General features: G+C 44.7%; 7 protein-coding genes and 1 non-coding gene across 15 annotated transcripts; 2 read left to right on the forward strand and 6 right to left on the reverse strand.

The window, feature by feature from the left end:
* Positions 1-18,765: 18,765 nt before the first annotated feature.
* On the reverse strand, positions 18,766-27,452 carry ANKRD53 (ankyrin repeat domain 53; the record flags this gene model as incomplete). The annotated part of the gene is made up of 5 exons (XM_031949730.1): positions 18,766-20,958; positions 24,353-24,473; positions 26,104-26,268; positions 26,963-27,162; positions 27,297-27,452. Coding segments are annotated over 5 exons (1,941 nt in total), but the record flags the coding sequence as incomplete, so codon positions are not given.
* A 6,825-nt stretch (positions 27,453-34,277) lies between these two features.
* Positions 34,278-48,390, reverse strand: LOC105749125 (collagen alpha-1(XVII) chain). Its single transcript, XM_031949206.1, has 14 exons — positions 47,964-48,390; positions 44,529-44,626; positions 44,063-44,111; positions 43,323-43,417; positions 42,822-42,960; positions 42,378-42,484; positions 41,656-41,996; positions 41,405-41,499; positions 41,020-41,166; positions 39,593-39,677; positions 38,408-38,724; positions 38,052-38,164; positions 36,905-36,955; positions 34,278-35,963 (listed from the first exon to the last, which is right to left on the reverse strand). The coding sequence occupies exons 1-14, from the start codon at positions 48,010-48,012 to the stop codon at positions 35,490-35,492; spliced, it is 2,160 nt and encodes a 719-aa protein (XP_031805066.1). The 5' UTR covers positions 48,013-48,390; the 3' UTR covers positions 34,278-35,489.
* A 20,988-nt stretch (positions 48,391-69,378) lies between these two features.
* On the forward strand, positions 69,379-69,488 carry LOC111718679. Its single transcript, XR_002769198.1, has one exon. It is a non-coding gene; the product is annotated as a U6 spliceosomal RNA (small nuclear RNA).
* An 18,540-nt stretch (positions 69,489-88,028) lies between these two features.
* Positions 88,029-117,390, reverse strand: ATP6V1B1 (ATPase H+ transporting V1 subunit B1). The gene is made up of 14 exons (XM_031949731.1): positions 117,087-117,390; positions 101,798-101,853; positions 97,447-97,545; positions 97,206-97,299; positions 96,286-96,363; positions 94,627-94,766; positions 92,776-92,877; positions 92,071-92,168; positions 91,103-91,226; positions 90,658-90,808; positions 90,253-90,335; positions 89,370-89,474; positions 88,894-89,023; positions 88,029-88,802 (listed from the first exon to the last, which is right to left on the reverse strand). Exons 1-14 carry the CDS (start codon positions 117,202-117,204, stop codon positions 88,606-88,608), a joined length of 1,575 nt encoding a protein of 524 aa, XP_031805591.1. The 5' UTR covers positions 117,205-117,390; the 3' UTR covers positions 88,029-88,605.
* A 1,140-nt stretch (positions 117,391-118,530) lies between these two features.
* On the reverse strand, positions 118,531-151,081 carry VAX2 (ventral anterior homeobox 2). Its single transcript, XM_031949732.1, has 3 exons — positions 150,775-151,081; positions 128,898-129,085; positions 118,531-120,153 (listed from the first exon to the last, which is right to left on the reverse strand). Exons 1-3 carry the CDS (start codon positions 151,079-151,081, stop codon positions 119,656-119,658), a joined length of 993 nt encoding a protein of 330 aa, XP_031805592.1. The 3' UTR covers positions 118,531-119,655.
* A 2,015-nt stretch (positions 151,082-153,096) lies between these two features.
* On the forward strand, positions 153,097-219,937 carry LOC105749124 (zinc-alpha-2-glycoprotein). 3 transcript variants are annotated; one of them, XM_031949733.1, is made up of 12 exons: positions 153,097-153,213; positions 187,505-187,625; positions 188,128-188,385; positions 194,802-194,960; positions 196,130-196,278; positions 199,910-199,977; positions 203,165-203,360; positions 214,772-215,032; positions 215,825-216,079; positions 217,000-217,278; positions 217,994-218,110; positions 218,557-219,937. In XM_031949733.1, exons 7-12 carry the CDS (start codon positions 203,279-203,281, stop codon positions 218,616-218,618), a joined length of 1,056 nt encoding a protein of 351 aa, XP_031805593.1. In that variant the 5' UTR covers positions 153,097-153,213; positions 187,505-187,625; positions 188,128-188,385; positions 194,802-194,960; positions 196,130-196,278; positions 199,910-199,977; positions 203,165-203,278; the 3' UTR covers positions 218,619-219,937. The 3 variants fall into 3 exon arrangements, with proteins under 3 accessions (XP_031805593.1, XP_031805594.1, XP_012395890.1); XM_031949734.1 differs by lacking the exons at positions 153,097-153,213; positions 187,505-187,625; positions 188,128-188,385; positions 194,802-194,960; positions 196,130-196,278 and having other exon boundaries at positions 199,375-199,977; XM_012540436.3 differs by lacking the exons at positions 153,097-153,213; positions 187,505-187,625; positions 188,128-188,385; ... (1 more) ...; positions 196,130-196,278; positions 199,910-199,977 and adding an exon at positions 202,470-203,164 and having other exon boundaries at positions 203,254-203,360.
* A 13,268-nt stretch (positions 219,938-233,205) lies between these two features.
* On the reverse strand, positions 233,206-251,646 carry LOC105749123 (class I histocompatibility antigen, F10 alpha chain). 6 transcript variants are annotated; one of them, XM_031949735.1, is made up of 8 exons: positions 250,220-251,646; positions 244,947-245,207; positions 241,073-241,336; positions 240,586-240,843; positions 239,219-239,497; positions 238,034-238,153; positions 237,500-237,532; positions 233,206-233,667 (listed from the first exon to the last, which is right to left on the reverse strand). In XM_031949735.1, exons 2-8 carry the CDS (start codon positions 245,047-245,049, stop codon positions 233,660-233,662), a joined length of 1,065 nt encoding a protein of 354 aa, XP_031805595.1. In that variant the 5' UTR covers positions 245,050-245,207; positions 250,220-251,646; the 3' UTR covers positions 233,206-233,659. The 6 variants fall into 6 exon arrangements, with proteins under 6 accessions (XP_031805595.1, XP_031805597.1, XP_031805598.1 ...); XM_023495186.2 differs by lacking the exon at positions 233,206-233,667 and adding an exon at positions 236,956-237,287; XM_023495185.2 differs by lacking the exons at positions 233,206-233,667; positions 250,220-251,646 and adding exons at positions 236,956-237,287; positions 245,392-245,561.
* Positions 251,647-254,085: 2,439 nt separating this feature from the next.
* LOC105749122 (major histocompatibility complex class I-related gene protein-like) lies at positions 254,086-266,942 on the reverse strand. The gene is made up of 5 exons (XM_031949483.1): positions 266,879-266,942; positions 264,347-264,607; positions 263,656-263,922; positions 262,362-262,640; positions 254,086-254,228 (listed from the first exon to the last, which is right to left on the reverse strand). Exons 1-5 carry the CDS (start codon positions 266,940-266,942, stop codon positions 254,086-254,088), a joined length of 1,014 nt encoding a protein of 337 aa, XP_031805343.1.
* Positions 266,943-286,460: the final 19,518 nt, after the last annotated feature.

Below are 286,460 nucleotides of genomic sequence, written 5' to 3' on the forward strand. Positions count from 1 at the left end.
GGGGGGGGGACGAGGGGGGGCTCTCCCAGCCGCACCCTTGAGGCTTTTTTCCATCCCCGCCTCAGGTTGTAGTTCCAGGAATGAAGCTCCCGGGGCAAAGGGCAGGCCGCCTTGCTGGCTCCGGGCCAGCCCCGATGGCTTGCAGAACGGCAGCTGCAACTTGTGCTCCTGGGAAGGGCCCTGAGGTTGGGTGAGCGGGTCTGAGGGAGGATCCCGAGGGTTCCTCTGGGGTTATGGGCCCTCAGAACCAGTCAATCTATATGTGTGTGTCACATACATGCAAATGTGAATATGTAATTTATGATTATTATTGAGAGAGTGAGCACCACAAAGTGGACGGAGGGTAGTCTTGAAGTTAGGAAAACCTGGGTCCGAGGACTTCCCGTGGTGTATTCTTGGAAAAGTCCCTTAACCCTCTTATCTCCCAGGGAATTGTTCCAGCCTTTCGATGCTCCACAAGGGCAGTGTCCCAAGGAGACAGTTAACCCTCTTATCTCCCAGGGGGGGGGGGAAGAAGGGAAAAGTAGGAACAGAAGGTTTTGCAATGCTCAGTGTTGAAAACTGGCCTTCCAAGGAGAGCGACCACACTGTAAATTGTACCCCTGAAGAGCCAGGTCACCTACAAAGTGTATCACCTCCAGATTTCAATAAATATCAAATTAAAATGTGGCACGAAATGGGCGACAGCGCGCTGGGCTTAGGGTCGGGAAGGCCTGGGTCCAAGTGTCACTTTGGTCACTTATTGGCCGGGGAATGAAAGCAACTTGCCCAGACTTTTGTCCTGAGCTGCAGATGAGCTGTGAGCAGTCCCTGAAAAGTGCATTTTCACATGGAGGAAACCACAGGCTGTTGATCTATCACCATCAATTTAATTTATTTGCAATTTAACAAATAAATGGCATGTTCGAGCAGCAGCGGCGCTGGAAAACCACAGCCTTGAGGACGCCTCTTAAGGATCGCGCCCTTGTCCCCTCCATGGGCACAGTCCCTGCCCCTCTGCCCCACACTCCTGGCTTCCGCTAAACTCTGGGTTTGCTCGTTCATGTCCACAGAGCTTCTAGGGCGCCGAGGTCCCGAAGTCTGTTGCTTTCCCGATTCTTGCTATTTTATACCTTTGAACAGAGGGAGTCGCCTTTGCTTCTTCATTCATTCCTCTGTTTATGGTTCCGGGAATGAGATTATCGGTGCAAAGGGCAGGCCCACTTTCTGGCTTTCGGACTGGGCTCGGTGTTGTTCCCAGAAGGGCTGCGCCAGCCCGTGCTTTCCAGCACTAACATGAGACCCCGTTCTGGGCACAAGCTCATGAAATGCTCCCCCAAAACTGGATAACGGGGAAGAACGAGGGACGTCTGCAAACTCTCTTACATACCTACACACATCACACACACACACTCACACACACACTTACACACACACTTACACACATGATAACCTTCTGAAAACGGTTTTTAACAATTACACTTTTAAAAGCTAACCGTAATAGCCACAAAACCCATAATGATGAGGATGGAGATATTGTTCTTGTCTGTGTAACTCTACAGTTTACAGAGACGGCTATTATCTTGTCTGAGCTTCACAGGCCCACGAGGCAGCGCATTTTTATATCCATTTTACAGAAGGAGAACCTGGGCTCAGAACACGTGGCTACCTGGCTAATAAACGTCAGAAGCAAAGCCTCCAGAGCGTGAGCCCCGCCAGAGATGGAAGAGGGGATTAGCTACAAGACGCCTTGTGGTTTTTGACTTAGGAGTTACCAGAAGCATCTTCTGGGTAGACGTTCGATCATTCAAGTGGCTAAAGATGAAGTTTAGAAACGTCATTGATTTTTAAATTTGTTATCACTTAAATCCCCCCCCCCCCCCCATCACTTCCCACTTGTCATTGCCAGAAAGCCGCTTCACATCCTGAAGCTTGTTTTAAAGATGGGAAAAAATGAAAATGGAAAAAAAAAAAAAAAACTACTCTGATGAGTACCTGGAATAATTCTGATGCTGTATGCACTGTCCCACACCTGTGCGCCCCACCTCTGCATAGGTATGGGTGAAGGTGCGCCATGTGCACTTTGGGGACAAGGCCAGAGGAGGGAGGAGGAAATGTGAGGCCCCGTCCTCTCCCTCTGCTAACCCGCCCTGACACCAGCCCCAGAGGAGTCTGGGAAATCTGGCCCCAAACAGACCCTTCGCCCCCGGCAGTGGAAGCCTGGCAGGATTGGGCGTTTACTGGGCAGCCCTCGGTGATCCGTGGGCCGGTGGGTCCCCCGGCCTTGGCATCTCATCGGCATCAGGGGCTGGCGAAGTGAGCTGGGTTTTGAGCCGGGGAGGCCGGGCTCAGACCCACCACTGGCACTATGTGATGGGGCAAAAAGGCGTTGCGGCTGCTTCCCATTGTCCTCAATGACTTAAATAAAGGTGCAGGCAGATTTGTGAGTACACAGAGCTGGGAAAGAGTCGGCGATGATGGAATCCGAATGCAAAAAAGAGCTGGATAGTTAAGGAAGTTGGAGCGAGCCCAATGAGGTGCAATTCAGGAGCGGTAAAGGCCAAGCCTTTTATTTGGGCCAAAAGCCGGTCCCGGCAAATTGGGAGGATTTGAAAAAGACTGGGGGTTTGTGGACCTAAGAGCTGATAATAAAAAAAGAGTTAGGTAATGGACCTTCGGAGGCCCGTAGAGCCACCCTTTTTTGGGAATGATCCCGAGAGGGGCGGTGCGAAAATTTCTGGGGGTGGCCCAACCCTCCCTGGATCAATCCCTGGCTCCCTTCCCGGCTCTGGGGGCGCCCAGGCCCTGGGGCCAAGGGCCGCCCCGCCTCGGGGAATGGGCCCCGGGGGGGGGGCTTTCCAGGACCTTAAGGGAGGGGAAGGGGGGGAGGCTCGCACTTTGGGAGGCGGCGGGATCTCCTTGGGGCCAAGGGCGGGGCCCCCGGGGGGGCAGGGGCCAGGGAGGGCGGGCCCCGGTTTAAAGGTGGGCGCCCAGGGGGGGCCCCGGGAGGGGGAAGGGGGGGGGAGGGCTGCAAGCTGGGGCCCCGCCCTCTCCCCTTCCGGGGGGAGGGGGGGGCCCCTGGGGCCTCCGTGGCCCATCCCACGTGGCCGGCATTCCCGGTTCAGGGCCCGCGAGGCGGGAAGGGGGGACCAGGGGGCGGGCGGGAAATCGCCACGGCTGCCGGCCGACCCGCGCCCCATCAAACCAATTGCGGCGGGGCCCAACGGCTTCTGGGGAGGCGGCGTGCAAAGGGCCGTTCAGGCGGTGCGCCAAGGGCGGGGCGGGGGTGGGGGTGGGGCGGGGGGGGCTGGGGTGTGCCGGGCATGGGGGAGGGGCGGGGTCCACACCTGTCTGTGAATGCGTTGCGGGGACCGTGGGGGGCGGGGCCTGCACACACCTGTCTGTGTGCAATAAGCGTGTGCGGGGAGCGTGTGGGGGAGGGGCCCTGCACACCTGTCTGTGGCAATGGTGTCTTGGGGGCGTGTGGGGGAGGGGAGGGGCCTGCACACACCTGTCCTGTCAAAAGCGTTTTGGGGGCACTGGGGGGGGGGCCTGCACACACCCCTGCTTCAATATGGCGGGAGCCGTGGGGGCAGGGCCTGCACCCCTGTCTGTCAATGGTGTGCGGGACGGGGGGGGGCCTGCACACCTGTCTGTGTCAATAAGGTGTTTGGGGGGGCGTGTGGGGGAGGGAGGGGCCTGCACACCCCTGTTGGCAATAAGCGTGTGGGGAGCGTGGGGCGGGGCCTGCACCCCTGTCTTGCAATAAGGTGCGGGGGCCGTGGGAAAGGGGGCCTGCACACACACCTGTCCATGGCAATCGTGTGCGGGCCGTGGGCCTTCCCGCAGGCTGTTGGGAAGCCGGGCGATCGCCCATGTCGTAGCCCGGGGCCCGCCTGGCCGGGGTCCCGGGCAGTCTCCGTTGGCGTGGGTGGCGCCGGGACTCCCCGCTGGGGGCTGCACTGTGGGCCGAGGCCCCGGGGGCTCTGGTCGGGCCCGCCCGGCTGGGTGGACCCCCGCGTGACTGCGCCGTCGGCCGCGCGGGAGAATCCCGGTCGCCCAGCTCCGAGCTCCGGGGCGGCTGTGGTTTGCCCCGGCTTCTGGAGGGGGGGGTGTGACCCGGCCGGCGCGCCAGTGCTCGGCGTGAGCCTGGGAAAAAGCGGCTCAGGCGTCCCCGCCGAGGGGCAAGGGAAGCGGCATTGCCTCGGGCGGGGGTTTCGGGGCCGCCCTGGGCGGTCCCTGGTCAGAAAGCTTCTGTCCTTGGGAAAGTCCTGTGGGCGGCCTGGTGCTTTGGAGCCCGAGCCAGTTACACATGGCGGACAATTTTAGTCCGTAGTCTAGCGTTTATTGCGTGCTTACTGGCTCCTGGGGCAGGGACGAGCTTTGGGCCTGGAGCCAGACCCAGCCTCACGCCGCCGTGTGATCCTGGCCGCGCCGCTTGCCTCAGTTTCCCCTTCTGTAAAAACGGGCCGGAAAGGGAAGTGACAAAACCCTCCAGCACCTCTGCCAAGGGGACCAAATAGGGCCAGGACAGAACCGCCACATCAGTGATGTTCCTGGCGCTGTGCTGAGCTCTGAGAGGCAAAAGTCCCGGCCCTCAAAAAGCTTCCCTTCCAGTGGGGGAGAGAGGCCGAAAGGGGGTGGGAGGGACAAAGCGCGGAATGTGGGTTTTCCCCCAGATTTTTATTCCCAACAGCCCCGTGAAACATAGAAGGAAAGGGTCCGCATCAGAGCCATTTTGCCTTCATGGGGGAGGGGAGGGGAAGAGAAGGAGGACAGCAGAGAGGGAAGTAGAAGGCCTGAGCCATGGCCTCCGACAGGCCAGCCCTGTCTGCAGCAGGGCATGGAATTATCTGGGGATGATGTCGCTTTGGGGCTCCTGTCGCGTCTGGATACAGATGTGGGGAAGGAAACACGGGTGGGGAAAATGGGGTCCCTTGGGGTAATGTGGGGTAAACCTTTTGGGGGCTCCCTAAATCCCCTCTGGGTATCAAGACAAAACACCTTCTAAAAACTCTGGCTATTCGGAACCCGGGAACACAATTCCCCCAATACTCGTTATAATTTTTCCCAAAAACCCATGTCTGGTAAAACTGTTTGCTAATTCTCGGGCGGGTACAACTTCCAGCTCCTGGGGGTCGGCCTTTTGCTACTGGGACTCTTAATTCAGGGGTTGGGACCACTACCCACCATAATGGAAAACAAAAAGGGAAACCATCCTATTTTAAACCACCCCGCTTCCCAAAGGAAAAATCACAAAAGGGGGGTTATTGGCTCTAAACTTGCTAGGTCAAACCCAATTTTCCCCCTCAACTTTCGGTCCCCGGGTAAATTTTTATTTTGTATTAAATTTTTTTTTTCTTTTTTTTTGGGTTGCTTCCCTCGCAGGTAAACAGGATTCCCCATCTGGGTTCTCTAACTGAGGACCACTTTTCTTCCAAAACCCTCCCCCCTCTTGGGGCCAAAACTCTAACCAAAATTCTTCAAGGCAAAATTTGGGGAACAATTTGTCTCTTCACCGGCATTCTCTATTCATGTATTATTTAATCCTACAACAAAAATGCTTCTCCCTAGGGAACTTTTTTACAATGGGACCTCACCAGCAAAAAACAAACGACGGGGAAACTCAACTCACCAAAGGGAAATCATCCCATCTTCCCCACCTTGGGGGCCCCCCTCCTCCCTTCCCTGAAAAAACTCCTGAAAACCTCTCCAAACCCCGGGGCCCCACCAAACAAACAAGAAAAAAAGGATTTGGACTTTCCCCGGCTCTTTGGTCACAACAAGGGAAGGCACTCCCAAAAAGGAAAAGCGGAACAAACTTTACAGACCCATTTCCCTCCCTCCCAGAATCGGGTTTATTCTGGCACCATGAAGGTGGGGCCCCATCTGGAGGCCTCTAGGTGGTCCGTATTCACAACTGGGTCAATCAGGGGATTCAAATTTAACCTCCCCGGCCCCCCCAATCCTTAACTCCTCCCATTTCCTTGTTGAAATTAAACATTTGGGCTTCCCCTTTCTAACCTAAATCCAGGACTTCTGCCTAGGGCTCACCTCATCCTAAATCTGGTTTAGCGTCCTTCAGGTGATTCTGCAGAGGAAGCTGGCCCCGTCCCTGGCAGTGGAAGTGATTACAAACTAGTTAAGTAGGTTTTCTTATGGAGGCCCGACCCATTTTCAATTGGGGCTGGCTTCAAAACCCCCCTGATGGGGCCCTCCAGGCTCTCCTTTAGTTATCTAAAGGTACTGGGGTTCTCCTGGGGCATCTCTACCGGGTCCTTATCTCCCACTCCCTCCCCTTCCGCTTCTCTCACAATCCCCACCACTCTTTCTTGGCTCCCCCCTGAAAACTGGGACATGCTCCACACATCTTAAAAATGGGGGCTTTGGGGTAAACCTCCTCATCCTTTGGGTTTAGGAAAACATTTCACAAAAAAAAAAAAAACAACTCCCAAAAACCCCTCCTTCCACCTTTCTGGGAATGGGACCCCATCCCCCTCCCACAAACTAGGAAGAAATGGGAACATAAATTTTCATTAATTTCACTTTGGGGCTGGGGAAAGGGGAAATTTCACATTTCTTCAGGGGGTCCCACTTTCCAAACACCATCTAACTTTAAATTCAAATGGACTCCCTGCCCTCACCAAGGACCATGGATCAGGGAGGGCTGAGGGCCGAGGCTGCCTGGGGCTGAGGGCAGGGGCTGGCGGGGGCTGGGGGCCGGGCTGGGCTGGTGGGGGCCGGGGCTGGCCTGGGGCTGAGGCCGGGGGGCTGGCCTGGGGGCTGGGGCCGGGGCTGGCGGTGGGGGCTGGGGCCGGGGCTGGCTGGGGTCTAGGGCCGGGCGGGCCTGGGGGCGAGGGCAGAGGGCTGGCACTGGTGGGGCACGGGCTAATCACATGGGGAACAAATGGGGGTCCCGGTGTGGGGGTTTGGCTCAGGTGGAAACATTCCGGATGGAAACTCCAGGATTGCTCCTCCCTGAGCCCCAAACACTGACCCGCTGCCTCAGTGGGGTCCCCAGAACAGAGCTCTAACCAGTCCCTCCCAGCATCCTCTGCTTTCCTTCAGCCCGTGGCTCCTCCCTGGACAACGAGAAATGGATGGAGCCTGGCTGTGGGGAGAATTAAACTGAGTGACGGACACTGGAAGCGGACGTTCCCTTTTGACGCCCCTCCCCATAACATGGCGTAGTGTGTGTGCAGTTGGCCCAGGGAGGCACAAGGTGGGGCCCCAGCTGTCAGGGGTGGGTGCCCCAACCCCTCCCTTGGGGGGCTGTAGTTGCGAGGTCCTGGGAGTCCCCCCTGCCCTCAGGGGCTTCTGGGCTACCTTGAGGCTGTGAGGATCCCCAGGGTTGCTGAGGATGCAGGTCCTGCCCTCGGTGGTTCCGGGGCTAAAGGGAGGCACAGGTCACACACACCCAGCTCGGCCCGAGGCTCTGGCTGTCATGGGCTTTGATCTTTCACAGCGGCGGCCCCAGGTAGAAACTCAGATGCTGGGCAGAGATGCAAATAATGGCGCACATGTGTGTGCGTATGTGCATCTGTATATATACGTATGTGTGTGTGTGCGCACGTGTGAGCAGAAAGGCCTCTCTGGCCCGGTTTAATCGGCACAATGGCAGGGGGAGGGGGTGTCCAGCCGGGGCAGCGGCAGGGAGGCCCCGGCAGACCTGAGGGAGACACCTGTTGACCCCAGGAATCCGTCACTTAATAAGGAAGCACTTATTAAGCGCCTACTATGTGCAGGGCTCCGGAACGGCGATGGGAGAATTCTACTGGCCAAACCTGAGGGGGGGGAGGGTTGAATGAAAAATGAGACCCCAGAGCCCGGGGTGACGGTGGGGGAGGGGGCTCCCGGGGCGGAAGGGTCTCATTCACGTCCGGGAAAGGTCGGGACTGGCCCGCTCGGGGGCGGGGCTGTGCATGTGCGCGCCCGCGGATCTGGAGGCGTCCGAGTGGTGACGGTCACTTCCCTCCCCCTGTTCCCCCTCCCCCTCCGCCCCCCTCCCCCCTCCCCGCCCCGTGACCCTCCGCGCCCGTCAGCCAGGCGGACCTCCCGCTGTGTGGATTGCCAAGCCCTCGGTGTTCCCCTCAGCGCCCAGCCCCCGCCTCTGAGTCGGCCATCTGCTCGCTGCCCCGGCCCGGGGCGGCAGATCCCCTCCATTCCTTTCCCCGGCTCCGGACCGCCGAGGTAGGGCGGGCCCTTAGCCCTGGGAGCGCTGGGAGGCTTCACCGCAATGACTTCCCTGGTGGTCCGTGTGCATTTCCTTTTGTGCATTTCACCCGTTCTTCGGGGAGGGCCGAGGCCCCTCCGTGCAAAAGGGCCGGGGCGGGGATCGGGCGTCGGAGGGGAGCGTTTCCGGGTCAGGCTGGGCCGGAGTCGGAGAACCTAGCTCATGCGGCCTCCGGCGCTTCCCAGCCGGGGCCGGGCAGGGCGCTTAGCGCCACCTGTGGAACGGGCTGGAGAAGGGAATGGCAAAGGCATCCGTGGGAAGCCTGGCAGATTATAGCCCGGACGAAAGAGCTGCCACAAGAAACGACCCCCTCTAACCTTAGGGGTCTCCCCTCCTAGCTGCTGCTGCTAGAGGACAGTTAAACTAGCAGTGTCCTTGTGAGAGCTGCCGAGAAACCCGTGAGCTAGTCTGCAGAAGGTCGGACTTGGCTGAATAAAGGGACTGACTTCCAGAAATGACTCCCCTCTGATGCTAAGCCCCGGTGGATCGCTCGGCGCCCTGCCGGAGGGCAGCACTGTTCTGGGAGGAGGGAGCGCTCCAGAGCTGAGCTTTGGGAGAGCTTGCCAAGGGAGCACGGCCGGGGCTTCCGGCCCTTTTCTTTTCTCTTTTTTTTTTCCCAGGAATTCTTTTTTTCTCTCTCTTTTTAGTTATTTTATTTTATTTGGTTATATTCGGGAACCAAGCATTGACAATTTGAAACCTCTTTTAATTTTCCCTCTTACCCCCCCCTCCCCAGATGGCGGATGAAATAGATTTAAATAATTAAAATATAACAGATAAACAATAAATTCATAAAACCGTTATTTTGCTGTACAAAAAGAATCAGACTCTGAATTATTGTACAGTTAGCCTATGAAGGAGATCAGAAATGGCCGAGGGGCATCCTCCAGGTTCTCGAGCCCCAGGTGGGAGCAAAGGTGGCTGAGCCGCCCCAAGGGACCGGGCCCTCCGGCTGAAGGTGTCAGTCTCCCGGCCCGTTTCCGGGCGGGTGACAAGGTCATACGAGCCCCAGCTCTTCTCCAGCCGCCGGCTCCGGCCCCAGGCCAGGGCGTCCCGGCCCGCTTGTCTCGCTCGCCCTCCGCCAAGTCCCGGGTCCTTGCTCAGGCCCCGGAGCCGACACGAATCAGCGGGACCGGGCCTGGCCACCGAAGTCCAGGGGCTCCAGGGTCCGGGCCCGGGACCTGGTCCCTCCGGGAGAAAGTCCCCGGGCGGTCCCGTGGCCGGAGGGCCCGAGGCCGGGTTCTGGAACTGGGGAGGGGGCGCTCGCTGAGGCTCTCGGGCTCCCCCAGGCCGGGGGCTGCTCGGGAGGGACTCGGGGGCCAGGTTCCATCAGCCCCGTCCTTTCGCTGGGTCACCCGAGGAGGAAGGGGGCAGAAAAGCCAGGGCTGCCCCCGGGGGTCGTTCTCCGAGCCCCCCCGCCTCAGCTTCTCCTTTTGTAACACGAGAGCGTAGGAGCCCACGGCCCCGAAGTCCCTCCCTCCCCGTCGGGGCTGCCTGTGCGGGAGGCGGCTCCGGGCGGACGCCGAGGCTGCGGTTCGGCCTCCCGCCTGCGGGCGCCGCTGTGGGGCCCGCGCCGCCCTGCGCTCCGGCGCCCGCGGCTCCTCTCGGCGACGTCGCCGGCAGCGGGGGCGGGGCCAGAGGCGGCGGCGGCGGCGGCGGCGGCGGCTCCGTGTCCGCGGCCCGAGCTTGGGAGGCCGGGCGGAGGCCGGCGGAGCGGCGGGCCAGCCATGTGGTTCATGTACGTGCTGAGCTGGCTGTCGCTGCTCATCCAGGTGGCCTTCGTCACCCTGGCCATCGGTGAGCGCCCCGCCCCCGCCCGGACCGCGGGGGATCCGCCCCGGCGGGGGGGGGGGGCGCGGGGGGAGGGGCCCTGACGGGGAGGGGAGGGGCCCTGACGGGGAGGGGGGGGCGCGGGGGGAGGGGCCCTGACGGGGAGGGGGGGGCGCGGGGCCCCACGGACTGCCGGGACCCCCACAACGAGGGCTGCTGGCTAGCGCGGCGGGGTCCCTGGGGGAGGCGCCTCCAGTTTACTTCAGGGACTTCTGCGGGGGCTCGGGAGCCAGAGACCCGCACAGAGCCTCGTTGCGACGCCCCCCACCGGGAGACCCCCCCAGCGTGTGGGGACCCCCGGCTCTCAGGGCCCTTCGGGCCGTCCAAACAGGGAACCCCTGCTGGGGGGTTCCCCCCAACAGGGGCCCTCGGGCCACTTCCCCCGGACCCCCCCCGGGCCCCTCTCCCCACCCCCCCCTGGTGGTCCCCCCCCTCCCCTTTGGGTCCCATCTTTGTGTTCTGCCCCTTCTCTTCTTCTTCCCCTCCTCCTTTTCCCTCCCCTTTCCTTTCCCTCTCCTTCCTCCCCCTCCCTCCCTCTCCCTTTCCCTCCCTCCCCTTCCTCTTTTCCCCCCTCCTTTCTTCCCTCCTCCTCCCGGGGGTTAGGTGGGGTTTTTCTCGGGGATCCCCGGTTATTCGGAATGTTTATTCAAGTTCTTCGCCTTGGCCGCCCCTCCCCGTGGCATCGGGGATCCCCTTGGGGGATCGGGTTTTGTTTGTCCCCGTTGTGGTCGTTGCCCGATTGTTGCGGGGGTGGGGTTGGGGGGTGGGGTTTCCCCTTGGGGTGGGTTAGGTTTGGGGGGGTCCCCGGGGGTGGGCCCCTGCCCAGTTTGGGGGTTGGGGGTGGGTTGGGAATCCCCGGGGTGTTGGTTTGGGGGACAAGGTTCGGTGGTTGGGGGCCTGCCTGGGGGGGATGGGGGGTTTGGGGCCGGGTTGGGGGTTTAGTTTCCTTTCCTCCCCCATTTTTGTTAAAGGGGGGAAGTGGGTGATGGGGGGAGGAAGACAGGTTGGGGGGGTTTGTGGGGCGGGTTGGGGGTGGGTTGGGTCGGTGGGGGTGTGGGTGTGGGCAGGACCCTCCTGGGGAGGGGGGTGGGTACGATCAAATCCCGGTTTTTGAAAGGTCGGGGGGCTTGGGAGTTTTAAATTTGGGACCGGGGGTGCAGGGAACCAAGGGGAGGGGTGGGAGGGAGGGCTGGTAGGGAGGATGTTTCTGTGGGGTCTTGGGGGGACGGGGGGGGCCCGGTGGGGGGTTGTGGGGGGTGGGTTGGGGGGGGGCGGAAAAGGTTCCCGGAACGGGTAGTTGGGTGTTTTTGGGTGATTTGGGGTTGGGAGGGTGTGGGAGGGTCTGTATGGAGGGGGCCCTGCTGTAGGGGGCCGTGTTTAGGGGGCCCCATGTCGGGGGGTGTCGGGGGGCCCCTGGGGCCGCCTGTTTTGTGTCAAGTGTGCCAAGTGGGGGTGGGGGTGGGGGGGGGCGGGTGGGGGCGGGGGCCTCAGGTTGCAGCGCCCGGGGGGGGGGGGCCCAGGGGGGGGCCTGTCTCCCTCCCTTCCCAGGGCGGACCCAAGGGGCGCGGGGGGTCCCGGGGCCCCGGATCCTCTCTGGGATTCTGGGGGGGATTCCCCCCCTTCCCTTCCCAGGGGAGGGCCCCGCCCCGCCCAGGGGCTGGAGAAGGGGTTTGGCCCGGGGGCGGAGGGCTCCCGGCCCCCGGGCCGCCTCTGCCCCTCGGCCCCCAAAGGCCTCCCTGGGCCCTTGCCTCCTTGCAAGCCTCCCCTGGCTCCTGTGGGGGAGGGCTGGCCCCCGGGGGAGGGAGAAGGGACCCGGGGTCCCCTCCAGGAATTGGCCTAGAGGGCAGGGACCTTGGGGTGGTTTCAGGTGGAAGGAACGGTGTCCGGGGCGGGAGGGGCCGGGGGGGTTTCCAGTCACCTGGGCCCCCAGGTCCCTCCGGGCCTTGGGGGGAAGGGGCTGGCTCCTTGGTCCCCAAGGGGCCGCCTGGGGGGGGGGGGCCCCCGGGGGGTTGGGTCCCACCTGGGGTTGGGGTGGGGGCCCCGGGGGGGTTGGGGTGGGGCCTGGGGAGTCCGGAGCCCCGAGGGGTCCCAGCTTTCCCTTCTCCGGCCGTGGGCCTTTCCCCCCAGCCCTGTAAGGGTTTAAAGGTTTTTGGTCCCCCGGGCCCCCACAGCCTTTGGGTTTCCTTTCTTGGGGGGGGGGGGGGGCGGGCGGGGGGGGGAGCACCACCCTTCTTGGGCACATTGGGGCGGGGCGGTGGGGCGAGCCCCATGTCCAGTTAGGGGGGACCCCGACCCCGGAAGAGAAGAAGCCCCTTCCTCCCCGGTCCTTTTGCCTTTCCCCTAATTGGGTCCTTGGGGGCCTGGCCTCTTCCCCCCTGGCCCTTTGGCCCCTACCTCCCTTGGCACTTGGGGACTTTTCTCGCCCTGGCTCAGTCCAGGGTTTCTCCGTCTCTAAAAGGGTTAAGGATGGCGCCTTGGGCCCCTCCGTAGTTCTGGCTGTTGCCTGCGCCCCCAAGACCGGGGGGGGGGCGGGGGCCCCCCCAGGGTCGTTCCCCCTTTTTTCCAATCAGGGGGCCCTTTCCCTCCTCCCTGGGCCTCCAGGGGGGGCAAGGAACCGGGGGGCCCCCGAATCCCGCCCTGGGGGACTTAACCCCTCTGACCTCGGGGAATTCTAAGCTCCCCTCATTTTCTTCCTGGGAGGGCAGGGGTCCCGTTCTCCCAGGAAATTTGGGAACCGGGTTCGCCAGCTCCCCGTTCCCCCAGGGCAGGGGCCCCCGGGGACTGGGGGCCGAGCCCTTTGGGCGGGCCGCGGGGGACCCCAGGCCCAACCTCCCGGGCCCAAAACTCCCCTTGTGCAGGGAGGGGCTTCCCCCACCGGAGCTGTGGGACTGAGCAGGAAGCCCCATCTTTGTGGCCCCCCTCGAGTCATCACGGACCCCCTCGAACCCCTGACCTTGCCGGGGAAGGACACCCTGTGGGGACTCCCGCTTTCTCCCTGCCCCAGAGTCACTTGGTTAGAATTCCCCACCCTGTTCCAGCCCTCACAGCTCCTGTCATGTCCCCCTGTCCGGGTGAGGGGGGCCTCTAAGCCTGCTTCCTCACCTCCCGGCCTCCCTCCCCCCAGGACCCCTAACCTCTTCCTCTCGCACCCCTCCCATCCTGGGTCCTCATCCCCCTCCCTGCTCCTTTTGCCCTTCAGCATCTGGGGCCATGATCTCCCATGTCTTCCTGGGGTTCAGGTCCGGGCTGTCCTTTGCTCCCGACTCCCCAGTCCCAGTCCTGGTGCTCCTTGTCTCCTGCCAGATTCGGAGCCTGAGATCTCCCCGCCATCTGCTGCCGAATGGGAAGGAGAGGCTGCCGTTACAGAGCCCCCACCCCCGCCCCACGGTCCCCACTCTGCCTCCTCCCCATATTTTCTCATCCTGGGCCTTCCCTCCTCCCCTCTTGCCATTGCTCCATTGAGGGAGGTCATGGAGGCTGGACCCCCCGATCCATCCGTCCTTGGGATGGGAGCACACCAGCCTCCTCCCCCCAAAACAACAAAATCCCCCCCTTTTCCAAAGGGGCAAAGGTGCCAGTCTTTGCCCTGACCTACCAGGTTCTTATTCTTGTCTCTGCACTTGAGAACAGGAATGGTTCTGTTCTTATTTATACCCATGAAGCGCGGCACACCGTAGGTGCCTAATAAGTGTACATTGCCTTCAGCTCGGTTTTCCTCTCTGGGAAGCGGAGTTGCCCCATCATCAGGATTTTGAGCTGGGAGGGACGGCTTCACCTCTGATTTGCACTTGTATTTTACTTGATGTTTGTCCCTTAGCCGGGATGGGGTCACCTCTTCCCGAGCGCCCCCCCGCCTCCCAGCCTCAGTTTCTCCCCTGAGGTGAAGGGGGCGTTGCGGACGGCCTCTGGGTGCCTTCCCAGCCCCGGGGAGCGCGGCCTGCACAGGCCGGCCCGCTCTGGGTCAGGGTTGTGGCCGGCCCTCGCCGTGAGGGAGGTGCGGGAGGAGGGAGGTGGGGGAGTGGGGTGGCCTGTCTCCCGCGGGACTGACGCTCTCCTCCTCTCCCGCTTCTCTCGGCAGTGCTGGTGGTGGTCAATCACTACTTAGCGTTCCAGTATTTTGCAGAGGAATATTACCCCTTCTCAGAGGTAAGCAGCCCTGGAGGACGTCTGGAGGCGGGGCAGGGGGGACACAAGCATTTATTAGGCACCTTGGGTGCTCTGGCCCGGCCCCAAGTGCTTTACCACTTTATTTGACCCTCATGACCGCCCTTGAGTTAAGAGACGTTATCCCCCGTTTGCAGACAAGGGCAGTGAAGCAGGGAGACATAAGTCTGACCTGCCCAGGGTCACAAAGGTTCTAAGAACCGAGGTGGGGCTGGAACTCGGGGCCCAGGGCAGCGGAGAGAGTCCAGCCTTGGTCTTCTCCTGGGGAGCTCCAGCCCCTTGGTGGTGATGGTGAGCAGCTCGGGGGTCACTTCCCCTCTGGCTGTCCCCGGCCCAAGCCCTTCCTGAACATTCTCCAGTGTCGATGGGTTCGAAATCCCTCCATTTAATGATCCTGCTCCCATGGCATGTTGGGAATCATGACCTTTTTTCCGAATCCTTCCTCTACCTCTGTCTGTTCTTTGGGAGAAAAGTCACCCATGGCTACTTTTTTTAGTTTAAAAAAGTTATTTTCATTTCCAAATATCGGTTTTCCCTCCCCATCCATTGAGAAGACAAGACATCTGATCCATGGCTCCTTTTGTTGAGGGAAGGAGGGCCGGGCGGGGCAAAGGACCCCCCTTTGGGAGGTTTCCACATTCCCGGAGCACCCCCTTCAGACCCTGTGGCTCTGTCGGCTGCATGCAGAAGGTAGAAGGGTGGGGTAGGCTTTGGGGGTTTTTTCCCGGAACCACAGCCTCCTGGACCCAGTCCCAAATGTATTTCATGGGAGGTTTTTTTATCCTGCGATGTTAAACTTTTATCATTGCCTGATCGTTGTTCATTGGAAACCCAACGATGGGGGAGTTTTGGTGCCAAGGAGCCCCCACTGAGTGACTCTGGGCAAGTCCCTTAACCCCAATTGCCTCAGCCAAAAAAAAAAAAAAAAAGAGTGCCTTCTGTGAAATTTTTTTGTGGTAGAATAGAAGAGCCCCCCTTCAATTCCCCCGCCACTCCCCACTGAGTTTTGTTGAAGCTTCAGTTATTTTAAAGAGGAAAAAAAGGGAAATTTAAAACTAAATAATGTTGGGGTAAATCACTACTTTAGTGTAAGCATAAAATTCCATTATAAGTGATTTACAGAAATATATTTTTAAAACTATTAAACGCTATTCTCTAGTGTGTCCCATTGCTCCCCCTTCCATCATGTCATCCCTTATTTTAAACATTTTAATTATTTTAAATATATTTTAAGAATATTTAAAATATTATATTCACATATTTATATTTATGTATTTTAAAAAGGAAAAAAACCTGGTAGTAAAGCCAGCGTCCAGTACAGTACAAGGGCCGTGCTCCGTGCCCTTGGTTCCCCACTGGGGCGGAGGAAGTAGAGGCGCATTTTCAGTTCTCTCAGGCCACGCTGGATCATTAGAAGTCTCCAGCCGGCGCAGAGGGGCGAGTGCAGGACTTCAGCCTCCGACGCTTCCTGGCTGTGTGGCCCTGGGCAGGCCATCTGCTTTTGCCCACCTTAATTTCCTCATCTGAGAAATGGGCACAATAAGAGCACCTCACTCCCTCAGAGGCGTGTATGACGCTCCTTCTGTGCCAGGCTCGGGGCTCCCCCTTAAAGTTTTATTGTTCTCACTTCCAGGATTGTCACCCTGGTTGGGCTGTTCTCCTGGGTCTGCTGGCTCGACCTTGTCTCCCCATAAGCCCCCACAGAACTGTCTCATTGCATCCGCCTTCCCCAGGCGACGGGCACCTTCGCCAGCCCCCAAGGCACCCATGACGCTTAGTGGGAGCCTTTCCCCTTCCTAGTGACCCCTTGGGGCAGTGCCAGCCTCAGACATTGAGTTAATCCCTCCTTAATGAGAGTTCCCAGCAGCTCTCCAGAATGGTTGGGCTGGGGAACGGGACTAATATTAAACCAGAAGTGCCCCCTCAGGGATGTGAGCACATGGGCCCTCCTGGGCCTCTCGTGCCAGGGCTCCTTGGGTTCCCGGGCTCCAGAGGGAGGGGAGGGGGAGAAGGCACAGGAGGAGGGAGTGGGCGAGGGCCTTCACGGCCCCCTCGGGTAGCTCACTTCCCCCTTTGGCCGCCCAGATGTCCTGGGGCTCTCCTCCAGCTTCCTGGAGACTCCCCGGTGACTTGGTGGGAGGCCCGGCTCAGGGTCCTGAAGCTCCCTCCGTTGTCGGCAGGTCCTGGCCTACTTCACATTCTGCCTCTGGCTGATTCCCTTTGCGTTCTTCGTGTCGCTGGCTGCCGGGGAGAATATCCTGCCCTCCACCGTTCAACCTGGAGGTGAGAAGGGGGACAAGGGGGCACGTGGTGGGGGGAGGCTAGGCTGCTTCTGGGCGACTGCGGTTGCCAGCCTTGGGGAGCCCCAGGCCCGCTGCAGAGGCCCGGCCTCTCCCCTCTGGGGTGCTCCGGCTCAGCCCCCGCCTGCTGATGGTAGTCTCCTTACTATAGTCCTCTTGGTCTCATGGGGAAGGAGGCCCCAGGCTGAGGCTGGCAGACCCAGGCCCGGGAATAGCCCCCTAATCCTGGCCTGTACCCCGCAGATGACGTGGTCTCCAACTACTTCACCAAAGGCAAACGAGGCAAACGTTCCGGAATCCTGGTCATCTTCTCCTTCATCAAAGAGGCCATCTTGCCCAGCCGTCAGAAGATATACTGACCACTTGGGGAAGGGGCGCGGGGCTGAGGAGGAGGAGGAGGGAGCCGGGGCAGTGAACCTAGAGCTGGACCTTCCGTCGTCGCCATCCTTTGGGTGGACGTCTTGGGGGAGGGGAACCACCCTCCACCCTGGCTCTCTGCCCCGTCTCCCCACGTCCGAGGGGTCTTGGTTAGGAGCCGAGATAGCTGAAGGCCATGGGAGGTGACCTAGCTCTTGCTTCCGGAGGAGTCCAGAGTGAGGTATCTGGGGGGGGGGCTGCCTGTCTTTGGACTCTGGGTGACTTTGAGGCCGGGAGGCCAAAAAGTGCCCCTGGCTCCTTCCTCCAGAGACCGGTCATGGGGATGCTGGTCCCTCAGTCCCCGGGCTCTGCCACGGGGAGGCAGAGAGAGATGGGCTCCTCCCCATGAGGACCCCGAGGATGGAGCCATGACTAGGTGCATTTCCAAAGGAAATAGCTTTTTGGTGTTAAATCGAACTGTGATTTCTGTTCAAGTACAAATACCCATTTGAATAAAGATTCTAGGTGGCATTTTTTCCTAATGCCCTGAAAACTCGGCTGCCTCTCTCCTCCCAGCCCTCCCCCAACTTGTGCTGACAGGCTTCTGGGCCAGGCCTTTCCCCTCCCTGTTGTGTTAGAAGCCGCCAGCTGGCACAGCGGGCAGAGTCCAGGTTTGGGGACACTGGCCTCGGATACTTCCTGGTGGCGTGGCCCTGGCAAGCCACCTGACTTGTGCCTTATCTCGGTTTCTTCATCTGTGAGATGGGCATAAGAGCTCCTCCCTCTTGAGGTGGGGGTAAATATCTCACTCTGAGGCAGTGCTCCCTCTGCCAGGCAGAGCAGAATGAGCCCTCACCTGCTTCTGGGCCTCTTAAGAGTTGGGATGGGAGCAGATGGAGGTTTGGCCTAAAATCCGGTTTAAACACATTCCCTTTAGGAAGAGTCTCCTCCTAGGGGAGGGCTGGGTAAAATCAATGGCTTGGAGCAGAAACTGCCCAGTGGGTAAGGAGCAGCACTCTGAGCTGGGACAACCCTGCTGCTTTGGGGAGATGGTCTGCCCGCTGGCCTAATGCTTGATTTCTGGGTGATTTCTATGTTTGGTGGGAGGAAGAAGCCTTGGGGCTGGCTCGGCTCTGCCCGGGATTAGGTCAGATCTCAAATTGAGCCAGGCAGGGACGAGGGAAAAGACCTGGGAACATTTGCCAATGATACGGCCCCTTGAAACGGGCTTGAGACAGAACTGTGGATCCCTTGGAGTTCTTTGCCCATCAAGTTGCCTGCTGTTCCATAATGTGGTTTAAGTACTAATCTCTGGGCCTTTTCTGAAAAGTCAGTCTCCAGGGAGACTCCACCTAGTGTGTGGGTGTGAACCAGTTTGCAGATGCAGGGACCTTAGAAGGGCTATGGAAAGGGAAGGCAGATGTACCCAGGGCCAGTCCCGACAGATGAATGCCCTGGGACTTCAGGCACCGGCCGAGTCAGGGCCCGAGCCGGAGCTCCAGCTGGTCAGAGCATAGCGGTTACCTCCGGTTGGCAAGTTTACATCCCACTTGTAGAAGCCTTGCAAGGCTCAGTTATCAATCAAGGTGGACTCCAGTCAGATACTGTGCAGAACAGAGACAGCTTAGGCTGGAGTGGAGATCCCAGAGGTTGCCGTCCTCCGCCCCCTTGGAGAAGAGGAGGAAACAGTACCTGGGAAATAGATCTTGCCAGGATCACCCATGCCCCTGTACCGGAACCAGTTCCGGACTCAAGTCACAGACTTGGTGGATTACAAATCTGAGATACAAAGGGAGGGCATCGTGGAGGGCACTGGGAAGAGAGCTTTGCGTCCAGGAGAGAAGTCCTTTGTCCCCATGGCCACACTCTTGAGGGCTGGGGATGCCATTGTAGGTTCTGGGAAGCCCTTGTCTCAGGTACCTGCCGGAGTTGGCTGGGAAGCAAATCCACTCCCAGCAGTTGCTGCTGCTTGCTGAGGCGATGGGGAAAGATGCTGGACAGAACCATTGCAGTGATGGGGAAAGACGCTGGACAGGGCCATGCTGGACAGGGCCATTCCGGTGATGGGTAAAGAGATGCTGGACAGGGCCATTCTGGTGATGGGTAAAGAGATGCTGGACAGGGCCATTCTGGTGATGGGGAAAGACACTGGACAGGGCCGTTCTGGTGATGGGGAAAAGACCAGCTGGACAGGGCCATTCTGGTGATGGGGAAAGATGTTGGACAGGGCCATTCCAGTGATGGAGAGAGATGCTGGACAGGGGTATTCCACCAGGGATTGGTCCAGTGCCACCTGGGTGGGCGTTGGAACCCAAGATGGTGCCAGTTAGCTCATCTCCATCAAGACTGGAGGAAAGGGGTTTAAACAGGGAAGCAGGAGGGATCGAGTGGAGGACCCCAGGGCTCCACGGCGGGGAATGGGATGTCCTGATGGGCTTTCTGGTTTTCACAGTGGTCGGCAATCTGGCAAGCCCTTTGCTGTGAGAACTCAAGCCTGTCACGGGCAAGCCTTGGGAACAGAAGCAATTTGCCCAGCTGGGCGCGGCCTAGTCCCCAAGCGATTCCCCTGGGTGCCTGGAGGGTGGGCAGTGTTTAGTGGGGGTTGGGAGAGTAGGATCCAGGGCCTTGATGGTCTAGGTGAAGGACCCGGTCTCCCATTCCTGGCTGGCCTCGACCCAAGTCTGGGCTTAGGGAGAGGCTGCCGTTTTGCCCAAGTCCATCGCTCCGCCGCCGCCCATCCCCCTTGACTCAAGAGAGGCTCAGTTATTGGCAGAAGGGAAGAGCAATAAAATGATTTTATCGGAGGGGGGGAGCTGAGAACAGGAGAGCCAAGCATTGCGGGAGAGCGATCGAGGTGGAGGAGGAGGAAGCCAGGGAGCTGGGGGAGGCGGGAGGGAGGGAAGGGAAGCCCCGGTGTCTCTGCACCAAGGCGATGAAGGCCGCGTCAAAGGTTTCCCGGAGGCTCATGGCCAGGAAGTCCGAGCAGAGGTAGTTTTCACGGACGTAGTGCCTGACGGGCAGGTCATGGCCGGAGAAGTTCTTGGGCCCCTCGGGCCCCGCCAGGCGGTCAGGCTGCGGCCGCCGGCACAGCTCCCGCCACAGGACCTGGAAGGGCAGCCGGGGCACTGGGAAGATCCAGTCGCCTGTGGCCGTCTGGATGAGCACCCTGCCCTCGTCGTTGGGGAAGAACTTGAGGAAACCGCGGAAGTTGTAGTGGGGCTGGGGGTCGGGCTGCACCCCCAGGCGCACGCCCTGTGGGAAGGCGATCTGGGTGACGGGCCTCGACGCGAGCTTGGTGCTTGAGTTCCACTTGGCCCTCCAGGAGAAGGGCGAGGGCACGGGTTTCTGGGGGATTTCCGCCAGGTACAGGTTGAGCAGGGACAGTGAGTCCCGCGGCAGGCGGACGCCCGAGTCCGTGGGCCCAGGCTTCTCGACCTCCGGGGAAGCCTCGCAGAGGCTCCGCAAGAACGAGTAAGACGGCGCCCGAGTGGACGAGAATTGCTGCTGGGAGCCGGTGGGGGTGACCCGGGAGCGGCCGGACAACTCGCTGATAGACTGGAGCCGGCTGGACTCTCGGGAGCGGCCCACTGAGGAGCTGGGAGCGGAGCCGGACGAGAAGGGGACCGTGGAGGGCCGGGGACTGCCCAGGGTCGGGAGGCTGGACGAGGATCGGGAGCCGGAGGGGGCCTGCTGGCTCGAGATGGCCATTGAGGAGAAGCCGGCGGGCAAGGTAGGCTTGACTCTCTTCAGGGGGCGGAATCTTCTGCGGACACGGGGAGTCACAGCGGAGCCCCTCTTGCGGGGTGGCTGAGGCCTCCGCGGGGGCTGAGGCTTCAGGGCCTGGGCAGCCTTCTTAATGTGTGGGGCCTCCTTGGGAACCACGGGAGGCTCCTCCCTAATCCGCCTGAGTTCCTTCCTAAGCCGGGGAGGCTCCTTCGTGATCGGAGGGATCGCCTTCCTACCCCTGGGAGGTGCCTCCTTAATCTTGACCCAGTCCTCCCTGACCTGGGCAGGCTCCGGGATTTTAATCTTTGGCAGAGGCTTCGTTTGGAGCCATTGGACGAAGGCGACTTGGTTCTGGGCTTCCTTCTCTTTCTGGAAAGACAAGAGGGATTGCCTGATTGGTCGGGCAAGAGGTTACCCTTCTCCCCCTCCCCCCATCGTCGAGTCATATTCAGCAGCCCCCCACTGCCGGGCCTTTGAGTTTCCTCCCCTCAGCCAGACAGTCGCAATGACGAAAGGACTGCTCCGGACCACGGGTCCCTCCAAAGGAACTCCCTCTACAACCCACGGGCAAGGGGGTGACCATTGTTTCCCTGAAGATCTGCAAGGAGGCCCCGCCAGCTCTAGAGCAGCCCATTCCTTCTTGGCACTGACACTGTCCTGATGTCCAACCTAAGTCTGCTCCTCTGTGTCTTCAAGCTCTGTGTTCCGGGCTCTGCCATGTAGGGCCAAGCCAATCTAACCCTTCCTCTGTGACACTCTTGGCGACCCCTTGAAGGTGGCTATGAGGTCCAGCCCCAACCCCGTCCCCGGGCCAGACACCTCCATTTCTTCCAGCTGCTCCTTATATCACACGTTCTCCAATGTCTTCACCATTCTAGCCAGTTCATCCACATCCTTAACCTAAAGGGTAAGCTAAATGACCAGAATATTCCGGGTGAGGCTTGAGAATGCAGCCCACAACTCGTCATCCTTTCTATGGGAATGAGACACATCAAGTACGAGATACTTGACCAAAAGCTTGTCTACAATCGAGGTCAACTTTATCTACAACATTTCCCTGATAAACCACTTTAGGAGACCTGTCAAAAAAGGAAATGAGGTTAGTATAACAGTCTGTTCACGATGAAGCCCCGCTAGCTCTCGGTATCACCACTGCCCTTTCTAGAGGGTGGCCAACCGTTTCTCTGAGGATCTGTTGTAGAATTTTCTCAGAAATCCAAAAGCGAGCTCACTGGTCTGTCTAGAGAGCGCACACACTGTTCCTTCCCTTCCCTTTTGGGAAAACCGAGCTATCTGCCTTCTCCAACTTTGTGGCACCTTTCCCATTTCCCACGATCTGTCATCAGATGTTCCTGATGGGAGATGGGAGATGGGGCTCAGTGATCACATCTGTCAGGATGTGGTTCAACTGGATCACGTGACCTGAATTCATCAAAGGAAAACTAGGAGCTCTCCTATTCTTTCCCTTTTTGTCTCTGACATCAAGTTAACACTGAACTTTCCAGTGCAAAGGGTTTTCTTTTGGGAAGAGGAAACAGAAGCTAAATAAGAATCGAGGAGCTCTGCCTTCTTTGTCAGTTATTTATTGACCATTCACCCCAAGCAAAACTACACGCTTTTTTGACCTCATTTTGCTTTAAAACCCCCGACCCATTTATCATCCTAAGCTTCCCTGACACCTTTCAGCCGGAGCTTTAGCACTCCTGACTATTTTGACAGGATTATGCAGTTGGGGGACAGCGAAGACCCCTTCCATCACAATGCAACTTCTCTCTTTCTCCATTTCTGCACTCTACCCCTCCACACACACACATTTTGACCTACCCTTCCAATGAACTTATCATGGAATAATATTGTCCATTACATTAAAATCTTCATCTTTCTCCCTCACTGCCCTGTAAACACCAAGAGGGAAGGGGAAAAAACCAAAAAATTGAACACATGCTCAATGAGAAATCGAATACACGTCCAATTGCTTGTTGCAATGGACACAGGGTCAAGTGGACGGGCTTCTTAGGAGCATAGGCCATTCTCTGAGACTCAAAACTATAGAGGAATTGCTGCTTTATAAAGAAGGGAGTTCTCCTTCTAGCAATGAAGTCACAGCTCTGGACACCAGACCACTACCACTAAAAACGAACAACGAGCCAGGCATAGTATGATAGCCACAAATTGCTGCCCTGATCTTCTACAGAATGGCCACTTCTGGACCGGGATCAATAAACAAGAATCCCATGGTTCCACTCTTCTGGGCTGGGATCAATAAACAAGAATCCCACAGTTCCATCCTGAGCCCGGCGTCTCAGGCAAACAGGGTGAAATGTGGGGCACTCGACTCGTTCCTCCCTTTATGGGGACAGAAACCATTGAGTAGCTTGTCTCAAAAACACAGGAAGTACAGCTTGAGCTGGTCTCAAACCCAAGCTGGCACAGGGGCAAGGCAGCCTTGCCCTGAGGGGACAAAGCTTCCTCTGGGGAGATCAGAGGGGGAAAGGCTGTGCAAACTATGTCTGAAGAAGAAATAAAGAATGGTAGTGGTAGTGGTAGTGAAAGGAGTCTGAGGTTTAGAGGCAGAGGATTAAAGTCCTTATTCTGGCTTTTTTTTTTTTTTTTTTTTTGTTACCTATGTGACTTCAGGCAAGTCATTGGTTTCTCTAGGGGCACCATGGTGCTTAGAGTATTCTATCTGGAGTCAGGAAGACCTGAGTTCAAATCTGGCCTCAGATACTGAAGAGCTCTGTGACCTTGGACAAGTCACTTAACCCTGTTTGCCTCAGTTCCCTCATCTGTAAAATGGGCTGCAGAAGGAGATTGCAAACTACTCCCCCATCTTTGCCAAGAAAATTCCAAATGGGATGAGGTGAATATAATTGAACAAGCAGCAAATCTCACCTCTACTCCCAGAGCCATCCAATCCATTTTAAACCCATCTTTCTTACAGGCACATCAAGGGCTTCAAAATTATCACTTATTGTGTATATAGAATCAGCTCTAGAGCTTCCCCCTTTAACAGGTGTGGAAACTGTCATCTAGGGAGGGTAAGTGATGTATCCAAGGCAATACAGGTAAGCATCGGAGGCGGGCCACTTAGGACTGTTCCTTCAGGACAGGGACTATTTTATACTTGCCTCTGTCCAAGGTACCTAGCGCAGTGCCTGGTACAGTCAATCAATACCTGTTAAACGCGGGAAGGAACGAACTGAGGGATGGATCGCCCTGAGAAGAGATGCTCGTTCTTGTCATGGGGTCCCCTTTACCACATGACCGTGGGCATCCAGCTTCTCGAAGACTTCCAGAATGGGGAGCTTACCTGGCTCGGCTTCAGGTCATCAAGCTTAGCTGCTCTGGCGCTAGGGAATAGGTCCTATTCACACAACTATTACTCTGAATTGGTTTGAAATAAAGTGTAGAAAGCGCAACTAAGTCAATACATAGCACGAGAGACAAGAGAAGGAAGGAATGGCGGGAATCAAGGAACGGGAGTGGGTAACAGGCACCGAGGAGGACAGTCTTCCCAAGGCAGCAACTCAGTCAAGGGCCCCCAAATGCCAAGGGCTGAAAGTTGGGTTTCCATGACCAAGGGAACATAGAAAGTCAAAGCCCCAGACCTGAAGACAAAGGAATTCAGGAAGGCTTAAGACCAGCGGGGGTTCTTCTGAGAGCTCCCTCCCAAACCCCTCCACAATCGCCCTTTCCTACTCCCTCCCAGGAGGAGCTGACCACCCATGTGGTCCTTTCCTGTCATCTTCCTGCCTCTTGCTACCTTCTTTTTAAAGAGGTATTTTTTCTGCATCGTCAGCAATTTCTTTTTAAGCTGGTTCAGGCAATACGTCTCTTCAGCCAGTTCTTTCTTGTCCTGTTTCCACATGGCGTCCTTCAGGAACCTGGGTTCAGGGTGGGCAGAGGCAGGAAGGCAGGGTTCAGTGCTGTATGTAACTCTCTTGGGTCTCAGCCTTAAAATCAATTCCCTCCTGCTCTCCAAGCTCTCCCATCCCAAACCACAGCTACCCCATCCATTCATGTTTTATTTCATTTTTTTAGTCTTTCCCAGGTCATCTTATAGTAGGAGGCTCTTACTAGGGTGGATGTGAGTGGGAGAGATGAGTTTTTCTACACACTTTGCTCTGGGAAAGGACAGAAGGACACGGAAGTGTGAGGGGGGAAGAGCTGAGTGAGCTAGGGAATGGAATGGAGCAGCACAGCCCAGTCCAGAGGCAGATCTGGTGACCTCCGAAGGCCCCTCCCAAAGCGAGATGTCACCTAGATTACCCAGAGGCCCCGGGGTGACGTCGGTGGTCTCCAGGGGATGGGCCTCTCTTCTCCTTCCTGGACCCTTTTCAACCCTGTCCCCAGCTGTGACACAGGGATATTACTGAAAGGAACTCCCGAGGCTGTGGAGTTGGGGTTAGATTTGTCCCTCTGAGGTGATATTCAGTTATTTTCATCAGGTCTGACTCTTTGTGACCCATTTGGGGTTTTCTCAGCAAAGCCACTGGAGTGGCTGGCCACCTTCTCTAGCTCATTTTATAGATGAGGAAACTGAGGCAAACAGGGTGAAGTGTGGGACACTCGATTCGTTCCTCCCTTTATGGGGACAGAAACCATTGAGTAGCTTGTCCCCAAAACACAGAAGTATAGCTTGAGCTGGGCTCAAACCCAAGCTGCTTTCCATTTCTACCACGTTGCCAGGGATTGGGAGGCTAAGACTTGACATCCAAGGCCTGCCCATACCCAGGCTTCCCGTTTTCCCAGCCTCATCTCAGGCTAAGCCTCCCTAACTGGCACTCTGGAAGCCGTCTTGGACTTTGAGCTGGTTTCCTGCCTCTGGGTTTTAGTCAGCGTCCTCCCCCTTGGAATCCCTCCCCACCTTTCCAGCAGAGTTCAGAGGACTCCTCCTGCCTGAAACCATCCTTGCTCCCTCCTCCTCTAAGCCATGTTTCTGTGGTTCTCATCTCCCCCCTTTTTGTTGCTGCCACCCAGATCAAGAGCCTCAATGTATACGATCTTGCATTTTCCCAAAGCCCAGAGCTGGAGGCAGCCTAGAGCAGGCACCTGATGTTTTCATTAACTGAATGTCAGGGAAGGTGGGGTAGCAGTGGGGAGGACCCTGGCCTGGGCTCTGCCCAGGTCCATCTGGGCAGGTCATCTAACAGCTCCGGGATCCATTTCCTCATCTATAGAACGAAGGGGTTGGGCTCATTGACCTCCAAGGGCCCTTTGGGGCTTCCATTCTAGAATCCCATCCATATTTTCTCCTCGGTTCTGTCCCTTAGAACCTGTTCATCAGCCATGGCAAGTTTGGGTTTTGGGCAACGCTAAATCTGCCCCAGGGGCCTGGAGCTTCAGAAACTGAGGTTGGGGAGCTGAGGTGTCCTTCCCCATCCAGGGGGCTCCTGGAAGCCTACTCGGGGTGGGGGTGGGAGGGGGATCATGGGAAGGAGGCCAACGCCTCCCCCATCCCTCCTGCTCTCTTCTCTAGCCCTTCCCGCCCCTGGGTGGCGCTGGGGCTCTCACCGGGCACAATCTCGGTGGTTCCAGATCTTGCATAGGTCGAGGCCTTTCCGCTGACGGTTGTCGGTGATGTGCACGTTGCCCCCAGCTTCCACCAGGACTTTTATGCAGTCCAGCATGCCCTCCCCGCTCGCCAGGTGCAGCGGGGCTGTGCCATTTTGATTTTGGCTAGAAGCAGCGTGCGGGGGGGAGGGGGGAGGGAGGGGTGAAGGCAGGGGGAACAAGAAGGGCAAGAACATGAGAGGGGGTGTGCGAACCCGGCGAGTCACCTCACCAGTCCTGGCCTCGCCTCCCTCTCCCCAGGCTATCTGAGGCGAACACGGGGCCAGGCAGCGGCTGCCGGGAAGAGAAGCGACCTCAGTTCTTACTCTGGGCTTCCCTCCTCCACTCCAGCCTCTAACCGCAATGTCCTTCATTCGGGGAAGGGCTCCTCCACCGCGGGTCCAGGACACCCCAAAGCCCTCCTCACTTAGTCCAAACAGGCCGTTACAGACGGAGGAACCACGGCCGCTGGGGGAAGGGCCAAGGTCCCCCGGAAAACCGGTGGCAGGAGCACCCGGTCTCTCCCGCCTGCAGCCCTGGGGGGCAGCAGCACTCACGAGTGTGACTCAGTTTCCTCATCTGCAAGATGGGGACAAGAGTACGCCCAGGACTCCCTCCATCGGGCGCATGTGAGGAGAGTCCTTGGCAAAGCTACAGAAATGGGCCCTGGAGGGAGCATCACTGGGGAGTTCATCAGCATGAGGGAGCCCCCGTGTGGAAGCCCCTTTCCCGGGGCAGGCCCCGGAGGGCGGCTCTGACCCCGAGCCCGGCGGCCCGAGGGGCCCGAGGGGCGGGCCGTGCCCGGGGAGGGGGCACTCACGCATTGACCGAGGCTCCCGCCTTCAAAAGGTACTGGACACACTTGAGGGACTCTCCTGGGTCGCCCTTATTGATGGCCAGGTGAAGGGGGGTCCAGCCCTTGCACGTGGTGATGTTCACGGGGAACCTGTACTGCTCCACCAGCGCCGTCAAGCAATTCAGGTTACAGTGCTGGGCCGCCAGGTGAAGGGCCGTGAAGCCCTGGGGGGGAGGGGCGCGGTGAGCCGCCCCGCCCCGCCCCTCCCCCCCTCGGGCCGGGCCCTTCCCGAGCTGCTCCCGGAGGCAGGAGCCCCAGGCCCGTCCAAGGGGGGGGGGGGGGCGGCCGCGGGGCGCACCTTGCGGTCCGTGCGGATGTCCCTCTGGTACTTCAGGCACTGATGCAGCCACTCCAAGTTGCCCACGGAGGCTGCCAGCAGCTCCGGCTTCTGCGCCAACGACTTCTTGGCGATGAAGCTCTTGCCGAGACGGGAGCTGGGGATGGATGGGAAAGGGAGAGCGCATCAAGGCTAGGCGCCCCGGACCGGGGCGAGATGGGGGGGGGGGAAGTGGGAGGGGCCTGGGGTACTGGGGGAGGGGTCAGGGAGGGAGGGATGTAGGCGGGGCCAGAGAGGAGGAGAAGCCCGGGGAGGGGGCGGAGCCAGGATGATTAGACCAGGTGAGAGGGTAAGGCCCGGAGGGGCGGGGCTGGATGTGGGCGGAGCCATTCAGGAGGAAAAGGCGTAGAGATGGAAGGAGAAGCCTTAGGGAGGCGGCGGAGGTAGGACGAGAAGGCAAGGTGAGAGGTTGGGGCCTGAGGGGGGCAGGCCGTATGTGGGCGTGGCCATCTAAGAGAAAAAGCTGATGGGGGCGAGGATACAAAGTAAAGGCGAAGGTGGAACCATGGGAAGGCGGGGGCGGAACCTGGGGGGAGAGGCCTATGGGGGAGGGGGCGCGGCTCAGAGCCTAAAGAACTGGTGGTGGGGAAGAGTCTCAGCCTGAAAGGGCGGCTGTCTCCAGGACATCCCTTCCACCCCATCCCCGCCCAGCCCTGGTTCCTGGCCTGCAGAGTTAAGCCCCCGGGGGTGGGGTTATGTGTTATCTTACGGGAGGCAGGCGCCAGTAGTATCCCCATTTTACAGGTGGGAAATAGACTGAGACATCTCCCTCTTCCTCATTGGAGTACTTCCCCGCCTCCTCGACACGCCCCGCCCCTTTTCCTCCTAGCCTCGCCTCTACCTTCATAGTTTTGTTCCCGCCCTCTTTTTTTATCCCTGGCCACGCCTCTCCCCATCAACTCATGCTCCGCCTCCTTTCCTCCTCAGGTGCTCCCTATTCTCTTGGTCCCGCCTCCTCCTCTCTCCGGGCCCCGCCTCTCTCGCGTTTCCGCCTCGGTTTCCTCTGCCTCCTTTCGCAGTCACGAACCTCCCCGGCCTCACCCCCGGGGGTCGAGCTCTTGCCTGAGGCCCCAGGGGTCGTCCCACTCCAGGGAGCGCCACGTCGGCGAGGAAGTTTGGAAGACTTTCCTTCCCAGAGCGTCGGCTGACTGGATCTGGATGGACAGCGGGGGCTCCTGGACCACCCGCGCCCACTCTGCCCCTTGGCCCCTGCAGAGCGGGCACGCCGCGGTCCAGACGGAGCAGGGGTGGTACGCCAAGTGGGCGGGCGTTTTCTCCGTCCACTGGGAGGCCCAGAGGGAGGGCGCCAGCCAGCGCCGGCTGGCGTTGTACATGGTCTCCGAGCTCATCTCTTCGAGGGGCTGAGCCAGGAAAGAGTCGGACCCGTTTCTTCCGTTGTCCGTGGCCGTCGAGGGGTCCGCACGGCACCGGGAGGTTCGGACTCGGCCGTCCGGCTCCTTACACCCATCGAGGCCCGCGCGGCCGGGTCGGGTGCGGGCCGGCTCAGAGCGCCGAGGCAGCGTCAGGGTTAACAACGGCCTCCCTCCCTCCTCCCTGCTTCTCAGGGCGCGCGCTGGAGAGCTGGAACCCTCCGCGCTTGGGCAGCGCCTCGCTCCGCCCCCTCGAACGGGACCAGGAGCCGCGTCCCAGCGCCAGAAGCATCTCTTCAGGTGCCTTATGGGAAATGGCCGGGAGGAGAGGGTGTGGCGCCCCTGAGCATCTCCAGCCCCGGATGGAGCAAGGCTCCGCGCCCTGCCTTCGCCGCGCTCCCGGTCTGAGGCCCCAGCACGGAAGCGCCCGGGAAGCGGGAGTCATCTCCCGGCCAGCCCGGGGGGGGGGGGGGGGGCCTAGGTCTCACGGGGCGTGCGGCGCGGCGCGGACACCGCAGGAACCAAACGCCCTGGGCTTGCGTTGCGGGGAGTCCTCTTCCCCCTCGGGCTTCCTTTGCACTTAAAAAAGGGTTTTATTCTATTTATTTAATTTTAATTTTTCATAATTTCTTCATTTAATTTTCATGAAGCATGATTCATGCTTTATGAATTATGTAAAAGGAGTAAAAGGAAAAAAAAAAGCAGGAACAAGAAGTGACGGTGGCTTGTGTTGATTTACATTCAGTTCTTTTTCTGGATGCAGATGGTTTTTCTGGCCCAAATCTGTGCGGATTGCTTGGGATCCCTGAGCCGCTGAGAACCAAACTTTCAGAGTCGATCGTCTGACATTTTGGCTGTTAGTGTGTACAGTGTATTCCTGGTTCTGCTTGTTTCCCTTGGATTCCTTTGCGCTTCTGTGTAAAGAGAGGCGGTTGGACCTTTCCCCCAAGGCCCTTCAAGTCCGTTCTTTGGCTGGCACATCCCCTCCCCCTCCTGTCTTCTTGTGGCCCATTTTGAGCCTTGGGCTGGGTAGGTAAGAGATCTGGGATTTGGACCCATCCCTTCCCCCTACTAGAGCTCAATAGGTTGAGAGTTTTCCCACAATGTTTTCGTAGATTAGGAGTAATTTGTTTAGTGACACATTTAAAAAAGATAGTTCTTAACTCAGTGTTACATCTGGACAATTGTGGTCAATAGTTTGAGTCTATTAATAATGGTTCAGTTCAAGTGTAGTTTCTTTTTTGACTTCTCGAGAAAATCTTGGGATTGATATTTGTAGTACAGGGATTTGCCATCCATTACTTTATTTTTTATTATTTATTTATAAAGAAGCTAATGATCATTGTAGTAGAATAATAATTGAATTTACTCATTAAGATTTTGTCTGGAAAAACTCGACGTTGAACGTATTCTGAGGAATATGCCCAGTTTCTATTTGAACTGAAAAAATAAAATTGTGTCTAGTCTAATGACAAGTCACGTGTCTCCTTCCTTTTCTCACCGCTTCAATATTGAACTCTTTCTAGGGTAGCTTCCCCTCCCCTCAAGTCCAAATTCCCTCTTACTTTCACTGTATTGGGCAAGTGGCAAATTTCCTGAAGGAAAATTGGCTCTACTTTGCCTGCCTAAGTTCCTCCTACTCCCCTGTATCAGAAGGGTGTAAAGATGTTTCCCCCCAAACCTTTTCTGGCCCAGTTTGGGAAGTTTTGATGTGGATTTTCATCAGCCCTGTCTATCCAGCAGAGGGCAGTCACTCCACATGTCCTTTCCAGCAAGCTGACATCGTGGAAAAGGTCCATAATGTCCGGAGTGCGAGGTGACTTAAAACATGGAGGGCTGGGAAGGGCTGGGAGAGCTCTCTGGACATATCTTTTTTTTTTTTCTTTCTTTCTTTCTTTTTTTATTATAGCTGTTTATTTATGAGATATATGCATGGGTAATTTTTCAGTATTGACAATTGCAAAACCTTTTGTTCCAATTTCCCCCCCACCCCTTCCCCTAGATGGCAGGTTGACCAATACATGTTATATATGTTAAAGCATATGTTAAATCCAATATATGTATACATGTTCTCTGGACATATCTAAGCACATTATGAAGCTGATGAGTGGTCACCCAGCTCTTGCTCAGACTCCCATTGAGAATGAACCTGATGAGGTCCGGAAAGATGGTTGTGGTTGGCAGAGAGAACCTGGGGCATAGATAAAATTATTCCCCAGGGTAGGTAGAAAGAAGGTTCTGAGAGATCGGTTTGGTCCGGTGATCCCACCGTCTGCGGAGGTAATCCAGTCAGAAATCCACGTCATGTCAAGTCCCCATAAATTGGCTTGTGGCCCGTGCCATCCATGCTGAACCTCCATGAGTCAGTCTGCCAGGACACTGTTGTAGCATGGTGTCTTTCCCCTCACCCCTCCCCTATGCCACATCTCTCCTAAATCTCTCTACCCCTTTTATTCCCACTTCCCCTCCTTATAACTAACTAACTCTTCTAGGGTGCTGAATCCATTTCAGCTACCTCCCAGCTAAGGGAATCTCCCTTTCTGCTGGGTATTCGTGAGTTCCCCTAAAGAACTTGTCTTTTTTTTTTTTTTTTTTTTTTTTTTTTTTTGCTTTCCAACTCTATTTTATATTTACCATTTCCCTTGTCTTCCTTTTTTCGGTAACTTCTAAACAAATCTACCATTTGCACTGTGAATCCTTCCTGTGACGGAACCCCAGTTTTGGTGCTTTTCTAAAATATATTATCTGGATCCACAGCTGGTGCTGCATCAGCCACATCAAACCTGCTAAACCCCCTGCTCACCTCCCCAAGGAAGTTTTGAATCAGCTCAGATTGTGAGGAGTTTTTCCTTATGTCAAGTTCAAATCCGCCTCTGCAGCTTTCATCAATTCAGTATTTGACAGAGAAGCTGACATTCAGGGAAGCTGTGACTTTGCTGGTACCACAGCAAGTATTAGAATTAAAATATAAATCATAAACATTTGTTGTTACGGGGAGAGTGTCCAGTCGGATTTCCCACCCCATTCAAAAAGCCCCTCTGAGCAGAATCAGTAAACATTTAATGCCTTCTATGTGCTAAGGCTGGGATACAAAGGCTGGGATACTGTTCATAGTCCAGTGGAGGGGATAACATGTTAACTATGATCAGACTCTAGATGGGAATAAATTGGGGATGATTAACAGTGGGGAGGCACTAACTATAAGAGGGATGAAGAAAAGCTTTCTGTAAAAGATGGGATTTCAGCTGGGACTTGAAAGAAGTTGGGAAAACCAGGAAGTAGAGATGAAGAGAGAGAGCATCTGAAGCATGGGAGACAACCAATAAAAATGCCTATTTGACTAATTTCTTTGTCTATAAAATGTAGTTAATTGTTGCCCTTATCTCACAGAATTGTTCTGATGACCAGGTGAGATAAAGTGGGGAAAATGCTTTAAGAGACACTTTTATCCTTGAGAGGATAAAGGCTGAACTTGGGATCAGGAAACTCAGGATTCATATTCTGCTTTGGACACTCACCTAGGGTAAGACACTTTAAATCTCTGATCCTTGCTTTCCTCATGTGTAAAAGCAATCAGTGAGCATTTTTTAAAAATTAAATTTAATTAATTAAATCTTTTTATTTTTAAAATATTTGTATGGACAATTTTTTAACATTAACCCTTGCAAAACCTTGTGTCCCCTCCTTTCCCTCTCCCCTTCCCCTAGATGGCAAGTAGTCTAATATATGTTAAACATGGTAAAAATACAGGTTAAATCCAATATATGTGTACAATTCTCTTGCTGCACAAGAAAAATCAGATCAAAATGGAAAAAAATCCAAGCAAACAACAACAGAGTGAGAATGCTATGTTGTGACCCCCACTGAGTTCCCACAATCCTCTCTCTACCCTCTTCCTCGCATGATCTCAATGAGCATTTATTAAGGATCCACTGTATCCCAGGCAGTTAGCTTGAGTTTTCCATTGATTTTTGATTTATTCTTCATATTGTGTCTAGATTACAATCACATCTCTGCAACTTAAGTATAAAATTGGGGCAACACTCTTTTAAGGAAAGGTCTCTGACCTTTCCTCTGTAATCTGTGGATTGAGAAAGAGTTTCCTTCTTGTGCCTTAGAAGGAATGAATTAATTTTCAAATAGTCTGCGGTGTGAAGGCAAACATAATAATCACCTCACTTGTGAAGTTGTGAGTTTCAAATTCAGCATTTGGAAACATTTTGCAAACCTTAAAAAGTGTTATGTGAGTGTGAGTAATTATTATGCCATAATATATGAGAACATTACTAATATTGTAACATTACTATTATGATTTATTCAGTCTTTTCTTGAATGCTTCCAAGGGATGGGGAGCTCACTATCTCCAGAAGCAATCCATTCTTTTGTGGACAGGTCTAGTCATTTGAATATTCTTCTCTATGTTGTTATTCAATCATTTCAGCTGTGTCTGACTCTCTGATACCCCATCTGGAGTTCTCTTGGAAGAGATACAGGAATGGTTGGTCAGTTCCTGCCACAGTTCATTTTACAGATAAGGAAACTGAGGCAAATAAGGTTAAGTGACTTGCCCAGGAGCACACAGTCAGGAAGCATCTGAGGCTGGATTTATACTCCAGAAGACGAGTCATTCTGGCTAAGGTGCCACCTAGCTTCCATTCTTCCATAGGTTGAGCAGAAATTGCTTTCTGGTACATATTGTCTGTGATTTTGCCTTCCAAAGCCATCAGGCCACGTGTGATTTTCTTCTATGGCTGCTTAGAATTACAGACTTTCATGGTTGGAAGGGACCTCATTAACCATGTGTGGCTTGAAGGAAGGAAAGAAGCTCCTGTGGCTTTCAGCATCTCTTATATCTCACAGTTGATTCCAAAGTTCTTCAGAGAAACTGGGAGAGTAATCTCCGTATCAAGGGCAGTCACTGTTTCTTTTGACTTTCTTTGTACCTCCAGTGCCTGGCACATTCATAAATGACTTGGGGCACATCTGTTCTATCTCCCCTCTCACCTTCACTCTCCTTCAAGATCACATTTATATATTGGTCTTTAAGGTTTGCAAAGTACTTTTGCAAAACTCTCCCACTTGATCTTTACAACGACCTTTTGAAATAAATGATATTATCATACCCATTTTACAGATGAAAAAACTAAGGCTGCAAAATTAAGTGATTTGCCCAGGACCACAAAGCTAGAGAGTACTTCAGGCAGGATCTGATTTGTTTGCCCACAAGTCAATTCAATTAACATTTATTAAACACCTCCTGAGTGCCCGGTGTCATGCCCAGCTCTGGAGATACAAAAGCTGGTGATGGAAAATGCCATCCTCATCCAGAGAAAGAACTATGGAGGCTGAATGTAGATTGAGGCAGACTATTTTTACTTTTTAAAATTTGTTTTTTTTCCCTTTCTCATGTTTTTTTCCTTTTTGTTCCGATTCTTCTTTTATAACATGACTAATGTAGAAATATGTTTAAAATGATGATACGTGTACAATCTATATCAGATTGTTTGGTGTCTTGGGGAAGGAACAGGGAAGAGAGGGAAGGAGAAAAATTTGGATCAAAATCTTACAGAAATGAATGCTGAAAATTATTGTTACGTGTAATTGAAAAATAAAATAAAATACTATTAAGTGCAAGAAAAAAATTCCAACCCCAAACTTAATGGTATTAGGGTTTCTCTTATGTTGACCTTTTTTCTACCAAGCCCTCTCCCTCTGAGTAGAATAGATGATAGAGTGGAAAGTAAACTTCTTGGTTTATTTCACTTCTTTTTTGTCTCTGCATGTTCGGCCTCTAGCGTAGGGCCTGACGTATAGAAGGTGCTCGTGAAAGATTTATGAATTGAGCCGACAGTGGATGCTGAGTAATCGCTTTTCAGGAATTCGCGCTTAGGTCAGATTTGGACTGGATGGCTGCCGAGATCCTCTGCGACCTTCACATTGTGTGTCCTGTCTATATTTTGGCTGTATTCGTATATACGGGTTGCTTTCCCCGGTAGCATACAAGCTCTCTGAGGTCAGGGATGCTTTCCCTTTGATCTTTATATTCTAGCATTTAATGCAATACCAAACACATGGAAGACATTGAATAAAGGCTTGTTGAGTCTATTGAACTACTGCCATCTGGGGGAGTGGGTGGGGGGAAGGAGGGGAAAAGTTGGTTTTGTAAGGGTCAATGCTGGAAAATTACCCATGCACATATCTTGTCAATAAAACGCTATAAGAAAAAATAAAAAAAAAATAAAGGCTTGTTGACTGATTTACTTCAGGGGTCTCCACGCTCTAAGTGGACCACTCTTGTTATATATGTCAGCAAGACTTCCTTTTGTGCATGGATTGGACAAGGGGGTGACTGACTCCTTCTAATGCTTGTATTCTGTAATCCTAGAGTTCCGTAACAGATGGCATTCACTGAATGAGGACTGTGATAATACTAACAGTAACACTGCACCTCAAAATGTGCAATATCTCAGTCATTGTTTCTGTTTTCAGAGTCTTATGGTTTATATGATATTTCTTTTATATCATTGAGAGGTCGGTGTCCTTGACTGTGGCGAAGCTCACCCTTGAGTGGAGGAGGACAGGAGATTGGGGACATTTGAAGTCCAAGTCTTTGTTTTCTGAGGAGAAAATGATCAATCCGGTGTCTCAGTTTCCTCCTCAGTCTTACTCCTCCCTCCTCCCTCAGAGAGTTGCCAGGTGTTCCTCGGTTTCCTTCTTCTCCTGCCATATCCTCCCCGGGACGTTCTGGTCAGGTGAGGGGGTTAGGGGAAGAAATGTGATTTCCTTATAGGTTTTCGGGCTGGCCCCACAGGACAGACGCCTTGGATGGAGCTGGGGTCCTTAAGCTGACCCGGGCCGAGGCAAAGGAGGCCTGACCCGCTGCTGCTGGCCCTGGGGGGCATTCCCGCGGCGCTCCACTGAAGCGGTGTTCAGTCCCCTGATGACTTTTTAGCCCAGGTAAAAGGGTCATCTGACCTGCTCCAGGAAGGCCCCTTGGATTAGCCCCAGCTGTGCCTCTCAGAACGAGTCTGTCCCCAGAACTCCAGTCTTTACGTTGATCCTGACTCTTGGAATCTTGAAACTCAGCCTTGGGGACCACGCCTCTGTCCCCTGCCCCCGAAACATCCTGGGATCCCCCCAAAGTGGAATCGAGCAGATGGCGCCTTCTCTGCAGGATGGCCGCTAGCTGCCCGTCAGGGTCCTTCCGGCTGCTCTTCTTTCTTCTGCTGCCCCTGTGTAGGGGCCGGCATTTGGAAGCCTGGGGGTGGAGAGCCCAGTGAGAGATACCCCCCCCCCTTACCCTCCATTCACAAGGGAAGGGGAGCAAGGGAAGGCAGCAGCTACCAGCCCTCAGCCCCACCTGGAACCAGGCCACAAGTAGCTCCTGATCCTTGAACATTCTGCAAGGGAACTCTTCAGGGAGTTAGGGGGGCTCGGAAGGCAGTGGCCTCAGAGTGTGTCTACTCTTACCAGGCTCCGTGCAACAAATGATCATGTGGCTCTGCTTGAATACCTCTAATGGAGGTGGATTCACCACTTTCTGTTGCTCTAATCTTTGTAATTTTCTTTGTCTAAAGCCTACATTTGCCTCTCTGCATTCTCCATTATAACTCCTGCTTATGTCCTCAGAGGCCGAGGAAAGTAACATAATTCCTCTCTCCGTCCTTGAAGAGAACTGTTACATGCCCCCATCTCCTGGACCTGTCCTCTCCAAGCTGGCCCTTCCCATTTCCTTCAGGGTCTCTTCCCACAGCATGGTCCTTTGTGCCCTTCTCATCCTGGTCACTATCCTCTGGTCCAATGGGTCAAAGCCCTGCCCCAGGGATGGCATTCAGAACCAGCTACAACCCTCCTGAGACTCCTGGCTGCACAGGGCACTCGGTTGAACCAGGATGAGAATAGTAGAGAGGGGACAGGGAGGCGGCTCCATGTCCTGGTCTGAAATCCTATAGGCTCCCCAAACAACTGCCCCAATACTGTGCCTGAAATCCCACCATTAGCACTCCCCTCCTCCATCCCCTCTGGGTTCTGCAGGGCCCTTCCCGACGTCAGCTTCTAGTGTGGTTCCAGTAAGTTTCTCAGCTCTTCTGCTTGTGGGCAAGAGGGGTCTGGCCAGGACTGGGTCTTGGCAGTGGCTCGTGCCCAGCAGTACCGTGTTTGCCCTCCCTTCCCTCCTGGCCCCCAGTTGTAGCTTCTCACCAGCATGGTCTGTAGCTCTGTGACGGCAGCACTCCTGCGCTTGCTTCGGTCCTGGGGATAAAAAGAAGGGGACACAGACTCCACAGTCAAACATTTTATCTTTATGTCACTTATTTCAAACCCCTCTCTCCCACTTGCTCCCTCCCTTGGGACTAAAAAATCACATGGGCAAGAATGACCCCATGCAGTTGCTGTGCCTGCAGAGGAACCCTCCTGTGCTGCTTTGCCTTGAAAGGGCATCTCGGGGCATCTCTAGGCCCTCCCCTGACTTTGGGATCGCTCAGAGTTGGGTGGCCTTACTCTGCAAGGCTCCTTCCCTCACTTGATGGTCCATGCAAACTAGATGTCTCGTTTATCTCCCCCCTTCCTGGGTTTGTACATGGCAGGCAAAAGCTAATGTTTACATAGCGCCTACTATGTGCCAGGCATTGTGTTAAGCACTTGATAATAGCTAACATTTTCACAGCACCTACTATGTGCCAGGCTAGCTAACATTTACACAGCACCTACTACGTGCCAGGCACTGTTTTAAACCCTATAATAGCTAACATTTTCGCAGCACCTACTATGTGCCAGGCTAGCTAACATTTACACGGCATCTACTATGTGCCAGGCAAAAACTAACATTTACACTGCACCTACTATGTGCCAATCATTGTAGAATAGCTAATATTCACATAGCACCTACTATGTGCTAGGCACTGTGTTAAGCACTTTATAATAGCTAACACTTACACAGCACCTACTATGTGCCAGCATTTTAGAATAGCTAATATTCACATAGCACCTACTACGTGCCGGGCACTGTACTAAGAACTTTTCCGAAATGATCACTTGAGCCTCATAACAATTCTGTGAGGTAGATGCCCATTTTGCAGATGTGGAAACTGAGGCAAGTGGAGGTTAAGCATCTCGCCCAGAGTCACACAGCTGGTGTCCCAGGCTCGGTACCAGGGCTCTATCCTTTGTGCCACCCAGCTTCCTCTTGGACAGCAGCAGAACCCATCTCTCCGTTTTGCAGATGAGTAAACTGAGGCACAGAGGGGCTACCACGTTTCCATCAGATGGAGTTGCCCCTGCCCTTCCATGGGCCGCGGGCCTTTGGGTGGGAGGGAGGGCGGAGGCAGGCTTCCCCGGGAGCCCGTACCTGACCGGGGTCCTTTCTGGCGGCCGGTCTCAGCACGACTCCCTTACGGATCCTGTCCATCATTTCCTGCACCGCCTTCGCCTTCTTGTCTTCCAGGGAGGGGGCTGCGGGGGCTGGGGGCAGGGGACATTGGGGGAGGGGCAGAGGCCCATGAGAAGGGGTCCCACCTCCCCTTCCCGCCTTCTCCCCAGCTTCCTCCTGGGCCCTGCCTGGTGTTTGCCCTTTCCCCCTCACACATAAAGGCCATGTTTGACATTTATCTTAAAGGTGTCCCCCACTGGGGGCCCCCGGCTGTCCTCTACCCCCCCCAGCCTCTCCAACGGCCTCTGGGGCGCATTTTCCCTCCCCTCACTGACCTGGTTGGGAGTTCGGGGCTCGCCGCATCCGGATGGCTTGAAGAGGGCTGGGGGGGGGGCAGGAGGGGCTTAGCAGGGGCTCCTCCTTCCTCCCCCACACCTGACGCCCCTTCTCTGGCTCCCCTCCCTCCCGCCTTCCCCCCGGGCTCAGCCCTGTCCCTCCCATCACCCTCCGGGGCGTTTGGGGGGCACTCACTCCAGCGGGGGGGCAGAGGGCGGCGGCAGGGGGGGCGGCGGTGGGGGTGGGGCAGGAGGCGGAGCCTCTGGCTCCTGGGGCGGGGTCCCGGCCCTTTTCACGCTTTCTTGCAGGGCACAGACTGTAGACAAAGGCGGGGAATGAACTCCCCAGTCTCTGGGGCCTTCCCCTGCGATTGCAGCCCCTCCCAGAGGCCCCCGGGAGCGAGAAGCGCCAGTCCGAAGTCCGGGTCTGAACCCTGGTCCCGCTGGGTGACCTCGGACCAAGCGCCGGCGTTTCCTTTCCACAAATGAGAAAAGTGAACCCCGGCTCCCCCTCCCGGCCCCCGCGCCTCAGTCTGTGAACCCCGGCTCCCCCTCCCGGCCCCCGCGTCTCAGTCTGTGAACCCCGGCTCCCCTCCCGGCTCCCGCGCCTCAGTCTGTGAACCCCGGCTCCCCGTCCCGGCTCCCGCGCCTCAGTCTGTGAACCCCGGCTCCCCCTCCCGGCCCCCGCGCCTCAGTCTGTGAACCCCGGCTCCCCTCCAGCCCCCGCGTCTCAGTCATGAACCCCGGCTCCCCTCCCGGCTCCCCGCCTCAGTCTGTGACCCCGGCTCCCCGTCCCGGCTCCCGCGCCTCAGTCTGTGAACCCCGGCTCCCCCTCCCGGCTCCCGCCTCAGTCTGTGAACCCCGGCTCCCCGTCCCGGCTCCCGCGCCTCAGTCTGTGAACCCCGGCTCCCCCTCCCGGCTCCCGCGCCTCAGTCTGTGAACCCCGGCTCCCCCCTCCTGGCTCCCGCGTCTCAGTTTGTGAACCCCGGCTCCCCCTTCCGGCTCCCGCGCCTCAGTCTGTGAACCCCGGCTCCCCACTCCTGGCTCCCGCGTCTCAGTTTGTGAACCCCGGCTCCTCCTCCCGGCTCCCGCGCCTCAGTCTCTGCGGCCGGACCGGGCTCCCCCCAGTCCGGCTGAGGGGCGGTGAGAAGGGGGGCCTCAGGAGGGGAGGCCGGGAGGACGCACCCAGAGCCTCCAGCTGGGAGTTCTTCTCTTCGGCCTCCTTCAGCCGCAGCCGGAGGCGGCCCACTTCGGCTTCCCAGGACGCTACCTGTGGGGGAGCAGGACAAAGTCAGGAAGGGGGCGATCCGGCCTCCGCCCCCGAGGCTCTCGGTCTCGGGGGCAGAGCAGGGTGGGGAGACCTAGGGTGAGAGCTGGAGGAACCCCCAAGACCGCCCCCTCCAGCCTCCTCAGCCTCTCGGCCAGGCGCATCCCATTGCCTTCCCTCAAGAACTCACGGCACTGAACCAGCATTTATTAGGCGCTTACTGCATGCCAGGCTCTGAGATAAGCACCGGGGGTTCATAGGAAAAGCAGAAGCCGCCCCTGCGCTCAGAGAGACGCCTCCTACAGAGCAGCGGCAGGTGAACCATGAGGCACGTACAGGAGTGTATGGGAGGGAAGGCGGCGCTCCCTGCCCAGGGCGCTCCCCCTCTCACCTCCGAGCCTCTGCCTGGGCCGCCCCCCCTCCACCTCCCGCAGCTCCAGGCCCCCTTTACACCAGCAGCCATTTGCTGGTCCCCTCCCGTGGCTGCTCTCCCATGAAAATGCTTGGTATAGATTTAGATCATTTTTGCTTCTCTGTGAACAAATGTGTTCAAAATGTGATGCAAATCCGGGATCATCCCAAAGTGGCCCTAGCTCGTGGGCAAGGCTCGTAAGCTGTTTGCCTCAGCTTTTTCATCTGTAAGATGGATCGTAACAGCATCGACCTGCCAGAACTGTCAAGAAGTTCCAATGACACCGCCTAGCTGCCTCAACTTCCTCACCTGTAAAATGGGTCTAAATGAGATAATAATTGTAAAGCGCTTGGCACACATTAAGTACCACATCAATGCGTGTAGTAGTAGTTGTTGTTATATGTGTGCATGTTGTTTCTCCAGCAGAACATGAACAGCTCAGAGTCAGGGGCTCTTCATGCTCTTTTATTTTGGTATATCTAGTAGGTAGCCTGGTATAGAGTATACAGTAGGTGCTTAATCAATGCTTGCTGAATTGAATTGAAGGTTCAAAAGACCATAGACGTTGCTAGCTGGAAGGAGCTGAGTCCAACCCCTTAATTTTACAGGTGAGGAAACTGAGGCACAGAAGGGCAGTAGTTTTTCCAGGGTCATAAAGAGGTGGGACTTGAATTCAGGTCTTTCTGCATCTACGGAACCTTTTAGCTCCAAATCCCGGATGCCTGTGAATCTGTTTCAGCAACCACGGATTCGGGGGCTGGATACTCTAGCTCCGGGGATTTTTGCTGGCTCGGTGGGCTTGCCGGAAGGGATTGCTGCCAGCGGGGGGTCCCTGGGCAGGGCTCTGTCCGGAGCTCTGACTTCCTCCCCCCTCGGTGCCCAGGCCAGGGGGTCAGTAAGCCCCGGCTCCCCCCGCAGGCCGTGGCCCCTCACCTGCTCCCCGTGCTGGCGCTTTGCCTCCTCCAGGGCTGTGCCCAAGGCGGCCGCCTCCTCCAGGGCCGCGGACAGCTGGGCACCGGGGGCGTGGTGCTGCAGGAGGATGGCGCTCTGCCGGTGGGCCTCCTTCTTCTCCACCAGCATCTAAGGGGGGGTTGGGCAGTCAGGAACCTGCCCCTGGGGCTGGATGTGGGGCAGCTGTGTCGGGGGAGTTGGAGAGTATCCAGGGACCGCACTAGGGCGGAGCCTTGTCTCTCTGTCTCCACCTGCCGGGTCTAGCAAGCGCCCTGGTACACAGTAGGTGCTTTATGACTCCCGAGTGCCTCTGCCCCAGGGATACCACGTCTCCCGGCCCAGCCCCTGGGGGGGTCTCAGGTGGTACCTTGTGGGCGAAGCTCTCGGCTTGCTGGCGCAGGTCCTGTTCTAGGTGAAGCTGCTGCCAGGCTTCCCCACACTCCTGCAGCACCAGGTGGGACACTGGGGGGAGGTGGGGAGGATGGAAAGGAGCCTCTGGCAGTGGGGAAAGGAGCCCGGAGAGGAGGATTCCCCCCCCGCTGTGACCCCAACAAGCGACCCCCTCCCGGCGGCGGGGTGAGCGGGCGCTGCCCCCCCCCCCCCAGGTCCCTCACTCACCCCGCTTCAGCTTCGCCAGCGCTCTTTGAGACTGTCCACGGACGCCTGCAGGGAGCGCTGCTCCAGCCGCTCCTTCTGGATCTGGGGGGCAAGGTGGGGGACCCTGAGCCTGGACAAGCCCAGGAGCCAGAGCGTTCCCAGCCAGCCACGGGCGTCAGGTGGAGGGTGGAGGACAGAAGGACGGACACAACACGGACGGTGCCCCGGACAGCTGTGGGCAGCCATGGGGGGGGTGGACACAGATACAGAAGGTGAAGACAGACAGATGTGGACAGAAGTGCAAGGGGACAGACAGGAAAGACAGAGCTGTTGGCTAAGCCACATTCAGCCCTCCCTACAGGCTCCAGAAGGGGAATCCTCCTCCTCCTCCTCCTCCTCCTCCTCCTCCTCCTCCCTCCTCCTCCTCCTTCTTCTCTCTCTCTCTCTCTCTCTCTCTCTCTCTCTCTTCTCTCTCTCTCTCTCTCTCTCTCTCTGTCTCTCTCCCCCCCCCCCCTCCACTAAAAGCTTGTCAGAGCTGGATTTACATACACCCTCTCTCTCCCCCTTCTCTTCCTCCTCTTTCCTTTCTCTCCCCCCATTTTGCCGTCTCCTGCTCTGCCCCAAAGACCCCATTCTGGGAGGGGACCACAGGGAAAGGGAAGGAGGAAGTAGGAATGGAGAAAGAAGAGAACAAAGCAAGAAAGAAGCCAGGAAAGAAAAGAAAAGGAGAAGCACAACGAAACCCTTTCCCACCTACTTCCCTGCTTCTTCAGCTGCCTCTGGAGCTCTTGCACCTGAAGGCTCAGTTCTTTCTTCTCTCGGAGGAGTTCGGTCACCTGCGCCCCAAGATCTTGAGAAGACAGAACACTCAATTTGGAAACCCTCGACCAGCGAAAGGACATTAACTTGTCCTTTACTGGCAAGAGATAGCAGAACTCACTACCTAACCTGAGATACCCGGCCTCTTGCTCCCAGAGACCTAGTCCCTACCCGTATCTTTTCTCCCACTGGGCAGCAAAGCTCATCAACTCAGACCCTAGCGTGTCCAAACCAGCCTAAGTGCTCTAAGCTCGCCTCCATGAGTGATACCCTAGAGCCGGGGCGGGGGTGGGGGTGGGGGCTGGCTCAGGGCCCTGCTCAGCCCCTTCCCTGCCTCCCCCCTGAACTGGCCCCCCCTCCTTTCTCACCTCTGATGTGCTGCTGCTCTGGGCTCAGGCTGGGCTCTGAGGGGAGGCCCTGCTCCTGGGGGATGGGCAGAGGCTCCGGGCCCAGGCTGGGGAGGAAGAGGACACTTAATCGCTTCAGCTCCGTATTTTCCTGCCTCACCTGCAGTGGAGAGAGCAAGGGGGTGGGGAGCGGCAGGACACCAGCTGGGGAGACACATCCCCTGCCCCGGGAGCCCCTCCGTCGGGGTGGGACACATTCCCTGCCCCGGGAGCCCCTCGGTCTGGGAGCTGTGGATGGGAGGCTTTCCCTCAGGGAGTCCCAGATCCTACAGGGAAGAGAGCCTTTTCCCTCCAGGAGCCTCTGGCATTGGGGGGGTGGTTCTGGGAAGGGCTTCAGTCGCTTCTCCCTGAGAGCCCAGGGCTTGGCTGGACCTTCCCTGAGTCGGGGAGGGCAGGGGCCGGGCTGCCGGGCAGGTGGAGAGGAGGAGGGGCTCCCTGGGCCGCAGGGGGAGCCTCACTCACCTGGGCAGCGTACTCCTCGGCCCGCTCCCTGCAGGACCTCTCAATCTGGCACTCGGCCTCCAGGACGGACAGCTCGGCCAGCAGGGCCTGGGAGGCTGCAGAAGGCAGTGAGGGCCAAGCCCCCTCTCTCATTGACCTAGCCCGAGGGCCCTGGGCCGGCCTCCCTCCCGGGGGGCCGAGTTCCGTGACAGGCCCGCTGACCACTGCCCCTCCTGCTCCCCAGTTTAGGCTTGTGGTTGTGGCTTAGGGCGCCTGCCCGGGGCTTCCCCCAGCCTGGGCCCCGATTGTGGCTGGGGGCCGACTCCTAGGGGTGCCTCCCCTGCCCTCCCCTGGGTCCTAGCCTTTGGGCCCGGCCTCTGCGAGGGGGGGTTCCTGAGCTCTCCCCTTAGGGGAAGGGCGGCCAAGGGAACCGCCATTCGGGGAAAACTTTTGCCCTTTGGTGGTCGGGGGTCTCTGGGAGAGCGGGTCCTCTCCGAAAAGCCATCCCCTTTGGCCGGGCTTGGGAGCTGGGCCCCCCGCAGGGAGGATGGCTGCCCGCAGCCGCCCACAATCTCAGGAGCTCCCTTCCACTGATGGTGCCCGCTGGCCAAGTGCTTGGCGGACCCCGGGGCCGACGGGATCGGGACAAGGCCTCCGAGGACTTGGCGGGAGCTTTCTGCCCTGCCCTAGGGGGCTTTGGCTGCCTTCTCCCTAGGGAGGGCAGCGCAGGGAGGAGGGGAGAGCGCTGGGGATGGGCTCACCCTGTTCCAGCTCCAACAGCTTCTTCTGGTCCTGCTCCCAGGCCCCTTGCTGAAATGTGACAAAGGGAGAGATCTGGTGTTGGCTCCGGGCCCCTCACGGGATGACCCCCGTCCGGCAGGGTCTCCAAGCCCCTCGCCATCTCGGTGGCCCTTTTTGTGTGTGAGAACTGCCTCTTACGCCGTGTGCTGTGGGACGAGTCACACTTTCACGGGCTCATCTTCCCTGACCACAGAAGGATGGGGTCAGACCAGATCGCCCCCAAGTTCTCTTCCAGAACCAATAATCTTTTGGCCATTTGGCCACGTCCCCTGAAAGTCCCACTTGCCCTTCTAAAGGCCCGGACGCCAGCCCCGCAGGGCTGCCATTCAGGGGTGTTTGGGGCCTGGCTCCCAGGCGAAGGCCCTGGCGGGGTCCGGGAGGGATGAGGGGGGGTCGTGGTCCGGGAGAGGCCAGTGGTCTCTGTACCTCTTCCAGCTCCTCTTCCTCTTCGGATGTGCTGGGTTCCTCCGAGAGGGAAGACGCATCGCTGCTTTTTCGGCTGTCCCCAATGTCTTCGAGAATAGCTGGGGGAGAGAGGCCCATGGGACCTGCCTCAGGAGCTCCTCCACCCTCGTCCCGGGTGACTCCCCTCTCCCTCTGTGCCCCCTCGGTCCCAGCCCACCAGACGACCGGGTACCTCGGGGGGATTTTCACAGAAACTCTGCCTTGACCCCGGGGGCTCTCTGCCCTCACCCACTTCCAGTCCGGTCCCTTCTCTGCTAAAAACTGGGCTCAAACACCAGCTCCTTCAGGGAAGACTTCCCCGGAAAGTTCTTGCTCTCCTCACTTATGACTATGTCCATAAAGTCCATAGAGTTGTGGGAGGGCCACCTGAAGAGCTCAGGGGGCTTGGAGGCCAGTCCCAGCTCTGAGCTGACTAGAGATGTGCCCCAGAGTCGACATTTCCATGCCTTTAAAACTACCTTCTTCATCTGTGAAATGGGCATAAAACACGGCCCTTACTTGTGGGTAAATTTTAAGGGCTATAAAAATGTGAGTCATTATTATGCTGCAATTTATACGCAGGTCTGGATGGGACGGAGCCTGATGGGGAGATGCAGGCCCGAAGCTCCTAATCAGATGAGGAAGGAAGCCCCTGTGCTCAAGGAGCCCTTGGCTGATGGAGGGGACACAGGCCCTCCCCTCAATCAGGCAACATTTATTAGATGCCTGCTGTGTGCTGGGGATGCAAAGGACAGGGCCTGCCCTCAAGATGCTCACAATTGAAAGGAGGAGACAATAAACAAATACAGAGCACAAAGAAGCTACATATGGGATAAATAGGAAATAGTTAAGAGAGAGAGAAGGCACTGGGATAAGGAAGCCTTGGGAAAAGGTTCCTGAAAAGATGGAATTTTAGTTAAGACCTAAAGGAAGCCAGGAAGTCACCATCACACTGCAGCCGGAGAAAAAACGGGGAGACCAGAGATGGAGGAACTGTGGGAAAAGTGTCTTGGAGAGGGCCATGAATGGTATCAAAGGCCATGGGGAGCTCAGGGGGGAGGACTGGGAAAGGGCCCTGGATTCGGCAACTGAGAGGTCGGTTGGGGCTTGGAGAGCAGACGTGCCCCATGATGCAGCTGGAGTGTGAGAAAGGCAGGTATTGAAGATGGCTCCTTTCTGGAGGTTGGCTGTGAAGGCAGAAGGGAGCCAGGGTGACAGTCCAGGGGAGGGGAGGAATATAGGAGGGTGCTTTAGGATGGGGGAGACGCGGGCATGTCTATAGGAAACAGCAAACGAATAAGTAGAGATTGAAAATGAGGGGATGACAGAGGGGCATTCTGTGGGCCAGGATGGGCTCATGAGGACAGGTAGAGCCTTTCTTTCTCTTTTGTTGCTGAGGCAATCAGGATTAAGTGACTTGCCCAGGGTCACAATCCAGGAAGCGTTAAGTGTCTGAGGTCGGATTTGAACTCAGGTCCTGCTGACTTCAGGGCCCGTGCACTGACCCCTGCGCCCACTAACTGCCCTTGGTAGAGCCTTTCTACATGAGATTAAGCTGAAGGCGGAGATGATGGTGGACAGCCCCTGAGTGATGGGAGCTAAGAAAGGCCAGGGATCTCTGGGCTGATGATGGAGACCCAGCTCCCTTCCCATGTAGATGTTGAGAGGAAAGACAAGGAAACAGGATCAGGACTAGCAGTGACTGGACAGCTCTATGAACACCAGGACTGGGGTACTTTGGAAGGATGCCCCCCAGAGGGAGGACCTCTTACCAAATCCAGCTTGACTCTCACAAAAACAGTAATTCCACAATAAATACCCAGTGGCTGAAATCTTAACTGAGAAAGTGAGATTTAGGACAGAAAGGAGGAATTTGGAGGGGCAGAAGGTGGGGGGAGAGGTTTGCCTCTGTCGGGAAAAAATCTTCCCACCTGCCTCTGTACAAGACCACATTCCTTGACCAAAGTTCTTGGTCAACTTGGCAACTAGCCCACAAGCTCTTCCTCTTCCTGGGTAAGTCTTCCACCCCCATGTGGGAATATTCTTTGAGATTCCTCCCTTCCTCCTTCCCCAGCCACAGCTGGGTGGTAACTGCAGAGTGACTCAAAGCCCAAGTGCAGTGGCTGGGGCTGGGGCTGGGGCTGGGGCTGGGGCTGGGGCTGGGCCTGGGCTTGGGGCTGGGCGATTCTAATGTTTGGGGCCCTGAGTGAAAGGATCACAGCACTGGGGGTGACTCACGGGGGCCTTAAACAAGCTAAAGCCTTGGGGGAAAGGGCTGGGAAGGAAAGAGGAAGTGTCCTGCCATGATTTCTCAGATTAGATGCAGTTATTTGTTTAAATCAACGGGTATTTCCCTGAAGATGGAGTCAATAGAGACATATAGACAACTGGAGGGGCAGACAAATCAGCCAGGGTAGGCACAAAGGACACTTTCTTTTGGGACGGGCATAGGAATTTATTGGTGTAGGGAATTAGCATTGTCAGGAAAGTCCCTCTACCAAAGCAGAGCAGTGACTGCTCTGCAAGCAGGTCTTTAGAAGGACTCTAAAGGAACTGAATAAATTACCCAGCCAGAAACAGGACTTGAGACCCTCATCTTCCTAACTTCAAGGCTAGCTCTCTGAAGAAACAGGACTTGAGCTCCTCATCTTCCTGATTCCAAAGCTAGCTCTTTGAAGAAACAGGACTTGAGTCCCTCATCTTCCTGATTCCAAGGCTAGCTCTCTGAAGAAACAGGACTTGAGTCCCTTGATTTTCCTCACTCCAAGGCTAACTCTCTGAAGAAACAGGACTTGAGTCCCTCATCTTCCCGATTCCAAGGCTAGCTCTCTGAAGAAACAGGACTTGAGTCCCTCATCTTCCCGATTCCAAGGCTAGCTCTCTGAAGAAACAGGACTTGAGTCCCTTGATTTTCCTCACTCCAAGGCTAACTCTCTGAAGAAACAGGACTTGAGTCCCTTCCTGACTCCAAGGATAGCTCTCTAACCATGGATGATCCCCAGCCTCTCAGGAATGAATGGAAGTCACAGAATCAAGTAAGACTGTGTGTTTGAGCACCCATGTGTCAGTGGATTGGGCCATGATTTCTTTTGTTTGTTTCTTTGTCTGCCTGAGTCCTGGTGTCTCTAAGTAATTATGTGTGTACTGGGCTTCGGGCTTATCTCATTTTATATTTACTTCACTGTGTCTTGCTCTGCTGTGTATGTTTCTCTTTGTCCATCTGTGAGCATGTGTGTGTGTGTGTGTGTGTGTGTGTGTGTGTGAGTGTATGTGTGTGTGTATGTGTCTGTCTGTCTGTCTCTGTTTCTTTTGGATGAAAGCTGAAATTCTTCCCGGACCCCTTCTGTCTCCTAAGAGATTTCTTCATCCCCCCTTCTTGTGCCTACTGACTTGGTGGGAAGGGGGGCAGCCTCTTACCTGCCAGGGCTTGAAGACCCTCCTCCTGCTCCTCACCACAGCCTTCCATGCTTTGGAGCTCTGCAGCCTGGAGAAAACAGACGTGATCTCTTGATTGGTTCTTTCTCTATTTCTTTCCCTGCTTTCTTCTTCGTCTTTCCCCGCCTTCTTCCTCATCTTTCCCCGCCTTCTTCCTTGCTTGCCACCCCATGGTAAGACTGCCAGCCATGGAATTGTTTGGCATTCCTCCTGTAAGAGTCCTGCTTATCCAAACAGCCCTGCCCTAGAACTGTTCCCACTTCTGATCTATGATCTAGAGGAGGAAGTGATAAGGTATGTGGCCTGGGGGTCTCTCTGTGTGTCCGGGCTGTGTGTTGGGGGTGGAAGGAGGAACAAAAAGCCTGTGAGCAGGCGCGGACCCTGTCCTACTTCCACCCCACAAGCCTCCACTTTTTTGTTCAAATCTCCCCTGGATGGATTAATTATTTCTCCTGTCTACAGGACATAATCCACGATATTACCTCTCCACCGCCCTTAAAGATGATTGCTTCTGGAGAACTAGAGCTGAAGCCTGGCTCTATCACTTGATACTTGGCGCTTCCTCTCTTCACCTGTAAAATAAGGAGGGTGGATAAGATGATTTCTGAGTCCTCAGGGAGCATTCAATCCAGTCTTTCCATCTAGGAAAGGAGAAGGCTGGATCAAAGGGTCTCGAGATCCCCCTTTACCTCTAATTCTTATGACTCTTAGTTCTCACTTTTCATACAGACCTTCTGTTCCCACTAGACAGGAGCTTTTGCTGTCTCCCAAACATTCTTCTTTTATTTTTCCCTTTTGCCGATGACCAAGCCTTTTTTTTTTTTTTCCATTTTTATTTTCCTCAGTTACATACAGAAACTACAATTTTTTAGGGGAGGGTTATACATGTACATTCATTAAAAAAAAAACATTTTCTTATGAATCATTCTGGAAGAAAAAAATGAGAACAAAAGGGAAAAATAAGGGGGGAAAATACAGAAGAAAAAGTGAACTTAGCACGTGTTGGTTTACATTCAGTTTCCATAGTTCTCTCTCCATATTTGGATGGCATTTTCTGCCCAGAGTTTATTGAGATTGCCTTGGATGAACCACATCTCTCATGGTTGCTCACTGCCTATGCTTGCTGTTGCTGTCAAACACCTTTTATACTTTGCTCATGCCTTCTCCCACTTTCTCCTAGCTTCTCCATGTCTCCAAATCCCACTCTAACTGAACTCACACACTTAGAGGTCCAACTCAGCTCCCCCTTCCTCCAGGCAGTCTGCCCTACTTTCTCCAGACTCATTCTCTCCCTTCCAAGCCACTCAGAGCCTAAATTACAAGTCAAATATCTTCTTTTTCATGAATGTTTCATGAATCCCCCAATGAAGCCGGGAGCTGTGAGAGGGAGGGGCTCTGCCTTTTCTAGTTTCACAGTTACCCCAGCCACAGTTGTGCTTATTTTTATTTGACAGCCAGATGATGCCCTGAATCCCCAAATATTCAAATTAGAAGGAATCTTAGGGGGTCTAATCTATCCCTCCTTCCCCTCCCCACTATTTTAGGGATGCATGGCGCTCTCTCTGGGAGCTGTTCCCCAACCTTTATTCATACTCGAGTGTTGGGGTCCAGATGGTGGCAACTACTATTTACAGGGATAAGGTCTGAATTTACAAGCACTAATTGGTGCTTTCTTATAAGCAATTAGCCAGTAGGGATAATTAGCTTTTATCAAAAGAACTAGCTCCAATGGCATAGCAAGAGTAGTAGTTATAAAATATCTCCTTCCTGCCCCCATCCCCAGTCTGGGTGGAAAACTCCCAGAAGCACTCAGCATCCAAAGGAAGGGGGATCCAGATTTAAAGCACAGGGGGAGTGAGTGATACATACAGTTACAGGTAGAGTGATGCTGTGGGGGCTGGAAGTTGTTTCTCTTCATAGAGTCTCACGCAGCTCCTTGTGTTTGTGGGGGCTCTGATAGGCTTTGACTTGGCTCCCAGTCTGTTTTCTCTGCTGCCAGGGGTCACAGTGCTTGAACTCCTTCCCTTTTAGAAGGATGGTCCCTCCATCCATGTGCGTCTGGAGACTATCGATGTGTTCTGCTGGTTGATTCTCCTATTGGTCCCTCTCCTTTCTACACCGTCCTGCCAAAAGGCACGTAGCCCCGAAGGGGAGAAGCTTCCTCCTCCTCCTACTGCAAGTTTCTCTTCCATAGACAACTCATTCCATCTCTTGCATTTCAGGAACTACTGAAATCAGGCCAGGGCTTAATTATTTGATGTTCCCACAGAATAGGCTATTTTGGTGGTTCCGTCAACAAGTTCTTGATTAAATCAGAGGATTGTTTACACCTCACACAGGGTTCAGGACTTTGAGCATCTTTACTGTTAGTTTAATACCTATTAATTCATTGTGACTACATTTGAGCAGGTTGGGGATAGAATCTTCCCTCTTACAAAAGTCTTGTGGGCTTCTCCTGGACTAATTGAGCCTTTTTGGGGCTCCGGGATGATGGTCTGGACTGGAATGACACATTCATCTCAACCAGATGAGATTGCCCTCCGCCCTCCAGAGCAGTCGCTTCTACCGAGCCTCTTCTGTGTCCTAATGTAGGAAGTCCTTCCTGATGTCTAACCTCCATTCCATCTGTAGCTATGTGATGATAGCAATAATATGATAATAATAATGGAAACCTACGTAGCCCTTTTTAAAATGAAAGAAATGTTTTTTATTGATTTTCTTTTTCTCTCACATTATTGCCACTTCCCAGTGATTCTCCTCCACAGAGCTGGCTCTCACAATAAAGCGTAGCTAAATCTGACAGATCAATGCCTTGATAATGACTGAAATGACAATGTATACTTATACCCACTCATACATGCTGGTCCGTTCAGGAGAAAGAGACAAGCTTTTGTCGATGGTTCTCAGAATCACAATTTGTCATTGCATGAATCCTTCTTCTTTTTGTCTCTCAGTCAATTAAGCAACAAGCATTTATTCAGTGTCTGTTTTGTGTCAGATCCTTTGCTAAGTTGTTGTTCCTTCATTTTTCTCTAGTTCTTTCTTTCTTTCTTTCTTTCTTTCTTTCTTTCTTTCTTTCTTTCTTTCTTTCTTTCTTTCTTTCTTTCTTTCTTTCTTTCTTTCTTTCTTTCCTGGTGCTCTATCCACTGCGCCACCTAACATTCCCCTTCCTTCATTTTCTAAGAGAGCCAAAGACATCTGGGGTAATATCTTGGCTTGAGAGTGAATTGGATTTAAGAAAGCCGGAGTTGAACAAAATCCTCAGCCTCATGCTCTCTTCCAGAATCTGAAGTCCATGGGCAGGACAGAACTCAGGACAACTGGTCATGGCCTGGGATGCAGTGGATGACCTTAGTGTCTTTGATGTCTGACCGAGCTCTGTCCCGGCACCTGGTTCAGCAGCCTTCACGGCCCTTGGAACAAGTTGTTTTCATTTGCCCATTCCACCACAAGTGAGCCGATCTTTGTCCTTCAGGAACTTAGATTCTGTGGAGGTCACTCAGAACTTTACTGGGTGCAACAGAGTGACACAGTGGATGGAGTGTTGGATTTGGAGTCAGGGAGACTCATCTTCCTGAGTTCAAATTTGGCCTCAACACTTACTAGCAGTGTGGCCCTGAGCAAGTCACTGAATCCCGTTTGCCTCAGTTTACTGTCCATTTAGAAGAATCACAATTTACCATTGCACTAATCCTTTTCCTTATGTCTCTCAATTAGTAATCTGCAAAAAGAGCTGGAAAAGGAAGTTGCAAACCGTTCCAGTGTCTGCCAAGAAAACCAAATTGGGTCAGAGTCATGAGAGAAAATGGTTATTAAATGAATCTGTTCCTCCCTGAAATCTTATTTTCTACTATGCCAAGCCAGTATCTGATAAAGAAAGTGGATCACTTTCGCTTCACTCTTGTTCAACTCAGCTTTAGTGGGGGTTAATTCTTTGATTAGATTACCGAAGTATTGGGTGATTTGGAAGTAAATGACATGATCAAAGTGATCTCTCCCCACCCCTCTTAAAATAGGCCCACCTCTCCTTCTAATATCCTTCTCTCTACTTGTTAACCAGAGTGATTGTCACCCTCTGGAACACCCACTTTTCTAAGGGCGGATAAACACTGTCAATTGGCCTGGAACCAGTCTCTAATCTGCGGGTACTGGAGCCACAAGGCAGGCCGGAGAGAGGGTGATCTGGACATAAACAGTTTAAGTTTCAGAGTGCAGGGAGAAGTCCCTCTCCCAAGGAGGGTTCATGCTGACGATGCTAGGGTCACTTATGCACATGAAAGGACATGGCCCAAGACACAACCACTGTTGGATCACAATCAGCATTTCTTGGGACAATACAGGTGTTCTCTGATCCGGAGAACGGTCATTGTCTCAGGTTTGGGGGTTGTGGCCACCCTGAGGGAGCCAGAACCTGAGTTCTGTAATGGGAACAGGAGTTCAGTACCTATCAGCGGCAGGGAACAGGGATTGTGAACAAGTGATGGATGGGAAATAAGGGGACTTAAATCCCTTAGTGACCACCTGGTTCTGATCCAAGCAACACAGTGTAGCAGAGGGTGATATCATCCTGAGTGCAAAGGATTATTGCTTTTTGTTTTCCCTACTGTAAATTCTTTATTTTTACATCTACGCAGAGGACACAAAAAGTACAATTAAACAAAGGTTTCTTAGATCACATGATCTCATTTTTCCAAACAAGTATGGATTTAGACACAAAGCAATTCCAAAATACTCCCATCCTTCTTAGCTCCAAGATTTAGATGGGAAATAACTGGAATTAAAAATACTGTGCCAGAGGCCAGTCTATTCCTTATAGACTCTAGGAGGGGCCCTCAGACACAGACCTCATGAGGAGGAGGTTCTTAATTTATCTTCTTATCGAATAACCCAAAGGATTATTGTTATACACATGCCCAGGGCGCAGTCTGCTTCCTGGGCCTTAGTTCTGGAAACCAGGGTAGCTCTAAAATATTTTGACAGCATTGAGTGGGTTCCATTCTTTTTAATAATTATTGCTATCGTGATGAATAAAATGATTCATTACCCAGAAATCACGTCTCTCAAGCTTTTTAAACGTCACAGTTGAACATGGCTGAAATGATTGAACAACAAAAATGTGCCAGGCTCTGTGCTAATCACAAAAAAGACAAGGGAGCTTACAGTCTAATGGGGGAGACAAGTAAATAAGTACATTTAAATAAAAAGGTGAAAAAACTCGCACAGGGTGAGGAAATGATTCAGTGTCCTGTATTCCATACCATACTACCTCACAGGGCTGAATACAGAATGATATGGAGGAAAAAATACCGAATTTGCAGTCAATGGGACCGATCTGGGCTCAAATCCCAGCTCTGCTACTTACTGGCTGTGACCTTGTAAAGCCTCAGTTCCCTCCCTTGTAAAATGAAGGGTCAGATGTCTCAAGTGGCCTTTCCTGTTCTCAGTCCTGGGATCCCTACTGGGTGGGTACAGCAAGGACTCAAGCTCCACCCTTCTCCTCCTGCCCATCTCCCTGTCCCTTGTAAAAAAAGGACATGGAGTTCCCTCCCCCAAACTCTCACATCCTCTTTCCTCCTGAGTAGGGGAAAAGGAAGGGAAATCAGAGGTTTTTGTCAGCTGCCCTGGTTTCCCCCTGAAAGCACTTTGAGGTTTGTAGGGCTGGTCTGCTCAATCATGTGAGTCTGGGCAGGAGGGACCATTTTGGGGTTTGGGGTCCTTTTTTTCTCCCGCTCCATGTCCTGCTATGGGAAGGCTAGTGGTTTTCCTTCCCTTTCTGGGAAAAAGTTCTCGTACCTTTGCAGTACCCTCCACATGCACCCACAGAGACCCCACACCAGAGGACCTAGAACCTGAGAGAGTAGGTTGAGGTACTAATCTGCCAGGAACTGGGGAAGTGGAAACTTTTGCACCCCTTCCTTGACACTCCCCCCTTCAGGGGGATAGAGGAGGCAACTCCTGGGCTCTCCTTTTTTTGGGCTCTGATTCTCTAAGAAGCTCTCCTGGTGAACGTTGCATGAGGATTTCCTCTTCCTCCAGCCCCCACCCTCCTCAAGTCCGAGCAGAACAAACCAAAAGTAGAAGTGGAAGTGAGAAAAATCCATTATCAAGGGCAAAAATCAGTTCCTTTCATCTCTGTCCAGAGCTCTGAGGGCTGCTGGTCTCCTAGAGCTCAGGGATCCTTCTGGGGATGGTGGGGAAGGGGGCTCCCAGGGAGAAAACGAGGCTGGACTGTGGTGTGTCTTTAGGGCAGGCTTGGAACGTCCCACCCATGTGTCCAGGGCCCACTTCAAGGGTGTCCTCCATTCCAGTCCCTGCACCGGACACTAATCTCTCCCTTCTGAGACCCTCTTGGAGCTTCAAGCCTTCCCGTCCTAGTTCCTCTTTTGTGTTCGGAGTATGAGTCCAATAGACTGGACTCCAAGGGCAGCCTTGCTCTCTTGGTGGGACAGAGGAAAGAAGGCAGGCCTTGAAATCAAGAATACGGAGTTAAAATCCAACTTCTGACATTTACTAGCTGGTTATGTGATCCTGTGCAAGCACATCACCTCTGCCTTCGTTTTCTCAACTATAAAATGAGATAGCGCCCACCTTATTGTAAGAGCAAATGAGATAATGTTAATAAAGAATGGCAACTGCCTTATTATAAGAATCAAATGAGATATTATTAAAGAATAGCAACTACTTTATTGTGACAATCAAATGAGACAATATCAATAAAGAATAACACTTACCTTATTATGAGAATCAAATGAGATAATATTAAAGAATAGCAACTAACTTATTGTGAGAACGAAGTGAATAACACATATGACAATCAAATGAGATAATATTAATAAAGTATACCAACTGCCTTATTATGAGAATCAAATGAAATAACATTAGTAAAGAATAGCAACTAACTTATTGTGAGACTCAAAATGGCTAATATTAGTAAAGTATAGCAAGTGTCTTATTGTGAGAATCAAATGAGATAACATTGGTAACATACAGCACAGTTTTTGCTAACTCTGTGATTACAAAGACCCACTAGTACCAGATGCTTAATAAATGCTCGGTCACTTCTCTTTCCTTCCCTCATTCTCCACAAAGTACTTAGCAATTGACTGACCGAGATCAGAAGATGGGTTTAGCACGGGCTTATGGCTGGATCCTCCCAAAAATGCTTATTAAGCACTCACTGTGCGCCAGGGACTACATTGTGTGGTTGATAGTCATCCTTCATTTTTGAAGAGGACAGCTAACATCACTTAGCACTCTCCTGGCTTGCCTGTGAATGGATTTAAGGGAGGCAGAGTTGTCCAAAGTCACCATTCTTGCTCTCTCTTCCAGAGATGCCAAAGTCCAGTGGCAAGTTGAAAATCAGGATTAATGTGCTTGTTTTCCCATGGTGACTCCTTTTTATGATTATCTTATGTAAGTCATGACCGTTTATACCTTTTTTCACTTCCCCAAAATAAGCAAGTATCAAGATGGGGGGAGGGAAAGATTGAGAGAGGATCAGGCTTTCCCTGCAGGGGCCCAAGGTCCAGATGCAAATGATCAGGAGGGGAACTCTGGAGTTCTCTTTTTTTTCACTTTTCCTTTTAACTGAGGCTTTTAATAAACACAGGAAGAGCCTAGTGATTTCTTTCTTCTGGATTCATCTTCCTCCTTTTCCTGCCCAATCCAGCACCAGGGGAGAGTTGGAAAGTAGGCAGATTGAGCAGAAAAGAGAAGAATAGGATGTTGGGGGCAGAATTATAGTGGTGTCAGGGCAGGACTTGGGTTCGAGGGGGTGGGACTAGGTGGGACTGTGGAGAGGTTTAGATCTTGTGGCATTTGAACTAAACTTGAGCTGAACCCTGACAGGAGGTAAACATTCTAGGAGGTGAAGGGAAGAGGGAATGGATTTTAGGCACAGGGGACAATCTATTCCAAAGCATGGAGATGGGAAATGGATGTCATGGATACAGGAACAAACTAGAGTGGGTTTGACCGGAGTGGGTAAAGGAGAGTGAAATTTATATTTTATACCTGAGGCAACTTCTTGAGTAGAGGATCGATAGGGTTAGGTTTGTGCTTTAAGATTATTAACTTGGCATCTGTATGGACCATAGTGGTTAGGAGAATAATCAGGGGATTATTAAATTAGACCAAGCAAGAAAGTAGTGGTGGTGGCTTGAACTGGGTAGTTGTGAAGAGAATGGGACAGATGTGAGGGATGTTTCAGGGACAGAACCAACAAGACTTGGTAACTTACCCAATACGGAAGGTGAGGGAGTGTAGAGCTGGGATTGTGAATCTGGGTGACTAGAACATGGTTAAAGAATGTAAACTCCTGGAGGCCTGGGATTGTTTTCAAATTTGGGACAAACAATGTCCTGGATTAGCAAATACTTAAGGAAAATTTGTTGATTGTTACCATCAACAGAAGTAGGGCAGCTGTTAAAAGAGGTGTGCCTGGAGGAGAATGAGAAATATGAGCTCTCTTTTGGATGTGGTGAATTTGAGACGTCAAAAAGATGAACAAAAGTCCTTATGGAACGAATTCAGGCTACATAGTGGATCAGATAAAGGATATTTATTTATTCCATCACAAAAGATGTTCTTAAGATGTTAGACATCTAGGCAGGGCTTGGCAAATATGGCAGCTAGGTAGTGCAGTGGTGGAGTGTTGGCCCTGGAATCAGGGAGACTCATCTTTCTGAGTTCAAATCTGGCTTCAGAAGCTTACTAGCTGTGTGATGCTGGAAAAGTCACTTAATTTTTTTGTATCTGTACAATGAGCTGGAGAAGTGAATAGCAAACCATTCCAGTATCTTTGCCAAGAAAACTCCAAATGCGGTCATGAAGACTGGGACATGACTGACAATAAAACAACAACACTGGTAAATACTCACTTTCTAAAGCATAATATAGCAATTTATCACTCTCTTTTTGATGGAGGAAAAGTCTTAGGGGTCTTGTGGAACTCTTAATAGATACTTTACTCTTGATCTGTGTTAGCTCCTCTGAGTAGCTGAGAAAGCAAAAGCAATTCCATTTTGCATATAGTTCCTCTTTCTTGCCCTGACCCTATTTGTCCCTGTGTCTGGGACCTTCCTTATTGCTGAAGTAGCAGGGAAAGTTCTATTTTTTTTTAAGGTGGGATTACAAGAGATAGCTAACCTGAAGAGCCTTTCCTCTATCAATAGGATACCAATAGGATACCACCTCCCTATTTCTACCAGCAAAAGTCCTGTCCATTTCTGAGGGAATCCATACCCAATTTGCCTCCTATCTAAATTGAAACCTATGTAAACTTTAGGGAAGCTCAGACAGCACAGTGGTTAGAGACAGGAAAACTCTTGTGAGTTCAAATCTGGCCTCAGACACTTACTAGTTGTGTGACTCGGGGTACACTGTTTACCTCAGTTTCCTCACCTATAAAATAAGGCAGAGAAGGGAACAGTAAACCACTCCAGTATTTTTGCTAAGAAAACCCCAAATGCGGTCATGGAAAATTGTCCTTTTGTTCCCCTTGGGGAATGAAAGAGGGAATCTTAGCTTCTATGGATGGGATTTCCTTCCTGGCAGACTCAATTAACTCTCATTGGTTCCTAAATTTATCATACTGGATTTGGGTTCTGGTTTGAGGGTCTCGGTTCTGTTTCTGGTTCGTTGTAGCGCTGACAATTTTGCTCACAGTACAACATTCACAAATCCAGATTTTCTGCAAGCCAGGGTCTGGTTTGGGAATTCTTAATCCTTTCAACATGGTATTATCTTGACTTTGGTTATCTTTTTCCAAGGACATGTAGAATGGAGATCAGCGCTGATTGTGCATCCAGCATATGGACCCAGGAGTTCAAATGCAATGAGGCGTTACCCAAAGACAGAAGCACTCAGTCCATGACTCTTCTTGAGTCAATATTTAATATTCAGAGAGAAAAAAAAAACAGAACAGTCTAAGGGGAAGATGGGGGAAGAAAAATGAGTGTTGAAAACTATCTGCATGTATTTTGTAAAAGAAAAATGGTTAAAGAAAAAGAAAAGAAACAGAGTAGAAGAGCCAGCTGGGCTATTGAGGGTCAATCTCATATGTCTAGGCCAGCTTGTGTTTTTACTGCTATTTGCAGTAAAATATTTGCAAAGCCACCCTGGCTATTGTTGGGAATATGAGTGGGAGGAACTGGGCAATAAGAAAAGGTTTTCTACAATTGGAATTGTCCAAGCAAGCAAGGGACGCCTCAGAAGCTGTGAGTTCCCTTTCTTTCTAGCTCTCCAAGCAGAGGCTGGATAACCACTTGAGCTACTTCCGAAGGGAGGGAAATCCCCTCCCTATCCTCACCCCCCCCAAATCCAAGGGGCTTACAGGGCCCCGAAACAGAAGAATGAGCAAGACCTGTTTTTCCTAATCTCTCCAAACCACTCAATTCTTTCTCAAGCCACTCTCATCAAGGGTTTTCCCATGGTGTCTATCCTAATCCCTTCAGAGTGAGGAGAGAGGGAAGAGAACAGGATTGTTCAACAAAAGAGATTAAGAACCATTTCTCCTTTAAAACCAGTGGAGTGGCCACTTCTTTCTAGTTCAGCTTCTCTGGCCCTTCTTCCCCTGGATGGGCCTTAAAGAACTAAGCTGTTAGCAAAGCGATTTTGGGTGCTTTGGCCCAGAGAATTTGAACTCAGATCTTCCTGGTGCTAAATTCAACATTCTGTCTGCTCCCAGTCTTAATCACAGAAGAGCCATTGCCTCAGTCAGACTGACACCTGTTAAAGATCTTCCCTTAAAAGGGCTGAAGTCTCTTATTACATCCAGGGCCATCTCCAGTCTTCCTGATCTAGATCTGGTCACTGGACCCAGATGGTTCTGGAGGGGAAAGTGAGGCAGGTGACCTTGCCCAGCGCTCCCTCACTTCAATCCAATTCACTTGCATGTGATGGAGTCACCTTCCTGATGTCATGGTCCTCTTGGAGAACAAAGGACAAATAACAATAAGATGCAGCTGGGATAAGGGGTGTTAGACAAAACTATAAGAAAACTGGAAAGCCGCTTGGGAGAAATTAGGTTTGGATGGACATTTCACATCATATACCCTTAATCTCTAAAATGATTAGCTCTCAAAAGCTATACCATTAATAGATTTGAGAAGTATTTCTCAAGTATAGATAGAGGAAGAGAGAAATATAAGAGATGAAATGGGTGATTTTGATTATAAAAGTGGAAGATTTTGTCCAGATAAAAAATAAATTAGAAGAAAAAGTTATTTGGGGAAAAAAGTCTTTAAAACAAATTTCTCTGATAAAGGTCTGATACTCACAGTATACAGACAATGGATACAAATATATAAGAAGAAGAGACTTTGCCAATAGTGAAGTGATTCAAGAAAAAGGAGCTGGCAGTTCTCAAGGGAAGAAAGGCAAATTAATTGTTCAGAGGAAAAAGAAAAAAAATTTCCATACCACCAAAAATAAGAGACATGCAAATTAAGCAAAGATGACAATAATGGGAACTGACAGTTGTTAGTGGGGATGTGGGAGGATAGGCACACTAATGCCATATTGATGGAGTCATGAGTTGGTCCAATATTTGGAAAGTAATTTACATTTATAGCTCCAAAGAAGTGTCTGCCCTTTGACTCTCTAATACCATTACTAGGTGTATACTTTAGGATAGGTGGGGATGCCATAGTGCACAGAGCACCAGGCCTAGAGTTAGGAAAGGTCATCTTCCTGAGTTCAAATCTAGTCTCAGATAGTTAGTAATTGGGCTTGAGCAAGTCACTTCACACTGTGCCTCAGTTTCCTTATCTGTAAAATAAGCTGGAGAAGGAAATGCAAACCACTCCAGCATCTCTCCTGAGAAAACCCCAAAAAGGGTCAGGAGAGTTGGAAAAAGGCCCAGATCTCAGAGTAAGGACATTATAGATCCGACGGTACAAGAATATTTATAATAGCCCTTTTGTAATAGAAAAAAAGGAAACTAAGGGAGTGTTCATTAATTGGGAAATGGCTGAGCAATTATATCACGTGAATATAATGGAATATTATGGCAAAGTAAGAAATAATGAAAATGATGCATTTCAAAAAATCGGGGAATAACTATGAAATGACACAGATATTATAACGACAGGAGTCCTAATGTTGCAAAGTGCTTTACAAATATCATCTTATTCTATTCTCACTTTCAACTTTGGGGGTCAGTGTTATTATAGCAGATTAATTATGAAGAGATTGCTGGTTTCATATATTGCTGTTTTTCTGGCCTTTGAATATGGAAATGTCACGTGTGCTCTGGCTGATGATGAGAATTTGTTTTGAAGAAGACTCCTGGGATTTATTAGAAGCAGCCAATAATGCATTTCTTCTGTTTGGGTCTTTTCCAGTGATAACGGCCACTGACATCGGTATTAAAAAATGAATTGGAAGCAGACGCTCCAGTTACTGTCAGATGTTACATAGAAACGAAGATCTTCAAAAGTAACGAGGAGCATTCCCTAATGTTCCTGATGCTTCTCTGAGAAACCAACGTGGGCCCCGGTTCCTTGGGGCGGGCGGAGGCGGCTCCCATCCTTAGCTCGCAGGCCGGGGATTCTGGAGCAACAGGAGGAACGGTGATGCCGAGGCACCGCGGCGGTGATGCCGAGGCACCGCGGCGGTGATGCCGAGGCACCGCGGTGATGCAGTGATGAAGCGCCGAGGCACCGCGGTGATGCAGTGATGAAGCACCGCGGTGATGCCGAGGCACCGCAGTGATGCCAAAGCACCGCAGTGATGCCGAAGCACCGCAGTGATGCCGAAGACCGCAGTGATGCCGAAGCACCGCAGTGATGAAGCACCGCAGTGATGGAGCACCTCAGTGATGAAGCACCGCAGTGATAGAGCACCGCAGTGATGAAGCACCACAGTGATGCCGAAGCACCTCAGTGATGAAGCACCGCAGTGATGGAGCACCGCAGTGATGAAGCACTGCAGTGATGCCGAGGCACCACAGTGATGCCAAAGCACCGCAGTGATGCCAAAGCAGTGATACCGAAGCACCTCAGTGATGAAGCACCGCAGTGATGGAGCACCGCAGTGATGAAGCACCGCAGTGATGCCGAAGCACCTCAGTGATGAAGCACCGCAGTGATGGAGCACCGCAGTGATGAAGCACCGCAGTGATGCCGAAGCACCTCAGTGATGAAGCACCGCAGTGATGCCGAAGCACCGCAGTGATGAAGCACCGCAGTGATGGAGCACCGCAGTGATGCAGCACCGCAGTGATGGAGCACCTCAGTGATGAAGCACCGCAGTGATGGAGCACCGCAGTGATGAAGCACCGCAGTGATGCCGAAGCACCTCAGTGATGAAGCACCGCAGTGATGAAGCACCGCAGTGATGCCGAGGCACCACAGTGATGCCAAGGCACCGCAGTGATGCCAAAGCACCGCAGTGATGCTGAAGCACCTCAGTGATGAAGCACCGCAGTGATGGAGCACCGCAGTGATGAAGCACCGCAGTGATGCCGAAGCACCTCAGTGATGAAGCACCGCAGTGATGAAGCACCGCAGTGATGCTGAAGCACCTCAGTGATGAAGCACCGCAGTGATGCCGAAGCACCGCAGTGATGCCGAAGCACCGCAGTGATGCCGACGCACCGGAGTGATGCCCGCCCTCCCTCTCAAAGAAACGCCGTGAAGGCACGAGGAAAAATCGGTCCGGAGGGGCTGACACAGCCCGGCCGCTTGCCTGGGGGCTCGGCCGCCTGCTTCGGGGCTCGGCCGCCCGCCTGGGGCCTGGGCCGGAACAATGATGATAAAAAGGCGGTTACAGAACCCTTAGGGGCTAAAGTCCCGCAAAGGGAGATGCTTTCTGTGGGAAGGAAGGCGCGTCGCCTCTGAACACCAAGAGGTGGCGGCAGAGAGCAAGGGCCCGGCTGGAGAGAGGAGCTGGCTGGGCTCTGGGCTACGTGGGCGGGGGTGGGGGGGGAGTGGGGGGGTGGGGGGAGGGTCCGAGGGCTCCGAGGGCGACTTTCTGCGCCTGCGCGCTGGGGTCCTGGCCCAACGTGCACACACACAGGTGCGCCCACATACTGACAGATACAATGCACATGTCTCTATGTATGCGCGCAGATGTATAGTCACACATGTATATGCATGCGTATTTATAGTTATACACACATTAATGTGTACGCACAAGTATGCACACGTCTTTATATACACACTTATATTTATACACATGTATATATGCACGCAAATATATTCAAATATATATTTATACATACAATATTATCTATGTACACAGATATATATTCACACATATTTATATTTATACACATGTATATATGCACGCAAATATATTCAAATATATATTTATACATACAATATTATCTATGTACACAGATATATATTCACACATATTTATATTTATACACATGTATATATGCACACAAATATATTCAAATTTATATTTATACATACAATGTTATATATGTGTACAAATATATATTCACATGCATATTTATATTTATATACACATTTATGTTTATACTATATATACACAAATATATGTATTTATACACACACAGATTATATACGTGCACAGACATATATTCACACATATTTATATTTATATGCATACATATTTATATTTATGTACACATATTTATATATACATACAAATACATATTCATATACATATACTAATATGCACACATATATTCACACACATATATTTATATCTATATACATATATATTTATATACACATATATTCACATACATATATTTATATATATACACATATATATTATATATACTCAAATATATATTTATTTTGTTTATTTTGTATACATACAAATGTATATTCACACACATTTATATTTATATGCATACATATTTATATTTGTACATGCATATTTAGATATACAAATGTATATTCATGCACATATATTTATATTTATATACACACATTAATATTTATATGCACAGATTTATATATTTACATACCTATATTTATATATGTACATGCACATATATTTTTATGTTTATATATGTATACATACACTATTTTGTTGTTCAGTCATGTCCAACTCTTTTTGACCCTATTTGGTGTTTTCTTGGCAGAAATATTGTTATTGATACACACACACACACACACACACACACACACACAATTTTGTTGTTCGATCAAACCCAACTCTGTCTGGGGTTTTCTTGGCGGAGGATTGGCGTCCTTTGCTAGTTCCTTCTCCTGCTCATTTTACTGATGAGAAAACTGAGACAAAGGAGACAGAGTGGGTTGCCTGGGATCACACAGTTAGTGTCTGAAGTTGGATTTGAACTCGGGCCTCCTAACTCCAGGCCGGGCACTCCATCAACTGTGCCGTCTAATTGTTCTCTATGCAATTATACCTTGTGCTTATTAAATGACTTTTTATGTCCGTCTCCTTCCCCAGTGGTCAGGTGATAACTTGAGGTGAGGATAGCTTTTTGCATGTGAGGGGATTTTTTTTTGTCCTTTAGTTTGTTCTACATTTTGACTGAATGAATTTTTAGCTAACGTGACCTCTGCTTGGCAGAAAAACCAACAGCCCCCCCGGGGGGCTCACGAGCGGTGGTTTTCCAGGGGATGCTGAGGCACACAGTCCTTCCAGCTGGGTAATTTTTGGGAGACACGGGGCTTCATCTCCCACCACAGAGTCCTGGAATCTTGGAATCAAAGGGAACCTCAGATTTACACCAGTTCCCAGGTGGGCAAAATTCCCCTCCTCGACCCACAATGGGACACGAGCAGCCATCTAGGCTTTGCTTAACGACCCCTGGGGAGCAGCCCCTAGGCCCGGATCCCAGCCCAGTCCATGCTGGACGCGCTAATGATTAGGGGACAGTCTTGGTATCAAGTCTGATCTGCCTCTTTCTAAGTCCACCCCTGATTCTGCCCTGTGGGGCGACCAAGGCCGGCCTTCTCTGAACGGGGGCGGGGGCCCTTCCAGCTCCCACCTCAGCCACGGGCTCCCCGACAAGGGGTTCTAAAGAAGGTGCTCAGTGGTTCGGAGCCCCCCTTCTGGGCTGGATCCCCAGGATCTTTCCAAATACCTCCAGGGCAAGAGGCCAAGAATAATCGTGGGGGACTTTTAAAGTTCTGCAAAGTATTGTAGATATTGTGTGTGTGTGTGTGTGTGTGGGGGGTATAAATACATACACAAACCCAGACATACACAAAACACAGAGCACCATATAAATGTCCCCCACAATTACTCTTTGCCTCCTGCCCTTACAGGGATTTGGAAAGACCCCAGAGATGAATGCCCTTAAGTGTGTGTACATAAGTGTGTATATGTATATCCATATACACACAGACACACCGAGTGTGTGAGAGTGTGAGAGTGTGAGTGTGTGTGTGTGAGACACAATGACTCAATGAGAAAGGTGCTGGAGGTGTTCTAATGCTTTCAGCTGATCCACAGGAGACTGTGGCTCGAGGCTTTGCCCCGCAGGTGACCACCTGTGGATGCTCCAGTTCAATCAGGAGGCAAACCGGTTTACAGCAAGCTGGTGCAGGGGTAGAGGGCTGGGTCCAGAGTCGGGGGCTCCCGAGCGGATCGGGCCGCAGGCCTTGCTCGCTGGGTGACCCTGCGTAAGTCACTCACCCAGCCTGCCTCAGTTTCCTCTTCTATAAAATGAGCTGGAGAGGGAAATGCCAAAGCAGCTCTGCCTAAATCCCCCCCCCCCCCAAAGTGGGTCATGAAGAGTTGGATGATGATTGAACAGCAAAGAAAACAATACGGGTTAATGAGCATTTGACAAATGCTCCCTCTCCCACCAGGAGGAGGCACTAAGGGGGAGCCTGTGGGGCTCAGAGCTGGCGTGGGCCCCACAACGGAGTCCCTGCCCCTGCTTTCCCGGGAGCGGTCGGGGGGCACAGCAGCCGGGCACGGGCAGCTCTGCGTCTCTGCCAGCAGTTGGGGCTCCCTGAGTGCCCTGCGGGCGTCTCTCCCCCAGAGGATTTGGGGGGAGGGGGATGTGCCCTGTCCCCCAGGCCCGCTCCATCAGGGGAGCCTGGGCCTGTTTCTTCCACTGTCCCTTGACGTTTCTTGGGGGCAGGGACGGTGTCTTCTCCTTTCTTGAGGGACCGTCTCTGCCTCAGACTCCCCGAGCTTGTTGTTCTTGTACAGCCAAGGGTGTAGAAGGGTGAGAACTAGGCCCCAACCAGTTCTGAGCCCAAATAGTGCCACGGCCATAAATCATGTGGTAAGGGTTCACTCTCCCCCCCCCCCAGCCCTGTGGGACGCTGGCAGAGGGAAGCCCCTGAAGTTACTCCATGTGTAAGGGGCTTCATGCCGCTGTGTAGCTGCAGAGTGCTCCGAGGTCTGGGACCTGTGCTCCAGGCTCATTCTGGTCCACAGGGACCTCACCCCCTGGCAGGACTTACTGTAGATGATTCCCTGGTCTATTCTCAGTCAGGCCCGCCAGCTCTCTTTCCTCCTTAAACCAGGGGACTGTGATATTCCTGAGGATGCCTCCTTAAACTCCCAAGCTGGACTCCTCCTCCTCCTATGTGCAGCCCCACCAGGAGATCTTGTCGTCCCCGGCTATCATCACCCACAGTCGTCTCCATCTTTAGTTAGAGATTCTGACATTTCCCTGTAGGGATCTGCAAAATATATATTTATATATTTATATTTGCCTGGGGCTGGCAGCATCTCTGATGCTCTAAGACCCTCAGTGGCTCCCACCGGACAGCCAAACTATGATTTCTGGCGTCTGCACCAATGGCCAAGCAGTACAAAGACCCAGTTCCAAAGAACGGAGGCTGCTTTCTTTCTGGGAGGTGGCTTAGCAAATGTCATCAGCTCTCTGTTCCTCCCCAGGCGCATAAGGATAAGGAGAGGCAAGTGCTTTGGGAGCAGGGGGCAAGCTCATTATCTGGGAGGTAATCTACTGATGATGTCGCCTTGGGGATGCAGCTGGAGGCGCCTCTGTCTTCTCGGCCAAATCACTGGATTGGGGAGAAGTTGGGAAATCTGGCACCGAGAGGGAATTCAAAGGCTCGGGAGAGTCCTTGGGAAAACCACCAAATCTGATGGTTTCGGGGCCTACATCAAAGTTCCAGTGTCTCGGCATCTGATTATGGGCAGAGAAGCCCAGCAGGAGTCCGCTCCCCTCCCAAGGACACTGGGGAGATAAGCTGGGTGGTTGCACAGCAACTGCTGTGGCAGGTGTGGTTTCCTATCCTACAATAGAAGAAGGTGGATGATGTAGTCTGGGGGCAGGCCAGCTGATAGCGGCTACTCCGGGGCAAGCGATTGTGAAAGATGAACAAGGACTCCTGCTTCAATATTCTGGGGCCTGAATGGAGCTTTCAGGCTTGTCCTTTATGACAAATGGGAGAAATTAATCCCGATATATCCTAACTAAAAATGGAAACAGTGACTCGTGTAAAATACTTGCCATACTCAGCATTTTGGACCAGTGAACCTTCAAGAAATTCTTCTTGTCTTTTTATCCAGATCCAGATCACATTTATAGCGTCAGGAAAAACTCTTTGGAAAAGCGATTCATTATTCAATAGAAATGATGATTCAGAATATTAATTTTATTGGCTTGGGGAAAATCACCGTTTTCATGGGCCTAAGGAGGCAGATCAACTCAGATTGTCTAGTTTAAATGCTATTTTGTAGGACCATACATTTGTACTTAAGCATTTATTTGTTTTTATTTTTTTGGTGAGGACATCAGGGTTAGGTGACTTGCCCACACAGTTAGCAAGTATCAACTATCTGAGGCTACATTTGAAGTAAGGTCCTCCTGACTCCAGGACTGCCACCTAGTTTCCCCTTAAGGAGTTATTTTTAAAGTCATTCTCTCATTTGTACATAAAAACTATATATATTCTGTATGATCCTGGGCAAGTCACTTAATCCCGATTACCTCAGCAAAAAACAAAACAAAACACCAAACTACATATATTATTTTGCATGGCTGAATAGCGGCAGTTTTAAAAAAAATAGCTTTTTATTTACAAGATATCTGCATGGGTAATTTTACAGCATTGCCAATTGCCAAACCTTTTGTTCCAATTTTTCCCCTCCTTCTCCCCATCCCCTCCCCCAGATGGCAGGTTGACCAATACCTGTTAAATATGTTAAAGTATAAATTAAATACAATACCTTCCACTCTTTTACCATGTGGTGTGATCCTGGTCACCTCCACTTACCCTTTGGACTTGTCTCCATCATCAAACTTGCTATGTCCAAGGTAACAGAGAGGTGGCAAGAATTCTCTGTCTGAGAGGAAAGTAGATGTACCTGCTTAATAACAGGAATAGCAGTCACCATTTGGGGGAGACAGAAGGTTTCCTCTTTGTGCCCCTTACAGCACTTGTTTCTCACAGCCCAGGAGGTGTTTCTACCTTACAGGAGTACCATGGGCTACCAAGGGTCAGAAGATTCTTGTCTCGCTTCATTTTTCCCTCAGCTTCAGTCAGGAATTTGTTCTGTCAGCCTCGTGCACCATCACAATGTGAGATGTTGTGGGGAGACTGGGACGGGGATTGCGGAGACCTGAGTTTGAATATGGCCTCTGACACAGGCCGAGTCATCTCCTCTTGATCCAAGGCATTTCTGTCCCTATGTTGGAGCCTGTTTCCTAATCTGGGAAGTGTAGATAATATCTTACCTCACTGGTTTGTTATTAAAAGTGCAGCTTCCTCCAAGTGGAATTTGTGATGTTTCATGGGCTCCATTCTCACCTATTAATTCACAGTCCCCCAAACTTGTTCTTGATTTGTAATAATCCCAAACTTGGAGTGTAAGACAATTACATTGGGAACAACTGAGAAAAAAATACCATTACGTTTCCATTATATTCAATTGACCTTTGAGATATAGTTTGGCTCCTAGCACTGCTGCTCTAACCTAAGAACAACGCTGGGGATTCTATTGGGAATAATGATGCATTTTGTTGTGGTGCATCCTAATACTGGAGGGGTGCTCCACCATGGAGTCGGAGAATTAGAGCTATAAGGAACCTTAAGTCACCATCTGGTCCAAGGTCCTCATTTTAAAGACCAAGGAACGGCGGCGTGGGAGTAAGCAGGAGAGGCAGGATCTTCTGCCTCCAGATTCCTATTGTACCACACTGCCTTCCAACTGGACCCAAGAGAAAACATCAAACTGATTCCCCTTCCTTCTATCACCTTACACTGACTGGTAGTCTCAATCCCCTTTTTTCTCTGACTTTAGACTGATTGGTGATCTTGATTCCCCTTCCTTCTCCCACCTTAGACTGACTGGTGGTCTCCATGCTTCTCAGTTTTTCACCAATCTTTATTTATTTATTTTTTTAATTTTATTTTTTTTATTATAATAACTTTTTATTGACAGAACCCATGCCGGGGTAATTTTTTTTTACAACATTATCCCTTGCACTCACTTCTGTTCTGATTTTTTCCCCTCTCTCCCTCCACCCCCTCCCCTAGATGGCAAGTAGTCCTATATATGTTGAATATGTTGCAGTATATCCTAGATACAATATATGTTCACCAATCTTTACAATCACAGGATTCTAACAGACTTCAAACATTTTCCATCTCATTCAGTCATTCAGAATCTCCCACTGTCCTTCTCCAAAGAGAACCATGACTTCCCCTCAATAATCCTGAACACTTTACAGCAGCCACCTTCTCTTTTAGAGTCGGTAAGAACAGATTTGAATGCATAAAGCAGTCCATCATCTCAGCCCTCACCAGCACTGTTCAAGAAAGTGATGACAGAACTCCCCTAAGTATTAATGAAGAATGAGATGGTATCAGCATGGCCTCTGTCAGAAAGTCCCAGATTATACAGGATGAAATCCAAGGAAATTATGGAGCCACTCCAGGATTAAGTTAGTTTAATTTAGAAGCTATAATTTCTGTGTCACTAACTGGGACCTCGAAGTTACCGAGAACTCCTCTTAGAATCCACTCATTCCATGTCACCTTCTCCCTAAATGATAATGTCTGCAGAAACAGCATTTCCCCCGGAGATCCAGCTTCTGCTGAGACCCTACTTAAGTCAGATTGAGTTCTTGATTAATAAGTTAATTATTAATTAATAAGTGCTGGTTCCTGAGAGTGGAGTTGATTATATATCAATGTAAATTATAAAATCACGTATGAGGAGACCATGAATGGGTGGCAACAAGGCTCCAGTGGTCCAATAGCTCGTTAACAGAACCAAAGGTAACTACAGTTAGTTGCTCTCCACTGTATTAATCTAGAGGTTCAGGGGCTTGTTGGAGATAGGCGAGGTAATCAGTTACTTTTGTCTGTTTCTCCCATTCTAAAGGAAGAAGGAACTACTAACATTTCTATTTTACAGATTGGAAAACTGAGGTACAAGATACAAGATATCAAGGCTTTCTAAATGGGTGTTTATGTAGCAAGCCAGTGGCCACACTAGAGATGTAGAAGATGTGCTTGCTCCCACAACTCATAAACTAAAATTGGAACGATACACATGAGATTAGCATGGCCCCTGCGCAAGGATGACAGGCAAATTCGTGGAGAGATGGAAGACAACTCAGGCACAAAATATATGTTAGTGGAGTTTATTGAGGGATACTGAAGTAACAGATGATCTGGAAACAGATGGTAAATGAAGCTAAGGGCAGGAGGTTGTTTCTTTGCGCTTCTTTGAATGAGGATTCCTTAACCAGCTCATGCATTGCAAATGGTTCTCTACTATTAAAATACCTTCTTTAAAAAATACAGAAGTTTGTTCATTTGATAACTTAGCAAGGTTCCATCTTAGTCAGAAAGCAGGGAGAAGAAAGATTCTCGAGCAAAGAAGCCACTGCCTATTATTTCAGGAGAAATGAATACACTTTAAATTTTTATAAATATTATTTATTCATGTAACTTTTATATAAAATTATATATAAACACACAGCATGTAAATATTTGTAAACACACAGATATGAGTATATTTAAATGCATTTATTTTCTACCTAATAAAATTTGTGCCTATTTTACTTTTGAAAAGCAAGCAAAGATACTTTTGTAAAAATTCTTCTTTCTTGTAGGCAAGGTCATTTTTTTCCCATCTTCTGCTAGGTAGGGAGTTTTCAAAGGAAGAGGAGAATGGACACAATGGATTAGAATTTGCTTCCTTCTCAATAAATCTGTCCTTATAGGGAAGCTTATTTGGGCAAGCCGGGTCTATAATTCTGCATTAACTAATTTCCTTGCTGCCTGACATTTTTATTTGGAGTTTGCCACTAATATAAATAATATCTAGGGGAAAGATGTGTCTGCTATCTATGCAGTTACAGAGCCATGATTTCAATTTAAGACAGGCTTCTAGAAAATTTAGCAGTCGGTCTCATGTTAATCTATAATCATTTCTCATTATGAGAAGAATTTCCCCACAAATGGAGGGAGAATAACAAGGGAGAGAGGAAGGGAGTCCTTCACATGTGACATATACACTCAAAGGAGAAAGAAGCGGTTGCAATGAGAACAAAGGTCTAGAGAATCTTTATTTTCTTGTTCTGCAAAAATGATAACCCTTTCTTCACCTTTATGCTCTGTTTTCCCAAACAATTTCCTGCTAATAAGTGGGTTCTGTTTCTTCAATTATGTAAAATTAAGGTATTTCCTTAATTGCAAATTAATTTCCTTAATTGCAAACTAATTAATTTCCTTATTTGCTAATTAAGTAATTGCTTAATTAATCCCAGGTTAGGTACCTCTAGTTGCACAGGACCCGAAGCAGTTTCTAATCACACCCTTTGTTTTTTTGATCATATAGAGCTAAAAGGTCTTTCCTTAGCACCGATATCCTTAGAAATTCTGTGCTTAAAGAAGCTAACAAGCATTAGGCCATTATGATATGACGGACACCAGGCTGAGGGCTGTGAATACAAAAACAAGCAAAAAAAAAAAAGTGCCAACTCTGGCTCTCCAGGAATTATTGTCCTGTTGGGGGAAAGACAGTTCATAAAAGACAGCAAATAGCTGGTGGTGAGCTGGGGAGAAATTGGAGAATGTAACCAAAGAAACAGCTCTCCATGGGTCATTCGAGATTCCCCTGGAAGAGTTTGGGCCCTTTCATGGGCCTTATTTCCAACTTGTTTGGATTCCCCAAAGACAGACGAGTATGTGCTTGGGGTCTTTCTATTATTGTATGGGGGAATTTGTAATGATAAGATAAATGCTAGTAACCATTCAATTTCCCTCATAAGGCACTATAGAATCCAGCTATTCTCTCATCCTATGTTAATAGAAAATATAACCTCAAAACTATTGGCTAATGTTAAATAGCTATTATATATATATATATAGAGAGAGAGAGAGAGACATACACACAGGAATTCAATAGAATATGGGAATCATATTCTTGCATTTGTCACAAGTATTTGGTTTTCCTGCTTTTTCTTGGTGGGAGGGGAAAATAAATGCTTATTAATTGAAAAAAATTGTGACAAATGCAAGCAAGACAAGGATGAAGGAGAAAAATAAGCCGTCATTCGAAACATGATTTACTAGTCACTTTCTAAGGAAGTCTGAGTGAGTTTAAAGTATCTGATCAAGAATGAGCTCTCCTATCAAACTGTGCATACCCTTTGATCCAGCAGTGTTACTACTGGGATTATATCCCAAAGAGATTATAAAGAAGGGAAAGGGACCTGTATGTGCACGAATGTTTGTGGCAGCCCTTTTTGTAGTGGCTAGAAACTGGAAACTGAATGGATGTCCATCAGTTGGAGAATGGCTGAATAAATTGTGGTATATGAAAATTATGGAATATTACTGTTCTGTAAGAAATGACCAACAGGATGATTTCAGAAAGGCCTGGAGAGACTTACACGAACTGATGCTGAGTGAAATGAGCAGGACCAGGAGATCATTATATACTTCAACAACAATACTAGATGATGACTAGTCCTGATGGATCAGGTCATCCTCAGCAACAAGATCAACCAAATCATTTCTAATGGAGCAGTAATGAACTGAACTAACTATACCCAGAAAAAGAACTCTGGGAGATGACTAAAAACCATTACATTGAAATCCCAGTCCCTATATTTATGCACACCTGCATCTTTGATTTCCTTCACAAGCTAATTGTACAATATTTCAGAGTCTGATTCTTTTTGTACAGCAAAATAACGTTTTGGTCATGTATACTTATTGTGTATCTAAGTTATATTTTAATATATTTAACATCTACTGGTCATCCTGCCATTTAGGGGAGGGGTTGGGGGGGGGTAAGAGGTGAAAAATTGGAACAAGAGGTTTGGCAATTGTTAATGCTGTAAAGTTACCCATTATATATCCTGTAAATTAAAGGCTATTAAATAAAAAAAAAAAAATACTACATAGTTTCCCAAAGGGAAAAAAAAAAAAAAAAAAAAAAAAAAAGAATGAGCTCTCCTAAGCTTGCTTTATTTTGTTATTCTATTCATATCATAGCATCTTTGCTGGAAGGAGAGGAGCTGAGGGAAGAGAATTAGGACTGTTGGTTGGAGAAGTGGCAGTGGCCTGAGATTTACTGATGGGAAAACACGCCCCCGTTCCTTCTCCCAGATTGTGGGATCATCTATCACAAATCTCCCTCTCACCCCCTACTCTTAGCAGAGCCACCACAGTCGTTCCCATTCTTGGGAACGTGCTTTGGAATCCCAGTGTCCCCAGATACTTCGGTGCTCTCTTCTTCCTCTCTTTAATCGTTCCTAGCAGTAATCACGCTTCCCTGACCATCATTTGGAGTTAAAGCAGCTTCATAAACCCTGGAGGAAAAGAAACATTCTTATCTCAGGGCCCTTGGGGTTGAGTAAGTAAGTTTGCAGTGATAGGTCAGAGAAAGACAGTAACAATGTTGCCTGCGCTTTAAATGGAAGATGCAGGACGTGTAATCAGTGCGTGGGTCTGTAAGAGGAGCCCCTAATTCTCTCAGGACCAGTAACTATGTATCAATATTTTCCCGCGAATCCTTTTTTTTTTTTTTTTTTTTTTTTTAAATTAATAAGCATTTATCTCCCACCAAGAAAAAGCAGAAAACCAAACACTCGGGACAAAAGCCACCAACATGATGGCAACATGCTCCCAAACGCGTCTCATTCTGCATCCGGAATCCGTCCCTCCTCAGGCGGCTCGGTCCTCAGCCCGGGCCACTGCCTCCGTCAGTGATGTTGTTGTACAGCTTCGTTCCGCGTCAGTTCGTACGAGTCTTTCCAGGTCCCTCAGAACCCGGACCTTTCAGCCCATCTCCCCTCACAGCCCCCCATGGCTCGTGCCCAATTGTTCGCCCGGCCCCCAGTTGATGGGCTCCGCCTTAAGCTCCAGTTTTGTGCTGGTGACAGAGAAAGCTGCTGAGCTTCTGCAGAAACGGGGCATTCTTCTCTCCCTTCCCTCTTTCATCTCTTCAGTCTAAGAAGTAGTAGATGATTTGGGGCAAAAGAACGAAGAATCATGTCTTAGGCTCTTATTATATGTAATTATGTAAATGGTGATTATGTAAATGATGTATTTATGATTATTATTATGCATTATGTAAATTTTGATGAGTCTTTTTTATCTCTCGTCTGCCATTATTTCTACATATTTCTGCTTCTTGGGTTCTCATTCATCTGCACGTGGCGACCTTTTCCCTTTTTTTCTGTGTCTTTTATTTGTCTCCTTGCTTTTTGCTCCTGTTTCTCTACTTCTGGTCTCTGACTTTCTGTATACATCCGTGTTTCCATTTTTTGTGGTCTAGCCTAGTTTTTTAAAAATTTTTGCATATTTATTTTTGTTTTTCTGCCTGTTCTCACTTCCTGTTTCTAGGTCTGTCTCTCAGTGCGTCCTGGTCACGTGATCACGAGGAACGGCCGGGTTTCATCACGTGGGCTGCTTTAAAAAAAAAAAGGTCGCTGTGCGCATGCTACAAACGTGCCGCTCTAGCTCCGCCTCCAGTCCCTCCAAAACTGGCGGTTTCTCATTCGCCACCAGGTATCTCTTTCCTCCTCGGCCGCGCTTCCCGCTCCTGGGCCAGCCTGTAATCGCCGGCACCTCCTGAAGCTTCCTTAGAAAGCGGCGACCCCCGTCTGTGACGTCACCGCGCGCCGTGGCCACGCAAGCCAAGGGGCGGGCTCTCTCGCTCCCTGCCCCAGAGCTTCCTGGGAAATGAAGTCTTGGAGCCACACGCCTTCCTGTCTCGTGGCTCCTTGGAGAGGGGGGCGTGGCCTCGGAAGTGATGTTGGGGGATTGGAGGAGGAACATGCTCCTCATGATGACTGAACCCCGCCCCACGTGTGAGCGGAGGGAATGGAGGCGGGAAGACCTGGATTCTTATTCTGACCCACGTTGGTGGGGTGGGATTCATTTAAGCTTTCTTGGTTGAAATTAACACTAACAGGATAATAATGGCCATAATAACGGCCAGCTCTTACGGAGCACTTTAATCTTTGCAAAATGCTGTGCAGTTATTTAATTTGCTTCTGGCAGGAGACAGTGCCGTTATTATCCGTCTTTTTTAGATGAATAACCTGAAGTGGACAAAGTTAAGTGACTGGGTCAGGATCGCAGAGCTATTAATTATCTGGGGCTGGATTTGAACTCATGATGAGTCTGCCTGACTCGGGATCTGAGTTCAAATCCAGCCTCACACTCACACTGACCTTGAGCAAGCCAGTTCACCTTCTTTGCCTCAGTTTCCTCATCTTTAAAATGGAGAAACTGGAGAAGGAAATGGCCCTCTCCTGCGGTATCTGCCAAGAAGTCCCCCCAGTTCCTATTAAAAACACTTGAGAGTATAGGAAAAAATGGACTTTTCCTTAAAATAATCAGTAGCATCTATTTAAAACCATCAGTAAGCATCATATGTAATAGGGATAAATTAGAACCATTCCCAATAAGATCTGGAGTGAAACAAGGTTGCCCACTATCACCGTTACTATTTAATATTGTATTAGAAACGCTAGCTTTGGCAATAAGAGATGAAAAAGAGATTAAAGGAATAAGAATAGGCAATGAGGAAACCAAATTATCACTCTTTGCCGACGACATGATGGTATACTTAGAGAACCCCAGAGATTCTACTAAAAAGTTATTAGAAACAATCCACACCTTTAGCAAAGTTGCTGGTTATAAAATAAACCCACATAAGTCATCAGTATTCTTAAATATCACTAACAAAATCCAACAGTCAGAGTTACAAAGAGAAATTCCATTTAAAGTAACTACTGATAATATAAAATATTTAGGAATCTATCTGCCAAGGGAAAATCAGAAACTTTATGAGCAAAACTACAAAACACTTTCCACGCAAATTAAGTCTGATCTAACCAACTGGAAAAATATTAAATGCTCTTGGATTGGGCGAGCAAATATAATAAAGAAGTCCCCCCCAGATGGAGTTGTCTGAACAACGGGAGAAAATTACTTGCCGGCTTGCAGACTTGGGCTATCAGCCGGGCTCAGGAAACCCCTCGCCACAGAAGGCTCTTGGCTCTCAGACCAGCTTCAGTGCCGGGGGAAGCCTGACACCCCTAACGCTCCCCAGAGGAAGGGCTCTCAGGTTCTGAGTCAGCACGTTCCGAACCTCAGGCCCCAGGGAAAATGTGTGTGTTGGAGGCCTGTCCCAGGGTTCCCCAGAGGGGATTCCTAGGATCCTTTCCAGAACCAATGGCTTCTCACCCAAAGTAATGGAGTCAGAGACAGGGCAGCTCTTCCTTTCTGCCGTACTCACAAACAGAAGCCTTCTGGCTTGGGCCTGACTTTCGGCCGAACCAGTCATGTTTCCCTAATATTTTTTCCTGATTGCGGAATCTTGACCCGTGTGTTTGTGGGAAGGCCGGAGAAACGTTCTGCGTTCCTTCTTCAGCAGCACACACCTAGTTCCAGACTCTTCGATATTGATTCCAAGAGAAAAAAAAGGCTCTGGACGTGGCAAACATGTAGCTTTAACCAGGGCTTTAACACATCCGTACTTTCCGGGTTGTCTCCTTCAGAGGCTGGGAAGTTTTTCCCTTGGGTGAAACTGGGGCCTTTCTCTTTTTATTGAGTGAGATCTCAGCTCTGTCCGGTGTAAAGAGCTCCCTCACTTTTGTGCATTTTCTGGCCTGTTCTGGTCTGTAGGACTCAGCCGGGTTTTGTTTGCTACCCAGAGGGCCAATGGGTTTGCTTATCTCCATCACTATTTGTGGTGGCTTTTTGTAAGCATTTGGTGGGAAGGAGCCATGTGGGTGAAGAGGAATGCACAATATCCTGCCTGCTGGGAAGCAGAAATCTCAATATCTCCACAAAAAGAGATGAGGAGAAGAGTAGGAAAGATAGACCTCTGCGCCTGTCCTTGAGCCTCTGGTCTTTGGCTGTCCTTATTTCCTGCATGGACATCTCCTATGTGGGCAGAACATCCCCTTACCCAACAGCTCCCCTTCTGTTATGCTTTTCTCAGAGTTACAGATTCCCAGGACGCTTGGGAAGCAGCTGAAGGCGTCTTTCTCCTTGCCCTCGGATCCGTGTTCCCTGAGCAGCAGCTCTAGGTCCTTATCTTTCGGCTGGAGGGCCATGCCTGAGCTCCTTGACCTGGAGGTGGCCATACTTGCCAGGGAGGCGGGGAGGGAGATGCTCACTGATTTAAGGGTCCAGGTACCCAGTTTTGGAGAGTCGGGGCCCTGGCTAGAAGCAGGCTGTTCAGGGCCGGTGGGTCCCATGTTCTTGGGGAAAGAAGCACAGGGTGCAATGGCTTAGACAGTTCCCGGCTCACCATTGGTGCTCCGATATGCCCTGACTCAAGTCTTGGTCTGGAGGCCCAGGTTTGGGGCCCCCTGGCCATACGTATATTTGCGGCCATGTTCGTGTAGCTGCTGGGATGGGAGGGAAAGAAGTCGCCTCTTCACTGGAAGTTCAGTGGCTGCTCCTTTCCCAGGTGGCTTTAAGTTCCCAAGTCAGTCTTAGGAACTTCCTCCTTGCCATTTTCTGTAGATACCCCTGCTCCGGACTGTGTGTGTGGGGTTTGTGAGCCAGAGCCCTTTGGGCTCATGGAGGTCTGCTTGCCAGAGGCCTCAAGAGTAGTTACCTGGATGCTCTGGCTGAGAACTTTTTAATACTTTCATCCTAAAAAAAGACTGAGGAGTTTTAGTGGCTTGAAAAAAATCAGTGTGAATAAGCAAGGTGACATATGGGAGCTAAAAAGGCTAATGGTGACAGAACTTCTATGATAGGACTTAGATTAAGCCATGATTTCATCCATTCACAACATCCCCAAGCCACCCTCCTTACTGGGAGACCGAGCTGTTCCTGTGGCCCAGGTGTCTCCCTCAGGGGCCCTTCCTGGTCACTAAGAGGCCCAGAAAGTCCCCATGGGAGACTGAGCTGTCCCTGTGGCCCAGGTGGCTCCCTCAGGGGCCCTTCCCAGTCACCCCAGAAAGTCCCAATGGGAGACCAGGCTGTCCCTGTGGCCCAGGTGGCTCCCTCAGTGGCCCTTCCTGGTCACTAAGAGGTCCAGAAAATCCCAATGGGAGACCGAGCGGTCCCTATGGCCCAGGTGGCTCCCTCAGTGGCCCTTCCAGGTCACTAAGAGGTCCAGAAAGTCCCAATGGGAGACCAAGTTGTCCCTGTGGCCCAGGTGGCTCCCTCAGTGGCCCTTCCTGGTCACTAAGAGGTCCAGAAAGTCCCAATGGGAAACCAAACTGTCCCTATGGCCCAGGTGGCTCCCTCAGTGGCCCTTCCTGGTCACTAATAGGCACAGAAAGTCCCAATGGGAGACCGAGTGGTTCCTATGGCCCAGGTGGTTCCCTCAGTGGCCCTTCCTGGTCACTAATAGGCCCAGAAAGTCCCAATACGGGCAGTTGGGACCTCTTAGACCTAGAACATGTGACTCACTGTGTCCTTTACCATGTCCTTCCCTGATGACCAGATGAGTTTCATATGTCATATGTAGAGAAGAAGCTGAGAGCCATTGCATCCTTGTTGAATATCCCTGTTGTTTTAGAGCAAAGTTAACGGTCTTATGCTCACTGTACAATGACTTTGAGTTCTTCATGCTATCCAAACATTGCATCAGAACCAAGAGAGCCTGGCATTGGGTCCAGTGACCCAAAGTGAATCTAGGAGCTGGAAAATGTGAAGTTCATTACAATATAGGTTAGTTTCTTGGCAGCTCAATCCCTCTGCTAACTTGGATAGATGGGAAAGAGACTGAGACCGAGAGAAAGTTATTAGATAGGGAGAGAATGAAAATGGTCAACTGAAAGAGCAAGGGCACAGAGGGACCCAGGTAGGAATGAGAGGGATGAATGGAAAATCACTTATAAGAGAAGAAATTGAAACCACCCTTTATCATGTTAAAAAAACATGCTTCTAATTACTTAATGACAAGAAAATGACAAATCCAAACAATTCTGATATTCCTCCCATGCCCTTCAGAATGGGAAAAATGACAAAATAAAAAATGGCAGGTGATCTGATGTTGATTGAAATGTGAATTGGCACAACTATTCTAGAAAGCGGTTTGAGACTATTAGATTGTGTACTCTTTGATATGTTAATACTATGCCCTTGAAGAAATAGAAAAAATCTGTATCCCCAGGAAATCACAAAGGAGGGAAAAGGACCCACATGTGCAAAAATGTTTGTCGTGGCTCTTTTTGTGGTAGCAAAGGACTGGGAAATGAGTAGATCCCCAACTGGGCAATGGCTGAACAAGTGGTGGTGCATGAAGGTAATGGAATATGATTGTTCTATAAAAATGAACAAGCTGATTTTAGAAAGGCCTGGGAAGATTTACATGAACTGATGCTGAGGGAAACAAGCAGAACCAGGGATACATTGTACACAGTAACAGCAAGAATGTGCAATGATCAATTATGAAAGACTCGGTTCTTCTCAGTGGTTCAGTGATCCAAAGCAATCCCATATAGATTCTGGACAGAAAACGCCATCTGTGTCCAGAAAAAGAACTAAGGAGACTAAATGTAAAGCAACACATGCTATGTTTACTTCTTTTTTCTGTTTTTTTTTTTTTTATCTCTCCCATGGTTTTTTTCCTTTTGCTCTGATTTTTCTCTCTCGACATGATTCATAAATCAATATATATTAAAAATAAATCAATTTACCAGGAAAAAAAAAAACATAGAGAAAAGTGGAAAAGGACCTGTAGGTAAATGCATATTCATAGCATCACTTTGTTTGTGAAATGAAGAGGGAAGAGTGTCCAGACTTGAGGGAATGGGTGAACAAATCATATTATGTAAATGTAATGCAAATGACAGCAGAGTCAGAGTCAGAGAACCTTGGAAAGAACTATATGAACAGACACAGTGGAGGTAGCAGAACCTAGGGAACAATTTAAACGACTACAACTGTGGACAGCAAGGTGGTATACCTCAGTGTGCAGAGCACTGGGTCTGGAGTCAGAAAGACTCTTTCTGAATTCGCATTTTGCCTCAGACACTTAGTATCCATGTGATCCTAGGCAAGTCACATCACCCCATTTGCCTCAGTTTCCTCCTTTGTGAAATGAGCTGGAGAAGGAAAGGGCAAGTTGCCAGGAAAATCCCACATGGGGTCAGGAGGAGTTGGACACAAGTGAAAGCAATCAAGAACAGAAGCAGCAGCAAGAATAAGAGCAACATATAGCAGAATAACCATGAACAACTTAAGTCTGCTGAGGAAGATTGCCCCCAAAGGTGACCCCAGGAGCCTGACGCTCCCCCCCTCCTGGCATGAGCTGGTGTTTTCAGATAGTGTCAGGGTATAGCTTTGTGTGTGTATGTAGTTCTGTTACAAGATAAAGGCTTTTCTTTTGGGGAGCAAATGTGGGGGTTTTGGTAGTGAGGGGGATATTGATGTTAAGAGTAATGGAAGATGCTGAGTGAAATGAGCAGGACCAGGAGATCATTATATCCTTCAACAACAATATTACGTGATGATCAATTCTGATGGACGTGGCTCTCTTCAACAATGAGATGAACCAAATCAATTCCATTTGTTCAATAATGAAGAGAACCAGCTACACCCAGTGAAAGAACTCTGGGAAACGAGTGTGAACCACTACAAGAATTTCTAATCCCTCTGTTTTTGTCCACCTGCATTTTTAATTTCCTTCTCAGGTTAATTGTACAAAGTCTGATTCTTCTTGTAAATCAAAATAACTGTATGGATATGTACACATATATTGTATTTAACATATACTTTAACATATTTAACATGTATTGGTCTACCTGCCATCTGGGGAAGGGGCTGGGGAGAAGGAGGGGAAAAGTTGGAACAGAAGGTTTTGCAAGGGTCAATGTTGAAAAATCGCCCATGCATATGTTCAGAGTCCTGAGTTCCAGATGATGTTAAAAGACATGGTGTCTCTGCTTCAGACTCTTGGTGGGCCACAGTTTCCTTCTCCGTAAGCTTAGGGGGTTGGATTGTTCATGGATAGAGCTTCTTACAGTTGTGAATTCTGTGTTTCCATGATTGGGGGACTGGGGGATGCTGTCCCAGAGTCCTTCCTGCCCCAGCCCTTCCTTCTCCAGAAGCTGCTGGCTCCCGGTTCCTCCCTCACCCCTTTCCATCTAAGTCTCAGATCCACTTTCAGATGGCTTCACTTCCCCAAGGTGGCAAACCTCATGGGAAAGTCCCCAGCACAGGATCTTTCAAGTCCAGGGACTTCATCACCCACAGGGAGCTTTCCTGAGCAACAGCCTGCCAGGATTGGGTTATTGATCATTTATTCCACTCTTGACAGGAACCAAATCCCCAAAGACTGAGTTTTTCTTTCTTTTTTTTTTTAAATTATAGCTTTGTATTGACAAAACATATGCATATTTATACAGTTTACTCTTGCTACACAAGGAGGGGTGAGTTTTTACACATACATGCACCATGATCCAGTCCAACCTCTAGCCTGGAGGCCCTCCCCTTGCTTTGTCCTGGACCTTGTGGACGGCCATTCTGTTGAGACCTAAGGACCTCCTTCCCAGACTTGTGTTCTTAAACTCATAAAATAAAATGGCCAGAGGGTGGGCAGCTCGTGTGGCTGTGGCAGCAAAGGCGGCTTGCCCAACCAGCACTGAGCTAATGAGTGTCAACAGAAGAATTTGAACTCGGCCTTTTTGGATTTCAGGTCAGCAGCGCCCTGCCCCTTTCCCATGGCTTGGATTCTGCCCAGCATCGTCTCAGACAGCATGGAGCTAGATGTAGATCAGTGAAGGCCTGAGTTCAAATTCAGCCTCTGAGCCTTCATCTTAAGTCACTCACCTTTTCCAAACCTACAAATCCCAGTTTGTCGCTGTCAATACCAGTGTTACCTCAAAAGGCAAAGAGAGAGACATCAAAGATCAAGCCCCAGCCATCCCAGGCTGCTCTGGGGATTTAACAGCAGAACTTCTCAAAGGATCACTGAGGAATGAGATGGCACCGGGACTGCCACTCCCTGCTCAACTCATCACCCCCCAAAAATAGGGGCAGAAAAGCAGGATCACCCAGCACAAAATCCCAGAAAATTGCTCACCTGCCCCAGTGGGCTGGGAGAGTGTAAGATTACAGGATCTGTTTCTAGAATTCATCATAGGAACAGAAATAGGATTGAGAACCCCCTGGGGGGGGAACTTCCCCATTACCCTCCCTCTCTGAGGGTTAATGTCCATAGGAAGGGGGAAGAGTAATTCATGCCTTCACTTGTGGAGATCTAGACTCCCCAATGTGAATCCAATGTGGCCCGAGTGGCCCTGGGTAAACACTCCTTAACATTTTAGCCATCTCCCTAAGGTCTTATCTTACAAAGACCCCCCCTTCCAGCTTCCTCATCCGGAAGTCCCTTATTTCAAAGAAATCACAGGTGTGGTCCCTTTCTTTGTGAAAGTGTGTTTCCTTATAAAAATCTCCATATACAGGAATATGGGCATCTTTTTTCTAATCGGAACTGTTTTAATTTTGAAAAGCAAGTAAAGACATAATGTTATTCACTCCAGATTAGTTTTTGTTTCTGTTTTTGCTAAGCAGGCATCTTCCACTAACCATTTCTCGGAAGAGGAAAGGAAAACACTGAGAGAGATGGACTTGAACAAAAGGGTTTTTGAAATACTTGCTCCTGTGCTATGTTCTGTGAATGTAATAGGGAAAGTTGTGTGGAAAGCCAGGGCACATGGGAATATTTTAAATGATAATGACACCTTATACTTCTATTAGGAGCAGAACGTGACAGAGCAAGGGTGTGCTGGCAAGTGTTTAACAACCAACTTTCCCTTCCTCAGTGGATCACTATAACTTTTAAGTTTGATCTGAATTATGAATACTTTATCACTTTTTAAAATAAACAATGTATCAAGCTCTGATTTGTAGTGTTTGCTGATTTATGAGCTGTAAATACTCACATTAAAAATGTAATAGCCTACTTTTGAGAACTTCTCCAGTACACCCCGTAAAAGTCATGTGAGAGGAGAGGGAGATGACAATCTGCTTTCCTGTACATTTAAGGGCAGAAATGGAAAAAAAAAAAGACTTCTTTAATATGATAGGAAGTTTAGCATCACTAGGATTAACATTACTTATTCCTATCCATTATTTCTTATAATAAAAAGGGTTGTCCCAATAAACTTGTAAATTCTAGTTACATTGGAAGCAGACTTGTAAAAATCTTTGATTTAGATAATACACAGAAACTTCTAAAATATTGTCCCAACTCGTAAAACAGAACCTTCTCGCACGTGTCACAACTTTGTGTTTTTTTCTTAACTATTTGTTTCTGTATGAGGTTTGGTTGATGCTAAGAATATAAAAGGACCGAATGTATTACAGAGCCTATTCTTGGACTCCAAGAAGGAATCATGGTAATCGCGCCACAAGAGCATCAAACCACAAATTTGTAGGTAAGTTAAGAGGATGTCTACCCCAAGCATGTGAAGATCTCCCTAAATAGGTTAATGAAGACAATTTGTCCCAATGGTCATATTTATAAAAATATAAGTTGTCCAGAATAACAGAACAGGAGAGTAATATTTTAGAACTGAAGTTATATGACCCATAAATGAACTTTCAAAGAAAAAAAACCTCAGGACTCAATGGATTGACAAGCAAATTCTATCAAACATTTAAAGAACAATTAATTCTAGCACAACACAGGTTGATTTAAATAATAGACAAGGAAGGAGACCTATTAATTTCCTTCTACAACCCAATTATACTCTTGATGTCTAGACTAGGGAGAGTCAAAATGGAGAAATAAAACTATAGATCAGTGTCCTTAATAATGATACAAAAGTTTCAAATAAAATACTTACAAAGTGACTATAACCATATTTCCCAAGGATAATAGAATATAACCCAGCTGAATTTATACCAAAAATGTAGGATATGAGAAATATGAGGAAAACCACAAATATAATTGAATGTATTAATGACAAAACAACAAAAATAATATAATTATTTAAATAGTTATAAAGAAAGTTTTTTTTGATAAAATACAATATCCACTTTTGTTTTTAAAAATACTAGAAAACAGGAATAAATGGAGCTTTCCTTAAAATAAGTAGCATTTGTCTGAAACTAAGAACCAGAATTTTATGTAATGAGGATAAGCAAAAATGTTTCTAATAAAGAGTAGGGGCAAAGCAAGGATGTTCATTATAACATTACTACTAAATAAAGGGCTGGAAATGCTAGCCATTGCAATAAGATAAGAAAAATAAATTGAAGGAGTAAGCATAAAGATGAAGCAAAAGGAGATCGGAAAAGGTTTGCTATAGAAGATGGGATTTTAGCTGAAATTTGAAGGAACCCAGGAAAGCCAGGACATGGAAATGAAATGAAAGCATGGGAGATAGTTTGTGAAAATGCCGGAAGCTGAAAGATCTTGTTCAAGTTATAGTAAGAGACCGCATTACTGGTTTGTGGATTTAAGGATTGAGAAGACTGGAAAGATCAGAGAAGGACTAGTTATGAAGGACTTTAAATGTCAAATGGAGAATTTTGTATTCGATTTGATAGGGAAGCACTGACATGAATGGGAGTGGGGAGGTGGCCTGGTCTGAACCTGCACTTGAGGAAAATCTCTTTTGTGGTTGAATGGAGGAGGGATTCTGGTTGGGAGAAACTCGAGGCCGCAGATTCATCACCGGGTTCTTGGAACAGCTCGGGCCGAGGTGATGGTGGTGACTGTCACAGGAGAGTTATGGCAAATGTGCAGCGATAGGTCTTGACAACAGATTGGATTGAGGGGCTGAGAGAGAGTGGCGAGATGGATTCCTTGAACAGAAGCCGTATTAATTATGTAATATGCCAGTTATGTCTTTGAATTAAAGTCTCAAATACTCAAAGGGCCGGAAACAGGAAAATCCAGAGGAAAATCTCTATCAGTAAAGGATCACAGTAAGAAGGGTGGGGACCAATAGAATCCACCTGCTATCACACGGCAGCCCACTGAGCCCCAGGGGCAGATACCTGACTGAGGCCTTCAAGAAGGGCTTAATGTAGGATCCAGTTCTCTGGACCATTAGAAAGCCCAGTCTTGTGGAGGGATAGTCTGGAAGCTCAGGAGTACTTTTCATGGGAAGCTCTCTTCCATGGCTACTTTTCTAAAACATCTGTTGAACCATAGGTGAATTTGGGCTCATGAATTCAGGAGTCACCAGAATATTATTGGGAGCATCCTTCTGAGTTACTGCCTTCTCATAAGGAACAAAACCCATTAGAGTTTGGGTCTCATTCTCACAGACCAATACTCAGGGCCCCCTTTACCTCTTTCATCTTTTTCATTCCTCTATGGACTTGCATATTCTGCTAGGTTATGCTAGTGTGGAAATGCAACTCAGGTAAACTTCTGTGCACACTGGAAGGACTAGTGCACAGCCCCCAGTTCAGCTCATTGCAATGATCGGCCTTTCTCTCCGTACCCCCTTCCTCATCCCTGAATTCCTACTTAGAAGTGGTTCTGAGAAACCATTGATAAGGGTCTAGCCCATCAGTAAACCATAGTCATCATTCAGCACATGGAAGGACTGCTTGGGCCATGGGTAAAAGCCATGGGTATGAGTCATTTATGAATTTTGAGTCATAATCTGTAATATTAGATCTGACGATAACAAAAGATGTTCTAATTGTAGCTAGCCTTTAGGGTTTATCAGAATGCTTTACAAATATTGCCTCATTTTATGCTCACAATGGTTCTGGGGAATCGGTGCTATTATTATCCCATTTTAGAGATGTGGGAAATGAGGCGAACAGCTGTCACTTGCTAGGGTCACACAGCTACTAAGGGTCTGAGGCAGGATTTCACTTCGGATCTCCCTTATTCTATGTCCAAGGCCCTCTGCCACTCACTGTGCCATCGAGCTCTTTCTAGTCCTATGATTGCCCATCTATTTCATCCTTAGGAATCCCATCAAAAAGCAACCATGGGAAGAGGTATTTCTGGGATATGTGAGAGCCATCCCAAAGGGATTAGGGATCTCTGTTCCATTCACCCTGCCCTCCTTGGCAACTGGCAGCCATAAGGCACCTAATAGTTGCACACGGGCCCATCAAGAACTCCCATCTGAGTGGAAACTCTCTCCATTATGATGCATGACAGGCTGGGCTTCAGTTAAGCGAGGGCACCATGGATCCACCTGATCTTGATAGGACTAAGGAGGCATCTTTTCGGCCCCTGCCTCAGTTTTGATTAAGGGGTGGGGAGTTTGGAGGAGAAAGCCACCCTCCTCTCCCCCAATGCTGTCTTCCTTCCTCCTTATACCTCATGACCTGTCTGGCTCCTCATTGGAGCAGCACTTGGGCCAACAAGGAGAGTAAGTTTGAAGGCTCTCCTTATATCTGACTATTTAGGACAGAAAATGCCTTATCTTTTGTGTTTGATGGTTTTCATCAATTCTGTTGGCTCAAATACACAATTTTTTTCCTCCCTGATCAGAAACATGAAGAGCCCAAATCCAAGAGGATTCTGTTAGCTTCTGCTGGGCCTCCTGGGACGAAATAACTCTAGCCACTTTTCTTGGTGCTGGTGATTCAGACCATGTTGGTTCTCCAGACAGGTCACCATATCTCCATGACAAGGGATGAGCAGGAACCAACTCCAAGGATCCCTGCATCCATCTTCTCTGTCCTCCCAAATGTCCCCCTTCCAGCCTGTGCTCTAATCTTGATCATGGTGATTTGATGAGAAGTTGCCTTTACTCCCTAGTTCAGCTCAGCCGCTGTCATGAATGATCGATCTCTGGACGTGACTTTCCACATGCTGATGGCAAGAAGCAAATAGCTTCTGAAGAACTGTGGCACTTCTAGCTGGGTGCTCTTCTCCCATCCCCAAGCTCCTGCAGCATCTTTTTCAGTGCTGTCAACCATAACCACCCTACTCTGAAGTCCTTGACTTCCTTGACGTTTTGCCTGTCAAAAACAGCTCTCCCAGTCTCTCCAGCTCTTCTTCACCACCAAGGAATAAGTGGTGACAGCCATAGGAAACCATGGTTCCTAGCCTTCCAACACAGGGCAGAGGTTGCCTTGCCTTTTGTCTCTCCTTCCTACATGCTCCACACTTTCTCTGACCCTTACTATGGCAACTATGGCAATGCAGGGTCAGCCCTGCTGATGAAGGTCTTCCAGAGTTGGAAGACTATTGCTGTAATCCTAGTGATAGGATAGAAGTTGTGTGAATGTGGGATGTGAGAGATGAGATGGAGAAAGAAGTTCGGGAGTAACCTGGATGACTGGAAGGATGATGGTGGCTTTAGTGGGGACGGAGATTTGGGCCTAAGAGTTAAGCTTTGTCCAGGTTGCATTTGAGAGACTGATGGGCCATTCCGTTATGGCTGTCCAACAGCAGTTGGCAGAGAATTGGGGATGGATATATGGATTTGGGAATCACTGGTGTTGAGATGGTTATTTGATTTATGGGATCTGATGAGATCATCCTCTTGTGTTGCCGCAGTTCTTAACCTTGTATCATGGACCTCATTGGCAGCAATCTGGAGAAGTCTATGAATCCCTCGGAATAATATTTTTAAATGCAAAAATAAGATACAAAAGGTTTCAGAGGAAACCGATTATATTGAAATACAATCATCAAAATATTTTTAAAAACAAGTTCATGGACCTCCTGTTCAGAATGCCTGCTGTAATGAGAAAAGAAGGAGGAACAAAGAGGGCCCCAAACAGAACCTCGGAGATGGACACATGGTATGGGACTCGGATGATTCAGGGAGGAGATCACAGAATTTATGGGGTTCAGGATTCAGCCAGGAAACTGGAGATCAATAAGAGAAAAGGATTCACTTAAGATGTGAGGCTGAGATCTAGGATTCAACCCTTTTAACTCCCAGATCACTGATTTCTGGCACCCCATAGGGCCTCTGAGAGAATGTCACAACCCTCAAGCCTAGGGACTAACTCTGAGGCATAATTTTTACCTAAGGCTCCTCACTAGGGGCCCATCCCATATTTTAAGGCTCTGGGCCTGCCATTACCAGCCCAGATCCTAACCTCCCCATGACTGTCATTTAGACAATGCTCCAACGCACTGGGATACCTTCTGCCATTACTATCCTAGATCCCAACGTCTCCATGACGTCATTTAGAGTAGCCATGGGCGAAAAGATCCATCATTCTGTGGCCTGGCTAGTGCTGGCTCTCTCTGATCTTGGCCTTGGACAGTAGAGATGCCGTCTGTACATGTGGGCTTAGCCTTGAAGTGTTTGGTACCGAACTTGCGGACCTTGGGCTTTGGTGACATAGACCTTGGGGGAGCCGGGTTGGGTGTCATAGCATGATGCAGAGGGACCGCAGATAGCAGGTTCTCAGTGACTTCTTGAGTGAAAAAAGTGACTGTCCTGACCTGGAGAGACAGCTCTGGCCCTTAATGACCCCCCTTTATGTCTTCTAACTCCCTCCCTCCCTTAACCTTTAACTTGCATTTTCATTTCCCCTAAGTAAGCGAAAGGAGTGACCAGGAGGAATCTGGAACTAGTGAAGAATTAGGTTTGTAAGTGGCCTAAGGCTCAGGTGCAGGTAATTTCTAGGAGAGCCCCGGCAGACAGCTGGGAGGCACATTGTTGGCACATTGTCTCTCCCATTGGACTGTAAGCTTCCTGAGATCAGGGCCTGGTTTTTGTTTTTGCCTTATTTTTGTGTCCCCAGAACTAAGCACAGTGCCTGGTACATAGTAGGTGCTTAATAAATGTTTATTGATTTATTAGTCAAGTCACACACATCTATGTATTCTTAAGCAAAGGGATTTTTAAGAAAATGTAGCTGAAGTTAGCAGGGGAGGGAGCTGATTTTTGCCTCCTCCATTTTCTTCTTCCTGCTAGTATCCAAGCAATGATGGAGTGATCTGGCCTCCTGGAAAAGCCTAGGGTGGGGCTGAAGCCTGGAGGTTTCCTCATTTGGAGGAAGGAGGGCAGGTGGGGTGATGGAGGGCAGGGGGATGACGGAGGGCAGGGGGGTGACGGAGGGCAGATGAGGTGACAGAGGGCAGGGGGTGACGGAGGGCAGGGGAATGACAGAGGGCAGGGGGGTGATGGAGGGCAGGGGAATGACAGAGGGCAGGAGGAACAAAAGCTTGGGGACAGAGCTACGCCAGAAGCGGTTTGGCTGGAGGGGGAGGCAGCCAGACTTTAGATGGTGGAGGTATCCATCAGTGCGGTGGCCCCAGAGTGAGGCTGGGGAGAGATCAGGGGAGGGGGTGGGCCTTGGGCAGAGGCAGGAGTCCATGCTGGGGGTGCGATCCAGAGGCAGCCTTAGAGCTGCGAGTCGGACACCTCGGAGGAGTCCGCAGCGTCCGGGCTGGTGAGCAGGCTCTGATGGTAGCCGTCTCGTGGGTAGAACTCCTCAATAATGTTCTGGGGGATCCTTTTGAGCATCTCCTTGGGGAAGATGCGCAGCAGCTGCCAGCCAAGGTCCAGGGACTCAAACACGCTGCGGTTTTCATAGGGGCCTGGGGAAGAGGGCGAGAGCGTGAGAAAAGGGTCGACTCAGGCTCAGATGCTGCTCCCCTCCTCTGGGCCCTTTCCCCCAAGCCCTCCCACCTTGGTTGATGAAGTTCTTCTCAAACTTCTGCAGAAACTCGAGGTAGAGCAGGTCCTCCGAGGTCAAGGCCTCCTCCCCCACCACCGCCTTCATGGCCTGGACGTCTTTCCCTATGGCGTAGCAAGCGTACTGAGGGAGCCAAGAGAGACCAGAGGGGTTGAGGGCCTGAGCCTAGGTGCTTTAGCCTGGGCCTGGCCTCCGAGGGAGGCTGACATGGGGTAACGAGGCCTGGGAACTGGCTTCGGTGCTTCAGATGCCCCCCTTCCCCTGACGCAGCCTCTAAGCTCCCTGGGTCACACCTCGGCCATAGCCACGTGAGATCTCTGAGGAAAAAGACATTAGAGATGGGCCCGCTCCCCCCTAAGCACACGGGCGTCGGAGGAAAGGGCCGCCCGGCCCGTGGGCAGCCGAGCTGAGGCTCTGCCTTTGGGACAGCGGGCTCTGCCCCGGCTCCTTCCCAGCCTCCGCTCCTTACCAGCTGGTTGGAGACATCCCCATGGTCCTTCCTGGTCATGCCCTCCCCAATGGCGGACTTCATCAGACGTGACAGGGAGGGAAGCACGTTGATAGGAGGGTAGATCTAGAGAAAGAGATAACGGGAGTTAGGGGAGGGTAAGAAGGGAAGTGGGCAAAGCTCAGTGGCCCCCGCTCCATCCCTTCTCCTCCCCAGCTCCGGCGGCACCGCCAGCCCCTCCCTGAGGCCCCTGTGCACATTCTGTTCGGATCTGGGATGGAGGAAGCCCTGGCATTCTGTCTCCCCCTTTGGAAGAGGGGGGGGGGCCCTCCTGGTTTGCCTTTCTTTTTATCTCCAGAGCTTAGCAAAGCACCGGGCATGCAGTCAGTGCTTAATAAATGCTTATTGGCTGGCTAACAGCTCCGCGAGTGCCCTCTTCCCATTGATCCGAGATAAGAAGCCAAGAGGACACATAATTGGATTATTTTTTGGCTTCAGGATTCCCTTTTTTTCTAATCAGGATGAAAGAGGAGAAGGAAAAGAGAGAGCAAAGCTGGCTTTATTCCCAAATTCTAGGCCACAGAACAGACTCATGTTTGGGGATGGGGAGGAGGCTGTTTTCAGGGGTGGAGTGAGTGCTGGATTTGAAGCCAGAGGCCTTGACTTGGATCCCACTCCCCTAATTACTAACTGGGCAAATCACCCACTTCCCCTGGTCTTGGTCTCCCCAGTTGTAAAGGGAGAGTCAGATCCTCCCTGTGGCTGCTTCCCTTCTCTTAACCAACTGGAAACAAGAGGGCTACTTGTTGTTAGACCTTAGAGTAGTGCCTTATAGGGGTCCGAAGACCGGGCAGGAAGAAGAGGGCAGTGGGCAGGGAGAACATGGGGGTGGAGCTAGTGGTACCTGTCTGTTGTGCAGCTGTCTGTCCACATAGATCTGTCCCTCTGTAATGAAGCCCGTCAGGTCAGGGATGGGGTGCGTGATATCTGGAAAGGAGAGTTTTACTTTAGTGCGACCCGGAACTGCATCCTTCCCATCGGACCAAGGAACCACGTCTCCTCCAAGGAATACCAGAGGATCATGGGTCTATGAGAGTCGGAAGGGTCTTTGGAAGACATCTAGTTCCACTCTCTTTGCCTTGCAGATGGGGAAACTGAGGCACAGAGTGAATAAAGAACTTGATGAGGCTCATACGGATGCTCAGGCCTTCTGGCTGCCTTGGAAACATCTGGCTCTGGCTGGGAGTGGGGGGGTGGGAGTTAAGTAAAGGGAGAGTTGGCTGTTGGGGTGGAGAGGGGGAGTTCTCACCATCATTGGGCATTGTGAGAATGGGGATCTGCGTGATGGAACCTCCCCGGCCTTCCACTCGGCCTGCCCGCTCATAGATGGTGGCCAGATCCGTGTACATGTACCCAGGGAAACCTCGTCGGCCGGGTACCTCCTCCCTGGCAGCTGAGACCTGGGCGTGCCCACCGGGGGCATCAGGGAGAGACCCGGAGAGTCACCCAGAGACAAAGCATACATGAGAATAAACAGAGGCAGACAAGGAGAGGCAGAGAGAGAGAGAGGGACAAAAGCAGATAAAAGAGAAAGATAATTCATTAGGGATAGAAAAGTTCATCAAAGGGGTCGGGGTTCATATCTCTGTCCTCCCAGAGCTCCTGGGACCAAGGAAGCTTTGGATCGGTGCCTCCCTGCCCATCCCCTCCATCCCTCCATCCCCGGCGCTCCTCCTCCCCAGCCCCAGCCTCACCTCTCTCAGGGCCTCTGCATAGGAGCTCATATCTGTCAGAATGACCAGCACATGCTTCTCACACTGATAGGCCAGGAACTCAGCTGTGGTCAATGCCAGGCGGGGTGTGATGATCCTTTCAATACTGTGGGGATGACGTACAGAGAACAAAGCCGGTGAGCTCAGGTGTAACCTGGGCTTCGGGCCCTTCCCAGGTCAGAGAACTGGGGGAGACCCAGAGAGCACTGTGGGAACTGAGGGTGAGTCAGGATTTTCACTTTTGTTCCTGTTCGCTTGCATTTTGTTTTCTTTCATCCCCCCCCCCTTTTTGATCTGATTTTTCTCGTGCAGCATGAGAATTGTAGAAATACATAAGGAAGAATTGCATGTGTTTAACATAGATTACTTGCTGTCTAGGGGAGAGGATAGAAGGAAGGGAGGGAGAAAATCTGCAGCACAAGGTTTTGCGAGGGTGAATGTTGAGAACTATCTTTGCGTGTATTTAGAAGATTAAAAGTTATTATTTTAAAATAAATAATTGTGGCAACCCCCCCCCCCCAATATTATCCCATTTGCTTCTCACAATAATTCTAAGTAGGGTTTTATCATCCTCATTTTAGGATACTTCTCTACATTTTGTATTTCTTTGTTGTGTTGAGAGTATAGGAGACACTTAATGAGTGAGTGACAGCGAGAGACACAGAGACGGAGAAAATGAGACAGAGACAGAAAGACAGAGACAGAGAAAAAGAGGCAGAGATATACAGAGAAAGTGAGACAGAAACATACAGAGACACAAAGACAGAGAGACACAGAGAGACAGAGACAGACAGAGACATACACACAGAGAACCAGAGACAGGAGAGAGCCAGCGAGCCCATCAGAATGTGGGAAGCCCAAGTCCCCCCTAGGAGCCTTCAGAGAGCTCAGAGCCCCTTTAATAAGTAGGGGCAGGCGGTGGAGGGGTTCCCAAGCCCCGAGGGGCTCACGTGGGGTCGTTGGCCAGGTTCAGGAACAGGCAGACATTGCCCATGGAGCCGTTCTGCTCAAAGTCGGACTTGAAGAATCTTGCCGTCTCCATGTTGACCTGGTCAGTGAGTGGGGGAGGGTCACGGGTGAGGTGTGGACAGGAGACACCGCCCCCCCCCCCCATTGGATGATGGGATGGAAAGAGACTCCTTTCGCTTGGGACCGTTAACCTAGATTACGGTTTTCTGCTCCCCGTTTTCCCCTGGCTTCCTGGGAGGGGAGCAGGAGGGGGCTGGGGAAGTGAGCCGGGAGGCGGGGGCGGCGGGGGCGGGGCAGAGCCGCCCGGAGGGCCCCTCCGCTCCCGACAAAGCCCCGGTGCTTAACAAAGCCGGAGCCCTCGTGGCAGCCGAGGCTCGGGCCGCCGCCCGGACCCTCGCAATCCCCCTTCCCAGAAGCCCCGCTGGCGCGCCTGGTGCCAGTCCGCGGAGAGCGGCGGCCGACTCGGGCTTCCCCAGCGCCCATCCTGACGGGCCGCCCGCGGCCGACGTTACCGCCTCGCCCCCAGCCGCCGCTTTCCTGAGCCACCCTGGGGGCCGTGCCCGCGGACTCCCCGCCCTCAGGGCCCTCTCTCCCCTCCTCTTCTCTCCTTCCTTCCAAGCTGTGCGGAGTAGCCCCTCCGCCTCCCCCATCGGCCCGCGAGAGGCTCCCACCCGCTCTCCGCTCACCCCCATGGCGGCGAACACGATGGCGAAGTTGTCCTCGTGATAATCAATGACATCCTTGGACTTCTTCACCAGCCCGGCCTGGCGGCAGATCTGCGCCGCGATCTATTAGGGAGAGAGAGACAGAGAGAGATGGAGACAGAGACAGACAGAGACAGACAGAGACAGAGAGAAAAGGAGAGAGAGACAGAGACACAGAGAGAAAGGAGAGAGACAGAGACAAAGAGAAAAGGAGAGAGAGACAGAGACACAGAGAAAAGGAGAGAGAGACAGACACAGAGAGAGAAAGGAGAGAGACAGAGAGACAGAGACAGAGAGAGACAGAGACAGAGAGAAAGAGAGAGAGGGAGAAAGAGACAGAAAGACAGAGAGACAGAGAGACAGACAGAGACAGAGAGAAAAGGAGAGAGAGACAGAGACAGAGAGAGACAGAGAGAGAGAACATTAACATCAGAATGTGGGGAGTCCAATTTCCACCCTGGCAGACTACAGAATTTAGACCCTTTGCTGTCTCATATCTTCTCAACTTTGGTGGGAACAATGAAGTCAGAGGGAAGCCATTGCACTATACATTAAAACATACATGTGTGTGTACATGCATATGTGGGCCTCTGTGTATATGCATGTGCATTTGAGTGTGTGTGTGTGTGTGTGTGTGTGTAGTATTTGGGGAGTAAGAATGACTAAATGTTCATACGGAGAAACTGAGGCAGGCTTAAAGGGTGGAGTGGATCCTGCCCTTTGGGAAGTTGAGCTTTTCCCCTTAAAGAGAGGAGCCCAACTGGAGACAGTATAGGGGAACATGAACTCTGGGGCAGAGCTGAGGGTCTGGAGCCAGATCTTGGCTCTGCTTTGTATGAGGTGTGTGATTTTGGGAAAGTCACTTTTCCTCTCTGAATTTCAGGTTGGTTTTTTTTTTTTAAACTGTACACTGAGGGATTTGAACTAGAAGTTCCCTAATGGTCCTTAAAAATAGTAGGCAATATTTATAAGGAACTAGATGTCAGAGTGAGTGTCTGCTGGGGTTGGAGTCAAAAAGGCCTGCATTCAAAACTTGCCATAGACACTTACTAGATGTGTGACCCTGCAGAAGTCATTTAACTGTCTGCCTCTGTTTCCCCTTCTGTAAAATGGGGGGAAACAATAACACCAACTTCACAGTATGTCATTACAAGGATCAAATGAGGTGACACAAAGTACTTCACAAATCCCAAAGCTCAATATAAACATTAGTTATAGTGATTACTCTGATAATTATAACGGTCTCAGCTTCTAGGCCAACTTTCTAGCCACAAAGACATGATATGATATGATGTATGTTGTTATGGGATGTAATATAATTAATATATATTTACATACTTAATATATACATAATTACATAATAATACATAACATATGTAAAACATACTACAAAACATTCGCTCTTATCATACGTCACTTTAAAGTTCATAGAATGCTTTTGTGCCTTTTCTCAGTTGATCTTCACAGTACCCAGTTAGTATTACAGGTGTTATTGTACACACACCCCATATGTGGAAACTGAGGATGAAAGAGAATAAAGTACCTCTATAGAATCACGCAGGTAATGTGGTGACAGGCAAGATTTAAGTCCAGTTCTTTTAGACTCCCAAGCTAACCATTCTCCACTATACAACACTGATGTACTGATAAACCTGAAGACGTGTACTGGAATCCAGGAAGCATCCAGGACTCTTATACATCTAAGAGGAAGGGGGGGAGCTGAGACACTAGGCTTGACCAAGGGCAGATGGGCCGTGGAGCCTGGCACCAGCCCTAGGGTACCCCAGGAGTGCCAGGTATGCCCAAAGAGATGCTCAGCCCTGCTCTTCATACCTCATTGTGAGGGAGTCCGGCGGCAGAGAAGATGGGGATCTTCTGGCCACGGGCAATGCTGTTCATGATGTCGATGGGTGAGATGCCTGTCTGGATCATCTCCTCAGGGTAGATTCGGTCATGGGGGTTGATTGGCTGACCTAGGGCAACAGGGGAAAGGGGGAGAGTGAGATGGATTTTGGAAGGGAATTGCTCCGAGTCTCCGATTTCCCTAAAACTACAGTCCCCAGACCTAAGAGGAGGAAAGGAACCCTGGGAAAAGGATGACAAACTAATTCCTAGAGGACACATATATTTGAGGATTCAGTGGTTTGCTACATAGCAGTGGGACTGATTTAATGACAGAAATATCATTAACCCCTGCACTGATCTCCCTTATGTTGGGCTTCCATTATTGACTCATTGGCCAACGCTGGAGAAATCACTTCCTCTTTCTCAGCCTCGTTTCCTCATTTATAAAGCGATGTGACAGACACTTGTTCAGCTCTGAGATTATTTTTTAAGATCCCGTTCAGCCCTGATGTCCTCTCAGATTTCTCCTAGATCTGACATTTTGTGTTCTAAGGCCCCTCCTAAGTCTGACATTTTATTTTCTAAAGTCTCTCCTAGCTCTGATATTCTGATCTTCTAAGGTCCTTCTGAGACCTGGCATTCTCAGGCCCTTTTTTGATCTCCGTCTATATTCTAAGAGATCAGTCAATAATGACATTTCATATTCTAAGGTCCTTCTGAATCTTGGATTCAACATCTGGCTGTTATTATGTGGACCAAGGACAGTTCCAGAGAGAAGTGAAAAGCATGTATCTCCCATTCTTCCTTGCAGAGATTAGAGATGGGGAGAACTATGAGTACAACAGGATCTTGGGGAAAAGTATGAATGAGCACACTTTTATCTGCATTGGGAATGCTTTCTCCATCTTTTCTTAAGTCTAGACAACCAATAAAACAATAAATCAAGCCCTGTTTGTATTTGTCTGTTCCAAAGTGTAAAAGCTGACACAATCTACTCTGGAAAGCTGCTATGAGTTGGCTCCAACACTTCCTGAATACCACCAGACAAAGTTGCCCTTGTGGCTTCGTAATGCTGAACCGATCTCTTCTCTCTTCCTTTTATATTTTTTGTTGGGCATAGATTGTCGGGTGGAGGGATATATTTGGCCATGAAGAGGATATGAAAAAAGATATAGATAAAATAAGATTTAAAAAAAAATTTCCTGTGTTCTAAGGTCTGGCTATATTTCCTTTCTTGGGGAACTGTTACTCTGAGGAGATAGTAGAGAGCAATAGTGAGCCCAGGGGAATAAAAGGCTAATGGGTCAAATTTAAGAGGTGGTTTGTGGGGATAGAGTTTCTTTATGAGAGCCCTCACCTCACACCATTTAAAACTCTTCATAAAAAGCTAGACGTGCCTTATGGAGAAGAGCCAAACACTTTCCCCTTCTTGGATGGGCAAATTCTATTGGTCTATGACTGTGGGCTAAAGGGATGATGGGTGGAGTTTTTAGGTCATCAATGAAATACATGACTGGAGGTTAGATGAGAATTCTGTTCTGTACCTTCTGGAGATCCCACTTTGCATGAGAGGATTGAGCAATTACATATAGTACTTAGGGATAGGAAAAGGATTCTGAAGTCCACTGGTGGCCACTGGCCACTCACCATTGATGTCCAGAAAGTCTTCAGCCATAACTTCTGGCCCTTGGTCAATGGGTTTGCCAGACCCATTGAAGACTCGACCTAACAAGAAGAAAGGAAGGAAGAAGTTTGGAGTATACAGAAATGCTTGGAACTCAGTAAAAATTAGGACAAAAATTAACTGTTAATTATTAATTATCTATTTTCCTATCATGACACCCTTTAGCTATCCAGAGGTTGTTCCAATAGTTTTCTCTCCCAATCCTTAACCCATTTTTTTCCTTCTGAGGACAATGTTCCCATCTTTACCATCCAAGGCATGGTACCCAACTCTAAGGGAACCAACTCTAATAAAAAGGGAAATTTCAGGGAATGGAAGAGGAAAAGGTGGGACTATGGAAGGGTAGTCAAGAAGTACTTTGGGAACAGATAAGGTCTTGGGGTACCTTCATAAGAGGACAGCAGGAAGAACATTGACTCAATTCCAAAAGAGTTGGATTCTAAATGTAGCTCTGCTAATTACTGGCCGGGTGACCTTACACGAGTCACTTTCTCTGTGAGCATCTGTTTCTTTATCTATGAAATGGTCCTTCCCTGCTCTAACATTCCATAATGTAAGATTCTTCCTAGGTCTGACACTCAGTATTCCAAGGGACCTTCCAGCTCTGTCCTTCTGTATTCTAAGGTCCTTCTTCAATTTGATGTTCTAAGTTGGATGGGACCTTAGAGGCCATTGAGTCCTTCATTCTATTGATGAAAGTAAGGATGAAAATGAGATGAATTGTCTAAGGTCACACAGGTCATAAGTGACAGGTATAAGATTTAAACCCATGTTCTCAGCCTCCTAACTTTCCATGGAACTATGATGTCTCTGCAGCATCATATGAAATGACTAACAATTTTACCTACATCTGGAGATGTTCTTTCCTAATTCCATTTTTTACCTAGCATGTCTTCTGATACCGGGGTCCGAAGGATGTCACCAGTAAACTCACAAGTTGTCTTCTGGGCATCAATCCCTGAAGTCCCTTCAAATACCTGTGGGGGGCAAGAAAATGGTGATGCTCGGGATGGGGATGGGGATGATGTCCCAAAAGTCACTGTACAGCTTTAAATTTTGAGTCCCCCCAACACTGAACCTCCCCACCTTCACACTAAGCCCCCCTTCCCCCTTCCCCCTCTTACCTGAACAATGGCCTTGGTCCCAGCCACCTCCAGGACCTGCCCACTTCTCTGAGTGCCATTTGGGAGAGTGAAGTTGACGATCTCAGCATATTGGGCAAACTGGGGAGAAAGCAGAGTGTCCAGGAGAAAAATGTGAAAGCAAGGAAGGCAGAGGGGAACACTGAACCACTATTCCTTCCTTCTCAAGATATGGAAAACAATGTTTAGTTTGAGGACTCAGAAGTTAGAGTTCTGTCACTGACTTCCTGAGTGACCTTGAACAGATCATTTACCTCTGGGACCATGGTATACTTACTCACAAAATGGCCAGTTCATTAAATTTTCAGGATAAATATTTATATTTCAGAAATTGGCAAATAACTACCAATTGGAGAATTATTTACTATTTTATTGACTGTTGAGACTTAAGAAAATGATGGAGAAAAATTTAATAATGCAAATTCAGCTTAAGAGTGTGTTTATTGTTCATATATTTCCTCCCCTAAAGAGCTGGTTGTTAAAAGTTTACCAGAACGCTGATGAAAACATCTTAGAAGTCATTCACTCTCCTTCATTAAAATAATCTTTTGGGGATGGGATGGATTGTGAATGGCTGTGTCATTGGAGAGAACATTCAAATGGATGAGATTACAGACTTATCTTGAATCCCCAAATGTTACCATTATCCTCTTCCATAGACTTTAGATCTCCTTCCCCTATAATCACATCTGCTCTTCATAATTTGGGTCAAGGTTCTTTCTTTTTAAAATAAAATTTTATTTTTTTTTTTTTATCAGAGGAAATTCACTTTCTTTTTCTTCTATTACTCCGTCCTAATTGAGAAGGAAAGAAAAAACCCTCTGATTACACATGTATGGTTGTAATTCCTTCATTTTATAAAAGAAGTGCCAAGGTCACAGCAAGGAAGATGGCTGGTTTGGGGGTTGAGGTCATGATTGCCATGACTGTGGAGCACTAGTTCCCCCGAGGGAGCCCCATGTTGGAGAGGTGAGAAGGGTTTGTCTCCCTGCTGAGGTTCCGAGGGGGTGTCCAAGGGATTCGGGTCCTGTCGCTGCAGGGAGGATAGTGATGGGGTGTAGGAGGGAGAGTCATTGATTTCCTCAAACCATATCCCTTGGCCCGGGGCTGGAAGAAGCCAGGGGCTGCTGTTTATTCTAGTCACTCCTTGCCCTGTGCTCAGTGGTCTTGCTCTTGGCCACAAGAGGGTAGACGAGATCAGGGACAAGAGGACCAGGCAGAGATCCTGAAGTGAAAGGACTTTTCTGACTCTTGGTTCTCGCTCTCTTCCTCCCCTTGCCTCTCCCTGCTCCCCTCCCATCAGTCCCTTTCTCTATCTTGTCTCCTTTATTTATCATCACTCTCTCTGCCTCTTCCTGTTTCCCTCCCTGCTTCTGTACCCGACACTTTCTCACCTTCCAAACCAGGATTTCAAACTTAACAGTTGGAAGGAGAACTAAGAATTGAGTCTAACCCTTCATTTTTAATTTTTATTTTTTAATAAATGAGGGAACTGAGGCAGAGACAAATGAAGTGACTTTTCTAGTGCCACACAACTAATACATTTCTGAGATGCAGTTTATGTATGCATCTTCCCAACTTTGGGTTCCCCAGCTAGTCCTGTTGCCTCTATATCCCTATCTCTTTCCTTGCTCTTTTCTATCTCTATCTCACCCACCCCTCTCTGTCTCTGTCTCTCTTTGTCTTTCTCCCTCTTTGTCTTTCTCTCTCTCTCTCTCTGTCTAAATCTCTCTGTCTCTCTGTCCCCCTCTCTCATCTCTCTTTCTCTCTGTCTCTGTCTCTCACCCTCTCCCTCTCTCCTCCTTTCTGTTTTTTTCCTCTCTCCATCCTCATTTCCCTTCCTTCTTCTATCACTCTCCTTGCTCCTGTCTCTGTCTTGTTCTTCTCTCTATTCCTCTCTTAGTCTTGTCATCCCTGTCCTTATCTCCCTCAGTTTCTGTCCCCATTTTTCTCCATTTCTGTTTCTCTCTTTTTGTCTTCCCCCACCCCAATTCTTTCCTTCTCTCCCTTTCTCCCCTCTATCTCTGTCTCTCTCCCTCTCCCTCCCTCTTCTCTCTCCCTTCTCTTTTCTCCCTCTCTCTCCCTTCTCTTTTTCTCTGTCTCTCTCCCCTGTTTCCCCTCCTTCTATACGGAGGGGAAACTTGCTGTCTCTCTCTGTCCCTGTCTCTCCCTTCCCTTTTCTCCTTCTCCTCTCTATCTTTTCTCCCTTTCTCTCTTTGTTTCTCTTCCTCTCTCTATCCCTGTTTCTCTCTCTTCCTCCTCTTTCTCATTTCTCTTCCTTCTATCACTCTCCTTGCTCCTGTCTCTGTCTTGTTCTTCCGTTCATTCCTGTCTTCCCTATATCTCCCTCTCAGTTTCTATCCCCAGTTTCTATTTGTCCTGTCTTTCTGTCCGTCTCTGCTCATTCCCATCTTCTTCATTGTCCTTATTCCCACTTCAGCCCCCATCCCTGTCTCTTTCCTTCCTCCTATCTCTCTGCTCCTGTCTCTATGATCCTATCTCTCTTCCTGTTCCTTTCTCTGTCTATTCCTGTCTTCTTCTCTTTCCCCATCTCTTTGACTCTTCTGTCTGTCCCTGTTTCTCTCTCTGTCCCTGCCCTTGTTTTTTTCACTGTAAAACTTGGTGCTTCTTCCATCACCCTTCACTGACAAATGATGTGACATCAAGGCTCTAATTACCTCCAGCATCAGAGCTCGGAGCTTGTGGAGGGGCTGGGGCTGGGAGGACCATTTTTAGCACGCTTCCTTCCCTAGGACCGTTTCTCCCCAGTAGAAAAGGGATGTTTTATAGGACTGAGCCCTTTCTCCAGTGCAGGGCTCGTCAGGAGATGGCGCTATGGGGACAGCCATGAAAAGCCCAGAGTACAGAGATGAAGGGGAATGAATGTATTCTGAAGCCTGAATGGGGAAGTCTCCATGGCAGCACATGAGCGTTGTAGTTCCCTTCCCCTACACGCAACTCCAGCTGATTTAGTGTAATTTCATAGGATTTTAGATCTGAACTGTGTCTTCAAGTCTTGATCCTCTCATTTTACAGAAGAGGAAACTGAGACACAGAGGAAAAAAAACATCTTTCCCAAGAGATAGCTAGTTAGGAGCAGAGCCAGACAGAACTTGAACCTGGGTCTTTTACCTCTCAGTTTAGGAGACTTTCTACTATGCCAGAAAGACTTCATTCTACATTTTATCAATCATGGACAACATGTCACCATCTGTCTCCATGTTTTTTCATTGATTGGTCCCAATGCTTTCTTCATCTCCATCTCATAGAACCCTCCTATTTCCTACTCAGAACCTTACTGGATTTCCCCAACTACATATGCCTTCTTTCAATTATTTTATATTTATTCTTCAAAAAAATACATATATATTTCATACAAATATACACACACACACATACACACATATATATAAATAATGAATGTAGGGTGGCCGAGGATAGGTTCTGCTTAGTTTTGTCTTTGTATTTTTAGTGTCTAGGACAGAGCCCAGTACGTAGGCTTTCAATAAATGCTTTTTGATTTATTAACAGTTAATTGGTACATTCAGAGGAAGCAGCCTCATGAAGACAGTACCTGCCCTCAAGAAGTTTACATTCATTGTGTTGGGAGGAAACAATGGAACAATAAGAACGTAGAAAAGTAAATAAAAACATATAGGAAGCAGTTTAGCAGGAGAGGGCTAAAAGTGGGGCAATGGAGCTGGGTTATCCATGTGAGATTTGATTATTTCCCATGAGCCTCGTGGTGAGACTTATTTGCTTCCTAAGTCAAGGGTTCCTGAAATCAAGTGGCCTTATTCTTTTATATTCCATATCTATAGAGACCATTCTAATAGCCATAATAACCTGAACATATGATGCTGGGGCCTTGCCCACCCACTATTTCACTTAATCCCCCATGAGGGCCCTAGGAGATTGTCAATATTGACTCAACTTTACAAGGGAGAAAATGGAGATCTCTAGAGGATAAGTGACCCACTCAGGCTTGCCTATGGACTCAGTATCAGAGCAGGGAATAGAAATCCTGACCCTCCCCCCCATCCCAGCCCGGGGCTCTTCTACTCGGCAGTAAGAGACTTATTCACTAGGAAGATTTATTCTTCATGACTTGCTATGTTGGCATCAAATGGGGGGTGAGGGGAAGGATTTTGTTATGTTTGTCAGAGACTGAGAAAAGATGCGTCTCTTTAGAATGTAGCTCTGTGGGTTTGGGGGATAGGGAGGTAGAGTTTAGTGGAAGCAGGAACAGGTGTTGGGGGTGGGGTAAAGAATGGGGAGACGGAGAATTTGGGGTTCAGATTTTCCTTCTCTGGGCACTCCCCCTGTTTCTTACCTTTACATTATCCAGAACAACCAAGGGTCCATTGACACTGCACACAGTCCTGTAGGCTGAGGAAGAAGAGGGAAAATAGATGAATTGGACTCAAAAACCGTATAAATTAATCAAGCCATGAGCAATTATAAAATGCCCACTGTGTACCAATAAGCCAACACACCAGTAGGCTAGTGCACCAGGGAGCATGCTAGCAGGTGGAGATAGAAAGACAAAATGAAATGTCCATGATCTCAAGATGTTTTTGTTTTGCTTTTAAAAATCAAAATTATTGTCGATATAAATGATATTTCGGATTCCAGACTCAATGCTCTACCTCCTACATCAATAGTGTGACCTTCAGAAAGGTCAAGGAGATGATGAGGACTGAAAAAAGGCCATTCCATTTGGTGACGGCTAATCTCTGAGAGAGCCGTTTTCAGAGCATCATGGGGTCAAAGGTTGAGTTGCAAAGGACTAAGGTCAAATTGGGTAGTGAGGGAGACAGTGTATGGACAATTTGTATGGACAAATTGTTCGAGATTAGCTGCAAAGACTAGTTAAATCATGGGACAACAGTTATTCAGGGTAGAATGGTTAATGGGAGGCTTTTAAAGGAATGATGATTTAGGCATATTTATATTCAGATGGCAGGAAGAGGCACAAGAGAGGGAAGATGACAGAGCAAAGTTCTGGGGAGGCTGGGGGAAAAGAGCCTTCTCTCTTCTCCTCTCCTCTCCTCTTCCCCCTCTCTCCTCATCTCTTCTTTCCTCTTCTCTCCTCTCCTCTTCTTTTCTCTTCTCTTCCCTTCTCTTCTATTATTTTCTCTTCTCTTCTCTTTAATGTCTTTTCTTCTCTTCCCCTCTCCTCTCCTCTCTTTAATGTCTTTTACTCTCCTCTTCTTATTTCTCTTTTCTCCTCTCTTCCCTTCTCCATTCTCCTCCATTATTCTCTCCTTTCCTTTTTCTTTTCTCTCCTCTCTTCCTTTTTTCCCTTTCTCAGTCATCCCCCTTCCCTTCCTTCTCTTTCCCCTCCCACTTTCCCTTTCTTTCCCTTTCCCCCCTTCCTTCCTCCCCTTTCCTCTAGCCCCCTCCTTCCCTCAGTTCTTCATCCCCTGCCCATCCTCCTCCTGACAGCTCGGGTGCATCCAGGCCATTAGCTGTGACAGGGGCAGCCACCATTGCTGTAAGGGTCATGCCCCCAACCAGGGCCCCTCCTCACCCCGAACACCTGCGGGAGGCTGGGGGAAGGGGGACCAGGCCTCCCATAGCTCTCATTGGCTGGGCCCTTCACAGCTCACCACTTCCAGAATTAGAGAGGGCTTTTTAATCCCCAGGGGGTTGCTTCCTCTCTTGCCCTCCCTTGCCCCCTCCAGCCTCAGCAGCTCCAGTCAATTCCTCCTTCCTCTCTGCACTGTGGGAATGACTCAGGCTCCCAGCCCTGCCCAGCTCAACCCGGCCCTGCTCAGCCTCTGACACTGGACTTGGACATTTTATTCACAATCGTCTGACTACTGGCCTTGTATACCCAGCACCTGCCGCAGAGCCTGGCACACTGCAGTCCCTGAACAAATACTCGCTGGTAAACGGACTAAAAATGAGATTAAAATGGCAGACGGAAAATCAGCCTGGTGTCACGGGCAGAGAAGCATCCTCTAAGCTGGAGAAATCTTGGTTCAAATCTTGCCTTTGACGTATACTGACTTTGTGACCAAGGGCAAATCACTTAACCCCTCTGTGCTGCCAGAGAACTTGCTAACGTTATATGTTGTAAGCAAGTTGCACATCAGGGTCAGTGAGTGGGAGTTTCCACACTGGGAGTTACTTGTATCAATCACAGCACAAACCGGGACCTACTAATAACAGAGGACACTTAAAATCTCAAAACACTTTGTATCAATGATTTCTTTACAGTCTCACAAAAGCCTGGAGTGTAGAGAGTAGGAGTAGTCTTTTAACTATTTTATAGTTGAGGGTAGATGATATAGACAATAGATAGATGATAGACTGATAGAGATGGATGGATGGATGGATGGATGGATGATGAATCTATGGATAGACATGACAGAAGGATAAATAGATCAGATAGACAAGATAGTTTAGATAGCCGGATAGATAGGAAGAAAGATAGATAATAATTGATATTTCCTCATCTGTAAAATTGAACTGAAGAAAGAAAGGACAAACTTCTCCACTGTCTTTGCCAAGAAAACCCCAAATGGGGTCATGGAGAGTTGGACCCCACAGATACAACCGAACAACCACAAGAAAATGGTGAGGTAGATGAATTATGGAGTGATAAATAGGTAAATAGATAGATGATATAGGTAACAGATAAATGATAGACTGAAAGAAATAGGTAAATAGATGGATGGATAAGGTAGATAAGTAGAATTAGACATTGAAGCCCTACTATGTGATAAGTGCTGGAGTAAGCAAGATACTCTCTTCCTTCAAGGAGAAGATATTCTAATGGGGGAAGATCTTTCTTAAAAAGGAGTTTGAAAGGAACATGGGAGAACCTGGTGTTGAAGGGACTGATGAGATGGGAGGAGGTAACGAGTTCCCTATCAGTGGAAATATTTGAGCAAGAACTTGTTGAATACTGGTCAGGTATTTTATATTAGGGATTCTTTTTTAGGTTTGGGTCATACTGGGGGGTCTCTGAGAGCCCTTAGACGGCCGAGATTTTACAATTATGTGTGATTAGGAGACAGATCTAGATTCTGGACCCAAATTGGGCAGGCCCAGTGGTTTTGGGGCTTCAGTTTCCTTGTTTCTCAAATTGTCCTGCCTGCAAACAAAGACACTGTGACAGTGGACCAGAATACCTGCTTTAGTCCATAGAATGACTCTATTTAGTGCATACAAAACTCTAGTCAGCATCAGCTGTATGACCAAGCCTCTGTCTTCTCATTGATTTCGGAGTCTCCTCAGCATCATCCTTGAAAACACACTTAGACTGTATGAACCACAAAATTGTGTCCCCAGCCCAAGTCTTAAGCATGGACATAGACTGACCTTTAACTACAACCACAGCCTCCCATTAATCCTGACAAGAAACAGAGTCACAGAATCATGGACATAAACACATACAGAGAGAGACAGAGACAGAGACAGACAGACAGAGAGAGAGAGAGAGAGAGAGAGAGAGAGAGAGAGAGAGACAGAGAGACAGAGAGATGTCAGCATTTCTGAGCAGGGGGAGAGACACACAGAGCCATAGACATAAACATAGAGAAAGAGCCAGAGCCAGAGACACAGGGAGAGCCCGAGCCAGAGAGAGATGTCAGCATCTCTGAGCAGGGAGAGAGACAGAGCACGGCAGAGAAGTTCATTCAGGGCTGGCCAGAGAAAGGCAAGGGCCAGCCCATGGGGAAATTTCCAATGCCATCATCATTAAGCTGTTGGGCGAGAAGAAAGCCTTGAACTCCAGGGTGGAAAGATGCAGGGTGGGTGGGCTGGGGCAGGGTAGGGAGTGGAGGGAGAGAAAAGCCACGGAGAGGGAGAGAAATTGCCAATTCTTGTCCCAGAAGAAAAGTCTTTCAACTTCACCCCCGCCTGGTCTGCTCCCCCTGTTTCACAGCTCCTGTCACATGAAATCCCCATTAAGCCTGACAATCAGCCACTATTACCTCCCATGGGAGGGGGAAAGGAGGAGAAAAGAAAGGATTGGGCAGAGGACAAAGACAAAAAAACAGCCATCGGTGGCCCCCCACCCCCACCCCCCGGGGGAGGGGCTTCCTTCTGTGGGGGATCGAGGCTAGGGAAGCTTAGGGGCTCACTGCAAAGTCTGTCCTTTGCAAAAAAGTCCCTAGCTTTGTAGTTCAGCTTCAGGGTCCCAGAATGATGGTCTCTACCCCCCCCCCCCCCCCCCCCCCCCCCCCCCCCCCCCCCCCACCTCCCCCTACCTCCCTCAGAGACCTAAGAAACTCACTGAGGGAAATAAGGAGCGCTCAAGATCACATATAAATAGCAGAAACAGAATTTGAACTCTGGTCTTCTGGGTAAAACCCAGGACCCTTTTCTTTGTCTCATCTTCTTCCAGATCGAAGGGGATCTGGAGAAATCACTCAGAGGTCCTGTTACCCAGAAAGCAACGAGCATTTGTTGGGTGGATAGAGAGGCTGCAGTCAGGAAGACCTGGGTTCAAATATGGCCTCAGACACTTCGTCGCTATGTAATCCTGGGCCAGTCATTTCATTCTATTTGCCTCAGTTTCCTCATCTGTCAAATGAGTTGGATCAGGAAATAGCAGCATCTCCAGTATCTTGGGGATACAAATTTAAGCTAAGAGAGAGACAGTCCCTACCCTCCAGGAGCATGCGCTCGGGCAGAGGAAGACAACACATAAGGGAGCTGAAAAGGGAATGAGCCTGCAAGGTAAGTTGTGTCCAAGGCAAGAGAATCAGAACCAGGACTGGAATAGAACAATGGCGATCCTAGGCCCTTTCTTCCAAAGGAGGCCCTGGGAGGAACTTGCCAGTGGGAGAAGGGGACAGCACGGTGGAGAGATTGAGTGGCACAGTGGGTAGGGCTAAGGACCTGGGGTCTGCATGACCTGGGTGCAGGCTTTGGACACTAGTGGTGTGATCTTGAGCGAGTCACTTAAGTTCTGCTTGCCTCAGTCTCCTCAAATGTCAAATGGGGTAATAATAGAGAGTCTCTCCTGGGGCTGTTGTGAAGATCAAATAAATCATATTTGTAAAGTGCTGAGTATGGCACCTGGTACTTGATAAATGCTTGTTTTCTTCCTTCCCTAAGAACAGAACCAAACTCCTGAGTCTGGCATTCAAGGCTACTTGGTCAGCTTTCCCTTCCTTTCTCACTCCGGTAGCGGTAGCTCACTCTGCTGAATTGTTTCTCATATTTCTGAACCCTCGAACCCTTCAAGGCAAATGTCTGTCTTGGCCACTCAGCAGCTTCTGAGACACAGGGAGGAGCTCTTCCATTTTTCCATTGTCTGCTGATGGGGTGGGGTGAGACAGAGTTCTGCCCATTGTCTAGGGTGGAAAGCTGAGGCCAGGAGCGGTGCATTTCAATTCCAGAGCCAGTGGGGAACCAAGGAAGTAGAATTCAGAGACTTGGTCCCCATTTGGCTGTCAGAACTGTGGTTCCCTAAGGGAATTTCAGGAGCATGGACTCTGCTTGCTCATGTTTGTGGAGTAAGGTTAAGAGAGAGGCAGGGTGCTGGCTCAAATGACCTCTGTAGAGTCTGTTTGTAGCAGAACTTCTCAGATCTTTTTAGACGCTCCCTCAAGGAGCCCCTGTGCTCCTCCAGCTCTGCTCCCCCTTTTCTTCTCTTGTGTAACCTGCTCATTGTGTTATCTGACAGTTTTTACGGGGCTGTCAGTCCCAGCCAAGCCCCCCCTCCTAACCCCCAACCCCTACCCCTATCCAACCTCCCGCTGGCTCCCCTGTCAAAGGCCCAGCGGGGGATCCCCCACCAGCCCACTAATTAGGGCCTGGGGACCAGCAGACTGGGCACACCTGCAGCATCATGTGAGGGGACGGCAGAGAAAGGCTGGGGTCGCCCATGCGTGAGGCTGTGGGGTGGACGGGGGCACAGGAGACTCCGTTACCTCTCGGACATATTCTAGATGCTGGGATTGCAGGGGGAAGAGGGACTGGGGAGGAGGGAGGGAGGGAGGGTGATAACAGGGAAGAGGGATGAGGAAGGTCGGGGATGATACCACAGAGGTTTGGGGTGGGCAGGAGAGGGGGAATTACCCAGTTAGAAAATATCAGGGCTCAAAGGGATCTCAGAGGTCACTGAGTTCAATCTCCTTGTTTTGTAGGGGAAACTGAGGCACAGAGATGGAGAAGGGAAAATGCCTCAGCCTGGCACTCAGGATCCGTTCTCTCCCAATGGCCCAGGCCAAGGAGCACGTATGCAGCCTACAGGCTGACTGGCCCAGATGTTTCCTGAAGCTGAATATTGCTGCTGCTGCCCCACCCTTTCATGGAGACATGTGTGGCCATTCTGCATATCCTTGAGGTGATGTGACATTCCCTGAACTCTCGAAGAACCGAGATTCAAGTTCTGTTAAAAACCCCGTTCCAGTCTTTGCAGGAAACCAGAAAAACCTGCCTCTCCCTCGCCCTCTCCACACTTTTCCTTATTCCTTCCCTTTGGCCCAGAACCCGAGGATTCTGGGAAGGACCTCAGAGGCCACTCTAGCCCAATCTTGGCCCAAGAATACATGTGCGATAACAGAGCAGAGAGTCAAAGCAAGATCCTTCCTACTGTACCTGCAGCTAAAGTAAAAAAGAATCTGAGATGTCATCCAGTTCTCTTCACTCCTCTCCCCGCCATTATGAATCTGCTCTGCTCAAACGCCTTGAGCTCTCCCAGTGAGTGGGTGCTGATTCCCCCAAAGTGTCTTGGGCCACCAGCTCCCTCCTGCATTTTCAGGCTTATTTCCTATTACCTTTTCTATGCATTCTATCTTCCGATCAAATTGCTCTGCACGCTGTTCCCCGTGCTCAACATTCCCCATCTCCTGCCTCCAGGGCTTTGCCCAGACTGGGCCGCATCCCAAAAACACTCCCTCTCCTCCCTTCTGGCCATACTTGGCTCCATCCAAAGCTCAGTTCCAGCCTGACCTGTTCTACAAACTTTCTCCTGAGTCTTCCAAGTGTAGCGTTCTCTGCTCCACTCTGCTCCACAAGTGACCACTCCCAGGTCACTTCCTGTGATTTCCGTTGTATTTTCTCCTTCAGGACAGGCGTTCTTTTCATTTTTGTCTTTCTATCTCTGGCACCTAACACCCAGAGTGCAATAAATGGCAGCCGACTGAGTCAGATAGAATTGGATGGCCCTGAGAACTCTGGGAAGGTCTTTTATTGAACTGAAATCTGAGTCTCTTTAACTTCAACCCATTTATTACTTCTCAGTTCTTGGGATGCAGAAAGGGAGGGCTTTAAGGGGAGAGAGGGGTTCTGTGCAATCTGTCCCCTGGATGTCTACGCCGTGGTTGGTATCTGCTCTCCAGCCAGCAGCCTCCTCTCCCCCAGCCAAAACCTTAGATTCTGCCCCTTCCACATCAAGTTCTGATGGGGGCTTTTCCCTTATCTTGCCTAGAACCAGATCTTTTTGCAGAAGGCGCAATCCTGCTTTCCCATTAGAATATAAGCTCACTGAGGGCAGGGCTCTCTTATTCGACTGTAGTTTTTGTCCTTAGGGCAGAGCACAGTTAGCACCCAGGAATAAATGCTGCACAGACCTATCTTTATCATCTGTCTCTATCTATAGCTATCTACCAGTCATCTATCTATCTACATCTGTTTGCCTCCACCTATTTATACCATCGATCTATCATTGGTCCATCTGTCTACTTCCCAGTTGCTTGATGAGCTTCCCACCTCTCACTGCTGGGGAGCGGGCAGGGGGATTGCTTAAATGTCACGTGACATTTAAGAATGAGGTTGGATTATTTTATACCCGGCTAATGCTCAAGAAACTTCCTGATTAGCTGACAATCAGCCTTGAATTTGCCACATGTTGGAAATGATCTTCACCCAAAGCATGGCTAAGTCAGTCCCAGATCAAAGAGGGTGTCCCTGAGGGAGACGTAGGAGGCACGTGGGCTTTGCCGGTCCAACCATGCTTCCATCTTGCCTATTTCCTCTTTCTGGAGAGGGCTAGAACTCAAACTCCAAAAGCTCCAGGGATTGTTATGCCCTCTAGACTATGTTTCTATTTCCATCTTAGTGCCCACGGCCATCATGGAGAAGAACAACTCTTGAGAAGGGACCATTAATATCCCTTAGCTACCACCATTAATCAGAGACCAAACACCACCAATAGGCAGGTAAGCCCAAGAGTCCTAGAAATAGCAATCAGCGCCTTCAAGAAAACGAGTCCTCCTACCAGCCTGGTCTTTGGAACCATCATAGAGGGGAGCAACCATTCTGAGCTTCCAGCCTGGCGTTATGTACTCTCTGACACCCCATGGTTCTGCACACCGGCCGCCATCTTTTTCTGCAGCTGTGGCTACTGAACTCCCAGAAAAGAAAATTCCTAACCCCTGAAGTACTTTGCATTGTCAAGTGATTCAGGAGCAGAAATGGCTGTGTTTTTGTCGATGGAAATTTCATTGAAGAAGAGGTATAGCTATCTGCATTACTGTTGCACTCTAAGGACCATGGGATCTCTCCATCTGATTTAAAGTTGGTGTCTCCTCTATATTGTCTCTTCCTATTAGAATGGGAGCTCCACAAGGGCAGAGATATTTATACTTTCTATTTGTATTCCTACTTAACTTGGCAAAGTATTTTACATATAGTAAGTGCTTTTTCATCCATATATTTATTTATGGCTTTAGAGGGAAGTTGGATGGGATCTTGAAACCATTTAGTTCAATTCACTTATTTTTCAGAGGTGGAAAATAAGGTCCAAAAAGAGAAGGATTTTGATAATTAATGATCTTAGAAGGAATCATGTGGATGAGAGTTCAGGAGGAGAGTTTAGGAAGTTTGGAAGTTTAGATAGATAGATGATTGATAGATAGATAAATGATAGACAGATGCATGCATACATACATGAAAGATACATAGAAAGAAAGCTGTTAACTATCTATGAACAATGGATAGTTTATAAAACCAGATATAACATTTGTACGTGTGCTATATATTACCATAAAGAATTTATTAAAAACTTGAGTCTCCCTGAGAATCAGCTCCTTTGAACTCATCCTGGGGACCTTTTGTCTAAGAACTTTATCTTTCCCATTAAAGAAAATTGCATCTCTTAAAGAATCTTCCCCAGCATATACTGGTCATCTGTCTGTCAGTATGTCTGTCTATGTATCTATCTATTCATCTATGTATGTATGTATCTTTTTATATTTACATGTATTGCTTCCCCTCATGGGATGTAAGCACCTGGAGGGAAGCCCATCTTCGCATAGTGCCTGAAATACAGCAGACGTTTAATAAATGCTCGATGGTTGATTGTTTATAGTCCTCTCTTCTAGGACTAAGCAGCAGGAGTTTAGCCCCGTTTCACAAGAAAGCACATTGAAGATTTAAAGTCTTACCATTGCCATCCCACGCCCCCCATCCTGTCACTGCCTGTTTTTAGGGAAAACATTTCCCTTCCCTTGAGCAGATCTCCTGTGACATCGTTTCTTGACCTCCCGCCATCCCGATTGCTGCTCTCTGAGTGTGCCCTTGTGCTGGATGTCTGGATAGTCCATCTCTGATCTCTCTAAAAGCTGATGTGTGTGAGATCTGACCCTCTAAGCCCGAGTCCTCCAAGACTGCAGAGATCTCAGGGTTTCAGCCATGGGCGACCCTGTGCCCCCCCACTTCCTCCCAGCTCCAGCCCCTGCCCTTTGTGAAAGGTGTTTCTCCTAATGAGCCTCCTGCCTAATTGGCTTCTCCTCCCACCTCCCTCCTCTGAGGGCCGTGCCCTGTCCTTCACACTAGGCAGAGCCAGGGGTCAAAGGGGAAGAACAGGGGGCCAGAGAGAGGGAAGGAAAGGGATTAGGATAAGGTAGTGAGAATACGGGAAGGCAAGATGGGAGCAGGGAGTCTGGAGGCTGTTGTCATGGAAGGAGCTGATGCCCGGGGTCCTCAGACTGAGGGGTGCCCCATTGGGAGCTCCTTACTCTCCCACTGTACTCTCCCCCTGGCATCCTCCAAAAACACACCAAACAAGCCCAAGGAGAGGCATTAGCCTTCGTGGCTGAGAACAAGATGGTGAAGACGAGACCAGATTTCCATCTAAAGATCTAGGGGTATTGGGGATGACCTTGCTCAGTTTGGGTCTATGAGTAAACAAGAAAGGCTGTGGGGGCCTCAGGCTGCACTGAGAGAAAAGCCATGTTTGAGATAAGGGAGCTTCCGCCATCCCCTTGACTCATCCTGGTCGGGCCATAGCTGAAGCAGAGTTTGATTCTGGGCCCATTTTATCAGGGGAACATCCGGAGAAATGCAACCTCCATGGCAAGATTTAAGGAGGTGCCCTATGATATCATCTGAAGAAACAGGGCATGTTTAGACTGGAGAAGGGGAGACTTAGAGACACAAGAACTGGGTTCAAATATCTGAAGGCCTGTCAGGTGGGAGATGGATCAGGTTGCTTGGCTTGGTGCTATGGGGCAGAAGAGCAAAGGGTAAAGATCCAATAGGAAGTAAGCTTTTTGAGGGCAGGACTTCTGTGTTCAGTTTTGCTTTTGTATCCTCACTACCTGGCACATAGAAGGGAGTTAATCAATGCTGAGTAAATGAATGAGCAGATGTACTTCCAGAGGAGTGGATGTGAGAGAAAAACTCCTGATTGTTGGAACTGTGTCAGAGTGCATAAGTCACCTGGGAGGAAGCAGATTCTTCCTCCTTGGGCTCTTTAAGGCTACCTGGCTACTGTCAGGTTGTAGAGGGGAGTGTTGAACCGGTCTGGGCAGGGCTGTGTGTTCTGTGGGCTGCCTTCCTTCTGTCTCTCTCCCCCTGTCTTTCTGTTCCTCTTTCTGTGTGTGTCTGTGTCTGTCATCCTGTCTCTGTCTCTCTACATGTATCTTTGTCTCTTTCTCTGTGTGTGTATCTCTGTCTCTTCCCCCACAGTTTTGTGATATTGCAATGATGTTGTTAGAAGAGGTACAACATGATCTAATGAATAGAATGCTGGACTTGAAGACAAAAACACTTTAGTTTGATTTCACCTCTGAGATTTCCTACATTTACCATGGGAAATTCGTGAAATTTCTCTGAGCCTCAGTTTCCCCATGAAGACTCTGGATAATTATCCCCATCCTGCCTATATCCTTGTTTTGTGCTTGAGGACTTGAAAGCGTCTTACACGTCTCCTAGTCCAAATGGTTCTTTTAACAAATGAAGAAACCGAGAGGGATCAGCTTGCATTGGTGGTGAGGGTCAGGACCTCTGGCTCCATATCAAGGGTTCAGTTCCATTACTGGTGCTCAGTTAGACTTAACTGAGGAACAGGGGTCAGGTTACCAGAATCAGAACTTAACACCCCCCCAGAAATTACATTCAACCCAAGATATCATGGGGTTCTAGGTCTCAGACTGGAAATACCTTCCAAGGTACCGGGTCCATTCTCTCCAGGAGGGAACCTTGGTGATTGACTTAGAATCACACAGGTCATCACAGGTAGAGCTGGGATTTGAATTCACAATTTGGACTGTGCCAGGCCGCAAAGCTTTTCTGTGACAAAAGTGTCAGAAAATACTGCCCGCGCCAGTTACAAAACTGCCAAGCTGCCCTTGCATGGCTAATGAGTTGCCAACACTAATGAAACCACAGGTCCAGACCAAAAAAAAAAGAAAAAAAGAAATAGGGACAATAATCATTTTGCTTCCACCTTATGGGGCGCCATGAGCAGAGCACTCTTGAAACCTCAAGTGCCGCATAAGTATAAATTCTCAGTGACCTGTGTGCCATACTTTAATGCCCCTTGGGGCATGGCCATGCTCACCTGTTGTTAGTCACACCAAATGTCATCCCTGAGTCAGATCTAGCACAAGGAAGTAGAATACACTTTGGCTTTTCCTGGGGTGGAAAAGCACTGACCTTACCTCAGTATCAGGATAACCCCTTCCCTGGCTGTTGACAGTAAACTGAGTTAGGGAGGGAGGCTGTGATCAAAGGAAGCCAGTTAGATCGGGTGTGAGTGAAGCTGAAGGTGAGCATTGGGGCTAAGGGGCCGAGGAGGTGGATGTGGGGGGGATGCCACCTTTCCTTGTTCACTCTTTTTGGGAGGGAGGATCCAGGGAGTGATGGGTTCTGGACACTGGATTCAATGACTGCCAGACTTTCTGGTCACTTAGCTCCTCCTGCCACCTTCCTGCCCCTATCCCAGCAAGAGAGTCTGTGGTTCTAGCTCAGTCCTTATTTCTCTGTCCTTTGTCATCCCTGTCCCATCTCCAGAATTACTGCAGGGCAGGATCTCATCAGGACATTCAGCCTCTAAAAGGATGGGGCCTCCCTCCTTCTGAGTGATCCTCTGGACAGGGGCCACTTTCCCCCCCATCAGACCAGGGCATCTTTATCTGCCCCTTTCATGCTCTTATCATTCACTCCTCCTCCCAGATCTCACACTTCCTCTACTCTCAGCAACCACCCATGCTCCCATTGCCTTGGAGGTATAAACTTCCAATACACAGGGAAGGCCATCCCTACTGCAACCCTTCTAGTCTTACCTGACTTTGCCTCACAAATCCTATTGCTGGTCAGATTGTACTATTCTTGTCTCCATTGCTTGTCCTGTGCTTCACTGGTCCCTGTGCACTTTTGCTCACACACTTCCTTAGAACACAATGTCCCACCTTCATTTATCCCTCGGAGCCTAAGATTCCAGATTGGAGCTGCCAGGAACCTTGGAGGCCATCTAGTCTAATGCCCTGCTTCCAAGAGGGCGGAAAGGAGCTCTAAAGAGTGGGGAGGGATTTACTCAGAATCCCAGAGCTTAGTGTGTGGAGCAGCATTTGAACCAGGTCTTTCTGATCCCAAAACAAAAACTCTCTTTTCTTTCAAAGTCAACTAGAGCACCACAGTACTCCTTTGGACTCCTCACACCAACTCACCCTGATCGTAACTCAAAATAAGAGGCATGTAAAGGGCACGGGGACTGGAACCTAAGGCTTTAAGGCCTAATTCTACTTCTTCCACTAACTGACAGTGGGACCTTCTCTGCACTTTAGATCTATAATCTGTGAACCAAGGAAGTCAGATCAGATGGCCTCTAAGATCTATTCCTCCTGGAATGTGTATCTGAAACCAAACTGGGATCTTCCTTCCTTCCTTCCTTCCTTCCTTCCTTCCTTCCTTCCTTCCTTCCTTCCTTCCTCTCTCTCTCCCTCCCTTTCTCTATTCCTTTTCTCCCTTCTTCCTTTCTTCCTTCTTTCTTTCCTACTTCCTTCCTTCCTTCCTTGCTTCCTCCCTCCCTTCCTCTCTCTCTCTCCTTCTTTTCACTCCCTTCTTCCTTCCTTCCTTCCTTTCTCTCCCTCCCTCTTTCTCTTTCCTCCTTTTTCTCCCTTTCTCCCCCCCTCCCCTTTCTGGTTTAATATTATTTTCCTAACCCTAATGCTTCTGTGGGAACATGCCTAACATAGGTGTCTGGTAGCAGTCTTTCTAACCCTAATTCTCATTCCTACCACTTTCTGGAATTAGAGTATTCCCTCGGAGATCCCCTTCCCTGTTCAAAAGATGAATCTTGTTTGTTCATGGCTGATAGCTTGCTGTCTCCCCCAATGGAATGTGAATTTTTGAGGTCAAGGTTTTCAGTTTCTTCATCTATAAAACGAGCATAATAATAACATCTACCTCCCTGGTTGTTGGGAGGCTCAAATGAGATAAATTTTAAATGCTTGGTACATTATAGGCTCTATGTAAATGTTAGCTATTCTTATTGATGTTAATTAATTCTTATTAATGCTAGCTACTACTTTGTCTCCTCAGCATTTATCACGGTGCCTGCTATGTATAATAAATGATTAATAAATGTCTGTTGTTGGTAAACACTCCCTAGGAGGTGAGAGTTATTTTTAAGGTTTTTCTTGACCTCTAAATCTTAATTAATATGTTAATTAATTCTCACAGATGTTAGCTACTACCTTGTCTCCTCAGCGTTCATCACAGTGCCTGCTATGTATAATAAGTGATGAATAAATGTCTGTTGTTGGTAAACTCTCCCTAGGAGGTGAGAGGTTATTTTTAAGGTCTTCTTGACCTCTAAGTCTCTCCTTTCTCAAATTTCTCATGGTCCTTTATGCCATGGTATATGATCTCTCTCCTTTGCTTCTCCCACATTTTGCCTTTGACCGTAGTTATTTACTTTCATATTTTTATCCCCTTCTTAAGGTCTGGGAGAGCAGGGACAGCGCTTTGTCTCGTCCCCAAATGGCCAGTCCTTAGCCCAAGAACTTGAGCGTAGAAACATTGACTAAAAACTTGCTGAATTTAGTGGAGTCTAAGTCCGCCCCCTCATCTCTCAGCTCCTGCCTCCCTGGGGCCATCTTACGTGGGTCCCTCTCTGGCCAGCTCTCAGTAGTCGGAGCCGGCTGCGGGGAGTTCTGAAGCCGCAAGGGGTGAGGGGAGGGACTAGCGCGGGCGGTTTAGTCTCCAGGAAGAAGGCGCTGCAAGCCAGCCAAAGGGCAGGTGTGACCTTGGGGAAGGTGAGGGCAAGTAGGGGGTGTGTGTGTGTATGTGTGTTTGTGTATGTGAGTTGTGTGTACTTGTGTGTAAGTTATATGTGAGTGTGTGTTAGTGAGTGTAAGTTGTGTGTGTGTGTTAGGGTGTGTAAGTTTAGTGTAAGTTATGTGTGAGTGTGTGTGTGTAAGTTATGTATGTGTGAGTGTGTTAGTGTGTGTGTAAATTGTGTGAGTGTGTTAGTGTGAGTGTATGTGTAAGTTGTGTGTGTAAGAGTGTGTTATGTATGTGTGTTAGTGTGAGTGTGAATGTGTAAGTTATGTGTGTGAGTGAGTGTGTGTGTGTGTGTGTGTGTGTGTGTGTGTAAGACCCGGAGAGGGAAAGGGAAAAGGGGAACTTAAAGGCTGTCTGCTCTCCAGACTTTAGGATCCTAACTGCCCCGAATCCCTGGAGCTGGGACCCCAGAAAGACACACAAGCTGCTTGCTTGCCTGTCCCCCCCAGGTACTTTCCCTCATGGGCACAGCGGGTACCCCCAGTGCCCGCCCCACACGCTTGGGCCCCCAGACGCCTGGTTCTCAGGGCTGTCCCCCAGCTGAAGGGCTTGTCGGGAGCCCAGAACTAGCTATGGTTTCGGTGGGAGCAGGCGGGGGGGGGGCGGCCGTGGGGTGGGAAGGGTTGAGAGTACGAGCCCAGCAGAGAGGACACAGACCACTCCCTTTATTCTCAGTCCTTGCCATTCGGTGGGGGAAAGGACAGAGGGAGGTCCGGGGTCAGGGCCAGCCAGACGGAAGAGGGAGAGGGAGCGAGCGATAACTTGGGGATGCTTCCCCTCCCCACACGCCCTTCCCAGTGTCCCGTAATCGAGGCCCTGGAGCTCGCCGGCCCCAAGAGCCGCTTCCTTCGCCGGCGAGGCAAACTGTCAGGCTCTCAGCTCCGTTCCCTGCCCCTCTCAGGTCCACAAAGTACTTTCATATTTCAGGCACAGGAACTGGACAGACGCACAGGAGGATCACGGGGGCAGGAGGGGCATCCCTCCCCACGACCCCGCACCCCGTCTGCTCCTTAAAGGACTGCGGCATGCTGGCCCTCCAGCGGTCTCCCCCTCCCCCGATGCCCCAGAGCAAGGAACCTTCCTCCCTCTCCCCTCTCTGCGCCCCATCTCCCCAGTCCCCCTTCACGCGCGGAGGAATAACTCACTGATTCGGGGATGGGTGATGTAGTTCCGTGTGACTGCCTGGACGTGCTCCCGAGCTGCCGCCGCCGCTCCGAAGGTTCCCAGGACGTCCCCCGGCCTACACGCTACCTTAGTGGCCATCTCCCAGCCGGACTCCCCTTCGCAGTGGAGCTGAATGCAGCCTGGGCAGTTAGCTCTCCAACTAAGAGCCTGAGCTGCAGCTGGACAGGGCTGCCTCCAGCCTGCCTGGTTCAGCCCCTTCCTCCTCCTCTTTCCCACACTGGTTGACAATAAATAGGAAATCTCAGCCTTGCAGAAGGCCCTTATTATTCTCTCTGCCCTGAGGGAATAGGCCATCTCCTCCCCTCTATCTAACTCCTACCCTATCTATCCCCAAGGGCTGCCCTCTGGATGGGATCACAGGATTATACCTGGGTCCCTGGAAGGCACCTGAAAGGTCATCATGTCAAATCCCCTAAGTTACTGATTTTCCTAAAATCACACACCCAGAGAAAGGGAAAAGGAGTTGTAGGGAGGGGAATGTGAGGAGGTTGTTTCCACAACCTCCTTTAGGAGAGAAGGATGAGTCCTGAGGATGTGGCCTCCAACCACTGCTTGAGAAGCCTTGATCCCTTGGGTCTAAGGGCATCTTCTTTAGTTGTTAAGGTACCATTTAGATCTCTACTAGATCTTTTTTAGATCCCTCAGAAGCCAAGATCTCCTCTACTGGATTGAGGCTCTAGGTGTAGATACCGGATCCCCTTCTCAGACCCGAAGGGTTCTGTCTTCTCATTTCTCCTAACTTTCCCTGTGCCCTACCCCAAAAAAAAGTGTGCTTTGGCCTTGGTGACACTAGCAGGCTATATTGATGATGATACCAGAAGTGACGATAAAAATGGTGGTCATCGCGCTGGCGGTGATGGCGATAATTTTGACCTCGAGAATTGTTGATATGTGGGTGGCGAGGATATTGATAATGGCAGGAATGATATTGATAGTGTTCTGGGTAATGATGTTAAGAACCATCATAGGGATAAAGGTAGGTACCAGAGGAAAGTGACAATGGCAGTGAAAATAATGCTAACGGTGGTATAGGGAAGGATAAGGGTAATGATGATATTGAGAGGGATAATGTCAGGGGTATATTCCTCGTAATAATATATTTGTAGTGATTGGGGTGATTGGGGGGGGGCTGATGCTGGCTGCGTTGGTGATCACACGTCATAATGTTAGTGTGGGTACTGATTGTGTTAGTGATGATGGAAATAGTGATGACCATGACTGGGATATCAGGAGGGAGGTGACCGTAGGGATGGTGGTCAGTAAGGACACAATATCTTTACCCCAGGGATTTCTGGGACTCCCCCTTTAACATGTATACATACATTCTCTTTAAATAAAGAGACACTCTGAGAGGCAGGGAATGTTGACAGTGGTAATCTCTCCCTTTCCCTGAGGTGGAGACAGATCTCTCGGGATCCCTGGTCTACCATGGATTAATTTAGTGATTTATTTTTGGTTACATCATCTGTATTTTTCCTCTTGGTTCTTGCATCCTTCCGTGTGAAGCAGTCCCCCTCCCCACGTTCCCCATCCCTCCCCCATTTCCCACACCCCACTTATCACCATCAGCTCCCTTGGAAGGCTTTGCCGGGCCTGGCCTCCTGGCTACAATGGAAGTCTAAAAGGGAGGAATCTTATTTCTGTAGGATCCCGATGTGGGCCCGTTGAAACATAGGTTCAGGAAAGCGGTCCCCACTATGGGTCCATTTCCCCAAATATGGGAACCATGGCAAAATCGGTCTCGGCCAAAACTTTCAGGTTCACAAATTTTGTCCTCATTGCCTCCATCCTCCCCTTTCTGAGTCCATTTCTGCCACTTTATGGCCCTTATCACCCACATTAGCTTAGGGACTGAATGCATTCCTTTCCATCTTGCCTCCCTTTTTACCTCTCTCATTTTAAGAGAGAAAGAGCAGAATCCAAGGGGATTGTGGGAGGGGATTTCAGGTACAGCAGCACCTAAACGAGGGGGACATTTTTGGATAGGAAGAACCTCTCATACGTGATTGCTTACAACCACATCCTCCATGGGGGAGGCCAGCTTTGGCCTCCACATGTTGAGAAGAGGCCCGAACGGACAAAAGCCCTATTCCAGCACAGAAAAAGAGCAACGTTCTAGCCCTACTTCCAAACTGAGGCCTTCTGGGCTCCCCGTGTGGCTCCCGCTAACAGGGCCTGGACAGAATAAGAGAAAGTCGAAGGAAGACCTGGGGACTGGAAGTCTGTTGGGAAGGAAAGGGCAATTTTTAAAATCTCCGCCGACTCTTGTGCCTTTCCATTTATTTGTGTGAGAGACACCCTTGCACACTCCCTGGAGTGAGCACACACACACACACACACACACACACACACACACACACACACACAAATTGCCCAGATATTTGGTTGATGAGTTTTTTTCAGCTGGGAGAGAGAGATTGACGGAGAGGGAGGAAGTCTTTCTCTTCTGACTCCCTGGCTGGAGTAAAGGGGTGGAGGAACGCACGGAGGTGTGAGGGGGAAGGAGTGTCAGTGTGGGGAAGGAGGCGGTTAGGTTGTGTTGGTCTTCTTGCTGCCGGGGCCACTGTTTTTCCTCTCCAGTCGGCTGTAGGGCTCAAAGGCCGAAGTGCCCAATTCATACCCGCTGGGCAAGTCCAGGAGTGAGGTTGTGGTGAAACACAGAGGAGGGGGTGGGGGTGGGAGTCGAGGAGAAGTTGAGGCTGAGGCCATTTGGGGCCCAAGGAGACCAAAGGAGGCACCTGCCTTGGGCGGACTCGCAGTTGGGCTGTTGCCAGCGAGGTTTGAGGAGGAGTTCCGGGAGATCCCCAAAGTAGTGGCCCCATTGCTGGTGGTCAAGCCTGGTGGGGTGGAGGTCAGGGCCAGGAGGCTAGAAGCCCCAGGGACTGAGAGAAGACGTCCCTGCTCCAACAGTCTCAAGATGTTGGATGTGGCAAAGGCCTCAGAAGTGGAAGTTGAAGAATGTTTCTCTGAGTCCCGACTCTGGTCCTTCTTCTGCTTTGTGCGGCGATTCTGGAACCAGACCTTGACCTTGATGAGGTAGAAAGCAGAGTAGAGGGGGAGAGAAAAGTTGGAAGTCAGGAACAGCAGGGAATAACGGGGAGACAAAAGAGAGGGAGAAAGAAGGGGAGAAATGAAACCAGATATGAGAGGAGTGAAGAGGATCAATGGTTTTGGCCAAGTCAGAGAGAAGATAGGAAAATATAAGATGATAAAAGTGAGAGAACGGTGATGGTGGGAGCAGAAAGAATTGGAAACAGGAGGAGGAAGCAAGAATGAGGGGTGAGGAAAGGGAAGGAAAAGAGAAGAGAGATTCTATTAAGCAGATAACCAATGACCTTTTTAAGGTAGAGCATCCAGAGGTCTCCCTAACTCTTGTCCCCTTACTTTCCCTTGCCAATCCATACATCCTACCTATATTTATTCTTTAAAAAATTTTTTTCCAATGGAAAATCCCAATACTTAAGGTTAGGGAGATACCAAAAGTATTGAGCTGCTTCAAATCTCTTATGTTCATGGGAACAGAGGGTCAAAGAATCATAAAGTCTAGAGCTAGGAGAGACCTTGAAGGTCATCTAATCCAGCCCTGTCATTTAATGAAGGAGAAAAAAAAGGGGCTGGGAGAAGGATCCCTCTGACATCGTACAGAAAGTGGTCTCTCAGAAGCCTCATTCTGAATGTCCCTAACCTTAACGGCAGCATGAAGCCCTGGAAATCACGTTGGTTTGGCCATCCGATGATGTGAGCCCAAATTTTGGCTCAGACTCTTCCTCCCTTAAATGGCCTGGGACAAGTCTTATAACTTCCCTGGGGCTCAGTTTTCTCGTTTGGAAAATGATGGTTCTTTCCAGCCCTAAGTCTGTAATCCTGATAATACACGCCATCATTACCGCTTCACTATCACCTTCCACCATTATCACCTCCATTATGATTGCTCCAATCATTATCACTCAAACTTCTTAAGGGGAAAAGTCTTCTTTTTCTCCTTTTCTCCTTTATAGCATAGCCTAACACACGGCTAGGCGCATGAGACCACAGGACCTGATAGCTGGAAGGAAATGAGCTGGTCATGTTATAGGATCCTTTATCACAGAGCCAGAGTTAGAACCAGAAGCTACCTTGGAAGCCATCTAGCTCAACTCCCTCATTTTACAGAAGAAGAAACTGAGGCATAGAAAAGTAAAATGACAAGTATTAAGGGACAGTCCAGTGTCGGAAGTCAGGTCCTTCGGTTTCAGACCTCTGCCTTTCTAGTCATTTAGTTTAACTCATGCATGAGAAACGACTCCCCTTTACATCATAGCCAAGACATGGTCCACCAAACTTTGCCCCCAGATCTCCAAGGAAGGGGAACATTCTGCTGCCTAAGGTACCCCATCCCATGTGTGGGATAGCCATAATTGGTAAGAAGTTTTTGCTTACATTCAACTCTTAGTTAGTGCCTGGAACATAATTTCATTGTTGTTCACTTGCTCCAGTTGCATCCAACTCTTCATGATCCTGTTTGGGGTTTCTTTACTGGGGTGGTTGGCCATTTCCTTCTCAGGCTCATTTTACAGATGAGGAAACTGAGGCAAACGGGGGGAAATGACTTGCCCAGGTTGTTCGAGGCTAGATTTGAACTCAGGAAGATGAGTTTTCCTGACTCTAGTTGGGGAACTCTGTGCACGATAGTGCCACCTAGCTGTCCCAAGACTTTACAACTATATGAAATTTCATCTTATTAGGTGCAACAGAGAGGGTTGTTGGGTATAAGATCCCCACAAAGAAAAAACAAAGCAGTCCCTCCTTCTGAGGAACTAGATTGTACTTTGAGAGCAAGACATGTCAATAGTAACAGTAATTGTACTTTAAAATTAGCGTTTTACAAACATCATCTCATTGGAGCCTCACAACAACCCTGGAAGGTGAATGTTCTTATTACCCCTATTTTGTAAGAAGCTAAGGGAGACAGAAGTTGAATGACTCACCCGGTGTCAACACAGTTAGTAAATATCTGGTTTGAGCCCAGATCTTTGTGACGTCGGGTGTCATTCTATTCATTGTGTCACCTAGCTGCCTCTAGACAAAATATACACAAAATAATCCACAGTAGTTTCAAAACAGAAAATGTATATTTATAAGCAGGGACAGGGCAGGGGTATCTCTAAGGACTCTAAATTTTTTGGAGAAAATACTTGACCTGTGTTATTTATTTTTTTAACGTGCAATTTTTCTATACATATTTCCACAATTATCAGGCTGCACAAGAAAAATCAAATCAAAAAGCGAAAAAAGGAGAAAGAAAACAAAATGCAAGCAAATAGTTACAAAATAGGTGAAAATACTATATGATGATTCACACTCAATCCCCTCAGTCTTCCCCTCTGGGTGTAGATGGCTGTCTCCATCACAAGACCATCGGAAGTGGTCTGAATCATCTCACTGTGTCCTGAAGGAAGCTAGGGCATGAAGAAGAGCACGTGTTCCTGCTGTGACGTGCAAAGGCCTTCGGGTAGAAAGGATCATGCCTGGTGTGTAGGGAGAACTAATGTGACCATCACAAAAAAGCTTTTCATAGTCTTTAAAATATGGAAAGCTTCCTAAAGTCAGATATGTAAGGCTAAAGATTTTGCCTTTCAGCCTAAAGTCAACAGGAAGTCTTTGAAGATTTTCAGATAGAGAAATTCAGACGAGAACAATTTTTGCAAACCTATCAGATCGAAGAATACGGCCAAAAAAAGGCGAATGCTCATTGTTGGAGATGCTGGGGGAAAACAGGCACTGTTTTGGAGCTTGAAATCGTGGCCCTCTTGTGGACAATCCCAGGTTTATTTATCTATATCTTTCCTAAAAGCAATGAAGACCTAAAGATACACTTAGGCTAAAACTGGAAATGGCCTGGCTGTTATGAAAAGCGATTCATGACTTTAACCAATTATGTGCATACTTTGACCCAGTGATACAAGTATAAGGCACATAGCTCCAAAAGATCAAAGAACCACCAAAAAAGACCCCCCATGTTTCTAGGAGTCGTTTTTATTGTAGCAAGGAACTGGAAACAAAGGGGATACGTATCGAGGGGGAAATAATGGGACAAATTATGGAATATAAACATAACGGAATATTTTTCTTGTTCAGTCTGACTCTTAGAGACCCCCATTTGGGGTTCTCTTGGCAAAGATATTGGAGTAGTTTGCCAGTTCCTTCTCTAGCTTAATTTATACATGAAAAAACTGAGGCAAACAGGATTACTGTGCTATTTATTTTTTAGAAATGACAAAGAAGATGATTTCAGGGAAATCTGGAAAATTTGTATGAAATGATGCAAAGTAAAATAGAATCAAAAGAGCAACTAATACAGCATTAAGATTGTAAAGATAAATGACTTTGACCAGCCATGACTCTAGAGCACCTCCCTCCTCACAGAAGACTAGCAGACAGTAGGTGCTAGAAGAGACATCCATTTTGAGATGAATTTGTTTTGCTCAACTGTGATTATTTGTTCCCAGGCAAGGCGTCTCCATTTAGGGAGGAGAGAAAAGATGTTGGGGGTGGATGATATGAGTAATGGTATTGATGTAAAAAAAAAAAACCCAGGAAAAAAAAGAGCTTCAATAAAATATTAAAAATTCCCAGCTGTGAGCTGCAAAGACTTCAGAATGGAACACAAACACAGAGGGCAGAGTTGATACTTTAGTGTTAAATTTAACATATACTTAAAAAAAAAACCCTTGTGAATGTAATAGAGATTCACAAGATTTTTTTTTTGTGTGTGGTCTTCTAAGCACATGGAAATGTTCACATTTGTTGATATTTGTTAAGTTCAGAATTTCAAAAAACAATTTTTATTGGGTCAAAAGACAGGATTCCAATCCTCACAGCACTAGAACTTTCATTTCTCTTCATCTCAGCTTCTTTACGTGCAAAATGAGAATGATGTTCCTTAATAATTGTCAGCATCCATGTAGCACTCTGTTTTGCAAAAGCATTTTACAAATATTCTCTTTTTAAAAAATTATCAGAACAACCTTAAGAGATCGGTACTATTATAATCACCCCATTTTACAGTTGAGGAAACTGACATTTAAGAAGATTGTGACTAGTGAACATCTAAGACTGTATTTGAATTCAGATCTTCCTGACTCTCGGTCCAGTTTGCTTATAGCTGCCTCCTGGGGATCTTGTGGATTATGTAATCCTTAAAGAGAGTTATTATTCATAAATTTTAAGATGATGTGAACTCTGCTGATAATGATGGTAATGCAAACACGGGTCATAAATTTGTGGGGAGTACAATTTTGACCAAAGGTTTCCAGTTTTGTTGCACTCTTCTACAGAAATTTATTTGCACGGCAACTAGAGGTATTATGGAGAATGGAGAAAATTTCTTTCATCTCAGCTTTATTTTTTTTCCCAGTGGAGTCCCAGGATGATTTAAAGGGGACCTAGAATTTGGACCCAGAGATATGACAATAATGAAAAGGAATCTGGGACCCTAAATAGGATAAGAGTTTAGAATGAAGGACTCTGAGTGGAAATAAATGGAAAGCATCATATATTTAGAACTTGGGAGGGATTTCAGAGATTATTAGAGTAACTCCCATTTTACATGCAAGGCAACTGAGTTTCACAAAAGTTAAGTGCCTTGTCTAAGGCACAAAAGTGGCTTCAAACTGACATTTTCTCATTTCAAACCCACTGTTTTTTCCATTGAACTCAACCCTTCAAGTTCAAAGGATTGTTTCAACTTCCCCCCTCAAAACCCTCTAGACCCCAAGGATTTTCCCACTGGCTGCATTTTGCAGACAGGGTCTACACCTAAAGAACTTAAATGTTTCCCTACATTAGGGAGCTGGTAGTTCCCTCCCCCATAGGAAAGAAGAAGCATAATAGCTAAATAGGGCACACAGAGCTGTCAAGGATCAGTGGATTTTAGCAGAGAGCAGCACTGTACATGTCCAGAAGCAACGGGAGATGCCCAGGGGAGAGGACAATGAGGATGCCTCTAGCTCCACAGCCTTGTGGCACAGTTGCTGTAGCCACACAAATTTCCTAAGGGTGTACCCACCCCCGACCACATCTGTCCTCTCCATGTGTTCCCTACCCCTCAGATTCCCAGTGGATGTGCCAGCTGAGTGGTGTAGTGGATAAAGCACCTGCCCTGCAAACAGGAGGGCCTTACTCACTATGTGACTCTAAGAAGTCACTTACCTTCAGTCTGCCTCAGTTTCTTTAAATGTAAAATGGGAATCACAGCAACTTCTGCCTTATAAAGTTGTGAACTTCAAATGAGACAATATCTGTTAAACATAGTGCCTATGAGAGATCAGGTGCTTAATAAATGCCTTTTCCATTTCTCCCTTTTCACGTTCTCTAACTTTATATGTTCCCTTTCTTGTTAGAGGTAATGGTAGCCTATGGGGCAGCTAGGTGGTATAGAGTGACAGCCCCAGTTACCCCCAAGTACCGGGCCTGGAGTCAGCAAGACTCATCTCCCTGGATTCACATCTGGCCCCAGATATTTCCTAGCTGTGTGACTCTAGGAAAGTCACTTAACCCTGTTTGCCTTAGTTTTCTCCTCTGTAAAATGAGCTGGAGAAGGAAATGGCAAGCCTCTCCAGTATTTTGCCAAGAAAACCCCAAATAGAATCATAAAGAATCAGAAATGACTGAAACTACCAAACAACAATAAAAAGATGACCTGTAATTTTATTGTGAAGGTGGAAAGGGACGAGCAGGATAAAAAGAACCTATCCAAACTCACAGAAATGGTGTAGGTCAAGAAAAGAGATATCAGAGGAGGATATTGATTCTAGAGAGGAGCTAGTCATGGAGCCCGGTGAGATACATTCATTTGAGGGCTTTTATGGAATATAGTTTTCAAAATATTGGCGCTCTGGCCTGTGCTGGAGTGAGGCAGGGGGTTTAATCACTGGAGAAAGGAAGCACGCCTTGGGATGTCCTGAGAGAGCCAGGCTTCTGAAGTATTGCCCAGAAATGTGGGAGGGAAACTTAACAGGGAAACAAATGTCTGAAAGGCGACAGCAACTCTGAGACCTTCCAAAGTGGGCCAGGGAAGGAAGGAAGCTTCCCTGGGATGTGTTCTCAGACTTTCTATCCTGGAGCAAAAGTGTGGTTCCCTTCTCAAGGAAAGGCTTATGTGGGAGACCAGCAGAGCCTTCACCTGCATCAGTCAGAAGTCTGCCCTCTCCTGTAGGAGTCACCTTCCACAAACCAGACTGAACTGGCTGAGCATCTGACTGGCAGGTTTGGTGGTCATTTGGCCAATTTCCATCCAGCCGATCCCGAGTTCTCCATTCAATCCAAAGACTTTGTTCTAACTTCATAAAGCTTCACCTGCTTTCAGTTCAACAGCTCATTATTTCTGTTCTATCTGCCTTTTATTTTCTGTTTTCACTCAAGGTAGGAGAGGCAAGGTTGAAATCAATTACTTAGAGACACGGCAACATTTCCCTCCAGCCTGCTCTCCACGGGATAATAGGTGGGAAAGGAACAAGCTATTTTTCCTTCTCCCGGATGAGTTGGAGTGAGAGATGTGCTAGAAGCAACCAGTATGTCCTGGACAGCTGATGGAGCTCATTGTTTGGGGCCTCATCGGCAGAGGGAGATGATGGGGGGAAACACAAAGATGTAAACAAAAGGGACAATGACTTCCTGTGACCCTTTCATCCCTTCTTCCCTATACGAGCAAAGACCAGGACTTGAAGTGAGAGAGATGCTGATGAATTCAATTCAACTTCTTAATATTATAATATTATCAATCAATCAGTCAATATTTATGAAGTGCTCCGTGCTAAGAACATATTATTAATAATAACGTTATGATTGTGATGATAAATCAATGAATTAGTGAAGGTTTATACAAGATCTCCTTCCTACGTGCTCAGCCAGTGTGTTGTGTTTGGTGGGGGGGATAAGAGAAGCCACATGGAGAGAGTAGAGTGGAATAATGGTGATGATGGTTATAATTTAAATAATAAATTTTATAATTTTAATAAATTTATAATTTTTATAATTGAAATAATAAATTTTAAGGTTTGGAAAATGCTTTCTATACATATATGCATATACATACATAATATTTTCATTTGATCTTTACAAGAATACTGGAAGTTAGATGCTGTTATCCTCATTTTACAGTTGAAGAAACTGAGATCAAGTTAAGTGACTTGACCAGGGTCTCACATCTAGCAAACGTCTGAGATAGGATTTGAATTCAGATTTTCCTGACTCCAAGTCCAGGAATGTGTGAAGTTTTTTATAAGAATAATGAGTAGAGCTAGGACCATGTGGACTGGCATAATAGAAAAAGTTCCCTGCAGGAGGGGGAGGATTTGGTTTACCTTGGGTAGCTAGAGAGCAGAATAAGGATGGAGAGGTCATTGGACTTGATGATTCAATCATGGTGAGGGGCAGCTTTGGGGCTGAGTGAAACTTGACTCTACTGCTGATTCCCCATCTGATATGGGGCAAATCATCCCCCTTTCTTGGCTTCTTTTTCTCTCTTCTACAAAGCATGATCTCTGAGGATCCCTTGAAGTTTGGAGAATCAGTGATGTCAGAAGTCAGTTTCAACAGCATTGGGCCGACAGAGTTGGGAAAAGAGAAGTTCTGAGAAGAATTCAAGTGCTAAGGTTGCTCACCTTCGCTAACTATCCCCAAGGTTATGGGTTTGAGCCCCTTGGCCCAAAGGGGACCTGTCCTCGCATCTCTGGCATCCTTTAGCACCCATAGATTGGGTCTGGCTCCTTAGCAGCTAAGACTGGGCCGGCCAGCCAGAGAGACTCATGAGCCCAGGTGCATCTGCTTGGATTATTTTAGGCTCTATGGGAGCAATCAGGGGAAATAAACTGTCACTTCTCAAGCCTGATCAGTGACAGCCATTCTGAAGGGGGAAAATAGCTTTCCAATCAGTCTGAATCAGCCTTCCTTTTCCTTCCTCTCCCCTCCCTATTTGTGCTCTCCCTTTGCCTTTCTCCTTCCCCTTTCTGATTTCCTATTCTCTTCTGTCCCCTTCTATTCTTTCTTTCCTTTGTCTCTTCCATTTCTTTTTCTTCCTCTTTCTTCTTCTCCTAATGGTTTTATAGTATTGATTTCTTGCATTTTGTCCTCTACAGAAGGCAATGTGCTAAAAGTGCATTGAATTAAAAATCAAACAGGCATTTGAATCCACTCTTAAGAAAGACTCTTAGAGCCTTTTAAATCTGAAACACTCTGGTTTTTGGCATCCTGAATCAAAACTCTGAAAACCCAACCCTAACTGTGGCTCTGAGTTTCAATGTCTTCTTCCCAACTGGGAAGAATAAAGACTGAAATTTCATCATTCAAGGGAACCATACCTGGAACATTGTCTTCAGCTTTGGGGGCCACTAGTTTTTTTTGGGGGGAGGAAGTGGAAATAAACACAGATAAGCCAAAGAAAGTAACAAGGAAAATGAAGGGATTGGTGACTGCCATAGAACATTGGGTGAAGGAATTCTGGGAATCACGTGGGAAGGGGATTCAGCTCATTTTGATTGGCTCCAGAGGTCAGAACAAGGAGCAATAGGTAGAAGTTATGGAGAGGGAGGTATGGGTTCACTGTAACCTTGTGCTGTTATTGGATGGTTTCAAACAAACTTGTTGGGATGTTGTCTGCAGGATTCGTATTCATTTAGACCTCTGGGACTTTCTCATCAGACTAGGAGCTTCCAAAATTATGTATTCAGAATATTGGACGATGGGACCAAAGGAGGATGGAGAAGAAGCCCACTTCTTGGGGACTCTCTTACCTGAGTCTCCGAGAGGTTCAGCTGTCGGGCCAGCTCAGTGCGTTCTCTCCCCACCACGTACTGACACCTCTGGAACTCCATCTCCAAACGGTACAGCTGCTCAGCTGTGAAGGATGTCCTAGTCCTCTTTGGTCGATCCAGGTCGAGACCTTTGGGGAGGACAATTTCCCGGATGGTCCCCTTGGCATCTGCAGGAGGCATGAAGGAAGACAGGTTAATTGGGTGACAGGTGTGCCTGGAGACCGTCTGATTTCATGGATAGCAACCAAAAGTAGAAAGTCTAGGACCAGGATGGAAGGGTGCTTTGAGATGGGAGTCAAAATGACAAGGAGGAGACTGAAGCTCTCAGGAGGGCCCCCAAGGGGAATTCCCAACATATCTATGATGGGGCAAATATCTGGAAGAAGAACTCTCAGGGAGAGTGCCAGCAGAAGATGAATGGCCACTTTGTGAGAGATGTCTCCTGGTACTTGCATAAACATTTGAATTCTGTATTAGCTTTCTAATTTGTAAAATGTTCGATTAAATGATTTCAAAGATACCTTCTAGCTCTAAACATGAGGTCTCATGAGCCCAGGATGCTGACGAATAATCCTGGTTGATCTGGAGAGTTGACCCAATGCAGAGCTAGAAGAAGAGATTTTGACTCCCACAGTTTAGGGGTGGGAATGGCCAGTTTGAGGCTGCTGCAAAAAAGGGCTAAGTACCATTGTTTCCATGACAGAGGAATGCCTTCTCAATTTTATGCCCTTTCAAACTGACAAAGCTCTCTTCTCTCCACCCTGATTATTACCCTCTTACAGGATAAACTTTAAATTCCTGCCCGAATATAAATTTCTACATGATTACTGGTTCTATCACCATAATATTGCTAGAGGATGAAGTTAGTGATATAGTTGAGAAGCTTCGTACCCCATTCTAACTAAAAAGGAAAAAATTATATAAGGATTGCTAAGCAAATATTCATACCACTATGTCATGGGATCTCTTTCCCTACAATTCCCATACTTTATGGGGTGGGACCAGAAGGCAGGAGGTAATCAGGGCTAAGAGTTAGTACCTTAATTTTGTTAAACAGCAGTAGCAGCAGTAACAAGACAAAACAAGGAAGGAAAACCCTCAGGCTACTCCAGAATGACAATTTCTTTGGCAGGAAATACATGGATTTTAGAGTTTGAAGAGTTGGGTTTGAATCCTCTCTGACCCTTAACTACCTAGATGATTATGTACAAGTCTCTTAACCTCTATGGGTCTCAGTTTCCTCATCTGGAAAATAATGAGGTTGAATTAGAAGATCTCTAAGCTCCCTTCTTGGCCCTCCCTTTCTTGACTGGTAAACTTTGTGTCTCTGTATTTCAGCAAGAAATTTAACAACCATAAATACACAAGAACATTTCAATTTTCTAAAGCACTTGGCTCCAGTCAACACTCTAGGAAATCATGCGTCTACCGTTAACGTCCCTTCTTTCTTATGATTATGTATGGTCTCCATTTTACAGATGAAGACACTGAGGTTTAGAAAACTTAAGTTACTTGCCAAAGGTCCTACATCTTAGAAGGGACAAAGATGGTCTACGAACCCAGGTGTTCTAAGTCCAAGGACAACACACACCGCCCAGAGTCTCTCTTCCAAGGATCTTTTGGACAAAATGTTTTTGAGTATAGATAGAACGGATTAAGAAGATTCATAGTAGGTTAACTGACTGCTCTAATTCAATTCAATTCAATTCATAACATAAATCTGAAGGTAGAAGACATTTCCGAAGCCTTTTAGTCCAACTCCCTCATTTTACAGATGAAGAAATTGAGACCCAGGTGTATTAAGTGAACTTGTTCAAGGTCATATAAGCAGTGAGCCTTATAGTTACAATTTGAATCCAGATCCTCTCTTTGAGTTCATATTTTTCACTAGGCCAAAAAGCCTCTCAATTCAATTAGATTTAATAGATAATATGAGCTTTCAACCATACTCAACACTGCTAACCTCTGGGAATTCAGAGATGAAAAATTATACACTTCCTTCCCTCAAGATTACAATCTAAGAGGGAGGAGATGCCTAAAAAATTATGGAATCATTTGCCAGCCACTAAATGGAGAAGGGGGGAGGTATGGCAAGGAAGGAAGATGGTCTCAAGATACATACCCCAGACTTTACCCTCAGCCTATTTCTCTTTAACGTGCTTATAAATTACTTACATGATCACATAGAAAGCTTGTCTGTTGAATTTTCATGTTACAGAAAGCTAGGAAAAAGTAGCTAATTCATTAGGTGACCAAATTTAAATTTTAAAAGATTCTTTAAAATGGCAGAGTTAAAAAAAACCCTTAGGAAATCATCTAATTGGGAAATTCCCCTCTAGGACTGATGATGCATATGACATCTCTCTTCACCGAGAGGTAAATGGAGTCAAGATGCAGAATGAACATTTTAAAACATAATTGAATGTTTTGCTTGAAGATGCAAATGTGCTAGGATTCTGTTTTTCTTTATTCCAATGGATGTGGGGAAGGAAAGATAGAAGGGGGAGAAAATTGCTAAGTGAAAAAAAATTCAACCTTAAATTAAAATGAACTATTATAATTTATACATTTAAATAAAACACAGATTTCCTATATAATATTTGTAGCAGCTTTTATGATAGCAAAGAACTGGGTATATAGATGCCCAGTGTCGGGGAACGATTGAGCAGATTGTAGTATATGGATGTAATGAAAACTGTTGTATCACAAGAAATGATGAATAGGAGACATTTAGACACATGTGGGACTTCACAAATGCAAGGCATAGCACAAAATAAGTTGAATTAGGGGACAACTTACACAATGACCATAATAACGTAACATGTCAGGCACCGTGCTGTATTTTACAGATATTTTTTTTGATCTTAACAATAACCAGTCAATCAATAAACATTAACTACGTGCTAATTATGGGCAGGCACTGTGCTAAGCATTGTGAGCAAGGACTGTTATGATCCTTATTTTACAGTTGAGAAAATTGAGGCAAAAGAAGATTAAGTGATTTGTCCAGGATCAATAACTACTAAGAGTCTAAGGCTGCCTTTGAACTCAGATCTTCTTGACTTCAGGCTCAGTACTCTTCACTTTGAAACTTGTCATTGGAAAGTGATAGCTATGTAAAGGGGGGGGGGCATCAATAGCACCTTGAAAAACATAAATCTAACCCACCGCCCTCACTTTGAAGGAGGAGGAAGTGAGGAAACAATGGCCATTGGGCTGGGTGATCTCCAAGGCTCTCCAGATGTATGGCTGTTTGATTCTAAAACATGAACCTACTGAGTTCTAGGTCTCTTCCTTCAAGACTCCAGAGCTTCTTGATGATTCTTTGTAACTCCAAGCTCGGTTGGTCCCGTGTTCATTATGACCCATATCTCTCATATAGAACTGGAAGGGACCTAAAAGGTCTTCTGGTCTAATTACAGATAAGGAAATTGAGGTATTAGGGGTTGGGTGACTTATCCTATATCACGTAGGGGTAGAATCTGTACTTGAACTCAGATCCTTTAACTTCCAGTTCAGAGCCTTCCTATGGAGATTCGTAATCCCATTTACAGTGTCTATATCTTGCACGAATTTAGTTCTTTGCTTGTGAGTTCCCCTAATAGAAGGTGAGCTCCCTGGGGGCAGGAAGCATCTTTCTGCCTTTTTTCATAACACGGGCATGGGGGGTGCTTTAAATGTTGGAAAACTGACATTTCCGTGGACATCCCACTTAGTTTGGGGGCAAGATGTGTTGCAAAGACAAGGGAGTTTTTTTTCTTTCTCTCTTTTTTTCTCCCTTCCTCCTTTCTCTTTCTTTTTCCTTCCTTCCTCCCTTCTTCCCTCCCTCCCTTCCTCCTGTCTTTCTTTCTTTCCTTTTCTCTCTCTCTTTCTTTCTTCTTTTCTTGTTTCTTTTTCTTTCTCTTTCTTTTTTCTTCCTTCCTTCCTCCCTCCCTCCCTTCATTCTTTCTTTCTTTTTTCTTCCTTCCTTCCTCCTTCCTTCCCTCCCTCTCTTCCTCCTTCTTTCTTTCTTCTTTCTTTTTCTTTCTTTCCTTTTCCTTCCTTTCTCCCTCCCTTCCTTCCTTCATTCTTTCTTTCTTTTTCCTTCCTCCCTGCTTCCCTCCCTCCCTGTCTTTCTTTCTTTCTTCCTCCCTCCCTCCTTCCCTTCCCTTCTTTTCCCTTCTCCCTCCCTCCCTCTCCCTCCTCCTCTCTTCTCCCTCTCCTCTTCTTTCCCTCTCCCTCTCCCTCCCTGCTTCCCTCCCTCCTGTCTTTCTTTCTTTCTTCCTCCCTCCCTCCTTCCCTTCCCTGTTTTTCCCCTTCCCCTTCTCCTTTTTTTTTTCTTTTCTTTCCTTTCTCCCCCCTCCCTCCTCCCTCCCCCCCTTTTCCTTTTCCCCCTTTTTTTCCCCGTCCTTGTCTGCTCCTTTTTTTTTTTCCCCAAGAGCCTTTTGATCTTTGAGAGGAGATTCTGGGAAAGCGAGATTCCCTTCTCCAAGGCTCTTTTGGGGAGGAAGGGCCTTGTGACCAGGGCCGACCGGGAGGCCGAAAAGTCAGGGCGACTCCTCCCTCCCCCAAAGCGACCTTTTCACATTTTAGGCCTACATTTTAGGGCACCCCGAATGCCTGTAGTCTGCTCCGTGGGGGTGGGGGTGGGAAGGGAGGGCAAGGAGAAAGGGGGAGCGGGGACGTAAGGTAAAGGGGAATTGCTCGTCCGATGAGGAGGAAGGAATAAGGGGAGCTCTGTGCCGGCAAACGGGAAAGGGGAAGGTGAGGGATTCTCTGCCCCCCAAGGAACTCCTTTTTGGGGGAGGAGGGAGATCTAATCGTAGAGCCCAGGGCTCTGAGCCCTGGCGGAGAAGCGGTTTCAGGATGAGGGACCCCAAACGCGGACGACTCCCGCTTCCGTCTGGATCCGCTGAAATTAGGGAACTGTTCTGGTTCTTGGGTCGTCTCTCCTCCAGTTGACGCCTCGAAATCTCCTTCTGGAACCATTTTTCCCTGGAAGGGAGAAGGGAGACCCGGACACTTCGGGAGCCGGAGCCCGGGTATCGCCTCCCCGCGCTGTTCGGATTGGGCTCCGCGGTCACTTGCTTCCGAGCAGGAATAGAGATGGATGAAGACGGCCTGGAGCTCCCCGGGGAGAAAATGTCTGGCCCAGGGCGGGCGGGCGGGCCTTCGCCCTCACCAACGGTGCGTTAGGAGTAGCGCGGAAAGGGGGCCCCACGCCGACCACGCAGCAACGCCCGCCCTTTCTCTGGGCCTCAGTCCGGATCTGTGCAGCACCCGGAGGGGAAACGGCCTTCCCGAGGGCCCAGTAGCGCCTCGTCTGCATTGTATAGTTCTGCTTGCCTGGAGAAACCGAGAGTTAAAGTGACTTGTCCAACGGGTCAGAAGCCGCGCCCGAACCCAGGGCTTCCGGAGCCCAGGCTGGTCCTCTGTGAAACTGGCTGCCTCGGGTTTGCGCCTTTCGCTACAGTCAGAAAAATCAGGAGGGCTTCATTGGGAGTCCGTGTCTTCTACACCCATCTCTCTGTCTCTGTTTCTCTCTCTCTCTCTCTCTCTCTCTCTCTCTCTCTCTCTCTCTCTCTCTCTCTCTCCTTTCCCTCCCTCCTCGTCTCGGTCTCTGTCTTTCTCTCCCTTTGTTTCTCTCTCTTCGTCCCGGTCTCTGTCTCTCTGTCTCTGTCCCTGCCAACCCAAGGAACTCTTTATTGGAGGAGCAGAGAAGGAGGGAGATCCAATCGTAAAGGTTCTGAGCCTGGTGGAGAAGCGATTTCAGGGTGAGGGACTGTCTCTTTCGCTTCTGTCTTTCTAAGATACACATATACAGTTAACTTTTTTCTTTTAGAAGGAGATATTTATTGAGAAGATGTGATAAGATTATCGAGAAGCTATAATAAGATCATAATACAAACATTCAAAGATGTCTCCCAGAAAACTGGAGGTACACTCTTCCCTTCTATTCCATGCGTCCTTGGGTGGAGTGGCTTTCAAATAAAGCAGTTTTTACAAAACATTTACCCTACCGATTTTACTTCTGATCGGAATAGCCATTAACGTCTCACTCTCTTGTATGACTTAATATCTTGGCTGCAGGATCAATCCACAAATAAGAAAAAGGTAACTTTTAAAATATAATTGATTTTTTTTTTGTAACTATAAGGGGTTCATAGGATTCTACTAGATCGGTGACTCATGAGGTCTCTCATGAAAGAGTCTCTCGGAGACAGTTGTCTCTGTACCTCTGATTGGGTATCTCTGTTTCTCTGTTTGTCTGTGTCCAGTTGTCCTCTGTCCTCCTGTCTTTCTCATTCTTGCATGAGAGAGTGCTTAAAATTCCAAATCTGCTTTTTTGTTTGGTTTTCTGCTCAAACACTATGTCTTTCATAAGAGCTTTCTATGCTCCCCATATTCAAATGTGTTTTATAGCAAATCAAGCAAGAATGAAGAATTCTGCCTTTGGAGCTTAGGGCCCCTGCAGACCCCCAATTCCTGTTTGCATTTCACTGCCAGATAAAATGACTTTTGTTGCTTTATTTTAAAAGGAGAGCTGGCTGCAGATACCCTTAGTTACATCTTCTTTCTCTGATAAATGGAATTTTAGTGGATTTTCCGTGTTTTTGTAATAAATTAATAGAAGCTAAAATAGTGATGATGATGATGATAATTAAAAACGAGAGGAAATGAAACATAATGGAAAAGAGCAGTTAGGAGGCTGAGTTTCAACTTCAGCTTCCAATCCTGCCCCTGACATGAACTAACTGAAAGTCTGAGAGAATCTCTGAGGTTCTCAGTGCCTGCAGGCAACTCTATGAATCCTCAGAATAAGGGTAGTGGCCAGCCTGCAGCTATGGAGGGAGATTCTGCAATAAGAGATCCCACATGTGTGAGATCACAGGTTCAGACTCGGCCACTCTCATTGCAAAAAGGTAGGGGGAAATCTGCTGTATTTAAGGCCCCGTGTCCATATCCTGGGGTATATATACAATATAATTAATAATAAAATAATTACACATCACATTCATACATATAAACACATATATTTGACTCTAGAGGTGCTAGGAGTGAACAAGATCTAGTCCATAACTCGCTGCGCTTCCCCATGGATCCTCCTCCAAGGTGGAGACATTATGGGAGGACACAGACAACGATCAAGATGAGACCAAGAACCGGCTGCTTTCCGTCTCATTAAGGGGATTACCCAAATCGATGGGATCAAGCATCATTTGGATAAGAGCTTCAGTTAAATATAAACTCCTCGAGAGGAGGGACTATCTATATATTCCAGAGTCCACACAGTTCTAGTTATAAGTAAGGGCTCAATCAATGCTTGTTAATTGACTCATCAATTATTACATTTTTTTCAAATCTTCAAGAAGGATCCCAGCTTTTGTCCTCATGGGTCCTCCCTGGCACAGTTTATACAGCATATATAATAGCATATTAGTATACTTTTGCCTTCCAGAGTGGCAATGACCCTGCCCTCATCCCCACCCCTCCCCCAAATCCATCAGCCTGCCCTCAATTTGGGAAGAGCCTCTCCACCTTCAGTTGGATGGCCCTGAGACAACAGATGCACAACCCATGATGCCCTCCGGTGCTAAGCCCTTTCAGCTTTCCGGTCAGAGACTGGGCTCCCGGGTGCAGCCAATCCACAATCCAAGCTAACCTCCATCAAAGCACAATAAAAGAGAGGAAGAAAGAGGACTGGTGGGAAGGAGAAATTGTGGCTCAGCAGATAGAGATCGGGACTCAGAATCAGTAAGTTATTCTCGTTCAGTTGCATCTCTCTCTTCCAGACTCCTTTTGAGGTTTTCTTGGCAAAGATCCTGGACTGGTTGCCATTTTCTTCTTCAATTCATTTCAGAGATGAGGAAACTGAGGCAAACAGAATGAAGTGACTTGTCCAGGGTCACACAGCTAGTGAGTATATGAGACCAGATTCTAATTCAGGTCTTCTGGATTCCTGGTCTATGCTCTATCCACTTTGCACTACCCCCAGTAAGACAGATAGGTTCAATTCCTGGTCCTGGCGATGTGGTCTCCATCAGGGCACAGGAAATTTATCTGTCTTACCTTCACCACAGATCTAGGGCTGGAAGGGTCTTCTAGTCCAGATGAAGAAACTGAGGGCCAGGGCAATGAAGCTATTTGGCCCGTGTCACACGGGTCATGCATTTGGTAAAAATTTATTTGTTCTGTGTGACAATACATACACGTACAAGTCACATATGCAAAAGTGTGTATAGAGAGAGAATATAGAGAATTATTTAGACTGTGTAACAGGTATACTTGACTATATTCTACTATGTTCTGGATGTGTTGTTATTTCTGGATTGTAAAAGTATCAGACTCAGGAGGCCTGGGTCCCCAGTTCTCTGGAGGCACGAGAGTATTTGGCAATGGCTGCCCACCGCCTTTGACAGAAGGATTTCTCCTTGCTCGCTCGTGCTCCTGAGGCACAGGGTCCACCAGAGTCCTTGAAGAAGTGAATTCTGGGGGAGCTCAGAGGGCAACTCTCAGTGATACAGAGAGACTTTGGGATGATGTCCTCTATGAGAAAAGTATCACGGAAGACATGTGTGAGAGAGAGAAAGACAGCAAGCCTGGGGGCCCTGCAGGATGTGGAATAGGCGGCAAGGGGCAGGGACCCTGGAATATTTAGCACAAAATAAAGGAAAGTTTCTGGGGCTCAGAATGGGGGCGGGAATCTCTGTCGAAGATTGTTTGAAGGACCTGGAGGAGCAGTAAGAGCTTGCCGGCTCCAAGGAGGGTCCAAGGAGATGAGCATAGGGCTCGGGATGCTGTGGCTCCATAGAGAGACCTGGGAGGTTTCTCCCAGTCTTTCCGAGCCCTTTATGATCCCCGCTTTAAGGTGAGGCAGCTGAGTCTCTGAAGGTGACAAGGTCCCGCTATTTAGGTTAGCTGCAGATTGCCAGTTTGGGTGTAGTCAGCATCCTGATTTTCCACTCTCCAGGGTGGTCCGAGGATCCTGGGTACAACAGGGGCCCCTCTCGGAGTCAGTGATTTCTAGAGACTTGGCTGGGAAAGGATGAGGCGGGCAATGACCGTCCCACGAAGTGGGGGCACCGGCTTAGCGAGAACGGCGTCTAAGCCGCGGGGGTGGATGGGGGCTGGGCAGATGGATCGGCTGGTCGTTATAGAAGCCTCCCGAATCCAGTAGCAGGCAGGGAAGCCCACCAGCAACGCGGAGGGGGGGGCCCACCAGGACGGTGGGGGAGCTCACTAGGACGGCGGAGGAGCCCATCAGGATGGCGGGGGAGCCCACCAGCACAGCGGGGGGAGCCCACCAGCACAGCGGGGGGAGCCCACTAGGATGGCGGGGGAGCCCAGCAGCCAGCGGGGGAGCCCACTAGGACGGCGGGGGAGCCCACCAGCACAGCGGGGGGAGCTCACCAGGATGGCGGGGGAGCCCACCAGCACAGCGGGGGGAGCCCACTAGGACGGCGGAGGAGCCCACCAGGACAGCGGGAAAGCCCACCAGGACGGCGGCGGGGGAGCCCAGAACTGCCCCCCCCCCAGCCCCGGGCCAGCGTGCGGGCAGCTCCCGGGCCCAGCTCCTTTGGCCTGGCACGCTAGGCGGCTGTGCCAGCTCGACTCCCCCTCCCGCCGCCGCAGCGGGCGCCGCCGTTTCCATACCTGTCAAAAGGCTCAGTAAACATGTTTCCCGCTCCGGAGACAGCGTGTCATTATTCCGCGCGTGAGCCTGGCATTATCCGCCCCGCCCGCGCCGCCCCTCCCCGCCAGCCTCCGCAGCTCCAGGGAGCGGGAGGAGCGGAGCGGGCGCAGGCCTCGCCGGGGCCTGCAGCCGGGGGAAGCCGGGCCGGGCCGAGCCGGGCCACGAGCGCGGCCGCTGCGGCCGCACGTCCCCCCGGGCTGTCTCACAGACTACGCGGGGGCTTGTTATCCGCTACAGTGCACAGCCACGAGGCTCGGGCGGTACAGGCCGGGACACGCGTGTGCCTCTGGGAGTGGGAGGGGGTCTACGTGGGCGCGGATGCTGGAAACGCTCGTGTGCGTGACCGTGTGAATCGTGCGTGTTTGTAGACGGTGTGTGCGAGCCGCGTGTACGTGGCGTGCGCTTTGGGGATCCGGAGGTTAGTGCAAACGTGCGTGCGGGCGCTTTTGGTGGGGCCTGGCAAGTGCAAGCGCAGCTTAATATGCGTTATGCAAGCGGTGCTTGTGCGACACGTGAGCGGAGTGTGTTTGTGTGCATTTGTGTGTGGGTCGGGAGAGGCTGCGGGACAGGAGACAGCCCAGCGACGTCGGATTATCCCGGAAGCTCCAGAGAACTGGGACCACGTTTGGCCGGGCCGCAGGAGGGACTCCGCGAGGATGCGCCCCATCCGAGAGAGGGAGGAAGGAAGCAGCCCGAGTCTCAGGAGCAGGAGCCGCCACTCTGTCTTTAGCGCCGCTTTAGAGGCTGGAAAGGGGCGGGGGGAGGGAGGGCGAGGACACGGAGTAGGATTCTGTTTAAACAAAATCAGGGCGCACCCACATCCAGCCCCCCTCACCCCACCCCCACCCCCACCCCGCCCCACGCGCATTCACAGCCACAGAGAGACAGATTCAAAAGCAGGAAACAAAGAACGAGGCCAAAAGAGACACGGAGCTGAAGGTCGGTAGTCGGAGGCTCGGGTTCTTAGAGACGCTTTGACGTCAACAGATATGACCCGCTACCCGCAGGCTGCCCTGCAGCTGCGTCGGATCCGAGCCAAAGCGAATAAACACTCCGCCCTCCCCCCTCCAAATAACAACAAGAGCAAACAAAAGCTCAAAATCGGGCCTACGATGAATGGGGTTGGGGAGGGATCCCTTTGTGTGGGACGGAAGCCCGGACGAGGGACGTGGAAGCGTCTCACGCGTGTTTTGTGCGTGGAAGAGAAGGTGCCCCGGGTCTGCCCGCTTTTGTGTACTCGCGTCCAGGTTAGGAGAGGAGCTCGCGGGTCGTGCGCGCATTAGGAGCTCGGTGCGAGATTCCCCGGGCCGAGCCTGTGACTGTGGATGCCGTATGCTGAGGGCCCGCACGCGTGTTCCCGTGGGTCCCTGCCGGTGTTTAGACGCGTCTGGGCTTATGCAGAGAAAGCTATTCTGGGCAGGCTGTCTGCAGCCGCGTCTGTCCCGTCAGCCTGCGTGGGAGGATGCGTTTGATTGCGGCCGTGAGAATCCGCCCAGGTGTCTGGGAAGGCGGTGATTTCCTGAGGGAGTGTGGGACGTGATGCGGCCCCTATCTCTACCCAAATAGACGTTCTGCTTGCTTGGACCCGGCCCCGAGGACACTGGGTGCTCCAGTAACCAAAAGCTTAGCCCTAAATGGCTTGGAGGCTTTTTTCTCTCCCAGTTACCTCCCGGAAGGCTTCTGGGATGATGATGATGATTATCGTTCTCAGGATCACGATCACCATCCTAAAAAGGAACAAACTATCCTCATTCCCGCTCTCCCAGACTAGAGAGGCGAATCTACGGCTCAAATCCCTACCTATTATCTCCAGATGTCAGAGCCGGGGGCGGGAGCTCAGGGAAGAGTGGCCATTATACCAACTTTTGGAGATGCTGTGCTACCCCGAGGCTGTAGGGGCTGAGGGAGTGGAGGCAGGTTTGGGGGCTAGAAGAGCTGTCTTTTTCGGCCACAGAAAAGAGACTGATCATTATTGCTCGTCAGTAGCCTCCTTCTCAAAGTCCTCACTCCTTCCTCAGCGGCAGCACTTTCTCTGAAGGTTGCCTTTCCATCTCTGAACCTTTCCGGTAAATTAAAGGAAAAAAAAAAAAAATCCAGGCCCCAGGCAGCTTGGGGAAAGGCCGGCAACAAAGGATTGGTTGTGGATTTAGGGTCATTTAACAATAAACAAAGGGTGTGATGTGCGGGTCTGATGGGGATCCCTGAGATTTGTGACTCGTAGGCGAGAGTCCGTGTAACTAAGTACTGCGCGTATATGGGCGAGATGCGGGTGATCTGCATGTGTGTGTTCTCCCTGCGTGTGCACCACCATTTTGTTGGGGGAGGGGAGATATGTAGCAAAATGGTGTCCGCTTTTTGATATGAGCTTGCCGTTCCTGCAGCCCATTTGCCCCACTTGAAAAGATGCCGGGAGGAGACCAAGAATGATCGTCGCAGTCTCAGATCTCGTCCTTGTGCCCTAGCTCCATCCTGCCTCTTCTCCACAATAGTCAGCCTCAGTTTCAGGGGCTGCTTGTGTGTGTATGCTAGGAAGTGATGGGAGGGAGGGGAAAATATTCTAGAAAGACTAGTTTCTTGAGAAAATGAATGTACTCAGATTTATTTGTCCACTCTCTAGGCTTTGGAGAAGCCCTTTATATTAGAGAGGAATATGGATGACCACAAAGCTCCTTCTCTCCAGCAAGCTTGGTGCCCCCCCCCACAGGATCTGGAGATTTGCTAGGGGATGGGTCTTTCCCTGAGGTGGGCCTGATGCTTAAAGGGTGAGCTGGAGGCTGGATTAAGGGACTCCCATGTAACTTTAGAGGAGGAGGGGCTCAGGGAAATAGCACCAAGAGCTGTTGCTTTTAAGAATCCAAAGAAACATGCAGAATGGTTCCTAAGCTAAATCAAGCCCGAGGCTTTACCTATTGAGAACTGGTCATTTAAGAGTGTCCATGCCTTTGGAAGATCTAGGCTCCTCTCAGACTTCTTGCGTTGTTTAAAAAAGAAAACAAAACAATGATGTCTCACCTTCAAAACTTCAATACTTGGGTACACAACCCTGAGAAGTGCAAGTAGACTCTCACTTCCTTTCACCCCCAATGCTTCCTTTTGTTCTGCTGACCCCAATGCAAAACTGGCCAACTCTACAGAAAGCCCCACTTCCCCATCATTCCAGGTTAAGAACTAAGAATAAGAATGGCTGAATAAATTGTGGTATATGAAAATTATGGAATATTACTGTTCTGTAAGAAATGACCAACAGGATGATTTCAGAAAGGCCTGGAGAGACTTACACGAACTGATGCTGAGTGAAATGAGCAGGACCAGGAGATCATTATATACTTCAACAACAATACTAGATGATGACCAGTTCTGATGGATCAGGCCATCCTCAGCAACGAGATCAACCAAATCATTTCTAATGGAGCAGTAATGAACTGAACTAGCTATACCCAGAAAAAGAACTCTGGGAGATGACTAAAAACCATTACATTGAATTCCCAATCCCTATATTTATGCCCACCTGCATTTTTGATTTCCTTCACAAGCTAATTGTACAATATTTCAGAGTCTGATTCTTTTTGTACAGCAAAATAACGTTTTGGTCATGTATACTTATTGTGTATCTAATTTATATTTTAATATATTTAACATCTACTGGTCATCCTGCCATCTAGGGGAGGGGGTGGGGGGGCAAGAGGTGAAAAATTGGAACAAGAGGTTTGGCAATTGTTAATGCTGTAAAGTTACCTATGTATATATCCTGTAAATAAAAGGCTATTAAATTAAAAAAAAAATAATGGTACAGTATTACCATTATACAGATTACACAGAAGTCTCTATTAAATATAATTCTTGTTTATAATGCAAAAAAAAAAAAAAAAAGAACTAAGAATAGAGTCAGCCATCATGGATCTGTCTGTCTCCAGTCTGAAGAATCGACTTTTAGCAGACAGTGCAGTGGATTTCCATCCAAACTACACCCAGATTTCTATCATATAATCATAGCAACCAATCGCTACCAATAAGGAAAATGCAAATTAAAACAACTTTGAAGTTCCATACTGCACTCATCAGATTATCAAAGATGACAATAAAAGGGAACAATACATTGCAGAGGATTTCAGAGGGCAGGCACAGTAATATCTTGTGAATGGAGCAGTTGGTCCAGGCTGTCTAGGCAATGGTTTAGAATTCTACCTATGAAGTCACTAAATGGTTCAGACCTTCTGACCTATCAATATCACTGCCAGGCATTGACCCCAAAGAGAGAAAGGGGAAGGATTCCCATGCACAAACATGTTTGTAATAGCATTTTTCACTGTAACCCCAAACTGGAAACCAAGGCGATGCCCATCAATTAATGACTGTATACATTAGGATGTAGGAATATAATGGAATTACTGTGCCACCAGACATGAAGAAAAAGAGTAATTGAAGAGAAACGTGAAGATTTATGCAAGGGTGGATATGTATGAATGGATTCAAGGTGAAGTAAACAGAACCTGTAGAACAATGTATATAGTGACTACAATATTGTGACGAAAAACAACTTTGAAAGCTACTTAACTCTATAGTTTGCAATCAATTCAGTGACTAAAGACTCAGAGGGCTGATGCTGAGGCAAACTATCCACCTAGATACAGAGATGCTGGCCATAAGCTAAGAAATAGATTGGAGAAATCTTTCTCTTCCCCCCACCCTCATACAAATTTGTCATTGTGGAAATTTGTTTTACTTGAATATGCTTATTTGACACGAAAATTTTTTTTTTACATTGAGGGTATTTGGGGCAAAGGTAGATAAGTGATATTAGTGTTTGACAACTACAGAATAACAAAAAAATATATTTTTTAATACAAGGATAAGGTCCTTGTTAAGGTAAGACTATGGTATACGCCTAGGTTACTAAATATATCTCCGATAGAAATGATCAAATATGGTGCAAAATCCTGGAGATATAAAAAAAGAAAAAAGCCATCTCTGGTTTTAAAGATCATAATACATTCTTATGAAGGAAACAATATGTAAACAAGTAAGCACATGATCATATATAAAGAATTGAAGGAAAGCAATGTGAGAAAAGAAGGCATCATATAGGATTTTTAACCTAGCCTGTGAATAGATTTCAGGGGATCTGTGAACTTGATTGGGGAAAAGTTACATTTTCATTTCAATAAATTCATTTCCACTGTAATACTATATATTTTATGCATTTAAAAACCACAGATATCACCAGACTGCCAAATTAGGGTTTCTCTCTTCGTTTTTATCTCTCTGTCTATGTCTCTCTCTTACACACACACACACACACACACACACACACACACACACACCTCAACCCAAACCTTGTGATATTTAAATACTGTGTGACTATCCCCACCATATTCTTCTTAATTTCTCCATTTCATTTCTGTCTAGGGCACTGCCATTTTTCCAATCACCTACACAGGCTGTCAATCTAACAGGCCAAACTCTGCCCTTCCTTCTTCTTCTTCCCACTCATCTAACCACTGGTCATGTCTTGTTGATTCTACAATTCAAATAATTCTCCCTTCCATCCCTTATCTACCCTATCTCTGGTCACCACTCTCAGGCCTAAAGTACCTCTTGTCTGGATTACTGTAGTAGCCTCCTAATCAATCTCTGCTTCCAGTCTCTCCCCACTCTGACCCATCTTCCACACAGTTGCTCAAATGATTTTCCTAATGCATTGATCTGATCCTGGCATTCCCCAGCTCAATAAACTCCAATGGGAAGGTTCCTTTGATGACTACGGAAAGGTGTGGTAGATATAGACATGGAAATGAAAGTGATGTAAAAACAAAACAAAATAAAACAAAGGAAATCAATTTAAAGGACAAAAAAAAAAAAAAAAAAAAAAAAAAAGAAAAAGCTTTAATATCTCTTTATCACTTCTAGGTTAAAGTACAAACCTTTCAGGATTTAAAGTTCTTTATGTTCTGGATTTAGCCTACCTTTCCTGGTTTATTACACATCACTTCCAACTAAATACTTAAATTGAGGATTAGTGTTTCTCCTATAGGATAATCCATCTTCCAGCTTTCTCTCTCTGTTTCTGTCTCTCGGGCTCTGTCTCCATCTCTCTTACACTTACACCCCATACCTAGAAAGCACTCAATCTTCATCTCTGCCTCTTAGAACCATTAGTTTCTTCAAAAGCCACCTTCAATATCACTTCTTTCAGGGAGTCTTTCCTGATCACTTCATCCTCCTTCTCTCACTCTTCTCCCCTCCTCCATTACTGGTGCTTCCCCTTCTAATGAATTACCTTATATTTACTTTGTTTATGGGTTGTACTTATTTGTAGGATTTCCTCTCTTCCCAAGAATATAAGCTTTCTGAGATGAGATGTATTCATCTCCCTTCCCCTTTCTGGGTATTTGTAGTTCCATTACTTAGCACACTGCCTGGAACACAGTAGGAGCTTAATGCATGGTTTTGGTTGCTTGATTCTACTTCTAGATTGATGGTCCTGTTATCCGCCCAGGATTTGCCCTCTGGATTGATAGGATCGCTTCCATGAAGAACTCCTCAATTTGAGGAAATCATAACTATATTCTTTTTTTTTTGATAGTTATCTTTTTTTTTAATTTAATAGCTTTTTATTTACAAGTTATATGTATGGGTAACTTTACAGCATTAACAATTGCCAAACCTCTTGTTCCAATTTTTCACCTCTTACCCCCCTACCCCCTCCCCCAGATGGCAGGATGACCAGTAGATGTCATAACTATATTCTTGAAGAAAGATGAACCCTCTGCAGAAGATTTCTAGAAGAGGGATCTGAATAGAATGAGATCACTTTCCACAAAGTAGGCATTTAATAATTTTTTTTAAGTTAAGGAATTGGGGTAACTAGGGGACACAGTGGGTAGAGTACCAGCACTGAAGTTAGGAAGACCCGAGTTCAAATCTGATCTCAGACACTTAACACTTTCTGGCTATGTGACCCTGGTGAAATTTTTGAACCCCAATTGCCTCCTCAGTAATAATAATAATAATAATAGTGAAAGAGTATAAGGATCATAACCCACCTCCTCCTTTGGAGAGTCATGGATGCAGAGATCCTTCTAAATATCTTGACAGAAGTCTATTCATTCAACATAATTTTTCAAAATTATCTGATTAAATCCATGTTGATCATCTTTTCATGCATCCAAGTGTTACTCCTAGGTAATACACTTTGCTCTGTCTATTCTTGAATTTAGCTAACTCGATGCCCCGATAACAGACACACAGCCCATAGATTCCTACTCAGATGAAGGCCTCCAGCTTGATAGAACATCCCTCAACAAACATCCTTTGATGGCACATCTGTCTCAAGACACCCCTCTTTTCCTTGAGGCCATTGGAAGTCCATGGACGTAAGCACTTTATAAAATTGAAAGCACTATCTAAATGTCTCCTATTTTTCTTTGTCTTTATTTTCCATAATATCAATTACATAACACATAAATACATTATCTTTAGAGACACGATGGCAATATGGCACAGAGAGAGAGTGGGCCTCAGAAGCTGAGGCTTTCTGTGTGCTGCTGGACAAGTAATTTAACTCTCATAGTCTCTCTAAAACTTTTACGTTGCAGAGAAGATGCTGATCTATCATAGAGTCAGTTACTGAATCGATTATGTGTTTGGCTATCTTGATGACTATATATCCCATTGCATTATCTGAACATCATTTTATAATGGACAGAAAACCAGTGGCACAGTCTAAATTTGCTTTTGATAAATACTGGGTATGTGATCCTAGACCAGTCACTTAACCAGGCAATTGTAATAGTATACATTGCAAATCATTTTATAATAATAAGCCAGGCAATTGTATTAATACGTATTACAAATCATTTTATAATAATAACAAGCCAGGCAATTGTATTAATATACATTGCAAATCCTTTTATAATAATAACAAAAGCTAACATTCATATAGCAGAAGCTACTCAGGTACTGGGCTAAAGCTTTTGCAAATATTGTCTCATTCGATCCTTACAACAATCCTGGGACGTAGGCGCTATTATCATCCCTATTTTTTCAGATCAGAAACCAGATTAAGTGATTTGGCCAGACTCACGCTGCTCTGGTAAGTTTGCAGCCAGATTTGGGCTTTCTTGATTCCAGACATGGTTTCTTATCCATTGCATCTTCATAGTTTAAAATAATTAAGTTATCCCAGGCAACTCTAAGATAATAAATCATAGAGCAGATGCCGATTTATAATTGATAAGAACATTCTCACCAGGAGATCCTCGTATTAATGAAATAAAACAAGCAAAAAATATCAGACACAGCACTTTTGTCCATATACAGACAGTATATATATATATATATATATTTTTTAATATGTATACAGTGTATATGTATGCGTCATTTTTAGATGCACTTGTTTGTATACTTGTAAATATTGTGCAGAAACACACTAAAACGTGCATTTCCAAAATAAGAACCTTGTTTAGACACATCTCTATGCACTCCCTTGGGCTAGCGGGGCCTGCACACCACTCATTGAAATTCTGACCGTCTGAGTTACTGTCCACATTTCTGGGCAAAGATCTGAACCGTAAAAAGCCAGCTCCTCTCTTTCTTCTCGCCCCTTCGTCCCTCTGATTGCACCCACACTAATTCATGTTTACCTCCTCGTGACCACCCAAAGGCAACATGTCTTTTGGTTTGCCTGCAGAGCTAAGGCCTGTGGATTATCAAGGGGAAGCCAGTGGAACGCAGTTCTTTAAGGAGGCAGCTTGGGTACGTAATCCTGGGTCCTTTTGAGGTCTGATGTGTCAGCTTCTCCTAGAACCTAACCTAAGCTAGAACCTCACCCTCTTTTCCTGGGTCTGCAGTTCTGGGCTGGGGGAATGAAACCTCTGCCACCCACCTCAGCGGAGCCCTCTGACCTCCGGAAACAACAGCCTCGGCTTTCTCGACTGAGATTTTGTTTCTGGGAGGATAGCAGGAGAGAAAGGCTGCTGTCTTCTGATCTCTAACGTATTTATCTTATGGTCTACGTATCACACCATGTCTTGAATTTGCCCAGTCACACTGCTCTGGTAAATCTGCAGCCGGATTTGGACTTTCTCGATTCCAGACATGGTTTCTTATCCATTGCATCACTTGTGCAGCTTCGTAGTTTCAAATAATCAAGTTATCCCAGGCAACTCCTGGGATCTGAACCCTCGAATTGGTCACCAATAGGGTCTTTTACATTTATCCATCCATCTAGGTATTTCAACACTTTAATCAGCCATCCACAAATCTGTTTATTTCTCACACTTCCACCTACCCATCCATTTTAGTTGTCTGATCATCTGCCTTTTAAAAAATCATTTTCTCCCTCTCTCAAGGCTCTCTATCAGACTCTCTCCCTCTTTATCTCCACTCTAATCTCCCTGGCTCCCAAATCAAAGGCAAGTGGCTGCAACAGATGGAGGAGATTGTGCTTTGTTTGGTGCCGGAGAATTGATCACTGGAGCTCTTCCCGCATTTTCCGAAATGGGATGTGTTGATACTAAATACGAGTCGAAATTTTAGAAAAATCCCATGGATAGCCTATATTTCATTATTTTAAAATAAATATAAATGTAAAGCATCCCTAGGTGCATTTGGTTTAAAATATAATATATAGTAACTTTTCCACGTCTGAGTAAATCCAGTCATTCAATCTAAATTTAGGCTACACAGGAAATTTAGGAGCGTCTACATCTAGCTCCATCTCTTCCCCCAAACCCCCTTGTCCGGATCTCCGGACCTGTTTGCAAATACACACACCGCCGAGGATTTGATTCAACCAGTCCGTGTCCCGTTTGAGACAAACATCGGAGGGCAGGCCAGCACGATCTCCCCAGGGTTTCCCCCTTCCCACGATTTGGCCCAAACCACTCCCAGTTCCTCACCCATCCCCTCAACCTTTCTGCCCAGCCTAAGCATAGATGGGCTTTAAGGGGTTAGGGTGAAGTGGGGGAAAGGAGAAGCAAGAAAGAGAATAGCCAGAGACTGATGGGCAGAAGTGGCCCGGAGTCCTCTAAGAAAATCCAGACTTTCAAGAGCAGGAGCTAAGACTTCATCAGGGAGGGGATGGGTAAAGAATAGAAACGTGGATGAGAAGGAGAGAAGGAGGGGGAAGAGAAAGACGAAATAAGAACGAAAGGGGGAAATTAAAGAGAAGGAAAAAAGTAAAGAAACACCAGAGAAGAGAAAGGGGGGGGGGGGCCGGGAGAATGGAAAGCAAAATGGAAATGAGCAGAGGGAGGGGAAAAATGAGCAGAAAAGAGATAGAAAAAACAAAACAGATCGTCCAGTCTGGCCCAGATGGCGCCGATCCGAGAGGATCCATGGGAACCGAAATTGCATTCGGCTGAGGTTGGTTGGGAATTTTTTCTTTTCTTTTCTTTTTTTTTATTTTAGTTGAATAAAGAAGGATGTGACCGATGAGATTTCAACGGATGTTCAAAGGAGTGAGAAAAGGTCTTTCACTTGTTTCTGCTCTGCTCTTAACTTTCCCTACCTTCCGCGCTTAAGCTAACACCCCCCAGCTGGGAGGGGTACCCGTGCACCCTCCATGGCTGTGCTCGGAGGAGCTGGGCTGCTGAGATTTGCCTAAAGGGGATGGAGGGAGAGGATTGGGGTCATTTCTTGGACTACTTAGCTGTGGAACCCCCTATAAGAGGCATGGGCGGGAACGAGAAAAAGGGAAGGATGGAGAGACAGAAACCGAGAAACAGTGAGGGAGGAAGGGAGCGGGGAGGAAAAGTAACAGAGAAGCGAGGAGATGAGAGAGGAAGAGGAGGGAGGAGATCGAGAAAGAAAAAAGAGGGAAGGAAAGAGAAGAGGCCGGACAGAAGAATCCAAAGGAGAAGCTGAAGAGGGTGAGCGAGGAAGGAACATTTGGAAAGGGAAGAAGGAGGCTGATTAGAGAGGAGGTGTTTTATTTTTGCTCAATTTGGTATCTAGAGCCACAATCAAAACCCCTGACGGCCTGAGGACTGAATGGGCCTGAGCTCTGGAAGCCGAGCCGGAGCCTGAACCCACTGTAGACTGGAGTGGGGGAGTCTGTGGGTGGAGGGCGGCGGCGAGGCGGGCATGGGGGGGGGTGTTAGTGCACATTTTTTTCCTTTTGCAATCTAAGCAGCTGCAGCCCCCTCCTCCCTCCCCACCGCCCCCAATCTCTCTCCAGTGATGCTTGCGTGACGCTCTTCCTCCGCGACAGCCCCAGCGGGGTGCGTGTGCGTGTGCGTGAGTGCGCGCTGTGTGGTGTGTGTGTGTGTGTGTGTGTGTGTGTGTGTGTGTGTGTGTGAGAGAGAGAGAGAGAGAGAGAGAGAGAGAGAGAGAGAGAGAGAGAAAGGAGGGAGATATTCCTCTGTCACAATAACCCTGCAGTCTGGGACTCCCAGCTTCCTAAGCAGAGAGCCCAGGAGGCTCAGGGGAGGAGATGGGCTTTGACAGCGCGAGCAAACACACAACGTCCCTGAACGTTCTCACCCCCTAGCTCTCGGACCCCGACTCTCCGGGGAGAACGGAGGAGACAGACTGGCCAGGCTAGGGATGGGGGAGCCCTCGTTCCTCTCCCCTCTCTCTGCTCCTAGATCCAGCTCAGGGGGAGGATTTGTGGGACATATTAGCGGGCTTGGAGGCAGGGTCAGCAGAGCCGTGGCGATCGGTTCTGAGGAGAGCCCTGGCCAGGTTTAGCGAGGCTTACAGGCTGAGCGGGGAGAGGTTTAGAGGGTTAGGGGAAGAACCCGCAAGACCTAGGATGACAAGAGTTCCAGAAAGAGCGGGGAGAGTTTGGGCGCAGATAGCACCGAGGTTCGAGGCTGGCGGCCGCCTTTCGGGGCCGGCGGGAGCCGCAGCGAGCAGAGGCGGCGGAGCCTTGTCGTGGGGTCGGGGAGCAGGCGAGAAGGGGAGAGGGTGATCCGAGTCGGACCGAGAGAATGCCTCCGGGTCAGAGGGTAGCAGGGGTGGCCGGGGGTGGCTTTCTACCTGGCAGTGATGCGAGATGAGAAAAGAAGGTGGCAGGTTTGAAAAGAGTTAGAGCAGCTTAGAGGGCGATGTGGGAAGGCCGGAGAATATGGGGGTGGGAGGAAGGCTTAGGGCGGAGGGGGCTCCCAAGTTTCGGGTTATTAAGCTCCAGATGAATGTGGGAGAACTGCAGGGTTCGGGGACAGCTCGCTTCTTCCTTACCTCGGACAAGGATCCGGCGGCAATAATCCGCTTCGGTGGCTCCCGCCTGGCGCTCGCTCTCAGGGCAGGTTGCCTTAGAATCGGCCGGAGGGTTGGTGGCCGAGGTTCCCGCTACGTCCTTGAGCCCATGGCTGCTTCCTCCTCCTCCTCCTCCTCCTCCTCTTCCTCCTCCTTCAGCCCCGCCACGGGCCCAATCTCCCGCGCGCCCTGCGCCCCCCAGCTCCGCCCGGCTCCCCAGCTCCCGCATTCGCTCGGTCGCCGCCACCGCGATGCGGCCGCGTCCCTGCTCCGCTCCTCCATCGCCCATGCCGCCGGCAGCAGCCGCGGCGGCTGCTGCTAGCATCGAGCGAGAGAAGATCCCCGCCCCCTCCTCCTCCCCACCCCCGCGGCCCCTCCCCTCGGCTCCTCCTCTCCCTCTCTCCCCACTAAGAGATCCGGCAGGGAGGGGCTGCTGACGGGCCCAGAGACTCGGGTCTTCCCTCCCAGAGCGCCTGCCGCTCTGATCCGGGACCGGGTGGGAGGGGACTGGCAGGCGCACAGGAGGCTGGGGAGGGGGGAGTCGGGGACGGAAGGACCAGAGGAGAGGTCTGAGAGAAGGATGGGGGGGGGGCGGGGGAGGAGTGAAGCATGGAGATCCGGCCGAGGCGGGGGTGGGTGGGGAGGGCATAGGGCGGGGAGACGGGGAGTGGAGATGGGGACGCTGGACTCTGGAGATGGTGCCGAAGGTCAAGGACCCGAGCGAGGAAGGGGCCAGAAGTCGGAGACAGTTATTTCATTTAAAAAAACGGGGGGATGGTAAGATACCGCGGCCCCTCCTAAGAAGGGGGAGTCCGGCAACCGCAAGAGGCAAAGCAAACGCTTATGGATGGAGTACTCGCCCACCACCTCAGGGATGTCTGAGAGTTCGAAGACAGCCGCCACTTCCCAAGTTCTCCAGCCCCCACCCATAATTTTTGTTTGTTTTGGGGTGTCTCCCGTCCGATCGAGGGGCTCAGTCGGTCCAGTGAGGGCCCTGGAGCTCCCGGGCCATCCTCGAGGCCTGGTCGAAGTGCGGGGTTTGCTCCGGTCCAAGATAAATAACTTGAATGCTGGGCGGGAAGGTTGAGGAGACACACCCACGGAGAGCTGTCCCAAGAGGGTGTGTATGGGAAGGGAAAGAAGCAATGGACAGAAACTGGGTCCATGAGAGAGAATTCAGGAGAAACGGGGAATAGTGAAGGGGGGAAATGATAGGGGAGAGGAAAAAGAACAGCGAGAGAAAAAGAACAAAAATAAATCTTAGTGTAATAAAAGGTGTCCCTCTTGGCCCCCTGCCTCCAACTTGAAGAAAGACCAATGGGGGTGAAGAAGGAAAGCAAAGGAGGCTTTCATGAATGGGAGCCTCCGGCGGCCTGCTTCTCCTATCCCTCTGCCCCCTTGCTCTGGACACACACAAAGCAGGATCCATGCGGCCCCGGCCTGGATTCCGAAGGTTCCCGGACACAGCGAATCGGGCCTTCTTCGTTCAGTACCGCCACTTCCTAAACCTAGTTCCCTCGTCTCCCAACACATCAATTTCTTTCTTCGGGGAGGGGGAGATAACTCTTGGCTCTTTTGCCCCTGGCGCTAAGGCTCTCTAGGCCCCAGCCCACTCCCCCCTTCCCTTTCCCTCTCTCTGGCCCCTATCCCAGGCCTCTGCCCGGTCCCCGCCCCTGCTCAGCTCCAAATGGCGAATATAAGCGCTGGAGAAGGCTGGGATCCTCAAGTTCTAGTTTTCAAGTTGCAGGTTCTTGGGGTGGGAGAGCGCTCTGAACTCGCAGACCGACACACACCCGAGCAAAGGGGTCGGCCAGAAGGGGAGGGGGCCTGCAAACCCTCGGTACTTAATTGCGTGATTGACGTCTGGCCACAGCCCGCCTGGCAGTGTGGGGGGCTGCGCGGGCTGGGGGGCCTATTGAAGGTACCGGAGCAAACAGAAAAGAAAGGAAGAAAAGAAGAGAGGGAAAAGATGCTTTCCCTCCTTGAGTGGGTGGGTGGGGGGCACGGGCCTCCCGACTCACTCTCCTAATCAGTTAGGGAGAAGTGGTAAGCACGGGGATGGAGTTTCCTGGCTCTCCGGCTGTGTGTGCCTGTGCGTGTGTCTGTGTGCCTGGATGAGCTTCGGGGCTGGTTGGTCTGGAGCGTTATTATTCTCTGTACTGAGTGTGTGAATGGGGGGGGGGGGTCTGTGTGGTTGTGTAATCGTGGTTGGTATACTGTCTGGGCGTGTCTAAGTGCCTTTTGTTTTGAGTGGATTATACGTGGGCATTGTATTCTCTAGCTTCTCTCCTCCCCTCGGCTCCATCCCCTTTCATGACAACACTGATGGATCTGGAAGTAGCCTCCCCGACTCCTGGGATTCTCTCTTCCCCATCACTTCCTCTGGGACTCGAGACATTTGTCGTTTGTAAACTAAAAGAGGTAAGTGATAATTTTTCTTCATCAATTCCCCCCCCCCCCTCTTCCTCCCCCAGTTCTGGGGGAAGGGCCCTGGAATTTTCCTTTTCTTAGAACAAGATTGTTCCTGGCAACTTCAGGCCTCTCGGGAGTGGGGAGGGGACTGGCCTTATTCTTTGGCCCTCAGCTGCTTAGAACTTTAGCCCTCAAACCCTTCAGTCTAATAATACTAATTATAATTATAATAGTAACAATTTACAAAGTGCTTTTCTCCCAGCCTCTAGACCCCCTAGTCTCCCAGGCCTGTAGATCTTTATAGTCTTTTTCTCTCTCCTAAACTTTCAGGAGCTCTACACTGCCTCCCCTCTATTTCCCAATCTCTCAGCTCCCTGAACCCTCAGTCAGTTGTCTTCTAGTTGCTCAGTTGCTTGGTCCCCAACCCTAGTCCCCGTAGTCCTGCAGTGCTTAGTTGGCCTTCAGTTCTCCATCAATTCCCTAAACTATCAGTTCTGTCCTTTCAGTCCCTCAATCCCCAGAACCTTGAGTTATTTATTCAGTTTTCTAATTTCTTCAGATGTCAGTCCCCCAGCCTCTCCCTTCTACAGAGACAATAAGGCCCCCCATACCCTCCCCATAAATACTCCCTTAGCCCTTAGTCTCTACACCTTCTCCACAGACACTCAGTTTTTAAAAAGTGATTCGCTATGAATTCTGATGCTTTTGACTTTGGGGTCTGGGGAATAGAGCCTATAATTAAAGGAAAAAGAGAGAGGAGGAAATGTATTTCATTTAACCTTGACACCAGTGAGGGGCGCCTTCACTTTGATTTTATTTTTTTGGTAGAAAGACACCCATAACTAACAACCTCGAGGTAATCTGGCCTTATTTTGTTGTTAGTATCATGATTTTTTTTTTTTTAAAGTTTGGAAACAATGGGAGTTCTCAGAGATTTTGAAAATAAAGTTGCTGTCTAGATTTGAATCGGAAAAGACAGCTAGAAGAGTGTGTGTGTGTGTGTGTGTGTGTGTGTGTGTTTTCTGGAATTAGCCAAAGAATCTCCTTCTACCCTCCAGTTCTCAGAAATAGAAGATAGTGAAAAGGAAAGATGTGTTATGGGGTGGAACGAGAAGGCTCCGAGGAGCATATTTCTCCGAAGGCTCGGGTTTCAATCTCAGACTATGGAGCTCCTTTGAGGTTGGCTAGAAGGAGAAAGAAGAAGAAATCCAAATTCTAATAACTCCTAGCCAGAAATATTTCCCCAGGATTTAAGGACAGACAGGAGAGAGGAAAAAGATCAACTTTGGGGGAATCCTTCCTCCCCTCTCCCTAACATCGGATCTTGTGCTCTTTTGTCTGGCTCTTATTAGTGGAATCTGATTCTTTCTGGACGATATAGGGTGAAATTTTTAAGTGTATAGGGCCTAAGAGGGCGAAGCAGAAAATTCGAGATGGGAGTGAAGAATGGGTAATGAGCTCCAGCTTGTTTGGCAATAAAAGAGAATGGATGGTCCGGGGCTGCCCTGCCCCTGCCCCTGCCATCCCAGTTCTCCCGGCCCCAATCTTTTTCAGCCTCCCTTCAGTTCTTATTAATTCTCCTTTCTAACTTCGCCCCAAGCGGGAAAAGGCATAGTTTTGCTAGAGAGAGACAGAGATACAAAGAAAGATTACCCCCACCCCTACCCCATCCCATCCCAAATGTGAAGATAGAGCAGACAGACTGAAACAGAGAGGGAAATGCAGACAGAAATAGAAAGACCTAGAAAATTCTGTACAATTTTGGATTATATCTAAGGTGCAGTGGGAGAGCAGATTGAGCATGTAGGTTCCAGGGCCCCTTCCAACGGACTTAAATTTTAGGGAGAATTTGGGGGGCTCTATAGTCAAATTTGTAAAATTGCTTTGCATATTAGAATTCTTCAGTAAAGGATAAAAGAATGGGAAGAGAGATGTTCAAGAAATTAGAAATTAATATTTAATGATAGAAAATTAACATCCCAAATGTATTTTTTTTAAAATACAGCTTTTGTTTTTATACCTTCATTTCCTAATATATCCACTCTGTTACCTTTACCTGGGGAGGCATTGTTTTTAGCAATCAAATCAACAACAACATCAGCCCCAAACTGCAATTCTGCCCACAATTGTATATATCTCTCCCAAGAGCCTCTTTGTTTGTTTCATTCTTCAGCTCTATCTTTTCTCTGGCCTTGACTCTGGGAGTCTCGACCTAACTCTCTTTAACTTCTGCTTCTATTCAGTTCAGTTCAATCGGCATTTATTTATTTTCATCTTTCTTTCCTTTTTTTCCCAGTTTTTTATTTTCAAAATTCATGCATAGTTTTCTTTTTTTAAATAACCTTTTACTGACAGAACCCCATAGTTTTCAATATTTCACCCCTGCAAAACCTTATGTTCCAAAACTTTTTCTCCTCCATTCCCTTCCCTTATCAGCAAGTAATCCAACATAGGTTAAACATGTGCGATTCTTCTGTACATATTTCCACAATTATCATGCTGCACAGAAAAAAAAAACCGACCAAAAATATTGAGAAAGAAAATGAAAAGCAAGCAAATGACAACAAAAAAGATGAAAATATTATGTTGTGATCCACCCTCGATCCCCACAGTCCTCTCCTGGATGCAGATGTCTCTCTCCATCACAAGTTCATTGGAACTGGTCTGAATCACCTCGTTGTTGAAAAGAGCACATCCGTCAGAATTGATCATCTCATAATCTTTCAACCGGTATTTATTAAGCACCTACTCTATACCAGGCATTATGTCAGATAGACTCTGGGGATACGAAACAAACCAACAAAAAATGCCTGCCCTCAGGGAGCTTATGTTTTACTGGGGAGAAGCTCAGCGTGCACTCAGATAAAGAAATATTTAAAAAGTTACACGAAGTATCTCTTTCTAATCTGGTCTAGCGTCCCTCTGATTTGTTTCTTTCTGTGATTATCTCTGTCCCTAGATGTCTCTGACCAAATTCTCTTTATAAATAACAGAAACGATTTTACGGCTGGTGTGTGTGAGTGATGGAGAGGCCCAGCTAATCAATTCCTTTCGGTTTGATGCTTTCCAGTTTTTCTTTGCGCATCTCCCGGGATACTCAGCCTCTTGCACATCCAGCCTGTGCGTTCAAGGCGGGCGGGCCTGGGTGCGTCCGGATCGGATGAATTTAACTGAGAACTTGGTGCTTCTGGAAGGGGCCGGCGGTAGGCAGGTGTGTACATGTGTGAGGGGGAAGCAGTGAGCTTTGCAGCTGATGGTAGAAGGGGCGTGTGTGAGGAGAGAGAAAAAGAAAGAAGGGAGAGAGCGAGAGAGAGCAAGCGAGAGAGACAGAAAAAAAGAGAGAGACAAATCGAGAGACAGAAAGGGAGTGACAAAGGAAGAAACAGAAAGAGAAGGACAGAGAGAAAGAAAGAGAGAGAGAGAGAGAGAGAGAGAGAGAGAGAGAGAGAGAAAGAGAGAGAGACACACACACACACAGAAAGAGAGAGAGAGAGAGAGAGAGAGAGAGAAAGAGAGAGAGAGACACACACACAGAAAGAGAGAGAGAGAGAGAGAGAGAGAGAGAGAGAGAGTAAACACATCCAAACGGACCTATCAGCAAAGGAGTGAAAAGCAGGTAGGCCAAAAAGGAAAGGAACGTGCCTTTCAGCCCCCCGCCCGGTGACTGTAGGCCCGGCACTCAAACTCTGGGTCTTTCTCCTCATTTATAGAACGGCTGTAACAATTCGGGTAGCGGTTCTGTGGGAACTGTGTTGCCGAAATACAAAGACCCTCAGAACAAACCCGCCCTGCCCTCCGGGAGCTTCCATTCCGCCCGAGAGGAGGCAGAGCAGTCCCTTGGTCTCCGATCAAATCCCTCTGGCTTGTGTCTGGGCGCGTCCGTGTCTACACACGCTCGCAAAGTGCGGGTTCACAGCCTCCCTGGAAGGTGTTTCATCTTTCGAAGCTTTGGAGATTTCTCTCCTCTGAAGTACAGAAGACGCGTTTTCTCGTCCAGCTTCGCGGTGCCCGTGTAGACGCAGTTTTTCTCCCCGGCTTCCTCGCGCGGAAGCTTGCCCCACGGCGGAGGAAAACCCCTTCCCTTTCGTTAGAGCCTCTGGATTTGGAACCTTCGTTCAGAATACGGACGCGGCCCAAGACCTCGCTCGGGCCGGCCCGGCTCCCTCCGTCCTGGGTCCCACCTGCACAGACATGTTTTGCTCGGGTTATAGAAGCCCGAAGCGAATTGAAGCCATCGTTTCCCCCGACTCCTTCAGTTTATTTTTATTTTTTCCTTAGCGTTTTATTGATGCTTCTGGGGATATCATAGTCATTTCAGGTTACATCACCCCACTCGGGGAGCCTTCTCCGGCGGCGAAGAAAAACAGTTTGGGCAAAACCTATCGACGTAGGGGCTTTCCTGGACGGCGGGGCCAGCGTTCTGTATCCGAGATCTCTCCTCTCCAGGAAAATAGTCCCTTCATTTATTTATTTATTTTTAACTTGGGGAAACTGAGACCCAGAGAGTGAGACTTGTTCAAATCCTCCCCCTCCTTTCCAACGCCTCCCCCCCCCCTTTCCAACTCCACGAAGCCGAACTAGGCCAGCTCGTCCCAATCTATACCCCCGGCGCTTTCGAGGGGCTCCCTGGAGCAGCGGTTTGACTCGCTCCCAGGGCAGGGAGCACCCTCCAGTCCTCCCAGCACGCCTCGGTGACCCTCTAGAGATACGCCCTCCGCAGAGATTTCCTTCCACCCTCCGTGACCCCGATTCTCTTATTATCCTGGATTTTTGAGAGGGAGAGGGAATGGGCGGGAGGAGGAGTCCTCCGGTCCAGAACTTGCTGGGGAAAGGAGGGTCACCCCCGAGAGTGATTCTTTTGGGGGGGCATTTCCCCCTTCCCGGGAGGGCTCCTGCTCCTTGTGCCCAGATTTGAGAGACTCTCCTGGGGGTTCGTCTCCATTCTCAGTCTGCTTGTAAGCACCAAGCTCGGTCTCTTATACCCAAGATCCTCTGCAGTCCTCCGTTGCCATTCCGGATTCGTGCCCCCCTCATGGAGGGAGTCACCTTCATTTCTACACTTCTCCCCTCCGATTTCCGGGTAGAGCCTTAGACCGAGAGCATCCCTTCCTTTCACTTGTGCTCTCAGGGGTTAGCCTTAGGTTATTCACTAAAGCTCTGCTTCCAAACCGCCACCACTCCCACCAGAGTCTCTAGATTGTGTGTCCGCCAGATTGTGCGGGAGTCAGGGTTAGGGAGGTACAGCGCTGTGTCACTGTGACCTGCAGTGTCTCTCAGAGGAACACATGCCCCTACTCTGCTAGCTGATGATTTCCTGCTCCCATTTCGTGGCCGGTTCTCATCTTGTTTTTCTAGGATAGCCTTTGTGCAAGGAGCCATCCTGTGATTTTTCATGGTTAGCTTGGTGCCTCTGGCATATGTGGAACTCCTCGCTGGCCCACCCTTGGGGTGGATGAATTTCAGGGGTGTGTGGTGGCCGAGACTTGAGCTTGGGCCTTTTCTTTCTGGAACTGGGGTATTTGTGATACCCTTGGGTGTGAGGCTTCTATCTGACAATATGGGTGGTCAGCTACTTTTCCTTTTAGATAGGTTTCCCCTCAGATCCTCCCAGAACATCACTGCAGAGCTTTCTGACAGTGTGCCTGGGCATTGGAGAGTTTTGATTTGTTTTATTGGATCTCTGGAGGTGGAATAGGGAAACAGAAGCACTCATCAACTTGGAAATAATACAACCTGTGCCACTTGCTTCCAGTGTGACCTTGGACAAATAATTTCCTTTCTTTAATCCTCAATTTCCTCTTCTTGGAAATGAAGGCATTGGACAACCCTTTCCACCTTCCAATCTGGGAGCATCTGCTGAAAAGGATTCAAAAATTGAAAGGAAACAGGCCTTTATTAAGCACCTACTACGTATCTCTATATAGTATCTCATTTGATGCTTACAACAAATGTGGGAGGAAGATGCTATTTTTCCCTCCTTTTATGAGGGAGGAAATTGAGGCAAATGGATGAAGTGATTTAGTTAGGTCAGAGAGCTGGTAAGTGACTGAGGTAGGATTTATTTCAGATCTTTTGACTTGGAGTCCAGGGTTTGTCTTGTGTACCACCAGTTGCCACTGCCACCCAGACTCCCTAAGAGAAAGCCCCATATGCTGTTCTGAGAGGTTTGTCATCAGGTTGTCAGAGGATGAGGGAGAATTAATTTTTTTTTCAGCTACAGACATTGATGAACTTGCCCTAAGTCAGACAAGCATTGTAATTGTGTAAGTTCTTACACTAAGGAAAAACAGGGATGCTGCTGACGTTGAAAAAGCAGGTGCCTGTGGGTGCAACAACAATCCTGTCAGTGTGTGTGTGTGTGTGTGTGTGTGTGTGTGTGTGTCCAGATGGAGGTCTGGCTGCTTGTGCTTGCATGGCCACATCTAGCTGCCTTGTACAAATCTGCCTCGTTTCACCTGTCTCTGGGTCTCAGAAGGATGGGGGCCCGTTCATGCATGTTGTTTGTGGGATAGGTTTGTGAATGTGTGAATATTCTTCCCTCTGGGCTAGTCTCTGAAATCTGAGATTTCCACCTGCCCAGCCCAACTCCCCAATATAGTAGCTTTTGCAGCCTGGGAGATGGATCTCAAAATCATTCTGCTCCACAAAAACTACCAGCACCTTCGACCAGTTCTTTTCTGTGCCGATGGCTGCCTTTCAGCCTCCCTTCACCATCCATGTCAAGTGCCAGCTTCTGGTGCTTGGGCATCCCTTTCCTTACTATTTGCTGATTCCCCAGCTAGCACAGTCAGCTCTGCACTTCACTGGCCATCTGCTCTCTGATTTCAGGATGTATCAGTCTATCCAGGTCTTCTCTTCCTCTTGGTGGGATCCACTCTGAACATCTGTCCCACATACCTCCATTTTTGTTGTCTCTCTCCTTCGTTTGCTTTGTCTCCCCTCTGCCTGTCTGCTGCTCCAGGCCAGGAAGTAGTCACATCTTTTCAGCTCTCTTCTCAACTTTATCTGACCTCCAGAAGCAGCTTTATCTTGACCCAGGGGCTTAGCTACATGCGGGGGAATCTATCTTTCACTATCTGTCATCATCCCAGAGCTCATTCACATCTAGCCTGAATTCCTTCCGTGCTCAGGTCCCACAGTGGTACCATAGAGTCTCTAAGGTCCCTTACATCTCTGATAAACTGTGGGCTCCTAGGATTTTATTATCTATAATCTGTTCTACCCTCCCTGCCTCTCCCTGAAGTGTTCTTTCCCTCTCCTGTTCTTCCCATGATACTTTCCCCCCTCCCTGTCTCTCTATCCAATCCCCAGCCCACCCCGCCCCACCTAAGCTCTCTTCTGAGGGGCAGCACAGGCAGAGGAAGAAGGGAACTCTGAGATCATACAACCCAACCTCAGAGCTGAACACTACTAGTACAGTACCTAGCATACAGTAGGAGCATGATAGTTGCTTATTGACTGAATAGGAATCTCCTCTATCCCAACTGGTATCCAGTTGCCACCTGACTAGTCACCTCCAGTTGTGTGGAACTCAGTAAAGCTGGCAACTAGCAGGCACTCAGTGAAAGCTTATTCCCCTTCTCTCCTCTGTGGACTGTTGTTGAGTCGTTTCAGTCATGTCCGACTCTTTGTGGCTCTATTTGACATGCTCTTGGCAGAGATATGGTGTAGTTTGCCATTTCCTTATCCAGCTCATTGACATATGAGGAAGCTGAGGTAAACAGGTCACACAAGTGTCCGAAGTCAGATTTGAACTCGGGAAGGTGAGTCTTTCTGATTCCAGGCCAGGAATTCTGCACTATGGTGCCACCTAGTGCCATACGGACGCCCATCTCCTATTCCTCCATCCTAATATGGCATTATCTTTTCCCACCACAGGGACCCTTTTCCTCCAGGGTGAAGCTTGCCAGTGACTTCCCTAACAAGGCTAGTTCATCATAACTCTCACTTACCTAGTCCTGGGCACCATGTCCCCCTTAATTTAGCCAGAGATGGGTCAGGTTCTTCCTGGAAAGTTCCCAGATGCCATCTTGGCTTGAGGATGATGGTGGGTTGCCAAGACTGGCCAACACGGTTCCCCTTCTGACAGACCAACGGCAGTTGATGGGGAGTCAGGGAGAATGTGGGTTTAAACCCCTGGCCTGCTGCTAGTTTAAACCTATTTGATCCTGTGCTGATCTGTGGTGCAATTGATTCATCTTTAAAATGGGAGTGGGAAATGGTGAGCTCGATGGCCTTGAATATCCTTCCAGTCTCTGAATCTATGGTTTTATGAAGAGGGAGGATATACGATTTGTTCATCTACAGCAACATTCAAGGTTCATCTCCTAATGGTGATGGGAGTGGGTCTTTCTTGAAGCCCTCACAGAATTGAAATCAGAATTGTCAAAGGGCAATACAGTAGCTGTTTTGGGGGCCGGGATGGGGGAGACTGCTCTGTCTCTGCCTACTCTAAATCTCTTTATTTTTTGTCTTCAGCTTGGTCCTTCACTGCCCCCCAACAATTACCTTTCAGTCTGTTTCCATCCAGTTTTCATCTTAAACTGAATTCTCTCTCTTCCCTCACTCGCTCTTCCCTCCCATCTCTAGCCCACCCCTACTCTACCATTCATTTTCCTGCTCCCCAGAGAGCCGAAGGCTTCGATTTCATTCCTCGAGATGATTCCACAGCTCAGCGAGAGCTTCTGGGAAGGGAGTGGAGCCCTCATTTTATCATCCTTGCCCAGAAACAGACTGGGGATTGGTCAGGAGAGGGATTGGCTCAATGGAGAGCACAGACTCCGGGAAACACCCAAATGGCTAGGCTTGCTCTCTCACTGTTGGGAATAGTGGAAGTCAGTGAAAATTGTCTTTTGAGAGTCTCCTTCCTTTGTCTGACCCTACCCCAAAGTAGACATTCACAATAGCCTGAGTCCTTTTAGAGAATATTGAAAAAAATGCTGGTTTTAGGTAGAAGAGGCAGAAGCTCTGGGTTCAAATCTGGACCTGAAATCTGGAGGATCTGAGTTCAAGTATGACCTCAAACATTAGCAAGTCACTTAACACATCTTTGCCTCAGTTTCCTCAAATGTAGAAAAGGGATAATGATGATAATAGCTAACATTACAAAAATGGTGCTTAATTTTTTTTTTTGTCAAGTACTGAGCTAAGCACTTTGCATTTATTTTCTCATTTGATTCTCAAAACAAGCAATGGAATTTGAGGCTCTTATATGCTCTATTTTGTAGCTGGAGAAATTGAGGTAAACAGTGGTTAAGTGACTTGTCCAGAGTCACACAGTTAGCAAATGTCTCAGGGCAGTTGTAAACTCTGATCTTCCTGATTCCAGGATTGACTCTCTATTCACTGCCACCCTAAATGCTTGCTGGATAATTGTCAGGCCAACAACAAGCAAACAAAAGCATTTAATGTACTTCATGAAGCATAGTAGGTGCTACATAAATGATCATTCCTCTCCTTGACCTCCATCCAGGCACAGTCTCTCTAGGTCTCAGTTTCTCTAATCAGTTTTATTGACTTTGTTTTGTATTTGCTTATCTGTATATATTGCTTCCTTTCTATAGAATGTAAGCTCTTTGAGGGCAGGAAATATTTCAATTGAGTCTTGGCTTTCCCAGCGTCTAACTCAATACCTGGCACCCACTAATAGTTTAATAAATGCTTATTGAATTGATTTGAATCTCTAAAGGAAACTTTTTTTATGACAGTGACAAAACTTACTCATATGAAATGATGGATTCCCCACACCTGCGTTTGCCATTTTGATAGAGGGCAATGTTTGACCCAAGGGAGTTAAAGGCTAATGGTGGAATTTTAGGCAGAGTGATTGATCAGAAGGAGATCATTTTAGCTAGGCATGCTCTCACATCACACCCACATATTCCTCCAGCAAAGACTGGTTTTCTTAGAGACACAATGGTATTCAACTCCAAATCTTCTTTCTACTTCCAAGCCACTTCTTAAATATTTCCCCTTATCTTCACTCAAACTCACCATCCTGATTCAGGTTCTCATTACCTCTTGCCTGGACCATTTTACTAGCCTGCCTCTTGGCTTTTAACTCAGGTCTTTCTCCACTCCATGGACTCTTCCAAAGAGCTGCCAAAATGCTTTTCCTAAAGCAGAGGTCTGACTGTGATACATGACACGTACTCAGGGCAAGTCACTTAATTTCTCTCTGGACAATTTGAAGGTTATAAATTGCATAGAAAGTGCTTATCTGCACAGTTTCCTCATAAAGTATTTCTCTATACCAATGAAATCACGATTCTAGTTGTCTTTCCGGTTAGAGAGGACACTCTCTGAGGGCAGCACTGTTGCACTGTTGTCTTTGTGTCTTTATTGCATAGCATAGTTTGGGCTAACAGTTGGCACTTAATGAATTCCATAACTTGGACTTTACCCATTCCCCCAATCCCTTGGCTCACTATTTTGCTCCGGGAGCATCTTTTAGCCAGACTAGGGACACTCAGGGGATTATAAATTCAGACTTGGAAAGGCACCAAAAAGTTCATTTTAAAGATGAGAAAAGTGAGACCCGAGGACTTCAGTGATCTGTCCAAGGTAATATAAATAGTAAGGGAATGAGTCCTTTTTCCCCTTCTCTTTTTCTTTTCTTCTACTCTCTCCCCCTTTTCCTCTCTCTCTTTTTCTTCTTCCCCTCCTTCCCTTCTCTGTCTCTCTCTGTCTGTCTCTGTATCTATCTATCTTTGTTTCTTCTCTTTCCTCTTTTTTCTCTCCATTCCTATCGTCTCTCTATTTTTCTGGATTTGTGTCTCTCTTTGTCTATCTCTCTCTTTTTGTTTCTTCCTGTCTCTGTCTCTTTCCCTCCCCTCTCTTTCTTTTTTCTCTTCTTCTTCTCCCTTATTTCTAGTTTTGTGTCTCTGTTACTCTCTGTGTCTCTTCATCTGTCTCTCTTTTTTCCCCTGCCCCTCACCTCTTCTAAATAGCTCTCTCTCTCTCATATAGAAGACAAACAGAATGTCTTCCTCTACTCTCTCTCTCTCTCTCCCTCTCTCTGTCTTTCTCTCTCTTCTTCCCCTCCCCTTCTCTTTTCTTCCCCTCCCTCCCTTCTCTGCCTCTGTATATATCTATCTGTCTCTGATTCATTCACTTCACATTTGATAACACTGACTTGTATAATTCTCTATTTCATATTTTGGCTCTCCAAACTGACACTGAGCTTCTTAAAAGAAAGATGTTTGTTCTCCCATCACATAGGACTAAGTCAGGTTCATCCAATAAATATTTTTAAAATTGGAATCGAACCATAGTATGTTCTAGACTCTTTTTGGAATCTTATCAATCCCCTAGGCCAGGATTAATCCTGACTTTCGTACTCTGAGATACAAAGCTCCTCTTTGGTCATTTCAGGGAAATCTGACTGGTGAGTGATAAGAGATGCTTTATTCCTGGAGTCCTCAGTCTCTCCTGCTCTTGGGTTTCGTTCCCAATCTGGGTAGATTTAGGCTTTCTAGTCCCAAGTCCTCCTTTTTTCTTTTAATAGTGTCTTATTTTTCCAAATACATGCAAAGAGAGTTTCCCTCCTCATCCTCCTTTCCCCTCCCCAAGACAGCAAGGAATCTGATATAGATTAAACCTGTGCAATTCTTGAAAAAAATCAGAACAAAAGAAAAAAAAAACAGGAGGAAAAAAACAAGTAGATAACAATAACAAAAGGTGAAAACACTATATGCTTCGATCCACATTTAGTCTCCATAGTTTTTTTCTGTATGTGGATGACACTTTCCAGCACAAATCTATTGGAATTGGCCTGAATCACCTCATTGTTGAAAAGAGCCTAGTCCATTGCTATTGATCATCACATAATCTTCTTACTGTATACAGTGTTTTCTTGGTGTTGCTCAATTCACTCAGCATCAGTTCATGTAAGTCTTTCCATCAAACCCTCCTTTTTTTAAACCAGGAAACAGATCCAGAGGGTCTTGTCTGTGTGATAGTTGGGCTTTGGTAGGGTCACAGGCCAGGCACATGGGCATCAGGGACTGTGTCAGAGGAGAGAAAGGGGGTATAGGAAATGATGTTTCAAGGGTGAAACCAGCAGTTCTTGTCAACAGTGGTCCTTGAAGCATCTCCATTTTGGGATTTTTATTTGAAGTTTCTCTTTCCTGTTAGACACACTCTGGGGCTGGGCTAAAGTTTGAGTGTTTGGGACTGGGTTTTAGAAAATGTAGAACCAGAGGAATTATCTGAGCAGTTTGTCTGTCCTGGTGCAGTGGGGAAAAATCAGAGGTCCTGGGTTTGAGCTGCCATTTATAATGCTGTGACTTCTGTCACAGGCCCTCTGTTTCTCCATTTGTAAGAAAGAGAGTTGGAATAAATATCTTTTGAAGCCCCCTTTAACTCTTAATCTGTGATCCCCATGGTCCAAACAACAAAAAATCCATCCAGTAAGCCAATTTCTCTTAAAGATCTGGGTGACCGCATCAATTCTCTTTTTCTCTCTAGAGGAAGAAACTCTTTTCCAGCTTCAAGGTGCCAATCAGAGAGCTTTCTTCCCCCAATATATGATTTCCTTTTACATTTGTGATCATTACCATATTGAGGCAGATCAGAGCCTAACTAAAGGTTTAGCAGATTGTGACTTACGGGGGCCATGTAGCTAGCCAGTTTTCAAGGCCGGTTGAATCTAGGTCTGACTCCATGTTTTTTCAGCTATGCAGCTCCAGAGAAAAGTTTAAAAAGGGAAAAGTACAATTTTCCTCCGGATCAAATTCTGAGCTCCCTGATTTCCCCCCTACTAGTCTTTAAGAATTGCAGCATTGTGCTTTTCACTCAGTAAACACTTCACAAGTATTTGTTGAAATACATCCATCTGATATGAATCGATGAGAGGAAACTTAGAGAAGAGAAGCGATTATTGAATTTTCCTTCTCCAGCCTCCTCCTCCACTCGTCATCGTTTATTGGCCAGGGTCAGGCTTTGGGGGCTGGGGGTGGGAGTGAGATGTGTGTGGGTCTCTTTGACCTGAATGGCAGCGATCTCGGCAGAGCCCTGGCTCCTTACTGGAATCAGGAGGACTTTTCTCTGCCAGACCCACTGGTCTGTGGTGGGCAGCAAAGACTCAATCACCCCAAGATTGGTCACCAGCTGGGACCACACTGAAGATGGGGAAGCCGGTATAACCCGGGCGCCAGCCTCTGCTTTCCCTTCTGCTTCAGGGTAGGGATGGGGAAACGTTCAATTTCAGTCACGACAAATACCCATCCTCCTCAGCTACCAGGCGTCCGGGTCTTCCCCCTCTACCATCCTCTTCCAGTCTCTCGCAAAGGAACGAAATCTGCGATGGATGAGAGGGGGGTAAAGCTTGGGGGTGAACTGGCTGGGAGCCAGCTCCCCGATCCAGCTCTGGGAGAGCAGGTGGGGCCCGACTTTGCCCAGGGCGCCCCAAATAAAGTAATCAAGGTCAGATGTAGCTGATCCCAGCCGAGAATTTGCTCTTAGTCATAGGACCCAGCCAAGTATGAAGGAGATTGCGAGCAAGAGGAGAAGAGATGGAGTGGACACACGTATCATAGAACAGAACCAAGGCAGGAGAGTAGAGACAAAGGAAACAGGCCCCAGGATGGGCAGGCAGAACGGAAGCCGGGGTACCCGGGGAGGACAGAGAGATCAGGAGGACAGGAATAGACAGAAAGGAGAGGAAGTCAGAACAGGAACAAGACAAGGTAGAGACAGACCCGATGAAAAAATGACGAGACACAGGAGACTTAGAGCTGGAGGGTCATTGAGATCAAAACTCTCATTTTGGGCAGAGGTCTGGGGGGGGGGTGTCACCATGGGGCCTCCCGCGAGGGCCAAGAGGACGTTTGAACTGGCGGTACTTCCGATGGCTAGGAGAGAAGCCCTCTTCTGGGGACCCCAGTTTGGGGCCGTGATGGAAGGAGATCGAAACATTCTCCCACGGGACTAGTGTGGTAGGGGAATGGGGAGCCAAAGATTCTCTCTCTCTCTCTCTCTCTCTCTCTCTCTCTCTCTCTCTCTCTCTCTCTCTCTCTCCTCCCTCCCTCCCTCCCTCTCTCTCTCTCTCTCTCACTCACACACACACAAATGAGGAAACTAAGGCTCCGGTAGCGCTTCACACAGTGAGGGAGTCTGTATTCGAACCCAGGGTTTCCTCATTCTAAGAGCAGCTAGCGCTCTGTCCCCACATCTTGTCGCTTAGTTAAGGAAAAAAGAAAGTACAACTTAAAATTTGCCTAGAGCTTGATAGAAGCAAAAACATCGAATACGTGACGTCCGCAGCCAAGAGCGCAGCAAGTCAGTCCGTACCCCTGGGGGCCACATTTCTGATTTCTCAAATGAGGGATCGGGGCACGCTGCTGTGTGGGCTTCTGATAAAGAGATTTTCTCCCGGGAAGAAAAAAATAAGAGGCCTGTCTTGCTAGAGTGCCCTTCCAGTCGGCACCCCAATCCCCTACCACGCTTGTACAGTGGGAGAGTGTCTCGTTCTCCTTCCATCACCGCCCCAAAATGGGGGGGGGGGAGAAGACGGCTTCTCTCTCAGCGATCTGAAGTACCGCTCCTTCAAACCTCCTCTTGGTCCTCGCGGGAGGCCCCATGGTGACCCCCACCCCCTACCCCAGGCCTCTGCCAAAGGACTTTTTCCCCCCTAAACTTTCGTGAAGCTGTGCATGGGGGTGAAGAAAAGGCCCTGGAGCCACATAAGCTCACGAGTGCCCCCAGTCTTGCTGAGTTACTGGCTGTCTCTGGATCCCAAAGAGGAAAGGGGCCGGCCGGCAAAGACCCGCATTCGACTCATTCTCAGACTGTCGAGGAAAGCTGCCAAAACCAGGGTCTAAAATCGAATTATTCAGATCCATAAACTCAGGGAGGTCCGAAGGAATAGCCCTTAGGGACCACTACCATTCTGATAGTCCATATGACTTTTGACTGGGTGGAATTGATTTGTGAATCTTGCGAAGGAAAGGCCCAGCTAAGGTTCCCCCGAGTCCTGTTTTCTCACCTCTTTCGGCCCAGAAGCAGAGGCTACAAGGCCCAGGGGAAGTGGAGGAAGGAAGGGAGAGAACGAGTTATGGCGCGAGGGTTGTTCCGCATTGAGATGGGGCGTCTCTCTCAAGTCCGGCACGGACGTGGAGGGGTACATGGGCCGGAGGGATGTGCAGATCACTTGGTGCTGCCTGTCTGGTCCGCTCCCCGTTGCACGTTTCCATTTTAATCTCTCAGATCCGGGAGATCAACTGACTCCAAGAGCTGCTGTCTCCTATGAAGAAGCAGACGCTGGGATTTCCTCCCCCATTTCCCAAATTTTACAGCAATTTTTACACTCTGACTCGTTCTTAATACCAAAAAAAAAAAAAAAAAAAAAATAATGCTGTAAATTTCACAAACGCTTTCTTTACAAATCTAGAAAGGCTGGAGGGCACAGGGCTCATTTCCATTTGAAGCAGGAAAGGAGAGAAAGAGAGAGAGAGAGAGAGAGAGAGAGGACTTGTTCAGGGTCTGATTATCCAAGTCGACATTCGAATACAGGCCCCTTCAGTCCAACTCTTGTTTCGAGTCACGCCTTTCTTTCGAGTTTCCTATTCTACAGGGGCGACAAAAACCTGACCCTAGAGAACGTGGGGATGCCCATTTAACTTTCTGGGAGAAAAAGACCTGAAATCTCACAGTGATCCAGTCTTTTTCTGCCTTCCCTTTAATTATTCTCGGTAAAAATAATTAAAAAATAAAACAATCCATTCATTCAGTCCGATCGCAAGCGTGCTCCTGGATCTTCATATTTTTGTCTTCTTTTCACTTTACGAAAATTCCCTAAACCCTCTAAAAAACCCTTCTCAATCTGACTCTCCATGGACTCATCCCCTTCCTGGATCTGTACCCTTCCAAAGACCCAACTTTATATTCCTTCCCCGAAATAGCGGGGACCAGGTGCCTAGAGAAGAGGGTAAAGTCTGGTGATGAACCAGGGGAACCAGGAACCCAAAAAGAGGGAGTGTGGAGAAAGACAGAGCTCAGGCTCGGAGAGAAGCAGAAACAGATTCGGGCGAACGGGGTTAGGGATGAGCGGAGACTGGAAGGGAGACACAGAAATAGTAAATGACGTGTAACACGTGACAAAGTAAGACAGACGGAAAGCCAGAGAGAAAAATTAGAAATGGAGGCAGACCAGCACTCACAAAGCAAGGGGGAAAAAATAAAAATACAAACAAAATAAACAAAACAAAACAAAACAAAAAAAGCAAAGGGAGAAAGAGCAACAAACATAAAGAGAGGCAGAGAGACGTAAAGGAGATAAAGGAAACAGAGTCAATCCAAGGAAGTCGCAATCCAAGGAAGGAGAGAGCAGACAGAGGGAAACCCGAGTTGATGCTGGGCTTGGCTGGGCCCTTCTCCTACTCGCAGCGTGCGAGGGCAGAGAGTCGGAGCTTCCTGCTCTCCGAGCTGCCTGGCTTTCTGCTCCTAGAAAAAGATGCTTCTTTCCTATCTCGACTTTACTGATGGCTGGAACCTGAGTGCTTTCTAGTCTATTACCCTGAACCATTGTTGTTGATCCCGCTCTCGGGAAGCAGACACACCGGGCTGGAAAGGGCCGAGTTTTCTTTTTGCCTGAAGCACTTACAGAGCTCGCTCTGGCGGTTCCAGAGCTTCTTCCATCACTGCTCGATTTTCCGGAGTTCTCTCTAGGCTGGAGCAGAAGCCCCCAGACCCCTTAAAGGAAAAGCTTGGGCGGATCTCCCACTCCATCCGCGAGAACCAAGCTCGCCTCGTCCCGATCGCGTTTAGACACTTTAATGCCCAAAGTCTTTCACTGGAAGGAAATCGCATCAGTTTTAGGTCCGCAAATAAAATCCAGGGCCGGGCAATCTGGAGGGAAATGGCGCCCAGAACCGCCTTTTAACCTAATAGAACGGAGTCGAAATGGGCTGTGATCGACAGTACCAAGTTCAGAAATTTACTGACAGCGGGGGCTGGTTCAGAATAGGGGAGAAGAGTGGAGAGGATGTAGCCGGAGGACAGTTCTTCCGGGGGTCCCCAGCTTCGTGTCCCTGGGGCCACTGCGACTGCCCTCCCAGGACGGCCTGCTCTACCAGAAAGGTCTTCCTTGGCCAGTCCGGGACAGGAGAAAACTCCTGGTCCCCAGCTTTCCTTCTCTGCAAATCACTCTTCCCCTAATTCTAGGTGGGTGTCTCAGGGCCTTCCGTTCCTGGCTTCTGTGCAGCTTCACTTGCGCTTAGAGATCTTCCCGAATGTCGATTTAGAGAGAGAGCAGAAATCACGTATAGGGAAATGGACTCTGTGCAGATTCATTTGCGCTTAGAGATCTTTTTACTTATCCATTTACAGTGGTTCTCCAACTTTTGTTTTCAGTATCTTTATCCTATTAAAAATGATTGAGGATCTCTCCAAAGCGTTTTTGTTTATCTGGATTATATTTATAGACATTTACCATATTGGAAATAAAAACTATTTTTGAATTTGTAGATCCTCTAAAAGGATTTCAGAGATCCCCAGGATTCTCTAGATCATACTTTGAGATCCATTGATTTTAGAAACCTAGAAGTCATATATAGGGAAACATACTGAATGTGAATTGACTTGAACTTGAATGTTCTTTAGGGGCGGCTGTTATATTGGAGGGGCAGGTGTAAGGGCTGGAGCCCTGGTATTGGGGTGAGGACTCTTGGATTCAGGTGGAGACTCCCTCTGTGACTAAGCCTTTCTAGACCTCAGTTTCTTCATCTGTAAAATCAAGGATTAGATTAGGTCTCTGCTGTGTTTTTCGGCTCTAATCCAAGGTCCTGAGAGTACCCATATGTGTGTATGTGTGTATATATATAATACATAATATATATATATATAATTTATTTATTTATTTAATAGCCTTTTATTTACAGGTTATATGTATGGGTAACTTTAATGCAATATATATATATATATACATTTATCCCAAGTTAATATGCACGGGGAGTTAACCCGAATGACCGAGCCCAAACAAAGGCTATTCCCAGTGGCAGAGGCACCTTGGGATCCTTGCAAACTTCCTCCAGACACTTTGCCCTGAAATGTTTTTAGCATGAGGAGTATCGGACTTTGTAGCCTTCGGAACTCGCGAGACTTTCTTTCGGAGGGCCCAAATGGGTTTGGAGCTCCAGAGGCGGAGGCAGGATTTAATTTAGTTTAGACTCCAAATGGAGGAGGCCCAGCTTGGTAGATCGGGCAAGCTTCAGGGCTTCGGTCTCTGAGGAAGATCCGGAAAGGAACCAGGGCTTCGGAGCAGCGAGACTTCCCGGTGTGCTTTTCAAAGCTGGCTTTCTAGAAGAGCCTCGGGGATGAGTTTTTCAAATACGGATCCAGGGTCGAGGCCCGCACTTCAAAGACTGATAAAATTGGGTCGGATGGGTTAGTTAGTGCCACTTTTGCTTGTGATAGTTTCATTCATTCCCTTGTCCCTGGTGTAAATACATACACTATTTTAGGGTATATAATGCACGTAGGTCTGATTATCTGTGCAAAGAGAAGATGCTTACATCTCCTCAGTGGGTGGAAAGTATGGGGGCACGCACCCCTATTTTTTCCCTTTGTGTAAAAAAAACATTACTTGTTGCTCGTGTTTACGTGGGTTTTTAAACAACCACCACCAAAAATGAACCAAAAAGCCTGAGAAAAGTAGAATGGAAGAGGAGAGAATTTGGAAAAACAAACTCCTGCCTCAGCCTTCGGTGCGCTGGGCGAGGAGGCTGCTGGGAGCCCACCGAGGGCTGGCACTCCAGTTTCACACTCTCCTTCTAAAGATAGGAATCACCCGGCACCTTCTCAAAGCCGATCTGACGGAGAAAGGCAGTTTTGGTGCTGTCGGGTCACAAGGAATTAAGAGAGTTTGAAACCGGGTTAGAGGGATCGGAGTGAGGGTTAGGGTTCGAAACGGGATTAGAGAGTTCAAAAACAGGTCAGGGAGAGCTAAAGCTAGTCGTCGAGGTCTAGACGGGGTCAGCGTTCTAAATAGCACCAGAGGCTTCAAAATGGGCACTCGGGGTGTTTTCAATGGGATCAAGGGAGATCTAGACGGGGCCGGGGGTTCAAAAGAAGCCCTGAAATTTTCAACGGGATCAAGCGTTCTAAATTGGATAAGAGGCTTCTGAATTGCAAGAGAATTCTGAAAGGAGTTTCAGAAATCGAAACGACATTAGAAAGTTCTAAAAACTCCCGAGAATTCACGGAAGGAGTTCCGGGATTCTGCGCGGGCCCAGGGGTTCGAAAGCAGAATTCTAAGCGGAGGTTACAAGCTTGTAATCTGTAAAGGAGCCTCGGGATTCTAAACTGGGCCGTGAGGTTCGGAATTTACGATTTCAGAGATTTCCACACCTTTAGTGTCGCAATCAAAGAATTACGCGTTCCACCCTAAACAGAGTCCCTTATAATTTTAGACTGGGTCTGATCTGGGGGTTTCAAAAGAAGTGCTAGTGACTTTCGGACCGACTCGTAGACATTGCGCGGAGCTACATGGGAAGGGTTCTGTCCGAGAGTCAGAAAGAACAATCTGAAGCATGATTTCAATCGAAGGGTGATTGTGAAAGAATCGGGGCGAGGTGGGGTGGGGGGAACCCCAACCAACAACGAAGGGATCTCATAGTCTTTGCCGCCCTCGGTGTCCCTCAAGGGCCGCAGGTCCCCTTTTCCAATTTTTTCCCCAGAGGCCAATGAATGAGCAAAGGAGCTGAGTCAGACGAGCGCCTTCTCTAGCTTTGCTCTCCCTCCGCCATCCTCCAGCACTTGCAGGCGGCTGTGCGGGAGGAGCCGTGGTTGCTCAGGCCCAGGAGGAGATTCACAAGGAATCAGTTAAGTCCCCAAGAGGCCTCGGGCAGGGCTGGGGAGGGGAGGGCGGCGTGAGATGCTCCTGGAAATCGTGACAAGGCCAGGAAAGTTGTGAGTTTCTTTTTTCCCCCAGGAGACCAAGAGGAGTTAAAATGTAGCGTGGGCTGGAGTCCTCTTATGATAATGGTGTTTGCAAACACTTGGGAAATTGAAAAGTGGATGTGGAGGAGGGGATTGTGAGAGAAGGGAGTCGGAGTGGGAAGAGAAAGATGGGAACAGAGGGAGAGATGGGTGTCATTGTGAGAATGGAGAGGTGAGAAGTCAGGAAGGAGGGTGAAAGTGAGAGAAAGAAAGACAGCCACAGAAACAAAGATGCATCTGCAAAAAGAGATGGGGGGGGGATGGAGATACATGGAGAGAAAGAGAGAAAAAACACAAACCGAGACCGAGAGAAAGAAAAGATAGAGATGGAGACGGAGCAAAGAGAGACGGAGAGGAGGCAGATAGAAAGAGGAAAAGGTTAAGTACACAGACACAGGGTGAGCCGATAGAATTAACTAGGAATTTTTTTTCTTTTTATGTGTGTGGACCCCTTTGGCAGTCCGATGATGCTTAGAGTTACCTTCTCAGAATATGTTTTTAGATACGAAAATACAAAGAGTTACAAAGGAAATCAATTATATTAAAATGCAGTTAGCAAAATTAAAAATAAGAAGTCCAGAGAACTCAGATTAAGAATCCCTGAGTGGGGAAAAAAAGGAGAAAAGGAGACAAAGACAAAGAGAGGGAGATATTGACACATATATTTTGGAAAAGAGAAAGAGACGAATGAAACAGATCAAGAAGGAGATGGAAAAGAGACTGACTGGAGAGGAAGGCACAAAGATAGATAGGAAGGAGAAAGGATTAAAAAAAAGGAAAAAAAAACCCCAACCCAGGGGGGAAAAAAACAGAGAAAAGGACACTGAAAGGCATTCTGAGACAAAAATGAAAAAAAAAAAAAGGCGCCCAGGATAAACAGAAGGGATATATGGTGGAGAGGAAAGAGGGGAAAATGGGACACAGAAATGGGAAGAGAAGGAGAAAATGAGACAGAATGGGGACAGAGAAAAAGAGAGAGGGAGAGAGGTACAAGGCGAAAAAGAAAAAGAAAACTGTGAAATGAGATGTGTTTTGAGGAAGGACAGAGGGAGAAGGGAAAGAGTGATATTAAGGGAAGAAGGGAGGGGACTCGAGATGAGTCTCCTAGGAAATCAAGAAGGATTCAGTGACCTTAGACAAAGCAGAACCAGATCTTCTGGTGCAATGTGAGACTATTTTCTCTAATCCTCTCTCTGCCAGGCTGAGGCAGGACTGCGGGGCATTCTGGGACTGTGACTGGGGGTCTAGCAAAGAAACAAGACTGACCGAGAAAATCCTCTCTACCCTCAGTAGGCTGGGGGTGGCAATTGTTGGTGACAATGTTCATAGATCCTATTAATAAATATATTGCCTCCCCTCCCTCCTAATGCCCATCACAGGTTGGGCAGCGGTGCCAATGGGAGCAGTCGCCTACATCCTAATCTCTTGAATCCAGAGAAAGAATGAGCTGCCGGGGTTAGTTATCATTCTATTAAAGGAAGGGTTGGAATGGATAAGCTGTGCCATAGAGTGGAGGATCCTGGGATATTTGACACAAGGTCCTTTGTTCCCCCCAAAAGGTCTAGAGATGGAGGCTTTTCTACACAGAGGGACCACTAGGAAGGTGTCTCTACTGCTTCCTCCAAGAAAAAGCCAGCAGACTTGGGTTCAAATTCGATCTCTGAACCTCATTATTTCCTATGTGTCTTTAGACCACTCCTAACTTCCCAGGGTGACTTTCTTCAGAAACAGCTAAGCACTAGACATGTAGACAATCCTTTGAGATTCCTGACCATTCTGTGTTCTTATCACCATTTTATAGATGAAGAAACTGAGGTTCAGACAGTGATTTGTCTAGGCACCACACAGTGTAAGAAGTTCTGGACTCCTAGTCCAACAGTATCTCCCTGCAGCATCCAGTAACTTTCTTTCATCTGTAAGATGGAGCCACATTTTTCTGAAGTCCCTTCAGCTCTAGGTCTATGATCTTGATGACCCTTGCAAGTGCCTAAAATCTCACCATCGCAGATGCACTCCACACTGTAAAATATTCTCTTTAATGCCCTTAAATAACATCCCACAAGTCATTTCCCATTCATTCCCAATGTTCTGTGCCTTTCCTCATATGAACCCTCCTTGTAACAAAGGAAATTAGTTAAGGACCAGTAAGAAAAACCACATCCTGCAATCTGTCACATTCTATACCTGTAGACCCCCACTTTTTTTTTTTTTTTTTTACCAAAAGGAGGTATGTTGTTATATGTTCTGTTCTCCAGAACATATAACATTGTTCATCTATCTAACAAAGTTATGTACATATATTGTGCAGTATAGTTTTCTGTAGAGAGGCTTGAGATTTAGTGGAAAGAGACCTGCTTTACAGTAGGAAAGATCTGGGTGGGAGTCCTACTATGTGCCCCTGGGTGAGTCCTCATTCAATTCTACAAGTAACTTTCCCAAACTAACATTTTCTGAAAAGGCAGCTATCTGTATTGGTAGGAGTTGTTTCCTACTGGAGTTCCCTAAATTAGTAGCTACCCAGGTTCAATTCCATCCCATTCTATAGTGTTCGAATTTCTCTTTTCAATTGTGAGTTTCACAAAGATAGAAGTTGGATCCTATTGAAACTTGGTAACCTTAGACACTGAGCTATGATACAATAACTTCAACCCCTACAACTACAAGAACAACAACAGCACAGCAGTAATAGCAACAATAACAATAACATTTATGCAGCTCTTTAAGGCTTATAAAGCACTCTGCAGCTATTATCTCATTTCATTCTTCCAACAACCCTTGTAGGGCAGGTGTTATTATTATTACCTCCATTTTACAGTTGAGGAAAAGGAGGCAAACACAGGTGAAGGGACTTTTCAAGGCTCACACAGCTAGAAAGTAACTAAGGCTGGCTTTGACTCTGGAGGTCTAGTGCTCTGTCCACCTAACCACCGGGTTGGCTCATACAATAGCTACTTAATAAATATTATTTGATTGAATAGATGATTCAGTCCTAGCTGAAGACTATTTTGTAGAGCCAGAGGAAAATTTATTATGATTTTCATAATTATCAGGATGATATGCGTAAGGAACAGATGAATAATTTAGATTTCTCAGAGCTGTCTCTTCTGGCTTGGGAATCAGCCTTACAATGCAGCTCCAAATGACCAATTAATCAATCAATCAAGCGAAATGAATCAAAGACTGCAGAACCTGTTCCCATCACAGAACTCTGCTCCTGTCCCCCACCAAGTAACAACCCCCAGGATTTGAAACAATTACTTAAGAACTGTTCCCACAGAACTGGAGAACACCCATGTTGTCCTGCATTCATTGGCTTGTCATGGGAAACCACTCAGTCCCTGAAAAGGATTGTACTGTATGTAATCCACTTTCCCCCTCTTTCCCATTTATGATTTGTGTATAAAATCTCAACCTTTACTGCAATAGGAGGAGGGCTCCTGTCCAGGAGAACTGGGGTTTGCAAACTGTTCCTCACTCTGAAAGAGATGAATTAAACTGCTTCTTGCTCTCTAGAACCTGTCTCTGCTCTGTGAGGCTCCAGCTACTTCGAATTTTCAAAATTCAGCTAACAAATCCTTCCTCATGATCACGTATGAGGTTGATGATAAACAGCTATTTACTCCCATTGTACTTAAGGTAAAGAAACTGAAGTTCAGAGAGGGTGGGTAGCATAATAAGGGCCAGGGCAGGTGCTGAACCTGCTGATAATGAACCAGTGTTCATTATCCTAAATCAAAATGCTAATTCCTCCCACACTATACCCATACATACATGCACAGTGCATATATACATGTATACCTATATATATTATATAATACATTCATATTATATACATATACATATATATTATATATGCATAGATATATATATTATACATACATACCATACATACACACACTTATAGGTATTTGCTTTATCTTGCTTTATATAAACTGACATTTCACAAATTGGGGCTGGCAGCAAGACTTCACACCGGCTTAGGCTCCAACTGTTGGCAGGCAGTGACAGGGCTGACTCCAGAAATGGGGCATAGGGTGGAGGGAGGGTCTGCAGAATGATCCACAGTAGACACGTATTTACACAATGCATATATAAGCACCTTTACATAGATTTACACACATATACTATATAGGCATATATAGGGCAGCTAGGTGGCACAGTGGACAGAGTAACAGGTCTGAATTTAGAAAGACTCATCTTCCTGAGTTCAAATCTGGCTGCGGACACTTCTTAACTATGTGACCCTGGGTAAGTCACTTAATAATTTTTGGCTCAGTTTCCTTATCAGTATAATGATCTGGAGAAGGAAATGGCAAACTTCTCTAGTATCTCTGCCAAGAAAAGTCCAAATGGGGTCAGTGAGGAGTGGAACACAACTGAAATGATTAAAACAACAACATACAATATACAATACACATTCATACCTATACATACATATATACATAGACATATACACATATACTTTTAAATTGTAAACACATATACAAATACATATGTACACTATGCTATACTTTTTTTTTTTTTTAAAGCAGCGTTATATTTGTAATGGTAATTATATGTAACAATTTCCTATTTGTATTTGAGCAGCATGGACTGAATGACTTTTATGATTAATCACTAGGGGATTCACTCAAGGCAACGGACAGGAAGAATAGAGCTCAGTGAGCTGGTCTGAGAAATGTTTTTGACTTTAGGAGGAAGAAAGGGATCTAGCTGGGAGATGGCTTAGAATATCAGAAGACTAGGTTTAGAATAAACCAGACCGTCCAGTCCAGGGCAAGACAGGAGGACAATTTCAAACATGCTTTCTCAGTTCCCAGGGACCTGGGATCCATTGAGGAAACAGCCATCAGAAAAATGTTGGCCACTTGGATGAATATCCAGTTACAAAAATTGTTTGGGAGAGGAGAAGGAAGAGAGAGGCAGGAGCTAAAAGCTTTTAGAGTCCTTGACATTTGTCCTCAGGAGAAATAGCAGTATTTTGGACTAATCCATTTAACTTAAAAAAAAAAAAAAGAATTAAAGAAATAGTTACAATGAACCACATACCTTTATATAATTTAATGTTAAAGAGTAATTTAGGGATATGCACAAACTTCATTCTCATAATTTGTCATCATTGTTCAGTCATTTTTCAGCTGTGCCTAACTCTTTGTAATCCCATTGGGGATTTTAAAAAATATAATAGTCTTTTATTTTCAAAATGCATGCAAAGATAGTTTTCAACATTCACTTTTGCAAAACCTTATGTTCCAAATTTTTCTCCCTTCCTTCCCCCACCATCCTCTCCTAGACAGCAATATAGTTAATATTGTTAACATATATAGTTATAGTAAATATTGTGCAGTTCTTCTAAACCTGTTTCCATATTTGTCATGCTGCACAAGAAAAATCAGATCAAAAAGGAAAAAAATGAGAAAAAAGAGCTAGCAAACAACAAAAAAGATGAAAATACTATGTTGTGTTCCACATTCAGTTCCCACAGTCCTCTTTTTGGATGCAGATGGCTCTTTCCATCACAAGTCCATTGGAACTGGCCCGAAATCACCTCATTGCTGAAAAGAGCCATATCCATTTGGGATTTTCTCGGTGGAGATAGAGTGATTTGTCATTTCCTTCTCCAGCTCATTTTACAGATGAGGAAACTGAGGCAAAGGCAAATAAGGTTCAGCGACTCGCTCAAGGTTACACAGCTAGTTTCTGAGGCTGATTTGAACTCAGAAAAATGAGTCTTCCTGTCTCCAGGCCCAATGGTCTACTCACTGCCTTCTTCTGTATAATAGCTGCTTTTAGTGAAAGCATGCCCTTCTTTCACCGGCTTTTGATCTTCCCGGAGACTATGGTTTCGAAAAATCTTTATGCTAAATTTACATCATGGTATCCAAAGATAGATGTTGTGTAGTAAAAAGAGAAACAATTCCAAGTCAAAAGATTTGGTTGCAAATCCCAGTTCAGCTACTTACTCCCTGTCTGACCCTGTCCAAGAATTTCTGACAGGAAAATTGTTATATACATATAGGATTTTGGTGCATTCCTGCAAGTATAGTTTCAAGTTTAAAGCTGCTTTATCTCTTTGGGCCTCAGTTTCTTAATCTGTAAAAAAAAAAGATGGTTTGACTAAAGAGGTCCCTCTTGGCTAAAAGTTATCATATTTCCATTCTTAAATGCATTTCATTGGTATTGTTTGATTTGCATCAGGTAATAAGAAAGCAACAAGAATTTATAAAGCACCTAATGTGTGTTAAGTTTTGTGCTAGGTGATGGGGATACAAAGAAAAAAACAGAGTCCTAGTCTTAAAGGAACTTAGAAGAGAGACACTATCCGCACATGTGGGTGTAGCACCATCTTTTTTTTTTTTTTTAGTGTAGTAAGTTTATTTATTTTTATACACATTGCTTTATGAATCATGTTGGGAGAGAAAAATCAGAGCAAAAGGGAAAAACCATGGAAGAGAAAACAAAAACAGAAAAAAAAATGAACGTAGCATGTGTTGATTTACATTCAGTCTCAGTTCTTTTTCTGGATACAGATGACGTTGTCTGTCCAAAGTCTATTGGGATGGCTTTAGCTCATCACTGAGAACCAAGCCTTTCATAGATGATCATCGCATGTTCTTGCTGTTACTGTGTACAATGTATTCCTGGTTCTGCTTGTTTCCTTCAGCATCAGTTCATGTAAATCTTTCCAGGCCTTTCTATAATCAGCTGGTTCATCATTTAAAAAAGAACAATAATATTCCCATTACCTTCATATATCACAGCTTGTTCAACCATTCCCCAACTGATGGGCATCCACTCTTTTTCCAATTCTTTGTGTAGCACCAACTTCGATAGCATTTAGCTTGGAGACTTTTGCTGTTGCTGTGCTTTTAGGAGGGGAAAACATCTTGGGAGACAAGATAGTTAACTATGATGCAGAAGGAATCCACGAGAGGTTCCACTGAAAGCATTATGTTTAAATTACAATTGATTTTGTATAATAATTGCATTATATATAATAAAATTTAATATTGTGATAAATGCAACAAGTTGCATTAAATTTAAATTAAATTTCCTGAGGAAAATGCTGAGTTGTCCAATATCTGTGAGGAGTCTGGAAGAGAACTCTGAAAGTTTGTTGTTTGAGAGAACATGAAGAGATATGTTGAAGAGAAATCCTGAGAGAGACTTGAATTCCCATTCTGATAGAACAGAGACAGAGAGAGAGAGACAGAGACAGATAGACAGAGACAGAGAAGAAACAGAGAGACAGAGACAGAGACACCCACAGAAAGAGACAGAGACAGATAGAGTCAGAGAGAAGAAACAGAGCTCTAGAGACAGAGACAAGGACAGGGACAGACAGAAACAGACAGAGAGAAGGAGGAGAGAGAGAAGAGGAAAGACAGTGAAAGCTTATGGGAAGAGAGGTTTCTTTGACATTCACAAACTAGGGAGAAGGCTCGGTGCTAATTGATTAATGAGAAAGATTATGCTTTTCTTTTAATTAATAAGAAAGTACCAGGATATAATCCTCCATTGCCTTAGACAGGATAAAGAATTTATAAGGAAACAAACTAGTAACATTCCGTTGATTGATGGTTAATTGCCAATTAGTGTACAGTATAGCTACTGCACATAGGAAATGTGTGGAGGTTTATTACATTAATCGATGGTTAGGTGGCGAAGTGAATATAGTCCCCAGTCTGGAGTTATGAAGACTTATCTTTCTGAGTTCAAATCTGGCCTTAGACACTTACTACCTGTATGATTCCAGCCAAGTCACATAGCCCTGTTTGTCTCAGTTTCCTCATCTGTAAAATGAGCTGGAGAAGGAGATGGCAAACTGCACCTGTGTCTTTGCTAAGATAGACAGAGAAGAAACAGAGAGAGACAGAGAGATAGAGACACCCACAGAGAGAGACAGAGACAGATAGATAGAGACAGAGAAGAAACAGAGAGAGATAGAGAGAGACACCCACAGGGTTTGGGAGAGTTGGACATGACTGAGCAAAAATCATCCCTACACAGTGTTTGGTACCTAACTATATACACAAATATTCAAAATAGATACAAAATAACCTGGAAGTCAAGGCAATAGCCCCTGGGGGCAGGATCAGGAAAAATCTTATGTAGAAGATAAAGCTGGAGTTTGGGATTGTAAGGGACTAGAGATTCCAAGATGATCGAGGTCTGGAAGTAGCAAGCACAATTTAGGCACGACGTGAGTTGGGGCAGCCAGAGAAGTTACATTACCCTCTAAGACAAGTGCTTTTTTGTACCCATTTTACAGAACTGAGAAATACCTTAGAGTACAGAATGTCAAAGGAAAATCTTATAACACAGAATATCAGAAATGGGAAGGGCCTTAGACATAGAATGGTACAACTTTGAAATATAGCATGTCAAGATCAGGGGAAATCTTAGAACATAGCATGTCAAAGCTGGAAGATGCCATAGTACAAGGAGTGTCAGAACTAGAAATATAGACCTAGAACTTCTGGAAAATTTAGAACATGGAGTATCACGAGTAGACAGAATCTTAAAAGCAATCTAGTCCAACCCCATGGTGATATTAATGAGAAAACAGGTCCAATTGATCGGCATACCCTTAGTTTCCAGTGTTTGGCTGCCATGAAAAGTGCTGCTATATATGTTTTTGGTATATATGGGCCCTTTTCCTCCTTTGATCTTTTTGTGGCGTAAACCCAGTAGTGGTATAACTGTATGCACACCTTGGTAAATTTCTGGGTTTAGAAATTGTTTTCCAGGGATTTCCAGGGGCTGAAATGAGACAAAATGACTAGACAAAACCACAGGATCTCCAACAGTGCACAGGTGTGCCTGTTTTTTTGGCAGTCCCTCCAATATTCTTCTTCGTTTTACATCTTTGCCAATTGATGGAATGGAAAATGTTAAGTGGAACCTCAATCGTGCTTTAATGTGCATTTCTCTATTAGTGATTTGGAGTATTTTTCTTTGGTTGTTGATTTCTTTTTTATGTCATTTTATCATTTATGTTTGGGTAAATGACTTTTCTGATTCTGATTTATTCTCCTCATCCTTTTCCTTTTTTGTAGTCTGAATCCTACTGATCCCCCTCCTCCGCAATCATATTTATATAACACTTTTAGGTTTGCAAAGTACTTTACAAATATTATCTTATCTTCTTCTCACAAAGCCCTGGGAAATATGTACTTTGTAATCTTTATAGATGAGGAAACCAAAGGATGGAGAGTTTAAGTGATTTGCTTACAGTCACACAGCTGGTAAGTGTTTGAGGTTGGATTTGACCTCAGGACTTCTCGGTTCAATTTTCTATCTTCTTGGCCACCTGACAGGGAGCTGTTTTCCTATGGTGAAAGATCAATTTCTAGAAAACTCTTAGGGGGGTGGGGAGGAGGGTGACCACAGCCAAAATTGTCTTTTCCTTAGGTGGTACAATGGATAGAGCTCTGGGCCAGGACTCAAGAAAACCCGAGTTTAAATCTGAACTCAGCCATTTACTGTGTTACTTAATGGTTATTTGCCTCAGTTTCCTCAGTTATAAATTGGGGATAATAATACCTACCATCCAGAGTAGTTGTGAGGATCAAATGAGATAAATAGTGTTTGTAAAGTCCTTAACAGATCCTGACACACAGTAGATGTTTAAGAAATGTTTACTTTTTACCTCCTTCCCTTCACTCATTTCAGTCAGAGCCAGTCTTCCAGGTAGAAGGGAGCACTCCAGAGAATGAAACTGAAGGGTTGATATTTAATTGTTCATGGAGCTGATGTGCCTTTTTTTTCCCTGAGGCAATTGGGGTTATATGACTTGCCCAAGGTCACCCAGTTAGATCTTTCTGAATGAAGGCTCTAAGAACATAAATGGATGTGTAGGAGGCTCACTGCTGTATACGCAATAATGATATCAATGGCTGGTGTTTACATAACTCTTAGATTTACAAAGGGATTTATTTACGTCATTGTGTCATTAAAGGCTTAAACCTTGGAAGATACTTAGACAATGCCTTGGGGCAGAAAGCACAAGTAGGTAGAATCGGATGTGTGCAGCATCCTGAGTGTCTGTGATTGCCCACAGTGGGCATGGAGAAAAGTGGAACAGGCCAAAATGAGGTCTCTGGCTCTTCCCCTCTCACACAGAACTATTTCTCTTTTACCTTGTTGGAAGTAGACAGAAAAGGTGGAAAGATTGTTTGGGTCCTTTTCATGTGTAGAAAATGGTAGAGAACAACTCGGAGGTTGGGAGGAGCATTCTGGGAGAACAAGAATTTGCTACTAGCCTCATTTTATTCATCCTGCTTTTTAAACGTTTAAGAAAATTATCCTTTTATGTAGCAATAATATGTATATGTATTATGTATTATACTATGTACATATATGCATAGTAATTAATATCAATTCATCACAAGGAAGAGATTCAGAGATGAAAATAATAGAGACTAGGAAGAGTAATAAAAACTCCAAACTGGGTCCTGAAGACTAGGATGCAACATTGGAGGGAGTGGTGCTGGTATAAATACAGCAAGAAAGGGAGGTTCATAGAATTTGTAACTTGCCCATGGCTGTACAACTACTAAACATCGTATGTATATATATAGACACAGAAATGTTCCTTCAATCCCATAATTAGAAATAATAACTCATACACTCTTCCCTGTGCTCTGCTTCCCCATCCAGTTAGCAAGTCCTATCGTTTCTACCTCTTTAGCGTCTGTTGAATCCACTGTTCCCTCTCCTTGCAACCATCCTGGTTCAGATCATCACCTCTTCTCACCTAGACCAATGTAGTAGCCTCCTAATTATGCTTCTCATTTCTGGTCTTCCCTTTTTCTAATCTATCCTCCACATTGTTCTCTGAATTTTCTTTCTTTTCTTTTTTTCCCCTTTCCTTTCCTTTTTTCTTTTTCTTTTCTTTTCCTTTCCTTTCTTTCTTCCTTCCTTCCTTCCTTCCTTCCTTCCTTCCTTCCTTCCTTCCTTCCTTCCTTCCTTCCTTCCTTCCTTTCTTTCTTTCTTTCTTTCTTTCTTTCTTTCTTTCTTTCTTTCTTTCTTTCTTTCTTTCTTTCTGCTGAGGCAATCGGGGTTAAGTGACTTGCCCAGGGTCATATAGCTAGGAAGTGTTAAGTGCCTGAAAACAGATTTGAACTCAGATCCTCCTAACGTAAGGGTTGGTGCTCTATCTATTGTACCAACTAGTTGCCTTTCTCTGAATTTTCTTGGTGGAACCCTTTGATCAATCCCTCTACCTCAAACTTTTAAATACTGTTTTAAACTCTTGACCCTGTATTTTTAGGTTTTTCACCATCTTGGGTCCAGTCTGCCTGGCATTTTTCTCATACTACTCCCTTTTTGATAAACTGTGTTCAATCAATCATTTAAGAAGTATTTATTAAGTACCACTTAGGCATTGTAGGAAGTGTTATCTATATCTATATCTATATATAGATACAGATGAAATAGTTCTTACTTATTTTTTCTTGTACTTTTCCATTAAATATTTTTTCTCCCTCTCAATTCCAGTTTAAATAAAAGCCCCCTTCAAACAGATATGCACAATCAAGCCAAATAAATCTCTTACCCTGGCCATTTTGGAACACACACACACATACACACACACACACACACACACACACACACGCACACACACTACTATAAATACTTTTATGGACAGCTGAGTGGCAAGATGGATAGAGCACTGGTCTTGGAGTCAGGACTCGTCTTCCTGAGTTCACATCTGGTCTTAGGTACTCACTAGCTGTGTGACCCTGAAAAAGTTGCCTGACCCTGTTTGCCCAGTTTCTTTATCTATAAAAGGAGCTGGAGAAAGACATGGCAAATGACTCTAATATCTTTACAGAGAAAACCACAAATGGGGTCAAGACAAGTCAGACATGACTGAAAACAACTGAACAACAAAAGTATCTTGGGAAAGAGGCGATTTATGGCTGGAGAGATAACTTGAAAAATAAAAGATCTATACCCTTCCCTTGGAAACATTAAAGGAAAAGACAGAATAGTGTTTCCTGAGAGACTCGATGAATTTAGCGTCAAGGAGAGAGAATCTGAGACTTTCCATAAAAGAACTGAATCTAGCTCTTAACCTATGATAAAAAATAGACTCAGGAGAAGATAAATTAAAGTTATTTTTTCAAGAGACTTTGACATCTTGAGAGAGCTAAATGGTGGAACTGTATTTCTAGAATTGAGAATGTAAGTAGTTGTAGGGAATAGTTAGAAACCAATTTTGTTTGAAGCTTAATCACTGTGAAAGTAAAAGCTACCGATAATAGCTAGCATTTATATTGTGCTCGAAGGTTTTCAAAGCACTTTGCAAATATCATCTGCTCCTCACAGCAGCCCCCGGGAGGTAGGGGCTATTAGTAGTTTCATTTTACATAATAAAGAGAGAAGGCAAATTGAGCTTGTGATTTGTCTAGGATACACAGTATTTAACACAGGATTAAAACTCAAGTTTTCCTGATTCTATTGCATCACCTGGATATATAAGTGTCTTTGCATTGTTTGTTATAGTGTTAATATATTGTGTTTAATGGTCATATTCCTGCTTATTTCAATTTATGACATTTGAGAGGAAAGAAAGCTTAAAGGCACATTTTTAGTATTCAGTAAATGACTTTTGATCATCCTGATGATACGACGTAGTTGACACTTAACAAAGATTTGTCGTTTGAGGGACTGGGCGCAAGAACTGGGGGCTCACACATCAGGCTGGTTTTATGTACTTAGAGCAGCCATTCAGAATCCACAAATGGATCCTCAGTCCACCCTCCACTTCATTAACTTTCCAGAGCACGAGGAGAGAAGAGCTGGAAAAGAACCTGGTGAGAAAACAAACCACAGGTTGTTTACAAAGGATAAACCATCTTTACTCCAGCCTCCTTCCATGAGTAATCCAAGGGTACCAAGTCCCTTAGCACCTGCTCTCAGGGATACAGCCTTATGCTGCCACCTGCTGGCCCGCAAGGTCAATGTCACCTCACCAAAGCAGTCCCCTGTTTAAGTCTCCTTTATCTCAGGGAGGGGTTAGGAGAGATTAAGATCATGGTGCCTAGAGGTAGAGCTGGACTGCGAGTCAGTTTTGGAGGCTTAGAAGACAGACTGCAGTAGAAAGATGGCTGGCTTTGGAGTCCAAATATGGGTTCAGATTTGAACTTGGTGACTCCCTATTTGTGTGATTTTGGGCAAATTCACCACTCTGGGTCTTGGCTTTCTCACTGAAAAAAAAAGGAAGGGGTTGGACTAGAATCAGTGGTTCTCAAACTTTTGTTTTCAGTATCTTTATCCTATTAAAAATGATTGAGGATCTCTCCAAAGCCTTTTTGTTTATCTGGATTATATTTATAGACATTTACCATATTGGAAATAAAAACTATTTTTGAATTTGTAGATCCTCTAAAAGGGTTTCAGAGATCCTCAGGATTCTCTAGACCATACTTTGAGAATCACTGGACTAAATTCTATATTTCTGGCTCCAAGTTTATGATTCTTTTATTCTGTTTTTCCTTATCACCTCTGGCTTTTGTATCTAGGGACCTTGAAATCTGCCATTTCCTCCTGCACATAACTGTTATTATGGCATTTTCCAGCGATTGAATGATCGGTGATAGGATGAAATGGGGGATGTCAACTGGGTGTCAAAATGCAGAAAAGGCCAAACTGAGCTGAAAGTACAAACATTTTTTAGGAGAAAAACTGAGGCTCCCGGTACAAAGTACAAAGGAACTTACAGCCTAGGAGAGGCAGGGGCAGTTTATGCTTGAAGACCACAAAAGAGAGGTTTGAAAATCCATTAGGGTAAAGAATGGACAGTCTTTCCGAGGAACAGGTGGGACACAGAAGTGGGATGTTTTGTAGGAACAGCTGATTGCAAGGCTAATTTAGGCTAGTTTGGGACCCACAGCTCAACAAAGTTAGCCAGTCACCAGCAAAGGCAGCAAGACTTTGATTCCTTGCAAGCTTCTGATTGATTCAGCAAACTGGTTTACTCTGTGTACAGAGTAAGGCAATTTATAGAAAATAGACATATTAATCTTGGGATATTCCCACAGGGAGCGAGAAAAACAGAAGTAGAATAATGAAAGAAAGACAATATCAGCTTTTTAGAGCTGAGAGATACCAGAATGCTCCTTTATTGGCAATATAATGGAAAGAGCTCTGAATCTAAAATCAGGAGAAACTGAATTCAAATTATAGCCTTTGCATTTCTCAGCTCCATGATCCATGGCAAGTCAGTTGACTTTCCGAGCTTCCATTCTCTTGCCAATAAAAAGATCATTGAATTATTGTGAAAATAAATATTGTAAAAAAATAAATGTTAGAGGAAGATAATCTAATTCAAATTCTCATTTTTTTCTCTCAGAAAATGGCGGCCCAGAAAGGCTAAATAACTTGAGAAGAATCAAATCCATTGTCGCATAATCTTCTTGTTGCTGTGTCCAATGTTCTCTTGGTTCTATTCATTTCACTCAACATTAGTTCATGTAAGTCTTTCCAGGTTTTTCTGAAATCAGCCTGCTCATCATTTTAATGAACAATAATATTCCATTACTTTCATATACCATAACTTAGTCATTCTCCAATGCAAATCTATCTCTTTTTATGCCATTCAAGGTATTACATAACTAGAGTGCACTTATTGCTCTTCAGAGACTTGGAATCTGCCATTTTCTACTACATGTGGCCCTCCTTATAGAATTTCCCGGAGACTGAATTAATGATTAGATAAGGTGGCCCAGGCCCGCATGAGATTAAGCCCAGGTTAATGAAAAGAATTGAGGGTTGGAATTATGGAGCTAATGTCAGTGAAAGATATCAGAGAAAGGAATGGCTGAGGCAGGACTGCGAATGGCTAAATATGGTTGTTTGTCCTTCAATTTTAAGGAGGATCAGTGACATCACGGGGTGATATCTTGAACTTTTGAGAGAATTGGGTATAAATAAAGCAGAGTTGCATGAAGTCATCAGCCTTACTCTCTCTTCCAGACTCATCAAAGTCCAGTAGCAAGACAAAAGTTAAGGTGACTGGCAATGGCTTGGGATGCAGTGGTTGATCTTGAGGTCTTCAACGTCTGGCCAAGTTCTGAGCTCTCCACAACCTCTGCTTCAGCCACCTTCGTGGCCACTGGACAAATCCACTTCATGTGCTTGGGGTGAACATCTCTTCAATCTGCTTTAGCCCTGGTGTGATAGTTTATCTGGGTGTGTAGCTGCTATGTATGCTACAGCTTCTTAGAACCACAGGTAAGAGTTGGTTGGATCAGGTGGACACCATCAGATGAACAGTCCTGAAAAGGGCGTGGTAATCCCCACACCAGTCCTCCACGGATACTCCATACACCCTGGTTAAACACTATGCTGATTGTCAAGAAAAGGAAGACAAATGAAGTCTCCATATATTTGACTTTGTTTATTCATGAGGTTCTTGAATGCTTATTAATTAATGGAATATCTATATCTATATCTACATAGATAGACATGGACAGTCTTTCCGAGGAACAGGTGGGACACAGAAGTGGGATGTTTTGTAGGAACAGCTGATTGCAAGGCTAATTTAGGCTAGTTTGGGACCCACAGCTCAACAAAGTTAGCCAGTCACCAGCAAAGGTAGCAAGACTTTGATTCCCTGCAAGCTTCTGATTGATTCAGCAAATTGGTTTACTCTGTGTACAGAGTAAGGCAATTTATAGAAAATAGACATATTAATCTTGGGATATTCCCACAGGGAGCAAGAAAAACAGAAGTAGAATAATGAAAGAAAGACAATATCAGCTTTTTAGAGCTGAGAAATACATATATATCTCTTGCCAATAAAAAGATCATTGAATTATTGTGAAAATAAATATTGTAAAAAAATAAATGTTAGAGGAAGATAATCTAACTCAAATTCTCATTTTTTTCTCTCAGAAAATGGAGGCCCAGAAAGGCTAAATAACTTGAGAAGAACCAAATCCATCGTCACATAATCTTCTTGTTATTGTTATATATATATATATATGCATACATATTTACACAATTATCTTGCTGCACAAGAAAAATCAAATCAAAAAGGAAAAAAAAAGAGAAACAAACTAAAATGCAAGCAAATAACAACAAAAAGAGTGAAAATGTCATGTTGTGATCCACACTCAGTTTCCAGAGTCCTCTCTCTGGGTCTGGATGGCTCTCTTCATCATAAGGTCATTGGAACTGGCTGCAATCAGCTCATTGTTCAAAAGAGCCATGTCCATCAGAATTGATCTTCGTATAATTTTGTTGCCATGTACAATGATCTTCTGGTTCTGCTCACTTCACGTAGCATCAGTTCCTGTAAGTCTCTCCAGGCCTCTCTGAAATCATCCTGTTGATTGTTTCTTATAGAACAATAATATTCCAAAACATTCATATGCCATGATTTATTCAACCATTCCCCAGCTGATGGGCATCTACTCAGTTTCCAGTTTCTTGCCACTACAAAGAAGTCTGCCACAAACAGTTTTGTACACGTGGGTTCCTTTCCCTCCTTTAAGATCTCTTTAGGATATAAGCCCAGTAGAAACACTGCTGGATCAAAGGTTCACAAAATATTCTTTTGGGTTTTTATTTTTGGTACAGGATTGAGTAAGTCAATATTTTCAGTAGTATTGTCTTTTTAAAAAAAATCATACTGACTTATTTTACTCATGACAATTAACATTTCTGCAGTTATTTAGGAATGTCTTGATTTCTGCAGAGTGTTTTATAATTATGTTCTTATAGTCCCTGGGTGAATCTTGGTAAATACACTCCCAGATATTTTATTGCTTTTATAGTTATTTTGAATGAGATTTCTCCTTCTAGTTCTTTTTTGTTGGATTTTGTTATATATAGGAATTAATGATTTAGATGGATTTATCTTAATGATATTTTACCACTTTGCTCAAATTATTTCAATTAATCTTTAGTTAGCGCTTATCTTGCTATTTGCAAAAAGCTACAATTTTGCTTTCTCTTTGCTTTTGCTTATTCTATACATTTCTGTTTCTTGACGTTGTTACAGCTGACATTTTTAATATTGTCAAATAATAAGGATGATCAGGAATACTTTTTGCTTTATCTCTCACCTTATTGGAAAGACATCTAACTTTTTTCAATTACATAAGTTTGTTCTTGAATTGAGATAATTGCTATTTACCAAATTAAATAAAGGTTCATTTAGTACATGATTTCTAGATTTTAAATGAAAATGAGTGTTGGTTTTTTAAAAAAAATCCTTTAATCACCTATTGGTATAATAATGTTTTGATTCTTTTTATTATTAAAATGATTTATCTTAGTTTTAGTCTTTCATATATTGAACTGACCCTGAATTCCTCATATAAACCCAACATGATAATAATGTATAATTTTTCTAATATGTTGTTGTAGCTCACTTGCTAATATTTTATTTTACAATTTTCAACCACTGTTCATTAAGGATATTTGTCTGAATATATTTTCTACCTTGTCACTTCCTGAAATGACTGAACAAGAACAAAACAGCAACAGGTTTAGGTACTAAGACTACAGTTGAGCCTAAAAAGAGATTGGAAGGATGCTTTAAAAGTTATTGCAAATAGCCTTTTTATTATTGGAATTTATTGTTTTTTGAGTATTTGATAGAATTTACTTGATAATACATCTGAATAGAGAATATAATCTCTAGGGTTTTGTCTTTTGGGAGTTCATTTATGGCTTGTTCAATTAATTTTTATGATACGGAGTTATTTAAAACATCTATTTATGGCTATTTTCTCAGAGTGGGCAGTCCTTTTGATTTGATTACTAATAATTAACCTGAAAATGATCTTGGAAGAAGCTATAATGAATAATTAAGGGAAGGGGGTTCCAATTAGGTTTCTTATTGAAGTTATAAAGGGGGAAATTTGATGAACTTTTAGTATGTAAATATGTGGTCATAAGTATCTATACTTTCTTTTTTATTTTAATTTTTTCCTCAACAGTATTTTATTTTTCCAAATACATGTAAAGATAGTTTTCAACATTTATTGTTGTAAGACTTTGTGTTCTAAAATTTTCTCCTTTACTGCCTCATATTGCCTTTCTTCAAGACAACAAGCACTATGATATAAATTAAATATATGCAATCCTTTTAAACATATTTCCCATATTTCTCATGTTGTGCAAGAAAGATCAGGCCAAAAGGGGGAAAAAACATGAGAAAGAAAGAAAGGAACAACAAAGAAGAGGTGAAAATATTTTGCTTCAATCCATATTCAGAGAGAGAACTCTCTGGATGTGGATGGCATTTTCCATATTAAGTTTATTGGAATTGCCTTAAATCACTGCACTGTTGAGAAGAGCTAAATCCATCATAGTTGATCACATAATCTTGTTGCTACTGTGTACATTGTTCTCCTATTTCTGTTCATTTCATTCAGCTGGTGTAATTCTTTCTAGGCTTTTTCTAAAATCATCCTGCTTATCATTTCTTATAGAATAGTAATATTCCATTCCATCCATATAGCATAACTTACTTAGCCCTTCCCTAACTGATGGACATCCATTTAATTTCCAATTCCTTGTTACTACAAAAATACAAACCTTTTTGTACATGTGGGTCCTTTCTTCTCTTTTATGATCTCTTTGGGATACAGACCCAGTAGTGAGGCTGCTGCTGGATCAATGCATAGTTTTATTGCCCTTTGGGCATAGTTCCAAACTTATAAGTAGCTATACTTTAAAAGAAAACCATTTACTCTGAATTTGCTTTTAATCTTTAATGCCTTTTAGAATCCTTAAACATCCTTTTCATTTTTAAGGAGGCATAAAAGAAATTATCCTTTCTGGAAAAGTTTCTTCTGTCTTGGAAATGAATCTCATCAAAAGGGGATTTCGGCATACAGGAAGTGATGGATACATGGATCAGACCTCATCTAGGAGATAAAATTTACACCTCAATAGCACCTCGAATTGTAAACTTGAACCTTGAATGTGGATCATAGAAGTCAAAATAAGCACTGACCAAAAGGTCAGCCAAAAGCACAACTTTGCTAAGGACTCGGTCAGCATCATTTCATGACTTATTTCATGACTTTCTCCAGTGGCATTGGGTAGACCCAGAATAGGAATAGAGAAAGTAGGGACTATCCAATTTGGGGATTCTAAGGCAAACTTAGTGAAGGTCAAGAGAAAGAAAGTAATGAAAAGAGTCTTGAGGTAGAGATGACCGTAACAAACATGTTCAGGTTTTACTTCTACCATCGCATGACCTTGATTCATCTCTTTGAACATTAGTTTGCCAATCTATAGAATGGAGCTATTGATACTTACACTACTTGTATTCCAAGGATTGTACAGGAAAACTGTGATAAACTAAAGTAATAGTGCCTAAATTTGCCTCTCCAAGAAGAACATTTCAGAGGTATAGCTCTACATTTTTTATGCATTTTGGCTATGGAGTTGTGATCAAGGAAAGGTGGAGGCAAAATGCTACAGAGCAAAGGGCACTGGTCATGGAGTAAGGGTCACCACTGTGCCATGTAACTACACTTATGGCCCTAGTAAGTCCATTAATATCTGAGACATTCTTGATCCTCTCTTCTAAGTCCCCTTTTGGGACACCATTCTGCCTGGGTTGCCCCTTGCCCATGTGAGCTTGCTTTCTCTGTCTCATTTGCTGGATAATCCTGTAGATTATGCCCTCTAATGTCAGTGTCCCACAGAGTTCTGCCCTTGGTCCTCTTCTTTCACCCTCTCTACTATTTCCCTTGATGATCTTATCACCTCAGAAGGATTTAATACCCACTATGCTTATGATTCTTAAATCTGTCTACTCCAGTGTCTCTGCTGATCTTTAATCTCACATTTCCAACTGCTTTTCAGACATTTCAGAAGGACATCAGTATGTCCAATAGACATCAGTTCATCCAGGACAGAAGCCTGCTGATTTTACCTTTGTAATAGCTCTTGCATGTATCCCTTTCTCTTCTCTGATATTGTTACCTCTCTAGGGCAGGTCTTCATCATCTCACTCCTGCATTATTACAATAGCCTCTTGATGCCCCAAATTTCTCACTACTCTAGTCTGTTCTTCATTTAATCACCAAAGTGATTTTCCTAAAATGTACATCTGAGCATGTCATCTACCCCACTCGGGAAAGTCCAATGACTTCCTATTGTCTCCAAGAGCAAATACTAACTCTCCTGCTTGGCATTCAAAACCCTTAATAAGATCGCATCCCCTACTTTTCTGGTCTTCTTACCCTTTATATCTCAACATGTATTCTTTGATTCAGTGTCATTGGCCTCCTGATAATCAGTGAACAAGTCACTCCATTTTCTCTGGCTGTCTCCATGTCTATAACATTCTCCCTCTTCTACCCCCAATACTGACCTCTCTGGCTTCCCTGAAGTCCCAACTAAAATCCCATCTTTACTAGAAGCCTTCTACATCCCCTCTTAATTCCACAGCTTTCCTTCTTTTAATTATTTCCAATTCATCCTGTGTATAGCTCACATTGCATACATTTCTTTGCATGTTTTCTCCTCTATTAGATTGTAAGTTCCTTGAGATCAAAAACTGTCTGGTATATAGAAGGCACTTAACAAAAAAATGATTGATTGAATAATTGATGTCCATTCTCTGAATTATAGATTCAGACTTATTAAGGGGCTGGAATTGGCTGTAAATGTTTTAACCAAATGCTTAGGGTCATGATAAAAAAATGCACAGCTAGTTCAAAGGAATAAAGCAGAAAAAATTCGACCATTGTGGAGAGTAGAGGAAATTGTGCATGTTTATGCCCTTCATAGAGATTGGAAGATTAAGAAAAGAGTTTTAGTTGGGGGAAAAGATAATGATTTGTTTTTTGAACATGTTGCTTTGATAGGCTAATGGGACAATAGTTTGAAATTTGTAATAAATTTGGTGATATGGGACTAGGGTTGGATAGATACATGTAGGAAACATTTGCACATGGGATCTGAGAAGATCACTAGGACAGACATTATGTAGGGAAAGAAAGAAGAGGCTGGAGTCCCATAGTTAACAGGGAGGGAAAAGGAAGGGAGTAAGTATTTATATAAGATCTACAATGTTCTAAGTGCTTTTTTACAAACATTATTTTATTTGATCCTTACAAACAGTCTTGGAAAGTAGGTGTGTGTGTGTGTGTGTGTGTGTGTGTGTGTGTGTGTGTTGAGATCTGTGAGATCTAGCAAAAGATATTTAGGAGAGGCCAGACATGGAGAAGCAAAGCTCATAAAGAGTGTCAAACACACATAGACATACATACAATTACTTTTGTCCAAGATAGACTTTTCTAAGGCAGGGCTGGGAGGTAGAGAGAAAAAAAGTGCATGACAGAGAATAAAAGAAAAGTTAAAAGAAAGCCCAGAAAGCCAAGTAGCTGTAAAAATGATGTGTACTATTTATTGATTTCCAGGAAAAATAGGAAGTGGTGTAAAATGGAAATTCATGGTTTTATATTGAATCATCTATTTATGTTGTACTGCATACATGCTAATACATGCATTTAAGTTCAAAATGAATGAAAATTCACCAGCTTTTGAAATGGCAAAGAATGGGAATATGAGATAGTATCTATAAATTGAAGATTATTGACTAAATTATTCTCTCTCTCTCTCTCTCTCTCTCTCTCTCTCTCTCTCTCTCTCTCTCTCTTTCTCTCTGTCAAAAGAATCCAGAGAAGAGATAGTATCCAGCAGGAGGAGAAGAAACCTGATGCTGCAGTGAAATCAAGAAAAAAGATGACCAGAAAAAGCCTTTGGACTTGGCAATTATGATCCCCGTAAACGTGGGGTGGATAATTTTAGTTGTGATATTTGGGAACTGAGAAGTGAGTGAGATCAGAAGTCGAAGTCCTTCTTCCCTCTGATTGTTTTTCCCCCTCTTAAGAACTTCCATTTAATAGAGGACCAGGACAGCCATATCCCCTTTGGGACTCCTCTCGTGACTCTTTCAACTTTCTCCCTCATCTCCCTTTAGGGATACCTACTCTCTTCCCACTTTTCATCTTCCTTTTAGATCTCCCCCCTTACAATGTTAACTCCTTCAAAACAGGGACCGTTTTTCTGTGTGTATCTGCAGAGTTTAGCATAGTTCCTGGAACATTGCTGTTTTTGAGTTGTTTTAGTCATATCTGGCTTTGTGGCCCCATTTTTTTTTTGGCAAAGATACTGGAGTTTTAGCCATTTCTTTCTCCAACTCATTTTACAGTTGGAAGAAACTGAGGCAAATAGGATTAAGTCACTTGCCCAGAGTGACACAGCTAGTGAGTATCTGAGGTCAGATTTGTGAACTCAAATCTGAATTCTGACTCCAGACTTAGCTTTATCCATTGTGCTTCCCAGGTGTCCTCCTCAAACATGGTAGGCACTTATTAAATATGTATTGATTTGATTTTCAGGGAATTTTTTCAAAGAGTTTGGTTGCGAAAGGGAAGTGAGCTATTGGATGGCAATTCAAGGCAGATCACATACTCTTATCCATGTCCTTCTATAAATCCTACATAGAGAGATCCAATCAATAACTGAAGGGGACCTTCCTTCGCTCCTCTTGACAGTAGATACAGTTATCTATTTTATATTCCTAACTTTGTATATCAAAGGATCACAGATCTGGATGTGGAAGAAACTCAGAGGCCATCTAGTCCAACCCAAACATTTTACTGAAGAGGAACTGAACCTCAGGATGGTTATATGGCAGATTATTTTTTCTTTTTCTTTTCTTTCTTTCCTTTAATTTTCTTTTTTCTTTTGTTTCCCCTGAGGCAATTTGGGTTAAGTGACTTGCTCAGGGTCACGCAGCTAGGAAGTGTTAAGTGTCTGAGCCCAAATTTGAACTCAGGTCTTCCTGACTTCAGGGTTGATGCTCTATTTACTGCACCACCTAGCTGCCCCCAGACAGATTATTTTATAATCACATATATTTTCAGATATATATTTTCTTAAAGAACTTCTTTATGTTGTTTCTCTTGCATAATTCTTTATTTGTAATGTGTTTCAGTTCTCACCCAACCCATGAAACAGAGGAACAAAGAATTATCACATATTTGGAAGTAAAGAAGGAAACAAGCATTTATGTGGAACCATTTATGTGTCGTGTTGTGCTAAGTACTTTATAACTATTATTCCATTTAATCCTCACAATGGGAGGTAGGTGCTATGATTATCATACCAATTTTACAGTTGAGGAAACAGATAAACCAGAGATTAAGTGACTTGTTCAGGATCATACAATTTCTAAGTGCCTTTGGCTGCATTGGAATTCAGTTCTTCTTCACTCCAGGCTCAGCAGTCTAGCTACTGAACTCAAAGAAAATAATAAATTACAATTGAGAGGAACAAAGGGCCATCATTAAATACTATTTTAAAAATAATATTGTATAGCAATGATTCATGGAATAAAAACTCTGAAAACTGAAATTGAGGATTACCCAGAGGACAAGAGAGCAGTGAATAGTGGTTGTAAGGAAGTTGCAATACTCCCTAATGGACTCACTCTCACTCACCACAAGCAATTTTTTCAAAGATTTTCATCTTTCTTCAAACACTTCATGACTCTCCCTCCCCTGATTCTTTCAGTTGAGAACTTTGCCTCATATTTTACAGAAAAAATTAAGACAATTTATCCAAATTCCTTTTTCTGCTCTCCTCCTTATCTTCTAAGTGACTTTCACCAAAATCTCCTCCTTTCCTCCTGTCTCACTGGAAGAAGTGACCCTTTTCCTTGCCAACACAAATCTCTCTACATCCATCTCATCCAACTCATCTCTACATCTATTCTATCTCATCTTCTCCAACATTTTGTCCCCTTTACCATCTTCACTCTCTTCAATTTTTTCCTGCCTATTGGATATTTCCCTACTGTCTACATACATGTCCATTTCTTTCTCATCCTTAAAAAACTCCTATTTGATCTGTCCATCCTTGCTTCCTATCATCCTATATCTTTCTTTCTTTTCATATAAAAGAGTAGTCACACTCAATCCATCAGGAAGTTCCAGCTATTTTCCTGTGAACTCAGCTGAGGGGAGAGAAGAGTAATTTTTTCCAATATTATTGTCAGAAACAGCACCAAGCAACTTCAACTTGGCACAGCTTGCAATGACCTCAAGAGGAAAACTTTGGCTGCCTCTTTTATCTGATTGTTTCATTATTTTGTATATCTTTTGAGTCAACTCAATCTCAGCTATAAGTATTGGTTCCCCCTAAACTTGATTGCTCTTGTATTTCAAGAATAGATACAATCTAACAAGGGGGGGATGTCAAGAAATATCTAGAATGTTTTTCTGCTAGAGATGAATAGGAATCCTGCATTTCACACACACACACACACACACACACACACACACACACACAAATGTAACAGCATAAATATTGTATCATGTCACTTAAACCTGTAGTAATTCTACCATTCGCCAGAGATCAGAAATTTAATTTACTAAGAGCTATAGAGGACTGATCTATGTGAATAACATCCTAATTTATGCTGCCTTCTCTCCATATGTTATCCATTTATTTGGTATAAACAGGGCTGGCACAATCCCAGAAGCACAAGTTTGACTCTGATTCAATTAAGTTTAACACTGATTAAACACTTACCATGTATCAAGAGTTTATTACGTACAGAGAATTCAAAAAATTCCCTGTCCTTAAGGAGTTTCCATTCTACTGGATATTTAAGTCTGGAGAAAGACAAAAAGTTACTCCTTCTTTTAAAAAAAATGTGCTCCATAGAGTTTTAGAAAGTTCTTGTAGTTCACTAACTCACAAAAAATAAAAAAAGAGAAGTTAGATGAAGAGAAGTGAGAATCAGAAACTCCAAATGGAAATCAAATAAAAATAGGCTAAATAAAAGACATCAGAAAGGAGTCTATTTATACAAAATATTTATAACCACTCTTTTTGTGGTGGCTAGGAATTGGAGATCGAAAGTGTGCCCATCAATTGAACAAGTTGTGCTATATGATTGTAATAGAATATTATTGTGGTATAAGAAATAACAAGCAGGATGATTTCAGGAAAACCTGGGAAGACTGACATGAACTAGTACAAAGTTAAATGAACAGAACCAGGAGAACATTGTACATAGTAACAGTAATATTGTTCCATGAAGAATTATGAGGGACTCATTTCTCAACAATTCAATAATCTAAGACAATTCTAAAGAACCAATTATAAAGCTTACTATCCACTTTCAGAGAAAGAACTGATATTGATTGAATACAGACTGATTCATACTATTTTTACTTTCTTTCTTTCATTTTCTTTCTTTTATTTAAGTCGTCACATCCAAAATATCTAAAAAGGAAATGTTTTACAGAATTTCAGATGTATAACCTAATTTCACTGCTTACTCTTAGGGGTGCGAGGCTGAAAGGAGGTAAGGGAGGGATAAAATTTGGAACTCAAACTTTAAATAAAAATAAAAGAATAAAAAAAAATCAGGGTAAAATATCATCTGGAATCTTCATACTCCCCACCCTGCAACTCCCTTGCTGTTCCTCCTATAAAACACTACCTTCAACCTTGAAGAATTTTCTTGGCTTGTCCTCCATGCCTGGAAGTCTGTTACTCTTGATCTCTGTGTCCTGGTTTCCTTGGCTTCCTTGGCCAATATATATTGGCTATATATTTCCTTGAAATTCCATCTTCTTAAAGAAGTCTTTCACCCTGATCCCCACTAATGCTCACGTTTTCTTTCTGTTGGTTTTCTCCATTTTTACTCTGAATATATTTTGTTTGCTCATGGTTGTTTGCACATCTTCTCCCTCCTTAAATTGCGACCCCCATCAAAGTAGGGATTGTGTTTTGCCTTTCGGTTTTTCCTCAATGCTTTGTACAACTCCTGGTCCCATAGTAGACATATAATGCTTGTTGACTTGACATTACACATGAGGAAATAGGCAGGGGAAGTGAGGTAAAGGTGTCATCAGAGAAATGTATGATGGAATTGAAAAAGATGAACTGTTCAGGAATAGAGAAGAAGAGATAACAAATAGGTCATTCATTCCGCTGCTATACTTACGTAAAAGTAGGGCTGATATCATTATCAGCCCACTTCAAAGTAATTATATTTGTCAGATGAGAGTACTTTTTGATTAACTAACCAACCAACCGATCAATCAGAACAAGGCCTGGATATCTTCTTGAATTAATTGAAGCCATTTTTAACTAATATACATAATAACAATTCATAAAACCAGGGTCCTAATTCAGAATTAATTAAGTTAATTAATACTTTAAATAAATTAATTAATAACAAATAAATTAAAATATGGGCCAAACCATCAGGTGAGAATGTTCAAGTTGTTTCCATGAGGATTATCTCCAAGAGTGATGACTCAGATTTGGCCAAGACTTTTCCTTTTATCTTTGGTTGAACTATCTAGACTTTTATTTTGGGCATTCCAACAGCATCCCAAGGACAACAGAAGTTGCAAAGATTATCTCAGGAGTAAAGGGCAGAATGGATTAAGATCCAAGGCTCTTCAATATCATCCAATATATCTTGAGTATTTTAGCAAAATGACTTACACAAGCTTTTAGTTAATTCTTTGCCACATGTGCCCTCTAAGACTTAACCCACTTTCTCTGGGACTTTGTATGTGGGACAGTGTGTCACAGACACCCACTGGGATATTTTGTACTGATTATTCTTACTATACCATGGTAAATATTCCTTCCTAGAAGATGGTTAAGCCTAGTTAATTTATTGATATCAACTGCTACTCTTGGGGGCTTATGTGCTATATAATTAGAAAGATAACTTCTATTTTTTTAGGGTTACTCCTACAAGTCTGAGAAGACATAGTGATTGTGGTCTGAGGACCTGAATCAGGGAGAGTGGGAGTGAGTATGATCACCAACACTATGTCCTGCATGCGGGGGCTTATCTAGGATAACTAGTGAGCATTTTGAATTTGTGAGGACCCACTGGAGAGGGTCTCTGCTTAAAATTTAAAAAACTGAATAGCCTTATTTTGAGATTCTTTAGAAAAAAATAGCATATTTTTCTTTCTTTTGTTGTAGAGTATAATTGAATAGTGTGTTTCTGCAGAAGTCAGAGCAGTTTCTTTGTCATAACTTTTTCTCATTTAAATGAGTAGGTTACTAATATTATGTTATATTACTGGATCTTTTATAAATATTGATTTGAGGTTGATATGAGAAGTTTGGGGTTTTAAAATAATGATATATAGTGTAGAAAAGGAGATAGAATGGTTGTCTCAGATTACGTGCCATAGACGCCAATGGAGGAAAATTAGAAGGGCCTCTCCTCTGCCCTTTGCATCCTCAACAAAGTGATGGACCTTGTGGTAGATTTATGAGATGAGTCCCATGGGATGGGTGAGCACAAGGGGGAATCTGTATCATTGGAGGGAATACCAATGATGATGAGATTACAGATCAGTTTGAGTAGGTTCTGGTCTTTGCTCTACCACTTACTAGTTGTGTGACTTTGTATAAGTCATTCAACTTTTTTGAACCTCAGTTTCCTTTTCTGTCGGACTTGGACAACAATGCCCACCAGGGACTTTTTGAAGATCAGATGAGATAAAAGATGAGATAGGTCTTAGATAACTCTTATATTTTATACAAATGTGAGATATTATTTTTAGGAAGATGCCTAGGATTGCATCATACTTTAAGAGTGTGTAGTCCTGGTAACTCACCCACGCCCTTCCTGAGAGAGCTTTCTTAGGAAATGTCAACTGACTAGTGGTTTAAGAGCCATTCTTGCTGAGAGAAATGAGCAATGACCTTGTGTCACAGAGGTCACAATGCGACCCTAGGTTGGTGGCTGATGAAAGGAGAGTCACAGTGAGGGAGGATGGTCTAAAATTGATAGAAAACTCACAAGGAAGCCATGACAACAGCCCATGTAAGAAGTGATTTGTAAAGGACAAACTCAGACATAAAGAGATACTCATACTTTCAGCGAGGGGGTGGATAGTAACTGATGGGTCTTCAAACCACTGGTAAGTTAGTGTCATGTCCACTCCAGCAGTGGAATGGGAAGATAAGGACAATTTGTTCCAATGGCCTTGAAGGCAGCTGAAGCAGGCTCTGTGAAGATGCCCAGGTCATCTACTGCATTTTGAGCCAATCATCTTGCCTTCTGTCTTGCCACTGGACTTTGATGAGTTGGGAAGAGAGAGGGAGGCTGATAACTTTGTGCAACACTGGCATGTGTTGGTATATTTACTGAAAAGATATAAGAACAACAAATACAAAGTCATTCCTCTGAACTAAACACCTTTCCCCTCTACCACCTTGGTCTCTGCTCATGTTGATAGAAGTTGCTACAAGTATTTTTACCACTAAGTTCATGCCTGGGTGTAGCACAGCTTTTGCTTGAAGCCACAGTGTCTTGGCTATTGGGTTGGTCCATTGCTGGGTTGGTCAAGAGGGTCACTCCATCCTGGCCACTGGACTTTGGCGGCTATTCCAGTCTTTTAAAATCACAAGATTACAGTCTGGTCCATTCCATCTCTGATAATCATTCACCTAAGACAGGAAAGAAAAAATGAAACAAGGGCAGAAGTTATAGTAGTTCCATATGTCCAAAGCCAATTGTTGACTTGGGTGGAAAGATTAGGCTAATGGCATCATTTCTCTGCCACTAAGAGAGATGCTGAAATTTTTGGCGATCGGGGAAGAGAGAGCAATTTAGGCTCTTTATACTTTTTGCATGCATGCTTAGTAGCTGAGCAGACAATTAAAAGGCTTTTCTTCACCATGCAGTAAATGGATAGGAAATAGTCACAGAATACCCAGAAATGTTCTGAGGATGAGCATCCCCATTACCACAACATACTTTTTTTTTTATTATAGCTTTTTATTTACAAGTTATGTGTATGGGTAATTTTACAGCATTGACAACTGCCAAACCTTTTGATCCAATTTTTCCCCTCTTTCCCCCCACCCCCTCCCCCAGATGGCAGGTGGACCAATACATATTAAATATGTTAAAGTATAAATTAAATACAATGTTAATATACATGTACAAACAGTTATTTATAACAACATACTTTTAAAGGCTGAAAGTAGTTGAGTAAGGCCTTGAGTTTAAAATCTCTGATCTATTCTAGCACTATTCTCTGTTCTTCCCTTCTTCCTTCCTTCCCTCCTCTCCTCTCCACCTCCCTCCCATCTCTCCTCTCCACCTCTCCCCTCCTTCCCTCCCTCCCTCCCTCCCTTCCTTCCTTTCTCCCTCCCTCCTTCCTTCCTTCCTTCCCTCTTTCCCCCTTCCTTCCTTCCTTCCTTCCTTCCTTCCTTCCTTCCTTCCTTCCTTCCTTCCTTCCTTCCTTCCTTCCTTCCTTCCCTCCTTCATCCCTTCCTTCCTTTTCCCACAAAGCTCACTATAATAGTGTCAGGCTTATTGCAAACATCCTATTAACTTTGGTCCTATTATAGATCAGAGCTCCTGAGCCAAGAGATCCATCAGCCTCTGAGCCATGAGCCATGTTGCGGCCCTTCATTTTCAAGACAAGGAAATCAGAACCCAGAGAATTCAGTGACCTAGGTTATTCAGCTTGGCAGAACCCTGTCACCTGACTCCCCTCAAGGGCAGTTTCTACATCATGCTGACCTAGTCCTTCCCTCTCCACCCCTTCCCCCACATAATACTTTCTCAATAGATTGGGATGAATTTGAACAGGTTGAAAGAAATCACAGTTCTTAGAAACAACCCTAAAAATGCCCCCTCACCAGCCTGGGGCTCTCTCACAGTGACTGCACAGAACACTGGGCTGAAACGTCCCCACCACAGACCGCCTTTCACTTCCACCTTCCCGGCCACTGGCCGCCGGGCCACTTCTACTTGGCAACTGTGGCCCCGTTTAGGAATGATAGGATGGCACAGATGAGGAGGAGCCAATGTCAGTTGAGTGGGGGAGGGGACAGGAGTTCATGTGTGTATATAGGGACGTGCTTTCTATCAGGGGGAGGTGGACCTTTTGGAGGAGAGCCTGGAGTTCCTCACACATTGACCTTTCTCTCTCAAACGTAACTAGATCTCTCCTTTCTTTGCAAGGTAGGTGTTGGTCACTGCTGATTGTGACTCCCGAGATGCTCCTGGGTCTGGAAGGAGGCATGTTCTCAGAAATGGAAATTTCTTGACAGGGGACAAGGCTGTCGGCCATTCCGGATGGAGCCCCAATGGAAGATGCAGTCCTCCTCGTTCTGGATGCTCTTTCTGGGGATATTTCTTCTGACAAAGACCCAGGCAGGTGAGTCTGAAGATTTAAGGCCAAGAATGTGCTCCTAGTCTGATAAGGTACTCCAAGGCTGGAAAATGGGTCTTGTTCACAAACAGGTTCTTCTTTAAAGGTATGAATTATGTTTCCCTTCAGACCAAGGGTTCCCTGAGGTGGGACCCCCTGTAACAAAATGGAATATAAGACGGTATGCCTTACCTGAACAATGTAAGCTCCTTGAGGATAGGGACTGTGACCCCTTTTTTTGATTTTTGTCTCCTTAACATTGAGCCCAACATCTGGCAAATGATAGGTACTTAATAAATGTCTATGGAACAAATGGGTGGGATCCTTTTTTTCCTGGCTTGGATCCTTTTGGTGAAGGTCTAGTGAAGTCTATGCATCCCTCAGAAGAATACTTGTTGTTTTTTTTCCCTTGAGGCAATTGGGGGTAAGTGACTTGCCCAGGGTCACACAGCTAGAAAGTGTTAAGTATCTGAGACTGGGTTTGAACTCGGGTCCTCCTGAATTCAGGGTTAGTGCTCTATCCACTGCACCAACTAGCTGCTCCAAAAGAATACTTTTAAATACATAAACTAAAATATGTACAATTATTGGAATTTGGTTATCAAAATGTTTAAAGAATGGGTTTATGAACTCCAGGTTAAAAAACTGCAGTAGGAGATAGAATATAGGAAGTTCTGGGTACAAATTCAGCTGCAGACTTACTATCTGTGTAACCCTGGCAAATTATGTAACACCTAAATCTCTTTTCTCATCTGTAAAATGGGGATGAGATGTGGTGGACAGAGAGCTGGCTTCGAAGTCACAAAGCTGTGGGTATAAGTCTATTCTGATCCATACTGCCTGCATTCTCCTGGGCAAGTCACTTAACTTCTTCTTCTTTTATTTTCTTTCTTTTTTATTTTTTTGCTGAGACAATTGGGGTTAAATAACTTGCCCAGGGTCACACAGCCAGGAAGTGTTAAGTGTCTAAGAACAGATTTGAACTCGGGTCCTTCTGATTTCAGGGCTGGTGCTCTATCCACTGCACCATCTAGCTGCTCCCACTTAACTTCTTAATGCTCAGATTACAAGTAATAGATGAAGAAGGTGTTGCCCTATATTAACAGAGGGAATTTCCTCATCGTGCGTTCCTGTTGCCAAAGAAACTGTGAATTTACAATCTGGTCCAAAAATTAAAAAAAAAATGGGGAGAATAATATCTGGAGAGCTTCCTTCACAGGGTTGTTATGGTGCTGAAATGAAATAATTTTTGGACAATTCCTTCCCAAAAGACGTCTTCTATAAAGACCTCTATACATATCAGTTGTTATTTTTATGCCCTCATCAATCCCCCAAAGGGAGATCTGTCTGGACCAATTTCTGCCATCTTTTCTTTGACAAACTTTCCTTTACTATGAATTAATCATTCAAGAAGCAATTACTTTGCCCTTCAGGCCTGGTGCTAAATGTTGGGCCTACAAATAAAAAGGAAACTCCCCTAAAAAGGGGTTCCATTCTAATCATCATTTTACTCCAAAGTCCACCTCCATTGGATACGTGACCTTTTCCCAGTCTGTTCTCCTATCTTGTGTTTTACTTATTCTCTTCCTGAAATCATGGACATCTTATTCAGGGGCACAACAACTCTTTATTCCGGGGTGAGAGAACTAAAGTTATAGTCTTTATGAGGGGACAAGTCATCTCTTTTCAGGCTACTTTGTCTCCACCCTCTAGGTCCAGGCCAGCTCTTTCCTTGGCGTCTGAGGCTACTGGAGAAGAGGATATAAGTAGGGAGAGAAATGGAATCAGAAGATAGCAAAAGGAGATGTGGGGGAGAGCTGGGGAAAGCCAAAGATGCCCTGATGAAGATAGGAAGCTCACAGAGAAATGACTTGTAGATATGGGGTCAGTGTAAAGGCGTGGAGATGGAGCATTAAGTAGCACCAAATTGGTAAGTAGAGGTGAAGCAGAGAGAGTTCTGGGAAGTAGGAAGTAGGAAGACTTGGGAAGTGGTGCAGTAACTGGAACACCAGCCCCGAAGGCAGGAGGATCTCAGCTCAAATATGGTTTAAGATACTACATGAATGAATCTGGGGAAGTCATTTCACCCGGATTCCCTTCAAAAAAGGGAGAAGATTGGGAAGGCAGGAGGAAATGTAAAGACCCTTAAAAGCCAAACAGAGGACTTTATATTTAAATTGGAAGATAACAGGGAACCACTGGAGTTTAGGAAATATGTATGGGGGATTTTTTTTTATATTTTAGGAAATTTCTATTTTAGGAAAATTGTTTTGTTGACTGTGAGATGGATGGATTTGAAGTGGAGAAAACTTAGGAGATAGGAAGCCAATTAGAAGGCTATTGGAATGGTCCAGGCAATAGGTGCCAAGGAGGTCCCCTGAACCAGGATTGTGTCTGTATGGATGGAGATATATATTAGAGATGGAAATGTGGAAGTGAAAGCAACATGATTTGACACCTCATGTGATGTGTGAGGTAATGGAGATGAAGAGTCAGGATTATCCTGAGTTTGGAAACCAGGGTGGTGGTGATGCTCTGGATGGAAGTTAAAGAGGTTCTGAAGAGGGGTAGGTTTGGGGAAGTGACTATGAGTTCTGTTTTGAACCTTGAGTTTGAGATGCCTATGCTCCCATATCCTAGTACATAGTAGGTGCTTAATAAGTGCTTATTGACTGACCAGAAAGAGCATTAAATTTGTAAGTCTAAGATAAGGAAAGAGGCTTTCCAACATCCTTTCGACTTCCCCAAAGTTACACAAAGCTCCTAACTCTCAGAAGGATCCTACTTTTGAAACTTATTATATGTGTGACTTTGTGGGACTTTAATTACAATTTTTAGAACCTCAGTTTTCTTGTAAAATAAGAGTTGGAATGGGTGATCTGTAAGTTCCATCTCTGAGTCCATGATCTTTCAATTGCTGGTGATCCTTTTTTTATTTTTATTTTTTATTTTTTTTATTTAATAGCCTTTTATTTACAGGATATATGCATGGGTAACTTTACATCATTAACAATCGCCAAACCTCTTGTTCCAATTTTTCACCTCTTACCCCCCACCCCCTCCCCCAGATGGCAGGATGACCAGTAGATGTTAAGTACATTAAAATAAAAATTAGATATACAATAAGTATACATGACCAAAACGTTATTTTGCTGTACAAAAAGAATCAGACTCTGAAATATTGTACAATTAGCTTGTGAAGGAAATAAAAAATGCAGCTGGGCATAAATATAGGGATTGGGAATTCAAGGTAATGGTTTTTAGTCATCTCCCAGAGTTCTTTCTCTGGGCGTAGCTGGTTCAGTTCATTACTGCTCCACTGGAAATGATTTGGTTGATCTCGTTGCTGAGGATGGCCAGGTCCATCAGAACTGGTCATCATATAGTATTGTTGTTGAAGTATATAATGATCTCCTGGTCCTGCTCATTTCACTCAGCATTAGTTCGTGTAAGTCTCTCCAGGCCTTTCTGAAATCATCCTGTTGGTCATTTCTTACAGAACAGTAATATTCCATAATATTCATATACCACAATTTATTCAGCCATTCTCCAACTGATGGACATCCATTCAGTTTCCAGTTTCTGGCCACTACAAAAAGGGCTGCCACAAACATTCGTGCACATACAGGTCCCTTTCCCTTCTTTATAATCTCTTTGGGATATAATCCCAGTAGTAACACTGCTGGATCAAAGGGTATGCACAGTTTGATAACTTTTTGAGCATAGTTCCAAACTACTCTCCAGAATGGTTGGATTCGTTCACAACTCCAATTGCTGGTGATCCTTAAAGTATATTCCAATTACACATTTAAATCTCCATACACATGGTCTGTGCATCTGTATTATCTTAATTCTTCTATTTTCACTTTGAATTATTTCATACAGATCAGTAGTTTCTAAACTTAAAAGCATCAGGACCCTTTTAAAAATATATATATAAGTTTCCTTTCCTTCACTAAGCATCATGATAATAGTTGTACCTTTTAAAAGTATCTATTGATAGAAAAAAATCCATTATTTCAAAAGTATCATGAATTTAGTAGAAATCCTAAATGAATCCTTAATTTATTAATTGCAATAGCATCTAGCTACATAAGGGGAAAATCAGGTGAACTGTGTTTGTATTATTAGTCTATATACAGACTAATACCTATATAGTATAATATATAATTATATATAAATATATAATTATATATTTAAGTATAATACCTATATACAGTATTTGCTTATTTATCAGACTGAGTTCTTTAATGAAATAGACCCTTGCAAAAAGTCTGTTAGACCTGAGACACTCACATAGATTGTGAGTCACCAATGTGGACTCGTCCATATTCTTTGCTTTCTTCCTGTTTGTCATTTTTTAGTGGTTCGCCTCCATAGAGTTTTTGCAGCCCGGCCATTCCCTGATTGTTGGGTCTTGAAGGTTGTTTCCAGTTTTTCACTATTAAAATTCAATTGGTATGGAAGGAAGCTAGAGTGGGAGTTAGGAGACTTGGCTTCTATTATAGGGTCTCACATTAACTGATCAGGTGACTTTGGGCAAGTTCCATTCTCTCTTTTCAGTTTTTTTTTTAAATCTTCAAGATGAGGGGTTTGAGTTAGATGGTACCTAAGGTCTCCTTCTACTCTGACATTCTATGTTTTGGCCTCCTTTCCAGTTATAAGATTTTATGTTTTATCAGTTTGTTTAAAACTTAAAAAAATATAATTTATGGGATAAAACAAGCATTTTCAAAGCATAAATGATTGCACATGAAACTGAAATTTTTTTTAAGTATAACTTACTATTCTATTTATGTATACAACACATTTCTTTTTTCCTTTATTTTCTTCCTTCCTTCCTCCTTCTCTTCCTCCTCCTCCTCCTCCTCCTCCTCCTCCTCCTCTTCCTCCTTCTCCTCCACTTCCTCCTCTTCTTCCTCCACTTTCTCCTCCTTTTCCTCCTTCTTCCATTTCTGAGATAGCTACCATTAGGCAGAAATAGGTATTATGTTTATATGTCTGTACACACAGACATTGGGCCTATACACTAGAACCAAACACTGTACACACAGTGAGGCAAGTCATCTTAAATGACTTGCCCAGAGTCACACAGCTAGTAAGTGTCTAAGGTCCCATTTGAACTCGGGACCTCTTGACTTCAGGGCCAGCGTTCTATCCACTGGGCCATCTAGCTGCCCCCAAAGTCATTCTTAAAACAATATTGCCATTACTATATATGGTATCCTCTGTTCTCTTAGTTCTGCTCATTTCACTCTTCATTATTTCATGCAAGTCTCTCCATGTTTTTCCTAAGATCCTTGAGGTCGTCATTTCTTGTAGCACAGTAGTATTGTATCATAAGTCTTTTAAAAAATGTTCTTTCCTAGGTCTGACATTTTAAGCTCTGTTCTGGTTCTCACATGCTATGTTCTGTGTTGTTTCAGCTTCAATCCATGAGCAAATTATCCTTTTAATTTAGCTTCTAATTCTTGGGATATTGTTTCTATAGTGGAATCACTGGGGCAAAGGAGAACACCAGTTTTATTACTTTTATTGCTAGTGACTAGACTTTTCTAAAAAGGTTGCAGTAATTTGAATTTCTGAGCAGAGTTTAAATGCGTCCTCCCATCTCACAGTCCCACTGAACTGGGTTTTGTAATGTACATACATGTATTTTTTGACCAATCTGAATTGTTTTAGATTAAATAAAACAATTCATTGTTTTATGGAAAGTGGAAAGGAAGAGGGAAAAAGAGGAAGTGGGGGAGAGATAGAAAGACAGAGAGAGAACAGAGAGAAGGAGAAAACAGAGAGAGAAAGAGAGAGAGAGAGGGGGAGAGAGAGAGAACAGAGAGAAGGAGAAAACAGAGAGAAAACAAAGAGAGAAAGAGAGAGAGAGAAAGAGAGAGAACAGAGAGAAGGAGAAAACAGAGAGAGAAAACAAGAGAGAGAGAGAGAGAGAGAGAGAGAGAGAGCGAGCGAGAGAGAGAGAAACACACACACACACAGAGAAAGACAAAATACTGAATTGCCAGCTTGTTTTTGACAAGGGTGGGGCAACTCCTCTTGCAAAAGTCCATCATCTGAAATCCTAGTCAGTCACTCAATATTCAGGATCTCCTTGTATTCTCTCAGCAAGGGTACAGTAGGTTTGCTCCTACACTACAGGAGGTGCCATAATCTTATTAAGTCAATTGGGGAAATTCCTCAGATTGGTCCAGACTCTTGTAGTAAACCTCTTTTACTTATAGAGCAGACAGAGTGGATTAGCTGACCACTTAGATTTCTTCCAGATCTAAATCATTCCCCCAGGAGGTCACCAAAGTGGATCAGTTCTGTTTCCTTAGTTCTAAGCAATTAAAGAAGTTTTTTGTTCTTTGAAAATGAATCTTTTTTTTTTTTTAACTTAGATTTAATATAAAGCCAATAGAAGGAAGCTAACAAAGGCACAAAAAGTTAGTCTCAGAGGTAGAGGGACCTGTAGATTTCACTAGGCCCAAACCATTCCCTGAAGGCTGAATCTCTGCTGTTTCACTTTCTACTTGAAGACCACTCCTGACGATGAACTCATTGACCACAATCAATTAATTTGCTTCTGTAGTGTCACGGACTTACCCTCCACACAGTTGCCAAAGTGATCATTCCAAAGCACAGAAAAGGCTTCAGTGACTTCCTTTCCTTCTAGGATAAAACACAAACTCCTCTATTTGACCTTTAAAACCCTTCATAGCCTGGCTCTGGCCTAACTTTCCTAAAAAATTTTTCTCCCTGTTGAACCCAAATCATCTTTTTTTATCTTTAACTGAAAATGAAAGAAAAGCAAAAGCCTTGTACCAGTACATATAATCGAGCAAAACAAATGTCCGAAACAAGTGTCTACACTGTCCATGTCCCGAAAGCTACCTCAGCTTTGCTCTGAGTCCATTGTCTCTCTGTCTGTCTGGAGGAAGGAAGTTTCAGCGTGGCTTCCAGTTCTCTGGAATTCTGGTTGGTCACTGTGTTGACCTAGATTTATGAAAAAAAAACCTTTTAAAATATTATTAGTATTGCATAAAGGGTTTGATTCTACTCACTTAATTCTGCATCCATTAGAACTCAAGGCAACTGGATTCCGTTATTGGCCGATTGTTGTTCTCCAAGAAGACCAAGATGCCTATGTTAGAGTTGAGTTCCCTTGTGTCCACCTGTGGCTGATCAGACAAATTTGAGATCAGGATGCTCTGCCACAGGTCAGACACAAATAATCCCCACGGACATTTGGGGCGGACTCTCTAACTGTGCCTCTCGTGTTCCTTTGGGCTGCTGCTTCACTCACAGAGCGTGTCATCTTCTCTGAGGGCGCTGTGTGGGCGGTCCTGGGTCCCCATGTCCTACAATCGATCCCAGAGTTCTTAGGGAGCCCTTGAGAGCCCTTGGACCGCTTTTTCTGACCCCCTTGGGCACGCTTGTCCTGGTGACTTCTCCAGAAAATGATCTTTGGGGCAAGTGTCCGTTCGCTGTGACTGATGGTTGCAAGTGTGGCCGGCATGGTGCCGGCTGATGGAGGAGCTGGACTTTCCGGGTGTTGGTGCCGGGCCAAAATTAGCCCAAGCAGCGGAGACCGGACCACACTTGGGCATCTCCACTTGGGAGGCTGCAGGGAGAGCAGATGGCCCCAAATCTCCTTTTGTTCAGTTGCAATTGGCCTTTTCTTTTTGTGACCACGAGGTGGCCACAGAGTGCCAAGTTTGTGGTCCCGAAGCCCTCTTCCCCAGGGCACTTACTGGCTGGGTACAAATCGCTTTTTTTTTTGCCTCATTTTCAACTATAAAATGAGCTGCGAAAGGAAATGGTGAACTGCTCTCGCCTCCTTGCCAGGAAACCCCCATCTGGGGTCACGGAGAGTTGGGTTGGTTTTGTGTTGCCTTCAGGAGCCACTGAGAGTAGTGATCATTCCATTTCTACAGCACTGCAAGTTTCAGAAAGTGTTTTCTCCATAACCTTCTGGCATGAAAAGTAGTATAGAGTGTTATCCCCATTTTACAGATGAGGAGATTGAGAGTGATTAGAATGTGACTTTCTAAGGACATTATTCCTTTTGTTCCCTCACAATTAAGTGAGTTACATGAACTTTTGGCTTCCCAGTGCATAGAAAAGTTATGTTTATACTACACATCATGCTAGTGGATTATGTCTAAAAATTATAAGCACCTTAATTAAAAACTCTTTATTGCTAAAAACATTGCTAGCCATCACCTGAGTTTTCAGTGAGTCATAATGTTTTTGCTGGTGGAAGGTCTTGCCTTGATGCTTATAGCTGTTGCCCAATCACCATGGTGGTCACTGAAGGCTGGGGTGGCTGCAACGATTTTTTTTTTTGCTGAGGATTGGGATTAAGTGACTTGACCAGGGTCAAACAGCTAGGAAACAGCTACTTAAGTGTCTGAGGTCAAATTTGAATTCAGGTCCTCCTGATGTCAGGGCCGGTGCTCTATCCACTGCATCCCCTCGCTGCCTCTGGACAATTTCTTAAAATAAGACAACATGGAGTTTGTTACATGCTGATTAACTCTTCCTTTCATGAAATATTTCTCCGTAGCATCGGATGTTTTTTGACAGCATTTTACCCACGTACACCTTCTTTCAAAACTGGGGTCAGTCTTTTCAAACTCTGCTGTTGCTTTATTGACATCAACCAATGTAAATATTTGTGAATATTGCTGTGTCTCAGGAAACAGGGAGGATCAAAGAAAGGGAGAGAGATGAGGGAAGTGGCCAGATGGTGGAGTAGTCAGAACATACATAAAATTTCTCATTTAAGTCTATTGTTTTAGATGGGTGCCCTTCAAAACAAGTACCATGGTAACATCAAAGATTACTGATCGCGGATCACCACAAGAAATATGATAATAACGTTGTGAAAATTACCAAAATATGACTCAGAGCTATCAGGCGAGCACACAGTCTTGCTTGGGACAGGGTTGACACAACTCTCAATTTGTAAAACATTCACAATCTTCCTTGAAACGGAATCCCACTTTCCTCATATTGAAAGTGGGGAGAGTGATACTTGTACCACCGACTTCTCAAGGTAGTGATGAAGAAAGTGTTTTGTAAAACTGAAAAGAGTCTAGAAATGATATTGTGCATAGAGTATAAGCTTCTGGAGGGCAGGGAATGGAGCACTTTTGTATTTTTGAAGCCCCAGTGATCCTGGCAGAAGTTTTGCCCCATCCACCTTAGTGCCTTCTCTCTTGATTAACTCCAATTTACCTTGTATGTATCTTGTTTGCAAGTAGTTTACATGTTGTCTTCTGTTAGAATCCTAGTGATAACTCACTGGAATTGGTAGAAACAATGCTTGAGTTTGCACCTTTGAGAATTCACACATTGGAGTTCACAAGCACGGGAGAAACACAAAACTTTGTAACTTTGTGAATTCACACTTCCCATAATCCCACTCTCAGAGGAGGAGTTTGGGTTCACACCTTTAAGAGATCACATATAAGAAGCTCTTAGAGCTTCAGTCAGTTAGTTAGTCAGTGGAGGAGATTGAGTTGGAGTTGAGCTAGAGGCAGAAGCTGGAAGAGCCAAAGGACAAGCTGCAAGACCTCTTGGAACCAAGCAGAGGGATAGGCCTCTAAGAAAGCTAACTGGGCCCAAGGAAAGAGACAAGACTTGGAAGGAGAAAATAAATGTTTGGATTTTCTCAGCTGGCTGCATTTTGAGGTGATTATTACTCAGAACTGAAAGTAAGGCAGCCTCCAGAAAACCTCCCCAAGAAACCTGCTCCCACAGAGAACCATCATATATTATACAAAAGAAGAAAACACCACAGTCTTCCTCATTAGATTGTGTATTTTTTGAAAATAGGGGTTGTCTTTTATCTCTCTTCATATCCCAAGTGCTTAAGGCACAGCGCCTGGCATGAGCTGTGTGATCCTGGGCAAGTCACATAACTCTCCAGGGATCTGGAAGACAAAGGGTTCAGAGAAAGTGTCAAATTGCATTGGTCTCTAACAGTAAGTTTCCTCGTTGGGAGTCCACATGAGTGAAGTCATAGGTTCAATTCCCAGCCTTATTCTTCTTTTTGTTAGCTCTCTTTTTCTTTTGCCATTATTTCTCCATGGATGTATTGTATTTCTCAATGTGAATACAGGCTCCTGGGCACTGCCTGGGCAGTTTTGCTGACTGACATTTTTTTCTGTGTTTTCTTAGCATCCAACATAGTATCTGGCACATAGATTTTTTTTTTTAAATGCACATCTGAAGTCAGGAGGACCTGAGTTCAAATCTGGTCTCAGACACTTAACAAAAATTAAAAGCTCTATATACATGTCAGCTGTTATTATAGCATGCTACTTCTAGTCTTGGCTTTTCTCCACCTCCCATAATATTTTATTTTTCCAAATACACATAAAGATAGTTCTCAACATTCATTTTTGTAAAACTTTGTGTTCTAAGTTTTTCTCCCTATTTTCCCTACTCCTTCCCTCCCCAAGAGAGAAAGCAATATGTTACAGGTTAAATATGTGCAGTCCTTTAAAACTTATTTTGATATTTGTCATGTTGTACAAGAAAAATAACCAAAAGGAAAAAAAAATGAGAAAGAAAAAAAAACAACCAACAAACAAAAGGTGAAAATACCGTGTTTCGATTCACATTCAGTCTCCATAGTTATGTCTCTGGATGTGGATGACATTTTCCATTCCAAATCTATGGGAGTTGCTTTGTATCACTGCATTGCTGAGAAGAGCCAAGGTCACCAACAGTTGGTCATCACATAATCTTGTTTTTGCTATATACAGTGTTCTCTTGCTTCTGCTCATTTCACTCAGCATCAGTTCATACACATCTTTTCAGGGTTTTCTGAAATCAGCTTTTTCATCATTTCTTCTAGAACAATAATATTCCATTACCTTCATATATTCATATAACTTATTCAGCCATTTCTTAATTGATGGACATTCACTCAATTTCCAGTTCTTTGCCATTAAAAAAAGAGCTGCTATAAAGATTTTTTTGCATATATGGTTCCTTCTATCCCCTTTTAAAAATAAATATCTCTTTGGGATACAGGATCAAGAGTGAGACTGCTGGAGCAAAGGGTACGCACAGTTTTATATCCCTTTGGCCATAGTTTCAAATTACTCTCCAGAATTAGTCTTGGTTTTCTTTTTTTCTTTTTTTTTTTCTTTTGGCTGAGGCAATTGGGGTTAAATGGCTTGCCCAGGGTCACACAGTCAGGAAGTGTTAAGTGTTTGACACCAGGTCCTCCTGATTTCAGGGCCGGTGCTCTACCCACTGCACCACCTAGCTGCCCCTAATCTTGGTTTTTTAAAAATCTCTTTAACATTCTGGCAAATAGTAGACAGTTAACAAATGTTTGTTGAATTAAAATGAAGTTTTGCATTCACCTTGACTAATACCCTTCTCCTCTAACCTTTCCCCTTCAGAGCTTCACAGCCTGGAGTTCCAGATAATCGTGGTGTTGTCTCCTCGGATCCCACCAGACATCTTCTTCAATGGCTTTTTGGATGATCATCTGATCATTTCCTACAATAGCCCTAGTAAAGATCTGATCTTTAAGCTGGATAGAGTCAACACACCCATGCAGAACTTTATGATCCAGCATTACCGAACAGAACTGTTAAAATTAGAGACTGAGATTGATAAAATCCTCCAGGACAAGACACAGTATTACAACTGGACTGAGGGTGAGTTAGCTCTGCTGGCTCTTCTGTCCTCAGTGGCTCCTGCTCTTGACTCTTTCTCTCTTCCCAGATTCATTTCCTGGAGATCAGGCCACGGAATCGAGTGCCTGGTTTATTGGGTCACTGCTGTTCACTCTTGCCCCCTGAAACAGAATAAACAAAACTGGTTCCCCCCTCCTTTTACCCCTAATTTTGTTGATTGTTTGATTGAGTGAAGTTTAAACTCCCTCACCTCAACATTTGGAGTCCTCACTATCTGGTGGCAACTTATCTTTTCAACCTTTTACTCCTTCAACTCTATTCTCCAGTTTGATGGGATTAGGTTTTGTCCCCCTGCACATAGTCTGATTTCCTATCTCTGTGCCTTTGCTGAAATATCCTATTTCCCCTCCTTTTCTTGTTGAATTCCTACTCACCCTTTAAAGGTGTTACCAGGCCTAGGAAGTATTTCTGAGCCCATCACCTGATAGCACTCTCCCTTCTTTGATCTCACGTAAAGCATTCTCTGTCTCTCTCTCTCTCTCTCTCTCTCTCTCTCTCTCTCTCTCTCTCTCTCTCTCATAGTTAGATTTGATTGTTTTTATAATAGTTATCTGTCTTGGGATACTATCTTCCTCTTGGGACAGTGGACTCCAAGAGGACATTTATCTTAGTTCTGTATTTTCCCCTAGCACCTAGAATAAGGTTCTGTACCCAGCAACCACTTAAAAAAAACACATGTTGAATGAATGGTTAAAAGTGATGAATACGTTCCAGGCCCATCTCTTCCCTCTTCCCTCCCCCTGTCCCCAACAGAGACCCACACAGGGCAGGCCTTTATGAACTGTGAGATCGACAGAGGCATCCTGGTGAATAGTCACATGGGTGTTGCCTTTGATGGTGAAGATGTCTGCCACCTGGATATGAAGGAAGAACGATGGATTGTCATGAAGCTAGAGGATGAGTTCTTCTGTCCCTACCAGAAGGACCACTTCTGGGCCAACACAATTCGAGGGGATTGTACCTTTTTACTAAAGCTTCTCTTGCAAATTGTGCACTTGAAGGAAAAGAGTAAGTCCTTGATACCTTCTAACTTCTCTCCTTGGAGTAGTCATAACTCCAAAGTGAGGGTCAGTAGTCCAGGGTCTTGCAGATGCCAGTTAGCTGCGTGACCTAAAGTCCCTGAGCCCTAAAACCCACTTTTAAAAAATGGGAACAATTATTTTAGTATTGTATGGAGAAGTGCTGAGCAAGGTGACATATCCAGGAAGACCTGAGTGTGAATACTGCCTCAGCTGAATTTTTAAGAGTCTTTAAGACTCTTGAAGAATCATCTATGGAGATCATGATAGCACTTTGAGGGTTATTGTGAGGATCAAATGACATAATAGCTATAAAACACTTTTCAAATCACAAAAAGCTAAATATGTTATTAATAATTAATATCATCCCTGTTCTACAAATCTCCTTGGGATGACATGGGGACTGAAGGACTTATTGGAATCATACGAATATGAGTAGCACATCTGAAAACAGGAGCATGCTTTGTGAAATATCAGAAGGCTAGCTATGGAGCCTAGGAGGAACTCAGAGAAGACCTGGTCTACTTTAGGAAAAATCTGATTTGAATTTGAAGGGAGAGAGAGGGAAAAATAGATTCTATACAGAAATGGCCTAAGTTGGAGATTCTTTTTATGCCAGTGGTAGAAAAGATGTACAATAATCATAATGGAGATGTTTGAAATGCCCATGAAATCTGAACAAAATGACACATGATCTTGCACATGACTCTATAACCTCCTTGTTAACTCCTTATTTATCTCTTTCTGTGGGATGGATGGTAGGGGGGAAACTTCTGTAACACGGGCCATGAGGTGTTCTTATATTCTGAGCTATTTTGCCTGTGGCAGTGAGGCTGAGGTCTGAGGATGGTGAGGAAGAAAGAGAGAGACAGAGAATGTATCAGACCTTTCTTTCATTTCTGTTTGTAGCACCCCCCGAAGTGACTGTATCCCGCTATCACTCTCAAAATGGCAGCCTCATCTTCTCCTGCCTGGCCACGGGTTTCTACCCTCGCTCCATCCTTCTGCATTGGGAGAAGGATGGCAAACTGGGCATATGGGGGGAGGAGAGCTCCAGTGGCACTCTGCCCAATGCCGACTCCACCTACTACCTCCATGTTACTTTGAAATTGCCCCCAGAGGACCCAGGAAAAGGGTATGCCTGCCTGATTGAGCACAGTGAGCTGGAGAAACCAACTGTATACCCCGGTGAGTTTTCTTGGTGATGGGCAAAGTAACACCCAGAATTCCTTGAATGACTCGCAGACTCTTCTATTCCTTTTTAATACCAGAAGGACTAAATACATCAATTGATTCAAAATTTTATTATAATTTTCCTTTGAAATAAAATTTTTCATCCTACAACTAGGTTCTAATTAGTATAAATAGTAAGTCTCCTGAAATGGTTGCATTATTTGAATGGGTACAGCACATTTCCATTAATTTGGAATCAATGATCATATTTTACCAGTTATAACTTCCAGTAGTTTGAATTTGAATACATACTTCAGATGATTCATTACTGATTCACCAATCACGAACTAGCTGAATACCTATTTTCTCTGCCTTATGGATATTAAAGAATAGATTTATGGATTAATATGGACAATTATGGATATTAAAAAATGCATTGTCAATTGATGAAGTTTGATCCTTCAAGTTATTCTTAAATTCTGGTCCTTCTACTACTACATCTTGGCATGATATCCACCAAAAGCAATCTAAGACCACATCCAGGCCATGGGACTGCTGTAGAGGGACCAAGGATGTAGTTTTCCTCCTCCTCCCAACTTTTCTGAGATGGATTATGGGAACACAAGTTGGACCATAAGCTGTCAATGGATATGACCCACTATTGTACCACCTCTAAATTCCATAGAAAATCCCCTTCTTTATCCTTCTTTCTTCTCCTCCCACCCTATAGTCCCTGGAGAGACAACAAAAAGAAGCTCATGGGCTGTGATCCTGAGTTCCACAGCAGCTGCTATCTTTGTGCTGAGCTTGTTGGCAGCTTTCATCATCTGGAAAAAGAAGAAGACAGGTATATGGGGTGGCCAGGGAAGAGGGAGGGTAGACGGTGAACAGAAAGGAGAGGTTATTGGTCTTGGCAGGAACCAAAAGGAGGGAGAGGATTTTTGGAGAGGGAAATTGTCTTGATCTATTTGATATGTGTGAAGAGATCTTAGATTAAAAGACATTACAGAAAAACATCATTGGTGAAGGCAGGGGGCTGGATGAGATGATCCTCTCAGTGTTTTCTACAAGTCGATTGTCTTTCATTCTTTTCTTCTTTTTGACTTAAAAGTTGTCTGAACCATGGGAACTATGGGAAATGTCTAAAGGGAATAAATGGCAGAGTGTGTGCCTGTGTTTCTGTGAAATTCTCAAACCTGCTTTCATACCCTTCCAACTTCTTCTTGCAGATATTAGGAAACTGGTGGGGGGAGAAGGTTTGACCTAAACTAAAGATCTTTTTTCCCCCCACAGGGATGACCCCGCTAAGTCAGCTGGAGTGTTCTTTCCCACCTCTTTTTTCACCTGCTCTATAGCAGAAGACTGAGGGAAACTCTCACCATATATTCTGAGCCAAGCGCGGTTACGACTGGATGCTTCCCCATGTATTAATGATAGCAATGACAGCCCATGTTTCTCTGATACTTTACAGTTTATAAAACAGTTCTTCAGTAGACGGCAGACTGTCTCAAGAAGCATTCTCTCCCCTTTACAGATGAAGAAAATGAGACCTAGAAGTGGCTTGCTAACGGCAAGAAGTTAGCAAATTTTGGAATTAGAGCTTGAAGCCAGGGATTTTAATCCTAGATCTGGTGATTTTTCCTCATCCTATCAAGTCCTGACTTTCCCCTTTAGTGGGATAGTGGAGAAGAATTTAGGGAAGAGAGGAAGATTACATCCCTCACTCTGACCTTCATCCTCACCATCACCATCATCCTCACTAACCTAAAGTGGAACTGTGTCTGTGAAGGAAGTCCATTTCCTTGAGAGACACTGATATAAAGCATCTCCTGTAGAAATTAGGTAAATATTCCACTTGCAGCTCAGCTTCCCTGGGCAATGAGAATCTTTCATTTTAGTCTAGAGGTGGCAGAAGGACCTGGAGAAGGGTCTCAAATGTAATAGAGAATATGAAGTCGCAGTTTATTATGGAATGTAATCATTGGATCATTATGAATGTCTTCCTTCCAGAACAAGGAGAATGAGACATAGTTGTAGTAAATATTAGCTATTTTTCAAGCCAACAGGAAGATGAAGAAAAAGAAGCTGGCAAGTGCACTTAGGATCTGGATTATAGTAATTTTGTGCTATTATCATATAATGCTAATATATGATAGCTAAATCTCCATAAGTCTCCACATTAAATTAGGAACCTTTTGCTTGATGGTCAGGCTTTTTGGCACACAAGGCGGATTGTTTGGGATGGGGTAAATGCAAAGAGATGGTTGTTCAACAAAGTTGTGAATGTCTGATGAAGAGTCTGCAAATATTTTCTTGACATAGTACCACTTCCCACTCCATTCCATGCTCTTTTAAGCTAAGTGATTTTCTTAAAGCACACATCTGACCATGTCATCACTCTTCCGTCTCCAATAAACCTCAATAGCTCCCTATCATTTCCAGGATCAAATATAAAACCCTCTGAAGCTCAAAGCCCTATAGAATCTACTCCTCCGTGCCATCTCCCTCACCCTGACTCCTTTCCAGTCTTCTTCACCTTCCTTCCTTCCACATATCTTAGATTCAATGACACTGGCTTCCTGGGTGTTCCTTCAATAAGACACTTCATCTTTTGGCTCCAGCTATTTTTTTTATGTCTCCAAGATTTAAAAAAAATTAAAGCTTTTTATTTTCAAAATATACATGGATAATTGTCAAATTCACTCTTACAAAACCTTGAAATTTTACAAATTAGAATGTTACAAAACCTTCTAATTTTTTCCTCCCTTCCCCCTACCCCCTTCTCTAGACAGCAAGTGATTCAATATATGTTAAATATATGCAATTCTTTTATATGTATTTACACAAATGTCATTCTGCACAAGAAAAATCAGATCAAAAAGGAAAAAATGAGAAAGAAAACAAAATGCAAGCAAACAACAACAAAAAAGTGAAGACATTATGTTGTGATCCACACTCGGTTCCCACAGTCCTCTCTCTGGGTGGAGATGGCTTTCTTCATCACAAGACCATTGGAACTGGCCTGGATCATTTTATTGTTGATGAGAGCACGTCCATCAGAATTGATCATTGAATAATCTTACTGTTGTCATGTATAATGATCTCCTGGTTCTGCTCATTTCATTCACTCAGCATCAGTCCATTGAGGTCTCTCCAGGCCTTTCTGAAATCATCCTATTGGTCATTTCTTACAGAACAATAATAGTCCATAATATTCATATGCCACAATTTATTCAGCCCTTTCCCAATTGAGGGGCATTCACTCAGTTTCCAGTTTCTCGCCACTGTAAAAAGGGCTGCCACAAACATTTTGGCACATGTGGGTCCCTTCCCCTCTTTTATGATCTCTTTAAGGATACAAGTCAGTAGTAATACTGCGGCTCCAGTCATTTTCTCTGACAGTTTCCCTTTCCTGGAAATCTCTCTGTGCCTTCTGCTTTTCCTGTTTTCTTTCAAATCCCAGCTAAAATCCCGTCTTCTATAGGAAGGCTGTTCTGACCCCTTTAATTCTAGTGCTTTCCTGTTGCCTTCCTTCTGTTAATTATTTCCTATTTATATAAATTTGTTTGCCTTTGTTTCTCCCATTAATCAGATTTTGAGTTCTTTTGCTTCTTTCTGTGTCCTTAGTGCTATGCACAGTACTTGGCACATAGTAGGCCCTCCATGTTTATTGACTCACTGAAACACATTTTTAAAAGAGAAAAAAGGAAAAGGAAAAAAAATCAGCCAAAACAATTAATGCACCTAAAAATTCTGAAATATAGGCAGTATTCTCTGCATGTGGACTTCTCACTTTTGCTGTGAAGTAGGATGAGGCTGTCTTTTCATTTCTCTTCTTTGGGGCCATGAACTTAGAATACTGGGGACAGACTTGGATTCAAACCTGGTCTCAGACACTTATTGTTACTTTAATTTCTCTCAGCTTTAGCTTTCTTATCTATAAAACAACAACAATAATAATAACAGAATCTACCTTTTTAAAATGGCTATAAGGAAAAAATGAGATGATTTTTATAAAGCATTTTGCAAATAGATAGTGCTATTTATTATTTTTAAGTATTTCTTATGCTCTTGGCACTGGATTATAGGTACAAAGAATAAAATTATCCCTATCTGCAAGGATCACATTTTAATAGGCAAGCCAAGTGCATTAAACAAATACACACAAATAGAATACACACACACACACACACACACACACACACACATACACACACCACGATGTAAATAACTATGTGCAGATTCATGGAAAAGAAAAAAGATCCCTGTGCTTTAGGAGCTCACGTTTGAAGAGGGAGAGACAATATATATTGGAGGGTTCACCTGTAGGATGGATGGAAGAGCCTGGGGGTGTCTGATGAATCAACAGCACTCTCCTCATAATGGAACAAGAGATGGTTTTGGTGAAATGAGAAAACCTTTCTTTCCCTTCAGGGAAAGTGCTTTTAGTGGACCCCAAGGGAATAGGTTGAACTTTCAAAACTTAGTGCTTTAAATCAAATCCAAAAAACTTGGGAGGAGAGTGGACCCAGGAGAGCCAACAATGGCAGTTACATGGGCTTCTGGGTTGTGTCAGCTGGATAAAGATAAGAAGATTCTGTCAGAGTGCACAATCCTCCCCTCATTACTCCTTAAGCATAGCAATTTTTTTTTTTGTCTAGCTGGCAAGATATGAGCTTCCCATTGAATCAGAGTAAGAATCTCGGAGCTGATTTGATTACTTCAAGTTCAAGTAATTATTTTGAATATTTATCAAGAGACTTATAGTGGGATTTCTGATATACTAATAATTAAATGAATCAATTAGCAGCATGAGTGTGAGCATATTAACAACTTTCAGTTGTCATAAGGTTCCTAGAGTTGGAGTTTTCTATTTATTCAGATAAGAGCTGAGTAGGTCAAGTCTGGAGTAAGATTTAAAAAACAATGGGTCTCCCTAGTAACTAACTGGATTATGGTAGTTTCCCAAGCTCTCTTAGTCCCTCTTACTGCTCTCAGATGGACATAGACCAATAAGTTGCCTTTCAAGCAGACCTAATTTTCTTATTTATTTATTTATTTAATAGCCTTTTATTTACAGGTTATATGCATGGGTAACTTTACAGCATTAACAATCGCCAAACCTCTTGTTCCAATTTTTCACCTCTTACCTCCCCCCCTCCCCCAGATGGCAGGATGACCAGTAGATGTTAAGTCCATTAAAATATAAATTAGATACACAATAAGTATACATGACCAAAACGTTATTTTGCTGTACAAAAAGAATCAGACTCTGAAATATTGTACAATTAGCTTGTGAAGAAGCAGACCCAATTTTCAAGGACTATACAATTTAAATATAACTCCCCAGGCACTGACCTGAATGGGTACATTCTAAGGGAAATCTACCTGGTTATACAACCATACCAAAAGACCAGAATGCCAATGCTATGCGCAAAGAGATTTCTTGTTCAAATGGTCCATTGGGCATTCTCATTATGGATCACTCATGAGGTTTATTCAAATCTACCCTTGTCCATTGGCCAGACCAAATGCAGTGACCAAGCTGTGTCTGCTGATGATCATTATTGGCTTATAGGAGTGGGAATAGTTAAATGAATCACAGATCTGGATCTGGAAGGAAACTCAGAGGTCATCTGGTGCAACCTTCTCATTTTACAGATGAAGAAACTAAAGCCAGGCAAGTTTAGGGGATTTGACTATGATCTTCCAGGTACTATGCTTCAGAGATGGGATTTGAATTTAGGTCCTGATTCTAGAACCAGTAATTCTTTCTTCCAGAGCACACTGATCTGATGAGAGTTGATTTCATCAATGTAATTTCTGTTCCTCTTTATCCCATAACATTGTGTGTATTTTTTCCAACCTATCTTGAATGCATTTTACCTGGAATTCTTGTGTGTATGTGTGTGGGGGGCTATGGCCTTCATAAAGTACATGTTATTGTGCTTACTCTAATACTTCAGCAGGTGGCTTGGTGGTTCAGTACATAAAACACTGGGTCTCTAGTCAGGAAGAGTCATCTTCCTCAACTCAAATCTGGCCTCAGATATTGACTTGTGACTTTGGACAAGTCACTTATCCTGTTTGTTTCAGTTTCCATATCTGTCGAATGAGCTTAAAAAGGAAATGAAAAATCACTCCTGTATCTTTGCCAAGAAAATTCCAAATGAGCTCATGAAGAATTGGATGACTGAGAAATGACTGAATAACAAATAACAATACTTCAAAATCCATGATTTCATAGGTGTGATTGCTCTCTCTACTGGTGCAGGTCACATTCCCAAACGTCTTATTAGGTTGCTAAAACAAAACAAAACAGTCTCCAAACTTAGGAAACTGGGTTCTCAGATACAGATGTAGGCCATCATTAGGCTCACTTAAAAATCTTTCCACTTTGATAGAAACTGTCAGAATTTCCTATCATTAGCATATTTTAATCTACATGCCATGATAAGAAAGTAAGGCTTTTATTGACTACTTACTTACTATGTAGCTTCTGTTTTAGAAAGCTATTTACTTTAGACAGAGAAAGAGAGAGAGAGAGAGAGAGAGAGAGAGAGAGAGAGAGAGAGAGACAGAGAGAGAAAGAGAGAGAGAGAGCGTGCCTTTTATCCATTTGTAACTTTCCACAAAAATTTTGGTTTCTTTTTTCTTCTTATTCCATCTTTATTTATTACTCCCTTGGAAGTCTTCCAGATTCTATTACAGAATCACAGAATTTGAGAGCTGGATGGGATCTCAGAACTCATCTTGTCCAGTCCAGATCCAAAAAGATTCCCCACTGTAGCACAATGAATCTTCATTCACTTTATCTGCTATGTTTTGGGTTCTCAAAACTACCATTGAATTTGATGGGTGTCATAATAGAGCTATTGTCTGGGCTATCTCAGGAAGGCCTTCTCACCACAGACTTATATGAGAAGACTGATCTCTGACTCTGGGGCAGGTATCAAGCATAATTACAGTATGCAAAATGCTCTAAGGACAAGAAAACACAGACATATACTTTCCCTGTTCATTTCACCAAGGATCAATGTCTTAGGAAAGATACACAAAGGCATGCTTTGAGATATAATGCTCTACTACTTAAGTTGGTCCAACAGGAGTTTTACTTAAAGTCCAGTTTGGGTTGGAGTTGAGAAAAGAGTCCATACTCACCACTTGGCTAATTAATTTTGTTCATAGATACTTGACAAGATCCTGTGCCTTTTGCTTGGGATTACCTTTGGTCTGCAGATTTTTAGGACACATTGCAATTCGTTGCAGCACAACGAATTTTTCTGTTTCTGATAGGAGCCAGCATAAAAATGTTTACTTGGTAGGCTGACACAGCACTCAGTATTTCTGCTTGTACGGCATTTTCCATTATTGGAGATTATTCTATATTCTTGATTCATTCTGTCCAAGGAAGGTGATTCAACTAGCTAGCTGAATATGCAGTTTAATCTAGGCAATTTTAATGTTAATTTAGTAACAGGAATCAGCAAAAATTATTGTCCTAAACCAGTCAGCTTTTAGTTTTTTAAAAAGCATTGGTAAGTGCTATAATAACAGGCAAGAATTATAGATTTTTCTAATAGGGTCTCTCAAATGAAAATGTTCTCATATTTTGTGAAGTTATAAACGAATAAAGTTATAGAATTATAGTTCTTCACACCTAAGGCAAGGTAAGTATTACATCTGGCCTAGTGATGGCATGAGTTAAGGCCTTTTCTAGATAAGATGGGAGACGTAAGCACAAGAAAGGAACAATTTCAAGGAGTGATAGTGTAGCTGCCCATGAGTGGGGTAAGCCATGTCTCAAAAAAGAAATTATTTACTGAATCCATGTTACAGAGGACTGAAATAACCTGGTTCCCTATTTTCCTCCTTTCATATGCCCATAAAAGAGAAATATACTAGGAATCCTGATAGGATAGATTTGGGGATAAGGTCACTAAAATATAACAACACCACTTCTATTCCATTCATCTGGGATGGGAGCTGAGAACTATTGCCAGAAAACCAAGTGTAGAGGGACTTATATCTGCCCCAATCCCTGAAACCTTCTAGCTTCCCAAGGAATGTGCTCTCCATTCAATATTAGTTTATTCTTAAAGATAATTCAAAATATTTTTATAGTTTCTGGCACAGCTCAGTCTTTTAAAAATTATTTTATTTTAAATTTATGGAATAAAACAAGCATTTCCATAGCATAGTAAAGATAATTGCCTCTGAAGGAACACAGGATAGTTTACCTCTCAGACCTGTGCAAGGGGAAGGACTTTATGACCAAAGAAGAACTAGAGATCATTACTGATCATAAAATAGAAAATTTCGATTATACCAAACTGAAAAGTTTTTGTACAAACAAAACTAATGCAGACAAGATTAGAAGGGAAGCAATAAACTGGGAAAATATTTTTACAGTCAAAGGTTCTGATAAAGGCCTCATTTCCAAAATATATAGAGAATTAACTCTAATTTATAAAAAATCAAGCCATTCTCCAATTGAAAAATGGTCAAAGGATATGAACAGACAATTCTCAGATGAAGAAATTGAAACTATTTCTAGTCATATGAAAAGATGCTCCAAGTCATTATTAATCAGAGAAATGCAAATTAAGACAACTCTAAGATACCACTACACACCTGTCAGATTGGCTAAGATGACAGGAAAAAATAATGATGATTGTTGGAGGGGATGCGGGAAAACTGGGACATTGATGCATTGTTGGTGGAATTGTGAAGAATCCAACCATTTTGGAGAGTAGTTTGGAACTATGGTCAAAAAGTTATCAAACTGTGCATACCCTTTGATCCAGCAGTGTTACTACTGGGATTGTATCCCAAAGAGATTATAAAGAAGGGAAAGGGACCTGTATGTGCACGAATGTTTGTGGCAGCCCTTTTTGTAGTGGCTAAAAACTGGAAATTGAATGGATGTCCATCAGTTGGAGAAAGGTTGAATAAATTGTGGTATATGAAAATTATGGAATATTACTGTTCTTTAAGAAATAACCAACAGGATGATTTCAGAAAGGCCTGGAGAGACTTATACGAACTGATGCTGAGTGAAATGAGCAGGACCAGGAGATCATTATATACTTCAACAACAATACTATATGATGACCAGTTCTAATGGACCTGGCCATCTTCAGCAATGAGATCAACCAAATCATTTCCAATGGAGCAGTAATGAACTGAACCAGCTATGCCCAGAGAAAGAACTCTGGGTGATGACTAAAAACCATTACATTGAATTCCCAATCCCTATATTTATGCCCACCTGCATTTTTGATTTCCTTCACAAGCTAATTGTACAATATTTCAGGGTCTGATTCTTTTTGTACAGCAAAATAACGGGTTGGTCATGTATACTTATTATATTTTAATATATTTAACATCTAAAAAAAAAGATAATTGCCTCTGAAACTGCAAATCTATTTTGTACAACTTGCTATTCCTTTTAAATATATAATGAAGTTATGTAAATGTCTTTTTTCCTTTCCTCACCCTCTTCTTAACTGTACTTTGATAAAAAAAAATGGACAATGAAACAATATCAGTATTGAATCTATATAGACCAATATTATAGTATCTAAATTTTTAAAACAAAAGTTAAATGAATTACAAGTCAATAGATAGTAGTACTATAATAATGAAGAAGTTTAATCTTCCCATCTGGGAACTAGATAAATCTAACCAAAAAATAAATAAATAAAGAAGGAGTCCAGGAAGTGAGTAGAGTTTTAGATAAGACAGATATGATAATTAGAAAGAGATATACCTTTTCCTCAGTGGTTCATAGAACCTTTACAAAGATTAACTATATATCTGTACATAAAATTTTATAGTTACAAGCAGAAAAATAGAACTCCTAAAAGTATAATTTTCAGGTCACAATGCAATAAATATCATATTTAATAAGTGTCTAAGGGAACAGATTAAAAACTGACGGAAATTTAAACAACCTAATCTTAAAGAATTAGTGTGTTAAAAAACAAACTACAGAACCAACCAGCAATTTAATAAAAGAGAATGGCAATAATGGGACAACATATCAAAATGTATGTGATATAACAAAAGCAGTGATTAGGGAAAAATTCACATCTTTAAATGCTTGCATCAATAAAAACACAGAGAGAGCAGACTTGGAATTGAAATTGGGTATGGAAATTCTAAAACATTGAGTTCTTTTTAAAATTTTCATTCATTTATTTAACAAGCATTTATTAGAGTCCTTTAGCCCTTTACAATTATACCTCTAATCCTTGTAGCCTCAAGAACCAATAAGGGTAACATTCTGGGCTTTAGTATGGGACAGCATGATACCTGTTATCCTGGGATTGAGCTCAGCTGTGGCCTTCATTATATCCCAGAAGAAGACAGTTATATAGAATGAGAGTAAGTTAGATTGTGACTGAAAAAGCAATGATGTTGACCCAAATAGGAGTCCAAAATTTTAATGAATTTTTTTGGAGTTTCAGGAAGGGGTATCTAAGTCAATTCTATTATCATAGCACCAGTGTTTTTAGTGTGCTTATTTCTGTTGTGAGAACTTGGAAAAAAAGGGAGTTAGGACCACTTCCTAGACTAACAGAAGTGATCTGGTTCCTATCCCCTGAGAACTCCTAATCTTAAGAGACATATTCTCTCCTTATTAATGTTCCCAATATAGTCTGGTACATCATGAAGATAGATAGATGGTCCTATATGATTCTTATAGATTGTTTTTGGACAGTAGGAACTACAAATGTTGCTATTAGAATTTTGCTGTATTGGTCTCTAAACTGTGAATGGCTGGAGTCATAAAAAGCAGGCCCAAAGATCAAGTAGAAGTTTAATCACTTGCAGAATGAGGAATTCAGTTTGCAAACTGGAAGCTCTCCTGGGTAGGAAACCTCCACCTATGCAGGAAAGGTAGAAATTTTGTACACAAATCATAAGTGGGAAGGGAAGAGGAAGATGGATTAAAATACAATCATTCCCAGGATTTGGCGGGTTTCCCGGGACAAGCCCACCAATGGAAGACAACATAACAATTCTTGAATTGTTTCAAATCTTGAGGGGTGTGACCATCCCCTCTTTAGTGCACAGAACCGGAATTCTATGATGGGAATAGTTTTTGTAGTTCTTGATTCACTTCACTTATGGTTCACACATATTGTACAGCACAAGAATATAGCTATTGTCAGAATGATTGATAATTTTAGGATACATTGTGAACTTCTGATTCCCAAGGCAAAAAAGGCAGCTCTGAAAAATCTGAATTATTAGTATATTCATTACACATATCATATGGTTTACTATGAAAATCGTAAATTTTCTCCCCATAATATGCTGCAGAGCAAGATAAGCCACGTTGGTCCTTGGAACATGCTATAGGGCACAGTAGAGAGTTGTGAAAAGAGAAAAGAAAGTGATATGTGGGAGGGGAATATTTCAGCAAGCTGATTTTACTAGCACTTGTGCTTATGATTAATCCCTTCCTAAATCTACCCTCTGTTTTATTATCCCTCCATTCCCTCCTGCTTTTCTGTTGAGTGAAATATATTTCTTCTGCATATCCTCAGAATTGGAGTAGGGAAAAAAGAGCTTTTAGGCCTTCCTCACTTTATCAAAGACAGACAGACAGAGAAAGACACACACAGACAAAGATAGACACACAGAGAGATAGAGAAAGAGACACAGAAAGACAGACAGACAGATAAAGGAGAGGAGAGAGACAGACACACACACACATATAGACACAGAGTGATAGAGACAGAAACAGAAAGACAGAGAGAGAAAGGCAGAGAAGGAGTAACTAGACAAGATGGCTATTCAGTAAGATGGTGAATTCTTTTTATTTATTTATTTTTATTACAGCTTTTTATTTACAAAATATATGCATGGGTAATTTTACAGCATTGACAATTGCCAAACCTTTTGTTCCAATTTTTCCCCTCCTTCCCCCCATCCCCTCCGCTAGATGGCAGATTGACCAATACATATTAACTGTGTTAAACTATAAGTTAAATACAATATATGTATACATAGCCATATAGTTATTTTGCTGTGCAAAAAGAATTGGACTTTGAAATAGTGTACAATTAGCCTGTGAAGGAAATCAAAACTGCAAACAGACAAAAATAGAGGGAATGGGAATTCTATGTAGTGGTTCTTAGTCATCTCCCAGAGTTCTTTCCCTGGGTGTAGCTGGTTCAATTCATTACTGTTCTATTGGAACTGATTTGGTTCATCTCATTGCCGGAGAGGGCCGCGTCAAGATGGGGAATTCTTTAAAATGATTTGTTAATTTCTTCTTGACAAAAAGAGACTGCCTCAGGTCTAGACTGAATAGAGGTCAGATAATGACAACAGGGGAGAAACTCTTCTCCTCTGGTTCACCAGTGAATGATGATGTATTTCCCTTCTGAGAAAATGCTTTCAAAAGACCTAAAGAGATTGTTTGGTTCTATGATATCTTATTGGTTGCTACATAGATGGGAAAGCCTTTGTAATTGTGATTAGGAATTTCCAAGTTTGGTAAATTCAACCAAGGAATAACTGAGTATGTCTTTTGGCTAGTGTTTTCTAGTTAAAATCTACATTTTGTAGATTAAATACCGAACTTTCTATCCTAGCTCCTACTTGGTGGGCAACAATTTGACCTGCTTAGCAAGATAATAATCCCCTGCTGCCTGGAAGTAAATTCCACAAAGTGGCAGCAAACAAGAGAAGCAAGCAGCATAATCTAGCAGAAAGAAAACTGAACTTGAACTCAGAAGTCTTAGGTTCAGTCCCAGTTTTGCTAATTTTGCTACTGGATGTGTAGCCTCAGTCAAGATATGTGACTTCTCTAAGCCTCAGTTTCCTTATTCCTTAAATGGAATAGCTCACATATCTATGGCGATTTGAGGCTTACAAAACTTTTTCATCACAACAACCCTATATTATGTATATTATTACTTTCATTTTACAAATGAGGGAACCAGGACTCAGAGATTTAATGTTCTCAGATGTACATAGCTACTAAGTGGCACAGACTGTCACTTACTAACAATTGCACTTCCTATTTGTCAGAATTTTAATGCAGATTTGGGGGTATCCGTTGGATTGTTGACCATGGTTCTGAAACATTGGAGTCCTCTGAATTTTTGTGCCAAATTACCAGTGAAAAAGCTGAAGAACTGCACATTATTATGCCTTTGTGTGGATGCAATATCAATATTTGTATATGTTGGGTTATATACTACTAGGTACAGTCAGATATAATTTTTATTTCTTTGTGACTGATTCAGGAGATCCTTGCTGATACAAACCATACAGGAGGAACATGAATGTATTAGGGTGATTTGTTCACTAACTGGAACATTATAGATCCCTGAGGGGAGTAGTAGTCATTTTCCTTTGGGGACCCATTGTGTGACTTTGATATTAGTTGGGGAAGTGATTATATAAGAGGTTATACACTACCAAAACTTTCTGTCCTTTACTTTTCCTCTGACCTTATTCCACCTCTACCTTTACCCCAACTCTCACTGAAGGACTTTATCTTATTCTAATTTCATTTACTTATTCAAAAAACTCCATTCAAATTTCCATATCTACATGGATTTCAACTTTCCATCAAGGGACCGTGTCTACCAGTTTCCAGGATATTTTTTTTTATCACCTCATTTTATATCTTAAGTCTCTAAATAATTTTGAACTTGGAAGTGGTAGAGGGGTTTGGAAGGGACTCCACCCTAGAATTGGAAGAAAGAGTAGCATTTAAGTGACAGGAATAGAATATCCATAAGTCTTCCAAGGGCAGCATGGTAGAGACAAGGGACAAAATCAGGCCTAAGGGCAAGGTAGATGGAAGTAGAACTAATTAGCTCAGGGGAGAGTGCCAGCCTCTGTGGTCAAATTAGGGCAAGCTTAAAATTGGGTTGTTAGACTCTTTAGTTCCCTAAATTGTTGTTTTCATTTTTCAAAGTCTCTGTTCCTTAGTCATAAAACGAGGTCATTGAACTAGATTTTCATTTTAATTCTAGAAACTAGATCCCTTAGTGGAACTTGGTCACAGTCATTTGAAGATCCTTGAGATCCAGAGGCAATGCCAGGGCTGAGCAGATAGATGCTAAGCTCTTCCACTTTATGTAACAAACCCTGACTGCCTCTCAGTCTTGCAGCTGTGACCGCAGACTCTGTTGACAGTTGGCTGGGTTCCCACAATTAAAGGTTTATATTTTGTTTCTCCTTCCTCCTGGCCTTCTCTCTTTCCCCCTTTCAGTGTGGTGGCTCTAGTAGCTAGTCCTATTTGAGGGATCTGGTGAACTTCATAGGTCCCAACTTTATGGGTCAAAGTCATGACCCAAAGATTTCCTGGGTAATCCTAAAGGCATCCCTAGTTTCTAGTTCATAAGTTGGTACAACTCCACTTAGTAGATCCTTAACTTTACAGGAAATCATGAAGTGAATTTCAGACTCCATAGTGATGAATTCGCCACTCTGGAAAAGTTCAAAGCCTTACAACACTCTTTCCTCCAAACAATCCAGTGAGGTAGGCTGGACAGCCTGTTCTACAGATGAGGAAAGTGAGTTTCAGAGAAGTGAAATGACTTGTCCAAAGTGACTCAGAGGTGAGATTTTAGCCTTCTAATCAGCCTGCTGATCATCCAGAAATCTTTTCATTACAATATGCTGTCTTTATGAATTGAATTATGGTCACAAAAATGCAATTGTTGAGTAACGTGGTCCAGAGGACCCTTGTCTTAATAGTCTGGTGCCTGTTAAACTTGAGGAAGGAATTTATTGGCCACCCCACAGTTGGAACTATGACCTTAGGTTTCCATCCTAGTGACTAATCCATAGAAACAACAACAGCATTTACAAAAACAGAAACCTTCCTCTCTCTCTGATCCTTCCTTATGGTATACATAGTCCTCATCCCAGATAGCTTCTTGCCAAACAACCCTCTAAGAGTCCCTTGCCCACTAACCCCTGCTCCAGCACCAGGACATCCCTAGTACCTAAGGTCTGTTTTGCCAGTAATGTATTTTGCATTACATGCAAGCAGCTATATGCAAAAGCTATCGACAGGATAAATAGGAGACAATCAATAGAAGGGAAATACTAGCATTAAGGAGGATTGGATAAGGTTTCTGGAGGAAGATGGGACTTTTGCTGTGGCTTGAAGGAAGATAGGAAAATGAAAAGTTGAAGATGAGAATGAAGATCACTCCAGGCATGAGTGAAAATCACTGACAATGTATGGAGTTGGGAAATCTTGGGGGAATCATTTACATTGTATGGTTCCCTTTCAGTCATGAGATGCAAAGGTCAAAGGGACCTCTCAAAGGGACTTCCTCATTTTAAAAATGAAGGAAATTAGGCTTGAGAGGAGAAGCAACTCAGCTAACATTGAGGACATATTGAGTGAAAGCCAGGACTAGAATCCAGATTCTCTTAATAACAACTTTAAGGGGGAAAGCCTTCCCCCCATCTACCACGCCACTTGTTTTCTCAAATTTTTTAAGATATGAGCACATTGTCAAGCGAGTATCCAGACTTATGGCATCTTTTAACACTCTAGTGATAGAATCTCACTTGAACTAGTTACCAGCATCCCAAATTAATTTATAGCCTAGAAGCCAATGCCATCTAATTTCCAATTGTGGATCCCATTTACCTCCGTTTCAAATCTTCTTTGGGTTTACTTAGCACAACTCAAATTCTTCTATAATGTAATTAATTTAAAAAAAAATTACAAACCAAGGGGCAGCTAGGTGTCATAGTGAGTAGAGCACCAGCTCTGAAGTCAGGAGGACCTGAATTCAAATCTGACCTCAGACACTTAACTACTTCCAAGCTGTGTGACCCTGGGCAAGTCACTTAATCCTAATTGCCTCATCAAAAAAAATTACAAACCCAAGCAACTTTACAGAAGAAAAAGAATGCATCATCACATCTAAAGAGATTTATGTGTCTTTAATTTCTTAAATACTTTGCAGTGTGAAACATATAAGCCAAGAGATTTTGTTTGGTTAAATAAGGGAAAAGACAGTCAGTCTGCTCTGAAGATTGCTTTAATTTGACAAGGAACAACTTTATATTTAAAGGAAGGAATGAGAAAGCAATGGCAAAAAAGTGCCAAGGACTTAAAAATATTTTGTGTTTTTTTTTTTTTTGCATTCTCCCACTATTTGATATCCATGTTTTACATTCTTCAATAGTTTGCCTTATATGTCTTCTTTTGATTATGTAAGAATATACTTGTCATGTCCACTGTAATTGTCAAAATTGCTTCAAGATGGCACCCGGCTTCCTCTTCCTCTTCAGTGGACTCTTGTAGCAGTGGAAGGTACCTTTGAGACCTCCTTGTGCAGCTCTGTAGTTTTACAGATCAAGAAGAGGCCCAGAAGGAGCAGCCATGTGTCTGAGATTACACAGCTAATATGGAGGAGAAGTGGGATTCAGATTCAGTTCTCCCAAATTCCCATTCAGTGCCCACAGCTTGATTCCTTATTTGTATGTAATTTGCATTTGCATTTCTTTATGTTCGGTTACTTTGGGATTTTATTTTATTGCATTTCCGTGAATGCTTACAAATTTTTGGCTTGCCCTTTTCACATCTGTTAAAAAATCCTATGGAGTTACAGTAGCCATTTTATCAGTGGAGCAGGGGCCAGGAGGACACAGACAAAGAGAGATTGGAGACATGGGATCATGTATGGACTTAGAGAAGAGTAAGGTACACACAGACTAGAAAGACAAGAAGGGGCCAGTTTGTTCCGAACTAGAAGTAAGGGGTTTATGTTTGAGCCTAGAGTTAGTCGGAAGTCACTAGGGTTGGTTGAGTAGGACAAAGACACGGTTGGACATGTGCTTTAGGAATCACTTTAGCAGTGGACTGGAGTGAGGAGAACCTCGAGGCAGTGATTAATTTGGGACTGATTGCAAAGAATCCTGGTGAGAGGCAATGAGGACCTGAAGTAGTGAGATAGCTATTGAATAAAGACAAGGGAACGTATTGGAGAGCTATTGTAGAAGTAGGAATGATAAGGTTGGACCATTGGTTGGATATGAGGGGTCAGTGAGAAGAAGTAGAGGTTTTAAACTTGGTAACTGGAAGAAGTATGATTGTAACTCTAATAGTAACAGAATGGCTGTTAGATTAGTGACTTCTGAGTCAGAAAACCTGAATTCAAGTCTTACCTGATACATACATGACCTTAGGCAAGTGACTCAGCTTCTGAGTGCCCCAAGAAAACTATCTCCCTATTCCTGACTAGTTGTGGATCTCCTCTGAAAGAGGGAATTTTCTCACTGAGAGTTAACTATATAGATGGAAATTACTGGCACTGTGTAAAGTACCAAAAGACTGGGTGACATTACTGACTCCATCTCCAGCTGTGTGACTTTACATAAGTCACATTTTCTGAGCCTCATTGTTCATCATTTCATCATTTTCATTATTTCATCATGAGGAGACTAATAGCTGTAACCTATTTCTCATAGGATCTCAGTTTCCTCATCTGCAAAGTGGGAATAATAGGACATGAAGAGGGTCATCATGGAATCATGGCTTTCTAGCTTAGACGATTTGGGATCAGGAAAACTTGGATTAAAATTTTGCCTCTTTAACACTTACTAGCTCTGGGAACCTGGACAATTTTCTGAGCTTAGACCATTCATTAAGTAATAGATGAAGTCTATGTCAAGAAAATCACAGGCCCTTCACATAATACTTGCGAAGTTTACAGCATGGAATTGTTGTTTGGAAAACACAATTGAAACCCTAAAATGATATAGGAATCAGAGCTAGTATGGGAAGTCCCAGGGGAAGAAAATCTTCCTACCAGTGCAAATTGGCATGTTTTTTAAAAGTTACAGTCTTAGAGCTCTCTCAAGCACTGAAAGTTGAAGTTACTTATACAGGATCACAAAACCATTAGGATCACGTAGAGTCATATGATTTGAAGTAGACCTTAAACCCAGTCTTCTGGACTCAGAAGCCAGCTATCTACCCACCCAGTGGGCCTTGCTGCACAAACTAACAAATAAAATTTTATTTAATTTTTCTGGATTAACAGGTATATAATGGTATATCAAATCTGTTGTAATTTAAATATATATATATATATATTTTGTTAAAGTGCATTTTCTTTCCCCTAGGGTTATCTATTATCTGTATTTTCTCTGGAGGAAGTTATCAACTCATCTCCTTTGATTATTTCTTAATGGTACTGAGAAATTGATTGAGAGTATTTTTTATCAAGTCTTTCTATTCTTGGGATTGGTCAACTTTCATCAGTTATATTGGTCACACCCATTGCTTCCTGTTCTGCCATTTTATTTTTGAGATTTAAAAAAAAATTTTTTGTGCAAAAAATTTTTTGTGAAAATTTTTTTTCAGACTTTGTTTTATATTTTCTGATATGTTCATCTTATACCTGGTGATTGTTTCTATTTCCTCAAGAACAAGAAACTTACCTTACCATTTGCTTTGCTATTTTACCTGCAGAACTACTGGGCCTTTTCATGTAGAATGAAATATTCTTGGGAGCAAGGACTGTCTCTCTTTTTTACTTTTATCTCTAGCACTATGCTAAGTACTAGAGATAAAATTAATAAATGCTTTTCCAGTCATTTATTTATCATCTACTCATTCACAAATGAGTTATTCTATTTTCTTTCATGTTTTCTTTAAATAACTTTTTTGGGGGGAGGGACAAGAAAAAATAAAGAAACTGTACTGGTTGATCTCCCACAGATTTATATTATATAATTTCAAGTGGGCCTCACTGAAATGAACCAATCCTTTAATACATCTCTAAATGAGTCCCTAGGTTACAAGACAAAGACTTTTTTCCCCCCAAGGCAATTGGGGTTAAGTGACTTGCCCAGGGTCACACAGCTAGGAAGTGTTAAGTATCTGGGATCACATTTGAACTCGGGTCCTCCTGACTTCGAGACAGAGACTTTTCTAAACCTTTTAATTGGTCATTAAACCTCCTTTGAGTTTTCCTTCCTTCACTCCCTCAGCTGAGAACTTTGCTTTATTTCATTGAAAAGATTGAAGCCATTTACTGGGAACTCCTCTTATTCTCTCCTCCTAATCTCATGTGACTAAGATGCCTTCCCCTACTGTCTCCTCATTATCTCTATCTCATAGGAACAGGGAGCTCCTCTCCTTACCCCTTTATATGAACAAATGATCCCATTCCATACTGTTTTCTCCAATGAGGATGAAGTCATGAATCGTCAATCTCTCTCAGTCTCTTGGCTGCTTGCTTGATGTCTACCAACATGTCCATGTGTCCTCCATACTCAAAACCCTTCATCTGTTTTATCTTTCCTCACTAGCTACAGGATTCTTTTCACGACTAAATTCTTTGAGAGGGCCTTCTATAATCAGTGTCTCAACTTTTCCTTCATTCGCTTCTAAAATCTGTGCTCTTGACTTTCAATCTCATTATTCAGCTGACATTGACTCCCTGCAGATTTTTGTTCAAGACACTCTTATTTCTTGACTCCAAGCATTTTCACTGGGTGTTTCTCTCAGTGGAGGAAGCCTGGCCTTTTTCATCTCTGCTTCCTGGCTTACCTGGGTTCCTTCAAGTCCCAGCTTAATTATACTTTTGCAAAAAAATCCTGGAGCCTTCTTTCTGAGATTATCTTCAATTTTTTTTGTTTGTTTCTGTTGCTTTCAACTTTCTCTATTTCTGTTTGTCTGTTGTTTTTTTTTTCTATCTCTAAGTATACTGTTTTGTATGTTGTTTTCCTCATCAGAATGCAAACTAATTGAGACTATTTCTGCCTTTCTTGTGGCCCATAGTAGGTGCTTAATAAATCCTTGTTCATTTGATCATCTAGATTTTAAGACTTTTTGTAATGTGGAATATGAAAATAAGTGAGTTTTAACCAAACATCCCTTTCATCAATATACTTTGAAGTTGGGGGACTCCCTAATTTCTGTAAGGGAGAGAAGAAGGTTGAGAGAAGAAGAAGAATTAGAAGGGGAAGGGGAAAAGGAAGAAGGAGAAAGTTCTCCTAACAAGATGACATTCCTGTGGAAAGAGATGTTTGGAATATTTAGAATGTTTAGATGTTTAGAATCCTCTCATCTCCCCAATATCTGTTGCCTAGGAGGAGCCTAAAATTATGGGATTCCTTCTATATACATTTCTCCTCCATTAGCCCTACCATATCCCTCAGTGAACCTCCTGAGTACCACTTGGTAGCTTTCTTCCCTTGGCCCTCCCATCTCCTTGTCTCTTACCTTCTTCTTCATTGTGCTCTTGGCTCCTGTGGCCTGTGGGATAGATGGAGAGAATTCTAGAGAAAGACCTGGGAGAACTAGAGAAAAAGACTTTGCCCTGTTGGGGAAAGACCTAAAGACAGCCTTTCATTTAATACTGAGGATCAGGCCACATGGTGCCATGTGAGAATTTGCTAGTCTAGCAATGAGCACATTAGAATCTTCTTATGTGTAAAGAACAAGGGCTTCTCGTGGCCTAGAGCAGTCTTTTCTTTTCCACCAGGACAGGATGGAACTGACTTTTTTCCATCACACACTAGGATTAGTCAGTGACTGGTGGGCCTCTGCTTTTGGTCTTTCCTCCAATATCCAGCAGAGGGATCCATATGGCTAACTGCCACCTGCCCTCCAGCAAAAAAAAAAAAAAAAAAAAAAAAAAAATACTCCTGAAATATTGCCCTTGTAGTGTACTCAGGCCTTGAATTGCTGTGGGAACACCAGTTCCTTCTTACTTTTGATCTTCCCCCCCATTCCCACCTTTGTCCTTGTTCCTACCCCATGCATCTTTTTTCCTCCATATGATGAAGGCTGCGGCTGAGACCAGAAGCAGGATGGTAGTGGCTGAGATACTTAGAGACAATTCCCAGGACTTTCCTCTGGTGACTTTCCCTGGTGCTGCAGGGAAGGCAGAGGCAACAGACAGAAAAGTGGATGGGATCTCTTCCATGGCATTGTTTCTTATGGGAACTTGGAAGCATTCTGCCATATGAATCCCTTCCCCTTCAATAGCAGATCTGAGACCATTAAGAAGATTTTTTTCTCAATTATCCCATCATTTTCAAAAGGAAACTGGGGTTCCTTTGAATACTATTTATGTAATTTGAGATTCAAGTTTGGTGCATTACATAGCACTCTTCTTATTGGTGGAAAAAATAATTATTTAATGCTATACCCCTTTCTGAAAGGTCAAGTTGGCAGAAAAACTTGAGAAAGAAAAGATCTGTTTCAAGAGAGGAAACATGTTTCTAGACTATCTCTCTATCTCTCTCTCTATATCTAGACATATCTAGACATTTGTATCTAGACTGTCTAGAGATAGGGAGAAAAAATTTTGAGAAATAGCGGGCAAGCAGAGGACCCAGGACCTTAACCTATTCCTGATTTTCTAGTTTGTTTCCCTAGAGACTTATGGGAATTTCCTCTCAGGCAATATTGGAAGCACCATGGTTTGAGCTGAAATGTTTTGCTCACAGTCATTCTGTGGATTGTCTGATATTTTCTAAGCCTCTCTGAGTCTATAGACTTGGCTGAATGGGTTTGCTCATCATTCACTATTTGTGATAATTTTTTTTAAATTAGCATTTACTGGGAAGGAATAAGCTTTTGGATATAATGAGCATTCCTTTTTAACTTAGGGATAGTGATTAGGAAAATGACTGGACCTAAAAATCATTTCCTCTAGTCTGGTGATATATGGGGGGGAGTGGATAGATATAAAAGAAACTCTCTTTCTGGTACCCTCTTTCTGAGGAAAGCAGAACAGCCAGCCTCATGGCCCCTTTTTCTTGTTCCTTTCTGAGCAGGAATCAAAGTCTCCTTTGGAGAGGGGTGGGCAAGATTTCAGAACTATCTCTTCACGATATCCTATGAGCTGCATATTAGCCTATGTGAGCTAATCTATATGGCCCCCATACATAGTCCCAGTTGCCAGACCTTTCGTAGGCCTTTGGGTTTACTCACCTGGGTACACGGCAGGCACCCCTAGCTCACAGTGCTCTACAACACAGGTATAACCATCTCCAGTATCACTCAGCTCAAGCTCCACAGTCAGTTGGAGGTAGAAGGTGGCGTCAGCATTGGGCAAGGTGCCACTGGAGGTCTCCTTTCCCCATACCCCCATTTGCCCATCTTTTTCCCAGTGGAGAAGGATGGGGCGGGGGTAGAAGCCCCGGGCTGTGCAGAAGAGAGTGATCTTGCCATCTAGGCCATCATGGCGAGACACGGTCACCTCAGGGGGCTCTGGGAGCAAATGAGAAAAATGAGGCTGTCATTTTGAAAGATCAGTGAACACCTACTATTTCCTCATTACATCTAGCATCAAATAGAAAACTTTTTGTCTGGCCTTTGGAGACCTTCACAATAAGATGCCTCCTTTCTTTCCAGTCTTGTTATCCCTTATTCTCCTTGATATGCTCTTCCATTCAGTTACACCGGCCTTTGTGCTCTTGCTCGGATAAGATATTCCATGCCCCCAACTTTGTGCCTTTTCATGAGCTGTCTTCATGACTGGCTTGGGGTGCTCTCTCCTCAGATACACCTCCTAGTAACCTTGGTTTTCTCATTTTAATTTCTGCAGAAGACCTTTCCTGACCTCTCTCCTTCTTCTCCTTCACTCAGAGATGATCTCGATATTTATCTATGTATCTTGTATATACATCATTTGCATGGTTCCTCCCCCATTAGATGTGAGGGCAGGGATTGCTTTTGTCTCTCTTTACACAATGCCTGGTATACCGTGAGTGCTTAACAATAATAAGAATTTATCAATCGACTCTTGCTTCTATCCTTGACTTTCCTCAACTTTTTCCCCCTCCATAAGCAGTCAGGTGATTCTCCAGGAAGTTAGATTAATGAGGTTAAAAACCCCTTCTGATGCTGCCTCTGGGATTGGGGAGAGAAGGGTATTCAGTATTTTAGATCTATGTCCCACTGTTTCTTCACTTTATCCTCCTATAATAATATTAAAGTAACAGTCCACACTCTCCTTTAAGGTTTAAAAAGCATTTCCCTCCCAAGCACCGTTAGGGAGATAGTCTCTGATTCTCTGTCTTCCTTCATCTCTTGTTTCCTCTCTCTCTGTTTCAGTCTTTGAATCTCTCTGAGGATTGTCATCCTTCCATTTCATGAATTGTACATCTCACTGATAGCAGTGCTAACTTGTAGATACATTGTCTTCTCAGAGCAAGCTCTATATAGATAGTTTGGAAATGTATATGCCGAGTGTTTCCAGCTATATCCTAGTCTCCTGTTGATGGCTGACAAGAGTCACAATTACTCTCAACTACAAGATTATGATTCTACATGAGAAGGGGAGTCTGGAGATTTACCATTCTCTTTTAGGTGAAAGAGTTCCAGGACAATCTTCAGAAATCTTGGGCATTCATCTACTAGTATCCTGTCCCATTGGACACTTTCCTCCAAATAATTGCAGAAGCGTGTGACCTCTGACTTCTTGGTTACCCATCCTTCACTCTGTTCGTCTAACTGGCAGACAGTCTCCCCATCAAAACCAACCCTCATTCGGCTGTCCACTTGGATGTCTCCATCCAGCTCGCAGAAAACTGTGATCTGGGTTGTTTGAACCTCTGTGGGGAAAAGGAAGGAATAGAATTGGATCCTTCTTTGGGAGACAATTGCAACAGCGAAGGAGCCCGTCTGGAGATCCTTTGATCATTTATTAGCACACTCAAGCCCTTGAGTCAATGTCTTAGGAACAGACTTTGACATCTTCATGGGAGGAAGGTAGAAAAGGATGGTCAAGAGGTGGGAAGGGGTGAAAGAGGGAAGGATCAGGTTCTGGTGGAGGAAACTCACCCCAAGTCTCATTGTAAGAGACCATCCAATAGGCACAGAAACGCCGCAAATCATCCTCTCCTCCTTGCTGCAGATGCTCTTTCAGTTTCTCCATCAGTTTGTTCTTTAAAGGTGGGTAGGCCCAGCCTAGTTTGATCAGCAGCTCCTTGTTCTGGGTATCATAGGAGAACAAGAGCTGGCCATCGACCCACACATTGAAGATGATGTCTGGAAGATTGTCGGTTATGGCCAACCCAGTAAACTGAGTCTCCAGGTTGTGGAGGGCTGGATGACAGAGAGGGTGACTATTGCATCTAAACATGCTTTCTTACCCATCCCTCCCCATTCTTTTCATTTCCTGATGGAGAGTGATGAGGGCAAATCCAGAAAACCTGTGGCTTTTTAATTCCACATATTGCTTCCTCTTACTAACCCTATGCAATCTATGGGACCAGAGGAAAATCCTAGGAGGGAGGCATGTAGAGGAAGAGATAGGGAAGCTGGAAACTGGGTCCTTCCAAAGTGTCTAAGTTCTCGAATGGTTGAAGTTCACAAACTCTCCTCTGATGACTATTTCTGGACTTAGAGTATCCCCCTGTAGCACAAGCAGAAACTAAGGGAAGTGATGATAAAGCATTATTGTAGAGCAGAGAGACAGTGGGGAATAGGGAAGAGAAGCTGTGGCTCAGGAAGAGCTGGATTCAAGTTCTGCTTCACTTCTCTATTCTCTAGTCTGGACAACTGTCAAAGACCATTGTGGTCCCTTTACACCATTGGAGTGTGTTCACGAACTGAGAGTTTTCTTCACTAAGTTATAGGTTGAAACTAAAGCAAAAAAGTTTTAAAATATTAGAAAAGGCACAAATATAACAATTTGCATGCATGAACTCCTTTGAAAATCAAAATGTAATTGATGGGCAGAATGTTGGACTTGAAATGGGGTTTGAATCCCTCCTTTCCCCTCATGACCTCTGTGACCATTTAATCTCTGAGTTTCAGTTTTCTGTCTATAAAATATAAAAAACCAGCACTAACTGACACCAGAAAGAAGATCCTTCCAAAAATAACAAAGGAATTGTGAGAAATAGTTCTGTTGGTTCTTTAGAGAGAAGCAGGAAGAGAAATTTGGGAATAGAACTAAGGTGGAATTTGTGGGTTAGCTTGAAAAAAGCTTTAAGAAGGCTTGAGCTTAGAGCTATCCACTTGTACAGAATGTGTGCACCCAAATGTCCACATCCTATAGCAAAGTCAATTTTATAGAAATAATGGAGAGAGACAGACAGACACGGAGACAGAGAAAGTTAAAAAAAAAAAAAGCTCAAGAAAAAGATAAAGTAAGAAAAAAAAGAGACACAGAGAAAGAGAGGCAGAAAGAAAGAAAGAAAAAAAGAGAGCAAAAGAGATTGAGAGTGAGAGAAAGCGAGAGTGAAAGCAAGAGGGAGAGGGAGAGGGAGAGAAAGGGAAGGAGAAAGAGGGAGGAAGGGAGTTGGAATACAAGCTCTGATACTTGCCTAAGTCAAATTTTTCTGAACTTTGTGTTTCATAACCTCATTTTTAAAAATGATGGGACTGGATATGGAGGCAGCTAGGTGACTCAATGAATAGAGTGCTGGGCCTGGAGTCAGGAAGACTTGAGTTCAAATCTGACCTTAGATGCTTCCTGGCTGTGTAACCCTGGGGAAGCCACTTACTCCTCTTTTTCTCATCTATAAAATGAGCTGGAAGAGGAAATGGCAAATCAATCCAGTATCTTTTGCCAAAAAACCCCAAAGGGGATCATAAAGAGTTGGACATAATGACAAATGACTAACCAACAACATTGGTGACATTGATATAAATAAAATATTTGAAACTGAGTGTTGGGGTGGGATAGGAATATGAATGGGGATTGGGAAGAAGGAAGGGGAAGGTTATTTTTGGAAATTTGATGATAGAAAACCAAAAAAATCCATAAAATTTCATTTAAAAGAAGTAAGGGTTAGAATAAATAGACAATTTCTGAGATCCCTTTAATTTGAATTCCTGTGATTTTATTAATAACATATTTCATTAGTGATTTTTTTTCTTAAAGGAGTGGGGTGGGGATCTGGATTATGATTTCAGTGGTGACTGCTAGTGAAGAAACTTCCCCTGCTAGTGTAGACTGGCACTTATTCTATGACTTACAGTCTTAGGGAATTGGCCGGGGTACTGAGAGGTTAAACTTGCCTGAGGTCACACAGCCAATATGTGTCAGAGGCAGTATTTGAATTCAGATCCTTTTGATTTCAAGACTCACTTTTTATTTGCTATACTATCTCTCTAGTATTTAAGATAACAACCCAGAAAGTAGACATTGCAATCCCATTTGGCAAATGAAGAAACTGAGGTTCAGAGATTGAAATGACTGACCAAATACCCCCCAAATAGTCTGTGTCAGTGCTTAGAAACAAACTTGAATCTTTCCATTACACTAAAAAAGACAACTCAGGCTCACTGAGTCATACTATTAAAGATCAATACTATAGGGACAACTTCCTTTTTTTAGAGCTTTTGAGAGTATCTAGTTCCAACTCCTCATTTTTACAGAAGCTTAGATGGAGGCTATGGATGCTAAACGGACTGGCCAAATTCACACAGCTAGCTAGCTGACAACATAATGAGAAGAGCTGGTGTTTCTAATTTACCTCACTGCAGGGCATGGTTGGGAAGGGATCCAGACTTTGGATATTTGGGTAGAAATAGTAGAGTTAAAGAAGCAGATAGAGAGAAGGTTTAGAGAGAAAATTGCCCTCTCCAAATACTGAGAGGTAATGGCACTGTGTTTTTAGGTATGCTGATGGCGTATAAAAGGCAAAGGACCTTGTTCTTGGAGCCAAAAGGCCTGGGCTGACCTCATATTATACTTCTGAGGAAACAGGCCAAAAGAGACAAAGAATCTTGTCCCAGGTCAGAGAGATCATAAACAGCAGAGTTGAGATCTAAGCAAAGGTTTTCTGACTTTGGGGCATTTAGGTCCTTATGCATGAGACAAGAAGGGACTAGGGTTTGTGCCCTCTACTCTTAGAGTCATCAGTAAAGCCTTCAGTTTCTAAAAATGATTTTTACTAAAGTGCAGGTCACTCCCTTACTCAATAAATTACAATGGTTCCCTATTGCCTTTGGGGTCAAATTCAAATGCTTTTGTTTTGCTTCACAATCTGGTTCAAATCTACTTTTCTAAACCTGTTACAAACCTAACTATACCTTTTACAACCTAGTTATACATTCCTTGTAATTCTCTCTCCATCTACAATTCCTTTGCCTTTGTATTGGGTCATGGAATATTAGTCTTAGAACTATAAAAGAATCTTAGAAGCCATCAACTTCAACCTCCTTATTACAGGATTTAAATTTTGGTCCTCAGAGTCCAACTTCTGAGCCCTTTTCACTATTCCATTTTTCCTTCCTCATTTCTGCCTCCCATCTTTAGGTTGCCAATCCTCCATTCCACCATCTTTTAGAATCCCCAACTTCCTTCCAGTTCCAGCCTGAGTGCCCCCTTCTACACAAAGCCTTTTCTGGTTTCTCCATCACCTAGTGTCCTTTTCTCTAAACATTTACTTGCAGTTGTCTTATATTTCATGTGTACTGATTTTTGTATATGTTTTCCTTCCAATTAGAATGTAATTTCATAGAAGGCATGGATTATCTTTCCTTTTCCTTGTATCCATAGCATTTAGTACAATACAATTAAACGCCCATTGTGAGTTATTAATAAAACTTATTGACTGTTGATGGAACCGGAAGTTCCCTATAGCAGTGAAAGTATCTCTCTCTCATATAACCAGACTCTTTCTAAGAGTGGGTTATGAAATCTCCGTAGTATTGGAGGCTGATTCACTTGGGGAGGCCACTCCTATTCCCTCAGACTCACCTGCTTTGGTCTCCCTCAGAGCAAACACTCCCAGAACGAACATCCAAGGTATAAAGATTCCCTTCCTCCTCTGGGTTCTCATCTGGAGGAGTTCACAACCCATTCTTTCTAGGATCTCTTGGTCCTTTTTCCCCGTGACTCATGCAGGATGGTTCCAGTCTCCAAATTCCCTCTTCTCCAGGGCTAAGCCAGTTTTTGAAGGCAGGTGCAAGGAACCAGCTCCACAGTAAGGATCAGCAAACACTTCAGTTCTTCTTGCTTCTGAAAGAGGAAAAAGTAGGGCATTGTGAGTGCTAAGTACTTTTTACCCTCCAAAGTTCATTATTCTTCAAGGGGAAATGGAACTCTTAAAGCCTTCTTTGACCCCCATCTAGGCTTGGTTCTCCCAGACTGTGGCCTTCTATTAACTGACAGCTGAAGTACTATATAACTAAGCGGAACTTACCTCTGGGCTTATGGGAATGAATGGAACAAAAACTTTGTCTGTGGCAGCACCAGGAAGCCCTACGTTAAAGCCACTATAACACATTGCTAGGGGCACAGAGTGGGGAGGAGGCATTTGCTCTCTTAAGAACATTAATTTCCCTCGACCTACACATGTTTCACTTTATCTCAAATAGCAGAACTAAGTGTGGTGGTGATGGGTGGAAGCGGTGAGTGGGCTTAGTTCTTCAATATCGAGAAAAATTGAATTTATCAGTCTGGGCATTTTTGATAAAAAAAAAAAAAAAAAGACCAGAAGACAAAGAAAGATGCAAATGAATGGAAGAATGGCTCCCAGATTCTTGTTGCAGAGGTAAACAGAAGAATTGGTTTTATCATGGATTTGAATGCATTAAGAAACATTTCATGGTGCAGCATTCATCAATTAATCAACGAGCACTTTAAGCACCAACTGTGTGCCAGAAACACTATTAAACATGCAATAAGTATTTGCAGAAGACTATTATGAAAATCAGTTTGGTTACGTGCCAATATATATTGGACAGGATAAAGTGCTAGAGAAATTCTATGAATTCACTAAGACTTCTAAGTCTCTAAGTCTCTAAGCACCCATTTTAACAGCTGTTACTTCAGCATACAGTTGGGGATAAGGGAGGCTGGCAAAAAAATAGGTTAACAAATGTGATCCAGGAACCAAAAAAGAGAGATATCAAAGGCTTGTGGAAAGTAAAGAATCATATCTTAAATACTTTATCATGAATATTTTTTATTTGAAAAGAATTAGAAGGTACTGGATAAAATTGGAATTAAATATCATAATGTGATATTCCTAGGCCTGAGCTGACATCATATTTTACTTCTGAGGAAACAGGCCAAAAGAGACAAAAAATCTTATCCTAGTCAGGTTAGGTTCTAGGGTAACAGATACTCAGGATGCTCTGTGCATCTTCAATTTGGAAAAACTATTGCTCATGAGCTCCCACCAGTGAATTTACCATTAACAGGCAGACAGCTGACAAAGTAGCTCAAAAGATAGACATTTATTGAAATGGAATTGTAAGAATAGGAGCTACAAAATTTCTCTCCCTATTTCCTCCCTATTCCTATGGAGTGTACAACAGATTATAATCTCTCATGACCACTTGCGGCGTCAGAACAGTAGGCAAAAAATAGAGTATGCAAATACAAATATAAGGAATACATATGACAGAGGCAGCTCGTGTCCTTGACAGTGTAGGGCCTAAATGTCATTTCCCCTTACAGTAGAGTCCTCATGCTGTTCTCGTGTGGATGCAATTTTGCTATTTGTAGGTCACTCAGCTGAAATCTCAAGTAACAAAGTTTCTATGGACATATACTTTGACTCATTGGATACCATTCTTGGTAGATGTGACATCTCCTACTGGGAAAGTTGTTTTGCTGTAAAACACTGTGACTAATGAGTAAGGGGAGGAAGGAGAGAAATTCCCTTACCCTCAAAGGCTAGGGCTAAGTTCCTCTGAAGAGTCGGTTTTTTTCTTTGCTCCTAGAAACCATACTCCTTAGAGCTGTCTTTTGCTTTCACTTTTCTATCAAATTTGTCTCACTTTTTAGAGGGCCACCAGGGTCATGACTGAAACTAGCTATTAAGTGACTATTTGCCCTATAATTTTACCTATTTTTGATTATAGAAGCTTGCATATTTTATTAAGGAATAGCAATCTAGACATGCCTTTGCATTTTGTTTAAGACCTTAAAACTTTGTTGAATCTATTATCCACCATTGGGTATAATAATAATTACACCCAATAATAATAATAATAATAAATAAAAAAATAATAAATAAATAATAAAATAAAAAATAATAATAAACATGGAAAAAGGCACTGTGTGTAATTATATTAACTTCAACCTCAACTAATTATTTAACTTGTTGAAATGAAATAATGAGAAATAATCGAAGGAATGGGCATTTACACAGCTTATTATCATCTCCCCAAGAAGTTCAGTTAATATAAATCGTGTCATAGTATGGATATATTTGTATATGATAGTTTCTGATAATTCTATTTTCTTTCTCTTAAGAATCTGTCTTTTCATTTTGGAAATGTGATTTTCTTTTCTTTTTCACATTCAGGCTAACTATTGGTTAATTGATTTTGTTAGTGTGCTAGAAAATAAAACCTCTTCCTGGTTTTGTTATAATTTCTATAGTCTTTTTATTCCCAAGTTTCTTTATTTCTCTCACGATTTTTAAGACTTATTTTTTGTATTGACGTGTTAATTTTTTCATTTTCTAGTCTTTTGAAAATGTTATGTTGTTTGTTGATCGCTTTTTCTATTTTATTAATATAAGTTTTAGTTGTGAATCTCTCTGTGAAAATGAATTTAGCTATGTGTGATAACAACAATGTTATTATTATTAATAATTATGTACTCCACAAAATATATTGCATCTAATCACATCTTATATAATTATATATTAATTATAAATACATAATAATTACTTAGCAACAAAAGATACTTCACAGATATGTTCTCATTTTCTCCCCACAATAGTCTTGGGAAATAGGTACCATCATTAATCTCATTTTATGTTGAGAATATTGAGACTGATGGAGATTAAGTGACTTTTCCAGGCTCACATACCTAGTAAGCATTTCAACAGGATTTTAACTCATGTCTTCTGCCTCCAGACCAGAGCTCTATCTGCTTATCAATTGTTATTTTCCCTTTATTATCATTCTCTTTAATACAATTGTTCATTGTTCCTATTTCTTCTTTGACTTCCTTATTATTTGAAGGTGTTATTACTTACTTAAATTTGGTTCTTTGTTTTCCATATATCCTTCATTTCAATTTTATTGCATTATTGTCTGTAAAAGATGTGTTTTTATTTTTGACACTTAAAAATTGTCTCCATTGATCAATAAATATTTATTAAATGTCTATTCTAGGGGCAGCTAGGTGGCTCAGTGGATAGAGAACCAGCCCTGAAGTCAGGAGAACGTGAGTTCAAATCTGTTCTTAGACACTTAACACTTCCTGGCTGTGTGACCCTGAGCAAATCATTTAATCCCAATTGCCTCAGGAAAAAAGTCTATTCTATGTCAGGCTATGTGCCCAACAATGAAGATACAAAACCAGAAATGAAACAGTCTCTGCCTTTAAGGATCTTACATTCTATTGAGGACAACATGGATATACAAAAGTATTTACAGTCAATATATACTAAATAATACAAGATCATTTCAGGCACTAGAACTTGAAAGATTTTAGGAAATCCTCGTGGAACATTTATGATTTCCTTATTTCTTAGTACATGATAGACTTTTGTGATGGCATTATTAGAACTCTTTGGGGAAAAAAACACTGTTTTGAACTTATTATTCAGAAATTTCTACATGTTAGTCAACTATGTTTTTTTCAATGGTTTCTTTAACTTTGCATTTTCTTTATTGTTGGATTTATTCAGCTCTTAGAGAGGAATATTAAAATCTATTATTATTGTGATCTCATACTATTATTGTGTTACTATCTATAAATACCTTTTTTTTTTTTGGCAAATCACTTAAGTTTGCTTTTGAGAGGTAGAACCTATGCCATTTAGTGTATACATGTTATTGTTGTTGCTGTTATTGTTCTTTTTTGAAAATGGCTCACCCTATCTTACTCCTTCAGGTAGGTATTGCTGATTGGCACTGAAGCTTTTACTCATGCTGTTTTTTGGCTGTACTTCTCTTAAGGCCTTCTGGTGGTCCTACACTCCTACAGACTCCCCATATCATACGCTGGGCTTAATGCAGATGTCCAATAAACTTTAACCCTTTTGTTCACTTATTTTTTAGCCATGTCTGACTCTTTGTGGCCCCAATTAGGGTTTTCTTGACAAAGATATTGGATTGCTCTGCCATTTTCTTCCCCAACTCATTTTATAGGTAAGGAAACTGAGGCAGAGAGAAATTTGCTCAAGGTCACACAATTAGTAAATGTCTGAGGTCAGATTGGAACTCAGGAAGAGGAGTCTTTTACACCAGGTCCAATGCTCTATCCATTGAAACACCTACTTTTCTTACTAAGTCTCAAAACTGAACCCAAGTCCTCCACTAGATGGGATTTTAGGTATGGGTACATACCTGGCTGGTACATACATTTTAAGTAATTTTTAAAAATTTTCATGGAGCAGCAAGGTAATGCAGTAGATACAGCACAGACTCTGGAGTCAGGAGAAGCTAAACTTAAGTCAGGCCTCAGACACTTACTAGCTGTGTGATACTGGGCAAATCTCTTAAACCCCGATTGCCTCTGAAAAATTATCTGATGCTTCAGACATACTGTAGTGCCTTATTCTTGTGCTTAACATGAGCTATTAATATTACTGTCTTACTTGAACAAATGAATGAAGTTCCTGATTTTTTTCCTTCACCCTAAACCTAGGATTTTTTTCACTATCTTGTTTTTACCCTGTATACATCTATATTTAAAACTTTTTTCTTTTATATTTCCTCTTTCAGTATGAAGTTAATAATCACCCACAAGCATGAACTGTTTCCTCATGTAAAGAACCAAAAAGAGGATCTGTAAAATCAGGGAGTTGGACGCGATAGTCTCCCACCTCCATTCTATTATGAATCTTTGATCCCATGACTGTATGAATCTTAAACTATGAACTATTCAACATAATTTGTAAATGCCTATTAATGACAAAATTACTGTTTGTCTTCAACTCCCTTTGAACTTTTTAAAAATCTGTGTAATTTAATGCTTTATCGATGCTCTTTTCATTCTTTCTTTTATCCAATCTCTATGTAACTTTTTCCCCCTTTTCTCTTTCCCCTCCCTTGTCTCACCTAGTAGAAGTCTTCCTTTGGGTCAAATAAGCAAATCAAACCAGCTCTTCACCACATCAGTCATGATCGAACATGGATGGCCATCACACACCCAGAAGGGAATGGCAGATCTCATCATTAGTCTTCTGAAGACATGGTTGCACAATGCATCAATCACTTCTGTAATCCTTCAAAGTTATGTTCCTTTACATTATTATTTTCTTCCCACTTTGCAATTACTTCATAAAGAATGGAGTATGTAATGTCCAGACTAGATCTCTGGAGGATCTTGGGACCAGCCCGAGTCCTTGATCATAGGTAAGGAGTGAAGAGGCGAGACTCACGTGGATGGTCAAACATGGAGTCCATTTATTCCAAATTCTCTCAGCCTTACACACCCGAATATCCTTACATAACCAGCAACACTGTGCATGCACTAACTATATACTGCGCATGTGGGACCACAGAAACAACTTGCTATTGTGTATAAATGTCGCTTTGCCACTTAATATCGCTCTGCTTCAATTACAACACAGGTTGTCACTTCTCAGGAAGGGTCACACAGTTAATAAGTATCAAGTGTCTGAGGTTGTCTTTAACTCGGGTCCTGTTGTGCTTTATCCACTGGGCCGAAGTGTTGCTCCTCCTATACCATCTTTCTGGTCAATTGTTTGTTTTCCAGCTCTTCCTTTCTCATGAATCTTTTACCTTCTATGGGCAGCAGCGACAGGGAAGTCAGGAACCAAGACGTTCCATTTCAAGCCAATTGTTCTTCAACGGCTGCTTAGTGCAGCCACTCACTGGGCTTAGTGTTGCAGATGCACAGAAGGGCAAAAACAGCCGCTGCTCTCAAGGAGCTTCCAGTGTCACGGGGGCCCAAGTGCAAACCCTACGGATGAACAAGGCACACAGAGATACCTGGAAGGGAAGGCCCTGATGGAAGGAGGACCAGGAAAGCCTCCTTGTAGCAGAGGGGAGGTTAACAGGGACTCGAAAGGAGCCGGAGCAGTAAAGAGGAGGAAATGAAGAAGGAGAGATCCAGGCGCGGGAGAGCCAGAGAAGGGAGGTCTGCGCCAGCTTCCAGGTCCGGGCCGGCGCCTTCGGGTTCAGGTCAGCAGTGGGATTGAGCCCTGCGGATGATGACTCGGGCTCAGAAGGTTCATGAGCAGATTGAGTGACTGGGATCAGGGACACGGGGAAGTAATGCCCGCCAGGGAGCAGCCTTGTTTGTTAGGAAGTCAACGCCATCTCAGTCATTTTCATTCATTGCAGCGTTGTCTGTAATTGCTTCCTATAGATGAGGTTCATTCCAATTGTCTCCCAACCGAATTATGTCCCGGGTCCCATCTCCTTGCCTGTAGTTCTCAGGATCTCCCACCAGAGGGCAGCCTATTGGTAAGCTGGCGGCCGTCTGCCGTTGGTGTTTGTTTAGTCACAAAATGTGAGTGTGTGTGTGGTGAGTGTGTGTGTGAGTGTGTGTGAGTGTGTGTATGAGTGTGTGTGTGAATGTGTGTGTCTGTGTGTGTGTAAGTTTCTGTGTGTGGGTGTGAGTGTGTGAGAGAGTGTGTGTATGTGTGTGTCTGTATGTGTGAGTATGTGTGTGAGTGTGTGTATGAGTGTGTGTGTGAATGTGTGTGTGTGTGTGGGTGTGAGTGTGTGTGAGAGAGTGTGTATGTGTGTGTATGAGTGTGTGTGTGGGTGTGAGTGTGTGTGAGTGTGTGTCTGTGTGTGTGTGAGTTCTGTGTGTGTGCGTGTGCCTCTGTGTGTGTTAGAGCTTAGATCCCATGAGAGCAGACATTGCGGAATCCCTGCTGAGGGGTCTGGGGAGGGAACATCTGGAGAATGGGAGGGAAACGTCCCAGGGAACCTTTATGGGGCGGGGGAGGGGAAGAGCCTCGGCCGGGACGGGCGCGCGCGAGCCTCAGCTGCCGGGGCAGGGGGGAGGGGAGACTGCAGTAACACCTGGTACAGACCCTCCCCCCGGAGCCGCGCCTGGGTCAGAGAGGACTCATTTCCGGCTCCGTCTGTTTACAGCTTCTCCTCGGCGCTGAGGGGGGGCGGGGGGAGAGGTTTGGCCGCGTCGGGAGGTCCCCGGGCTGCCCCAGAGCTGCGGGCGCCCCCTGTCCGGGGGGGAGAAGGGGCTCTTCCTTCCCAGGAAAGCGGCCTCCCCGCGGGCGCCCCGGTCCCTGAGCCGCTGCGGGCCAGAAAGAGGGCGGGCGCCGAGGCGGGGGACGCTCGGGGACTGACGAAGAGCCGCTTCGTGGCCTCCCCCGTGCCCCTGAGACCGGCGGGGAAGCCTCGTTTCCTGCCTTGGGGACCGGCTGAACACCTGCTGCCCGCGGCAGTGTTTGTACATGTGACCACGTCCATACGCACGCACGTGGGCAAGCACACCTTGGGTAAATGTAATGCAAGACAGTCTCTAAATGTCTCCCCTGCATTTAGAGAAAGGTCCTGCTAATGGGGCGGATTCCTTGTCTGTGTACCACTGACCCGCAGAAAAAGGAGAATGAGACCAGGCCCCGGAATTACACACGCACAGATACATATACTCTGTCTCTCTGTCTCTCTCTGTGTCTCTCTGTGTCTCTCTTGTCTCTGTCTCTCCCTTTGTGTCTATGTGTGTCTCTCTGTCTCTCTCTCTCTGTCTCTCTCTGCCTCTCTCTGTGTCTCTCTGTGTCTCTCTTGTCTCTGTCTCTGTCTGTCTCTGTCTCTCCCTTTGTGTCTATGTGTGTCTGTCTCTCTCTCTGTCTCTCTCTGTCTCTGTTTCTTTCTCTCTGTCTCTCTTCTCTCTTCTCTCTCTCTGTCTCTCTGTCTCTGTCTCTGTGTCTCTGTCTCTGTCTCCCTCTGTCCCTGTATCTCTCTATGTCTCTCTCTCTCTGTCCCGTCTCTATTTGTCTCTTCTTTTTGCCTGTGTTCTTTCTCACTTGATGGCTTTCTCCCCTGCCTGACTCTGTCCTAGCCTTTAGTACAAAGGTTTCTCAGTCTTCATTGTAGCATGTTCCCGAATCTCTTGGTGTGAAAGACAAAGAGGAAAAAAAAACCCTACAGAAAGTCCACAGGCTGGGAGGGGCCTGAAGAAATGTTTTATTGGGCCTCCTGTTTTCAGACAGGACCACACAGAGTCAGATTGAGGTCTGCTTCTCTTCAGTTAGGCTGGGAACTGGCAGTGAAGGTAGAGATGGTAATTTCACCTCCTCCTTTATATCAGAATAGACTACTTCTTCTGTGCTGGCCAGATTGATCTAAGTAAAAAAATAATACGGGACATTTGTTTAGAAACATAAGGTTTACGCTTATATCCCAAAGAGATCTTAAAGGAAGGAAAGGGACCTGTATATACATGAATGTTTGTGGCAGCTCTTTTTGTAGTGGCCAGAAACTGGAAACTGAGTGGCTGCCCATCAGTTGGAGAATGGTTGGGTAAATTGTGCTATATGAATGTTGTGGAATATTATTGTTCTGTAAGAAATGACCAGCAGGAGGATTTTAGAGAAGCCTGAAGAGACTTACATGAACTGATGCTGAGGGAAATGAGCAGGACCAGGAGATCATTATACAAGCAACAACAAGACTATATGATGAGCAATTCTGATGGACCTGGCCATCCCCAGCAATGAGATGAACCAAATCAGTTCTTCTCATTCCATTACACGTTTTCAATAAATATTTGTGGTATTGAGTAAATAATTTGTAAATATTAGGGAAGGGCAGTTTGACCACTAAGAGCCACCAGTTATAGTTTAGCTTATATAACTTCTGTGTTCCACTTTCAGCCTAAGATTCTGGGATTCTCTTCTCAAACTATTTCCCAACAACCAGCTATTGAGGTTGTTGTAGCAATATTTCCTATTTCTTTGGGAGCTTCCCCACCCAGTACCTTTCCCTTATCTCTCTCTCATTACATGCACACCTGACTTCCTCTTTTTCCATAGTATGAAGGCGCCAGCACAGCTCATCAGTAGAATGACAGCCAACATTATGCTCAGTGTCAGGACCCAAGGCTTCTCCAGTGTGGGCTTTTCAGGGACTATAGGGAAAAAAGGATAGAATGTAATTGGGTGTACATTCAATGGAAGAAGGGGAAAGGGAATAGAACTATATTCTGGGACCTGCTCTGCTGGGGATGTGATGATTCTATTTAGCTGAAGGACTTACCTGGATACACGGCAGGAATCTTCAACTCGGTGTGTTCTACTACACAGGTAAAACCTGTCCCTGAGTCCTCTGGTGGGAGCTCTAAGGTAAGGCGGAGGTAGAAGGTGGAATCCATGTTGGGCAGGATGCCACTGGAAGTCGAACTAAACTTCACTCCAGGCTAACTAAATGCTCCTATAGCTGAAGTAGCAGCAGTGGGGGGGGTGAGTTTAAATCTTTACAAAAGATCCCTACCTCACTCAACATTTAAAGTAGCAGAAATCAGTGGGTGGGTGGGGGAATCCCATAAAATCCACAAGTCCAGCAGAGCTGGGTTTAAAGCATATATAATCCATTTGTATCTCATTTCAAATAATAAAACAGCATAGTTTCTTTCTCTCCTTCTGGCCCCATGTGGCCATTATTCCCAATGGACTTCTCCTAAGCCTCAACTTGGCCAGAGTTGAAACTTTCAGAAAAGTCAGACCCCTTTCAGGCAGGTTAACAGAACTTTTTTTTTTTTTTGTTAAAACAAGCTATTGTTCCTTTAAGATCTTATACTTAAAGATAACCAATTCATTTCCCAAATTTAGAATTTTTAAATTCCTAATCAAATGTTTTCTCCAGCTGGAGTTCAGCATTAAAATAATGAATTCCAAAATTTGACCATTGGTCTTAACTTTAACAGAGCTCTTAAATGAACAAAACAGACAAATTACAAACAATTTAACACAAAGATCACACAGAACACAGAGCACAACTAGACTGTCTAATAACATACAAGACATACAGAACCCTGATCGCACTTAGACTGCACAATTACAACATTCAGTAGGACACTAACATTAAAGCCAAACCAAATGGCATCTTAAAATCCCCAGTCTACAGTTAAAAGGCTGTGACGGGAGGGGCATTGCTCTAACACAGGATGACCAAAGCAGGGAACTGAGTCCCATTTTCAAATGTATACACTCCCCACTCGATGGAAGAAGTGGGAGGAGATGCCAGTGTAGCATAAGAGTTAGAGAAAGAACTTCAGAACTAGGAAGACCTGACCTCAAGTTCAGCAAAATATTGTTTAGTGCCCTTGCACAAGTCGATTAACTTTTTACTGCCCTAAGTCAACTCTCTAAGAACAAATTGACTAACAGGCACTGACATACCTTAGTAAAGGGAGTTACTTAAATTGATAATGTTTTTTATCCCTATAGACGCATCACATTTTGTTTCCTCACTAATGTGCAGTTCCAGAAATGGAACCAAACACACCAAAACATTAGTGTTTAATAAAAATGCAGGCAAGTGAAAACTCAGGGGAAGATTCATAGCTTCATTAATGTAGTTTGAAGAACAGCATGGTGAAACAAATTTGCATCTTTGGATGATAAGCTCTAACCAAGTCCATCTGGATCATTGAATTAAAAATGTGAGAATGAATCTTGAACAGGTTAGAAGAAAAGAAAATAATGTATTTATCTTAGTTATGTAAGATTGATTTTAAAAATTATTAGACATTAGAGCTGAGGAAGGTTGGTGAGTTTATTGCATAAAATTACAAGGCTTTTCAAAACAATGCATAATTATTGAGATTAAATTTGAAAAATGTGCATCAATTATAAAAATTTATAAGGTGCATAGATGAATATTTGACTGCAATGTTGACAAACTTTAGAGTGGGTGAACAGTTTGCAAACATGGGCCTAAGAAATTAAAATTTATTTTTCAATAATTGAAGGGTTCGTGATTTGCTTAGGTTGGTTGGCACTTATTTCACTGGCAAAAATCACAAATTCTCTAGGAATTATTAGGCAATGGGTAAAAATGTGCTTTTGTCAGTAGACACTTGTCCCTGAATCTTTATGATTTCAAGACTGGTGTTAATGTGACAGCCATCATATTCCAGAAATGGAATTTCTTGGAATTGTTAGGACCACCAAGACTTGTGTTCCACAGACAGAGCTTGGAGAAGGCTAGATCACCAATGTTATGATGAAGCATCAACAGAAACTGTTAGTGAAGGAGGACAACAGCACAAAAAGAAAAAAATGAAAACCTAGATCAAAAAAGATGAAAAGACAGATATTTTGTATGAATTTTTTATTTAATCTTTAAATCTAATTTAATCTAATTTTTAATTTACTCTGATATTTTATGTCTCCCCCATCTCCCTTTGGAAAGTATGGTTCTTGAGGATAGGGAACTTCTTCTTTTTTGTATTTACTTTCCAACTCGCACATGGTAGGCATGTAATAAATAACAATAATGCTAACAATGGTTAGCTAGTACTTATAAAATAATAAAAATAGTTTTCAAAGCACTTTACAAATAGGATCTCATTTGATCCTCACAATAACATGGGAAGTAGGTGCCATTATTATCTCCATTTTTCAGTAGAAAAAAATGAGGCAAAAGTGTCTGAGGCTGAATTTTAACTTAATTTTTCTTGACTTCAGGCCTAAGGCTACATGGGGACCTTTAAAATGCTTGTTGAATCAGAAATAAATTAATACACTATTATTGTCATATTTTACATATGAATATGTTATTAAGTATTAATGGTTGTAAATATGTTTTTGTTTGTGCTTGGTATTTAAACTGAAATACATAATATTGTTTAAAAATTAGACATATATAATTTATTGATTTTCTTTTTTTACAATTGTCTTTTATTTTTTTTGAATGCATATATAGATGGTTTTTAAACTTCAACCTTGCAAAACTTTTTGTTCCCAAATTTTTCTCCCTACCTCCTCAACAGTCCTAGACACCAAGTAATACAACTTAAACGGGCAGTTCTTCTAAACATATTTTCACATTTATCATGCTGCAAAAGAAAAATCAGATCAAAAAAGAAAAAAATGAGAAAAAAACAAACAAGCATGCAAACAACAACAACAGCAGCAAAGTTGAAAATACTATGTTGTGATCCGTAGGCCCCATAGTTCCCCTAGTCCTCGCTCTGGGATGCAGATGGCTCTCTCCATCATTTCTATTGGAATTGACCTGAATCACCTCATTGTTGAAAAGAGTCACATCCATTACAGTTCATCATCACTGCTTCTGTGTACAATGTAATTTTGGTTTTCTTCACTTCACTTAGCTTCAGTTCATGTAAGTCTCTGCTAATCGTTAATTATCGAACCATAATATTGATTAGATTCATATTCTATAACTTATTCAGCCATTCCCCAACTGATGAGCATCCACTCAATTTCCAGTTCCTTGTCACTACAAAAAGGGCTGCTACAAACATTTTTGCACATGTGGGTCCCTTTTCCTCTTTTATGATTTATTTAGGATACAAACCCAGTAGAGACACTGCTGGGTCATAGGCTATGCACAGTTTGACAAGCCTTTGGGCATAGTTCCAAATTGTTGTCTAGAATGGATGGATCAGTTCATAACTCCATCAACAATGTATTAATGTCCCAGTTTTCCCACATCCCTTCCAACATTTATCATTATCTTTTCCTGTCATCTTAGCCAGTTTGAGAGATAAAAAATTAACAATAATAATAACAGGACAAAAAAGTTGTGGAATTTATCATGTCAGGAAAACAATATATTTACAAGGAGGCAAATGAGACCTTAGCTATATTTTAGTATAAAAAACTTTGGATTTTGAGTTTAAAACATTACCCTAAATTGATCTGTTATGGGAAAGTACTTACTATTTTTAAGCCTTAACTTATTCAGTATGTAAAATGAGGATGCACTGGATTATTTCTAAAATCTTTATAAATTCTGAATCATATACATTTCATGATAACACTGAGACTTGGAGAGATGTGGTCCATATCTGGAATAAAAGTTAAATCTGATTTAAAAAAAAAAGAATAATATAGCACTCCAAATCTAGAAGATGCAGTTTTGTGGTGAAATTCACAATTGGGAGAAAACTTGGGAGTATTTAAGTGATGACTAATGAGAGAAATTCAAGAAGTCTCATCATGCGTGAATACCACAGATCATATAATCAGTAACAGGAAATAGATAATGTGTTTGATAAATAGAATGTTAACATGGCACACTGTCATGATATACTATTGTTGGAGCACTTTATTGGGGTAACTATTGGAGATCTTTCTGCTCAAATAATAGCAGATGAGAAATTCTTGCCTTACTGATAATTTTTTTCTTTTTTTTTTCTTGATGTTTCAGTGTATTGATGTTTAGTATATCATAGTCCTCCAATGTGCTACAGAAAGGAGAAAATACTTTTAACTACTTAACTTTGTTCTCTAGGTTCAAGACTGATCATATTTACAACTTAATATGATTCATTTTTTTGCAAAAAACTTTTATGTTATCAACATCCTTGTCTTTGTTGAAATATTATCATAACTGAAAAGTTAAGTAGTATAAGACTGCGTATCCTTTTTTAAAATTTTCTTTTCTTTTTCTTTTTTTTCCTGAGGCAATTGGGGTTAAGTGACTTGCCTAGGGTCACACAGCTCGGAAGTGTTAAGTGTCTGAGACCGGATTTGAATTCAGATCCTCCTGACTTTGGGGCTGATGTTCTATCTATCTGTTCTATCTATCTATTCTATCTATGATGTACACCACCTGGCTACCCCAATTGTGGATATTCTTTAAGCAAGAAAGATTCTGGCATTTTAATCAAAAGAAAAGTCATGTGTTGAATGATGATGTTATACTTCAACAATTTGAAGGAGCTGTGATCTCTTTGATGTCATTTATTCCTCCAATGATACCTCTTGTCACTCATGGATAACTTTTTTCCAAAGGACAATGGAAGCTCTTTGGCATCCCTGATTCTAAACAATAAATAAGAAGTTGACGGTTGAAGTAAAATCAGTGAGGATCTTGGGAAATAGTGACAGCACCTTTCTAGCATTCACTGTAGATAAAGAAGCGAAAGTGAGATCATTTTAAAAAATTGTTTCAAGGATTTTGAGAGTGAATGTCAAAGGTTTCAGAGAAGCAATAGATAACATTCCATGGCCCACAGGTCTATTGAGAAAATTTGATCAGGGGAATGAAATGCATTTTAAAATACATGCAATTGTGATGAAGAAGAAAAGGAGAGAAGCTATTTAAAAGATAAATGGGGCTGCACAGGGTATTCATCTCCCCACTTAACTTTTTCAAAGACATAAAGGGTGGAAAAATCTGTTAAGTACAAACTGAATGCGAAAGAATTCTAATATCAAATAAAGATAACTTTAGGATCACTGAGCTCAAATTGATTATGAATGTTCAGCATAATCATAAAGAACTTTCTACTTTTTAAAATCACATTTGATACAAGAGAAAACTCAAAGAATAATTGCTTCCTAGAGTGAATGGAATGATGGTTAAGAGAAATTAGAAGCACAGCTAGATTCCAGTCAATCTTAATCAGGAATCCAGTGAAGTGATTCATAATTCAAATTTCCATTGTGTATTTTCATTGCACTGGAACAAATGGTCATTTAAAAAAAAACTTCAAATGATATGAAAATATTTCTCTTGTCTCTACCAAGAAAAATGGTATTAGAATACAGAAAAAAGGCACAGAAATGCTTAACAAAGAGTTTCTGAGTGTCCTTAGTAAACTGAAGTCACCACACTTGGATTAAGAACATTTCAGGGTACTTACTACTTCCCAAAATAAGACCTTGATAATTTATTGCCAAGTCAGTGACAGTGATCTGTCAAAAATCATTGCCAATGGGAGAAGTTCTGCAGGTCTAGAAACAGATAAATGACCTAATAAATTTTTTTTAAGGGAAGATGAGGTTCTCAATACAATAAGCAAGTGAGTTGGACTTCAATTATCAACACATAAACATTACTAAGTTATACAATTCCTCCCCTTCTGCATTTTTTGGTCCAGATCCATACTGTAATGGATGTAGAAATATCCCAGTGAGGAATTCCTTCTATCAGTAAAGATTTTTTAAATTATTATTTTTTTATTATAGCTTTTCATTTATAAGATATATGCACAGGTAATTTTTCAGCACTGATAATTGCAAAACCTTTTGTTCCAGTTTTTCCCCTTTTTCTCCCCATCCCCTCCCCCAGATGGCAGGTTGACCAATACATGTTAAATATGTTAAAGTATAAGTTAAATACAATATATGTACACATGTCCATTCAATTATTTTGCTGTACAAAAAGAATCAGACTCTGAAATAGTGTACAATTAACCTGTGAAGGAAATAAAAAATGTAGGCGGACAAAAATAGAGGGATTGGAAATTCTATGTAGTGGTTCATAGTCATCTCCCAGAGTTCTTTTGCTGCGTGTAGCTGGTTCAGTTCATTACTGCTCTATTGGAATGATTTGGTTCATCACATTGTTGAAGATGGCCGCGTCCATCAGAATTGATCATCATATAGTATTGTTGTTGAATTAAATAATGATCTCCTGGCCCTGCTCATTTCCCTCATCATCAGTTCCTGTAATTCTCTCCAGGTCTTTCTGAAATCATCCTGTTGGTCATTTCTTACAGAACAATAATATTCCATAATATTTATAAACCACAATTAATTCAGCCGTTCTCCAATTGATACCAGTAAAGATTTGAATCCTCTTCAATTAAGTCTTGGAGAGTTGCCTGGGGATCTGAGAATAACTTGTTCAGGATCACACAGCCAGTATGTCACACATGAACATGTCACAGTAGATGTCACACATGAAACTTGAATTCAAGTCTTTCTATCTTTATGACAGGGTTTCTATTTACTAACATTTTGCTTCTTATTTTGATCCTAAAAAGTACTTAATAAATATTCTTAATAATAAGGTAAAAAGAATGAGTGACTGATTTGTGAGCATCCAGCAAAGATAGTTTGATCTTGATGCATCAGATTTGGAGACAACTCCAAGTCAGGAGAGATGTGTTCAAATCCCATAGTTCTTGCTCTGGACGTGGATGCCATTTCCCATCATGAATCTTTTAGAAATATCTTAGATGATTGTGTTGCCAAGAAAAACCAAAGTATCAAAATTGATCATCCACATAATGTTGCTCTTCAAAAAAAAATCTTTAAAGGGGCAGAACAAGAGGCAAAATATAGTAAGATGAAATTTCATAGGAGTTTTTACATATTGTAACACTCCAATGGAATGAAAGTTCCATGAAAGCTGGGACTATTTTTTCTTTTGTGTATGTGTTACAAGAGTCTAGCAGTACACTAATTGATCCTTGGCAAATGCTTATTAGATTGGATTGGATCAGATTGGAATATAGATAAGTAAGTTAAGTCTCATAGTTAAATTAAAAATAGCAGTAAGTGTAAGGCATATGTGTACATATATAAATACACATTATATTTTCTGGGAAGTAAAGACCTAAGGATTTTAGTAGAGGGAAAGCTTAATATTTCAACAATGTGACTTGATCTTGTTGTGACAGGAAAAAAAAAAACAGAGTAGTCTCCAATTGCATTCATAATTAATCATCAATAATTATGGCCATAATGGAGGAGAATTAATAACATTTATGTAGCATTTCAAGCTTTGAATGACATTTTATATGCATCACACTACTGTGAAGTAAGTGTTATTATTTTTCCCTTTTGCAGATGAGTATACTGAGACTTGGAGATGTTGACTTGGCCAGGAACTAATTGAGAAAATTTTTGACCAAGTATAGTTTAGACTGCCTAGCCTCTGTGTCCCACTTTCATTCCAAGATTCTGAAATTCTTTTTTCAAAACATTTTCCTACAACCAGTTATTGTGTTTGTTAATACACAATATCTCATCTCCTTGGCAGCTCTCCATAAAGTACCTTTCTGTTACCTCTCTCTCATTACATGCAAACCTGTACACCTCTTCTTCCATACTATGAAGGCTCCAGCACAGCTCAGCAGTAGGATGACAGCCAACACTATGCCCAGTGCCAGGAAAAAAGATTTCTCCTTTGTGAGTTTTCCAGGGACTGTGGAGAGAAAAGGTAGATTATAATTGGATGTACGTTCAATGGAAGAAGGGGAAAGGAAATGAAACTACACCCTGAGACATAGTCTCCTGGGGGCTTCCCCAGGATGAGTCTGCCTGGCTTAAGCATTCACCTGAATATAGAGCAGGGGTCTTCAGCGCAACGTGTTCCACCACACAGGTAAAGTTCATGCCTGGGTCTTCTGGTGGGAGCTCTAAGGTAAGGCGGAGGTAGAAGGTGGAATCCATGTTGGGCAGGATGCCAGTGGAAGTCTCCTTTCCCCATACACCCAGCTCCCCATTCTTCTCCCACTGCAGCTGGATGGAGCGTGGGTAGAAGCCTGTGGCTGTACAGGAGAGAATGATGCTGCCTTCTGTGTTGACACGGTAAGATACGGTCATCTCAGGGGGCACTGGGATCAGAATTCAAGAAAGAAGGCTTCATGTCATAATTTAAGTGAATATTTGATGCTTCCCTCGTCTCCATTAATTTTCCCTAAGCATCCCTTATCTTATTTGACCACAATTACCCATTATCTCTTCAAAGTAGCATAATAAATTATAACTCTTTGTATTTTCTTGGACACCTAAAAAAGTGTTATGTAAACACTAATTATAGAATCAGCATCTGTTGGTGTTGATAGCCATATCAACAATATTCTAAACCAAATTCAAGTAGTCTGGTCTGCTATAATGAATCAAGAATGAAATCTTCTTCAGATTCTTCCCATGATTTCTTCAGTGAGAAACGTTTTAATGAAGATTACAGACCCCTTATGCTATAACAAAAATATTATTCTTGTATTTCTGTCACTGCCACCCCAAACTCCAACGAAATAAAAATAAAACATTACATGATGGTTATAACAAAATCTTCTGATTATGATGTTCTAAATTTGTCTAAATGTTTTATTAGTCCATCATTCTTGGAGTTGTATGTAAGTTTTTTCCAATTTGGTAGAACATAGCCGAATATGTATTCACTTTGCCATAACCTTTGAGTTGCCATGCCTTGAGGTGGCTGACAAGAGGAGATTGTTTAGTTGAAGGAATAGAAGGAAAGATAGAAAGAAAAAAGGAAAGAAAAAGAAAAAAAGGAGGGAAGAAAAAGGATAGAGAACAAGAATAACAGAAGAAAAGAAAGAAGGAAAAGTAGAAAGAGAAAAAAAGGGGAAAAAAGGACAAAAAAGAAAGGAAAAGAAGTAGAAAAAAGGAGATAAAGTGGAAAAAAGAAACAAGGAAATGAGAAAGGAAGAAAAAAAGAAAGAAACTCAATCTTTCTCCCATTTCTCTGACTTTCACATTGTAAGATGGGGTTATGGTCAGAAGCCATGCATCTCGCCTGTTTCTCTGGGGCTCCAATTACTGCACAGAATGAAGGAGATGATTGGACTTCCTGGGAGGAATTGGGAAGAAGCAAACACTCACCATTATCCCTTATGCTTTTGTAGCCCATGATTTTCTTCATAAAGTCAACACAAAATTGATTCATGTAGCGTTTCCTCAGATCAGTCCAGAAGGGGCTCTCCAGAATGTGCTGGTATTGCTTGGCTTCAGGCTTCAGGTACTCCCACTGTCCAACTTCTTCATCTATCCTGTAGATTTCCTCTCCATCCCAAATTATGTGGATGTAGCTCTTTACCTTGATGTCATTGTCTATTTCACAGTCTGCAAGGAGCTGCACTGTGTGGTTTCCTGTGGAGGGATATTGGGGTAGGTTCCTCTAGGACTGGTGAAGAGGGAGAGATTAATAACTAGGATCTGTTGCAGTCTATTCCTAAACTGAGGGCTCAGACAAGGACACCCATCCTCTGAGTTCAGGTTTATTGATTTAAAAAGTTTGGAAAATAGTCAAAGTTCTCGGGTGAAAGGTGAAAGGTGTCTTGGAAGGATTATAGAAAAGATGGCACAACCCAGGATGTGCAATCAAGTGGATGAAGCCTAAGGCTCAGGAATTCTTTAATGCTTTCTCTAAGTTAATAAATAACAATGAACAATGGACTAAAGACATCCATTTCAGTGGAATGATCTACTGGGGATGGATCTACTGGACTTGGAAGAGAAATAGACAAGGTAATGATGAAAAGAAGGTTGGGGGAGATGAATGGGTCTGACTTACTGTTATGGTTTGTATCATTCATTGCTAAGAAGTGCATCATCCAGCGGAAATGTTGCTCATGGTACACCAATAAATTGCGCTTCTGGATAATGTAAGCGTCTCCCAGTGCTTCAGTGAGCCAGGGTATCTTGATAATAAGTTGCTGGTTTTCTTTGTTATAGAATCCCACTTCAACTTCATCCATGAAGCTGATTGCACTTAGTTCCAAGAGAGAATAGTATGTACCCACTGCAGTAAACTGACCCACATACCTGTGGTGTACTGAATTATGGGAAGGAAGAGAAGAAGAGAAAATGTTATTTCAGATTTGGGGTTAACAGAGGATCAGTGATTCCTCCCACCCATTCTTTTGCCTTTCCTCTGCACCCCATCATTAGTAAGGGTAACTACAAATAATTCTAAAATCTAAAATATCCAAATCTTAGTCTGTCATCTGTCTGTCTCTCCCCCTTGTACTCCAAGTATCACCAGTTATATGGTGGATATTAGAGATGGGATTCAAACCTAGTTGTGGTAGATAGAGTGCTATGCTAGTAATCAGAAAGACCTGAGTTCAAATCCACATTTAACTACTTAAGTTCTTTAAGATTCAATTTCTTCATCCATAAAACTGGTATAATAATTATACTTATTTCTCTATTGTTCTAATGATCAAATGAAATGTTTGTAAAGCACTTAGCACAGGGCCTGCAATGTAGTTGAGGCTTAATAAATACTTATTTGAAAAAAAAACTTTTCTTTGAACCTTTCTAGTTAGATTGCCTATAGGTAACTGAAACTCAATAAGTCAAAAACAGAACTCATTATCTTTCCAGCTAAAGCACTCATCTTCCTTACTTTCAATTTCTGTCAAAAACACCAATAATATTCCATTGACTCAGGTTTATAATCTCACATTCATTCTCTCTTCCTCCTCTCCTCCATCCCCCAATATCTGATCATTGACTTAGTCCTACTGATTTTACCCCAGAGCTTCTCTCAAATCCATTTCTTTCTTTCCATTTACACCCCAGTTCCCCAGTTATAATCTTTGTCCCCTTTCACTTGAACTTTTGCACTTTCCGCCTAATGTTTCCTATCTTCAGATCTCTTTCCTCTCCAATCAGTCTTTTGCTATATTACCTTTTGCTAAAGCTCATCGCTCTTTTTCTTTAAACAGCTCTAGTGGTTCCCTTATTGCCTCTAGGATAAAATACAAACTTTTCAAACTAAGGACATTTAACGTTATTCATAGCCTGCATCCATCTTACCCTTGGAGGCTTTTTTCATAGGCTTCTTCTAGTACAATCGACATTTCAACCAAATCAATCCACTTATTCTTCACAACTACCACTCTATCCTGCAGGTTTTTTGCTGTGATTGTTTTCTCAGCTTACAATGTAATTCCTTATCACTTCCAGTTTTGAGAATCCCCAAATTTCTCTAAACTACAATCCAGATTTACCTTTTATAAGGTTTTCCCTAATTCCTGCATCTACTAGTGTTCTGCCTCAATTAGAAATTGATTTGTATTTAATTATATATGTGATGACTATGTATGTTCTTGGGAGAAGGGAGTACTTGCTATAATACATGATACATAGTAGGGAATTTATGTAGTATACAAGAATGAGCTTTGACTTTGGAAACAGAAGAACTAGGTTTGAATCCCATTTCTAATATTAATTGTGTGACTTTGGGAAAGTCGCATAACCTCTCTGGGTCTCAGTTTCCAAATTTGTAAAATGACAAGGTTGGACTTTATGACCTTTCAGGTCCCTTCCTGTTCCCTTATACATTCTGTCCTCTTCACTCCCATAGCCTTGACCCTAGTTTGGGTCTTCTCCCCTACAATAGCTCCTCACTGGTCTTCATCCCATTGTCCCTTCAGCTGCCAAAATGATTTCTCTAAAGCATTCCTGTGATGATATCACTCTCCTAGTTAATAAACTCCAATATCTTTCTCTTACCTCAAGGATAAAGTTCTTTTCTTGGCATTTAAAACCTTTTAGAGTGTGGATACTTCTAGTCTTTTCTCATTGCCTCATACTTACTCTTCTCCCTCATTCAGGTACAGCTTACATGCTGTTCCCCACACTTGAACTCTCTCCAGTCCTGCCTTTGTCCATTCTGTCTCTGTGTCTGGAATGATCATTATCCTTACTTCCACTTCCTGGCTTCCCTGGATTCCTTTGAGTCTCAGTTAAAATGCTATCTTTGGGAAGCCTTTCCCAGCGCTCACAATTGCCAGAGCTTTCCTCTCCTAAATAACCTTCTGTTTACTCTGTACATATCTTGTAGGCATCTTTTTATTTATGAGTTGTGTCCCCCATTATAATGTGGGTTCCTTGGAGGCAGAGACCAGGTTTTATTTGCTTTATCCTTGGGACTTAGAATGTTAGTTGAAGTATACAAATTGCTCAATAAATACTTGTTGAATGACTTATTGGCTAACTTGAAAATCCTTGAGTACAATGGCTGAGCTTCCCCTATCATACCCAAAACTCAATGGCCTCCCTCCTCTCTATCTGATCCCTTTCTCCTTAGACTTACCTGCCTGGGTCAGAATGAGGAACCAAGCTGAAGAGAGCCATCCCCACCTCCTCTGACAATCCATGATCTTCAGGATGGGGCTGCCCAGTGTGTCAACCATACACCGAGTATGAAAGGTTTTAAGCCTTGTGTTTGTGTCCCAGGCACTATCTAAATGAAAACTACAACCTCCTATGTATATATAACATGCCTCTCTATCTTCTCTCCCCACCCAGAGTGGGGTTGGCTTGGCTGAGGACGTCTTCCTGTCACCCTATGATGTCTGCTAAAAACCAAAATTTTCCTATTGAGAAGGTGTAAGAAAGGAAGTGAAAAGAGTCTGTAGTAAGAGCAGGACATCTCAGAGCACGGTTATTACTAAATATGGTCTGGGGCTCAGAGATGGGCTGGCTCAATGACAACCATCCAGCTGGTTTTCCTAAATGGTGATTGAACCTAGAAATTTTTAGGTCTGAAATGATCACCAGGGAGACTTCATCCTGGCAGAGAGATATAGGAAAGAGATCCTTTTTCCTCTTTCCTTACACTGCCCTCAGGGAGTCCCCGCTCTAATGGGAAGATAGAATCCTTGATTTTAGGGAGTTCCTGAATTTATGGGGCAGATTTTAATGGAACTATGGCTATAAAATTATGCTATTAACTATAACAATAATGAATTTTACCCTTTAAGGTTAAAAAAGGACTTCACATACATTATTATCCCATTTGATTCTCAAAACAATGTTTGAGGTAGGTGCTATTCTTTTATTTATTTTTTAGATTAAAAAAACAGAGACTGAGAGAGATTAAATAGATTTTCCCAGGCTGATACCATAGAAAATTTTTAAGGAATAATTGAGAGGTGTCCTGCTTTTGCTGGATCTTGACACTGCCCCTTGATGTCTTTCCGATGACATTCTAATTGTTGCCCTGCCCAGCCAAAACTCCACAGAAATCCTTACAAACCAGCCAGCTTTCCTTCCCAAGGCCAAACTCCAGATTCTTCACTGAATCAATCAGGTTCAGGTCTACATGGTCTGTAATCACATCATCCATCTAGTTCAGACACACTAGATATACCACAGAAATCAGCCAATAAGTAGCACCGACAGGATATAGAACAGAATATCGAATCAGAAACCTCAATATATTTTTCCTTTGACATAGTGCATACATACTGTCCTTATTTATTGTCCTTTGCATTAACATAAGTTAATAAGTCATTATAAGATGACATTGGCCAATTATAATATCACTGAATTACATGAATCCCCTCCTACCCTTGCAGTGTACTTTTCTGTATGGATTCTCAGTAAAGGCATATGTGATTGATTCCATCATCATCTTTTGGACCTTCCCATGTTAGCAAATTCCTTCTGTGATCTCAAAAATCTACCTATCATGTAATCAGATTCCATAAATAGCTTTGTCTTGTTTTGCTGGGCTGCTGACTCCTTTAAGGAACACAGTCTTGATGTTTGAGAGTATTCTGACCCAAATGAGCAATTAAAGTATTGTACACCAGAGCTCTGAAAGCTTGCCCACTCCTTTTCTGCTCCACTACTGCTAATTTACCCCCACCCCAAAGTTAACAATGAATTGTTCCCGATTAAAAAGGTGCTCTAATCTGTTGAAATTAATTCTTCTAGTAGTCTTTTTGCCTTGGGGCCAGCACTTTTGTTGAATGCCAAATATTCAGCTTGAGGAGAAGTCTATGATCAGTTCCAGAACTCTGCACAACACATTACCTATGTCAGTCTTGCATCCTGTCCATTTCTCCTCCTTAAAATCACAGTCTATGAAATGCCAACATTTGCTGCGAGGGTGCATCCGTGCAATTTTATTGCATTTAGGTAAACAGAAGAGCATCTTGGTGATGAGTTGGTGATGAGATGCATGGTGGTAAGGGACCACTGCTGTTGCTACACTCATAAACATCAAGACTGGTTTGATGAAAATGATGGGGAAATTCAGAAGCTGCTAAAAGAAAAGCAAGAACGCCACAGGATCTACCATCAGGATAGTTCATCCATCTCTAAGAAAGCAGTATTCAATTCTATCAAAAGTAGAATATAATCAAAACTTAGAGATGCAGGATTTTTGGCTAGGTAAGAAGGCAGATGAAATTCATTATCCTGCTAATAATAACCCAAAGTGCTTTAATGATACACTAAAGTCTATTTACAGGTGAAAGACCTATGGCGCATCTCAACTACTTAGTGCTGATAGAGCCACATTGATTAGTGATAAGGACATGATCCTAGAGAGATGTGCTGAACACTTACAGAGTGTTATGAACCAACTCTTCCTCCTTGAAGTTCCTTAATCCCTCACTGAACTTTACTCTGTGGCCAAATTCTCATCCAGAAACCTCCTGGATGCTGGACTTTGTTCACTGAAGATAACGATAGTGGTCACTGGTTGACTTGCAAACACTGGGGCCATCTCTCCATGGGGGAAGGCGACCAGGATTTCAGAAGCTACAAAGGCCAAGGAGTTGGAAATGAAAATGACCTCAAATGTCAAGAGAATGATATCTCTGAGATCAAACCCCTTGAGGAAAAAAATTGAAGGAACCAAATCCTCTCTGGTAATTGTAGGGAATTTTGCATTTCCCTCGACAGGCCATCAACAATCAATGCTGAAGCTATTGACCATTTTAGTCAGGTTGAAATCACTCTCTTCTGAAGTTTCAACTGAAAAGAGGCTTTGAAAACCATTAGGCTACTTTGATGTGGCAAAGCACCGGGTGCTGGTTCTATTCCAGCTGAGAGTTGCAAGATGGGGAGTCCATTCCTCATACAAAAAGCTGACTGAAATTTCAGGGATGCCTCCGTTGTCCATCTCTATAAAGATGAAGGGAATAATTTGTCCTGTGACAATCATTGTGTGTGTGTGTGTGTGTGTGTGTGTGTGTGTGTGTGTGTATTTCTCTTAGTCATTGTTGGCAAGATTCTTTCCAGAGTCCTTCTAAATAGGTTGATCCTCCACCTGGAAGAGGATCATCTACTTGAGAGCCAGTGTGGCTTCAGAAGGTTGACACAGTGTTTGCTGTCAGACAACTCCCGGAGCAATTCCAGAAGCAGAATAAAGATCTGTATGCAACATTTGTAGATCTGACCAACGCCTTTGAGATACCGTCAATCACAAGGACTTGTGGAAAATAACGTCAAAATTTGGTTGCCAAGAGAAGTTGATCAGTATAGTAATTCATTTTCATGATGGTGTGCTTGTCCAGGTTCCAGACAATGGACAATGCTTTCGAGCTTTCCTAGTCACCAATGGAGTGAAACGAGACTATGTGCTTGCTCCCATGTTTTTAGCCCTGTTGTCAGATACCTTTACTAAGAACAAACATGGTGCCAAAGTGGCAAACTCTTCAATTTAAAAAGTCTACAAGAAAAAACGAAAATGGAGGGAGTGCTGGGGCATGATTTTTTGTTTGCAGATAATCTGCAAACAAAATCATCTAAGCAAAGACCTCCAAAGCTTAGATGCAACAAAGTATGGATCGGTTTTTTGCTACTTGTATTAATTTTGGCCTAAGAATTAACACCCAGAAAACAGAGGCACTCCATCAACCAGCACCATACTATCCATTTGTAGAACCATCAGTTACAGCAAATCAAGTAATATGGAATTCTGGGGATTAGTTCACTTACATGATCAAGTTTTAGTGACTGAAATATTCTCACTTTATGTCACAACCTAGCATAACTTTGAGGAAAGTGATAGATGCTTCATACAAAGTAGAAAAAGAGGGGGAGATGGCTGATAAGAGGAGGTGGAAGTAGATCAGACTAAACTGTCCTTCTACTTCCCCATCTAGAACACACAGAAAATTCCCTACAATTACTAGAGAGGACTTGGTTCCTTCAATTTTTTTCCTCAAGGGGTTTGATCTCAGAGAACTCATTCTCTTGACATTTGAGGTCATTTTCATTTCCAACTCCTTGGCCTTTGTAGCTTCTGAAATCCTGGTCGCCTTCCCCCATGGAGAGATGGCCCCAGTGTTTGCAAGTCAACCAGTGACTACTATCGTTATCTTCAGTGAACAAAGTCCAGCATCCAGGAGGTTTCTGGATGAGAATTTGGCCACAGAGTAAAGTTCAGTGAGGGATTAAGGAACTTCAAGGAGGAAGAGTTAGTTCATAAAATTTATGGAGAAAATTTTATCTGTCAACCCCTTTTTCCCCACCCTTCTAGATGATATACATTTCTGTACAGCTGGCTTCAGGCACCCAGTGCAAGACCTGTTTGCCCAGCTCTTAGAGTTGTAACTTCTCCTGATGTCTGCTTCAAGTACCACCTTCTACCATCTTTCTTGGTCTCCTTCCTTTCCCCCATATTTTTCCTCCCCAAACCCTCCATCTTGTATATATTTTAGATAAAGTCAAGATGATATAATAATAATGATGATAACAGTTAATATTTACATAGTCTACTATGTGACAGGCACTATCCTAAGTACTTTATCAAAATGATCTTACTTGATCCTCACAGCAATCCTGGGAGTTAGGAGAAGTTATTATTCCCATTTTACAGCTGAAGAAACCAGGAAAACAAACGTCATTTTCAGTTGGGTCTATTTCTTTGCGAACTTATATGGGATTATTTTAGCAAAGCTACTGGAGTGGTTTGCCATTTCCTTCTCCAGCTCATTTTACAGATGAGGAAACTGAGGCAAACAGGGTTACATGACTTGTCCAGGGTCTCACAGCCAGTCAGTGTTTGAAACCAGATTTGAACTCAGGCCTTCCTGATTCTAGACTCAGCATTCTATCCACTGTGCCATCTAGCCACCCCCAACCCACACTTGTATGTTCAAATGCCACATTTGTATGATCTGGGCAATTTATTAAATTCTATAGACCTCAGTTTCCTCATCTGTAAAATGAGAGGGAAGACTTGAGGGTCACTGAGATCCTTTCCATTTTAAAAACTTATTCTAAATGTATTCATGTTAGTTCCACAGCTTTTCATTTTTTGAGTTTATACATCTTTATTGACCACCTTTGCTGACCCCGTAAGAGGATAATCCTAAATTATCATTCTCTCCTTATCAGCAGGAACATACACAGCACTTCAAAATGAACAGGCTCTTCCTTTTTGTTTCATGAACAAACATTTAATGAAGTCTTATTAAATACAAGGAACCTTTTAGATGTTTATGTTTACATTTTTGATCTCTTCTCCATATATATATATATACATATATACATATATATGCATTTATATGTATATATTATACTCCTCCACACCTACACACACACACACACATATATATATATACACACTCACAGACTATTTTCAGGGGACTGTGAGTTGCCCTTCAACTTGTTTGAATGAAAGTCAAATTCATTTGCCTATCACATAAAGACTATTCTTCTCTTGATAACTGGGGCCACATCTTTCAGTCCTGCAGAGCTTGATGTTTGAACCTCACTGTAAATGGTTCTCATGGAATTCCCCTCCCATTCCCCTTCTCCCTGCCTCACCCCTTCTCCACTTCCCCTAGGTCTCAGCACTCAGTTATTTCTGATCTCAGGACCCGAATGAGAGAAGGGAGAGCTGGGAGTCCTTGAGCCAAGAGCTGCAGACCCCTTGATTTTCTGTATAGTCTCAGCCCCGATTCTGCCCCCCTCCCCATTCTGACCTGTTGAGACAAGGTGCTGAGCTGTTGGCTCAGATCAGCTCTGTCTTACTCTTCCCATGGCCTGGGAGATCACTTAGTTGGAGTCCTCCACTTTACAGGATAGGAGACCGGGCACAGGGACAGTGAATGCTTTGCCCAAAGAGGCTGGCCTGCCGGTGACAGGCACTTGGAGGCAAGGTGCCCTCCTTGTCTCAGTAAAACCCCTGTCTCAGGCACATACATGTCAGTGCTAGGGGATACTGGAATAAATGAATAAACAAATGAATGAATCAATTTTTAAAAAAGTGTTTATTGTTTCAGACATTATTAACCACGGCAGATACAAATGTCAAAAGAACATAGTCCCTTCTCAAAGCATTTATAGTTCAGTGGGAGAAAACAACACATATAGGAGAATGGTGGCTAGAGAAAGAGGCTTTGATCTGGGGAATCTCAGGGATGGGGATTGAAATCATAGGGCAGCTGACTGACAGAAATGATAATCAGTCAACAACCATTTTAAAGTGCCTACTATGTGCCAAGTACTATATTAAGTGTTGGGACTACAAATATGAAAAAGAAAGATAATCTGTCCTCAGTGGGGGAAGACTATACATAAAAGGAAGCTGAAAGGTGGGGAATGTTGAGGGAGAAGGTGTCAGTTATAGGGGAATCATAGAGTCCAGCCCAAAAGAATGCAGCTTTCTTATGCAACATGATAATATGTTTACAAGAATTGCACATGTTTAATCTACATTGGATTAAATTGAGGCTTTGGGGGGAGTTCTTTGCTCCACTTGCCAATCCTTTCAGAGAAATATAAAGTATGGAGAGAGCCATCTGCATCCAAAAAGAGAATTATGAGGAGTGAATATAGATCACAACATAGTATTTTCATTTTTTTGTTGTTGTTTGCTTGCTTTTTTTCTTTCTCATTTTTAAAAAATTTTTCTTGTGCAACATGATAATATATTTACAAGAATTGCACATGTTTAATCTACATTGGATTACTTGCTGACTAGGGGAGGGGGTGAGGGAAGAGAGAGAGAAAAATTTGGAACACAAGGTTTTCCAAGGATGAATCTTTGTACATATTGGAAAATAAAAAGCTATTATTAAAAAAAGACATAGGATGAAAGTGAGGGATAGAGGAATACCAAGGAACACTGAGTCCCTCTGGAAAATGGAAAGAGTCATCATCCTACTCCCTGACAAATTAAGATGCATTTGAGGTACTCTGCTTGACTCCAGAGGGCAGAACCAGAAACAATAGATGAATGGGGCAAAGAGACAACACATTTTGACTTGATGACGGGAAAAATTTCTTAATGATTTAAAAAGTTGTTTCCTCTGAAGAAAGACTCCCAGTATTTTCAGTGAACCAATGGTGGTCTATCACAGGATGTGTCCAGGAATCATGCAAAATACTTAGGAAATGGATGTATTATAATCTGCTCCATGGGAAGAGTTACTCTCATGGTTGAGATCACATATCCTTCAACACAGCAAAATATTCATTGTTTCAAAACCAGGGTTATTGTCTCCCTAACTACAGCACAGGCCTTTTAAGAATATGAAGTGAAAAGATCTTTTACTTCTTTGATAGCCCTCACAGTTTTAACTTGAGGGATGTCTGAGAGAAATGGTTATTTCTCTCTTGTATTAATGACTAATTATTATATTGAGACCAAACTTTTTCCTTTTCTACTTCCTTATCCAGAAATTAGCCAGTATAGGAAATCTTTCTAAAAAGTTTACCCACCATGATGGATGAAATCTAATGGAAGATAGAAAAAGAAATGATAAGTTTAGGCTAATGAGCGCTTTCCTGGCATATACGTTATAAGTTATATTGCCCTTTGAGAAAGGTAAATTACCTTCATGGATTTACCTTTTCAGGCTTCCTTTCCCTCAACCATGCAGTGAGAGGCTTGGAGGAGGCCTTGGAGTAATAATTTTCTTTCTAGACACAGATCCATGATCCTATAATTCTTGCATGGACTGTTTTTCTCTGATGTTCTCCTTTTCACTTGGTACCACAGTCTGGCTTGGTTCTCTCCCACACACCACCTTTGTCATTTGATTCTGCTCATTTCCCTTACTGAGGTTACTAGTCAGCATACTATTGAGTTAAGGGGGAATCCCCAAGCATTGGGGTTCTCTTTGATGGAGAAGGTAGAAAAGATGAAAATGATCACAGAGACCAAAATGGTAAGGCTTTCTGAGGAAGAGAAAACTTTACTGAGTCATGGACATGCTGAGCTGGAAAGAACCTTCCAGACCATCTAATTCACCTAAATAAGACAGCCTTCTACAATATCCTTGGTGCCTGGGCATGTGGTTATTTAACCTTTGCATCAAGACCTCCAGTAATGGGAGGGACTAGTTAATGCTGACTAGTTCCATTAAACAAAAGTTCTAACTGTGAGAACTTAATCTCCAATTTTACTTTACCCCAGAAAAAGGTTCAAGGGGAAGGTGAAGAGGGAGTTTTGCTGCAGAGAGCACTGCAGTGCAGTAAAACAACTCTGGATTTGCAGTCAAAGAGCTTGGGTTCAAATTCTGATTTTACCTTTGACTTGCAAAAGATCTCAGTTTCCTCAAATGTAAAATGAGAGAATGGACTAAGTAACCTTCTTGTTCCCTTCTTTCTCTGCGATTAGGCAGTAAGAGAACACACATGGGGTCTGATCAGAGGAATTGGCAATGGGTTTAGAATCAGAAATGGAGAGCTGGGATCAGTGGTTGAGAATTGCAGAGATTTAACTTCAGTAAGGGAGAAAAGCTTATTATTAATTAGATCAATCCTCCAATGGAATGGGGTGAACTGGAAGACAGGGAGCATTAGAACATGTCATTAGATATCTTCAAACTGAGATTGAATGAGTCCTTTTTGAGGAGGGTATAGAAGGAATTCTTGGTCAGAGCCAGGTTGAATTGGTTCACCAGAGGTCCTTTCAGTGCCAACCTTCTCTGTCTGCAGGAGAAATGTGAAGAAGTAAGGCTTGTTGGTTGTACAGGAAGAACTACTTCCCCCATACACTCCCCCCGCAAGGAGCCCATGCTTTCATAGTAAAGGTTTACTATAATGGATCTTTGTGTCCATTATGAGACTTAGCACTTTCTCAGTTCAAACAACAGTTACAAGTGCCGGATGAATTCAGGGTTCTGTGGCAGACCATTGATACCTGAAAGTTACTGCTCTGAGTTTCCTGTTCTCACCACAGACTCTATTTCATTTCTGCTTTCAAGGTTACCAAACATGTTCAGGTTCTGCATGGCAAAAAACATCCTAGCCAGCAATGATAATCTCGGCCAGGGCCGATCCAAGTTAAGATGGGGATGAGGACTGGGAAGGAAGTGCTTATCTAGAGGCTGTATCTCTTTTTGGATACTATTGAGGTAGAGTTTGGAGATGGGAGCCCCTCCCACTAGAGTTTTAGTATCCAGTCAAAGGAGAAGGAAGAAGAACCAGAGAGGGTCTTTCTCATCCTTGCTGCTCATTCTGGGGTTAATTTCTCTAATGGGCGTCCAGGCAGGTGAGTCTAGGGGAGCAAGTGGGAGGAAGGGAGACACTGTGGTCTGGATCTGATGAGGGTCTCAGTCTCTATCCCAGTGGAAGAGTCTTGATATGGAAAAAAGACATTCAAGGAAACAAAAAAAAAAAACCAAGAACAACATGACAATAATCATAAGTGCAGAGGATGACTCTGAAAGGATACTTTCCTTCTCTCTAAGCAGGTAGTGGTTCAGGAAAATCTTCCAGTGAGAAAATGAGGTTCACCTTCAGAGAATCAGTAAAATCAAAAGGATTTAGGGCTGGGTGGAGGACCTACACAGCACAGTGAAAAGTGAATTACACAGGCAGTGAAAAGTAGAGAGGAATAGGGATTAGTCTCAAGGAATAGAATCTCAAGGACCCAAAGAGTCAATTCTAAGCCTTTATTTAGAGAAGAAAGGAGCTCCCAGGCTATCCTATAATAAAGAGGGAACAAAGAAGAAAAAGTTAATCAACTTTGAAGGGATTTAAAAGGAGGAATTCAGAGAAATGGGAGAAAATATAGGGATAATATCTCATAGGTAGGAAGCATACTTACTTGGTTGCCTACTTGGAATTTATGGAAAATATTTTTATTTGATTTCTTGGTTGGCTCACCTTGTGTTGAGTTGACTTTTTGAACCAAAGGCATCTCCAGTGTTCTATTAGCACCCATTCTACAGGATTATGGGGAGATGCTGAAAGGAGACAATTCAAGTAAAGCATTTTTCAATCTTTAAAGCACCAAAGAAATTCTAGTCACTGTTGTTATTATAATTCTAAACACACAATTTCATTCCTCTGGAGGAGGAATTTCCCACTATCAGCCCCTGTTATAAAACTTGGCCTCAGGCAAGTGTTGCTTTGGTCACCGAAAGGCAAATGAGTTAAACTATGTCACACACCAGTATGTGTCAGAGATGGAACTTGAACCCAGACCCTTGTGGCTCTACTCTACCATCCTGCCTTTATTAGTATTATTATAACTACTGCCACTTCTGTTCCTGCTGATACTACCATCAATAGAATGAAATTCATGATATATATGTACAAAACAATTATTATCATTTTTAAAATTTCAGTAGCATTTTTCCAAATACATATAAAGATGGTTTCAGCATTCATTTTTGTAAGACTTTGTATTCCAATTTTTTTCCCTCTCTCCTTTGCCTCTTCCTTACCCAGGACAGTAAGTAATTTGACTTAGGTTAAATATGTGCATTTTTTTCTTCTAGAAATTAATTTTTCTGGTTATCTACATTTTTTTTAAATACACATTTCTTTATGAATTATGTTGAGAGAGAAAAAAGAGGAAAAACCATGGGAGAAAAACAACCAGTAAAAAGAAAAAAAAAGTGAACATAGCATGTGTTGATTTACATTCAGTCTCCTTAGTTCTTTTTCTGGATGCAGATGGGATTTTCTGTCCAAAATCTACTGGGATTGCCTTGGATCACTGAATCACTGAGAAGAATCAAGTCTAGTTCATCATCACATAAATCTTGCTGTTACTCTGTATGACGTTATTTCTGGTTCTGCTTGTTTTGCTCAACATCAGTTTGTGTAAATCTTTCCAGTCCTTTCTAAAATCAGCTTGTTCATCTTTTTTATAGAACAATACTATTCCATTACCTTCATATTCCATAACTTATTCATCCATTTCCCAATTGATGAGTATCTACTCATTTTCCAATTCTTTGCCACCACAAAAGAGCTGCTACAAACATGTTTTGGTACATATGGGTCCTTTCCCTTTCTTTATGATTTCCTTGGGATAAAGACCCAGTAGTAGCATTGCTGGATCAAAGGGTATGCACAGTTTTATAGCCCTTTGGGCCAAGTTCCAAATTACTTCCACCAACAATGCATTAGCTTCTCAATTTTTCTAAATCTCCTCCAACATTTATTGTTATCTTTTCCTGTCATCTTAGCCAATATGAGAGGTGTGAGGAGGTACCTCAGAGTTGTTTTAATTTGCAGTTCTCTAATCAATAGTGATTTAGAACATTTTTTTCATATGACCATAGATGGCTTTAATTTCATCATCTGAAAATTGTCTATTCATATCATTTGACCATTTATCAATTGGGGAATGACTTGTATTCTTAAAATTTTTATAAAGTTCTTTATATATTTTAGAAATGAGCCCTTTATCAGAAACACTGGCTGTAAATATTTTTTCTCCAGCTTTGTACTTCCCTTTTAATTTTGTTTGTAATGGTTTTGTTTGTACAAAACCTTTTTAATTTAATGTAATCAAAGTTGTCCACTTTGCATTTTGTAATATTCTCTAATTCTTTGGTCATAAATCCTTCTTTTCCACAGATCTAATAGGTAAACTATCCATTGCTCTTCTAATTTGCTTATGATATCATCCTTTATGTCCAAACCATGTACCCATTTTGAACTTATTCTAATATGGAATGTGAGATTTAGGTCTGTGCTGAGTTTCTGACATTATTTTCCAAATTTCCTAGCAATTTTTGTGAAATAGTGAGTTCTTATCCCAGAACATAGAGTTTTTGGCTTTATCAAATACTAGATTACTATAGTCATGGATTATTTATTTATTTATTTTTTGGTGATCACTTGCTAATCCAGTTCCCTGAAAAGGACCTTACTTTTTAAAAAATTTTAATAGCTTTTTATTTACAAGTTATATGCATGGGTAATTTTACAACATTGACAATTGCCAAACCTAGTCATGGATTATTGTGTCATATGTGTCTAACCTATTCCATTGATCCAGCATTCTGTTTCTTAGCTAGTACCAAATGGTTTGGATGACAGCTGGTTTATAATATAGTTTTAGAACAGGCCCTGCTAAACCATCTTCTGTTGCAGCTTTTTCATTAATTTCCTTGATTTTCTTGATTTTTTGTTCTTTCAGATGAATTTTGTTATAATTTTTTTTGACAATTTGATTGGTATAGTGCTGAACAAGTAGATCAATTTAGGTATAATTGTCATTTTTATTATATTAGCTTGGTCTACTCATGAGCAATTGATATTTTCTCAATGATTTAGCTATGACTTTGTGTGAGAAGTGTTTTGAAATTGTGTTCATATGGTTTCTGGGTTTGTCTTGGAGGTAGATACCTAAATATTTTTTTTTGTCTACAGTTATTTAAAATGGAATTTCTCTTTCTATCTCTTGCTGTTGGGTTTTGTCAGTAATATATAGAAACATTGATGATTTGTGTGAGTTTATTTTATATCCTGCAACTTTGCTAAAGCTGTTAATTGTTTCAAATAGGTTTTTGAATGATTTTCTAGGATGCTCTAAGTATATCATCATATCATCTGCAAAGAATGATAGTTTTATTTTCTCATTGCCTATTCTAATTCCTTTAATTTCTTTTTCTTTTTTTATAGTTAAAGCCAACATTCCTAGTGCAAAACTGAATAATAGTGGTGATAATGGGCATCCTTTCATTTCTGATCATATTGGGAATGCTTCCAGCTTCTGTTCATAACAAATAATGCTTACTGATGGTTTTAGATAGATACTGGTTATTATTTTAAGGAAAACCCCCTTTATTCTTATGCTCTCTAATGTTTTTTTAGTAGGAATTGGTGCTGTATTTTATTAAAAGCTTTTTTCTGCAGCTATTGAGATTATCACATGATTTTTTTTTAGTTTTGTTTTTGATATGGTTAACTATGGCAATAGTTTTCCTGATATTGAACTAGCTCTACATTTCTGATATAAAACCAACTTGCTCATAGTGTATTATCCTCCTGATAAATTACTGTAATCTCTTTGCTAATATTTTATTTAAAATTTTTGCATCAATATTCATTAGGATTTTTTTCTCTGTAATTTTTTCTCTGTTTTGGCTCTTTCTGGTTTAGGTATCAGTACCATATTTGTGTTATAGATGGAATTTGGCAGGACTCTGCAATTCTTTTAAACATATTTCCATATTTGTCATGTTGTATAAGAAATATCAGACCAAAAAAGAAAAAAACACGAGAAAGAAAAACCAACCAAACAAAAGGTGAAAATATAATGCTTTGATCCATATTCAGTCTCCGTAGTACTCTCTCTGCATGCAGTTGGTATTTTCCATCCCAAGTCTATTAGAATTGCCTTGAATCACCACATTATTGATAAGAGTCAAGTCCATGACAGTTGATGTTCACATAATCTTGTTATTTTTGTGTACAATGTTCTCTTGGTTCTGTTCACTTCACTCAGCATCAGTTCATATAAATCTTTTTGAGCTTTTCTGAAATCAACCTGCTCATCATTTCTTGTAGCACAATAATATTCCATTATATTCATATACCATAACTTATTCAGCAATTTCCCAATTAATGGACATCCACTCTGTTTCTAGTTCCTTGCCATTTCAAAATGGGCTGCTACAAACATTTTAGCATATGTAGGTCCTTTTCCATCTTTTACTATCTCTTTGAGATATAGCCCCAGTAGTGATACTGCTGGATCAAAGCATATGCACAGTTTTATAACTCTTTGTGCAGAACCCCAAATTGGTTGGATCATGTTTACTTCCATAGTATATATACTAAAATTGGAATGATACAGAGAAGATTAGGATCATACCCAAATTTCTGAATGGTTTGATCATTTCACTTCACCAACAATGCCGTAGCGCCTCAGTTTTCCCATATCCTCTCTAATATCTGTCATAATTTCCTATATTCTTAGACAAAATGAAATGTGTGAAGAGGTTCTTTAGCATCGTCTTAATTTGTATTTTTCTAATCAAAGTAATTTAGAGCATTTTGCAAAACAATTATTTTATTCATGTGTTTAACAGTTCCCAGCATGTTAAATACACAAGAATATAGGCCATCTAGAGATTTATCCTAGAATGATTTCTATCTGAATCTCATTGGAAAAATTGAGAAGATTTATATGATGATGATGATGATGATGATAATGATGAAAGTGAGTGTGAAAGAAACGCGTCCCTTGGGTCTTGAATAAGTCAGTGACATATTGGTGGCTGCATAAGAGGAGATTGAGATACTATCAGGAAATCTGATTCTAACTGCAGCAGGTCTAAGGTCTCCTAACTCTTAGTGACAGATCCCTGATGGTCAAAGCATAGCTGCTGATTTTTAAAAATAAACAATGACAATATAAACTTAGTGATCTTCAGCTGGCAGGGATAGTCCCACCAATGAGAGAAATTTGAGTTTTCAATGAGAAAGAAGCAAATCTGGAGTTTTCTTGTTTGCTAAAGAAAGACCAGAAGCCTCACCTAGGCTCCTGTGTAAGCCTATACTTATATTTGGAGTTGGAAAAGACTCAAGATTATCTAATTCAGCTTCCTCATTTTGAAGATAAGGAAACTGAGACCCCAAGAGGTAAAATGACTTGATTAAGTTCATATCCTAAGTTCTCTGGTTTCATTAGTAGTTGTTAAATCTAGTATGATCCTGACTGTCTCCATAGTATTTGAATTATTTCATTTTGATTTCTTTTATTCTTTTCTCCTTGACTTTGGAGTTCTAGATTTTGGCTATAATATTTCTGGAATTGTCATTTTGAATTTTTTTCCCAGAAGATGACTGGGGCATTCTTCTACTTTCCTAGGGTCATAAGGCAGTAAACAAAGACTCCTTGGTGAGTTCAGAGCTCAGCTCAACATCAAACACACAGAGAAAAATGTCAATAATGATCACAGGCCAATGAAAGCTGGGAGCTATATATCCTACTTCCCCCATTGACAAATCACTGGCAGGAAAGATTTGGTGTCTACACTGATTCTGACTCTCCTTCCTGAGTTTTCATTTATCTACTCAATTTAATCAGTGTGCCTAAGAAGAAAGCTGGTCAATCTCTGAGTCAGGATGACCTGAGTTCAGTGTCAGAGTAGCCGCATGATCAGGGACAAGGAATTTAAGTTTCCAATCTTTTAGTTAATTGCCAAGCACTAAACCTTAGAACTTAGTTGCTCGTCTACATCAATGGAGGGAGCTTCCATGCTGGAAGTTCCCTTTCACTGATGATATCACAGTTCCAGTTCAAGAGATGAAAATTCACCCTGGAACTCGAGATTTCCTGCTCTCATGACCATGGCTGGCCACCAGGGGGAGGGCTGGTTCTACTTTTACTGTAAGACAGTCTATATATTCTCTTTCCTTTTAGTTAGTAGAGGCAGGTTTGGAATTTTTCAGGACACTTTATATGGAGGTATACAAATAAAAGACAGACCTTACAACAAATAACCTGACAGAAGAAGAGCTTTATTTATTAATTTCAAAAATATCTAGAAATTGAATAGATGGGCTGATAGAGTTGATGGGACCCTTTACCTGATTCTTCTTCATCTACCTTGACCTTGTCTGGGCAACGAACCTCAAAGTCCCTCTTTTCAGTCTCCTAAAATTTCTCCCTCCCTTTCATTTCTTACCTTTCCCTTCTCCATGAAGTGAATGGAATGGGGAACTCCAACCTCCAGAATGAATGATGATCTCTTTTCTTGGGATTCTAAAGCTGATTAAAACTAAAATTGAAGACTTGGATTTTTCTCTACCAAGGTAAAGAGAATGTTCCTTCAACACCATACTCATTAATTGCCATTTTTTCTGCTTCTATTGGTACCTTTCAAGGGAAGGAATGACCTTGTTGTTGTTCTGATATTTTCAATTATTCTGTGTGAATCTATTTGGGATTTTCTTGGCAAAGATATGGAGTGGTTTGCTATTTCCTTCTCCAGCTAATTTTATAAATGAGGAACTGAGGCAAGAAGGGTTAAATGACTTGCCAGAAACATAGTAAGTGTCTGAGGTAGGATTTAAAACAATGTTTTCCTGATTCCAGGTACTCTCTCTACAATGCCCTCTTGCTGCCCCATAGAGAACCCAAATTTATATGAGTTCTTGAAGGTTATGTAACTAATGATATCAAATGCAAACAAAAATGTATCCTTGTTTCAGATAATGACTTAGAAAATCACTTTCTAGGAAAAAAATTCAAAATAACAATTCCAGAAATATTATAGCCAAAATCTAGAACTCCAAAGTCAAGGAGAAAAGAATAAAACAAATCAAAATGAAATAATTCAAATACCACGGAGACAGTTAGGATCAGTTCAGATAATGACTGGTGGATTCAGATTATCTGTGTTGTGTTGTGTTTTTGTATTTGTTTGCTAAACATTTCCCAATAACATTTTAATTTGATCCTGGAAAGTCAAACTTATACCAGAGCAAAAATTGCCACTCCCTTCAACAGTTCCTACCAAGTGCTTTCAGTCTGTGCTTGAAAACATCCAGAAGTGAGGAACTCATCACATTCTTCAAAGACCTGGGGATATTCAGGACAGAGAACAGGAGATTTGGGGATAGAGCAGGAAATGGTGTTACATGATAACTGTCTTCAAATATTTGAAAAGCTCTCTGGTGTAAGAGTGATTAGACTCTTTCTGCTTGATTTTCAGAACCAGGAACAATGGGTAGAAATTTCTTTTTTTTTATTTCAACATTAATTTTTGGAAAATTTGGTTCTAATTTTTTTTTCTCTTCCCTTTCTCCATCTTACATCTCCATGATACAGCAAGCGATTTGGGATAGATTATACAAATACAATCCTTTTAAACTTGTTTCAAAAATACAGCAAGCGATTTGGGATAGATTATACAAATACAATCCTTTTAAACTTGTTTCAAAATTAGTCATGATGTGAAAAAAAATCAGAACAAAGAGGGAAAAACATAAGAAAGAAAAAAGCAAACAACAAAAAAGTAAAAATAATATGCTTTGATCCACATTCAGTCTCCATAGTTCTCTCTTTGGATACAAACAACATTTTCCATTGCATGTCTATTGGCATTGTCTTGGAACATTGTATTGCTGACAAGAACTAAATCTAGCATAGTTGATTATCACAGCAATCTTTCTGTTACAGTGTACAATGTTCTTCCGGTTCTGATCACTTCACTCAACATCTCTTTCCAGGCAGTTGTGAAATCAGCCTGCTCATCATTTCTTATAGAAAAATAAAGTTCTAATACATTCATATTCCATAACTTATTCACATTCTCCAACTGATGAGCATCCACCCAGTTTCCAATTCCTTGTCACCAGAAAAAAAAAACTGCTACAAACTTTTTTTACATATAAGTCCTTTCCCTTCTTTTATGATCTCTTTGGAATAAGACCCAGTAGTGACATTGCTGGATCAAAGGATATGCAGTTTTATAACTCTCCAGAATGGCTGGATCAGTTTATAATTCTACTAACAAATCATTGGTGTTCCAGTTTTCCCACATCTCTTCCAACATTTATCATATTTTCCTGTCATCTTAGTCATTCTGATGACTGAGGTAGGTGGTACCTCAGAGTTATTTTAATTTGCATTTTTGTAATTTAATCTTTAACGATCTCTAATCAATTTAGTACATTTTCCCATATGACTTGAAATGGTTTTAATTTTTTCATCTGAAAATTGTCTGTATGCTTTGCCCATTTATCAATTGAGTAATTACTTAAATTCTTACAAATTTGAGTTAGTTCTCTATATATTTTAGAAATGAGGCATTTATCAGAAACGATGGATGTAAAAATGGTTTCCAAGCTTTCTGCTTCTCTTCTAATCTTGGATATATTGATTTTGTTTGTACAAAACTTTTAAAATTTAATGTAACCAAAGTCATGCAATTTGCATTTCTTAATATTCTCTATTTCTTGTTTGATCATAGATTCTTCCCTTCTCCAAAGGTCTGATGTAAACTATCATTTGTTCTTCTAATTTGCTGATAGTATCATCCTTTATGTCTAAATCATGAACCCATTTTGATGCTTATCTTGGTAGAGGGTGAGATGTTGATCTATGTTTCATTTTTGCCATACAATTTTCTAATTTTCCAGCATTTTTTAAAAATAATGAATTCTTATCCCAGAAGGTAGGGTCTTTAGATTTATCAAACAGTAGATTACTATAGTCCTTGACTATTGTGCCTTGTGTACCTAACCTACTCTACCGATCCACCAATACAATTAGTTTCAAATAATTTTGATGACTGCCACTTTATAATATAGTTTTAGATCTGATACTAGGTTACTTTCTGTTGCCACTATTTTTCATTAATTCCCTTGATATTCTTGACCTTTGTTCTTCTAGATGAATTTTGTTATTGTTTCTTTCTCTACATAATAATTTTAGGCAGTTTGATTGAGGTGCACTGAAGAAGCAGATCGATTTAGGTAGAATTGTCATTTCTATTATTTTAGCTTGGCCTCTCCATGAGCAATTGATATTTTTCCAGTTGTCTAGATCTAATTTTATTTATGTGAAAAGCATTTCGTAATTATGTTCATATGGTTCCTGCTTTGTCTTGGCAAATGTTTTATATTATCTTTAGTTATTTTAAATGCAATTTTTCTTTCTATTTCTTGAATGCTGGGCTTTGTTGGTAATATATAGAAATGTCAATGATTTATGTGGGTTTATTTTTTATCCTGCAACTTTGCTAAAGTTGTTAATTGTTTCAATTAATTTTTTTAGTTGATTCTTTAGGATTCTCTAAATATACCATCATATCATTTACAAAAAATGATAGTTTTGTTTTCTCGTTGTCAGATTTATTGGCATATAGTTGAACAAACTAACTCTTACTTATTGCTTTAATTTCCTCTTCATTGATGTTAAGTTCAAGTTTTTCATTTTTGATACTGGTAATTTGGTTTTCTTCTTTCTTTTTTCTAATAAAATTAACCAAAAGTGCATTTATTTATTTATTTATTAAAAAATAAAACCAACCCTTAGTTTTGCTTATTAGTTCAATAGATTTTTTCAATTTTATTAATCTCTCATCTGGTTTTCAGAATTTCTTCTTTGTGGTTTAATTCGGAGTTTTAAATTTGTTTTCCCCCCCTAGGTTTTTTAGTTGCATAGCCAATTCACAATATCTTCTTTCTCTATTGTAGTCATGTAAGCATCTAGAGAGATAAATATTCCATTAAGAACTACTTTGGCAGTTCCCCATAAGTTTTGGTATGTTGTCTCATTATCAAATTTTCTTTGATGAAATTATTGATTGCTTCTCTGATTTGTGATTTGACCCACCCAATTCTTTAGGATTGAATTTTTAGTTTCCAATTAATTTTTTGTCTATTTTTCCATGGACCTTTATTATATGTATTTTTATTTTGTCATGTTCTGAAAAGGATGCATTTACTATTTCTGTATGCCCTAATATGTAATTAATTTTTGTGTAGGTATTATATACCACTGAGAAGAAGGTATGTTCCTTTCTGTCCCTGTTCAATGTTTTCCAGAAGTCTCTGATACCAAATTTTCTAAAATTCTATGCACCTTCTTAGCTACTTCCTTGTTTATTTGATCATTAGGTTTATCTAGATCTAAGAGACGGAAGTTGGGATCCTCCACTAGTGTAATTTTGCTATTTATTTTTTCTTGCAACTTATTTACCTTCTCCTCTAAGAATCTG

This window comes from Sarcophilus harrisii, chromosome 2, assembly GCF_902635505.1.
Source record: "Sarcophilus harrisii chromosome 2, mSarHar1.11, whole genome shotgun sequence".
NCBI lineage: Eukaryota > Metazoa > Chordata > Mammalia > Dasyuromorphia > Dasyuridae > Sarcophilus > Sarcophilus harrisii.

Excerpts from the sequence above, each read along its gene's own strand:
- LOC105749125 (XM_031949206.1), bottom strand. The coding sequence starts at position 48,012 with ATGGAAGGCTGTGGTGAGGAGCAGGAGGAGGGTCTTCAAGCCCTGGCA. Across the intron at positions 44,112-44,528 it reads AGGAAGAGGAGCTGGAAGAG|CAAGGGGCCTGGGAGCAGGA; the intron begins GTACAGAGACCA and ends GTCACATTTCAG. Across the intron at positions 41,167-41,404 it reads CCGAGAGCTTCGCCCACAAG|ATGCTGGTGGAGAAGAAGGA; the intron begins GTACCACCTGAG and ends ACCCCCCCTTAG.
- ATP6V1B1 (XM_031949731.1), bottom strand. The coding sequence starts at position 117,204 with ATGGCCACTAAGGTAGCGTGTAGGCCGGGGGACGTCCTGGGAACCTTC. Across the intron at positions 101,854-117,086 it reads CATCACCCATCCCCGAATCA|CCTACAGGACTGTGTGCAGT; the intron begins GTGAGTTATTCC and ends CTTCTTCCTCAG. Across the intron at positions 89,024-89,369 it reads GGGATGTCTCCAACCAGCTG|TACGCTTGCTACGCCATAGG; the intron begins GTAAGGAGCGGA and ends TGGCTCCCTCAG.
- VAX2 (XM_031949732.1), bottom strand. The coding sequence starts at position 151,081 with ATGGGCGATGGAGGAGCGGAGCAGGGACGCGGCCGCATCGCGGTGGCG. Across the intron at positions 129,086-150,774 it reads CCGCCGGATCCTTGTCCGAG|ATGCCAAGGGGACCATCCGG; the intron begins GTAAGGAAGAAG and ends TGCCTCCTGCAG. Across the intron at positions 120,154-128,897 it reads TGAACCTCTCGGAGACTCAG|GTCAAGGTCTGGTTCCAGAA; the intron begins GTAAGAGAGTCC and ends TACCTCATCAAG.
- LOC105749124 (XM_031949733.1), top strand. The coding sequence starts at position 203,279 with ATGGAGCCCCAATGGAAGATGCAGTCCTCCTCGTTCTGGATGCTCTTT. Across the intron at positions 215,033-215,824 it reads GTATTACAACTGGACTGAGG|AGACCCACACAGGGCAGGCC; the intron begins GTGAGTTAGCTC and ends TGTCCCCAACAG. Across the intron at positions 216,080-216,999 it reads TGTGCACTTGAAGGAAAAGA|CACCCCCCGAAGTGACTGTA; the intron begins GTAAGTCCTTGA and ends TTCTGTTTGTAG.
- LOC105749123 (XM_023495186.2), bottom strand. The coding sequence starts at position 245,049 with ATGGGTTGTGAACTCCTCCAGATGAGAACCCAGAGGAGGAAGGGAATC. Across the intron at positions 241,337-244,946 it reads TCTGAGGGAGACCAAAGCAG|CCCTCCACAACCTGGAGACT; the intron begins GTGAGTCTGAGG and ends TCTGTCATCCAG. Across the intron at positions 237,533-238,033 it reads GAGGAAAAAAGATGCATGGG|GCCACAGGAGCCAAGAGCAC; the intron begins GTAGGAACAAGG and ends TCTATCCCACAG.
- LOC105749122 (XM_031949483.1), bottom strand. The coding sequence starts at position 266,942 with ATGGATTGTCAGAGGAGGTGGGGATGGCTCTCTTCAGCTTGGTTCCTC. Across the intron at positions 264,608-266,878 it reads CCTCATTCTGACCCAGGCAG|TACACCACAGGTATGTGGGT; the intron begins GTAAGTCTAAGG and ends CCCATAATTCAG. Across the intron at positions 263,923-264,346 it reads GAATGATACAAACCATAACA|GAAACCACACAGTGCAGCTC; the intron begins GTAAGTCAGACC and ends ATCCCTCCACAG.